Source organism: Lissotriton vulgaris, chromosome 7 (genome assembly GCF_964263255.1).
Source record: "Lissotriton vulgaris chromosome 7, aLisVul1.2, whole genome shotgun sequence".
In the NCBI taxonomy this organism is placed as follows: domain Eukaryota; kingdom Metazoa; phylum Chordata; class Amphibia; order Caudata; family Salamandridae; genus Lissotriton; species Lissotriton vulgaris.
The window spans coordinates 949,982,110-950,270,467 of record NC_141695.1 but is presented as its reverse complement, the minus strand read 5'-3'; positions in this window follow the sequence as shown (position 1 = coordinate 950,270,467).

Below are 288,358 nucleotides of genomic sequence, written 5' to 3'. Positions count from 1 at the left end.
TAATATCATGAGCAAAAAGCTATAAATAATTACCCAAATTAGAATAAAATACCCAAATCCTGACATCCAATGTGTGGCATTTGAGGAGATGATAAGGTATCATTTTCGAAGGTGGTTGCTGATTTTGAGGTGTGACTATTACTTGGTTGATACAACATCTATTGTAATTGTCTTTTCTGTTGTAACATTGCATTGGGAGTAAATGGTTTGATGAATAGAGATGTTTTATTGTTTCTATGTAAAGCGATTGAAGAGTGTCAAAGTCGGAGTAGTTTAAGATCCTTGGATAAATTAGGATATTGAGACAAGTGTGGAAGATACTTGAATAAGGCATCGTTGAATGGAATTTCTTGTTTGCAGAAGTTTTTGTGGTGTAAATTGTGATGTACGATCACCTAATAAATTGAGATAGAAACACTAAGAATATGTTGTGGTTGTCTAATATTGATTGATGTCAGCAAAACCTGGTTGCGCAAAGTGTGAGGCTGCTTTGATTATGGTTATTTTGCGCTGGCTGGGATTTCACTAGCAAATGTGAAGTTCTTCTTGTATAATATATGTTGGAAAGTGTAAAAACCTTAATATTCCGCTTGTTAAATTACTATAATTTTTTTTTAACAGAGCAGACAAGACTCATTTTATGTTTGTATAAAGTTGTGAAATTGTGAGAGTGAAAGAAATTGTAAAGAAGGGTGAACTGCTGCGAGGAGCGAGATCATACGTCACAGAGTTTCGCACTGAGATTGGTGGTTAATGTGTTTTCTACGCTTCTATTGGTTGGTGACATCAAGGTGCCACACTGTGATAGGTCAGTGTTTATGTGAATTTCGCATTTGGTTTTGTCAACAGGATTTCAATAGAACAACAACTGCGAGAGGATTGGAGTAGATAATTTGACATTTAAGGAACAGAATCAAAACATTGAATTGTGAATTGTTTATTCTTACAAATTTGTGAAAACATGAAACTTGTTTTGTACGTTTAGTGAGAGGCGATGTTTCAGTTCCAATACGGAAAGGTGAAGAGGCACCCCTTGAGGGTGCGCCTGCATATTATATGATAACTAAACTGGGTTTATATACATGTTTATGGCTTCATCAATGGTGTCAGATTATTGAGAAAGATGGTCCATTGAGATTACCAAAATATAGTAAATTTAAATTCAGATTTATTGACAAGTTAAGAGAAACGTTATGTCAGATGAAACTACCACTTAGACCCACACAATTTGAGGTTTTATGAATGTGGCAAAAGGCAGCAGGAAACACCAAAATAGGGAAATACCAGAAAAAGACAAAAAGAGCAATGCGTAATTAAGCAGATGCTTGATTGGATGAACAACAGCATAGACGGAGACAAGCCATAGTTGAAGGCACTAGATTAGATCCACCACTTTGAACTGAAATGCCAGAGAAAGGTAACAAGAAGAATACCCATGGGAACGATAAAGAAGAAAAAGAAAATGAGACAGATAGTGATTCGGGGGATGAGATATTAGAAAAGATGTCAGCTGAATGACCCCGCCTTATAAGAGTCCAGTTGATATTTCTAGTAGTGCCACAATGAGTAGTACAATAGTGACTGCTCCTGTAGAAACTAGAGTGGTACAAGTTGAGAGACCCCTACAAATATTACAGACTACCCACCACAAATTCATTCATTCACAATTTGCTCAGCCACAGATCCGTGGAAAATCATAATGTTATGCATGGTCCAGTGCATCTACTACAAAGAACAACTATAGTAACAGTGCCTAGAGCGGTTACAAATTCCTCAGCAAATGTCAATCTGACTCCAGAGACACACAGAGCCATATTGGTTTACCTATGACCCGATTAATCCAGACTTCCCAAAATTCATAGATTGTTGTATAGAGACCACCTCAGATGGTTCAAGCACTAAGAGATGGGGTAGGTATTGTCTTTACGACACCAATACCCTAGAAAGAAACTAGCTTGTTGAAGAATTCATAGTTTTCCACCATGGTTTGAGGAAGCTGCATGGAGTAAAAAAACAGAGAGTATGGTGCAAGTGGCTGGCACAAACCCTGAAAAAGACAAATCATTACATATTCCCAGATTGGAAATCGAGCTGGAAGAAACTATTAAAAGATGTTTGCATTTAGAATACTTAGGTACTTATGGAGTTAAAGAACTGGTCTAACTGTGTAAAGAAATTACAAGACAAGCAGCAACAACTCATGAGAAACTAACTGAGCTGCCATAGACATATAAAGTTGACATTTCTAAAAATTCTCCTTATCAGAAAACGTACAGGGTGCAATTAGATGATGCAGCAATTGAAGCAATGCATTCTTGAGGAATGCGGTTAAACATCATGGAATAAATAAAATGTGATAAAAATGGAGTTACTTCGAAAACTTTTAAAACAAATGAACAAGAAAACATGAGAAGAAAAAGAAACAACTAGAATTAAGAAAGGAAAAGAAAGCAAGGAGCCAGATTAGGAAGTAGCTTCAGCTTATCCACTGAGGGAAATAGCGGGAGGTGTATATGTTCATTTGCCTTGGAGCAGAGGTGAACTTTCAGCTTTTACTAACAATTTCCCAATAATAAGAGAAAAACCTGTGCAGTGGGACCGGAGTGACCGCGTCAACCAAACTGGAGGAGGCGTCGCCATCGCCCACAGAAACCCCATCCGAATCACGACCAACTTAGACAACACCCTCACCGCCGCTGAGCACCTTCACTTCCAGATACAATTCAGCGAAGCCATCACAGACCTCATCAGCCCGCACGCCCTCACCTCCTCAGACTACATCCTCCTAGGGGACCTCAACTTCCACCTGGAGAACAACAATGACAGCAACACCGCCACCCTGCTGGACAACCTCGCCAACCTCGGACTCAAGCAACCGGTGAACACCCCCACCCACTACGCCGGCCACACGCTTGACCCCATCTTCTCCTCCAGCAAGTGCATCTCCTGCAGCCACTCCACCAGACTACACTGGACAGATCACAGCTGCTTCCACTTCAAGGTCAGGAGAACCACGACCCACCACCACCCGCAACAGGTTCCCCGCAGAAGCTGGAGCAAGATCACCGCCGACCAGCTCACCACCTCCCTCAGCCAGAACCCTCCCACCAACACGACGAACCCCAACGAAGCAGCCCGCAACCTCACACAGTGCGCCGATGACCTCGCACCACTGAAGAACCCTCCCAGCAGACCCGGCAGCAAGAAAGCCTCGTGGTTCACCAACAACCTCAAAAACTCCAAGAAAACCTGCTGCACACTCGAGAAAGCCTGGCGCCACGTCCAGACAACAGAAAACATGACGGCCCTCAGGAACGCCACCCACAAACACCACCGGTTGATCCGCACCACCAAAAGGACAACATTCAAAGAACGACTGGACAACAACACCCACAACAGCAAGGAACTCTTCAGCATTGTTAAAGAGCTCTCCAACCCCAGCACCTGCAACAACGACATCGCACCCTCGCAAGACCTCTGCTACTCACTCGCCTCATTCTTTTACCACAAGATCGCCGACATACACAACAGCTTCGGGGCACAGACCACGCACCCAACCACTGAACCAGCGCCCCCCACCACCACCCTCTGCACCTGGACCTCGGTCAGCACCGAAGACACCACCCGCACGATAAACACCATCCACTCCGGCTCCCCAACCGACCCATGCCCACACCACATCTTTAACAAAGCTGACTTCACCATCGCACCCCAACTCCGGGACATCATTAACAGCTCCTTCTCATCCGCCACCTTCCCGTAGAGCTGGAAGCATGCCGAGCTCAGCGCCCTCCTGAAGAAACCCACCGCGGACCCCACGGACCTCAAGAACTTCCGCCCCATCTCGCTCCTCCCAAAGTCATTGAGTAGACCGTGAACAAACAACTCTCTACCTTCCTCGAGACAAACGGATCCCTCGACCCCTCGCAGTCCGGTTTCCGAGCAAACCACAGCACCGAGACCGCCCTCATCGCAGCTACCGACGACATCAGGTCCCTGTTCGACAACGGGGAAACAGCTGTCCTCATCCTCCTGGACCTCTCAGCAACTTTCGACACCGTATGCCACCGCAGCCTGATGCAGCGCCTCAGCAACACCGGAATCCAAGGAACGGCCTTGAAGTGGATCATCTCGTTCCTCGCTGGAAGAACACAGAGAGTCCGCCTCCCCCCGTTCCGATCCACGGCCACCGAAGTCTTCTGGGGCGTTCTGCAAGGATCCTCGCTCAGCTCCACCCTCTTCAACTTCTGCATGAGCCCCCTCGCAGCCATCGCACGCCAACACAACCTTAACTTCATCTCCTATGCTGACGACACCCAGCTGATCCTCTCCCTCACCAATGACCCCGCCACCGCCAGAGCCAGCCTCCAGGAAGGAATGAAAGACGTCGTGGAATGGATGAAGCTCAGCCGTCTGAAACTGAACTCAGACAAGACGGAAGTCCTCATCCTGGGACCATCCCCCTCTGTCTCGGACGACTCCTGGTGGCCCCCTGCCCTGGGCACCGCCCCCAAGCCAACGGACCATGCACGCAACCTGGGCTTTATCCTGGACTCCTCCCTCACGATGACCAAGCAAGTCAACGCCGTCTTGTCAACCTGTTTTATCACGCTGCGCATGCTCCGAAAGATCTTCCAGTGGATCCCCACCGAAACCAGGAAGACAGTCACCCAGGCCCTCGTCACCAGCCGTCTGGACTACGGGAACACCCTCTACGCTGGAACCACAGCCAAACTCCAGAAAAGACTCCAGCGCATACAGAACGCTTCGGCACGACTCATCCTGGACATCCCCCATCACAGCCACATCTCTGCCCATCTGAAAGACCTGCACTGGCTCCCCTTCAGCAAGAGGATCACGTTCAGACTCCTCACCCACGCACACAAGGCTCTCCACGACATGGGCCCCAAATACCTCATCAGCCGCCTCACATTCTACACACCCACCCACTAGCTCCGATCCGCCAGCCTCGCCCTCGCCACCATCCAACGAATTTGCAAAGCCACCGCCGGAGGAAGATCCTTCTCCTACCTGGCAGCCAAGACATGGAACTCCCTCCCCACCCACCTACGGCTGACCCAGGACCATCTCTCCTTCAGGAAGCAACTCAAGACCTGGCTGTTCGAGCAGTAGCCGCTCCCCACCCCCCTCCTCCCAGCGCCTTGAGACCCTAGCGGGAGAGTAGCGCGCTATACAAATTTGTTTGATTGATTGATTGAGTGGTATACATAAATTGATCAATTTGTGAAAAGTATTGTGGACTGATTTGGATACATTCTTTGACACTTTGGTGCCAAGTGATTTATGGGCTGAGTGTAAGACTACTGTACAATGGCAACATGAAGAGCCAGAAAGATATGCACATGCTAATGCATCATCTCCTGTGGAGAAATAAAAAGCAGTGATTACTTTCCTGAAAGATAGAGGGCCATATTATCAAGAAAGGGCGAGAGATTATCGCGGCTTCTATCGGCAGTAAACTGCCGCTAAAGCGGCGATAATGGGCTTGATAATATGCCCTTGTGAATTCCCATAGAAGCCCAGGTTAACACCAGAACCTGGGCTTCTATGGGAATTCACAAGGGCATATTATTAAGCCCATTATTGCCGCTTTAGCAGCAGTTTCCTGCCGATAAAAGTGTTGATAATGTATCGCCCTTTCTTGATAATATGGCCCAGAGTGTCTCCAAAAAACTTAGCAAGACACACAATTGATGGACGGAATGCAGAACAAATTAAAACATTCACCACCAGTCAAGAGATCTCGGTTAAATACATCATTCTTTTGCTCACCATGCCACCCCAGTTTTTACCTGGCCATATGCAAATCACTCTTGACCCTGCTTGTTTCCAGACCAGGGAGGACCTGGCTTGGCAGTTCAGGCTGAACTGCTCCCATGAGGCACTGGGTCAAGACTGATTTGCATATGGCCATGTCTAAACTGGGGTGGTGTGGAGTGCAAAAAATCGATGGATTTAGGCCCAGATCTTTGTACTGGGGTGAATGTATGACATTGTTCTGCATTCTGTCCATCAACTGTTGTTTTTGCATCCAAAAGACTTGATTTAAATCTCAGAGGACAGGTTACTCCATCACAACGATGACAGATATCCTGTCTGCCAAAATTTAAATCCCATTATATCCTATGGAATTTCATATTTCGATGGACGGGATATCCATCACCGTTGTGACGGAGTAACCCATCTGCGGAGATCTAAATCAGGCCCTTAGTTTGGTTGAAAATTAATCAAGCAACATAAGAAGCAAATGAGTCAGTTCATGAGTATTATGAGCGTTTGTTGCAGGTTTTTCAGCAGCACGGTGTAATAGAATACCCTGAAGAGACGGACATGAGGATTTTATAGCTCAGTTTGTTTTAGGATTGAGACCAGAGATCAATTCGCATAAAACCCAGGATGTAATTTGCTGGCAGAACAAATCACTTGATAAGATCCAGAGGTATGCTAAATATTGCAGTGACGAATTAGAAATGAAACAGAAAAAGATTAAAGAGAAATGTATGTTGTCTCAAACAAAATTGTCTCAGAAAGGTTTCCAGAATTCTTCTATTACAAGGAATCAAGGCGGTATGCAAGGTGTTTGTTGTTTCACAGACTGGTTTTCAGGGGAATCCATGAGGTTTTTGTGGTTCACAAGGTACAGGTGTGCCTATTGACCGAGGTTCAGAAATGGAGGTTGCAGCATTAAAGAAAATTGCTCCCTGTCACATATGTTATACGGTCGGGCTTTGGAAGAGGGAGTGTAGTTTTAATCCTGATAATGCAAACAAAAACGTACCATTGCAGAGGGGATTACAGATGAAGAACATGTCAGTATAACAGATGAAGGTGCCCATGCAAATACAAGTCCCTATGATGCAGGTCCCACAGCCTCACATTGTCCTACAGAATATGTGAAACCCTAGATTTAAGTTGAACCACATGTTAAAGTCAAATGAGAATTCTTTCCAAGAGACAAATCAAAATGCATCCCAACAATTTGCAAATCAGAATGCTTTACAGTAATTTCCAGTTTTTAAGAATGATGGTTCAAGCTCATATTCCTCTCAATGAAGTGCCTGAGGAAGGAGTAAGTTTGCGTTCTTGGCGCAGAGTTAGATGTACACCCCAGTGGTCCATTTATAGAAGGCGAGATGATCAGCCACCCATTGTTTCATATAGTTACTGGTGCTGCCAAATCCACTGTTGGAACTGTGGAAGTCCCAGACCTACTCTTCTCGGGAAAGAAGATCCAAGTTGTAGGAGTTTCAGAAAAACAGATTAGTAATCTAGTTTCAGAGAAAGTCCCTGTAAAAATAGGCTCATTTGAAGAAAATCACCAATGTGTTGTCTGTGACACAAGTCCTGTAAACTTGTTATGGAGAGATTTATTGTGCAAATTAAATTGTACAATATATTGTACACCAGAAAGTGTCGAGTTTCAAACTCATGATGAGGAGGTGGAATTTAAAACGGTTCAACAAAAGACAGTTGTAGGCTTGTTTCCATTAATGACAACTGAAGAATTATCTGCTGATTTGAGAGAAACTGTGAACCCAGAAGTACGGGACTTCACAGGAAAATACATTGGATTGATTAAAGGAAAAGAACTGGTTCAGATTACCATAAAGGCAAATGCAGTGTTTTCAAGAACACCACTGTACCATCTGACCCCAGAAACCATTGCAGGAATTGCGGCTGTAATAGAGGACATGATAGAAAAAGCATTGGCATAGCCAATAGGTCTTGCCCTTACAACCTTATAAGCGTTTAGCCAGGCAGCACATTATCCTGTGTGCTGTGCCATTAGGGATTGAAGAGCTATACTATTGTTGAACATTTCGTACCGTTCATAAGAAATAGCCATTTATAAATGGTCTGGTTTACTCTTCTGATTATACAGATTTAAAAGGCAATTAAGATGGCGGCCTATGGTGAAATCATAAAATAAAGGGTTACAAGTTACCCATACATTTTTTAACCCAAGGGGCATGTTAATGGTAGACTGTACACTATACAAATGACTAAGTCATAAAATACCTAGAGGTGTGGCTGAGTAATTGCGTGGGTCTTACATTTTCATAAACCTCAATTGATTGGCTGAAGTCTATTTAAAAAAACAACTTTATTGAATAAGGCAAGGATACAATCTGCTGTCTCGAACTGCCAACCTTGAACCTTAGGAGCCCATTTCAAGTTATGGTGTGTTTTGACCGTGCCACGCCAGACCAGGTGGGTCTTGTTTCAGTTTTGGAAAGACAACTTCGTGTTATTACACAATCCCGTTTAGAGTGTAGGGCTCTACAGCATTATTTTGGGGAGGGGTTTCTCTCAGTCCTAACAATTGAATCCTGTAACAGTGCTTTTCCACCGTAAATAAATGCACAGAAGCTTGGTTGTGCATGTTTATAACTCTTTATTCCCGAGCGCCGGGAAAGCGTGAAATCGCCGCTTCGTACCGCGGCACTCTGACGTCATCGCTTGACGTTCCCGTCATCCCTTGCGGTGCTCGGCAGAACAACTAGATCGTCACCACATATCTCCCCCCTTTAACATTATCAACAACAGTATGAACATTACACACAATATCAGCAGCCAGGGAGGTTACGTCATAGGCAAGTCTAATGAAGGAACAGTCTTTCTTGGTTTCCATGTTAAAGTCCTCAAATTTCTTTGGCGCTCTAACCACTCTGCTGGACCTTGTTCTTACTCATTCAGGGCTGCAGCTAACGCCATGTCCACTGTCTGTCACTGTTCACTCCCTTGTCCTTCCCCACCTGGGCTCTATGACGCAACCTGGTTGGTTCTACCCATTTCTTCACCTTCCTTCTGATCATTCTGGTCTTCATTGCTCCAACGAAGAGGACTGGTCCAAGGCTCATTGGACTCTGTTGCTTCGGCCGTTCCAGTTCCTTCACTTCCCTCAGGAGTGAGCGAACTCCACTCATCTGGAACTTCCCATTTCATGATTTTGTTACACTTCGCCATCCTGTCTTGTGACCGCACTTTACCATCGTTCAGCAAAGCCGACCTGGCATACAGCTCCCCTACTTGCAGTGGAGGGGTGAACTTGCTGTCTCCCTTCTTCTTCAACACCGCCTGTTTCACTCGTACCCACTCGCCCTTTTCTAGGGCCACCTCTTTGACATTCCGTCATTGGTTGCAATGTTCTGTATACAAGGCCTGTGCCTCCTCAATATTCCGATGTGCGACTGCCGGGAACCACTTGCTTTGGACTATAAGATGTTTCCACGCCAGATTGTCCTTTGTAAATGGGTCTTGTCCACGCAGTATTCTGAAGGGGCTATATCCTGTGCTTGCAGGGGTAATGCGATACACCCATAACATCCTTTGGAGCTCCTTCTCCCAATCTTGCCCTGCACTTAATGCTGCTTGAACTGACCCCATTATCACTCTATTAAACCTCTCTGTTAATCCGTTCCCCGCTGGGTGGTAGACTAGGGTGTGTTTTACTTCTATCCCATTTCGGACCATGAATGCATCCCATTTAGCGGACACGAATTGCGGTCCATTGTCGCATGTGATCACTTTAGAAATTCCTTCTCTCAAGAAGGTGGATGTGAGGAAAGAAAGCACTGCTTCAGTGTCCGCAGTTTCACATACTTCTACTTCCGGCCATTTGGAATACCTGTCCTCCAGTACTATAGCATATTTGGGCACTCCATTGGCATCCAGAATGGGGCCTAATATGTCCACCGCCAGCATCTCCCAATGACTGGAGGGACATGCGAATCTTCCCAACGGCGGCCGCAGTAAGACCTGTGTTTTTTCCGCCCTGCTGCATGGTTCACGCTTTCGGACATGTCTCTCCACTTGACTGTCCATGGCAGGCCACTAATAAGCCTGCTTCGCCCTGGCTTTGGTGTTCATTATTCCAAGGCGTCCCTCATGTAGAATAGTTAGGAGGTGTTCCACTAAAGTCTGAGGGGGTACAACTTTGTCTCCTCTTAGTAGGAACACTGGATTGTCTCCAATCGACAGTTCCTCTCGAACTTCCCAGAATTTTCTCTGCTGGCTGTCTAGGTGTTTCTTGTTCGGCCAGCCGCATGACACGTAGCACTTCACCGCCTTCAAAGTCTCGTCTTGCTTGTATGCTTCTTCCCATTCTCTTGCACTGATTATGGTTTCATGGTCTTGTGTCGACGCCACCATGTAGCCCTCCCATCCTGAGGGCTCTTGATCTGCCACCGGCTCCATAGCTGCCGCTCTGCTCAAGAAATCAGCCACTTTGTTTCTGTTTCCCGGTATGTATTCCACTTCATATACGTAATCCAATAACCTCAGGGTCATTTTTGCTATGCGGGGGAGGTCGCCCACTGGAGGTGAGAACTTTCACTAGCGGTTTGTTGTCCGTGCAGAGAAAGAAGCTGGAGCCTCATAAAAACTGCCTAAATCTCTCCATGGCCCATACTGTTGCCAGCATTTCCTTTTCTATCATGCTGAACTTTTCTTCATTGGGCGCTAACGACCTTGAGGCAAAGCTGATGGGGTGACTTCTCCCTCCTGTGACCTCTGCATCAACACTGCCCCCAGTCCCTTGTTGCTAGCATCGGTGGTCAGTATGGACAAGGCAGCTTGGTCAAATCCTTTAAGGGGTCTGGCTTTGCAGATGTCTTGTTTCAGTTAATCAAACTCCATTTGCTCATCGCTGGACCATTTGAATGAGTTCATTTCCTTCAAGAGTTGTCTCAGATGATGGGTTTTGGAAGCAAAGTGTGGGACAAATTTACTGTAGAACTCTGCCATACCTAGAAACGAGCAAATATCCTCCTTTTTGTGGGTGTGAGTGCGTCTTTGATGGCTGATAAATTGGCTCTCTTCGGTTCTATTCCCCTTTCACTGATCTCATGACCCAAGTATGTCACAGAACTTACACCGAACTTGCATTTTGCCCACTCCGCGGTGAGTCCGTTTTGCGCCAGAATGGTTAATACGGAGTATAGCTTTGTGTCGTGGTCGTTCTTTGACTTTCCCATTACGAGGATATCGTCTTGGAAGTATTGTACTCCTTCCACTTTTTGAAACAGTTTATGCATGAGTTTTTGAAACACCGCTGCTGCCGATGCTGATCCGAATGCCATTCTAAGGAATTTGTAGCATCCGAATGGTGTTATGAATGATGTTAGGTGACTGCATGAAGGATCTAGGGCAATTTGATGGTATGCAGATGAGAGATCCACGGTGGAGAACCACTTTATCCCTTTCGTCTTAGATAGAATCTCATTTATCCGGGGCAGTGGCAACTGGTCCACCCATATGTTTTTGTTAAGTTCCCTTAGATCCACACACAGCCGTACCTTCCTGTTGGGTTTCTGAGTGACAACGAGGGGCGCGAGCCACTCGGCACATTCAATTGTTTCTATGATTCCATTCTTTTCCAGACGTAATAGTTCTTCCTGCACCGCCTCCCGGATTCTGAAGGGAATGTTGCAGACTTTGTGGCTTACCGGTTGTGCACCATCCTTTAATCGTATTTTGTGTGTGAATTTGGTCATCTGACCTATGGTTCCCTTGAAGACCTCTGGATATTCTTTCTTCCATGTGTACTCTTATTCTGTATCCGTCATTAGAACTTGGGTGACTCCTCCTGGGTTAAGTTGGATTCCTAGGGCCCCTTGATCTATCCATCCCAGAACAGAAGGTCCCTTCTCGGCAACGTACAGCTTGCCATCCGCTGTTCCACCTTTGAACTCAAACCTGAGAGGACAATACCCTACCATGGGTATGGGTTCGCCTGTGTACGTGACTGGACGTATGTCAGGTGGACTTAAGCCTGCCTTTGTCATGTGTTCAAAGTCTCTTTTCCACACAGTTCTCTGAACTATAGTGTACGGGGAACCTGAATCCGCCACTATATTGATTTGTACTCCGCCGATCGTCATTTGTAGTACAGGCTTCTTGGATCTCATGCAGTCTATTCAGAGGACTTGGTCATCTACGCACAAGACTTCTTCTCCTGCTTCTTCGTCTCCTGGTGTCTCTTCTTCCTCTTCGTAGTCTTGAACCACGTACTTCACCTCCGTCCTCCTGAGCTTGCGCCTGCACACCTTTTCGTAGTGTCCCATTATTCCACAGAATGAGCATTTGGCCGTGAAGGCTGGGCAGACTTTGTTGTTGCTAGCATGTTTTTGGCTTCCACACCGGTAGCAATTATTCTTGTTGTCTCCTTGTGGTCTTTGTGTTCCAATAGTTCTCTGAGGGTATTTCTTCTTCTGATACCTTGCGTTGGGCGGTGAAGCTTGTTGGGTTGTTGCTAGTCTGTTTCTGTCTGACACCTTGCATACTACCCTTTTGCTGACTGTCTCCTTTCTCGCCGCTTCCGTGCACCTCTTAGACAGCTCCCCTTTCTTTACCAGTGCCACTACTTCTTTGAGGGGGGCATCTCCCTTTTACCCACAGATTCTCTTGGATGGCTGAGTTGGAGGTGTGCATTATGATCTGATCCCTGATTAGTTCGTCATGCAGCGTTCCAAACTTTCACGTCACTGCCAGCTTCTCCAGTGCTGCTACATATTCGTCGATCGATTCCCCCCGCTTTGTTTCCTCTGGAAAAAATTGCATCTGTCTATGGCTATGCATATTACCGGACAGTAGTGCGAGTCTAGATCATCCAACGCACGTTGGAACTTATCCGTGTCTGTAGGAAGCCTGGTTTTCTTCACTAGGTTGTCGTATACCCTGATGCCTTCTGGGCCTAGGTTGTGGAGAAGTATTTTCTTCCTCCTGGAGCTTGAGTACGCCCCGTCGCTTTCTTCTTCTAGGGCGGATAGGTAGTTCAGGAAGTACCTTTTCCAGTCTTCCCACGGCATGGCTGGTTCTCCTCTCTTAGGTAGGAAGGGGACTAAACTGGTAAGGGAGGACAATAGCGTGCACATTTTCTCTCCGTTACGTTGGACAGGGATCTGCAGTGCTGCCACACCTGGTGGACTCCCCGGGGCTTCCTTCCCCTCCTCGGGAACCACCTGGGGAATCCAGCGCTGTAATCTATCATGGTTTGGCTGACCTTGGGGCACCCCCCTTCTCCTGCCCGAGCCCTTGCTCTCTCTGGTGGCCTCCTGAGGCAGACTGCCTCACTGTACTCATGTTGTGGAGGTCTTGCTGCCCACTGCCTCCTGTTTGCTGTGCCCGGGCAGTCCTCAATTTATGTTTGTCCAGTGGGCGGGAGTTTGTGTCCTGCTGCACCAGGCTCACTGTGGCCCCCTTTGTGCTGGGCTTGCCAGTGGTGCCTGTGGAGGGGTGTTGTGGCATACACGTGCCTGCTGGGTCAGGGGTTTAGGTGGCTACCTTCTCTAATTGTAGCTGGCGCCCTCGAGAACCGTCTGTCAGCATGAGCGTTGCTGATCCCCCCTTCGCGGGGTCTTTGCTCCCTCTGCCGTGCTCGGGGTCTTGTATTTAGCTGGGTCCTCACGCTGCTAAATTAGCGGCTGCAGCGTCTCTCAGCCTTGTCGCCATTGTAACAGTGCTTTTCCACTGTAAATAATTGCACAGAAGCTTGGTTGTGCGTGTTTAAAACTCTTTATTCCCGAGCGCCGGGAAAGCGTGAAATTGCCGCTTCGTACCGCGGCACTCTGACGTCATCGCTTGACGTTTCCGTTATCCCTTGCGGCGCTCGGCGGAACAACTAGAGCATCACTACAAATCCCTAGAAGCATGCCAACTATACATTATTTTCACTTTCACGATTGTAGGAAGGTGGCTACCTGACTATGGTTACCCCAGATTTTTTGCCTTGTGTTTAGCTGGTTTTTGACTTAGTTGGCCTGGTTCCCTGCTAATCAGGGCCCCAGGCTATCTGCTCTCTCTGTAAAATGGATTCCATGTACCCTAGGTGCATAACTAGATTGGCTTGGGTCACCTTATCAGCCCCTGTACAGAGCACTATAGGTGCCCAGGGCATAGGTGCATCCAAGGCCTACCAGGGGCTGCAGCATATCTTTTGCCACCCCTGGCTGGCTATCTAAAATTGACACAACTGGCTGATCACTCAGCTGGGGCAAGGTGGTGTAATCACCCCTTGCTTAGATATAGTATGCCTATATCTAAACCTATCTGGACACATATAAACCTGTGAGCCACTCCTATGGCAGGCCTTAACAATCCTGAAGGCAGAGTGCGTGGTTTAATGTGAGATGGTGTTCTAGCATGAGCTGAGCCTGTCTGCAGCTGTCGGGACCAATTCCCTTAGCTGTTCCGGGATAATGCCAAACCATATACTATTCAGTGCATTATAATCCTTGCGGTTATATGTCAACTTTGGTTTGGCTTTATCAAAACATGTCGTGTAAGGTGTAATACGAATTGGAATACTACCCCCTCGCCAGTCCTGGCAATGGGGGTAGCATTCCACCCCTCTAGAGGGGACGACATGTTACTTTTGCTAAAACGCGGTTGATTTTTAAAAGAGCCTCAGATCCACAAAATGGATGCTTCTGCCACAGACACATGTCTGACCTCCTGCTGCTGACCGAAACTCAGCAGAGGAGGCCTGGACAAAGGCTTTCCTGTCACAGGGAGGTGTCACACCACCCCAGACAGGAGATAGTGGATTGTAGCAGGGAGGTTTGAAAGAAACCAGACAGTGCCTGGGGAGCACAAGGCTTCCCCTTGCATAATCCGGTCAAACCGGTTCTGGGGCACACCAGCCCCAGCTCCAGTGTGACCTGGACAAAGGAAAGGGGGTGTAACCGGCCCCCTTCCTGGTCCCACCCATAGGGAGGGACCTAGCAGGAGATCCACCCCTCAGATTGGAATAAGAGTGGGAGCAGTGCCCTAGCACAGCAGATCATCCTGAAATCACCTTTAAACTAAGAAGACGACTGGACTTCGACATTCTGATGAACAGAAGACTGAAGAGCATCTCCCTTGTGGCCTAGGAGGGGCCACCCTGTGAACACAGGCACCACCCAGCACCTCGACATCTGCTCTGCCACCGCCTCCCGCCGGAGCCCGAGTGCAAAGCCTGACAAGACCCAGCTTCCCAGACTTCCCACAGCTCGATTCACAGTTTCTGCAAAGAAGGGACCCATGGAGGCACCGAGAGACGTGGGACCGGACATCTTGAAAGACCCCCGAGATGCTGACTGCGCAGCACCCGAGGCACCCGTGACTCTGTACTTTGGGGTTTAAGAAGCCCCTCAACTGAGCAGCATTTGCAACAAAGATCAGCCCTCCAGCATCTTAACGATCTGCGTGGGGCCCTTTTGTTTTGTGCCACTCGACTTGCCCTCCCGGCCACTTGCCACGTGGTCAGCGGCCGTCTTGGTGACAAAACCTACAATTTACACTGTGGGTCTAGTTGCTCCAGACCTGCCCTCGCTCCTGTAGAAAGGATTACCCGCTCTGACCTTGCTGGCCCGAGTAATAAGCCTTTTTTACTTTCCCTGTGGCTTGCATTAGCCAAGGCTTTTTTTGCTTCAATCGAGTTGCCGACACCGCCATCAGCTAGAGCCTCTGTGGGACAGCTCGTGATCGACTCCTGGACGTTCTTGACCTCTTCGTGTCCACGTGGCTGCAGAGAGAAGCAACACATCATCACCTGTTTGCACCCAACTTTGCCTGGTTCCAATCTGGTTCCACGGTGGTCACTGGTCAGTGACTTTGAACATTGTCCCCTCTGCTTTCAGGTCTTCACCACTTCAGATCCACCCTTGGATCCACCGGACACTCCTCCTTCACATCGCCTGCAGCATCTTCAGCTTCAAGCACCAAGAGCCTGCGTGTCAAAACCCGACGCCACTTCGACCCGATGCACCTGCTTCTTGTGGGTGAGGTAACATTGCAACGCCGGTGTTCCCACACTGGTACACACCTCTAGGGTCTGTGTCTAAAGTTTTGTTCCTCTAGGTTCAGCGGAAGTGTCCTTAAACTAACTTTGTGTAACTTTTACGCACCATAGACATTGCATTGGTGCAAGCCGCACTTTACGTGCTGCACCCGAGTCCTGCGGGCTTCTCCCGACTTCAGAATTGCTAGTCCTGACTGCTCCCAGCAATTCTCTAGGCCCTAGAGCTAACCACTGTTCGATTGGTATCTCTTATACCATTTCTTTAGTATATGGTTTGAGTGGCCACCCGCCCTCATCCATAATTGTGCAACTTTATATGTTATACTGTGCTTTTGATTTAACACTTGTGCCCCTTTGCTCAAAAAGAGTACTGGGGATTAATTTAGAAATAAACACATATATTTTTATAATATATACTTGTGTGGTGTCCTTTCATTTGGTAATACAGGATTGTATGTGGTAAAACAGCTCGCTTAACACGACCTCTTAAGTTAAGCCTTTAAGGCTGCTTAGTCCATGCTACCCCTAGGATAGCTTGTCTAACAAGGTTGACTTACAACCAGACACCATAAGGGATTGTGAATAGGGTAGCAAAGGTCCAGGGATTTTAAGGCTTGAAACAACACTTGAATAAGTAGTGTTGATGGGTGGGTGGAGACACACTCGAAGCTCTGGACCTCTTGAGCTTCAAATGAAGAAACAGTTTTGAAAAGTGGTAAGTGTGTTCTCCACATAGAATTACATCAGTTTTCCAAGATTAATATCCATTCTTTCCAGATCATGAAATGGTGGACAGAGACATTTTTGTTTGCAGTGAAGTTCCTTTATTTTTATTCATAGAACAAGGACAGCCGACACGTGTTTCGCCCCCTCTTGGCGATTTGCGCCGGGGCTTTCTCAAGGCTGTTGAAGGGGATAAGAGAGAATGTTTTAGTTGTGTGGTCTGAGAGCAGTTCACCCCAAGAGAAAACAGAAGAAACATCTAGTGTGAGAAGTGGTTAACGTAATTTTGTGATACCATAGTAAGAAAAAAGCTTATCTTCATGCTCAAAGAGAGGTGATGATTCTTAAGTCAAATGTAGTGATTTTGAAAGGTCCAGAGCCGCGCAGAAGAAAATTCAGAGAGAAACGATATACGTGTTTTTTTGAATTATTTTAAAAAGACGGCAAGATCTAGTAAGCGTAGAAGAAAGGTGTCATGATATTCAATTGGTCAATCAAGAAAAAGATCCCAAAGTGCCAGAACAAAGAAGGGTAAATCGGTAGAAAAGGTGCAATTAATAAATGGGATACAATCATAATACCTAGGTTGGCTAAATCACGTAGACAGTTGTCGTTTCCATATATTAACAGTGTCCCAAATACGAAAATATAATTCTTCAAGGTAAAACAATTTCTGTCAATTCAAACAAAACAATTCATAAGTACGATTGTTTTAACATCCGATATATAGCATGTTTAGATAAAACATTGTAAGAAGTCCAGACAAGCTTGCACTATATAAAAGCATCTGTCTATGAAACAATTTTTTGCAAACGTGGATATCCGGGTTCGTGATATCTTACATGAGATTTATCTAACCCATTGGTGGTAGTGGCTATTATTCAATTTGTTTTAAGCATGGCTGTTGTGCCTGCATCTCGAGCACTGCCATCCAAAGGATCATATATTAGCGATTGGTTCAAATTGGTGATGGTCCTAGTGACTTACATTGGGTTTTACTGTGCATATAGCAAAGTCATTAGTTACCTCTATTAAAAAGGGTTTGCTTAGTTTCTATTTTCAGAAGGCACATGATTAAAAAATATTAGCTGATCCATACATCTTCATTATATATTTTTTGGCATTATTTTAAAACGGAAAAGACATTCCAGTATATTGTTTATTTCTCAAAAACATACAATATTTACATAGCAGTGCAGTTATTTTGTTGCTGTTATTGCGGCATAAAAGAATAGACATGTGGTAAGTGCTAAGCCACATCTCCGTGCAAGTATTAAAGTTGTATGTAAAAGGCATTGTCGCCCTGATAAGTGCGTCTGTTTGTACAGATAGTTATTAATAGAAGGGTAGAGGTGCCGTTCGTCGTGTTAGGGTTTATACGAGAAATGGACGAGCGACGTGAACAATTTTATGGGCTGATAACACGCGGAAAAACAGGACGGCGTGCAGCGGTAATTAAAACATGTGTACACAACAATCGAAGTTGGCGTGTTGTTGATGTGTACCGTGATTTCAGACGTTTCCGTCCACGAGGGAGGGAGATGGTATGCATGCGTAATTACAGGAGATGTATGGAGCGAATTAAAACGGCATGCACATGGGACTTACTTGTTAGGCTGATGCCCCTGGTCCTAGGGTTCTTCCGGCATGGCAGGTCTTGGGTTGAATCCCAGCGCTTACCACAGTCGCGGGAACCCGGTACTTAAAGAGAACGACCCGGAAGTAGTAACTTCAAGAACGGGTTAGTGTTTGAACAATCTTAATTTTGGAGTGTTTATTTATTTATTGCGGTTAAAAGAGCAAGATAAACGTGCCAAAAGTACACCGTGCTAGTTTGGATTTTATCAACAAAAACGTTTAAGCGAAGGGAAAGAGGTAATTAGCTACGGCATTTGTTCGAAATGGTGTCCCAATCGGCTCGATAAAGCGGGCGCCATTTATAAGAGGTATAGATACCTGCTGAGCATAGGGTCAAGTTTTGGCAGCTTATGTATTATCTTGTACTCATTTAAAGCACAGGAAAAATAATGAGCTGAAGTTCTGAATAACAGATGTGACCTTTCAGTTCTGAGTTACATTAGCATCATCTGTCAAGTGGCAGTTATGGTTTAGCCTCAAGGCATGCAAGAGCAGGGATATGTGCACACATTTTTTGAGCACCTAAGAGTGCATCAGGCTGGGTCCACATCTAATGATCGTTTTTTATAAGAGTGGTTTAAACTATTGTCGTTTTGTAACATCCTTAATATCTCACTTAGAATGTATTGCTACATTAGGTCTCAGCATTTTCACACAAAAAACTGAGTGGATTTTCTCAGAAAAGTAATCAAACATAGTGGCTATTTCTAGACAAAGTGCACAATTTTACAAACCCAGATGTAGTTGTACATCTCATCTGTTATATATGTAATTTTGTCCATGGCATTATTTCAATATCTCGCATACAGAGAGTGAGAAAAAATCATAGTCTATAGTTTCTCTCAACTGTTGTAGACCTGTGTCTATGTCCATTCGGTTATTGCATCATCTCACAGTAAGAAGCGTGAGATCAGTTACAGCCAGTGATGCCACTCATATTCCTGGTTAAGCCCTTTTGTTACAGTTTCCATCCCAATGATTAATGAGCTCTCTTCTCGACGAAGCATCTGGTCAAAATCTCCTCCTCGTTTGGGGATTTTTAGTCTTTTTAGGCCAACAAAGGTGAAGCTCAAGTTGTTTTTATGATGCTGTAGAAAGTGCTCTACAAGGGACTGACTAGTGTCTGTACCATGGATATTCCGGTAGTGTTCCTGTATTCGGACTTTCAAAGGTCTTTTAGAACTGCCAATGTAGTGTTGTCCACAAGGGCATGTTATTAGATAGATAACATAGGTACTTTCACAGTTGATGAGATCTTTGATCTTATATTTGTTGCCATTGATTAGGACCTCTTTGGTTCTGGATTTGCCCAATTTGCAGATTGAACAGTTCATGCAAGTGAAAAAACCAATGGTCTGCGGTGGAAATGCTCTGGGTTTTGGTTGGATGTCCTGAAAGGATGGACAAATTATATCTCTTAAGTTCCTGCTTCGCGAGAAACCCATCTGAGGTTTATCTTGTATTGTATCGGACAGGGTTGGGTTATCTTTCAACAGGTGCCAGTGTTTTTGTAGGATCTTACGGATATGTTGTTGACCGCTATTGTATTCAGGTGTAAAGCGAATCGTTTGTTTCTTCTCTTGTATTTGGTTGTTGTGCAATAAGCTCTGTCTATCAGATGTTTTAAATTTGGTGAGTGCTTTAGTCAGTGGTTGTTCTTTGTAACCTCTTTGTCTCAGACGTTCGGTTATGTTTACTGAATGCGTTTCATACTCTTCCACAGAGCTACAGTACATACGTGCTCTTCTATATTCTCCTCCTAGGATGTTTGTAATGGTGTGGGCAGGGTGGCTGCTGGTGGCATGTAAGATGGAGTTTGCAGAGCTCGGTTTTCTGTAGATTTTGGTGTGTAGCTGATTCTCTGAAATGTAAATGGACAGGTCCAAAAATTCAATTTCTGTTTTCGAGATGTTATGTGTGATTTCAATACCCCATTGATTCGGTGACATAGACTTGATAAATGATCTGAGTTTGTCCTCGGTTCCTTGCCAGATCATTAAAATGTCGTCTATGTAACGACCCCACATTATTATGTTGTCTGTCACATCTTCCGATCTTTCTTGCCACAGCCAATGTTGTTCGACCATTCCCATCAGGAGGCAGGCATATGGGGGTGCAAGTTTTGCCCCCATTGCAGTCCCCCGCAGTTGTAAATAGTATTTCCCATTGAAGAGGAAGTAGTTGTTAAATAGGCAGAACTCAAGAAAGTCAAGGATCATTCTGTTGCGCGCCGTTAGATGAACTGAGCGAGTTTGCAGGTATTTTCTAGTAGCAGCTATACCATCTGAGTGTTTAATTGAGGTATATAGACTGGCGATGTCAATTGCAATTAAGAAAAAGTCTTCTTGCCATGTTACATTTTCTAGTTTTTGAAGTACATCCTTTGTGTCCCTGATAAAGGAAGGAAGAGATTTCATTAGTGGCTGTAGCTCTGCGTCAATGAAAGCTCCTAAGTTGGAGCAGACAGAATCAATGCCAGCGATTATAGGTCTTCCTTTCGGTATTCGTCCTGGTTTATGCACCTTAGGTAATAGGTACAGAGTTGGTACCACTGGGTTTTTGATGTATAAGAGATTCTTTTCTTCAATGCTGAGGAGGCCTTTTTCATACCATAGGTCTTTCTTGGATTTGTTGCGTGGGATTCTTTTCCAAAACCTGGTAACATGTATTGTCATCCAATTGTCGTTGTGCTTCTAGGAGGTAATCTGAGGTATTTAAAATAACTACATTTCCCCCTTTGTCTGCTTCCTTTATTGTCAAATCCTTATTTTGTCGTATTTCAGCCAAGGCAAGTCTTTCTTTGGCTGTGATGTTTTTTGGGGTATATTTTTGCTTGGCTTTGTACATTTCAAATTCCTTATTTAGATCTTCAGTTACTTTAGAGAAAAACATATCAATCGAGTTTCCAGGTGGTAGTGACGGGGTGAATCTTGATTTTTTCTTCAAGGGATTCGGTTTAGTATGGAAAATGTCAATGCCTAGTTCATCTGCAGTTGTAGTGAGTGATTCCAAGTCATCCGGTATTTCTTCAGAGGATAGGTGAAGTAGGAGATTACTGTTTTCCAAGTCTTACAGAGCTTATTGCACAACAACCAAATACAAGAGAAGAAACAAACGATTCGCTTTACAACTGAATACAATAGCGGTCAACAACATATCCGTAAGACCCTACAAAAACACTGGCACCTGTTGAAAGATAACCCAACCCTGTCCAATACAATACAAGATAAACCTCAGATGGGTTTCTCGTGAAGCAGGAACTTAAGAGATATCATTTGTCCATCCTTTCTAGACATCCAACCAAAACCCAGAGCATTTCCATCGCAGACCATTGGTTTTTTCACTTGCATGAACTGTTCAATCTGCAAATTGGGCAAATCCAGAACCAAAGAGGTCCTAATCAATGGCAACAAATATAAGATCAAAGATCTCATCAACTGTGAAAGTACCTATGTTATCTATCTAATAACATGCCCTGGTGGACAACACTACATTGGCAGTTCTAAAAGACCTTTGAAAGTCCGAATACAGGAACACTACCGGAATATCCATGGTACAGACACTAGACAGTCCCTTGTAGAGCACTTTCTACAGCATCATAAAAACAACTTGAGCTTCACCTTTGTTGGCCTAAAAAGACTAAAAATCCCCAAACGAGGAGGAGATTTTGACCAGATGCTTCGTCGAGAAGAGAGCTCATTAATCATTGGGATGGAAACTGTAACAAAAGGGCTTAACCAGGAATATGAGTGGCATCACTGGCTGTAACTGATCTCACGCTTCTTACTGTGAGATGATGCAATAACCGAATGGACATAGACACAGGTCTACAACAGTTGAGAGAAACTATAGACTATGATTTTTTCTCACTCTCTGTATGCGAGATATTGAAATAATGCCATGGACAAAATTACATATATAACAGATGAGATGTACAACTACATCTGGGTTTGTAAAATTGTGCACTTTGTCTAGAAATAGCCACTATGTTTGATTACTTTTCTGAGAAAATCCACTCAGCTTTTTGTGTGAAAATGCTGAGACCTAATGTAGCAATACATTCTAAGTGAGATATTAAGGATGTTACAAAACGACAATAGTTTAAGCCACTCTTATAAAAAACGATCATTAGATGTGGACCCAGCCTGATGCACTCCTAGGTGCTCAAAAAATGTGTGCACATATCCCTGCTCTTGCATGCCTTGAGGCTAAACCATAACTGCCACTTGACAGATGATGCTAATGTAACTCAGAACTGAAAGGTCACATCTGTTATTCAGAACTTCAGCTCATTATTTTTCCTGTGCTTTAAATGAGTACAAGATAATACATAAGCTGCCAAAACTTGACCCTATGCTCAGCAGGTATCTATACCTCTTATAAATGGCGCCCGCTTTATCGAGCCGATTGGGACACCATTTCGAACAAATGCCGTAGCTAATTACCTCTTTCCCTTCGCTTAAACGTTTTTGTTGATAAAAGCCAAACTAGCACGGTGTACTTTTGGCACGTTTATCTTGCTCTTTTAACCGCAATAAATAAATAAACACTCCAAAGTTAAGATTGTTCAAAGACTAACCCGTTCTTGAAGTTACTACTTCCGGGTCGTTCTCTTTAAGTACCGGGTTCCCGCGACTGTGGGAAGCGCTGGGATTCAACCCAAGACCTACCATGCCGGAAGAACCCTAGGACCAGGGGCATCAGCCTAACAAGTAAGTCCCATGTGCATGCCGTTTTAATTCGCTCCATACATCTCCTGTAATTACGCATGCATACCATCCCCCTCCCTCGTGGACGGAATCGTCCGAAATCACGGTACACATCAACAACACGCCAACTTCGATTGTTGTGTACACATGTTTTAATTACCGCTGCACGCCGTCCTTTTTTTCCGCGTGTTATCAGCCCATAAAATTGTTCACGTCGCTCGTCCATTTCTCGTATAAACCCTAACACGACAAACGGCACCTCTACCCTTCTATTAATAACTATCTGTACAAACAGACGCACTTATCAGGGCGACAATGCCTTTTACATACAACTTTAATACTTGCACGGAGATGTGGCTTAGCACTTACCACATGTCTATTCTTTTATGCCGCAATAACAGCAACGAAATAACTGCACTGCTATGTAAATATCGTATGTTTTTGAGAAATGAACAATATACTGGAATGTCTTTTCCGTTTTAAAATAATGCCAAAAAATATATAATGAAGATGTATGGATCAGCTAATATTTTTTAATCATGTGCCTTCTGAAAATAGAAACTAAGCAAACCCTTTTTAATAGAGGTAACTAATGACTTTGCTATATGCACAGTAAAACCCAATGTAAGTCACTAGGACCATCACCAATTTGAACCAATCGCTAATATATGATCCTTTGGATGGCAGTGCTCGAGATGCAGGCACAACAGCCATGCTTAAAACAAATTGAATAATAGCCACTACCACCAATGGTTTAGATAAATCTCATGTAAGATATCACGAACCCGGATATCCACGTTTGCAAAAAATTGTTTCATAGACAGATGCTTTTATATAGTGCAAGCTTGTCTGGACTTCTTACAATGTTTTATCTAAACATGCTATATATCGGATGTTAAAACAATCGTATTAATGAATTGTTTTGTTTGAATTGACAGAAATTGTTTTACCTTGAAGAATTATATTTTCGTATTTGGGACACTGTTAATATATGGAAACGACAACTGTCTACGTGATTTAGCCAACCTAGGTATTATGATTGTATCCCATTTATTAATTGCACCTTTTCTACCGATTTACCCTTCTTTGTTCTGGCACTTTGGGATCTTTTTCTTGATTGACCAATTGAATATCATGACACCTTTCTTCTACGCTTACTAGATCTTGCCGTCTTTTTAAAATAATTCAAAAAAACACGTATATCGTTTCTCTCTGAATTTTCTTCTGCGCGGCTCTGGACCTTTCAAAATCACTACATTTGACTTAAGAATCATCACCTCTCTTTGAGCATGAAGATAAGCTTTTTTCTTACTATGGTATCACAAAATTACGTTAACCACTTCTCACACTAGATGTTTCCTCTGTTTTCTCTTGGGGTCAACTGCTCTCAGACCACACAACTAAAACATTCTCTCTTATCCCCTTCAACAGCCTTGAGAAAGCCCCAGCGCAAATCGCCAAGAGGGGGCGAAACACGTGTCGGCTGTCCTTGTTCTATGAATAAAAATAAAGGAACTTCACTGCAAACAAAAATGTCTCTGTCCACCATTTCATGATCTGGAAAGAATGGATATTAATCTTGGAAAACTGATGTAATTCTATGTGGAGAACACACTTACCACTTTTCAACACCATAAGGGATTGTTTGGACTGATACAAGGTGGTTCCAGAATTGGAAACACCACATATCAGGCCAACTTCTCACAACGATCATTGCAGAAAGATCGCTCCCTGCATGTTTCTGTTCCCCACTCTAGAGGGCTGTCAGTGAAGAGTGATGGTAAGAACACAGGGATTTTACAGGGCAGTCACCTTCAGCCACTAGTGAGTAGGTCACAGAGTGGGCGAACTGTTTACCTCCCGGTGGGGTCACAGTGGCCAGCAACGGTGAGCGGCAGAAGTGACTAGGCTTTTTACTCGCTTATTGCTCAAGCAGCCACTGAATCACTTGAAAGGTCATAGCACAGACTACCCAAAGGTGCTGTGATGCCATAGGAGTGACTGATTGTGCGCTAAGTATTCAGGCAAATGTCTGAGATCTTAAAACTGTGCCCTTTGTCTTTGCATATAATGTGTAGATCTCAGACATTTCTCTGAATACTTAGTTATTATTTGGCACTGATCTAGCACACAGTCACTCGTATGGAAACGCAGGGCATTTGTGTAGTCTGTGTTAAAACATTTCAAGGGATTTATAGACACCACCGTGCTGGCCAGCGTGATTATCAGAAACAGGTAGAGAGCGATCTTCAAGCAGTAATAATGAAAGAGAAAATAATGTTTGCAGAAAAATGTCTGAGCTCCTAAAATTGTGCACTTCGTCTTTGCATGTAAGGGTGAATGTTTATGCGTTTTGTGATCAGCTGGTTAGAAGGTGCGAGATGTAATGCAAAAACAAATTTTAAAGGAGAGGAAATTGTGGAGTATACAACAACATTTTCTGTGTTTCATAGCTCAGGTGGAAGTAGGGAATGGACAGATGCTCATATGCATTTCTTATCTTAGCTTCCCTATGAACGTTAATAATATTTATTTCTTCAACTCTTTGCTGCTCTGGATGTACTTGGAAATTGGATATAATCAGCCCTAAACTGAAGTGAAGTGTGCACACAGCTTTTCATCAATGGGAGGCTGCTCTTTGTAGGAGTTGCTTTCAGCCTTTTCTCAATATTTGGCAACATTGTTTCATTTAACATGCAAGACAACTTGAGGCGCGTATGCCGAGCCTGTTTTGTATTTCACTGCTAACACTCACTTCGCTAACGCAGTGTTCTAGAAAGTCATGTTTGGGCTGGGGGAAGGGGAGCACAGGGAGAGAGGAGGCGGCGTGCGGGGGGAAGTCTGCTCTTTCTAGTGGTCAGTTGTTTATCGGGGCAGCACTACACAGGACCTTGTGAAATATGAGCAGCTGTTACAACAATAAATGCAAGACAAGTGCCATGGATTCCTGCAGGCCAAGCCTGCTCGGTGTTAGTACACACCTCACCTCTTTCATGTTCTCAACCCATTTCATGTCCGCTTGCCTACCACTGTCCCCCCGTCACGCCCTCATTTTTGCATCTACTGGAGGTCCGTGCCTAGGGGCATGTTCTCGGTCTTCCTGCCTTTGTTGCACTTTGCCAAAAGTGAAAGCAGGCAAGGGGGGCAGCTCCGAATGCGAAGCGGAAAGAAGGAAAACAAACATTTTAATGCAAGGCGCTCATGTGTGACACTACAGCGATCCCAGTAGCTGCTCTGATTATCTTCAAGACCCGGAGCGCGAGCACCATGAAATAAGTGATTGTACTGGGTAAATCGAGTAATCTCCCCGTGCCTTTTCAATAATGAATGTGTCCTTAAATGGTGACCTTCGAGTAAACTCACAGCAGCACCATGGGCACGCAGCAACATACTGCTCTCCCTCTTAAGTTTTACCTAGACTGTGTGTATCTATACTACTATTATAAAGAGAGAACTGGGAACCTTTGAGGCGGGTAAACTCAAAAAGTACAGCACCAATCACAACACCCAATACAGCGTTGGAAAGGGGAGATGCAGCAGATGGACATAGGCTATGCAGCTGGGCACCATATACATTACAAAGGTCAAACAACGTTAGGGGTAAAGTAGTCCCTTTTGGGTGTCGGTGTGGGCATGTGTAAGTACACTTGGGCGTTGGCGTGTCAAACTGACTACACTACACGTGCAGCATTCAGAGAGGGGCGTGGTACAACAGCGTTAGGGGGCGGGGCACAACAGCACTACGTTATTAGTTTGTGGGCGTGCAGCATTGACCGGTACAACAGCGTTGTCAGAAGGGCGTGCCAAGAACGTTGTCAGAGGGGCGTGACACTCATCAAACACAAAATGGCCACGTACTTCAGTAGCGTGCCTTTAATGTGCGCGCCCATTCACGATCCACCTACGCGTCTGAAACGTACCTGTAGAAACAGAAAGCTGCAAACCATTTCACATTCAGTCAACACAATATTCCAGAAAACTACGGCGCAACCTTTGTGGCCGTAAAACTTTTCAGAAGGGCCGGCACCAAAATTACCATAAAAAGGGGCGCGCCTTTCATCAGCAATGTGCGTTCTCTGTATGCAACGCCACCCTTCTGGGGCGCGCCTTTCGTCAGCGCACACATTCACGGCGCACCAACGGCTCCAGCAGACATTCACGGCAGGCAGCGTAGAACACCATGTAAGGAACTTCATTATTGCTATTTAGTCCGGGGCACACACGGGGCCTCAAACCAGCCCTCGCAAACATGGGGGCACGCCGGGCAATGTTAGCCTACACACAATAACGTCAATAACCAACACACTCCACAGATAACGAAAGAGAAGCTAATACAGCTAAGGAACCTACATATAAACAACGCTGTTACTAACATTGCATGCACAACCGGACTAAGACGTTACTAAAACATTAAAACATCACCTTTGGCTATAGGCAGATGTAAAACAACACGTGGAAGAATTACTCTTGCATTTTGGCTTACTTACCTCATGCTGCATAACACACAATTACAACATATATTTAAAAACACACAACATCAGAGCACATTTAATATTACACCATTACACACAATAACAGTTCATACCCGGACAACGTCGGGACGGGCTGCTAGTTCAGTTATAAACACGCATGCGAGCCAGAAATCACCTGTGAAGTCATTCAATCACCGCAAGCTGTTAGTACTGCTCTGCCTTGTGCGCACCAGAGATCCCAGTAGCTTTTCTGATTGTCTTAAAGATGCGGAGCGCCAGAGAAGGGTGAGATTCAGAGATCTCAGTCTTAAAGAACTGTTAACGAAAGACTATTCGTCCTGGAGAAAGGCTTAGCTGACATGCATTTTAAACAAGTTGTCGGCTTTCTGCGAAAAAAATTGTGTGTCCAAGCTACTGAAGGAGACTGTGTAATGCTGCAAGTGAGAGATCCAATCCCAGTGGGCGGGGCCAAAAGGAGACAAGGCGGCAACAAGGAGGGACTAAGAAGCCTCCTTTTCAATCGGAAGCCTGCGTTTTGCATGGAGGATGACGCCAGCAAATAAGGGAAGATGGGCTGGGCTTCAACTCCGCCTCCGAGAGCTTCAGAATCTGTATTGATTCCAAGAAGCCCTCATATGACGAGAGCAGCGCATGAGCTGCTTTGGACAGACCGAGACCTAAAAAGGATTTCTGAGAGAATTGATGGAGAGTCCAAGTAACTCTTCGATCATGGGTTTGCAGAAACCTAACGAAAAATATAGGATTGTTCAGGATCTTAGGAAGTCCTATGTTGTCCCATGGTACAGAATCATGCCACAATAATATTCCTAATCCTTTGTACTGCAGAATGTTTTACTCAGTGGCGGTTTCTCTTTTAGGGCATAGGGGCTCTGCCCCAGGTACTTACGAAGTGCATCAATAACAACATTTTATTTGATTTAAAAAAATGTAAAACATTCCCAAAGAACACGGGGGCCCCAGGGCACTGTCTGAGGCTGCAGTCTTCTACTACCCCACTCACGACTCACCAATATCGCGCAGCTCCGCTGCCACGTCACGTGACTATTGCTCTGCGCTCTGCTCTCTGGCGGCCAGGCCCAAAAATGCCTGCTATGTTTTTGCCGGGCCGACAAGGCTGTGATGTCATCGGCTCGTCAACTACATAGCTGGAAGGCCCAGTCTCCACCCCCTGATGGTGTGGAGGTTAATTTAGCCCCAGGCGTTTTAAATGCAAGTCCGGGATCGCTAACTCTCCACGTCAATCAGGGTGGAGGAGAGATTGTGTCACCACCCCTTTCCAACTCGTCACAGAGCGTGGTGGGAGGGACCCACCCTGTGACGAGTTGGTAAAGGGTGTGTCAGCCAAGGACCATCTGCGCAGGCTTGAGATGACGCTAACCTGACTCACTGCTTCCCGCGCGCCGCACTTGTGTCAGCATTTGGAGAGAGGACGTGGCAGCTAATTTACGATCCAGAGTGCAGCAGGTGGTAGTCTATGTGGTTGCTGGCTGGACTGGAGTAGGGCAGTTGAAGGAGGAAGGACTCGGCTGGCTGTGAGCTCGATCAGTTCACCATGTAAGGCCCAGGCGGGCAATCTTTAACTTATAGTGCAGCGTTGGCTATGGCTTTGCTGCAAGAGTGCAAGAGTGCAAGTGCAACTCAGATGTCTTAAGGTGGTGTGTTGTAATTGTTCTGTCTCTGAGTAAACAATGGGATGGACTAGCTTCTAATTGCCGTTTTTGTCAATGTGCTGTGCTGTGCTGTGGCTCATTACATAGTCAATCTGGGGGGCCCCCTTGAGGAATAGCATGAAGCCCTGGCTTAAAGGCTAATGAAACTATAGGCCAAAGCATTTTGTCACCACTGGGCTGGCTACACGCAATCGTGATTGGCTTGCGGGAGAAGGGAAGGAGAAACCGAGAGTAGGCAGGCGAGGAGAACTCGACAGCAGGCCATTGCACTTTGTGACGCAATTTTCAGTGATAATGGGCTTGCTTCCCACGCTAGCGCTTACTGCATCAGTGCTTGCTTGTTAACTTTAATGGAACAGGAGCACGTTAAATATATGTTTGTTAAGCACAAAGCACATAAATTCATTTTGTCAAAATTAATTAAGGACAAGAAGCTTGGAGAAGTGCTGATGCTGCACAAAACACAAGGAATCCAAACCGAAGAGCATCTACCTCGAACCAGCAGACCGAAGGCTCTGATGTTTGATGTTGGTACAAGGGAGAATATTCTTAATTTCATATTATTTTGGGACTCCCGGGCTTGAGTGTGACATCTATATTTTCTTACATGTTTAAAGTCATGCTTTTTCTGATGGCACTCCAAGGGGCCTGTCGCGATCCTGTTCTGTGTGCTGATGTGAGAAGTTATAGAATCTACAGTAGAGAAATTGATGCTAATTACGTTTGGTTAATTAAAGCTGCACTGTGATTCCTGCATGAAAACTTTCAAGCCCAGTACAGACATATTAATGCTGTTGCCCTTATAGAGTTATGTCACCAGGTTTTATGCGGAAATAAATTGGTGCTTTAATTCAAATGTATTATTAATCATGACATGGTATATTAGAACCAAATGAAAGAACTGCTAATTAATGTCAGATGCACTTCCGGGTGGGCATTTTAGCATGACAAGTTAAGCTCTCTGTCCCTCATTACAAGTTGCTTGGAAATATATTGCTGAATTCCAAAACTCTAAGTTGTGCGGTAAGACTGCGCACTCACAAATTTTCCCAGTGCACATTTAGCCAGCTAATATCAGGCAAACTTTTAAGGGGATAACTTGTTGGAAAGATGGAACATGTGCATAAATAGGTTGCACTAAATCGGCATGTCACCACTCATTTTGAGCAGGAAAACAAAACTCAAAAGTGGGTAAAGTCCTATCTGGCACAAAGCAAAGAAAATTGCTTTGTGCCATACCAGATTTTCTCCAGGTAAAATTGCTACATGAAATGTAGGATCAACTCTTTAAGAGGGCTACATACATCATGTAGGTAGGATGGGCTTTTGCCTTTTTTTCTTCTCCGTCTTTATAAATGAACTCTAAAATGAGCTGCAGACAGCGGATTTCGGACATACAACCCAGTTATCCGTGTTCCCGAGCTCTGCTCCGACAGCACCTACACTATTGGGATATTTTTAGTGTTAATGCATGCGCTGAAGATGGGAAAAGGTGACACAGACCCCTTCTGAATCAACGCAGTGCAAACAACGGAATCAGGATAGGGCCCCTCATCCAGGAATGAAAAACTCAGGGCCCATATCATGAACAGCTGTAAACAGCAACCTAGGATAAGCTAATATTTTATTCATAAAACAACACTTCAACAGTTGCACAGGATAACAACAGAGAATATCATTATAAAATTCAAAGGTTCACTGAAAACTTTGTTATGGGGCAGTTATGGCTTCTTGTCATAAGGCAGTAATCTCTGTTAAAAAAAAGCCTTATAAATTCAGTGAAAAAAACTGCAGTTAAAATAAGTTATGTTTCTGAAACATAAGCAAAACAACAGAATTAGCCCAGCTATGTTCCCCTATGCACACTTTAACTCGTTCTCTGCTTGTAATCATGATATCACTGGTGAAATCTCAAATGACATCATTGATCATGACATAATAAATACATTAACGATGCGATAACATATAACACCACCAGTTACATCATTGAGGATCTCATCATTGCACCGCACCATTTAATTATTTCTAGGCCAGTGGCGGTTCGTCCATTGGCGGCGTTGGGGCGTTGCCCCACTATCCATGGACGACCGTCACTGCTCACAATATTTGTCTGACTGACATACTAAAAAAAGAATTACGAGCGCACAAGAACAGTAGTTGAGGCCGGACCAGAGTCACAAATCGTGACGTCATCCAGTGCGATCGCGGAAGGTGTGGGGGGGCGGGCCTGCAGTACTGAGTGGCATGTGGCAGGCTGGCAGCGTCGTGGCAGGCAGCAGTGTGGTGTGCGCATTTAGGACAAGTCATTTTTATGACTTGCCCACACATGCGCACACACACACAATAGCCCCTTCCCTCCTCCTCCTCCCCTAGCCGTGACACAGGCAGAGACTGGGGACAGTCACTGTCCGGGATCCACAGGTCGGCAGAGGTCCAGGCTGGCCAACCGATCCACCACAACAGCCCACCGGCCCGCTCGGCCCAGCTCTTCAGCAACCAGAGACGGGAGAGGAGCCGCTGGGCGGGAGAGCGGGGTCCTATTATGGGCAGCATTAGCCCTGCTCTTTAGCCTATCCTGGCGCAGTGGCGATGTCATGCCTGCGCCAGGATTGGCTAGTTCACGCGCACGAGGATGGACTTGTGATTGGCGCCACTGTGGGGACGTCACGGCGCCCTAGCGTGGACTGCAGAACAACAACACCAGAGTCACGAGGAGAGTGACTCAGACCTCGTGACTCGTGCCTGTGCAGGCCAGTCCAGTGTGCAACAGTTGTCTTCTCTTCGAGACATGAGACTGAGAGTCAGTCTGTGAATGTCTGAAACCACCCGTAAGTTAAGTTTTTTTAATGGCTGGCCTGTATAATACCACTCTGCTGTGGGTGTCTCTAATCGCTATTGTTAGGGAGTAGGTTGTATGCGATTATTTAATTCTTTAGGCTAAGGTTACTTGCTTTATTCTGTTGGCGTGAGCATCCGTTAATTATGTGCCATAATCTGAATGCAGATATTTTATATTTAAGCATTGTGTTTCGACGGTATATACACCAGATAGGCAGTACTGCAGATAGGGCTTGGCGGTCATGTACGTTACGGTCCGAAATCATTTTTGATTTATAAGCTGAACGCCTGGTTCTTGGGTGTCTATTGGTTTAATTCTCTAGCTAAGTGCGGCCAATGCATGTGAGAACGGCAGAAGTGAGCTGTCTGGAGAACATCAAAAACGCGATTAAAACCACCACCCTGAATCAAGGGGGCATACGACAATTGTGTTAGCGCTGTCAATAATATGGGCCAGAACACTGAGTGGATTTAATAACTTGTGCATATGCTGAGTGGCCAGTGTCTCCTGCAAAAATACAATGTGGGTGTTCCTCTTGTTGTGAGACAGTGTATTCTATACCTTTTAGCTAGTGTGCTGACTGGTTTGTACTACACTTGGTACTATGTGCCCAGTTCCCAACCTGGATTTATCTCAAGGATAATAGCCTCAACTTGCACAAATGTAAAGCAGGTTGAGTGATTAACATTGATTAAAAGGAGAATGAATGAAGGGTAGCTTCACGAGTCTGCTTCAAGGTTCTCCTCCCTTTGACTTCTGGGAGACAAATGGTAATTTCCACGTGCAGTCCATTAACTGACCAATTAATAAATTCACAGAGGGCTCTAATAGGTAAAAATGCCTACTTTCCATGGATCTAAAGCTTGGTAGATAATGTTGTTTCACATTCAATAACAGAGTGACTCTCTCTGTGTCTTTTAAATACTCAGACAAATACAACTGCCAAAAGAGTCTGTCATTTTTGGGGTAAAGGCATAAAAGAGCAGAAAAACGTACAAAGTTGTCCAATTTGTCACACAGGTGCGGGTGCTATAATTGTTTGTGTGTTCACTCCCAGACATGATACATTTTCTTCCCCTCTGAGCTTTTATTTTTAGGAACGCATTATCCACGCCTGGTACACTATGCGTTATTCCTATACCTGATATGGATGTGCACGTCTCACTGTCTGTTTCCATTTTACTCTCTTCTTCTACATCTGAGGCTAACTCGATCTTTTTTGGGGCTCGTTCACCGTATCTTGGCAACTCTCTTTTTTTCTCATCTGAATCTTTCTCCGTCAGTCTCTCTCTCTCTGAACCTCTCTTCAACTCTGCTTCCCCAACTCTTTCTCACTCCCTTTCTCCTACTCCCGCTCTTTCCTTTGCTTTCTCTCTCTCTCTCTTGCTCACTTTCACCATTGTTTCTGTTTGAAGCTCTACTTCAAACTTTTACTCTCTCCCTTTCTTTCTCTCGCTCTCTCTGTCTCTGTCTCCCACATGTAGACCCCGTGGGCCTTGGAAAAACAAGGTGGTTTTGGGGCCCTGTTAGGTGGCACCACAGGCAGACAGAAGCAGAGCGAAGCTCTTTGGGAATGGTAGGGTGGCAGTCTTAGAGGGCAGCCTCTTCAAGAGTACCTTCAAATTCAGCTTTTGGAGTTACAGGGTTTTGAGGCAACACCAGACAGGAATAAAACAAGTGCCGGACTTCAGTGACAAGCAGGAATGAACGACAGCTCCATAAACTAGGTACTTCTGCAAACAATGTTAATCCCTAGCATTTGATAACTTTGTTTTGTATAAGAATTGTGACACTGAATGAGAGCATGAGATATGAGTGCACCTGATGATGCTCTGTTTAAGGCAAATGTTTTGATGGTTTGATCCGGAACATAGAGGTGTTTTGTTTTGAAACTGTGAGTTTAGCTTTGGGGCTATTGTGACATAAAGCTTTGTTGATTGGGAGTGGGATTATCATACATTAGAGGCCTAAAGGCCACTTATAATTGCCAGGAGGTGTAACAGTTCATGATTATGCTGAGCTATCGATGTGTTCTGTGACATATACTAATGTGGCTATGGCAATCAGCCTTGAGAATCAATGGAGTATAGGCGTAGAAATGGTGAGTTGCAACATCAGGTCTGTCTTTTATCTGTTGTCAGAAGAGCCAGGCAACCTTTACCAATTAGGCATTTGGTTTGAGAGGCTAATGTATTTACCTTAGTTCCTCTCCAGTTCTGAAGCAGTGAATTACCCCCACCTTATGGATAGTATGGTGAAGTAACTGCTTCTGATTAACTCTTTGTCAAGCTGTCTTGGGGCAGGGACCCATAGTATTGAGCCCTGCTGGTCTGTGCTGCTCGTGTGCTCTCCTCCATTATCGGACTCTTGACAGACTGCTATGCAAGAAATATCCCAGTTTCACCTTATACATACTGTACCTCTCTGCAGATCACTTAATCCAAGTGGTTGTATCTTTATCCCTCCCTACTGTGCGTATCCCCCTGACATTTCATGATATTAGCCTAAAATGTGCTGTGAATTGGAACGGATTATGAAAAGTGTTGAGTCATAGGCTGTGGAGACCTTCCTGTGTTGGAGTGCCTGACCCCACAACCTATTAAGCGGCCCTATTTCTTTGTGTTTTGTTGCTGCTGTGGGACCCTCTCTCTCTTCCTCTCTCTACTGGCTTAAACTTAAATTCCCAACTACATACCCAAGGACAAACGTAACTATTCTTCTGTTCAACAAACTGTTTAAGGTGATAACAAAATTCATACCACATCTCACCAGTACTCAGCTTGAGGTACTAGAGCTTGATGTTTCCTCTCCTGTGAACTTTAACAGCCCTTTTCATATTTACTATACCATTAAATTTGGGCTGGGGGGGGCAATAATGTTATTTGGTAGGTATCAATATGTAATAGATAGTCTAATGTTTGTACATTAGCCACTATATTCCCAATAAACAACGCTCCCAAGAACAATGGAGCTTTAAGTTGTGACTTGAGTCCAGGACCTACAGCAACCAAAGCGTCTCCTATCACATTTGTTTTTTCATTATCAAGTAATTTGTGGGGTAACTGCCATATGAGATGGTGCCCTCATCGAGTTGAGGACTTTGAGTGATTATTATTTCAATGTTTCAGATTTGGACTCCGTGGCAGTTGATTATTCAAAGTAGCCACAGTGGCTATGGCTTCTTTATGAACTTCTTCTAACTGTAAGGCCTTAGGGTATTTTTGAATGCTGTTATAAAGCTCTGTGGTTGAGCTACCTATGTTATATGACAGCTCTTTGATATTGTAATACCTGCACTTTCACAATTGCTTCATTAAATTTCATGCTTTCTCAAATTTGCTTAAAAATTCAATATTTTTTCACTATTTTTTCAAAATATTCTCGGGGGAATTCCCCCGAACCTTCCTTAAGGGGTTCGGGCTCGCTCGCTGCCTTCGCTCACTACGGTGCAGTATGATTATCAGTAGGGGTGGGCGGCCAGCTACGCTCCGTGCACGGAGTGTGCGTAGTGCCGCCTACTCCGCATTTTGCGGAGCTGGCGGAGCCAGGCGGCACTACGCACGCTCCGCAGACAGAGCGTAGCTGGCCGCCACCCGCCTCCCTAAATACTTTCAAATAAAGGAATGCAATAATTTAAAAGGCACTTACCTTGCCGCCGCTGCCCGCCGCGTCCCCGGGGCTCGTTATCTTCCGTCTTCCGTCTTCTTCAGTAATGCGCATGCGCGGGCGGCCGCGCATGCGCATTTTCACGAGAAAATGCGCATGCGCGGCCGCCCGCGCATGCGCATTACTAAAGAAGACGGAAGATAGCGAGCCCCGGGGACGCGGCGGGCAGCGGCGGCAAGGTAAGTGCTTTTTAAATTATTGCATTCCTTTATTTTAAAGTATTTAGGGAGGGCGGGAGGGAGGCGGGAGGCGGGGCTGGCGGCCAGTGGTTTTGCGGAGTGGGGCTACGCGGAGTGCGGAGGTGGGCGTAGTTTCTCGCCCACTTCGCGTAGCTCCGCGAAGCCCCACTCCGCCAACTCCGCCCAGGGCTAATTATCAGTTTACGCCACACCACTTTCAAATGTCACCAGCCGCCACTGGTTTTACTGTCATTGATCTTTGCCAGGCTTTCTTCTCAGTGCCATTAAAGAGAATAGTCAGTTTCTTTTTTCACTTGTGTTCCAGCACAGAATTTTGGCATGGTTATGAGTCCAACAAGGTTATAAAGAGAGTCCATCAATCTTTAAACAGATTCTGAAAAATAATCTAGAGTCATTACAAATGTGTTACAGGTCAGTACTCTTGGCAGTATGTTGATGACATACTTGAGGCATCAGAGACATGAGAAGTCTATAGACAAGATAATATTGCATTATTGAATCACCTAGCTGAGAACGGACATAAGTTGTCTCCAGGTAAACTGCAGTACTGTCAGAAAGTAGTTCAATATTTGGAACACATAAATGAGAACTGAACTAGCAAGATGTCACCATAGAGTGGAAGCAATTCTTCAGATGAATCCACCTTGAGCACAAAAAGAAGTCAGGATGTTTTTGAGAATTGTGCCCGACACACAAGGAGGTGTCTGATCCGGTGTCATGGGATAACACATGCTTGAAGACCTTCCTAGAGCTGAAAGAAAAATGTTATCCTGCCCCAGCACTAAGAATGCCAGATTACAGTTAATAAATCTTTCTACCTTGCAGTGAGAGGGAGGACTGCACTCTCTCAGTGCTACCACAGATGCATGGTGTAGGAAGGTAGATACCTGACTATGGTTACCCCCAACTTTTTTCCTGGTGTTTTGCTGGTTTTCTGACTTAGTTGACCTGGGGCCCTGCTATTCAGGACCCCAGACCCACTGCTCTCTCTCTAAAAATGGATTCCATGTGCCTTAGGTACATTTCCAATTGGGACTGGGCCACCTTATCAGACCCTGTAACTCAGGGCATAGGTGTACCCAGGGCCTACCAGGGGCTGAAGCATGTATTATGCCACCCCTGGATGGCCATCTAAATCTGACACAACTGGCTGCACGACAGCTGGGGCAAGGTGGTGTACTCACCCTTTGCTTTAGATATAGTATACCTATATCTAACCCTAAAAATGGACACACAGATTCCTATCAGTCACTCCTATGGCAGGCCTTGACAATCCTGAAGGCAGAGTGCATGGAATCGTGTGAAATGGTGCTCTGGCATGAGCTGAGCCCGTTTGCAGCTTGCGGAACCAAGTCCTAATAGCTGTTCCATGATAACGCATACCATATACTCTTAAGTGCATTATAATCCTCGCGGTTATATGCTAACTTTGGTATTGCTTTATCAAAACATGTCGAGTAAGGAGTCATACGAATCGGGATGATGACCCCTCACCAATACTGGCGACGAGGTTGGCATTCCGCCCTTCTAGAGGGACACGACATGTACGTAACTGTGAACCCCGGTTAAAGTTAACTGAAGCCTCAGCTCCACAAATTGGATGCTGCCACCACAGACACGAGTCTGACCTCCTGCTGCTGGGAGTCCCTCCAGCAAGGAGAGCTTGGACAAAGGGTTTCCTGTCCGGGGCGGTGCTAGCACCATCCCAGACAGGGTTTTGTGTATCCTGGGTAGGCAGGGCTTTACAGGAAGGTGACTGCTGAGTGGCACCCCGGTGCTCACTACGCATAGGCCGGCCAGAACCAGTTCCAGGGGCACACCAGCCCCTGGCCTGGGGAAAGTCCGGCATGGGAGAGGGGTGTAACCACCCCCCTCCTAGTCCCACCCATAGGCAGGACCTAGTCACCGGGTCAGCCCCTTTTCCTAGTATAAAGTTAGGAGCGGGCCCCCTTCCAGATTAGATCATCTTTGAATCAAGAATACTTTCTACGAAAGGAACTCTCGACTTCTTCTCAAGATTTCTCCCTTGTGGCTAAGGAGTAGTCACCCTGCATCCGCAGGCACCATCTAAGAACTCTGCGGTTTGCTGCAAGTCCTTCCTCAGGAATCCGACTGCCCAGCTCGACGAGAACCGGCTTCCCTGGCACCTCTGACCTCTACCCACATCGTCAGCTCAGCTGAGATCTGTGGGTGCGACGAGACCTCGAGGGACCGGCCATCATCAAAACCTGCACGCTTTCTTAAACCAGCACGACCACTGAGGGATCCTCTGGTGAGTGCTCTGGGGTCTGAGAAGCCCCGACCCTGAGCAGCTCCAGCGCCGAAGTGCAGCCTCCCAGCATCTCCACGATCTGCGTGGGGCCCTTCTGCTCTTTGCTGTTCAGCACGTTGTCTGGTCACTAGCCGCTGGCTTGTGACCTTCTTGACGACACCCGACAACCAACGCTGCTGGTCTGGTTGCTCCAGACTGGCCTTTGCTCCTTTCTGCGAGAGGAGCACCCCGGACCCTCCTGGTCCACTCAAGACGCCATTTTAGGCCCACCACGTGGCCCTGAAATTTGCCAAAACTTGTTGCCCCAATCCTGGGCCCAGCGACGCCGACATTATCAACCTTCGTGGGACAGCTCGCACCTCCATCCTGGTCGCCGACAACGCCTCCTGGTCCGTGAGACTGCAGAGCCTAGCGTCGCCCACTCACCTAGTCGAGGTGACGATCATCCGGTGCCCTCCTGGTACCCTCTGACTACTGGCTAGTAGTACGAACCTGGTCCCCTCTGCTTTCAGGTGTCCTCTATCTCTAATCCAGGCTTGGATCTCTACGAACTATTTCCACTGGTCGCCGGCCAGCAACTCCTTCCTTCCGGCTCCTGGCTCGTCAGCGAAGACTCTCGACGTCTGTAAAGACTTGTGCAGCCGCAGCCCTTGTGGCTAGGTAACTTCGGCATTTCGGTGCCCGCATAGCCTCCTTATTTAAGGGTCCCGAGTCCCTATCGCTTCCGACTTGCCTTATCGGGTCCGCCCGAGACCACTAAACTTTCCGTGCCCTCGGGCACTTGTATTGATTGTGCACTTGAAGTATTTTCTTAAGAGTTTCGTTGTGTGCTTAGTACCCTGTCCTCATAAAGAGTACAGGGCTGTTGTGATTCTAATAAATACACTGTTTATTTTCATAACACTTGTGTGGTGTCCTTTCACTTGGTGTTCAAGGGGTATGTGATGGTATAACAACTGGCTTAACACGCCCTCTAGAGTTTAGCCCGAAGACTGCTCGTATCCACGCTACTAGGATAGCTGGTCTAAGGTTGACTTACAACCAATCACCATAAGGGTCGTTTGGACCGATGCATAGTGGTCGCTAGAATAGTGAACACTGCATATCGGGCCAACTTCTCACACATGGTGATCCTCAGAAACCTGTGGCTTTCTTTTTCAACCACCCTTGACCCCATTGTGGCAGGTCTGCCCAGCTATCTTAAAGCTATTGTGGCAGTGAGCAGTAGTCTGGAAAAGTGTGATTGCATAGTGATGGGATATCCAGTAACAGTATTTGTCCCTCCCTCTAACTCTGCAAGTGATGCTACATTGGTAATTAAACCGTATGACACCAGTAAAGAGAGAAAAAGGATTGTATTTTGGGGCCTAGTTTGCACTATCAGTAGGTATGCTACATCATGCCCTGCCATTTTTCATATCAAGTAACTGTTTTTTTCCTGATATTCTTATAAGGATCATAACAACACAAAGAGAAATATCTATTAATTTCATATGTATACATGAGTGCACATTTGTATGTGTGTGCCCACACATATTATGAACGTGTGTGTGTGTGTTTGTATATAAATGCCAAACTGGGCTGTTGCAACACTGTAATTATGGTTAATACTCAGTTTCAATTTAAACATTTTGCGCCCCTTTGATGAATCTGCACAAAACTTTCCAAGTAAAAGTGACCAAACCGGATTCATTAAAGGTTTAGGTACTGCAACAAATATTTTAATTCTATCAGTTTTAACGGATAAGGCACTTTTATCTAAACAGTCCCTCTATTTTTGTTTCATCGATTTTAAATCGGCATTTGATCTTGTAAACAGGTCTCTTCTATGGAAAAAACTTGAAGATTATGGAATCCCCGACTCACTACTGAACCTTATTCAATTACTGTATTCCGAAAACTGGGTCAGGGTGAGGATCGGTGATGGGCGAACCTTATCGAGTAAAATATTGGTGACGCGTGGCCTTAAGCAGGGTTGCGTTCTTGCTCCATTACTTTTTAACTTATTTTTAGCCGACCTCACCAATGCACTAAACGAAGTGAACTCACATCCACCAAGGCTGGCAGGAACACAATTATCAAATTTATTGTATGCAGATGACGTGGTGTTGTTGAGTCAGACAAAAGTAGGACTGCAAAGACTAATTAATCGAACACTTAGTTATGCAAAGGATAATCAAATGGTAATAAATGAGGCAAAGACAAAAGTAATGGTAGTTACAAGGAATAGAAGACAAAAAAACAAATGGCTGCTGGGACAAACTCAGCTAGAGCAAGTTGATAACTACCGATATCTCGGCGTTCTATTTAATGAGAATGGAAGTTTTCTCCCCCAGAGGAAAGATATCACTAGAAAAGCAAATAGCTTGATCGCGGCTTTTAGAACCATACAAAAGAAACTAACTGCCTTGACATACGGTCCTTTACTAAAAATCATAACTGCTAAACTATTACCGACCTTAACATACGGTGCTGAAGCCCTAAATGGTAAGGATGCGAACTTAATTAACAACGCAGTGGCAAAAACATACAAAATACTATTCCAGCTACCATGCAATGCCTCACAGGCACAAGTAAGGCTCGAGTTTGGGATAAACAATCAACAATACGCCCGTCAAGGCCAAATTTTGAAAGTCTGGAACCGTGTAAAAAATGACCAGGATAATCAATTGTCCCGAGCCTTATGGCAAGAAGTAAGAGACAATCGTAAACTTCAAGCCTGGGCTTATCTAAATAAAGCAAAAGAAGAATTTGGAATAACAGCAATTTGGGAAAATACAATCACCCAGGAAAGCTTTAAAAAAACAATTAATAAATTGGTCACTCACCTATCGCTGCTAAAAGACAAAGAATTATTGGTAAAAAGGTAGCATGCATGGCCAATTATAAACGAATATAAAAAAAAGCAAGTCCAAAAATACCTTGAAACTCCATGGTCCCACCAAAGTAAGCGATCATTTATAAGAGTACGCTTTTGACTCTGGCCAGGCTTGTGCCATCTTCCACCATGGAAGGCCATTGAGGGCAATATGACATGTAGGCTATGTAAACTGGGACAAGAAGATATTCTGCACTTGGTATGTCTTTGTTCTGCAATGGATACAGAAAGGAAAGCAATCCTCAGGAGGTTATTTAATGCCCGAGGTATAAGGACTTGTAGACAAGCAGTAATGGCTTGTCTAAACCCGAAAGATCTACCAATGAACTCTGCTTTTGTAAAATTTTTATCGGTGATCGTGAAAAATCTTAAGGAAAATGTTAATTAGATTTCGTTTTTATGAAATGCATGACGTTTTTAAATATCTGATTACTTAAAGATATTTTAAATATATATCTGTTTTGTAAGATTTTAATTAATCAAACAAATAAACATGAATTGAAGTAAAAGTTACTGTGTTCCAGTATAGCTATTTTCAAGCAAATCTATGGAGTGGAATCAATGAAGAGGGAAATAACTGGGGATTAAAACGTAGTTTTTTTCATTTTAACAACCACAGCAAAATTTGCTCTTCACCTCAGCATAAATTATTCAATAGAAATACACTAAAACTGGTGTGAAACTAGAAATTTACTCATAGGCATGTCCATTTTTGGTTAGGTCAAAATTTGTTACGTAGCATTTGAGAAGTTTATGTTGCAAAAAGGTTCTTGGCAGGCTTTGTAAGATTGATAAGACACTTTTTTTTCCTAGCTCAGTGAGTAATCCACAGATCATCAGAGCATCCAGGGACAAGAATTCAGGCAATGTAATTGACTGGCAGACACTTAAAAATGCTGTTGCAGAGCTCCTTACAGGGTGCCAGGGACAGGAGGCACAGTTCTGCAAAACAAATGTCAGAGCAGGTATGTATGGATTTTGAACCCTGAGAGGGTGGTAATGTCAGATTCTGACCCCAGTAGTCAAAAGAAGCCCATGTGTTTCACAAAACAATTTTAGGTCCATGAGTATGTAAGTTCATAGGTAGATCCACAAGTGTTTTGAAAATGTTACTATCCATTTTTTAGACAACAAATACAGTAAAAAAAGTTACAATTAAAAATTCACAGTCTAATTATGCATTGCAAAGACTTACATAGCAGGTGCTTTTAAATCTGGGGATAGCTCAGGGCCTTGGCCTGTACCCAGTTCCTCCAGTGCATGCCGGGCACAGCTGAGTTACCATGCATAGTCAAAGGTCATGTACAGCTGAATTTGTGTTGTACAGGCTAGTACCAGGCCTAGCCTTCATCCAGGACCGCTACCTAGAGCACACTGTCTGCTTCAGCTGCACTGCATATGCCAAGAACAATCAAGGAGTGGCCACATACATGCATGTCTGTAGCAGTGCCACAGGGGTTTGCAAAGTGGCATGGAACTAATCCCTGCTGCTTTTCAATGTTGGCCATTAAGTAAGTTGAGGGGCTGGGCATGGCCAAAACTAGTCCTACACCCAAGCCTAGCTGAGCACAGCTGGCAACTGTATGCATGGAAGGTTGAGCATGGGGCCTGACCACTGGCCATATGCAGTCTTGGTTACGTAGGAGGTTGGAAATAGGGTCTGGCCACAGTATGGAGAGGTACTTATACTCTTTTATTTTGTAGCTCCCCCATTCAATGAGGATTTAACTCATTTGAATTTCAGAAACAATAATGCTTCCATTTTGAAGAATATTTTTTCTATGCTGCCACCTCTGGGTTTGGTGTCACGAAATACAAAATTATCCATCCTAAATCTCCTTCTGTGTGCTGTTTCTCTATAAAATGTTTGACTTAAAGGTTCTAACAAATGTACTTTAAAGATCTGATTTATGTTTCTGTGTTTTCGTCTGGATTTCTTGTCATATCTTGCCTATATCACTAGTGAAGTTGTTGATGCTCTAAGTAAAACAATTAAAATAGTCAAGGTGTAGGATCTGTTTTGTGTGAGTCTTCATAGGACTATGAATCTTATTTAGATCGTGGCGGATGGATACTTAGTTACAAACGTGATGGATATCTCGTCTGCCGTTTTAAAAGTAAATTATATTCTATAGCATTTTTAATATGGCAGAAGGGATATCCGTCACGTTTGTAATGGAGCGCCTCATCCCCAAAGACCTAAATCAGGCCCTAAGTCAAATGCCCATAAATGAAACCTCCACAAGACAAGAATTCAAGTCAAAACCATAAAGAGTTATTCAAAATTAGAATCATAACATAAAGCAAAACATTTCAAGTTAAATCACGAGGAATCAGCAATTAAACAGTCAATCTATATGAATCAACATCACATCAAGATATGCATGAAGATTAACATAAGTGCAATCTCTAAGGGAAGTGTCAGTCAGAACTAAAGTATAATTCAGCAAGAGGACTAAGTCTGCCTCAATAGAAAACACTAGAAAGTTTAAATAGAACTCCATCGACAGGCTAATGCAGAGACTGCTCAGTTCAAAAGGCAGAGAAAGTCTCAGAGTATAAATCAGATGACAGACTGACATAGAATCTGCTCTCTAAGCAAGTGCAAAAAGCCTTGAGGCTCCAACAAAAAAATAGAATTTTAAACAGAAAAGCAACACACTCAGTTTGACATGACAAAATAAGGCAGGATTAGCAAAGATGCATTCATATAAACCAATCACTTTTTAAATATACATCAAATAAGATACATCTATTAAATACCTAATTCGCTGCATATTAATAAAGAGGTGTGCATAGGAAATTAGAGCTATGGGCATGTAGGCCCATAGGAATGAATGGGAATTACTGAATCAGTATTTACTGATTCGGTAAAAGGGAAAACTCATTCAAGGGTGGCAGGGTGTCACTTTGACACCCTGTTGCACCCCCGAATAATGTATGGGTGCACATGTGACACACATACATGCCCTAAGGGCATGTATTTCTGCCACATGGCACTGTAATAATATGCAAAAAATTGCTTCTTTTTGGGTATTCGATATTTACCACCAACTTGTAGTTGGTGGTAAATAACGAACCCTAACATGGAAAAGGCACTCATTTAAGTGCTCCCTACATTAAGGATTCGGTAATTTACCGAATCGGTATTTAAGAATTCGGTAATTTACGGATTCCTTAAATTACAGATTCAGTAAATTACTGAATCCTTAGATTAGGCCCCTACATCTGAAAAGCCTGATTCCGGTCGGTAACGGCTGAAATTCAGTCATTTCGGTTGTTACAGACCGGAATTAGGCTTCCTACATCTGGCCCTAGATGTGTTATGCTTCATCATCGGGTTCACCCTAACTCTTAAAGGTCAAGGTGGGCTCAACCATCTTCCAGGGAGCTCTTAAAAGAAAAAGTGCTAGGGTGCATAACTATAGATTGAAAATCCCTCGATCGCTCCAAAGTATCCCTTATTTTTAAACTAAATAGCAAGGGGGAATTAGTATACAATGGTCCTCTGTCTCTTTAATGTCCACCATGTTTCAGCCCTACTCTGAAAGACCTTAACAGGTCCGGGGCTTTCATCAGGATGATACAACTCACCTCCCCAGTTTTTCAGGTTTTTGTAAAGCATGAAAGCATGTGCATGCATAGACAGTAAATATACTTGGCCCTTTCTTTTGATACAACCCAGTTTGTATGGGTTTCTTCATCCTGAGAGTGGGAGTTACTGGGCTGGGTCTGTAGTCAAACCTTTGTCAAGGGTCAGTCCCCACCTGTGCACCTACTTGGCTCCGCTCTCTCCAGGGAGCCGAGTAGGTGCACAGGTGGGGAGGATTAAGAAACCCATTCAAACTGGGCCGGATCAAAAGAAAGGGGCAAGTATATTTATTGTTTTATAATAAAAAACAAAAATGTTGCATGTAAGTTTAAAAACAATTATTCAACATAACTTTAAAATAAATGATTCAGCATCCCTAACTAATCTTGAAACGTAAACAAATAATTTCTGTCAGACTATTCCCACAACAATATATTTATTTTTTTAATATGGGTGTCTGCCACAGAGTCCATATGTAGAGTATCAACTACTTCACGGAGGAGTGTTATCCAAACGGTAAGAAGTGTGTATACACAAGAATGTAAATAGGAGATACTCCTCTGAGACTTGTTTCAGTATACTTCACATGGAGCAACTAGGTGATCAAAATCTTTTTAGACACTATTAGTAAACAAACTAACAAGAAAACAGGAAAACAGAGGAGGCTATGATGGCAAAGCTTGCATTTGCAGTTCTTAGATGTAGTAGAGCTTGCGAAGACAATGGAGTGGGAAGCAACGACTAGGCAAGAGACAGGAACTGTCAGAAGGGTGGAGATATGTTCGTATTTAGTTTGGCGGCATACTGGGGTGTATTTAGTTCTATTCCGATTTACATTTCAGTGCATTGGGTTTATGTGTTTATGTTTTCCAAGGATGTCGAATTCTAGGTGAATGTGGCTAGCAGCGAGTTTCGCCTTTTATTCCAATAGCTTGCTTATGGAATGGCCAGTGTACCATAAATGATCTAATAAAGTATGCAGGGGATTAGCCAGTGTCCAGTTGTACACTCCTTAGCTTCTTGACTTTAGATATTTGGCTACTATCCACAAACAGTTAAGTTTTCACATTCTACAGTTTAGTTCATAATGAATTTAGGCCATCACAGACTAGCTTGATATAGAATTCCCTCAGCACGTATGCTTCACGTTTGCCTGACATTATCGTAAACCGCAGGAGCAATGTGATTGCCGGCGTAGGATGGCGCGTGCGACAACGCAGCAATTATCTGCGGAGTCTTCGCACTGCACGTAGCTGATTACCGGGTCGCGCAAAGCTGTGATGGATTGTCACGTCAAGGAAGAAGCTGATCAGAATGCGGAAGCGGTCCCCCTTGCTCAGGCCAACTCCTCATCAGTGCGTCAATGGCGTTAGCAAGGGGCACATGGATTGTGGCCTGTATACAATGATGAACGACGAGCAATCTTCATTAGGGTTTATTAGAGCAGCCCTCATTAGAGAAACCTTGGATTTTAGCATTGTTCAGCGTCCCGAGGAATTCGGAAACAAATCACAGCTTCACAACTGCACTATCCTTCAAACAGAAGTGAAGAAGAACCAGTCACTGCAAGACTGCCTTCAAGATGATTAAAAGTAAAACAAGCATTAGCAAAGCCAATAGGTCTGGCCTTGGCATGCTTGGGCAATTATTATTTATGTATCTATTTATTTATTGCAAGTATATGCTACAAATAAAAATAAAACATGCAAGCACATAAATGCGACAGACTTATGTTTGGAATAATACATTTTGAATTAAAACATATTCAGCAATGTGACTGTTACCAGTGAGCTTAAAAAAAAATAACCTTTCAGTTGTGTCATGCGTTTTATTACTAGTATTTGTGAAGGAGACACAAACTCAAACTGCACGTAGCTAAAATATCACAACGACGCTTAAACAATTTAAAACACTTTATAACAGTAAATTGTAAAAAAGACAGAAAAAAAATCACTATCAAATTGGACAACTAAGGGTAGGCAAAATAAATTGCCGGTATTTAATTAACTGAAATGAAACACACTTTGATCTTCGGTTGTCACAAAATAGAACGGAACTGCTATTAGTTGGATGTGAATAATGTGTACAGAATGTGTGCAGTCTCTCAAAGTGAAGGAAACCTGTAGCTAAAGTGGGTTGGCCCATGGCACCCTGCTGTGGTGGGCGGGGGGGGGGGGGGGGGGGAAGAGAATGTGAATGACAATTTATCTAACCAATGAATGAAGCCCTCTGATCAGAATCCCCTTTATGTATGTGTATTATTTATGATTACTGTGGAAAAACAATAGTCAATCAATCAATCAGTCATTTGTAGAGCGCACTAATCACCCGTGAGGGTCTCAAGGCGCTGAGGGGGGGTGGGGGTGCAGCTACTGCTCGAACAGCCAGGTTTTGAGGAGTCTCCTGAAGGTCAGCAGGTTCCATGTCTTGGCGGCAAGGTAGGAGAAGCATCTGCCGCTAGTGGAGGTCCTGTGGATATGTGGGACGGTGGCGAGGGCGAGGTTGGCGGAACGAAGCTGGAGGTTGGGGTGTAGAAGGTGAGCCATTTGTTGAGGTATGCTGGTCCGGCATTGTGGAGAGCTTTGTGAGCGTGGGTGAGAAGCTTGAAGGTGATCCTTTTGTTGACTGGGAGCAATTGCAGGTCCTTCAGGTGGGCGGTGATGTGGGTGTGCGGGGGATGTCAAGGATGAGGTGTGCAGAGGCATTCTGTACGCGCTGGAGTCTTTTCTGGACGTTGGCCATGGTTCCTACGTAGAGGGCGTTGTCGTAGTCCAGTCTGCTGCTGATGAGGGCCTGGGTGACAGTCCTTCTGGTTCCAGTGGGGATCCACTTGTAGATCTTGTGGGGCATGCGGAGGGTGTTGAAGCAGGAGGAGGCGACGGCGTTGACTTGCTGGGTCATTGAGAGCGATGAGTCCAGGATGAACCCCAGGTTGCGTGCGTGGTTGGTGGGTTTGGGAGCAGCTCCCAGGGGGGTTGGCCACCAGGAGTCGTCCCAGGCGGAGGAGGTGGAGCCCAGGATGAGGACCTCTGTCTTGTCTGAGTTGAGTTTTAGGCGGCTGTTCTGCATCCAGTGTGTGCGACTGACTTTATTCCTTCGTGGAGGTTGATTTTGGTGGTGGCAGGTTTCTTGGTGAGAGAGTGGATCAGCTGAGTGTCGTCGGCATAGGAGACGATGTTGCGGTTGTGCAATTGAACGATGTTGGTGGGCGGTGCCATGTAAACGTTGAAGAGGGTCAGGCTGAGGGATGATCCTTTGGGTACGCCGCAGATGATCTTGGTGGCTTCAGAACGGAAGGAGGGGAGGCAAACCCTCTGGGTTCTGTCGGTGAGGCAGGAGGTGGTCCAGTCCAGAGCTTTGTCACGTATTCCCATGTCGTGTAGGCATGTGCGTAGGGTGTGGTGGCAGACGGTGTCGAAGGCGGCCGAGAGGTCCAGGAGGATGAGGGCTGCGGTTTCGCCATAGTCCAGGAGGGTCCTGATGTCTTCAATGGCGGCGATGAGGGCGGCTTCGGTGCTGTGATTGCTGTGGAATCTAGATTGGGAGGGGTCGAGGATGTTGTTCTCCTCGAGGAAATGAGTCAGTTGCTTGTTGACTACCTTTTCAATTACTTTTGCCGGGAATGGAAGCAGGGAGATGGGCCGGAAATTCTTGAAGGTCCGCTGTGGGTTTTTTGAGTAGGGCATTGATCTGTGTGTGTTTCCAGCTTTCCAGGAAGGTGGCGGTCTCGAAGGAGCTGTTGATGATCTTCCGGATTTGGGGTGCGATGATGTAGTTTGCTTTGTTGAAGATGTGGTGAGGGCAGGAGTTGGATGGTGAGCCGGAGTGGATGGTGGATGGTGTTCATGGTCGTGATGGTTTAGTCGTTGTTGACCTGGGTCCAGGAGACCAGGCGGTTGGTGAATGGAGGGTGGTGAGTCTGCAGTGTTGGCCCCTGTAGGGAGGGGCTGGGCATTGAAGCTGTTGTGGATGTCGGCAATCTTGTGGTGAAAGAAGGTGGCTAAGGAGTCGCATAGGTCTTGCGACTGCGGGATGTCATTGGAGCAGGAGCTTGGGTTGGAGAGTTCCTTCACGATGTTGCAGAGCTCTTTCCTGTTGTGTGCGTTGTTATCGATGCGTTCCTTGAAGGAGGTCCTTTTGGTGACTCGGATGAGTTGGTGGTGCTTGCTGTTAACGTTCTTTAGGGCAGCGTGGTTGTCCGAGGTTTGTTCGTGGCACCACTTCTTCTTGAGTCTTTGGCAGGACCGCTTGGATTCCTGGAGGTCGGTTATGAACCAGCTGGCATTTCTGTCGGTGTGTCTGTTTGAGGGTTTTTTGATTGGGCAAGGGTGTTGGTGCAGTCATCGATCGATTGCCTGAGGTTGCAGGCGGCTGTTTCGGTGTTGGTGGTGTCTGTTGGATGGTCTCAGGCGAGGGTGGTGATGAGCTGGTCTTCGGTGACTTTGTTCCAGATGTGGTAGGGGATCTGTTGCAGGCGGTGGTGCAAGGTGGGCTTCTTGAAGGTGAAGTGGACGCAGCGATGGTCGGTCCAGTGCAGTTCGGAGGTGTGGCTGAAGGAGACTTGGTTGTTGGCGGAAAAGGTGGGGTCGAGCTTGTGTCCGGCGGTGTGGGTGGGGGTCGTGGTGAGCTGTTTGAGTCCAAGGTTGGCGAGGTTATCGAGCAGAGCGATGGAGTTGCTGTCGTCTGCGTTCTCGAGGTGGAAATTCAGGTCTCCAAGGAGGATGTAGTCTGTGGAAGCAAGAGTGTGCGTTCTAACTATATCGTCGATGAAATGTGGCCGAGGTCCGGGGATCTGTAGACAAGTGTTCCTCTGAGGGTGGTGTTGGGGCCCGTGTGGATCTGGAAGTGCAGGTGTTCAGCGGTGCTGGAGGTGTCTGCTGTGCTGGTCGTGACTCTGAGGATGTTCCTGTAGACGATGGCGATTCCTCCACCTGGTCTGTTGGTGAGGTCCCTTCTGGTGATCTTGTAGCCATCTGGGATGGCTATGGCGATGTCGGGTGCAGAGGAGGGTTTCATCCAGGTCAGAGACTTAGGAAGGCGACGTCCAGAGAGGCTGAGTCGAGAAGGTCCCAGAGTTCAATGGTGTGCGTGTGGAAAGAGTGGGTGTTGAGTAGTATGCATCTGAGGTGATTGCGTTTTGCTCTGGCGGGAGGGGTAGGGCGGGTAGGTGTTCGGCAGCTGGTGCAGCTATAGCAGGTGAAGGGTCCGTGGGTCAGCTTGGGGGTGGCCAGGAAGCAGTTGGATAATCGTCTGGTGTTGAGTTTGTGGAGGAAGTTGGTGTTGTAACAGCATCTGGTGTTGTGGCTCTCGCGAGGCCCAGGGGGTCTGGCGCTGGGCACGGTCCAGGCGTGGACAGGCGCAGACGGGCTTGCCTTAGCCACATCCGCTGCGCGACCGTGCAGCGGTCGCCATATGAGGGGGAGGGGGCAGGAGCAGAGGCAGGGAGGCGGGAGTGGCAGTGTTGGGGGGCCAACAGGGGCAGCAGCTGCAGGAAACGGGAGGACATGGCAATACAATGAGGGGGAAAGCGCAACACAACAAAAGAAGCAATACCACGAAAATATAGTCAGCAACCGATGGCAAATACAATGAGGGGGAAACATGCAAAGTAAACAATACCACAAAATACAGTCAGCAACAGCAATAGAAAGAGAAGCAATGGGGTTTACCAGAGGGCAGCCGGGCAGACCAGGTAGCTGGCTCGAAACCCTGCATGGGGGTCGGTCACAGTCCTGGCAACAGAGAGGTGGAGCTGCATGGGAGAGTTCTAGCCTTGGCCCGGAGGTCAAGGTCTCACCTCAAGGTCAAGGTCAAGGCCTCTAAGGCTAGAATTGAATATAGCAGATATGTTTTGCTTATTGTGGAAAAGACAATTGGTCACAATTCCACCCAGCACATAGTCAGAGGAAGAACACAGTGGTTGTGCTGGAAAGGATGCAGGGTCTGCAAACTTGTCCTACATTTGAATAAATGACTAGATAGCACAAATCTGGCCTCAGCATGTAGACAATAGTGCTAGGAAAAAGTGCAGAGGTCTCACTGGTTTTTGAGCTTTGTTGAGATTTGAAATATAACGTCACTGTATACAAATTTAGAAATTTCAAGCTCCCACGGAATATGGCCAATAGCAAAAAATAGCACATGGCGAGGTTAGGAGAAAGGAAGTCATTTTGCATACTATCACAAGCAAGGGGTAGTTTCAGAAAAGCTTCAAAAGTTAAAATCTGCATCACTGAAAGCAAATAGTGGCACAAAGATCCTAAATGTGCATTGGGTAGAGTAAATAAATGATGGTGCTGGCCCAGTTTGCCTTTCACGTTGTCCCCACGCAAAACATATCAGTGTCCTGTGAAATGTTTAGAACCTGCTGCAAACTGTCAAAACAAAAGAACAAGCATTTACAATGCAATGGTTTTGCCTTTGTTAAAGTTAGAGCTAATGGCATTGCTCTTGACATTATTTTTATTTATGTGTTTTTTTTAAAACATAAATAAATGGCATTGTCATTTACAATGCCAATAGCTTAATCGCTCGCAAATGCATGACCTCTTGCATTTTACACCCGCAAAGCCACCCACACACACGCAAAGCCACCCACGCACTCTGCACTCTGCACTCTGCACTCTGCACTCTGCACTCTCAATCTGCACTCTCAATCTGCACTCTGCACTCTGAACGGGACGGCCCCGGCAAACACGGGACGCCTGCTCACCCTGATTATACACCATACCAGGCCCCGTTTCTGGGCATCTTGGTGGCAATTGACCAGTTGTGATATTTATGGTACGCACTCCTGGATGAAGATCAAGGTATAGATGTCTTAGTAGGAGGCACTGCTGCTTAGGGCGGCGATAATTTGACTATCACTATGCAGAAGAGCCAGGACGTCACTTACAGAGCATGGCTTCCACTCGCCTCCCTTGATTTAAAGATGCGTATGAGTGCCTGTAGTCTGGGTACCACTTGCGCAACGCCCCATGCTCAGTTAAGGTCACCGTGTGCGGATGTCAAACGTCTGCCATTCAGGTTCAGAGAGGCAGATATTTTCCCGCAGACGTGCTTGCGCTCAGGAAAGGGAGTATATATGTGTGGCACCGACAGTAACCTGGAAGTGAGGGCAGATGAAACCCCCATGCCCGCCGCTCTTCCAGGGGCTCCCAGAGGAGGTGCAGGCTGCGTGATTAATAATATTTTAGAGTGGCTGTCCTCTCGGGTTGGGTTTTTTGACGCACAAGCTGTTAAATCACTCTGGAGGTGGAAGGCCCTGACATGTCTCCGGTTACGAAAACAAGCCCCGAAAATGAATGAAATTATTTCTGTGCGAGGGAAGAGCTTACGCACTGTCCACAGAGGTCACACCGCAGAATTGGGTGGGAATTAAGCGTCCCCAGATGTGCCTCGTGCTCCTCTTCGTGCCGGAGTTCAGCATAGCTGGAATATTTGGTGTCTTCTGCTGCAGCAACAGCTCTGAAGAGCCAGCAACAATTTGCAGTCTGCCCTGGCTGGATGGACTGGCCCCTGGGATAGGGTGGGGACCACATTAAGGTTGACGGGCAGTCATAGGAAGTGACTGTAAGAACCTACTAAATCCATGTTTTAGGGAACTGTGTTTTTCCATCCAGAATACATCTTCGAGCTCCCCATGATTTCATAAAAATCCATGTGATTACATGTGATAGCCTGACGGGGTGTCTGAAATCTATACTGTGGAATTAAACACACCATTACGCAGCTTGTAAACTGTGCCAACACGTCGCCAGTAGTTCATTATAAATCAGATTCGAGGCCAGCTTTTAAGTGTTGAATGTGCGGTAATACGCAGGTGGAATCCTGCTTTCCTGTACTGAACCCCAGCTGTGGAGTAAATAAACACCCACTCTTAATTTCTGCTTTATTCTATGTGGGAGACTATAATCACCTTATAAAGGCTTGCAAAATATTTTCAGCAGGCGTGAGATGACGTAATAAGAAGGTAATGTAGCAGAGTTGCTCCGTTTGCCAAAGAGATCGGTGCAGCAGTGCGTCCATAACGCTAAAAAAGAAAAAAAAAAAAAGAAATAAAGTAGAGGGAGGAAAACCTACCGAAGCTAAGAATTCCAAGCAAGCAAAGGAGAGTGACAATGAACCGAAGTAGAAATGGGCGGGCGCTAAGTCCACTGTAAAGTACCAAAACGTCTGGCAACAGACAGAGGTGAGACATAATAAAAATAAAATGATGTACACAGTGGGCTTTGGATCCAGTCAGAGGAGTATTGGTCACTCACCTCCTGGTACAGGACAGCGAGGGGGGGGAGGGCGGGAACGGGGCACAGGACAGCGAGGGGGGGAGGGCGGGAACGGGGCTCAGGACAGCGAGGGGGGGAGGGCGGGAACGGGGCTCAGGACAGCGAGGAGGGGAGGGCGGGAACAGGGCACAGGACAGCGAGGGGGGGGGGGCGGGAACAGCACACGGTGTTCAATTATTCTCCTGGCGATGTGATTACTGCCAAAAGAGTCCACTTCAACATAAGAAATTCAAGGCATAGTGCATTTAATCAAAAGTTTGCTAATCCTCTTAATAGCACCATGCCCTGCTCCCAATTAGATAAAAGCCATACAGAAGAAACCATTTAAACCTTTGCGTGTTCAGTGGCAATGTAAACCGAGTGCATTCCAGATGATTTCTTGTTAACTGCAGTCAAATAGTAAGCCTAAACTTGCTCTAAATAGTATGGCAACCACGTGCTTGGGCGATACAAGTCTGAATGCAACCCCCTGGGCACCAAAAACAAACAAGCAACGGAGAGTGAAAGGGGAGGGGGGGGGGGGGCGGAACGGACAGCGGGAGGGGGCGGGAACGGGGCACAGGACAGCGAGGGGGGGGAGGGCGGGAACGGGGCACAGGACAGCGAGGGGGGGGGGAGGGCGGGAACGGGGCACAGGACAGCGAGGGGGGGGGAGGGCAGGAACGGGGCACAGGACAGCGAGGGGGGGGAGGGCTGGAACGGGGCACAGGACAGCGAGGGGGGGGGGGGGGGGAGGGCGGGAACGGGGCACAGGACAGCGAGGGGGGGGAGGGCTGGAACGGGGCACAGGACAGCGAGGGGGGGGAGGGCGGGAACGGGGCGGGAACAGCACACGGTCAGCGGGGGGGGCGGGAAGGCAATGAAAAGGAAAAACAAGCACTCACCCACCTGGACTTCCTCCAACGCCGGTCGGCCGCAGAATGAGAGCAACATGGCACCGGTCCCGAGGGATCTCGTTGCCTTCTCTAAAGGCAAACAGCTCGTTAGCCCCTGTATCAAGTCCCTTTAACCCTAAACAAGGAACATACCTTTCTCACCCCTCTCTCCCGGGACAGACTGGCTCTGCCTCTCCTTCAGAGGGTGACACCGTATTGCCTCCCTCAACAGTATTTGTCCGTGCTAAAGGGGCAAAGGTTTACTTCACACGTCCCGAGCACATCTCTCCCTTCTGGCCCACAGCTGCCCCGTCCGCGCCCCTCCCGGATCTCAGCAGACCCATCCCGGGCCGCGGCTACTCACACAGCCGTCTCCAGGAGCCTGCCGCGGCCGCTGTGAGTGCGCCCGGCTCCGCATCGCTCAGACCACAACCCCTCCTGCGCACAGCGGCCGGCGCGCGACCCTGCATCACCGTCTGGCCTACAATGAAAGAAATGAAGGAAGGACAATCCGGGAAGAGAAATCGATAACACTGAGAAGACATCAGGAACTGCATTTATTTATATCAGAGTCAACAATCTGCCCTCAACCAAAGAAATGGAGACTTGTTAGAATATACGCTGTCTCTTACGTTGCTTCTCTTGAGGAGCTTTCATTGTTGCCAATTTAGAAACAAGCAACGCACGGCCCGGCCGGACCAGATTCGGGGGCGTTCCCGGCTTTTGGCTGACGTCGCGTGACGTCGGCAAAAGCCAAAGAATCTCGGGAACGCCCCCGAATCTGGTCCGGCATTGACGGACAGGCCCATCGTCCAATGGCTAGGCTCCATTTATGGAGCCAGCCAATAAATGACGGGGGCCGTTCCAAACCACACTACAGTACTCATTAGGTTTTCGCCTGCGCGAAAAAGATGCGCAGAAGCGCATCTTTTCGCCAGGCAAAACCTAAAAAAGAGAGAGGACAGTTTGAGAAAATAGAGGGTTGTGAGGAATAATACATCAAAAAGCCCACATCTTCAGAGAGAACATTGCCAATATTTATCATAGTAATGGTGCCGCAAAACTTTGCACAGCCCTTACCTGCCCTGTTTCGTTTGTAACAGGTCATCATTACCACCACAGAAATAACAAGGGTTATGGAAAGTGGACGTATGATGATGCTGATCCGTGGGAACAGGGAAGAATTCTCTCTCTCCTTCTCATTTTTTGGGTACTGTAAAAGGAAGCAAACTCAGAGCTCGCTTTAGAGTTAGCACATTGAAAATAAATACTAGAGCTTCACAGATACATATGCCCAATCTCATATAGAATTATAGATGGGTAACAGTCCATTACGGGGATGCATTTCACTGAGGAGTTCTGAGTGACATGAAGCTTAAACTTTGGTTCCAACACTGAGATTTTACATGATAATTGAAGCAAGAATTGGCCTTTTATTAAATATTTATATCAAAAATGATTCCCTCATTACGAGCGCTCTCCCTATTGGTTTTCTTTTTCTTTAAGTAGTTTTGTGAGATATGTCCCTTCCTTAGAGCTTAGCTTCTTGACATTCGTTTTGATTGCATGACTTTAATCCTTTCACTGCTTGTTTCAGGAATTACTTTTTTTTCTTTTTATTTAAGTACTCAATGAGAGTGTGTGTTTTCTTGCATTCTCCCTCGTGTGCCCTTTGCCCCTCAAAATCCCTTCCAGATATAATTTTCTGTTTTAGCCCCCATCCTTTCCTGTGTGACTTTTTTATATTTTAGGTTAGGTCCTATTAAAAACAAAGAATTTTTTCATTTTTGAAGAGCCTGGCAAATGCAATTTACTGCTGGGCCACTCCTTTCTAAAAACAAAAAAAATAATTAATAAAAATGTATTTTGTTCACTCTCTACGTTTTTCACACTCTAAAAAGGGTGTCTGGCATCTTTGAATGATAACCGAAAAAAACTAAAATGGTAGCCACACACATTATGCACACGTTTGTGCGGTGCCAGATGACCGCACTGGCATGGTGAAGCTGGGGCAATCATGGTGGCATGACATATGGAAGGGCATGCCTCACTGTGCTTTTTAAAAAATGTTGTCACTGCTGTTTAATATTGGCATTATGCAGTAGCTATTTTGGTGTTTTGCTGATGCTAAACAGCATTGAAGAAAGTGTTACCAAAGCTGAAAGGTCTTCACCAGTTAAGAAAAAAAGCTCTATTTCCTTTGCCGGTGCGTGTTTTTTATATTTGTTGATTTAGAAGAACAAAAAATAAAGTGGCTTTGTAACATCAACCAATCTCTTTCAGCTATTCAAAATCCATTATGAAGGAAATCATGGGATGTGGTGAAACTGCCAGAGCTGGTGACTGGAACTGGAGGTCGCGTTTGGAGTCTCAGTGTCGGCTCAACAGCCTATGATTCCGGGTAAATCACTTCATCTCCCTATCCATGAAAGCAAAAAATTAATGTGTCATTTAGTAATGTAACTGGTGCTCATGTAAAGCACTCCAATACCTTTGGGTCGGGTTTGCACTATATAAAACTGCAAAACACAGTCTACAATGGCGTGCATGAGCAAGACATATAGATGTACTCCCTATCTGCTTCATGTTCTTGGTACACTGTTTCAATGATCTCAGGAGACAGACTAATATCCGTTTTAAATGCTTACATTCCAGTTTTCCTGATTGTCACCAGTGTTTTTTAGTTTTCTTAGGTTCACCCTGGTAAAAGATGAACGGATGGAGAGGCATCACCACTCTCACCAACAGTGATGAGACCAAGAAAGGTCCCCACATGGGTGAGGCCCAACAATCCCATGGTATCCCCAAGTATGAGCAAAACTGTCTGCCCCTAGTGAACAGAGGGAATTGAGGGACTGAATTTTGTCCGAGTCCCATTGTGAATGCCCAGCACCAAGAAATCTTGAGCTGCTATAAGCAACAGACCTTATCTGTAGACGTCCTGAAGGAAAAAACAGTAGAGTACCAGAGGAAAGGTGCATCTTCAGAGGGGCCTGCACCCGGACATGCATACTCTCACGATAACAACTTAGAGCCTCATTACGATGACGGGTAGAAATTTTCCACCCAACACCATCTCGGATTCAGGAACTGACTGACTCACAATCGGCTGCTCTGCCGACCGATTGCGATGTGACCGAACACAGTTTGGTCGGAATCCCATTGTTCCCAATGGGAGCCCATGTTCTGCCCGACAACACAGGCTCCTATGCTGAAATGGGGTGTGTATGGAAAACCCTGCACCCTGTTGCAGGCACCCAACTGTACCTGCCACACTATGCAGGGTTTTACAGGGGGGTTCCTTAGGTACCCCCCTCAGTCCCCAACGGAGGCCTCAATATGAAGATGGACCTGCTAGAGGCCCCCAAAGTCACTTTTTAATAGCCTTTTCATGTCAGACAGGCCAACTCGGAAAGGCTGTTGGAAATCGACATCGTAATTGGTCAGTCGGAAACGCTGTCCATAGAGGTGCACAATGCAGTTCCGACCGACATGTATACTTCGCTGACGAACTAGCACCCCTGAAAAATCACCAGATCAAATCAGGTAACAAAAAGGCTCCCTGGTTCAATGATGACCTTAAGAAATCCAAGAAGCTATGCCGCACCCTAGAGAAAACATGGAGAAAAATCCCAACCACCGAAAACATGACCACCTTCAAGGCAGCCACCCGCAAACACCACCAACTGATTCGATCCACCAAGAAATCAGCATTTAAGAATCGACTCAACAACAACACCCATAACAGCAAGGAACTTTTCAACATCGTTAAAGAATTCACCAACCCCTCCGCAGCCTCAAACGGCATTACTCCCTCCAAAGACCTCTGCGACTCGTTATCCTCCTTCTTCTACAACAAAATTGTCGCCATTCACAACAGCTTCGAGAACATTCCCCACGAACAATCCTCCCCATCAGAACCGTCACCGCCATCCAACAACCTCAGCGCCTGGAACCCAATCACCACTGAAGACACCATCCGCCTAATGAACTCAATCCACTCTGGATCACCAACCGACCCCTGTCCCCACCACATCTTCAACAAAGCACCCTCCATCATCGCACCCCATCTCCGCGATGTCATCAACTGCTCATTCAACTCTGCTACCTTCCCTGAAAGCTGGAAACACGCCGAATCCAGCGCCCTCCTGAAGAAACCCACAGCAGACCCCTCTGAACTTAAAAACTATTGCCCCATATCCCTCCTCCCATTCCCTGCCAAAGTCATTGAGAAAGCCGTCAACAGCCAGCTCGCTGCCTTCCTTCCCTCTAAGTCAGGATTTCGAGCCAAACACAGCACCGAAACCGCCCTCATTGCAGCGACAGACGACATCCGAACACTACTGGATAACGGAGAAACAATGGCCCTCATTCTTCTCGACCTCTCCGCCGCTTTCGACACAGTCTGTCACAGCACCCTTATACAACGCCTCAGCAACATCGGCATACAAGGAAAAGCCTTGGACTGGATCATCTCGTTCCTCGCTGGGAGAACTCAAAGAGTCCGACTTCCCCCATTCAAATCAGAGGCCACCGAAGTCATCTGAGGCGTACCACAAGGATCATCACTCAGTCCCACCCTCTTCAACGTTTACATGAGCCCACTCGCATCCATCGCGCGCCAACACAACCTTAACATCATCTCCTACGCTGACGACACCCAGTTAATCCTTTCCCTCACCAAAGACCCTAACACCGCCACAACGAACCTTCATGAAGGCATGAAAGAAGTAGCCGAATGGATGAAACACAGCCGCCTAAAACTTAACTCAGACAAAACGGAGGTGCTCATCCTAGGATCCTCCCCCTCTGCATGGGACGACTCAGGGTGGCCTTCCGCTCTGGGCACAGCACCCACACCCACAGACCACGCACGTAATCTTGGCTTCATCTTAGACTCCTCACTCTCGATGTCCAGACAAGTCAACGCAGTCTCATCCTCCTGCTTCAACGTACTTCGTATGCTCAAAAAAATCTTCAGTTGGATCCCCCCCGAGAAAAGAAAGACTGTCACCCACGCACTAGTCACGAGTCGGCTGGACTACGGAAACACTCTATACGCCGGAATCACAGCCAAATTACAGAAAAAACTCCAACGCATCCAAAACGCATCAGCGAGACTCATTTTGGACATCCCTCACCAAGATCACATTACCGGACACCTGAAATACCTCCACTGGCTTCCCGTCAACAAGAGAATAACGTTCCGTCTCCTCACCCACGCACACAAGGCCCTCTACAAACTAGGACCCGAATGCCTCAACATTCGACTGTCCTTCTACACACCCACCCGCCAACTAAGATCCTCCAATCAAGCCCTCGCCGCAGTCCCGCGTATCCGAAGATCCACCATGGGAGGTAGATCCTTCTCTGGAACTCACTCCCCACCCACCTCCGCCTTACACAGAACCACATCACCTTCAGAAAAGAACTCAAAACCTGGCTATTCGACAAAAAATGATCCCCCCCTTCCCAAGCGCCTTGAGACCCTCTGGGTGAGTAGTGCGCTATATAAATCCCTGAACTTGAACTTGAACTTCTAGAGCGACTCGGTTCTGATCAAGAATAATCATGCGGTTTATTTTTCGACCGTGAACATTGTAATCAGTTGGGTGGATTGTAAACCGACAGAGGTGGTCAGAAGGGTTCCGACGCGGTCTAGGAGATTCTGACTGTCGGGCAGAGGCTTTCCACCCAACATCGTAATGAGGCCCTAAGTGCGGATCTGTAGCTTACTTCGTTGGTGGGTCATATGATTGGGTACAAGAAATAAACCAAGCTCCAAAATCTACCAAGCTGCAACAACAGTAACTTCAGTGCAGCCTCTGCACCCAATACTAGTGCTGTTTTTGCTTACCCACTTCACTGAACCTGCACCAGAGATGCTGATCCAAAAACAGAGGGTTGGGCTGAGGCAGAGTCACTACCCTCTGCACTCCCTGAGCTGTGGAGTCCACATCATTTCTAATGGTGATGCCCTGGCGAACATTAACAAGCAGAGGCTCTGCTTGAACTACTGAATGACTGCACAGAAACAAAGGTACTGTGCAACCTGACACAACACAAAAAAACGGTGGTCGAAGTCCCTACTAAAGGAGATGGAGTGATTGGAATTAATGACCCCTGCCAAGCCACCCTCCCCAAGCCTTACCCTCATCAAATGCCCCCTTTGAGGAAGAATAGCACAGGCAAAACGAGACTTTTGCAGAAAGGGTGTTAAAAGACTTTATCTCATGGGAACAGTCTGAGCTCTCTTTACAGTAACCAATGAAGATTGTTGAATGCATCATATTGTTTTTTGCGACAGTGTTCAGCATCAGAAATTATCTTTTGTATTGCTTCTGCTGGTGTAGAACAACATCAGCAAAAAAGCATTAGGAAACCCAATAGGTCTGCATTAGGAAAGTCAAAGTCTTGTCATCATTTCAACCTATAAAAAATCTAATTCAACCTCTCTGAAAAGCATTATTTGGCCTCCAGCACTATAATGTACATTTCGTACATATTTTTCCTATAGCTAAACAACAAGTGCTAGTAATATGTAAGTAGCACTGGCAACCATGCTTTTAGAATTTTGATTGTACCTTTCAGTGTTACAAGCCGAAATGAAATTGCGATTCTCCTATTAACATGACTAGAGAATCTGGATTTCATTAAAGACACTGAGGCTAACATTATGCATATAACTTTTAATGCAACTCCAAACAGCCGCATATGTCACAAAGCAATAGTTCCAATGGAACATTCTTAACAAAACAATTCTAATAAGCACTAGGCAATCAGCCTCTTTTAAATAAGGAGTAAAGGAGAGAAAGGAAATGTCCCAATGAGAAATTCAACGATGAGACTTCATATAAACCAAAGTAGGGGAAAGGCAAGTGAAATCTCCAAGATCCGTCGAGAAGGAAACAGGAACAAAAGTTCATGAGAGGTTATCTGAAAAGAAAAGAAGTATAAATAAATCTAGAAATATAAACAAAGATAAATCCTGAAAAGGAATTTAAAGAATTTAAATAAAGCATTCTGTTAAATATAATATGTTCATTGTCAAGGCAAGATTATTATTGCATATAGAAAAATATTTAGATGAAATAAACAGTAAGTAAAATATTAACCATTAACCACCCAGGGAAGGGTGGGAGGGATAATGTTAGCCTCCATGTCTTAAATGAAATCCAGATTCTCTAGTCATGTAAATAGGAGAATCGCAATTTCATTACAAGACCGGAGGCTAACATTATGCATGTTGGTAGCCATGTAACACAACATCAGACATATGAGTGATTGGTTTACAATAATGATGAGCAAAAGTTCTAGAATTCGACCAATCAGCAGCTTTAAGAATATCATCCAACTTACCTCCTGACCAAAAGGACTTACTGGCCATAGCACCTCTGATGGAATGTGGTTTGAAGATATTTAGATCAACACCAGCAAAATTCATAACAATTTTGACCCATCTTGCAATAGAAGCAGAGGAGATACCCTTATGAGGTTTAACAAAGGATATAAGCAACTGATTAACACCAAAAGGGCGAAGAGCATGCATTCTCAAATCATATTGTTTCATACAATCCACAACACAAAGTTTTTTACAAATATCAAAACGAGGATAAAAAATAGAATCGGACTTAGTTTTAGTTCTTCTGTGAAGTTCAAATTTAACTCCAAACATATCATAAGATCTATAAGAAATATCTAGAGCTTTAACATCAGAAACTCTACGACATGAAATTAAACAAAGTAGGGTAGCTAATTTAATAGAAAGGTTCTTTCTGTTCAAAAGTGAGTTATCTGGCCAATTACAGAAAAGGTCAAGAATCAATTTAACATCCCACAAAGATTGATATCTAGGTTTGGGGGGTCTTCTAAGTCTGATACTTTTAAGAATTCTACAAATGATAGGATTTTTACCTACCGTCTTACTGTTGACCAGGGAATGACCAGCAGAAATAGCTGATCTATAGCAATTGATAGATCTGTAACTTAAACCTCTGTCGAATTGTTCTCCAAGAAAATTGACTATATGAACGATAGGTGCTTCCACGGGATCCAAGTCGCTTTCCAAGCACCAACGTAACCATACTTTCCAGATGTTGTTACACCAGTAGTGTGTTCCTGGAGCCCAATATTCTCCGAAGAGAGTTGAAGCTGTAGACGAAAGTCTTGCGAGATCATTGGATCTCCTGACTCTCTCCAAGCAAGAAGGTTCAACTTCCCTATTTAAACAAGAGGGTGAATTTGACCATCTATGTCGGTGAGAAGGTTGTTGAGAGGAGGAATTAGGAAGGGAAGATCATAAGACATCTCTAGAGTAGTTGGGAACCAGGCTTGTGAAGGCCAAAAGGGAGTTATCAGGACAATGGAGGCATGTTAACGTCTCACTTTCTGGTGTACCCTCTGGATCATGGCAAAGGGAGGGAAGGCATAGGCGTTGACTCCCGCCCAAGATTGAAGAAAATCGTTGACTGCTAGAGCACCCGGATCGGGCATCCAGCTGTAATAAGGATCTAGTTGAAAAGTCAGTCTGCTCGCAAAAAGGTCTATTTGGAAGGGACCCCAGAAATAGTTGAGGGATCTGAATACTAAGGTGTTGAGTTTCCAATCGGAATGATCCAAGAGGAATCTGGAATTTCAATCTGCAGAAAGGTTGGAATCTCCTGGAAGGTATTCTGCTCTTAAAGATATTTTGTGTTCTAGACAAAACATCCAACGTTTTTTGGCTAAATTTGACAAGTCCTCCGACTTTGTTCCACTCAGACGGTTTATGTAGGCAACAGCGGACATATTGTCCATTTTTAAAACAACTGATCTGCCTTGAAGAGAGTGTTTGAAGCTCATTAGAGCATAAAGACCTGCAGTCAGTTCTAGATAATTTATATGGTGAGAAGACTCCTCTTGAGACCAGATTCCACCAGTATTTTGAGCTAGGAGACAGGCGCCCCAGCCATGAAGGCTCGCATCTGATTCCAGAATGAAATCTGGCGTTGAACCAAATATTGCTCTGCCATTCCAAGCGTCCAAATTCTCCAACCACCAGTTTAGTTCTGAAATGGATTCTTGATTCAGGGAAACACGGTCTCCGTACCAGAGACCTGATCTCAAAGCTTTTCCTTTTATCCTTTGGAGGGCTCGATAGTTTAGAGGGCCTGGAAAGATAGCTTGAATAGAGGAAGAGAGAAGACCGAGGCGTCTGGCTAGTTCTCTTAAGGAAAGAATCTGATGTTTGAGGACATGTCTTATTTCTTTTTTGATTTTGGAGATCTTCTTGAGGGGAAGAAGAAGAAGGCAATTGGAGGTGTCTACAGTGAAACCTAGGAATTCCATAGACTTTGAAGGGCAAAGTATTGACTTCTCTTTGTTTACAATAAAGCCTAGGTTTTCTAGAAGATCCATAACTGTTTTGAGATCTAGAAGAATTTGAGTATAATCCTGAGACATGATAAGGATATCGTCTAGGTAAACAATCATACGGATACCCTTCTCTTTTAGAGAAGATGCGACTACTCTCATTATTTTGGTGAAACACCAAGGGGCTGAAGAGAGACCGAAGGGGAGAGCTTGGAATTGATAACGTCGGTTCTTCCAAATGAATTGTAGGAAGGATTGATCTTCCTTGGCCATGGGGATGGTGAAATAGGTGTCTTTGAGATCTAGTTTGACTAACCAGTCTCCTTCTAACAAGAGATCTCTCAGAAGATGGATACCTTCCATCTTGAAATGTCTGTAAACAAGGAACCTGTTGAGTTCCCTGAGATGTATGACGGGTCTCCAGCCTTTGTCCTTTTTTTTTTTACAAGAAAGAGGGTACTTATAAACCTCAGAAATTCCATAGGGACTTCTATGATTGCGCCTTTCTGGAGCATTGAAGAAATCTTCTCTTCTATAATTACTTCCTGATCTGGGGAGAGAGACATTACTCTTGGGAAACAAACTTGAATTGGGGTATCTATAAAATCTATCGTAAAACCGGTAACGGTGTTCAGAAACCATGGATCTAGTGTGATAAGTTTCCAGTTCTGGAGAAAGAATTTCAGTCTGCCTCCCACTTTCGTGGGAGGAGAAAAAGGAATTGGAACATTTACTTTGTGGGTTGTTGTCGTTAGGTCCTCCTCTTGGCCTGGAACCTCTCGAACGGAAGCCTCTTCCTCTCGGAGGGTAAAATTGGGATTGGTAGGAGGATTGGTAGCTGCCTCTTGTCTCGAAGCCTCTGGATCTACCGTAGGGCCTACGATTAAATCGGCCGAAAGATTGGCCCCTTCTTCCGGCCCTGCCAAAAAGGTTATTTGTGTTGGAGTTGAAGGCTTTCTTCATATTCTGATGTGCCTTATCCAGGGCTGTAAAGGTTGACACATATCTACCTAATGTTTTGATTAGGTCTTCACCAAAAAGTAGCCCTTTTGGATTGAGAGAGGGCTCTTTATCGGCTAAGTCGCTCAACTTTGGGCTAATTTTAGTAAGAACGACTCTTCTTCTTTCAGAGTTAAGGCCGGCATTTGCGTTTCCTAAAAGGACTAGTGCCCTTTGACTCCAACCACGGATAAAATCGGTGTCCAAGGTGGAGCCATTAATATGACTATCTTCAGCGGCATCAATAATCTTAGTAAGGGGACCTAAGATATCAAGAACTCGGTCCTGACAGATTTTAAGGGATCTCTCCATACCTTTCCTGGGATCCCTACCAAGCTTGAAGAGGTATTTTATCAGCTCGGGATCAAGATTGGGTGTTTGGCAGACTTTACCTTCAATAGAAGGTCTTGAGCATTCCATTCGTAAGAGATTGTGAGTGTTTCTCTCAAGGGGATTCCTGATCCATTTGGTGATAAATTTGCTGACGTGGTCCAAAGGAACCCAATCAGAACTCCTAGGGTGTCTAATGCTAAGAGGTGAAAACATCTCTTGACCAAGGGGGTCTAGAATGCTGTCCTTTGAGGAGGAGGGTAAATTATCATCAAAGGATTCAAAATCTTGGTCATCTTTATCCAAATCAAGGATGTATTCATCAGGGAAATCTGAGGCAGTATCATTATAGTCATCTTGGTCATAGTTATGCAAATCATCATGGGAGATGAATTCATTATTCTGAGCACTTGGATAAGTTGTGCCGCTGAGGACACCTTTATAATTTGTGCCTCGAGGGACACCTTTAAATGTTGTGCCGCTAAGGACACCCGAGGTACTAGGACCTGAAGCAGTGCTCTTAGGGGTAGAGTCAATATTTTTAGTTTTTTTAATCTTTTTACCCCTTAATTCAGTGAGGTCATTGTCATTATCAAATCCCTGTTGAAATTGAACCTTCTCTTCAGGAGAAAGGGATCTTTTAGATGCTATGACTTTGGAAAGTGTAGAAAAAATACAGGACCTCATTTCTTTATGAATTAAAGATTTAAATGCCTCATTGTCAATATTGGGGAGAGAAAGATTGTCATGTTCTGAATCTGAGTCAGACATGATAAAGATGTGAAGGGTATAATAATAAATAAATAATGAAATAAATAATTAGAACATTCTTTCTCTTGTTGTTCTCCCTTTTTTTTTATGAATAAGAATCAATTGAAATATGGGAGAATCAAAGGTAATAAAGAAGCTGTGCGAAGGGCAGCTTGATTTATGGCAGATTACGCTTAAATAACGTCAAAAAATGCAAAAAGCGAGGTCCTTTGTGGAAACCAGCTGATCGCGTCGGAAAACTGACAGTTTCTTGGATCGCGATCAGCTGGTTGCTCGGAGACGCTCATTGAGAGCGTGCAGGACGAGGAAAGTAAGCAGGCAACAGTAACACGCAGCGCGTGTGTTGCCAAGGCACTTTCCTCAAATCATTCCTCGGCACAGGGCAAGTGCCGAAATGCGAACAGGAGAAACGGTAAAGACGGGGAAAATCAAAGACAGAAATGTGACACGAAGCGAAAACGTGGTGAAAAATTTCGGATAGGGAGGTGATTAGTAAATAATCGGTAAAGGGGGGTTTGCATGAGGGAAAAAAGCGGGGAAAAGAACACAGACAATAAGAGGGAGCCGACCTCCATAAATTGGAGGCCGGACACTCGAACATACAAGGGGAAGGGAACAAGGTGAAGCCTTCCACTAGAGGATTGATGTAAGGAATCAGCAAAGGGTACGTAAATTAAAATGATATATATGTATTAAAGACAAAGCATAGGTCATGAAAAGACCGGTTAATAGTAATACACAACGTTAATATATAACAAATTATCAATGAATAACTGTAATCATGTAATATCAAGGGGATAAGAAAAACATGACTTATCTGTTTGGAGCCGCATTTAAAAGAGGCTGATTGCCTAGTGCTTACTAGAATTGTTTTGTCAAGAATGTTCCATTGGAACTATTGCTTTGTGACATATGCGGCTGTTTGGAGTTGCATTAAAAGTTATATGCATAAAGGTAGCCTCCGGTCTTGTAATGAAATCCCAATGCCAGCCTTCGAGAAGCTGCAGGTGTATTCTCCAGCATCGTCAAAATGTCCAGGAGAAATGTTGAGGGTGAACTTCAGTGCATGGCCTCTGTACACAAGAGGTACAAGGTGATTTCCAAAGTGTCTGAGGTAGGAGATGTTCACCGCTCTGCTTACCTCGTGATCTTCTATCTGAATGTCCTCTCTGGTAGTGAGGTAGGTTCTCCACGACCACGTTGCGGCTTCTGCTTTGGACAATCTCATGCAAAATAGGAGCAATGACTTGTAATTGCCATTTGGCCGAAACACTGTTTATTGATCATTCATGGTGCCTGTGGAAGAAAATGGCGTAAAGATCGATACCTGCATATTACTGGCAGGCAAGACATTCATCTCTGATACTGTGACCTGCAGTCTGGAGGGGCAAAACTGCCCAAGCCCTCCGCCCCATAATGTAACATAGCATTTCTTCCTCGGTCAAAGAACATCCCTAAAAGATTTATACACTACATGTTATGTTATATACTCTTAACGCGCACAGCTACTCTGAGTAGTGTCCCGGCGCGAAATTTAATTACCTTAAATAGATCGTGGGATAGGTGCTTTAACTGTATTAGTGTGGTCAAAGCCAAATCTTGAGACCAAAACAATGTATCAACATATAATCTGAAACACAATACAAGGCCTTCCTTATTGGGATTTTGAACAAATCCCATCTCTGCCTAAGTGTGGCCATCCTAGTAAATTACAGCCTTTCTCAGTCAAACACCCTTGCTCGGATCTTCCCACCTTTAAACTCAAGTAGAGCCATAAATTAACCATTTGTATTAATGGGCTAATTCGCATAACGTCCTTCCCTCAGGTAATTTATGCCCAGCATTACTTTTTCTTCTCCTAAAAGTGTTATCAAATATTTCCCATGATGTCAACGTACACACGTCACATAAATCCACAGAGACTCATCCTCCACTTACTGAATTTCGATTACGAGGTGCTTTTTTGCATGTACTCCCTTTTGACCACCAATCCGCCTTTCGTTTTCTATATTTTTCACTTTTTCACCTCACTCCTCTTTGGTCATACAACTCCTTGTCCTCTTTTGCCACATCTGGGACAAAGTGCGTTTGCTCCTGGACAGTCTTTATGAAAAGACAACTGCTGTTCACTTTCACACTTTTACTTATGCTTTCTTTTAAATCTTTCTTCATAGAGTCTTTGTGATTAATTTTGGTGTAGTTCGTGGTCTTTTTTTTGTTTTAAAGTGTACTTCTCCTTTGTACTGTGCATTTTGATACCTCTACAACTCCAAAATATGTTCAACTCCCTTTTCGACATTTAATAGACCATGCAATTCTGATTCACTTTGCTTTCCAACCAGACTTGCTTTCATCTTACTGATTTTACATTTTAGCATAAACGTGTCTGTAAATCTTTCTTTGTGAGTTTCCGTAAATGTAAGATTCGTTGCTAGGAAGTTACTGCGAGGCTGGTAATGGCGGAGTGCAATAAAGCAGGCCTTCTCTATCCCACACACTTGAAATGTGAAACAAGATTCGCACCTACATCTGAAATGCCCCTACCATTCTTCAATTCCAAAACAAACTGAAAACACATCTCTGAAAGGAGCACGACCCCTCCCTGCCGTAGTACTTATGTGTCAATTCCCTCCTTGTAAACCTTCTTAGAAACACTGTTGATTAGCATATAAATCACTGAAAACTGTGACCCATTCTTCTTTTTTCTGGGAACGTGAAATCTGTCCAGCCAGAAAGCTACGTGTTTCTTTACTTGTAATCTGTTTCGATAAGCACCCAATGTAGGCTATTTCTACATTTCCATTGCAAGTGGTTGCCCAGCCTAGGTGAGGTGCATACTCACCCTTGTTGCTATTGCAACAACGAAGGCTCATAGTGCCAATATCGGCCCACTCACCAGCCCGCTCGCAGCAACATGTAAGGCGCAGAAATAAGCAGACAAGACAACTTTTTAGTTGGAGAAAAGTAGCTGCAGGTTTATTAGCATATACACATGCCAACAAGGTGGGTTATTTTACAGACGATCCGTGGACCCCCACCCCTTGACTCCCCCCTTTACATTGGGCGGGCGGGCAAAAACAAGGCCCCAACGTTCTGCACCGGCTGCTGTGTCACTATCCACAAAATGGTGGACAGTGACACACGCTTACAGGATATATCACCCCACCAGCCCAAAAACAGCCCAAAGATAGCCCAACTGCCCTCCCCCAGCCCAAAACAGCCCAACGATCCTTCCTGTCCGTCCTGGTCCTGCATCCCCCTCCCCTCCTACCGGCCCCCAAAAACCCTGTGGGGGCAAGCCTCCTGCTGGTCGGCTGCCCCACCAAATCCCCATTTCACAGATACAATACATATACTACATGCTGCACTAGTGTCAAGCAGTGCAACATGTCAGATAATAGGAAATTGGTACCCGTCAGTCATGCACCCTTATGCCCCATCAGAAGCCATGATAAAGGAAAAAAGACAGCCTTCCGTCCAATATAAGCTTTTGATTGGGCGTAAGGGTGTGAGCCTCGCTCTGGCACCTTGTTTGTTCAGTGTGAATGTTGGTAATCGACGGACAGAGAAAACTGTGCACAGAGGAGTACACCAGGTAAGTTTCCACGTTGTGTGTATAAATGAAACTATGCTTAGGTTGTGTATGTGCCTGTCTGCAAGCGTGCACCAGTGTGTGAGTTTATGTGAGCATGTGTGAGTGTTTGTTTGCATGTATTGGTTCGGATCCAGGATTGGATTTCATAGTCTAATATCCTGATTGACCTTCAGGCGGGTTTTTGTGCTAAAATTAGTACTCTGGATCAGGTATTCCGTTTTTTATGCATTTATTGGAAGAGGTTGCCATTAAAGGGGGGAAGTTATATGTTGCATTTGTCAACCTGCGCACCGCCTTTAATTTGGTCCTTTGAGCCAAATTATGGAGGGTGCTGGCAGAGATGGGTCTTCTATGAAATTTGCTTGATATCTTAATTTGCCAGCACTCAGCAAATAAAGCCCAAGTTAGGTTGGGGGAGGGGAGGAGGTAACCAACTAACCGAGCTATTCTGGATAAATCAGGGAGTGAGACAAGGGCTAGTCTTAGCACCTACCCTATTCTCACTCTTCGTTAATGGGGTATAATGATTCCTCGACAGGGATGGGTGCGATGTTTCTAAAGTTGGGGAGAGAAGAGTGCCAGCACTTCTCTTCGCTGACGATACCCTACCAATATCAAATACCCCTACAAGACCTCCAACAGGTACTAAATAATGTTACACTCTTCAGTTCTGAGCGGGCCAGGAATTAAATGAGGCTAAAACAAAATATTTATCCATAGGGATTGCAAAGCCACCTATTAGACATATGTATGGAGGGAACAGTACTCTAGAGCAAGTTTCTTTCTTTGACTACCTGGGCATTCGTTTAACACCAAACCTATGTTGGGCAACCCACATTGAGAAAGCACAGTTATTATTAATCCATCAGACCGCTCACATAAGTAAGATTCACAAAAGTATGGTATCCAGGAATATGGCCCCAGCGTTAGAAATCTAGAATATCAAAGCCTTAGGGGGGGTATTATATGGGGCTGAACTATGGGGTAGCGGAAACACTGATTGCCTTACAGCCCGAGAAAATCGTTTTATAAGATTGCTTTTTAAATTACTAACTAGTACCCCCTTGACCCCAACATTTCTGGACCTGGCTCAAAGACAACTGGTCCACAAGCTAGATTATAAGCATTTAATGTTTTGGCATCATCTGTGGTCAATTGAGGAGCTTGCTCCTAATTGAGCTGTGAAGATGGGCCTTTTGAAACAGTCCTAGGTAATCTCCATCCCATTAAGAGATCTGTTGAGGAAACTAGGGATGGAGGATTATTGGTCTAACCCCAAGAAGTTGTGCTCAGTACCAAAGAGTAGCAAGAAAACTGTCTACTGGGAATCAATTTTGACGAAAGAGGCGACAAAACTGGTGGGGACTCTGACCCCGGATTTTATGAACTTTAAACCTGTTCCTTTGTTCCAGGAAGCTCTTGATGGAAGCTCTTGATGAAATTGTTCCACCCCTTGCATATAAATTATTTCTACAATTTAGATATAAGACCCTACCCACCAGAGTTTTGCAGTAAGTGGTGAATTAATGTTCCCTTTGATGTCAATTGTCCAGCATGTAAAGAAAACCCCGAGTCCTTAGTCCATCTGCTATTCTTTTACCCCATTACAAGTTTTTGAAGGGAAAGTGGATAATTCCCTTGTGTAGGCTAATTGACCCCGGCCACTATCTCGAGGTATTGAGAATTCTTTCCATAGATACGAGTGATGGTATTTGGCTTGGCCAAATATTGGCAAACTTTATAGATCAAATGCTCAAAATATATTGTATGAACTCTTTTTTAAAGCATTTTTATCTGTGTATATGTGTTTATTTTTTTATCTATCCTATTATGTTCTTTGCTTATGTACTTTTTAAGATCCTTGTGAACGAAATAAAGTGATGATGATGTTTGTTTGTATGTGTCCTAACTACTGTTTTATGACCTTTCGTTTGATAGCTTCACTACTTTATTAATTGACAAGCCAACACTGATATCCACTGTGATGTTTTGGAACTCTCGATGCAACGATGCAAGGCTGGGAGACTCACTGGCTTGGAGACCCCGAAGGCAGTTTGCTAGACCAAAGTTACCTGCAAGGCCAAGAGCACACAACCCATTATAAAAATAGGGATTTTACCCAAGTCCACAATTGAAGTGTTTGTAGCAGTCAAGTAGTCATGGTACGTTCCTAAAGCCTTTAGGCTTGATAATGGGGATTTCAGGGTTGCAGTGGGTTGGGGTTTGGTACACTAGACATAGTCACTGAGGGGCAGACAATAAGGGGATCAACTGGTCTCAAAGCCCTTTAAGGGGACTGGGCGCTAAATAATGAGGGCGCCCACAACAGGGTACTCTAGGAGACCCACAATTCAGGTGATCATATCACAGAACTGGTCAGTCAAGGTTTGGATGCTTTATTTGTAGGTATACACCCAAGGGCCCGGAGCTACCACCTTGAACAGAGACTCAGCCAATTCGAAAGGAGATCTGGGATTGATGGTTTGAATTCAACTGTGAATTAAAACTCACATATCTTTACCTCTAACACAGCGATTCTTAACCTGTGGTCCAGGGACCCCTGGGGGTCTATGACACCTACTCAGGGGGTCTGCAACGCCTTACAATATAAATACTATTAACAGGTTAATAAAGTATATATAAATGAGAAGCAAAATGTATAATTGAATTTTTTTTAATTTTCTGCAAATGTGAAGGAATTTAAAATTGGATGCTAAAAATTAAATTGGTATCCTCAAATTGATTCACTGGAGCAGAATGTAATTTGGATGATGGATGGCCTCAATTGATTTACAAATGCTCCAACCTTCCAGTTAAAATTAAAAGTGTGTTTTTAAAAATTGTTAATTATATGAAATATTTCATCAATTCTATATTTAATTACTGTCTGTATCAGTATTTTTGTGTATTGTTTTGTGGTTTTAATCAAATACATTTCCTAGGATGGGGTCCCCAGGTTCCAGAAATAACTCAGTAAGGGGGTCCCTGGATTACAATAATGATTCACCGGATTCCAGTAATAAATAAGTGGGGATCCACAGAAATAAAAAGGTTAACTACCACTGTTCTAATGGAAAGAAACATTTTTAGTAGTTCTGTGTTCAGGCTGACTTTCTTTATCAAATAGTATACAATCTGTGGGTGAAGAGGAAACAACTTTCTATCCCTCTGAATTTGGATGTGACTAGAGAATAGGTAACAATGGACAGTGAATTCTCAACACAGATGTTGTGTAAAGTTTGTCGGAAGCTCCTCACATTTTAGCGATATTTGTTTATTTGTAGGTGATTTTGGCCAGCTCAGCAGCAAAGAACTCCCTCACTTGTGGCATACTCCCACTGTAGATTCAGTCAGGTGGTTTTTTTGCTGGGCATCCTCATAGTAAGGGGCCCTGCTCCTTGTAGTGTCTTGCGATATTTCATGATGGAACCCTTTTTGCTACTAATGGACTCGTAGAGCTGTGACGTATGTGTCAGAGCACAATGACATGAAAGCTTGTTTTAGAATGTTGGCTTTGTGGTTACCTGCAGTATAGTAAAGACATGTAATGCTAAGCTCTGTGTGTGGCGTAGTCATTGGTGGCAACCCAGGCTGGGAAGACACTACCAATGACGACAAGATGGGGGATAAGTAACCCGAAGAATGACTGCTTTCCCAGAAGGTTTGCTGTGGTCCAAGCAAACTGCTCATGCGTGCCAAGTGTGTCGCTGTCAAAGAATGGTATCAACGCTTCATGCACGTGAAGTCAGAGTGCAACTCCAGTTGCTGTAAAGCAAGTTAAGTCAAAGGAAGCATTGCAAAGAATTAATATGTTGATGATTGAGAACTTGCTGGCCGTGCAAGATAAAGTTGTACATTTTACAGAGTGTTAACGCTGAAAGTGGATACGATCTGATTTTCAAAGCGCAGCCACTGATAATCATAACTTGCATGATAACGTTGCGAACAGAAGTACTGCCAAGTGGAGATCAACCAGTTGTTAGAAAATGCAATTTTGGCATTTAAAAGAAGAGAAGGTAATGACTTACTGAATACACTAAAGAGAGTCATTGTAATAGAGCACTCCGGGATGTTTGATCAAGAAGAAGTGTTTGAGGTTGTGCTTACGGAGCGGGCCATATATAGAGCGGTTAGTTCACAAAGTTGCAGAGTCGGGCTCCAAAAATTTTCACAGGTCTTTGAAAAATAAGGAGCCAAGAGTGATTCTTGGAATAGTGACATTTTTCAGATGGCTTTGAAGAAAATCACGTTTCCAGCTCTCATTTAAGATGTGCCAGAGGCCAGCACATCATGTTGTAAGTGAATCTAGGACCCTAGTGTAATTTTCCCGATTTATGTCCTTATGTAGGTATACTTTATCATATCCTTATATAGGAATAGAAATCACTACCATAATTGGCCTGAGCCTTACAGCCCAAATACGGCATGGCTACTTCCATTAAGTTCCGAGAATCAACAACGATTTCTTGGAAAAACCTGCCTTCAGCAGCTAGGGACTTCCCCCTGCTTGTGTCAGGCGCTAGCCATTGCGCCTACCGAATCATTTAGTATCAGACACTACAACTCCCAGAAGCCCTAGTTAAGTGGGAGGAGCAAACATTATATTACCCGGAACAATGCCACAGGAAGTGCGCGTAATCCTGTTTGTTTAGCGTTTTGTTCAAGTGATGTTCGTCGGAGTTCCTGTTCTTGGAGTATCTGTCTTTGGATTGTGGATTGAGGAACTTGTTACTTTTGGACTTGGAAGCGCGGGATCAAGCGCTTTTGTACCCGGAATCGCGCTGAAGTCAAGCGCGGATACCAGAATTGCCGTTTTGGTTTGTTTCACCTCAGGAAGCGCAGGTCACGGAGGAGACGCGCTAGAGATAGCGCCGTGTGTACTGAAGCCGCGTTTTGTAACAGCAGTTTCAGCGACCTGCATGGTGATCGATAATCTGTTCAATAACTATAGGGGAGTGCACCTGAATTGAACTCATTTTCTTGGATGTTAGTTCTGCCGCGTTGAAGATAAGCGTGGATTCTGTTTTGACATTCCTGCCTGGAAGTCGATAGCGCTGAAGGTAAGCGCTGTTCTCTGACCGTGGAGGAAAGACTGTTGTGGCCTGGGAAATCTATATGCCAGTATGGACATTGAGTTTATTATTTTGGGGTACTCAATATCATGCTTCTCTGGAGTAAGAGAGCTCATTGATTATTTCTTGCAAACAACCCTATTCATATTGGCCTGTAGGAGTAGTAGCCCAGATTGCATTCATTAGATGTTCCGGTATGTAAGGTTTTGTGTGACATATATATTGCGAGCTGATCATGGTGAGAATGGTGGTATAACTTTCCTGATTTCTTGTTGTAGGCATGCATCTTGCTTAAGAGAGGAGTATCTCTAAGAATTGGTGTATGGGAATCTCGGCTCTTCCTCTGGACAGTTTTCAGGTACTAGTTAGGGCTAGTGAGATAATATGAGAGTAGCCTATGTGTATTCCTGGTGTTAACCCTGTATTCTTTTGTTACAGGTATCCCGCTCCCCACTGTTCCTTCTCTAATACCTTTTTCCCTCACCTGACTGCCTTATTACTCTGTGTTGTGTTATCCAGAGTTGGGGACGTCTGGAGGTGGACCCCTTTGAGCATCATTCGGAACATAAGGAGTCGACGTGAAGTTGACAGCTTGAATATTAAGTTCTCCAAGAAATCCTGGCATTTTCCAAGAAATTAGCCTTTGAGTGTTGTTATTAAGTCCAAACATGCACCAATTCCTGGCAGAGAACTACTAAACTTAAGCTATCCTCACTTACTTCTTCCCCCGTACTAGACTTAGGTTAGGTACACCGGGGTAGGCGTATTTTAGAAGCACCAGTTGAGTACTTTTAGTCATTATTTATTACTGTATGTATTTTATACATTTTATGCACTTTTATGGCTTAGAAACCATATCATGCTTTTGCAGTACTACCTTATAATACAGTGTGTATTATATGCCTTGTACTTTATAACCAGTATTACGATTGTAGCAGTTCATTTCCAATGCTTGAGAAAGAAGACTGTTCAATAAATACTTTTATTGAAAACGCCCGTCTCTCTATTTCTCTGCATCTCTGGTGAAACGAAGCATGCACGATTGACTGAGTAAAATAGTTATCTATTGTTTCCGTGACTCTAGAGTTTTGATTTCTTATTCTTGGGAAACAAAGTTGTCATGTTTATGCGGTTGTCAGAAAGGAATCCCTTCTTGTGAATTCGAGAAAGTTTCTAGTGACCTCTGAGCTAGTTGGCACTCACTATTAAGTTTAATATATTCGGTAGAGACCTAGTAGACCTCAGTCCTACGTCTAAACTACAGTATATATTATTCCAATGCACAGAGCCTATTGGGAATATAGGAACTACACTACATGGCGCCCAATGTTTGGTAAGGCGATAATTTAACGCTAGATACTAATGTAACTCAGTCGTGCTTTTCACACAGACCCCTTTTCCCCGAAAAATACTCCAGTAGACGTCTGGAGTGGGTAAAAGGTTAATATCCACCAGAACTGATCCAGAAAATCCTATGTATTAGTTTTTGGTTTGTTCAACGTTGAAGCATACAGTGATCCAAAATATATTGCACCTAATCTTTGTTTCCTTGAAACTTTGCCCTGCAAAAGCCTTCAGTCGACAAAATGTCGGAAAGTGACGATGAAAGGGAGAGAGCTAGAATAGCAGCTCAAGCAGTCTTAGATGACACAAATCTCCAACAACATGACGCGGATGCAATAATCATCCCGGTAAATGTAAGAAAAACCATAACTATAAAACTTATAGAAAATGGGGTATCATCAAGAGGTGGTAAAGTAATCTTTGTTATAGAGGCACATGAATATCGGCAGACAGAGGTATTCTATTCATGGATTCTATTTCCTGCAGCAAATGCAGTAACACACGAGTTCCACTACTACAAATTAGAGGAACCTCCAGCGGAATACGTTCCTTTTGAGGACGTTGAAATTCCATTAACTTACCAGGAGCATCAGCTCTGGTTTAAAGGTGCCCTACAACATCAAAATCACATTACCAGGCTTGGTCCACTAGGTAGACCAGGAGCAACATGCCCGGTACTAGCCAGCTACATACCACATCCTGACATTAACAGAATGATAGGTCCAGAACTATTAGGTCAGCTGAAACAGTTAATTAAAATACACAGACAATTGGTTCAATATGTCATGCGGACCTTAACGGTCCAACCAGCTATAAAAATTACTCAGCACACCCCTCACCAGGGGAACACAAATAAAATAACACCACAGGCTATACAATCAGCCATTGGTAAATTACCCGCAAAGAGGGAACAAATTCCGTTCTGGTTAGCCCAAAAAATTACTCAGATAGAGGCAGTATTTCCCGATAGCACACCTCATGAGGAACACAGAATTCTGACAATCTGTTTACCAATGGGGATAGCAACACATGTGGAGGACTGTGACACTTGGGGTACAGTCTTTGCTTCAATCTGCACAAAAACACATGGTGTACCGTCCATGGCAGTAATACCAGGCGTTCTGAGGCAGATTCAAAATTAATACGGTCCAGAACGGGCCTTAAATCTAGGTATGAAATTACTGAAAGATTTCAAACAGGTCTCAGCTATATTATTAGCTAACATTAAAGGTGAAGCAGTATCTGTGGCAATCCGCCAAAAGCTAAAAGAAACAGATCAACCATATGAGCTTGCTAGAATTATTGAAAAATCTTATGAAGAATTGGGAAGAGATAGTTTGGGTGGGAAACCAGTAAAACCTGAATTAACAGAAAATCCTGAAAAGGTGTTTATTAAAAATAATCTCACTACTCCTAAAAAGAAGTGGGAAAATACTGAACAGACTCTTCCTAGAGAGAAACATTCTCAGTCCAGAGGAAGATCTCCCCAAAGGGGAGGTAGGTCTCCCCAACGGGAGCCCTCTGAAAAAAGTTATAACCTTAGGAATAGGGATAATTTGAAACAAGCATTTGCAATGCAATAGGTCTCGCATTAGGAAAGTTTGAGTTTTTTGTCCTGTACATGACAAATTTGTTATTTATGTGCTTTTTTTTAAATTGTGAAATTAATAGCTTTGTCATTTACAATGCTAATACTTTTATTTTTTGACAACGTGACACCTATAGCATTTTAATGCAACATGTTTTATATTTAAGTGACTTAGAAGTATTGATTTTACAAATAACAAAGTTTCTTTTTTTTAAATAATTAATACTTAAATGAAAGTTATTGTAATTTATAATGGCAATAGCTTAAACGTTTGTAAATAACTTTTGTGAAGATTATGTTCAGTGTATTTTATCGTGACTAAAATATAAGAACAGAAGTGAAATATCAAAATTTTTTGTGACATTTGTAATAAAGCTTGAAACATTGAGAGAACATATTTGAACCAGTTGTTGTTGAATGTTTGCACAGATTGATACTGTGGTGGCGCTGAGTGATGTTGTGGTGGCGACAAGTGATGCTGTGGCGTTCAGTGATGCTGTGGTAGCGCATAGTGATGTTGTGGTGCCCCTTAGTGATGCTGTGGTGCTCCTGAGTGATGCTGTTGTTGTGCGATAGATAGATAGAGTGAGGGCGATAGATAGATAGAGTGAGGGCGATAGATAGATAGAGTGAGGGCGATAGATAGTTGGAGTGAGGGCGATAGATAGATGGAGTGAGGGCGATAGACAGATGGAGTGAGGGCAAGAGATAGATGGAGTGAGGGCGATAGATAGATGAGTGAGGGCGATAGATAGAGTGAGGGCGATAGATAGATGTGTGTGGTTGTGTGTGTGTGGTTGTATGTGTGTTGTTGTATGTGTGTTTGTGCATGGTTGTATGTATGTGAGTGTGCGGTTACAGAAGGATGTATGTGGAAGAGAGCAGCAGATCAGCATATTATAAGAGAACAGGGAGTTAAAGAAGGATGCGTGTTGAAGAGATCAGCAGATCAGCACGGGGGAGGAGAACAGGGGTTTGGAGAAGGGGCGGGGTGGAAGAGAGCAGCAGATCAGGATGGGAGAACAGAACAGGGAGTTAAAGAAAGAGGCGGGTGGAAGAGAGCCGAAGATCAGCACAGGAGAAGAGAAGAGAACAGGGAGTTAGAGAAGTAGGCGGTGGAAGGGAACAGCAGGTCAGCACGGGAGAAGAGAACAGGGGTTTGCAGAAGGGGTGGGTGGAAGAGAGCAGCAGAGCAGGATGGGAGAACTGAACAGTGAGTTAAAGAAGGAGGCGGGTGGAAGAGAGCAGCAGATCAGCACAGGAGAAGAGAAGAGAACAGGGAGTTCGAGAATTAGGCGGTGGAAGGGAACAGCAGATCAGCACGAGAGAAGAGAACAGGGTTTTGGAGAAGGGGCGGGGTGGAAGAGAGCAGCAGATCAGGATGGGAGAACAGAACAGGGAGTTAAAGAAGGAGGCGGGTGGAAGAGAGCAGCAGATCAGCTAAGGTGAAGAGAACGTGGAGTCAAATAAGGAATTGGGTGGAAGAGAGCAGGAGATCAGCACAGGAGAAGAGAACATGGAGTTAAAGAAGGAGGCGGGTTTTAGAGAGCAGTATATCAGCACAGGAGAATAAAACATGAAGTTAAAGAAGGATGCGGGGTGGAAGAGAGCAGCAGAGCAGCACAGGAGAAGAGAACATGGAGTTAAAGAAGGAGGCGGGGTGGAAGAGAGCAGCAGATCAGCACAGGAGAAGAGAACATGTAGTTAAATAAGGAGGTGGGTGGAAGAGAGGAGCAGATCAGCACATGAGAAGAGAACAGAGAGTTAAGTAAGGAAGCAGGTGGAAGAGAACAACATATTAGCACAGGAGAAGAGAACAGTGAGTTAGATAAGAGGGCGGGGTGAAAGAGAACAACAGTTTAGCACAGGAGAAGAGAAAAGGGAGTTAGAGAAGGAGGCGGGTAAAAGAGAACAGCAGATCAGCACAGGAGAAGAGAAAAGGGAGTTAGAGAAGTAGGCGGATGGAAGATAGGTTAAAGATTATCACAGGAGAAGAGAACAGGGAGTTAAAGAAGGAGGCGGGTGGAAGAGAGCAGCAGATCCGCACAGGAGAAATGAACAGGGAGTTAAAGAAGGAGGTGGGTGGAAGAGAACAGCAGATCAGCACAGGAAAAGAGAACAACAGGGAGTTAAAGAAGGAGGTGTGGTGGAAGAGAGCAGCAGATCAGCACAGGAGAAGAGAACAGGTAGTTAAAGAAGAAGGTGGGTGGAAGAGAACAGCAGATCAGCACAGGAGAAGAGAACAGGGAGTTAAAGAAGGAGGTGGGTGGAAGAGAACAGCAGATCGGCACAGGAGAATAGAAGAGAACAGGGAATTAGAGAAGGAGGTGGGTGGAAGAGAGAATCAGATAAGCACAGGAGAAGAGAAGAGAACAGGGAGTTAGAGAAGGAGGTGAGGTGGAAGAGAGCAGCAGATCAGCACAGCAAAAGAGAACCGGGAGTTAGAGATTGAGGCGGTGTAATAGAGCAGTAGATTAGTACGGGTCAATAGAAGAGAACAGGGAATTAGAGAAGGAGGGGTTGGAAGAGAGCATCAGATCAGCACAGCAAAAGAGAACAGTGAGTTAAAGAAGGAGGTGGTGTGGAAGAGAGCAGCAGATCAGCACAGGAAAAGAGAAGAGAAGAGGGAGTTAGAGAAGGAGGTGAGGTGGAAGAGAGCAGCAGATTAGCACAGCAGAAGAGAACAGTGAGTTAGAGAAGGAGTTGGGGTGAAAGAAAACAGCAGATCAGTACCGGAGAAGAGAAAAGGGAATTAGAGAAGGAGTTTGTTGGAAGAGAGGAACAGATCAGCACAGCAGAAGAGAACAGGGAGTAAAACAAGGAGGTGGGGTGGAAGAGAGCAGCAGATCAGCACAGGAGAAGAGAATAGAATAGGGAGTTAGAGAAGGAGGTGTGGTGAAAGAGAGCATCAGATCAGAAGAAGTTAACAGGGTCTTAAAATGCAATGCAATATGTTTCTCATTTGCAAAGTTTGAGATATTGCTATTGTAAAAGACCAATTTTTAAAAATGTTTTGTTGTGGAAAATAGTGAAAATAATTGCTTTGTCATTTACAACGCTAATAGTTATAACTTTTGAAAATGTGACACCTATAGCATTTGTAATGCAATATGTGTTGTATTTATGTGACTTACATGTATTGATATTACGAACATCACTGGTTTGGATTTGGAGGGTGGAGTTGGATTTGGAGGGTGGAGATGGAGTTGGAGGGTGGAGGTGGAGGGTGAAGTTGGCTTTTGATTTGGAGGGTGGAGGTGGCTTTTGATTTGGAGGGTGGAGTTGGAGGGTGAAAGTGGCTTTTGATTTGGATGGTGGAGTTGGAGGGTGGAGTTGGGGGTAGTGTTGGGGGTGGATTTGGAGAGTAGAGTTGGATGGTGGATTTGTATTTGTATGTAGGATTTTGATTTGGATGGTGGAGTTGGAGGGTGGAGTTGGCTTTTGATTTGGAGGGTGGAGTTGGAGGGTGGAGTTGGCTTTTGATTTGGAGGGTGGAGTTGGAGGGTGGAAGTGGCTTTTGATTTGGATGGTGGAGTTGGAGGGTGGAGGTGGCTTTTGATTTGGAGGTTGAAATTGGAGGGTGAGTTGAAGGGTGGATTTGGAGGGTGGAGTTGGAGGATGAAGTTGGCTTTTGATTTGGAGGGTGGAGTTGGAGGTTGGATTTGGAGTTGAAGGGTGGAGTTGGGGGTAGTGTTGGGGGTGGATTTGGAGAGTAGAGTTGGATGGTGGATTTGTATTTGTATGTAGGATTTTGATTTGGATGGTGGAGTTGGAGGGTGAAGTTGGCTTTTGATTTGGAGGGTGGAGTTGGAGGGTGGAGTTGGCTTTTGATTTGGAGGGTGGAGTTGGAGGGTGGAAGTGGCTTTTGATTTGGATGGTGGAGTTGGAGGGTGGAGGTGGCTTTTGATTTGGAGGTTGAAATTGGAGGGTGAGTTGAAGGGTGGATTTGGAGGGTGGAGTTGGAGGATGAAGTTGGCTTTTGATTTGGAGGGTGGAGTTGGAGGTTGGATTTGGAGTTGGAGGGTGGAGTTGGAGGGTGGAGTTGGCTTTTGATTTGGAGGGTGGAGTTGGAGGTTGGAGTTGGAGTTGGAGAGTGGAGTTGGAGGGTGGAGTTGGAGGGTGGAGTTGGAGGGTGGAGATGAAGTTGGAGAGTGTAGTTGGAGTTGGAGGGTGGAGTTTGAGGCTGGAGTTGGAGTTGGAGGGTGGAGTTGGGGGTGGAGTGGGAGGGTGGAGTGAGAGGGTGGAGTGGGAGGGTGGAGTGGGAGTCTGTAGTTGCAGTTTGCAGGTGGATTTGGAGGGTGGATTTGGAGGCTGGAGTTGTAGTTGGAGGGTGGATTTGGAGGGTGTATTTGGATGTTGGAGTTGGAGGGTGGCGTTGGAGGGTGGATTTGGCGGGTGGATTTGGAGTGTTGAGTTGGAGGGTGTAGTTGGATGGTGGAGTTAGAGGGTGTAGTTGAAGGGTGTATTTGGAGGGTGTAGTAGTACTTGGATTGTGAATTTGGAGGGTGGATTTTAAAGGTTGGAGTGTAGAGTTGGAGGGTCGTTTTGGTGGGTGGAGTTGGAGGGTGGATTAGGAGGGAGGGTTTGGAGGGTGGAGTTGTAGGGTGGTGTTGGAGGGTTGTTTTGGATTTGGAGGGTGGAGTTTGATCGAGTGGTGGCGGATCGAGTAGTGGTGGATCGAGTGGTGGCTGATCAAGTGGTGGCTGATCAGGTGGTGGCGGATCGATTGGTGGCGGATCGAGTGGTGGGCAGGTAGAGTGGTGGGCGGGTAGAGTGGTGGGTAGGTAGAGTGGTGGGTGGGTAGAGTGGTGGCGCTAGAGTGGTGGCGCTAGAGGGGTGGCACTAGAGTGGTGGCGCTAGAGTGGTGGTGCTAGATTGTGGGCGCTAGAGTGTGGGCACAAGAGTGGTGGTGCATAGAGTGGTGGTGCATAGGGTGGTTGCGGATCGAGTGGTGGCGGATAGAGAGTTTGGCGGACAGAGTGGTAGAGTGTTGGTGGAGAGAGTGGTAGAGTGGTGGCGGTAGAAGGCTGTACTGTGTGTGAGAGAGAGTGTGTGTGTGAGAGAGTTTGTGTGTGAGAGAGCGTGAGGGAGAGAGTGTGAGAGAGAGAGAGTGAGGTAGATGGCAGGCATGTTTAAATAAAGTTACTGGGGTCTGACCTTAACAAAGGAGACAAATGTATTCTCTTGGAACATGGAAAATGTTAAATATATAAACTTTTATAAACGTTTAAAATTGTGATTTTAAGTGAAAAAAATAGATTGAGCTGAGAGTACCGTCTGTTCCTCAGGCTGACTCGTCTTTCTTTTGAAAGTTGAACAAGCTGCTTTTGAAGGACAGGCAGCGCTGGGAGGAGGGCTGATTCTGGAACAGGCATTGCGCAGAGGGGGGCGGGGGAGAGCATTCCTTTGAAGTGTGAAGCTCTCTGCATCTGATGCGATGATGCAAGGCGGCTCGGGGAGCAAATGGCAAGCGCATTCACGGGCACATGCACTCTGTGTAATCCGCCTGCCAAAGCCCTCTTGGTCAGCTTCCCTGTTCTACCTCTATATGTCTCGACATCTGTAATGCGCAAGCGCTTTGGCAGAGGTCGAGACCTAAAAACCTGACAGATATCAAGATAATGATACACGTCCCTCTCGATCTTTTCAGACCTCCTCGCAGAAATCAGAAAGAAGAGGATGGTCAGAACACAAGGAAGAACGCGTCAAGTCCAAAGACAAAGAACCCGTTCACCAAAGTAAAAAAGCTCAAATTTCCAAAAAGAAGGTAGCAAGCATAAAAATAAGACATGCCGAAGATCTTGAGGACACAACTCAAGAACGGGGAGTGGGCTCAAACAATGCTAGACAGCGCAGCAGAAGTCACCATAGTTCGCAGGATACTGAAGGATCATCTGGAGACAGTGGACTTGAATGAATCCATTCAAGTTGAAACTGCAGACACCAGGGTTATATAAGGATTGCAAGTTGGTTCCACAGGAGCGTCAGGAATCCGAAGAATATTCCACAGCCTTCCCCTACGGCCTTCCGACTCTATCAAACACTAGAGTACGAGAGACACACCAGGGGAAAACAGGGAGACAAAACAAGGAAAGTTGGGGGGGAAAAATTGTGTTTGATGGTGATCTTCAGGATTGGATGCGTGGTACTTCAATGAGGGGAACTGGTCAACAGGTAGGCTGCAATAAAAGGTGAGTAAGTATTCTAGCTATGAAACACTATAATGAAAACACTAAGACACCTTTACACATAGAAACATCACATACCCCAGGTTCCTCATGTGTCGCTGAATTAAACATGTGAAGTCTTATATAAGGAACTTCATCTGGAGCTGTGGCAGAAATGACATAATGTGTTAGTGAGTAATTGTTGACTAGATACTGGTAGTAATAATATAGTCTAACTTGTACACTTCTCACTTCAGCTGTTCTGTAGAAGGCTTTGAAGAAACATTCACTAACGGATGGCATGTAAAGAACCTTTAGCCCACTTCTTCTGATGATGATAGGACTGTCTATGAAAACCAAAACAACATATATTAAACCATATGTATGACAAACCTTAATAAAAGTATATAAGTAGCGCAAAGGCGCTGTTGCCGTGATTCCCTGTAGTGAAGTTGAAACTGTACCCACTCTGGTCCACGCAAGAATCACACCAAATACACGAAGTAGAGTTCCAGTAAACGAATCCAGTAAGGGAAAGAAATAAAATAGTAAAGGGGAGTGAAGGGCTAAAGGAGGGGTCGGGCAGAAAGGACACTAGCTAACTATCTAATGGGAAATGAGGGCTTTATGGAAAACATACACCAGTCAGCGGAGACCAAGCCCGGCTGCCGGGTAGAGGGATTCCAGGGAGGCGGAGTCAGAATGATGCCCGACCAGACAACGGAGAGCAGACCCGGCTGTCAGGTGAAGCACACTCCGAAAAAAACCAAAAAGCTGAGCCCAGCCGGATGGCGGGGCAAAACCCGGTCGCCGGGCGGGACTCAAGGGCAAGGTGGGAAGAAGGTTCACGGCGAGTATCGTGAACAAGCAGCACTAGGGGACACAGGCGCCCAAACATGAACGCCTGTATGCAGCGAACCGCTGCTGATTGTTAGCGCAATCCGAGGCCCGCTCAGGAAACGGGGGCCAGTAACGCTCTCTTCAGTACAGCTCACAACAAACAGGAAGATCCAAATCAATACGGAAGTCAGGCAATGGAATCCAGACGGATGTGGAAACAAAGGGAGCTTGACGCAAGAACATGAAGCGTCGCTCCTTGGTTCCTGGTGCTCTAAATAGCACATTTCTTAAAGGGCCAGTGTATAGGAGTCTCAAGGCATGACAGGTTAGTGTACCTCACACGTTATATGAAGTAACACTCCGGATGGAGGGGGGCATAACTAGAAAAATAAGAGCACTCTTTTGGGAGAAGCTCTCTAAGGGCTATGACATTCTTCTAGCTGAACAAGACTGGCCACCTGAATTTGTCAGGGAGTGCCCACATGGCGAAGAGATAATTATGCCAGCCTTCTCAAATCATATTACAATTCACAAAAAATACACATATGCCAGAAAGTGGGCTGTGGCCCAAGCTCCAGCATTATATAAGAATCATGTAGGATGGGATGAGGATTCTCCTCACCATAAAATCCAGTTAAAAAATCAACCTGCTGCACAAAGGCAGTACCCAGTTAAGCAAGAAGCTAAAAAACAAATCAGGGAGATTTTAAATCAACTTGAATACCAAGGGGTGATTGAAACATGCGCCTCGTCAATGAACAATCCTTTGTTTCCTGTATCCAAACCAGGCAATTCATATCATTTAGTATTGGATTACAGACACTTAAACTCCTGTTGCAAAACATTTGCAGTACAAAATGCACATAGTGCAGCAGTGATATCGTGCACAAAAAATATAAAACCACATTAGATATTTCAAATGGGTTTTTCTGTCAAAACATTGCACCTGAAAGCAGGCATCTGACCGCTTTTTCAATTATGGGGACACAGCTACAATTTTGCCGTCCCCCCAAGGATTCAAGAATAGTCCAGGGTTATTTTCAGCCAGGGTAACAGAGTTACTACAAGCATACGATGATGAGGCATCATCTTATGTCGATGACATCTATCTTACATATGACGAATTGGACATACACTTGAAAAGAGTGAACACCATAATACTTGGGTTCGCATCTGAAGGGTATGAATTCAATTTTAAGAAATCACGAATTGCCCACCTCAACGTCCTATTTCTAGGATACGAGTTATCAAATGAAGGCAAAAGCCTGGCAGCAAACTTTCTAGAGAAATGTGCGCTGCTCCAAGCTACAAAAACGCTGAAAAACTTTCAGTACATTCTAGGTTTCCTGAATTTTGGAAGAACTTAAGTTCTAAATTACGCAGAAAGGGTTAAACCTCTCTACGAACTAATCAAACCTGATTTCAAGCTGACTAATTCGACTCAAACACACACAGAAAGTCTGCGTTCAGTCCAAGCAGACATTTTAACAAAAACACAGTTACAGACACACGAAAACTTGCGCAATCTTGTGATCCGAATCATCCCAGGGAGATGCGGATTCACGTACCTGACCTTTAATGAAGGAGAAACGGTACCAATAGCATACAAATCACACTTGTACACACAAGCTGAAATGAAGTTCACTTCTACTGAGAAAATTCTGACAGCGGTTAAAACTGAAGTAGCAAAAGAGAGAGCTCTCGCGCAGGGTAAACGCATAATGATCATTACACCTGTACCTGCCTTAGAGGCAGTGACCAAAGCAAGCATCCCAAATGCTAAAGCTCTACATCCGAGATGGATACAATGGGTTAACTCTCTTGCTGCAACAGACGTTGAATATGTTTTTGACCCCAGCTTGAAAACACAAGAATTTCTCCAATACAAACACGAATGTCCTCTGCCGACCGAAATTCTGCCTCTAGAACATTACGGCTGTATAATATATGCAGACGGATCAGCACAGCCCGCTACTGGGGGTGAACAACCCTTTAGTGCTGCATGCGCAATTGTTAAAGGTCGCTGGCGCGAAGGCAAATTCAATTCAATTCAATAAACTTTATTCGGAAACATGTAAATCATGTCCATAAAAGTACATACATACAAGAAAAACATATTAAAATATACGAGACAATCGCAATCCACTAAGAAAGAAAATACAGTATGGTACATATAATAAATCAGATAACGCACTTTAAAAGGTTTTGAATAAAAAGAAAATGTTCTATAAAGAATTTATATATATTATTTTTAAAAAATCATGCTTTTCCTATAGCTGATGGCCCTAAGTAAAAAACTGGCCGTATAAAAACAGATGTCAGGATGATGCAAGTTAAAAAGTAATTTCATTGCCGCTTTAACAGTTCTAGCTCCAAATTTGATAAATAAAGGTTTTAAAAAGAATTTACGACATTCGCTATACAAGTTACAAGTAAGTAGAAAGTGCTCTGTGCTTTGTTCTGAAATGTTGTCACACCGACAAAGACCTGTGGGGCGTGTTTTAATCTCGGGGAATGCAACCAATAGGTGGACCGTACCCATCCTCAACCTAGTAAGAACAAACCGGTGTTGCCCTTTAGTTACCTGAGTGAGGTAGGGATGTAGTCCCACAATTTCATTCAAATGGTTATAACGTACACAGCTGGAAAGTTTGAGATCATCCGTGGCCCGTCTTTCTGCACAATGATTTAGGAAAATTGATTTCAGACTCTCTTTAGAGAGATCCGAAGCAGAACGGTGATCTGATGTGACGTCAAACCCGAACACATTAGAGAAGGATTCAATTATGTATTTAATCCATGGGATTCTGTGAAAATAGTCAAGACGAAGACAATCCTCAATGATGGCCCTATTAAATGAGGTTTCGTCTTTCAACCAAACCGAGCGCCACAACATCAAAGGTCTCAATAATAATAGATCATTTAGATGACATAGTCCTAATTCTTTATGGACCAAACTATTAGCAGTAGAAGTCGGGAGACACAATAATTTTTTCAGAAATGTATTCTCTTCTACCTGTAAAGATTCTGCCCTGGAAACCCCCCATACCCCTGCTCCGTATAGGGCAGCAGAGAGACACCTAGCTTCAAAAATCTTAAGCATTGCTTTAGGTCTTCTACTACCTAATTTACTTGCAAAAGCAAATATTCCATTGGCACTCCTGGTCATTTTGTCGCGCACCACCTTGTGCTCGATATCCCAGCGGCCATTTTTGGAAAAGTTGACCCCCAGGTAGCAAAAATTTTCCACGCACTGCACCTCTTGACCATCGATGAGATACCTATAGGGCTTTTTAGTTTTGACTTTACTAGCTCCACACTCCATCACATAGGTCTTACTTTTATTAATGACCAGCTTTCTCTTTTCGATAAAGGCCACAAATTTATCCATCAAAAGCTGTAGGCCCCGAGGGGTCCTAGAGAGCAACACAGCGTCGTCCGCATAGAGTAACACGGGGATGGTACTTGTGTTTACTCTAGGGGCGTCCGCTGGTGCCTTCTTTAAGATTGAGTCTATTTCATTAATAAACAGAGTGAAAAGCAAGGGTGCCAAAACACACCCTTGTCTAATACCTCTCCTGACCCTAAATTTGTCTGTACATTCGCCCGAAGGCCCATAACGGACGCTCGAGCTAAGCCTCTCGTATAGACGGGCCAGAAAGTATATAATTTCCCTAGGTGCTCCCATTTCTAGCAAGGTAGTCCATAGAATTGCGTGATCCACCAGGTCAAAAGCGCTGCTCAGGTCAGCGAAACAGAGGTAGAGTGAACCATTTTTAGCTCGGGTATATTTCCCTATCAGGAGTTCCAGGTTTAAGCATTGTTCGATGCAGCCTCTGCCTTTCCTGAACCCATATTGACAGTCTGTCATTATCTGGTTAGACTCTGCCCACTCTTCCAATCGGACGAGGAGTACACGGCTCATAATCTTGACGGACGAATCCAGCAATGAGATTGGCCGGTAGTTTTTAACATTCCCTCGGTCCCCTTTCTTATGGATCGGAACTATTATGGATTCAGACCAGGTGCACGGAAAGGTATAGCGAACAGCAGCATTAAAAACTTTGACTAGTACTGGTCCCCAAGTCTCAGGTGCAAATTTGTACATATCGACTGGGACACCGTCGGGTCCCTGGGCCTTACCACCCTTACTAGCCCTGATACTACTTAGGACCTCCTGCAAGGTGAAATCTAAATTAAGTACTGGCCAAGAACAACTTATCGGCAACGTTACCATATTAGAGTTAAAAATACCAGAAAAGTGCTGTACCCACGATTCCTTACCCACGTTTGAGGTTAACACGGGAAGTTTATCATCTTTTAAAAGGGGGCTATTTACTACTGCCCAAAAAAGAGTACAATTGTTTGATGCAGCCGCTAGATCCAGACGCTCCCAAGCTTCCTCACGTAATTCACCTTTCCTTTGCTTAAGGGCCAGATTATAGCCGGATCTAAGCTTAGCCACAACTGTTTTGTCTCTAGGTTTAATGGATAGTGCGTTTTTCAGTGACTTCAATGCCACAGTACAGGCATTATTGAACCATCCCCTAGCTTTGTTATTAAAATTTCCAGCCAGCCTAGTAAACTTACCACTAATAAAAACATTGATTTTCATAAAGTAAAGGATACAGGCCTCCATGTTTGGTTTTTCATCAATAATTGATGTGATATCAGGTAAGCAGCTTGAGATAATGCAATTAGAAGTTACTTCTGCTCTATCCCCTGCCCACCTTATCCTAAATCCATTCGGCCTATGTACCTCAATGTTTATGATAGGGCTACTATCTGGGGTTGTACAAACTTTCCAAAACCTAGTTTCGATAACAAGACAGTTATGGTCACTAACCAAGTAATCAACAACCTTGACATCGGAGCTAAAATGAGCTAATTCGGAAGACATGCAAATAAAATCAATTACAGTGTTTGCCCCTCTCCCCACAAAAGTTGGCAAACTATCACCCTTCCCGTCCTGCTCAATCTCTAGGATCTCCAAATCGTAGTCTAATAGGAAGGAGTTCAAAGTTTCTCCATATGTATTGTGTTGGAAATGCGTAGCTGGCTCTCCAACACGATTCAAAGTACCACACAACTTATGGTTAGAGAGAGGACAAACAGAAATGTTAAAATCTCCAACATATATGAACTCAAAAACTATATTAGAAACTTTCATCAATTTTTTGATTGCGACGTCTAATTCTAAAATGACCGTGTATCTGCTGGCATCAAAAACATTATTATACATGTTAATCAACAAAATGTTTTTGTCTGCCTCATCAGCTAACCACAGCAATTGGGAATTGTTGCCCACAGTGATATGCTCCTTCACCCTTATTCGCATTTTCACAGAGGTCAGAATTAGCAAACCACCTTTAGCCCTCCCTGAGGTAGTAGCCGTTGCTTGTAACTCGTATGCTACAAAACCATCGAGGCCCTTAAAATTTAGACACCAGGTCTCTTGTAAACATATGATATCAAATGTTCTAATAAGTTCTAGCCACCCCAATACTTCTAGTTTAGAGGCTAGTCCTGCGATATTCCAACTAGCAATAAGGCGAGATGTTGATGCCCCCTCTAAAGTATTACAAGATGGACCCACATACTTAGGCTGTATACTACCAGTAGTACTTGGGGACTGATGTAAATCAAATCCTGCACCCACTTCAGCAAGCTCATGTCTGACCTCTTGTCAATCGCAATTATTAAGACCAGACAAGGCATCATATCTATTATGTAATTGCGTGCTTGGTACTAGGGGGGATGCCCAGCGATTATGCATATTCAAGTGGTTATCCCAACCTAGTGCTGGTGTTTTCGGTAGAGTTACGTTTTGCTGTTCCCCATAGAAGAATTTTAATGTTAGGGGTACCACCGTACCTCTTCTACGCTGAGGTGGGAGAATATGTGTTAGGACATTAGGAAGTACATCGGGGTGGGCAAACGTTACCACCACACAGTCCCCTTTAAATCTTTTGGGGCGATTCCCTATCCAGGGAACACGTTTAGCTGATTTGATATCATGCGCCAGTTGCTGTGACCCACCAGGCGCTAACCTCATATTACCTGAGAGCCAGTGTAGGGCCTTACTGCACAAAGAGCTGGATGACTCGGTAATACCGTCATCCAGCAGGGGTACATTGGCTAACACCAGAACGACAGGTGAAGCTTCCTCAATAAACTGCAGGGGGTCTGTTCCGTGGGTTTGTGCTTGGGGTAAATTTTCTATCACTGGGCACTCTACAGTAGTTGCAATATTGTGATTAACTTTCGGGGCCGGCATATGCACTACATTAGTCGACACACCAGATGGCCCTTCCCCGGCTTGATTAACCCTTGCGGAAGTATCTCTTATTGTTAGTAAAGTATTAAGGCTACCTATTTCCTCCGTCAACTTTGTTTGCACACCTCCAAGTCGTTTAACTTCTGCCTGTAATTTATCTATTTTGGAGATCAGAGGTTTTACAATTTCGAAAAGTTTACCCTCTACAACCTCAAGCAGTTTAGTTAACATTTCATCATCTCCTCTGTTTCTTATAATCCCTTCTCCTACAGCCTTTTGAGGAGCTCTAGAGGAGCCTGGGGATAATGTTCTTTTCCTTTTCACTCTTGGCCTTTGCCCGCCCTGTTTCCGCTGATTTTTCACACAGGCGCGCACAGGCCGTGGTGTATGCTCAATCAGTGGTAGATCATCCTCCACAGGACCAGATACAGTTTCTGAGTCTGAATCAATAACATTGTCAGAGTCTACATCCAGAGTGACAGGAGATGCTAGCGTAATCAATGGCTGGCTATCAGTCTCAATCGTAGATGATACATTTGGTGAGACCCTATTTTCCACCAACACGAAGGGGCTATCCTCAGCTGACAGAGGTAGAGTAGGGCTTAACCTACGCAAATCTGGTGACTGGCTTAGCCCAAGTGATTCCCTCCTTTGTTCATTTATTTTCTTTACAGTTTGCACAACATAATTATCCATGGTATTTGCGGGCAGAGCAGCAGGTTTCTTTTTTGTTGCCATTTATATGTCACACGGTTCACAAACAACACTGCAACAAAGTCTTACTTGTTGATGAATCTCTGGTGGACCAGGGGGTTGGGCCCTGCCCCTGCCTCCTCGTACCGATGAGGGCCGTAGAGGGCCCGCCCTTTGCCCGGGCTTCGCCCCGGGCGTCCCGCGCAGCGGGTATCAGAGTCGCTTTTGTGCGCCTCCTGGCGGATCTATGACAGAATATCGACTACAAAAATATCGACCTACAAGAATATCGAGTCAACAATATCGAGGGCAAAAATATCGACATCCTATCTACAACATGGTAAGTACAAAAATATCGAAAAAATAATATCGTTGTAAAAAATATCGATGTTAAAAATATCGATTTTTTTTAATATATATAAATGTAAAAGTAAGTATATAACACTAATAAATAAAATAAACATATTTAAAAGTATCTAATAATGTTTAAAATTAATAAATAAAAATATATACAGTAAAGATATAATATATATGTACTAAACAATAAGTATTAATAATTAATTTACTAAAAATACCCCTTTACCCAAAAACTGAAAACTGACCCTGAACCCTAAAAATACCCCTTTACCCAAGAACTGAAAACTGACCCTGAACCCTAAAAATACCCCTTTACCCAAGAACTGAAAACTGACCCTGAACCCTAAAAATACCCCTTTACCCAAAAACTGAAAACTGACCCTGAACCCTAAAAATACCCCTTTACCCATGAACTGAAAACTGACCCTGAACCCTAAAAATACCCCTTTACCCATGAACTGAAAACTGACCCTGAACCCTAAAAATACCCCTTTACCCATGAACTGAAAACTGACCCTGAACCCTAAAAATACCCCTTTACCCATGAACTGAAAACTGACCCTGAACCCTAAAAATACCCCTTTACCCAAAAACTGAAAACTGACCCTGAACCCTAAAAATACCCCTTTACCCATGAACTGAAAACTGACCCTGAACCCTAAAAATACCCCTTTATCCATGAACTGAAAACTGACCCTGAACACTAAAAATACCCATTTACCCATGAACTGAAAACTGACCCTGAACCCTAAAAATACCCCTTTACCCAAAAACAGAAAACTGACCCTGAACCCTAAAAATACCCCTTTACCCATGAACTGAAAACTGACCCTGAACACTAAAAATACCCCTTTACCCATGAACTGAAAACTGACCCTGAACCCTAAAAATACCCCTTTACCCAAAAACTGAAAACTGACCCTGAACCCTAAAAATACCCCTTTACCCATGAACTGAAAACTGACCCTGAACACTAAAAATACCCCTTTACCCATGAACTGAAAACTGACCCTGAACCCTAAAAATACCCCTTTACCCAAAAACTGAAAACTGACCCTGAACCCTAAAAACACCCCTTTACCCAAAAACTGAAAACTGCCCCTAAACACTCAAAATACCCCTTTACCCAAAAACCCAAAAATGACCCTGAACCCTAAAAATACTCCTTAACCCAAAGTTAAATAATATTATTTAATTAGCAATTAATAATTAATTAACAATAACAATAAAGTAAATATATTAGCACATAAGCTGTAATTAATATAATTTAATAATTATTATCATTTTTCCCCAATTAATTAATTAACAGTAACTAAAAATTATATATAAATAAATTACTCTAATAATGTAATTAACTAACTAATATTATTTAATTACCAATTAATTACTAATTTAAAATATGTACCAAATTATATTAATTAATTAACTAATTAATATTAATTATTTGCCAATTAATTACTTATAAATATTTAAAAACATATATTAATTAATTAATTATTATTAAATTACTCCCCACCCTATTCCCCTATAAACCCACATCCCGCTACAGAAAATATATATCAATTAATCAATTAATTATTTCCCAATTAATCAATATTAATTAGCAAATAATTATAATTAATTAATTAATCCTACTAATTATTAATCAACTTACCATAATTAAATTACTTCCCACCCTATTCCCCTATAAACCCACAACCCGCTCCGGTACTAAAACATCAAATTTACTTATAAATTTCTATATTATTATAGAAAATGTATACACATATAATAGTAATTATTTTAAATACTTAAATTAAACATATAACACATACATAATAAAAAACTATAAAATAATACAAATATCGATATTAGTGTCATCGAAATTATTAACATCGATATATATGCTATCGATATTACTAACTTCGATATTACTTACATCGATATTAAGTATTTCGATATTACTTACCTTGGGTCGATATTCTGTCCTACGATATTCTTGCCTTCGATATTATGCTCCTTCGATATTACAGACTCGATATTATGGTAAGTCGATATTTACAACTCGATATTTTGACTGTCTACCCTCCTGGCGCCCTCGCGTAGTTGGTGAGCGCGCCGCCGCGTTGCCTGCCGGGAATTGAAGTCCCGGAGCGGCGGCGCGTGTAGTCTTGGTGTTAGCTGACTCTCGGCGGTGGCGGCTCTGTTCCCGGTATCTGTTTTGCCCCAGAAATGACTCCTGGCGGTGGCGGCATGGCAGCGTCAAGCAGGTGAGAGTTTCACTGGTCCCCCCGCTCCGCCGGTATCAGAGTCGCTTTTGTGCGCCTCCTGGCGCCCTCGCGTCGTTGGTGAGCGCGCCGCCGCGTTGCCTGCCGGGAATTGAAGTCCCGGAGCGGCGGCGCGTGTAGTCTTGGTGTTAGCTGACTCTCGGCGGTGGCGGCTCTGTACCCGGTATCTGTTTTGCCCCAGAAATGACTCCTGGCGGTGGCGGCGTGGCAGCGTCGAGCAGGTGAGAGTTTCACTGGTCCCCCCGCTCCGCCGGTATCAGAGTCGCTTTTGTGCGCCTCCTGGCGCCCTCGCGTCGTTGGTGAGCGCGCCGCCGCGTTGCCTGCCGGGAATTGAAGTCCCGGAGCGGCGGCGCGTGTAGTCTTGGTGTTAGCTGACTCTCGGCGGTGGCGGCTCTGTTCCCGGTATCTGTTTTGCCCCAGAAATGACTCCTGGCGGTGGCGGCGTGGCAGCGTCGAGCAGGTGAGAGTTTCACTGGTCCCAAATTCAAACCTATGGTCACTAAAAGTCAATAACTCGGAGACTGTACAGCTCAGCGAGCTGAACTACAGGCTTTCAAGATGGCGCTTGAAAATACGGATCGCAAATTCCAAACACTAATAGTGTGCGATTCATATTTCTGCGTTGAATATTACAACGTAAATTTGCAGAACTGGGTTAAAAACGGGTAAAAAAATTCCAAAGGTGGCATATTTAAGCATAAAATGCTTTGGGAACAAGTAGTTCTTTTACAGAAAGAACTACAAAAGACTCACATGATTCATACACTGAGTCATCAGCGTGATGGCGTTCATGTTGCAGGGAGTTCATTGGCTGATGAAGCCACGAAGGCAGCTGTGCAAACGGCTTCCGTAGCTACAATTGCTCGCTCAAAAAGAGTAATAGATGGGGAAACGCTATTAGCAGTGAATGCCTCAATGGATGGCAATCATGCAGCATTACCTCTAAACTATCCACTCACTTATACATACATAATTGATGCAAACTACGTTCCTTTTGCTCAAATCCCTGGAGTGGGGGACAGAGTAATTCCAAACAGGAAGCGGAGAGCTTACTTGGTTCAAGAAGCACATATGGGAGAGGGTCTGACACATCAAGGGATCTTGAAATCTCTTATAGAGTTCGAAGAGATGTAACTGGTGGGCAGGAATGAGCATCCAAGTTTACGAATTTGGAATAAACTGTGATACCTGTTACAGATACCATAGCTTTGACAACCACCAGATACCTGACTACAGTGTAGCCAGCCCAGTTCAGATACCACTGTTAGACAGCATTCGGCTATCTACGCGCAGACGTCCCAACAGACAGGTGCGAACCCACAACTACTAGCACAAGATTTATTTGGTTATGGCCCCAGCGCTCGGCTGATGCCAGAACTGTTATAAAGGATTTGCAAGTCTTTATCAGCACATACGCAATCGGCACGCTACATTCTGACCAGGGTCCTGCGTTTAGCTCTCGAGCTTACAAGGAGGCTATGGTTAGTTCGGGCGTTGCATTGCGGTATTCTAGTCCCTTCCATCCTGAGGGTAATGCGGTAGTGGAAAGAAAAAACCGTGACATAAAGCAATCCATAACAGCTAAGGCATTAGGTTCGGGTGATGGGTGGGTCAAACATTTAATAAGTGTCCAACGTAGTCTTAACAATCTGCCAAGAAATTATCTGGGGGAATCACTACTTATGAATTACTGTTTGGTACTAGAATGATATTCGAAGACCTCGATTGTCAAAATTCAGTGGTGGAACAAAAACCCTTTGATGTCAAAGATCGTTTGGCTGTTTTACAGGACCTAAATGAAACAAGAAGACGTCTGAGTAACACAACACAAAAGCCAACAGCCACTGAAGAAAAACCACCTGTCCAAGCAAGACCTGTCTGGATTACAAAGATTGGGGATCTAGTCAGGGAAAAGATAGCGGTGAAGAAGGAATTTGGGCCTTCTTACAGAAAAGCAGTGCCTGTCTTAGCAATCCAAGGAATAAGATCAGTAGTACTACCGCCCCTTGCTGGTAAAAAGGAGAACCGAGTCGTGTCCATCGACCTGGTCATACCACAATCACGTGGCCAATAATAAGTAGTAGGCCAAGTGGACTCCCAAGATGTAGCAGAAGACCAAATCTTGCTACTATCCAAGAGGTTCAGACTGAAAGACTTATCACGTTTGATAACCCTGCAGTAAAAAAAGAAGGTCTATGTAACAAAGCCATGGAATTCGTGCCTCTTGAAACTCAAACAGTTCGTCAAGAAACACCTGTCTACAATGATGTAGCCTCTGACTATACCAATATGACAAAGGAAGAAGCAACTCCAAAGATTAATAAAAATCCTGATGCAATTCCAACAATTGACAGAACTGCCTCTGGCTATTTCATCAACTTTGATACATTTTCTGAGGATCCAAGTAACCTGAAGAAACACCAGCAAATAAAACTCTCAAAGAAAAAACAACAGAACTCTTTCATCAACTTGAAAAAATATATCTGTTTTCACCAAGGATTAAATTTTGGATTGGTTTAGGTGTATTTTTTCTCCTGCTATGGCTGATTTTAGTTTTAAGCTTGGGACAAATGATAGATGGAAAATACAGTACAATGGACACAACAAGTCAGAAAATCAACTTGGTCCTAAAACCTCACAAATCATCCCATCGTGAAAAGAGAGACCTGTCATCAGTAAACATCACAGCCGTTCCTATACCTGGTGGTATAGCATGGGATAGAACTGATTATGACATCTATGGCCCGGTGGAGCTGCTGAAGATTCTACACCAGTTCAAGCTTTCTTTAAGTGACTTTGTATCACCCAGCACATTTTCTGATGATTGGGACTTTGAGACTATTAATAATATGATGTCAGATTTAGAAATGTCTGCAAAATTTACTGAACATGACTACTTAGAAGGTTCATCAGATTATGAACAAATGTATTGCTTTAATCACTATGGTCACCACTATTTGCACAAATCTGCAAGTCCTAGGAATTTTTTTTACTTATAATCAATGGGAACATTGTCCCACGGCACCAAAAGGCAGTTTGAAAACATTTCATGAAATGTTTTCATACTTCTCAGGGTTTAATGTTACAAATCCAGAAACGTTTTATTTTAAAAATGTAAATAAGACAGGAATGAAAACAATGTTGACCAACACTAAACAAATTTATTCTGCAAACTTTTATGGTCAGATGTCTACATTAGGTTTTGACTATTGGAAAGACAACATTGAGGCAAAAACTGTCTGGGGCACGAAAGACTGGCAGGTACAAGATTTAGATGCCTTGTTCAGAGCCTGCATTATACCAGAACAAATAATGTTTTTAAATGACACTGTTCAACAGACTTCTCGTCTTGGCCTGGCTAAGATAAAAGATTTAAATAAACCGTCTATACCTAAAGCCACTTCTGAGAGTAATGATGCTACAGAAAAGGAGGTAGACGTACCATATATTTTAACGCAAAGCAGAACTAATCCTGATTGGAAAAAATGGTTAATCTGGCCCACAGACACCAATAACTGTCATGATAGATTCCTGAAAAAAACACAGGGGTTAAAACTGAATAGGCCAGATCCAAGATACTTCCAGAGACAAAATCCAGGGATAGTAACAACATACAGTGTAGGAAAACTATGCCTTGAGTGGCTAAAGACATCCACACTTCCGGAAATCAAACAACAGTTATCTTTACTTAAAGAAAGCAATGATTAATGAGATTTCTTATTGGGGCCTCGCAAACCACGGCAAAAACGTTTCATATACGCCAGTATATACGCTGCGTACAACGAAGCTTGGAAAATAACGCAAATGGAAACTGAAGAAAGAATACGAGAAATTGATTGGATTAATTTAGAGAAAGCTCTCTCTGTAGTGGACAATGGGTTAACGACTCTGTTCTCCAGAATATATTTATTGGACAGCATTGTATCCTCTGCAATTGATATAATGGAACAGGACTTGCTAATGTTAGAACATGGCCAGTCTCAATTACGTTCAATAATGCAGTTAAGGCTAGGCGTTGCAAAATCTTCGTTCAGGCTACGTGCCATGGTGTATAATCAACACAACGTCATTGTTTGCTGTATTTAACCTTACAGATAAACAAATCTCTTTAGCACAAAGAGGAGCAGACTATACGGTGCTGAGCATTGAAAAACTGGAAAGATTACCATTGACAGTTTCTGAGAAGCCTGTCATTGAATGGATAATTCATGGCACCATCATGATACCAGTGACGATTTTCCAATTTCAGTATTGTCTACAGCATATGCCAGCGGGCCTGTAGGAAAGGTTGGGTAAAGAATACATTAAGTCAACATGGACTTTAGCTACAACACATAAATGTTGGAACAAGGGAAAAGAGGTATTCCTTAGTGGAAAAAATTGTAAAAACTCACTAAGTGGTACACTTTTGTGCAAAGGTATTAATTTACACGGAGTCTGCGACGGTTCTGCAAATAACCTCTCTTGCCACCTGCACGGTACTCCCTCCACTGTGATAGAACCCATTTTCAGGCAGCTATCCAATGGCAGTTACGTTATGTTGAATGATCACAGCTGCTGTGGCATGATGCCAGGAAAACTTTATCTCGTTAGTGTGTCGTCCATGGTCACTTGTTGTATGCAAGTATTGTATCCAACGCACAAGAAAGACAGTGGGACGGCATTATGGCCTTCACTGAATATCTCTTCTATACGAATTGATACTTTAAGCAGAATAAAAGCCATTCTTTTGCACTAATCTGTGCCACTGACCTCATCTAGAGAAACGTATGATCTGCAAGTTGCGAGGACATCTGCAGAGATATATGCATTATTATCAACAAACTGCCCAGTACATTTCGCAGAAATGTTAAGTCAAATCTTAAACATGTCTGATACCAGTGGCATCGCACATGTATTTAAGACCATTTTTTCGGGACTGTTAACACCATTTGAAGCAGTCCTCTGCATTTTTCAAAATTATGTGCACTCTGTGTTCAGAGGCCTGCCTCTCATCTTTAAACTCGAAGCAGGAATTATATTTTTATTTCTTCTGCTCCGATATGGCAAGTCCGGTAACCGACGATACCCAGACCACCATGGAAGGGACCCTCCTTGCCATGAGGTATAGTGAGAGGATTACACAGATTCTTGGCTTGGCTCGTTTAAGAGATCTGAACATAACCTGGTTTCTATCGTTCAGACCAATCTCGCAAGATTGCATCTTACCTGTTCTACAATGCCTGCTTTGCAGAGAGGAATGCGTGTTGGACCTTTGTCTTACACTTCCATCAGTCCTGCCATCGGATGTTGACGCCTTGCTAGGTCCGGTAACGACTCATGCATTGTGTTGTCCCCAACGGCTACCAATCCTGATCACGGCATTCTTTGAGGTCTCACCAGTAAGTCTAACTGAGGGTGAGATACGAGGATCAACAGGCACACAGGTACTATCTGATATGAACACCGCTAATGCGGCACCTGGCGCTGACGGCAATGCTTCTCATCTATGCACATTTAATCTGCTAGATCAAGTAGTTCCACTTTCACCTACTGTGGTAGACGATTTCTTTGCCAGCCTTGATGATCTGATGTTTTCTCCTGACACCGAGAATAACTTTTGATTCATGCACACAGCGTTCCCTGAACTCTGAAATTCGGCCTTCAAATTTTGAAAACAAAGACTTCTAACTTTGGAACTCTATTTTTTCACAGCCAATTGAATTTTTTCTCTCAAAAACATTGAACTTTTTGGCACAGACTAATCTGCTTAAAGTAGAACTATTCTTAGAGAACAAAAAATTATTTTCCTCTTTTTGAAACACTGCCTAGAGAAAATATTTGGCCTTATCCTCATATAACAATTGACATGTTATGTTATGAAATGGTCTCAACCTTTCTGTCTGTATTTAAGAGCCATTTTCATAAATGTAATTTAATGATTCATTCAGTTTGCATATTTAGATACCATACTCTATGCTTAGAATGACATCACTTCCTTAAAATGCGTTCTGTAGAAATGCTCAATATTTTTTCTTTTCTCATGTACAACCATTTCAAGTGCATTTTTTTATGTATTTTGGGGTGGGACTGTAAACACTAGCTTTAGATATGTTCAGTGCTTATTAGGTTAGCTTTATTGAACTTAAGATCGTGGAGTGGGTGGTGTAAATGAATCTAGGACCCTAGTGTAATTTTCCCGATTCATGCCCTTATATAGGTATACTTTATCATATCCTTATATAGGCATAGAAATCACTACCATATTTGGCCTGAGCCTTACAGCCCAAATACGACATGGCTACATCCACTAAGTTCCGAGAATCAACAACGATTTCTTGGAAAAACCTGCCTTCAGCAGCTAGGGACTTCCCCCTGCTTGAATAGTAAGTTCTCCAAGAAATTCTGGTGTTTTCCAAGAAATTAGCCTTTGAGTGACGTTATTAAGTCCAAACATGCGTCAAACTCGGCACCTTCAAAGTATAAATATGCCTAGGTTTGCCCAGACAAAGACACAGTGGTTTGGAGCAGATCGACTATCTACTTGCCCGACACCCTGCAGCAGCAAGTGCTGAAGGAAGCCGACCCTCCAACTGACGCGCTGAGAGAGACGCTGTCTTTTCTCTTGCCGAAAAATCCAGCTCCAGTGTTTCCGGCTTACCCTTCCGGGTATCTGGGAAATCGAGTCCTGAGAGAGAGATACGAGACCTCCTTCATTCTAAAACCAAGGTACGGAGTTGATTAGGCCTCTTAGAGAATTCTTGGAATAGATTCCTGGCAGAGAACTACTAAACTTAAGCTACTCCTCACTTACTTCTTCCTTCGTACTAGACTTAGGTTAGGTACACCGAGGTAGGCGTATTTTAGAAGCACCAGTTGAGTACTTTTAGTCATTATTTATTACTGTATGTATTTTATACATTTTATGCACTTTTATGGCTTAGAAACCATATCATGCATTAAAACCGTACTACTTTATAATACTGTGTGTATTATATGCCTTGTACTTTATAACCAGTATTACGATTGTGGCAGTTCATTTCCAATGCTTGAGAAAGAAGACTGTACAATAAATACTTTTATTGAAAATGCCCGTCTCCCTATTTCTCTGCATCTCTGGTGAAACGAAGCATGCACGATTGACTGAGTAAAATAGTTATCTATTGTTTCCGCAACTCTAGAGATTTGATTTCTTATTCTTGGGAAACAAAGTTGTCATGTTTATGCGGATGTCAGAAACTAATCCCTTCTTGTGAATTCGAGAAAGTTTCTAGTGACCTCTGAGCTAGCTGGCACTCACTATTAAGTTTAATATATTCGGTAGAGACCAAGTAGACCTCAGTTCTACGTCTAAACTACAGTATATATTATTCCAATGTGCAGAGCCTATTGGGAATATAGGAACTACACTACAATCACAAAGTCTCACAGATGAGTTGCGGAAAACTAGTCACAGGGATCCACCAATGGTGTCAGTAAGTTCCACACTGGTCTGCAATGCAGATGCATTTTTTAAACCACCCCCACCTTTCAATTCTGCTAAAAAGCACAATATTGATGATAGATGGACTGCATGTATAGAGACATTTGATGATTTCATTGATGCACTTGAAGAGACTGAAAGCAAAAAGATTATCAAGTATCTCAAAGGTCTTGCTGGTGGTGATGTGAAAGAAGTCATAAAGAAAATGCAGCAAACTGGCAATTATATATTGTCAGATAAAGATACACTGAATTTCAAGTTCCATCCAGTACCAAACGTTAATTACGAAAGATGCATTTTCAGTCAAGAACACCAAAAAGTTGAGTTTGTGCAGAAACTTGATAAGCTCATCAAACAATGTAAGTTCAATTAATTTAATGATGAGGAAGCTATACTACTTAGTATTATTGATGCATGCTTGTAAAGATTCATTCAGGGGCCGAATGCTGAGAGAAACGTAGGGGCATATATACAAGGGAATGGCGGAGTGTGGCGTTAAGCACAAAATGCTATTGCCACAGTCCGCCATTCTGAAAACACGGGGCTGAGGCGTATTTACAAAGATCTGGCACATTCCTGCACTTTCCCTAGTGCTGGTGCTAAAGTAAGCTGCCTAGCGCCAATGCTGGCACCCTTACACCACAGTGTAAGGGTGCCTGCATTGAGGGAATGATTGTTTATGTGCAGGAAGTTATCCCTTCCTGCACATAAAAAAAATCACAAATAGTGATTTGGAAATTGTATGTGTGCTTTATTGTGCAGCAAACATAGAAGTTGCAAATCATAGGTTTTTTAAATGATTATTTATGTGCAGGAAGGGACCATCCATGTGCTTCAAGGTACAGCAGCAAGCGCCTGTCTGCTAAATTTCAGTACAGCTGCTGTAGTGAGAATGATTTCTGTGAATTACAATTGGAATGTTTACCACAAAATAGAAAGTTAATTTCCTTTATTCTTTCATGGTTTTGGAAAGCTTAAGACTATGAAAGTAAAGTTACATATTAATGACGATGTTCGTCCTGTTGCTCAGAGACATAGACGAGTCCTTTTTATTTACAAAAAGCTGTTGAAAAAGAACTTTAATCGTTACTTATTGATCTTTCAACTGGTCTGATGCCATGGATTTCTCCCATAGTGGTAGTGCCCAAATAGGGCACTAAAGCTGCTGTACGCATATATATTGATACGCACCAAGCAAACAAGGCAATTGAACGTGAACAACATTCAGGTCCTCACATTGGTGACATGCTAACACAATTAAATGGTGCAAAGGTATTCTTTCACCTTGATTTAAATTAAAGTTATCATCAGGTGGAATTTGAAGACAATTGCAGGTATATTACAAACTTTTCTACATGTGTCAGTCTGTTTCAATATAAGAGGCACAGTTTTGGTGTGTCATCGGAGGCACAACTTTTTCAAAACATCATTGGACGCATTATACAGCCAGTTGGGAATGCATTCAATTATAGCTACGACATTTAGATTTTTAGAGCTACACAGAAGGAGCATGTTAAAGCTCTCAACCAAGTATGTTGTTTATTGACGGATGCAAGCCTGACTTTGAATGCAGACAAGTGTGAGTTCCACAAGAAAAAGTAAACAATTATTTGGCCATATCTTTTCAGACGGGGTAAAATATCGGATCCTGCCACAATACAAGCCCTGTCAAATGATGACTCCCCCACAAGATGTTTCTTTGATACGTGTATTTCTTGGCATGGCTAGTTACTGTTCAAAATACATACAAGACTTAGCTACCAAAACTGCCACCTTACAAGAGTTAATGAAGGAAAATATTTCATTCAAGTGGTCACAAGAATGTGAGAGAAGTTTCATGAAAATCAAACAAATCATTGAAACTGCTACTGAAATTGCCTGTTTTTATCCAAAGCTTCATACAAAGGTTGTTGTTGACGTTAGTCCAGTTGGGTTACGCACCATCCTGGCACACCACAGCGTACACCCCCATGCTCTAAGGCATATTGTGGCATATGCCACTATAAGTTTGCCCCAGACAGAACCTGCTTACTCAACCTGAGAAATAAAGCTTTGCCGCAGTATGGGCTTGTGGTGAAGCCTTTTACGCTGGTAACTGATCATCAAACTTAATTGAATATCTTTGCAATCCAAAAGCCAAAATGCATCTTCGCATTGAACGGTGGGGACTAGGATTACAAGAGTATGAATATACCATTATGCATCGTCCTTGGAAGGATCAAAACATTGTTGACTACTTTTCCAGAGTGCCTATAAAAGGTCATGGTACTCAATCTAAGATGAGTGAAGCCTACTTTAATTTAATTGTAAAGTCAAATACGCCAGCTGGCATATCGTTAGCCTCGATCATCACTGCCACAAGCCATGACAGTGACACGCTGAAGTTGAAAATATAATTGCACATCTGTTATGAAACTGACATGCTCGACCTCTCACCAGTGATGGTGACTACCAAAAGTACAAAAAAGTTAAAGATCAACTATCTATAACTCAGGGAAGAGCAAGGGGGTCTGACCATGTTGCGTGCAACATTGCAACATCTCAACTCCTAGACAAAGCAGGTGAGTAAACTTGGGAGCGGTATAAATACCTGAATGTGCCCAAGATGGCCACAGAAATGTGCTGCAATCTTGGGAGACCTCAGCAAATCTCGTGGAAAGGGCCTGAACACAGTGCCTCTGGCGATGGGACTGATAAGAAGTGCAGAGGGGAGGCTGAGAAACAAAACAAACATTTCTTTTTGTATCTCTATTATATCAATATGAAGTTTGCACGTGCTGGGAGGGTTAGATTACTCAAAACAATCCCATAATCCCTTGGAGTTTGCAAAATTTGCGGGGTTGAGATTTACCTGAGATAATTCATAACCTGGGGTGGTAAAGTGGCGTGAGATTGTGAACACTCTGAACAATTTTGAAAAACATCTACATACTCCTGGGTTTCTACATGTCACTTTGTATGTGCCTGCATTTCAGCCCTCCACTCATTGCTTACACACACTTCTGCACAGAGACTAGTTCTATCTCTGGAACTTCCGCTTGCACCATTGCTCATGTCCATGATCTATGTACTCTTACATCTGCAGGTCAGTGTTCATTAAAGGACGGTTTGTGGTTTTATCTACCTGCTCATTTTATTCCTGCAAGGCATTTTGGGATATGCACATTTTGACGTTGCAAAATGGTTTCTACCACCTTTTGAGATTATTTACCCAAGAGTTTCTTGCCAGCAACATCTTCCATCACGGAGTGCCAATACTTTGCCTCAGGTTGTAACGAATACATTATGGCTGCCTAGGCCCAAACCGTTTTGTTTATATATGTACTGCGCTTACAGTAAATAAGCACACTGCAGACTGTTTCTTGTCACAAAATGCCCCTCTCTCCAGGGCTTTCCTTTCGCTAATCCTTCATGCTCTTGTTTTCTACCACCAACCTGCATTTTAACCATCCACCTAAAATGCTCCAAAACTTTAACAACGCAAAACCACCATCCGCGTTCACTCGGCCATCCACCATCCAGGCACATAACGCAGGACCCTGCGACAGGCGGGTCGAGGGGGGGGGCGTTCCTTCAGGCAACAGCCAGTTAGGCCAAGGACAATGAATGTATGTGAGCATTGGAGACTCGCCCTCCCCACCGTCCGTCATCACATCCCGCAGGGGCTCCCATCATTTTTAGGTCTCGCCTGTCAATGCGCATGCACATTGAGCGGAGCGAGACTATAGGGGCTTAAACAGAGTTTAACCAGACTGGCGATTTGATGAAGTGCATGTGGGCTTTTAGCTCAATGCGCAAGCGCAATGAGTTAAAATGCGCATGTACAGCATCAAATCGCCAGCCATCTGTTCCCCAGCAGCTCTTCCCGCTCCGCCCCACAAGCTTCCCCCAGCGTGCGCTCTGCCTCAGCCGCACTCATCCCACACCTTTGAAGTGAAGTTTAGCTTCACTTCAAAGGCCCCTGCTGCTTCACACTATTCACGGCCGCCAGGCCGTGTCTCTCCCTCATCGCCGCTCTCTGCGCTCCGCCCCCTGCTGCGGCCGTGTCGCATTTCTCCTCCCCCCTCCCCACAGCAATGCCCTCCGTCTTGTTGTGATAAACTACCCAAACTCTAAAACCCATTCAAGTGAATTGCATTTAACTGGGCGAATACACCTTGGTCGTAGCAGCTGCCCTCTCTCTTCTATTTCCCACAGTGTGCCTCTCCTCTCTTTCTACTTCTCATCCCTTTCCCACAGTGTGCTTCTCCTCTCTTTCCACTTCTCATTCCTCATATATCCCCACTGTTGCCCTTTCAGTCTGATCATCTTGCTTCTGTTTCTCGTTACGTCCTTTCTCCATCTTTTAATTGACACTGCCGCTCGCCCCCGCCCGGTCCTTTCTTGTCTACTCATTTCCCCTTGCCTCGCCTTTTCTCTCGCTCTCTGATACCGCCTTGTGCCCACCATCTCTCTTCTGCTGCCCTCACCCCCGTTGTTTTCCCGCCCGCCCTTTCCCCACTGCAGTCTTCGGGATTCCTCTACTCTGCCCCCACTGGTAGATGCTGCCGCTCTCCTGCCTCCGTTTGTTGTGCGGGCGTGAGGGAAGCCCACATAGGCTATCCCGGGCTCACACGGAGGCAGGCACACACCCACGTGCAGAGGCGGCGCCAGCCGTGCTGCTCCTGTGCCACTGGAAGGACCTAGAAAAAAAAATTAGTGAAGTAATTCTTGGTGTCCACGCAGTGCGATGGGCTCAGTACTCGGTACGGTGGATGTTGCTGCAGCGCCGGAAGCAGGCTGGAAAAAAAACACACATACCGCCAGTTACGAAAATAAGCGTTTTCAATTATATTCGTTTTGATGTCTGTATATTAAAAAAGTTGTTAGCAACAGTGAGTAAATGGGGCTTCGTTTAAATAAGTGGAGAGGAATGCGGGATGGGTGGCAGCGCGGTGTCCGGAGGACCGTGCAGGCTTGGAAGGGAACATCGAATGGACCTATTCTGAAAAATACCCATATTTGTATGAATGAATTAATAATTATTCATGAAGCATGCAGCTGCTTTGGTGAAGCATTCCTGGTGTTAAAAGCATGTAAAAAGGGAACAACAACTTGGACGTCTCAAAAAAAATATATATGTCTTTAATGGAGCCTTAAAGGTTTTTTTCTGTATTCGAATATCTAAGGGCTTTGGGAAGCAGGTTCACGTTTTTTGCTGTCAAATAGGCACAAGAGCATCCTCATAGCCTCTCCATGTGTATTTAGGGATAACTCCAAAGCCCTCGCTGGAATTGCTTAGAGTTCTGCTACGAGCGCACTGTTTCTCTTTCCTTCGTAGATAGAGAGAGCTGAAAATATGCCAGGCCCTCTCAGCGATGGTCACGGTTTTCAACATTATCCTCTGTTTAATGGGAGCCAATGTAGAGGCTTCAAGTTTTACATAATATCGTCTTTTGGGGCATACCAAAATAAGATAGGCCGCTGCATTTTGGACTAGTTGGAGTTTATTAAGAAGTCCTTTTGGTAGTCCAACTCACACCCTCACCCACCCTCACCTACCCTCACCCTCACACCCTCACTCATCCTCACCCCCTCATCCTCACACACCCTCACTCACCCTCACCCTCCCTCACAACCCTCTCACCCTCACTCAGCCTCACACCCTCACCCTCACACACCCCCACCCTCACAACCTCACTCATCCTCACCCCCTCATCCTCACACACCCTCACTCACCCTCACCCCCCCTCACAACCCTCTCACCCTCACTCAGCCTCACACCCTCACCCTCACACACCCTCACCCTCACACACCCTCACACACCCTCACCCCCTCTCACCATCACCCCCCTCACCCTCACACACCCTTACCCTCATCCCCTCACCCTCACACACCCTCAGTCACCCTCACACCCTCACCCTCACACCCCTTAACCCTCACCCCCTCACACACCCTCACTCACCCTCACACACCCTCACCCCCTCACCCTCACATCCCCTCACTCACCCTCACCCTCACCCTCACCCTCACACCCTCACACACCCACTCACCCTCTCCCTCACACCCCCTCACCCTCACACCCCTCAGTGCTACAACACATATTGTGTTACAATAGGTGTCACATTTGTGAAAGATAAAACTATTGGCATTGTAAATAACAAAGCTATAAAATGTCGCTATTTTCAAAACAAGCACATGAATAAAATATGTGTCCTTTACAATACCAATAGCTCAAACTGTCCTAATGCGAGACCTATTGCATTGCTGTGCTTCTCTCCCCTGCTGCACTCTCCTACTCTCTAGAGATGTGGCCTAACGACCAGAGCTGCCATCTAAGTCACGTAAATACAAAACATGTTGCATTCCAAATGCTATAGGTGTCACATTCGCAAAAGTTATAACTATTGGCATTGTAAATGACAAAGCTTTGAATTTAGCTATTTTAAAAACCAACAAATAAAGAAAATATTTGTCATTTACAAGACCAATATCTCCAACTTTTCTAATGCGAGACCTATTGCATTTCCAATGCTTGTTTTATGTTAGGACACCTCCACAAACCCAGTAATCACTCAAACATCCTCGATTCTCCATCAACATACGCTGACAGGCAGCGTGGCGCGCGCACGCACACGTCACTCCCCATATGGACACTTTCGCAAGTCGCATCTTTCCTCCACTGGCTTGTTGACATTTTCAGCAAACGAGCCTCCCCAGGCTGTGAGCACCAGAGACTCCCGCAGAGAGCACGCCTTGGTCCTGTGCCAGCTTGGGCTGTGGTACTTTAACTTGATTAGAAGGTTGTTTCAGTATAATTTAATGATCCTTTCTTTCTAATCGTCAGCACTCAAAAAAATCTCATTTCATTAATGTGCATATTAATATTTAACTTTCTTTCCTCACCCTGTCTGAATAGCGTCGGGTGGGTACTAAAACGGCATTTACGGTTTATAAGCTTTGTCTTTTTACCTATTCATTTACATAAATCGTTTTGCCGCATACATTTTTTACAACTCTATAGGACCAAAAGCAGCCTAGATGGGGTAGAAAGAAGTTCAATGTGTGTGCAATGGTAAACCAGGGAAGGTGGGGCATTTTTGTTTTTGTTTATTTTTCACAGGGAATTTTAGAGTGAATAGTTATTAAAAAAACGTGACAATAAAATTGCAAATAGCTTACTATCAGTCCATAAATGCGGCATCTTGATGACTGTAGGAGAGATTGAATAAGCAGCAAGCGATTGGCCTATTGGAAATATGGTTATACAGTGTTACTGAACTGACAGCATAGATGGGAGCCTTCCAAAATGTTTTCCAGAGACATTTTCATTTCTGGAGTTGTCAAACAGGAATGGTCCACTATCCACAGAATGTACTCCTCACCTCCCCACCAACTGTTTCTTTACTGGCCAAACGAACTGTGAACTTGGTTTTGGGTGAGATAACGTGCTTTAAAATGTCTAGTGCGTCATTTATGAGAAATGACGCATCGCTGCGTGAAAGCAGCGATGCGTCACTTCTCAGTGCGCACTCCTTGCGACATTCCTGATGCGTCATATTTAATGTATGACGCATCATGCCGCAAGGAGTTACAGATACGTTAGTATTTCTGACGTATCTGTAAGCGCAAAAGTGACGCATTGCTGGAATGTGTCACAAAAGTGGCGCAACTCCAGCAATGCGTCCTTTCACATGACAGGCAAATTAAACAAGGAGGAGGAATTGCTATTGTGCACCGAGATTCCATAAAGTGTACCACCTTCGACCTCCCTGACGTAAAAGGAGCAGAGTGTCTAGGTTTCTGCCTTCACACACATGAATCTAATATCTTCTCCGGAGCTCTGATATATCGCCCTCCCGGTTCTCATAAGGAGTTTCTGGAGAGTTTTACCAAAACATTCAGTAATATCATCCCTAAATATGCAAATTTCACTATTCTGGGTGATATAAACTTTCACTTGGACACAATTACTGACCCTAACACTAGGGAGTTTCTAGAACTTCTCAATATGTGGGGGCTATCGTTATTAAACAGAGACCCTACTCATGAAGCTGGTCATATGTTAGACTGTATCTGTACAAATCTAATGACCCTTAAGGCAAATAAACCATGCCCCAAGACATGGACTGACCACTCGCTGATTCCCTTGGAACTAACTATAGCAAAGGAACCAGCGAACAAAAGGCAGCTAACTGTACCTCCCCAAAATAAATACGACTGGAGCAAAATTAGTCAGGACCCAGACTTTCGGGATCTTATGAAACAGGGCAAACCCACCCTGACGGGGGACACTGAGGTAGACAATGAGACCTTTAATCACTGGATTATGACTAGCCTAGAACAAATTAGCACTAAAGGATCTAAGAACATGTCTAAGAAAAAGAAAAAAATAGCACCCTGGTTCTCACAATCTCTTAGAGAGAAGCGTGTTGAGGTCAGACTATTGGAGAGGAAATGGAGACACTCATACACAATAGAAGAACGACAAATTTACAAAGAAGCAAGAAATCAGTATCATGTGCTGATTAAAAACGCCAAAAAAGCATTCTTCTCTGAGGCAATTTCGTCGGCAGAAAATAAGCAGAAGGAGATCTTTAAAATAGTGGATGACTTCCTAAATCCAAAGATTACCAGACAAGACATCCCCCCCTCTCAGACCCTCTGTGACTCCATTGCGATCTATTTTGAGGCAAAGGTCCAGGATCTCACAAAAGCCTTCCCCACACCATTATTGGGATATAAAATAGGAACATCAGACCCAGATACCAGAAAGGCGGAGCTGAATGAATTTCTGCCAATTAGTCTGGAAGACAGCCGCCAGGCAATCTTGACTGGAAGATCCGGTTCACCTTTTGATCCATGCCCCCCCAAGATACTACACTCTTTGATTGATCTAGTAAACCCGATTATTAATAACATAATAAACTCCTCTCTTACATCAGCCAAAATCCCTCAGGAATGGAAGTTAGCGGCGGTCAAACCCCTACAGAACAAAGCGATGGCCGATCCCACCACTCTATCAAACTTACGGCCAATCTCATTACTACCGTTTCTCTTCAAACTCACCGAGGCAGTTGTAAACAAACAACTGACCAAATCTCCTCTACACAACGGAGACACTGAGGGCCGCCATGGACCAGGGGGACAGGGCAGTCCTTGTTCTCCTGGATCTGTCGGCGGCCTTCGACACGATCTCGCATGAGATACTGATCAACCGTTTAGCTACCGTGGGCATAGGGGGCACGGCCTTGGCATGGATGGAAAATCTCCTTGCAGACAGGAAACAGACTACTGTCCTGGGACAGTATCTACAGCAAAAAAATCTAATCCAACAGGTGTACCCCAGGGATCAAGGCTAAGCCCGGTGCTGTTTAATCTATATATGACACCTCTAGTTGAGCTAATAACATCATTTAACATCAATACAGTATCATACGCAGATGATACTCAGCTCATCTTAGTCTTAGACAGCAAATCTACAAGAGCGGAGGAGAATCTTGGAAAATGCCTCACCGCAACCTTTAACTGGATGAAGACTAACCATCTGAAATGCAACACGGGCAAGACTGAAATTCTCCCTGTGGGTCCCCAAAATCTGTTTTCCCCCCAGCTATGGTGGCCCCCAAATGAGGAAATTCCGCCAAAAACAGTACTATCCGCACGTAACCTGGGAGTCAGATTTGATGAAAAACTCTGTTTTAAACAACAAGTGAATGCAGTGGCAGGATCCTGTTTCAACATCATACGTGGTCTTCGAAAGTTTTTCAATTTTATCCATTTGGAAGCAAAAAAGACAGTTGCAGTAGCACTAATTTTATCACGTTTAGACTACTGCAACAGCATATACGCAGGAGTGAATAGATCTACCCTGCACGAGGTTGCAGGTTGTCCAAAATGCTGCTGCACGCCTGGTGCTTAATCTTCCAAGGAGATCTTCTGCTTCTGCTGCCTTAAAACAGTTACACTGGCTCCCCATACATAAGCGAGTGCTCTTTAAGATACTGGTAATTACCTTTAGAGCATACCACAAAAAAGGGCCTAAATATCTGCTCCCACGGTTCAAGCCGTACATACCAAGTCGGAACTTGAGGTCATCAGACATGTGTCTTCTAACAGTCCCCAGATTTAGACTAGCCACAAAAGGAGGAAGATCTCTTGCCGTCCTTGGTACTAAAGCCTGGAATAAACTCCCACAAAGCCTACGGCAAACCTCCACTGAAATCGAATTCAGGAAAGCCCTGAAAACCTGGATTTTTAATCTACCAGACACGGTTAGTAAACAGTTAGTCTAGGCTCAAATAAACCTTCAGGTACTTTGAAATTGATGTGAGTAGTATTTCCGGACCACCATTCTAGGCTACGGAATTACAGCGCCAAGATGCTCCTTGGAGCGATAGTATGCGCTCTATAAAAACTATCTTACAATTACAATTACAATTACAATTACATGGGGCAAACCCCATGTGAACGGGCCTGCATCAGTCTTACGCCTGCTGTGAGGCAGGCGCAAGATTTTGACGCAACGGCGTCCTAAAAGTGACGCAGTGAAATCTCATAGACGACCCTTACTTGTGTCAATACGCCCCCCTTGCATACATTATACCTGGCGCAGGTATAATTTGGCGCAGGGGTTTACAAAGTGACGCATCTACCTAGATGCGTCATTTTGTAAATATGGCGCAATAAGGTGCATTTTTACGCCACTGGTGCATCACAAAAAGTGACGCACCGGCGGCGTAAAAGTGATGCACAGCCTCATAAATGAGGCCTGGAGTACAATCACGATTGGCCAGTAGGCTTAGAGGGGTGGGAGTTTAAAGGGCAGTTGGGGGATAGAAAGGGTTGCCACCTTTGGCTGAAAAAACATCGATAGTAAATAAAGAGGCAACGCAACCTTTTCCATCTGCAGTTGTAGTGCACTCCATCATAGGCACCTGTATAGTTCAGTCAGGTGAAACAAGGTTTATGTCAGAAATATACAATTGCAGTCGTTTCTACACACCCAGATAATATGTATCCAGTCAAGGAACGCACCAACCTTTTTACTCAGTCTGTCACAGTAAAACAAAGCTCTTTCATTCTCATCCATTTTGAAAACAAGCATTAGTAAAGCCTATATGCGTTGACTGCCTGAGTGCCCGTGTGCCTGCCTGCCCCATTCTCTCTTCTGTACCCCGAGTGAGTGGTGCGTCCGCCGGGCTCCTCAGCCCCGTTTTTCCCGCCGCTGCCTCCCGTGCGGCCCCGCCCCCCCACACCCATTGGATTCTTCCCTCCCGCCTTCCAGCTGACCCCTCCTCCCCATCTCCCCTCTTAAGGTGTCCGCAGCGCGGCAGAGACAGTGACCCTAACCCTCGGGTAGTTTATGGCAAAGGTAGATACCCAGGCAAAAACAACATAAATATCTGGCAAAAAAGCGTAATATCATACAACAAAGCATACACAAGAAGAAATTAGAGCAACCACATACAATGATAACATTGAAAATTTAATTATAATGATAAAAATTGATATGGACATGTTCAATCATACAAAGAATTATGTTTAAAATGAGATACAAGTGAAACAATTATTCGATCATGACGGTATATGATGTCCGGGGAGAAAAAGAGTTTTATCAAAACATTGATGATTCCCAGAACTTATTGAGGGGGCTGGTGTCTCTCGACGCGTTTCGACACATACACTGTGTCTTCATCAGGACAATTTCAGCATGATTCTAAAATTCAAGAATATATTCTATAAGGTTACTCATTCTTGTGTTATAATGATACTTGTGTTTCAATCATAAACATTTGTAGTAGATTGTAATCATTCTACATGGCTTCTTACCAGATAAATAATACAACAGTATGATATACCGCTGAATAAGGACATCTAACAAAGATTTACAAACCACGACAATATTGACAATCATTTTTGCAAAAGGAAACATATTAGGTGCAGTAGAAAAATATATTAAGGATAATACAAATCAGATAAGGGATATGAAATAAGGAAACCCATACCTAACTAGAACATTTTATCACGAACAAAGATAATAGAGACAGGTAAATCCTGGTGAAAATACCCTAATACATTTTAGAATTAAAAAGGGGGGGGGTTTGGGAGGGGAGACAGGAGTAATTTATATGTCTCTACAACCATTAATTAAGATTCGATATAAGGATTTTTTAGTTTGAATCTTATTCTGAAATCGTAGTTAACCTAAACCTTTTCATAAAAAAGACCTATTTATATACTAAGATTCAACTTCGATTGCACCTATGGCATTCAGCAAACATTTACTCATTTTTGTAGAATTATGCTAAACATTGGGGAAGTCTTCGGGGAAGTCTTTGATTTAAAAGCTTTTATTTCCTATAGAACTCCTTAATTGAAACAAATCCCTATAGGATCTTTAACATGGGTGTATATTAACTCTCACCTTTAGAGTGCTTCACATATCATTAGTTTTTCAGACTGTAAAAAGGTCAAACACGGTGTTCTTAAATATGGGCAGGTTTCCTGTTTTGACACCTGTTATGAGGGTAGTAGTAGTAATTGATTCCTCGGGTAGGTCAGTTCCCCACCGCTGCTGCACCGCCTGCCAGTCTTCTTGCCTCCTGCTCCTCCCTCAAGATCGGCGCTCTCCTACCCTGATCGAGCGCCGCCTGGACTGCCTGCGCCTGGACTGAGTGCCCCCGTGTGCCTGCCTGCCCCATTCTCTTTTTTCTGTACCCCCGCCTGGACTGCCTGAGTGCCCGTGTGCCTGCCCGCCCCATTCTTTCTTCTGTACCCCCGAGTGAGTGGTTCGTCCGCCGGGCTCCTCAGCCCCATTTTTCCTGCCGCTGCCTCCCGTGTGAGGCCCGCCCCCCCACACCCATTGGATTCTTCCCTCCCACCTCCCAGCTGACCCCTCCTCCCCTCGTCCCCTCTTATGACGCCCCCGGAGGGACCGTGCAGCGAACGCGCGCAGCAGGAGCGCCGATTGTGCGCCCAAGGCACGCCAAAGGCAAGCCCGTCTAGGCCCGTCTACGCCTGGACCGCGCCCAGCGCCAGAACCCCTGGCCCCCGCAAAAGCCACCCCACCCGCCGGACTTACGACGCCGCCACCCTCAACGCACTCAACACCGGCCGGACCCCGGCTGCTACCGAGCCACCCCGAGACGCACCCACGGACCCTTCACCTGCCAATCCTGCAAGTTCTCCTGCATTCGGACCTGCACCGCACCCACACCCGCCAAGCCGAGCACCAGCAGCAACCACCTGAACTGCATCCTGCTCAACACCCGCTCCGTCCACAGGCACGCTGTGGAACTCTGGAACCTCCTCCACACCACATCTCCAGACGTCGCCTTCCTCACGGAAACCTGGATGAACGCCTCCTCATCACCATCGCCATCCCGGACGGATACAAGATCACCCGGAGGGACCGCGTCAACAGACAGGAGGAGGCATCGCCATCGTCCACAAGAACACCATCCGCATCACGACCAGCTCCGAGGACACCCTCATAGTCGCCAAACATCGTCACTTCCAGATTCAAACCGACCCCAAGACCACCCTCAGAGGCACCCTCATCTACAGACCCCAGGACCTCGCACGCAATTCAGCGAAGACATCGCAGACTTCATCAGCCCACACGCCCTCTCCTCCGCTCACTACATCCTCCTAGGAGACCTCAAATTCCACCTGGAGAACAACAACGACAACAACACCACCACCCTGCTGGACAACCTCGCCAACCTCGGACTCAAGCAACTGGTGAACACCCCACCCACTACGCCGGCCACACGTTTGACCCAGTCTTCTCCTCCAGCAAGTACGTCTCCTTCGGCCACTCCACCAGACTCCACTGGACAGACCACAGCTGCGTCCACTTCAGCTTCAGAAGGACCACAACTCACCACCACCAGCAACAGGTTCCCAGCAGGAGCTGGAACAAGATCACCACCGACCAGCTCACCACATCCCTGAACCAGAATCCTCCCGCCAGCTCAACGAACCCCAACCAAGCAACCAACAACCTCACACAGTGGATCACCAACTGCGCCAACGACCTGGCACCCCTGAAAAACCATCCCAGCAGACCCGGCAGCAAGAAAGTCTCCTGGTTCAATGACGATCTCAAGAACTCCAAGAAGAACTGCCGTACCCTCGAGAAAGCCTGGCGCAAAGACCCGACTACAGACAACATGACTGCCCTCAAGCACGCCACCCGCAAACACCACCAGCTGATCCACACCACCAAGAAGACAGCATTCAAGGAACGACTAGACAACAACGCACACAACAGCAAGGAACTCTTTAGCATCGTCAAAGAGCTCTCCTACCCCAGCGCCGGAACCAACGACATCACCCCCTCGCAAGAACTCTGCGACTCGTTTGTCTCGTTCTTCCACAGCAAGATCGCCGACATACACAACAGCTTTGGCGCACAGACCACGCACTCAACCACCGAACCAACGCCCCCCACCACCACCCTCCGCGCCTGGACCCCAGTCAGCACCGAAGACACCGTCCACACGATGAACACCATCCACTCCGGATCACCAACTGACCCATGCCCCCACCACGTCTTCAACAAGGCCGACTCCGTCATCGCACCCCAACTCCGGGACATCATCAACTGCTCCTTCAACACCGCGACCTTGCCGGAGAGCTGGAAGCATGCCGAACTCAGCGCCTTCCTGAAGAAGCCATTAGCAGACCCCACCGACCTCAAGAACTACCGCTCCATCTCGCTCCTCCCATTTCCTGCCAAAGTCATCTAGAAGACCGTCAACAGACAGCTCACCGCCTTCCTCGAAACGAACGGATCCCTCGACCACTCGCAGTCTGGCTTCCGAGCCAACCACAGCACTGAGACCGCCCTCATCGCAGCCACTGATGACATCCGAGCCCTGCTCGACAACGGGGAAACAGCGGCCCTCATCCTCCTGGACCTCTCTGCAGCGTTCAACACTGTCTGCCACCGCACCCTAGTGCAGCGCCTCAGCAACATCAGAATCCAAGAGAAGGCTCTAGAATGGATCATCTCATTCCTCGCAGAAAGAACCCAGAGAGTCCGCCTCCCCCCGTTCAGATCAGAGTCCACCGAAGTCATCTGCGGCATACCACAAGGATCATCACTCAGCCCCACCCTCTTCAACATGTACATTAGCCCCCTCGCGGCCATCGCACGCCAACACAACCTCAACATCATCTCCTACGCCGACGACACCCAGCTGATCCTCTCCCTCACCAACGATCCAGCCACCGCCAGAACCAACCTACACGAAGGGATGAAAGACGTAGCCGAATGGATGATGAACAGCCGCCTGAAACTGAACTCAGACAAGACGGAAGTCCTCATCCTCGGATCTTCACCGTCTGCATGGGACGACTCATGGTGGCCCCTGGCCCTTGGCAGCGCACCCAAACCAATGGACCACGCACGCAACCTGGGATTCATCCTGGACTCCTCACTCTCGATGACCAGACAAGTCAACGCCGTCTCATCATCATGTTTCAACATCCTGCGCATGCTCCGTAAGATCTTCCGCTGGATCCCCACCGAAACCAGGAAGACGGTCACCCAGGCCCTCGTCGCCAGCCGACTGGACTACGGGAACACCCTCTACACCGGAACCACAGCCAAACTTCAGAAAAGACTCCAACAAATCCAGAACGCCTCCGCACGACTCATCCTGAACATCCCCCGTCACAGCCACATCTCCGGACACCTGAGAGACCTCCACTGGCTCCCCTTCAGCAAGAGAATCACGTTCCAACTCCTCACCCACGCACACAAGACCCTCCACGACCTGGGCCCCAAGTACCTCAACAACAGCCTGACCTTCTACACTCCCACCCGTCAGCTACGATCGACTAGCCACGCCCTCGCCACCGTTCCACGCATCCGAAAAGCCACCATGGGAGGAAGACCCTTCTCCTACCTGGCAGCCAAGACATGGAACTCCCTCCCCATCCACCTTAGTCTGACCCAAGACCACCTCTCCCTTCAGGAAGCAACTCAAGACCTGGCTTTTCGAGCAGTAGCAGACCTCCCCCCCAAGCGCCATGAGATCCTCCGGGTGAGTAGCGCGCTAAGCAAAATTTCTTGATTGATTGATTGATTGATTGACCTTAATGGTGGCCTATGGGCTTCACCAATGAGTGCGCACAGGTATCCATTTTGAATGTGGAATCTCATTCTTTTTTATTAATAAAGTGTGGAAAAACAAACAAATATTGCCATCCATGGTAGTGCACCGACGGATGGTCATCCCTAAATGTTTTTTGAATACTTTGTAACTATTTACAGTTGCAAGTGACTGACCTATTGCCTTCAACAACAAAAAACAGCAAAGGCAATTAGTCTGGTGTTTTCATAAGTGAAAAGTGCTTCTTTAATGATGGGCAAATTATATGAGTTGTTGTGGGGATGAGTGAGTTACTTAGCTTAAGAATGAGTCAATGGTTGAAAGACTTAAAGTAAGAGCATGTCTGGATCAATAAGTGACTGGATAGAGCAAGGAATAAAGGAGGTTGCCAGGGTGGCCAGGGAGTAAGGGCCTAATTACGACTTTGGTGGTCTTGGAGTAGGGCCAACATGCTGCCGCCCGCTCCAAGAATGCCAAAGCAGTACTGACACTGCCCGTCAGATTACAACTTTTTTAGTCTCTGTCAGGCGGTCCCACGGCAGTGCCTATGAAAAAGGCACCACAATGGGAGCGTCAAAGGCAGCTCCTGCACAGCATGGACTGGTGCAGTCCATGCCGTGCAGGAATTGGGCTGTATGCACACAGGAGGACACACCACGTGTCCCCATGCATGCAACCCATGACCCTGAGGCAACAGTGGGCCCTGTAGGGCTCCTTTGTTTCCTCTCAGCCACAGTTTTCATGGAAGGCTCACCACCATGAAAACCTTGGGGGAGAGGGAACTCGTAATATGCTTGGGGGTGCCACAGTGGTGCCGCCAAGCATATTGCAGCCTCAGAACCACCGCAACACCTCCAGTGATTTCTGGTCCCTGGCAGTTGCAGCAGTCCCATGGCAGTCCAACCACCCAACTTGTAATAGGGCAGCCGGACACCCGGTGTGGGGGTGCCTGCACTGCCACTGTGGCTACAGCTCTCCATCATAATTAGGCCCAAAGTTGGTAAAGTGAAGTGAAAGCTAACTCAATGGGTCTGGCTGTGTCGGGCGCAGCACAATCATATTGGCAGACATGGGGCCTAGCGCCGCATCCTCATTCCCCTCCAAACAATCCCCCCCAAACGACCATCCAGTTTTGGGGGGATCAAACTAGTTCTGACCCTCCAGCCTCATTCCCAGGGTCCAAGTGGACACTTCTTGGGCAGCGGGTACCTTTCATGATGTGAGGCCATGAAGGGGGTTAAATACCTGGCTCCTGCAGGCCCCTCCCTCTTTTGGCAGACTATTGCAGCAACAACCTTAGCTCCTGGCATTTTTCTCTCTGCATCGTATCATGGTGGGAAAGTTGGCTGTTTTCACCATCCATAATCTGTTTCGGCCTCAATCTCCCATGTGTGGTGGTGATTCCCAGCAACACACTTCGTCGGGCAAAGAAAACAGCAAGTTTGGTAAGCTGCGGGTGATGTCTTTTGGGGTCTTTAACTGTAAGGCTGCAGCCTTTACAAGGGCTTCCATAGCTGGCAGCCGGGCTTCGGAAATCAGCCCCAACATGTGGTTGGGATTAATGCGGAACGTTGCCCAAGAGCATCCTGAGGTTATCCGATGGTGGGCCACGCTTCGGTCCATGGTTGGGGTCATAGTGTCCACAGTGGTTGCACAGGCAGTAATGGGAAGGGTCCCAGCTACCAACCAGGGGGGCTAAATGGGTGAACGCTCATGGCGCCACTGAGGATATCTCTGGCGAATGTGGTAACAGTAAGAAAGGATTGCTTAACCAGGGGTCAGCAATTGTGCAATTGGTTCCCATGGTGGGGACCATGCGATGGGTGAGGATTGTGGAGTTAGCCTCTTGTACCTTAGGGCATAGCATTTTCACAGCAGGAGATATTGGTGATTTTACAGAGTGCCACTTTTCAGCAAATACATTACAAAGCCACCAGAGTGCCACGTGTGTTGCTCTTGATGTATCTACTTACGTAGTACACATCATGGATGTAAACTCAGTCTACGCAAAGCTGCATGTCAGGCTCTGCATGGATTAGTTCCAGGATAGGTCTCTTTGCCAGAATTCTCCTATCTGGGGTCAAGGGGACGAGACACTGTTTATATAATAAAAGTACTGTGCTGGAAAGCTGCAGCTGTGCTACCGTGTTATGTCTACAATGTTAGGAGCTGTTGCTGCTTGGGCAAAAGGAAACAGTACATTATGTTGTTATGTATTCTTGTACAATTCCAAGTCAAGTCAAGTCAAGTCAGAAAATTTATATAGCGCGCTACATACCCAGAGGGTCTCAAGGCGCTTGAAGAGGGGTGGGGAATTACTGGTCAAATATCCACGTTTTAAGTTGCTTTCTGAATGCTAGGTGGTTCTGAGTAAGGCGAAGGTGAGTGGGAAGTGAGTTCCAGGTTTTAGCTGCCAGGTAGGAAAAGGATCTACCTCCCATGGTGGTTTTGTTGATGCGAGGAACAGTGGCCAGGGCTTGGTTGGATGATCGTAGCTGGCGTGAGGGAGTGTAGAAGGACAGTCGTGTGTTGAGGCATTCTGGTCCAATTTCGTAGAGTGCTTTGTGTGCGTGGGTTAGGAGCCGGAAAGTGATCCTCTTATTGACGGGGAGCCAGTGAAGGTTTTTCAGGTGACCAGAGATGTGTTCTTTGCGCGGGATGTCTAATATGAGCCTGGCTGAAGCGTTCTGGATTCGTTGGAGTTTTTTCTGGAGTTTAGCGGTAGTACCGGCGTATAGGGTGTTTCCGTAGTCCAGTCGGCTCGTGACCAGAGCGTGGGTGACAGTTTTCCTAGTTTCGGTGGGGATCCAACAAAATGTTTTTTTGAGCATGCGAAGAATGTTGAAGCAGGATGAAGAGACTGCGTTGACTTGTCTATTCATTGAAAGTGAGGAATCCAGGATGACGCCCAGGTTCCGTGCGTGGTCCGTCGGGATGGGTGCTTTTCCAAGGGCTTCTGGCCACCAGGAGTCGTCCCAGGCAGAGGGGGAGGTGCCTAAGATAAGGACTTCTGTTTTATCTGAGTTCAGTTTCAGACGGCTGTGTTTCATCCATTCGGCTACTTCTTTCATTCCTTCGTGTAGGTTAGTTTTGGCGGTGCTAGGGTCATTGGTGAGTGAAAGGATCAGTTGAGTGTCATCCGCGTAGGAGATGATGTTGAGGTTGTGTTGGCGTGCGATGGCCGCGAGGGGGCACATGTATACGTTGAAGAGGGTGGGACTGAGTGAGGAACCTTGGGGTACGCCGCAGATGACTTCAGTGGCCTCTGAGATGAAGGGAGGGAGGCGGACTCTCTGGGTTCTTCTGGTGAGGAACGAGGTGATCCATTCCAATGCTTTTCCTTGTATTCCGATGTTTTTGAGGCGCTGTAGAAGGGTGCTATGGCAGACTGTGTCGAAGGCTGCGGAGAGGTCAAGGAGGATGAGGGCGACTGTGTCTCCATTGTCCAGGAGAGTTCGAATGTCGTCTGTTGCTGCGATGAGGGCGGTTTCAGTGCTGTGTTTGGCTCGGAAGCCGGATTGTGAGGAGTCGAGGGATTTGTTTGTTTCAAGGAAGGCGGCGAGCTGGTTGTTGACCGCTTTCTCAATGACTTTGGCCGGGAATGGAAGGAGCGAGATGGGGCGGTAGTTTTTGAGTTCGGTGGGGTCAGCTGTGGGTTTCTTCAGGAGAGCGCTGAGTTCGGCATGTTTCCAGCTTTCCGGGAAGGTGGCGGAGTTGAAGGAGCAGTTGATGACATCTCGGAGGTGTGGTGCTATGATGGAGTCTGCTTTGTTGAAGATGTGGTGAGGGCATGGGTCAGTTGGGGATCCTGAGTGGATGGAGTTCATCAGGCGGATGGTGTCCTCAGTGGAGATTGGGTTCCAGTCATTGAGGGTGTTCAAGGGAGGTGGGGGTCCTGCAAGGGGTTGGGTGGGTTGGTCTTCAGGTTGGTTGTCGAAGCTGTTGTGGATGTCTGCGATTTTGTTGTGGAAGAATGAGGCTAGGGATTCGCAGAGGGCTTGGGAGGGGGTGATGTCGTTGGAGTTGGCCGTGGGATTGGTAAATTCCTTGACGATATTGAATAGTTCTTTGCTGTTGTGGGCGTTGTTATCTAGTCGGTCCTTGAAAGCGGCTTTCTTGGCTTTTCGGATCAGTTGGTGGTGTAAGCGGGTGGCGTTTTTGAAGGCTTCCTTGGTGCTGGTGGTTGGATCTTTTTTCCAGGCCTTCTCAAGGGAGCGGCAGAGTTTCTTGGATTTCTTAAGATCATCGCTGAACCAGGAGGCCTTCTTGCTGCCGAGTTTGTTTTGTCGTTTTTTCAGTTGTGCTAGGATGTTGGCGCTGTTGGATAACCATAGGGTGAGGTTGGAGGCGGCTTGATCGGGATTTGAGGAGTGGGCTGGGAGGTTAAGAAGAAGCGATGAGGAGATCTGGTCGATGGTGATTTTGTTCCAGTTTCTTTGCAGAGTTGGTTGGGGGTGGTTGTTGGGTTTGGGCTTGTTGTAGGTAAAGTGAACGCAGCTGTGGTCAGTCCAAAGGAGATTCGTGGTGTGACTGAAGGAGACATGATTGCTGGAGGTGAAGATAGGGTCGAGTGTATGACCTGCGATGTGGGTGGGGGAGGTGACAAGTTGTTTAAGTCCGAGGTTGGCGAGGTTGTCCAAAAGGGTGGTGGAGTTGCGGTCGTTGTGCTTTTCAAGGTGAAAGTTGAGGTCTCCCAGAAGGATGTAATCTTTGGAGGGGAGCGCGTGTGGAGTGATGAAGTCCGTGATGTCTTCACTAAATTGTGCGCGGGGTCCTGGAGGTCTGTAAAGGAGGGTGCCTCTGAGTGTGGTCTTGGGGTCGATGTGGATCTGGAAGTGGAGGTGTTCGGAGTTGGCGAGATTGACGTCAGAGCTGGTAGAGATGCGGATTGATTTCTTATGGACGATAGCGATTCCTCCTCCTGTGTGGCCGGTACGGTCCTTGCGTATGATCTTATAATCTTCAGGGATGGCAATGGTGATGTCTGGGGCAGAAGAGGCGTTCATCCATGTTTCTGTTAGGAAGGCGATGTCCGGAGAGATGGTGTCTAGTAGATTCCATAGGTCAATGGCGTACCTGTGGACCGAACGGGTGTTGAGCAAGATGCATTGTAGGTTGTTGGGGTCGGGTATCTGTGGTGTGATCGTAGCGGAGTTGTAGACGGAGCCGTAGAATTTGCAGGAGTTGCATGAGAAAGGTCCGTGGGTTTGTCCAGGAGCAGCTTGGATGCAGTTGGGGGAGCGGCCGGGGTTAAGGGCTAGGAGGGTGGTGGCATCGTAAGTGATGCGGGAGGGGTGGGGGGAGCAAAGGCCAGGGGGTCTGGCGCTGGGCGCGGTCCAGGCGCGGACGGGCGTAGACGGGCTTACCTTTGGCGCACCTTCGGCGCGAATGGGGCGCGATCGCTGCGCGTAACCGCTGCGCGCGGGAGCGACTGTCATATATGGGAAGTGGAGGGGGAGGGGCGAGGGTGGCTCAGCTGGGAGGCGGGGCGGGCTACAGAGGACGACAACAATAAGCAAAATGGAGGCGGAGGGGTGAGCAGAGCAGAGCGCTTGGGGGAAAACGCGCAATCAGCGTGAAAGTAATACAGGCAATTTAAAAGTGCATACAATGAAAAGCGGCAACCAAGGCAGACAGTAGGCAATATCTATGAGGCAGTTTAGATAGCAAAGCGCTGCAGAACGATACCAAGCAGGGGAGCGACCACTCAGCCCAAAAGCGAAGAGCGAGTCACAGCGTTTCCAGGTCAGGGAGCGCTGTTTGTAGTCTGTGGGAGGGCGGCTCAGCTGGGAGGCGGGGCGGGCTACAGAGGACGACAACAATAAGCAAAATGGAGGCGGAGTGGAGAGCAGAGCAGAGCGCTTGGGGGAAAACGCGCAATCAGCGTGAAAGTAATACAGGCAATTTAAAAGTGCATACAATGAAAAGCAAAAACAACAAGTGATGGACTGAATGTGAATCAATGTCACACACTCCCCCAGTCAAAAGATCTGGGCCCAAATCCATCGTTTTTTTGCACTCCACACCACCCTGGGTTAGACAATGGCGATATGCAAATCAGCTCTGATCCTGTTGCCCCATGGGAACAGTCCAGTCCGAACTACAAAAGCCATGTCCTTCCCAGAACGGAATCAAGCATCCGAGGACCGGACCGGTTTCGAGGTAACACCTCTCATCAGCCCGGCTAGCTTGACTCCAAGTGGTGTGGAGTGCCTGGGACCCACGTCTGGGCATCCCCAGCGCACTTAGGGCGGCAATTGCAAAAACAACAAGTGATGGACTGAATGTGAATCAATGTCACACACTCCCCCAGTCAAAAGATCTGGGCCCAAATCCATCGTTTTTTTGCACTCCACACCACCCTGGGTTAGACAATGGCGATATGCAAATCAGCTCTGATCCTGTTGCCCCATGGGAACAGTCCAGTCCGAACTACAAAAGCCATGTCCTTCCCAGAACGGAATCAAGCATCCGAGGACCGGACCGGTTTCGAGGTAACACCTCTCATCAGCCCGGCTAGCTTGACTCCAAGTGGTGTGGAGTGCCTGGGACCCACGTCTGGGCATCCCCAGCGCACTTAGGGCGGCAATTGCAAAAACAACAAGTGATGGACTGAATGTGAATCAATGTCACACACTCCCCCAGTCAAAAGATCTGGGCCCAAATCCATCGTTTTTTTGCACTCCACACCACCCTGGGTTAGACAATGGCGATATGCAAATCAGCTCTGATCCTGTTGCCCCATGGGAACAGTCCAGTCCGAACTACAAAAGCCATGTCCTTCCCAGAACGGAATCAAGCATCCGAGGACCGGACCGGTTTCGAGGTAACACCTCTCATCAGCCCGGCTAGCTTGACTCCAAGTGGTGTGGAGTGCCTGGGACCCACGTCTGGGCATCCCCAGCGCACTTAGGGCGGCAATTGCAAAAACAACAAGTGATGGACTGAATGTGAATCAATGTCACACACTCCCCCAGTCAAAAGATCTGGGCCCAAATCCATCGTTTTTTTGCACTCCACACCACCCTGGGTTAGACAATGGCGATATGCAAATCAGCTCTGATCCTGTTGCCCCATGGGAACAGTCCAGTCCGAACTACAAAAGCCATGTCCTTCCCAGAACGGAATCAAGCATCCGAGGACCGGACCGGTTTCGAGGTAACACCTCTCATCAGCCCGGCTAGCTTGACTCCAAGTGGTGTGGAGTGCCTGGGACCCACGTCTGGGCATCCCCAGCGCACTTAGGGCGGCAATTGCAAAAACAACAAGTGATGGACTGAATGTGAATCAATGTCACACACTCCCCCAGTCAAAAGATCTGGGCCCAAATCCATCGTTTTTTTGCACTCCACACCACCCTGGGTTAGACAATGGCGATATGCAAATCAGCTCTGATCCTGTTGCCCCATGGGAACAGTCCAGTCCGAACTACAAAAGCCATGTCCTTCCCAGAACGGAATCAAGCATCCGAGGACCGGACCGGTTTCGAGGTAACACCTCTCATCAGCCCGGCTAGCTTGACTCCAAGTGGTGTGGAGTGCCTGGGACCCACGTCTGGGCATCCCCAGCGCACTTAGGGCGGCAATTGCAAAAACAACAAGTGATGGACTGAATGTGAATCAATGTCACACACTCCCCCAGTCAAAAGATCTGGGCCCAAATCCATCGTTTTTTTGCACTCCACACCACCCTGGGTTAGACAATGGCGATATGCAAATCAGCTCTGATCCTGTTGCCCCATGGGAACAGTCCAGTCCGAACTACAAAAGCCATGTCCTTCCCAGAACGGAATCAAGCATCTGAGGACCGGACCGGTTTCGAGGTAACACCTCTCATCAGCCCGGCTAGCTTGACTCCAAGTGGTGTGGAGTGCCTGGGACCCACGTCTGGGCATCCCCAGCGCACTTAGGGCGGCAATTGCAAAAACAACAAGTGATGGACTGAATGTGAATCAATGTCACACACTCCCCCAGTCAAAAGATCTGGGCCCAAATCCATCGTTTTTTTGCACTCCACACCACCCTGGGTTAGACAATGGCGATATGCAAATCAGCTCTGATCCTGTTGCCCCATGGGAACAGTCCAGTCCGAACTACAAAAGCCATGTCCTTCCCAGAACGGAATCAAGCATCCGAGGACCGGACCGGTTTCGAGGTAACACCTCTCATCAGCCCGGCTAGCTTGACTCCAAGTGGTGTGGAGTGCCTGGGACCCACGTCTGGGCATCCCCAGCGCACTTAGGGCGGCAATTGCAAAAACAACAAGTGATGGACTGAATGTGAATCAATGTCACACACTCCCCCAGTCAAAAGATCTGGGCCCAAATCCATCGTTTTTTTGCACTCCACACCACCCTGGGTTAGACAATGGCGATATGCAAATCAGCTCTCGCTATAAGTGTACTGGGGATGCCCAGACGTGGGTCCCAGGCACTCCACACCACTGGAGTCAAGCTAGCCGGGCTGATGAGAGGTGTTACCTCGAAACCGGTCCGGTCCTCGGATGCTTGATTCCGTTCTGGGAAGGACATGGCTTTTGTAGTTCGGACTGGACTGTTCCCATGGGGCACAGGGTCAGAGCTGATTTGCATATCGCCATTGTCTAACCCAGGGTGGTGTGGAGTGCAAAAAAACGATGGATTAGGACCCAGATCTTTTGACTGGGTTGAATGTGTGACACTGATCCTCATTCGGTCCATCACCTGTTGTTTTTACAATGAAAAGCGGCAACCAAGGCAGACAGTAGGCAATATCTATGAGGGAGTTTAGATAGCAAAGCGCTGCAGAACGATACCAAGCAGGGGAGCGACCACTCAGCCCAAAAGAGAAGAATCACTGAATAACATACAACAACTACAGTGTGTTCCTAAAATAACGGCATGAAAACAAATGTGTTATGTGTGACTATGCAAAGCAAAGATTGGCTAAACATCTAAATACTCTAAACTCAGGGAGAACCAAAGTGCGCACAGAAGGGAACTCACTACAACACGTCCTCAAGCAAGATGGCCAGTGATTTAGCATATCAAGGCCAGGGGCTTCAACACCCCCGCTGCCTTTGATATGCAACACTGGATTTCACGAGACCTGGGAGAAGCCACCACCTGCCCTGAGGCCCATTTGGCACCAGGACAGGTGGGAACTTAGCTATGCAGTAGGTGTGTTGCACCACCAGGCTAGTCACATCCCTAAGGTGAGCTACCTAATGTGCTCCACGGAAGAAGGATTTGACCATCTTGTTTTTTGTGGAATTAGGATCTCTGGGACAGGGTTAGGCGACTCCCCACATGAAGTGGTCATATAGGGCATGTAGTGACCCACGGGTAAGTAGCCCATTGCCTACTACACTTCACTCCCCTTATTGCCCCTAAATGGAGTATTTAGGTGGCCCCCTGACCTCAGGAACTCAGATTTTGCTGACTAAAGAAGAAAAGGACAACGGAAAGCAAAAGAAAGCAAGAACCATGGACAGCTGTGGACTTGGTGCGAAAACCCAGCCTGCCTGCTCAAATCTCCAGAATTGCAAAAACCCGACTTCTCCTGCAGTTGTGTATCCTCCAAAAGACTTGGAGGGCCACCAACATTTTGCTAACCAGCCAGCATCTACCTTGAAGTGGAGGAGCCACATCCCTTCAGCCTGCAGGCAGCGACTTCAGCCACCCGGTACACTGTTATGCTGATCCCTGATTCCAGAGTAAGCAGCATCCCAAAAGGCAGTCTCCATGCTCCAGAAGGTCAGATCTGTCTCCCTACCAAGAGATGCCAGAACCACCAGGAGCTGCCCTGCACCAATACCTGGTGTACCGGAGCCCTTGCAGCAGCCATGGCTTGTTTAATGTCCAGCCCATACACCAACACCGCCAAGGAAGACCTACCAATGTGGGAAGTCAGCATCACCAAGGCCGGCACCGAAAGTGGCACTGTTGTCTTGTTTTGTCCCCATCACCAGATCAATCTAAAAAGTGAGAGTCTCCAATGTAAGTGACCTGCTGGACAAAACACCTCTGCACCTGAGCCCCACAGCCTGTCCAAGCCCTCAAGGGCCGAGCTCCCCTTTGGGTTCTGCCGGACTGGTCCCCAAAGTCCCCTCCTGCAGCCTTTTTCTGTTGCAGGTTTTCCATTGACTTCACCTGTAGCATTTAAGGCTACCCTTAAGACCAGCACCTCTGCACCCACAGGTAACCCAAAGGTGCTGGTGGTTCTAAGGAATTTGGCCCCAACTTAACTTAAGTCTAGAAGAACAACCCTGTAACGATTGCAAGTACCCAAATGCAGTGTATGCTTCTTCCATAGGATATTATTACAGCATTCAAGACTCTTGCCTCAAATCTGACAGCTGTATTTGCTATGTTTCTAAAAATCGCTTACTGAATAAATACTTACCTAATCTCGTAGATCTTGGTGTCTAAATTAATATAAAAATCCATGTTAGTTTTCTAAATTGTTGTCTGATTTCCTTGATGAGTCTGTGTCTCATTGATTGACTCTGTGTGTGCAACAAATGCCTAACACTCCCCTCTGATAAACCTAAAAGCAAGTCCCTGTACACTAATAAGCGATACCTGGACTCTCTACGCGGTGCACCTCAATTTCGTACACTATATAAAGCGCCGGCTACCTTCATGCAGCACATCCAAATCTGTCCTTGCCATTTATATTGGTGCAACCCTGAACAGTACCAGATGCTCACAAAAATACTGTTTAAACGGAAAAAGTACTAAACTATCAGGGTCATGATCAGGAATGATAAGACCATTTCATGTATATTCTCATGGACAAGACGAATAAGCAAGGAAATGAAGACCTTGAGTTTACTGGACTTTGAGTACCATAATCCTTTGCCTTGACCTGGCTGAGCGTCTCCTGTACTTAAGACAGCCACACCCTGTTACCAATGCTTAATATTCAGATTATCCCTCATTGCACGGCGTGGAAGAATGCTCTCTTTGGCTTGCAGTTATTGTATTTCATGGAACCTTGGAAGGAGTGTGCAGCATTCGGAATCCTCGTGGAGCCTAGCAAATCTGCCAAGTGTATGCGGCCTCTGTGGCCCCTTTGTTATGTGCTGTAAACAGTTTTGTGGAAGCTAATTTGTTTTGGAAAAATCAAAACTTCATCTTCAAAATATCTGCTTTTGTTTTCTGTTTGAGTAGGACAGAAATGCATTTGTCTTTCTGAGCAGTAAGTGTTGTTAACTGCATTAAGTTTCAAGCAAGACTTTTGACAACAAAATGTACTCTTCTGAGAAAAACTTGACTCACTTTTTTATCAAGAAACTCGAGGAAAGTACATTTAGCTTGTTTGGTTGTCAATACTGTTTATACTTTATTTGGATTTTTTTATCAAAAAAAAAAGAAAAAATAGAGACATTCCAATCAGTCATCGTAATGTACACACAATGCAGTCGGTACTGCACATACAATCACAGATAGACCAATATATTGCCAATGTAGATATCATTACAACACATAATCCAGAACCCACCTTTACAATACTAGATAATATTGTTGCGTCCTTCCTGTGTATGTCTAATGTGCACTTCGTTTTCATAATAGTTTATAATTCCAACATAGTCTATTGCACTTCTTAGTTTAAAACGGTATCGCCCACATATACATATTTCATAATTTGACCGACTAGCAACAACATTGCTCACCCAACACCGGTCTTATCCTGTTCTGTGTGAGTAGAGTCGTTTGCAGCTTGTTTCAACAGATATGTGTGGTATGGTCCCCCGATATCTTTAGGTTGACATTTAATAGGCATTTGGGCATTATAATTCGCAGATTGCATAGAACAGTAGGCTAGATCAGTATACCATTCCGATAACTTAGGCAAGGGGCCCCATATCCACCTCATTGCTACCCTGCTCTTGGCAATCGTAAACCTATGGAGGCTAGTTTGCCTACAGCTTTTGGGATGTTTTTGTCAAACCCCAAGAGGGCAACCAATGGTGATTCTGGTGTAACCTGATCCAACATGTTATTCAATGCAATAATCACCTCGCCCCATAATGCGCGGATCCCAGGACACTCCCAGGCCAAGTGTGTGAAATTGGCATTTGCTTCCGTACACCTCATGCATCTGTCATCCTGCCTCAGCCCATATCTATATAAGGTTGTGAACACTGCTAATTGCATTCAGTTTCAAAGGTTAAAAGACCTTTTTTTTCAAATTAACTTGTCCGAGAAGAAATAATATTTACCGTGTTTATCAAGAAGCTCTAGCGATGTGGATTGGTCGTGTTTGACAAGTGAACCCTATTAACTGCTTTCAGTTTCAAATGTGTAAAAGACTTTGTAGCAACAATTATCTTTTTCGAGAATAATAAGACTTGCTTGTTCAGAAGCTTATGGAAAGTGCAAGGATTAATTATTTAACTACGGCAATCTCTGTAAGTTATTGAGCTTCAGGGCATTCAGATCAAAGTATCATTAACTTATCAAGCGCAAACCAGGTGAACTATTCATGAAGCCTCAAAAGCTGAAAAAAAGCGCAGTTGTTGGGAGTTTTCAAAACCAATATGAATTTAAGCGCTGATAGAAGCACAGTTGTGAGAAGAATTTAAGGCATAACTATTTTGATAACACTGAGGAAAGCTTATCCTATTGTGAGAAGACAATCACAAGAAATTTTCATTTAATTTAGGATCCCAGTGGTGCCAGGAGGCGGGTCCATTCTTAGCATCGTGCTGAGAAGCAAAAGTACAGTCCTGACTCTCAGGGAGCACTTAGTTAAAGAGACCAACAGGTATTAAATCCATTGAGTTCAACAGATGAAAGAAGAGTCGTCTGAATAATATACATAAGCTTCTTTACTGAGTTCCAACTACGAAAAGCAATAAGTAAACGAGTTTCATTCAAAAATAACTTCATCAGGGCTGTAAATAACAACATATATGTAGATAAATGCATGCAAGAACAGATTAAAACATCATATTCCATACAAAGTTATCAAATCTAAAAAAATATATTAATCAAACCAACAAGATATGTTGTGCAGTTATGGAAGACATTAATAATGTCCCATATGTAACAATCTGCTAATATATTTAATATATCAAAGCATTTTATTCCTTAATATCTGGAAACTAATAATATTCCTTTTAGTAAGAACACCACATAAGAAGGGAAAAGCAAACAATGAAGAAAAGACACTGGAGGGGGAAAAAACTCTAGTCTCAAGTAAAAATAAAAAAGTAATAACTTATATTATTAGCCTTGTAACTTAGTCTTAGTTGGTTGAGTCCCATTAAATATTAATTTGGAAATGTACAATACTCCAATTTAATACACAGTATTCAAGCACTGTAGTCAAATAGATGGCAACACTGAACAAAAATTTAAATAACACAAGAGTTGTGATGTTTGTAACCCAACATAAACCTGTCAATGCCGATATCATAATCACTAACCATTAAAGTAATGGGGTAAGCCAAAAAAAGGTACTGGACCTGGGTTTTTATGCGGTATATGAAAATGGTCCGAGACCTCTATATTTTCAAGAACCCTGAATAAATCAGTCCATATTCAATAATTCAACACATTTTTGGAGCTTATTAAACAATCAGCTCTATCCAATTAATGCACAACTTATATAAGTTGTGCATTAATTGGATAGAGCTGATTGTTTAATAGGCTCCAAAAATGTGTTGAATTATTAAACGATATCATAATCACTATCAAAATCAAAAAAAATTACAAACAAACTCAAGATCCCTTATTACCAAGGGGCTGCCATTTTAGTCTGATTAGAGCGCAATTGTGTCACAACAAAAGGTGTGGGTATGTATATTAGACCCCATAGTTGCCTCAACGATGTCTCATGCCCTTCAGTGTAACCATGAAAACTATTTTCTTCTATGTTATCAACCACACACAAATATAAAACTAGTTACGAAACAGTCTTTGCCACATTCTTTTATGAAGTAAATGATCTTCAATGTATTATACAAAATCCAAATTCCGCAGTTTGTCAAGGGTTACTATTGGTACAAGTACAGCGAGAATGAATTATTCAATACATAAAACTTACCTGAGTTGGTGTCGGCATGCCGTGTGTCAGTTTAGCGCCATACAAATTAACGGCATCCTTTTCTCTCCTTTATATACCTCCTTACTGGGACGCTCAACAAGCCACGCCTGGGCATTGAAAGAAACAATTGAGACCAAAGAAAGCTTTCAATAATCTGCCAAAGAGCTGCCCTCTTGGTCTAGTTCTGGATGTCCACACTCATTTCTGGGTTTGGTAAAAGCATAATGGGTGTTTACTGACAGAAGGAGTGAGGCTGAATTCTAGGCACAGTTAGACAAGAAATTACTCAACAGGTGGAGAGCGATTAAGCTCCAAAATTTTGCTTATGGGGAGAAATGTAGTTCGCTGCTGGCCTGGAAGGCATAAGCAGACAGGGCAAGAAATACTATAAGAAGCCTAATTAGTAGAGAGTCGGGAGAAGTGCTCTATGCTAATATGGACATATGTGAAGAAGCCCGAAGCTTTATGAGTGACCTATATAGGGAGGATATATTAACGGGCCAATAAGGTATAGAAGACTGGTTAAAAAGGACAACACCTCCACAATTAACAAATGAACAGAAAAAAACTTTGGAAGTAGAGATCACATAAGAAGAGGTTAGGGCTCAGTGTAGAAAAATGGCAAGGGTAAGGCAGCCGGACCAGATGGTCTTCGAGTTGAGATTTACACTTGCATTATAGACAAAGTGTCACCAGTCTTAAAAATCCTATTCAATGGAATATTTTTGGATGGTGAAACCCCAACTGGTTCCTGGTCAGAGGACATGGTTACGTTAATTTTAAAACCAAACAAGGATCCGCAGAAGGTAGATTCTTATAGCCATATATCCCTTCTAAACATAGATTATAAGATTTTCTCAGGAATAATGTCAGCACGTGTAGCTAAAGTCATAAAAGTAGTCATTCACTCTGACCAAAGAGGTTTTATACCAGGAAGGAAGCTGAATGAGCTAACATTCCAGATGATGGGGATTATAGACATGGCGGAGGCCTGAAACATTCCTTTAACTATAGTGGCAGTAGACGCGGCCAAAGCCTTTGATCAAGTGAACTGGGCATACTTATGGGAGACATTAAACAACTTTGGTTTTCCGAAGAATATGGTAAGGGGGTTGCTAAATTTGTATCAGAATCCCAGGGCCAAGGTGTTGGTCAATGGAGAACTATCGGATAGGCTTAGTATAACAAGAGGTACAAGGCAAGGGAGCCGCATGTACCCGCTTTTATTTAATCTGTATATAGAACCTTTCGCTAATTTATTCAGGGCGGAGCCTAATATCCTTCCTTTCAGATCCTATGGGTTTGAAGCAAAATTGGCTCTATATGCAGATGATCTGATCCTCTACACCACCAACCCGCAAGAGACAATCCCTAATTTAATGAGGAAAGCGGAACGTTTCTGTTTAATTTCAGGTTATAAGTTCAATATTGAAAAAAATGAAACAATGGAGTGGAATCACAGGTTGAAGAGTCAGGGGGCCAAAACCCAAATGCGGTATCTTGGGGTGCTGATCACCCAGAGTTTAGAGGATATTCCGAAAGTGAACTGGGAGAAGGTTAGTCGGGAGGTAAAGAGTCTACTGTTAAAATGAGTGAACTTACGGTTAAATATCTATGGCCGAGAAAACCTTTTAAAAATTATTATTCCCCCCAAAATTACTTTTCTTTACAATTCTTTCCCTTTACCTTTTCCGAAGGAGGATATTGCCAAGCTTCAGGGGAAGTTTTATTTGGGCATCAAAGGGTCCAAGAATAGCTTGGAAAAAACGGAGAAGGAGATTGGAGGTAGGGGGCTTGGTTTTTACCAGACCTACTTGTTTATTGTTATGCTTTCCATGTAAAAAATATCCGTATGCTAGCAAACAAGATAGATAGGTCATAAATGGGCTCAGTGTTTGAAGCTATGTTAGGAGATATCTGCCAAGGTCAGCATTACTTTCTTTTTAAATATGGTAACCCAAAGTTTTAAAAAAAAGGTATGGTTGAAGATCTTAAGGTCGGCATAGAGAACTTGGATTTACATACAAAAAAGATTGGGAATTCCATACTATTCATCACGGGCACCAATCTGGGAATCCCCGGGCCACCCCTGAGTGCTTGAGAGACCAACTGTGTCAATCTTTAAAAGCGGGGGGTATAAGCTACTGGGCAGATTTTAGAAAGGATTCCAGTTTAGTGATGTGGGAAGTACTTAGTAACCTTACTGAGGGAAGACTGACAAGGTTTAAGTATGATCATTTAAGCTCCTGGTGGGCAAAACAAGATTGGAGACAGGAGGAGGAAGATTCAAAGTTGGATCAGATGATGAGAACAGACAAGTGGAAAAAGGAAATCTCCTTCTGGTACTGGGCCTTACTGGAGACTGATGATAGTATAGAAACTGAAATTACAAACCTATGGGGTAAACAGTTGGGCGATGAAGATATAAAGAAATTGTGGTTTGACTCATTTGACATGTTACGAACAGTGGAAAAACCTGCATCGCTTAAGCGTAATCATTTGTTTACTGCCCACAGAGTTTATTGGTCTCCAGCGAAGCTATCAAAGGTTACAGGTAACAATTACAACTGCCCAAGATGTATGCTTACATCGGCAGATGAGCTGCACTTGTTTATGGAATGTCCAAAAATTGTGCCCTATTGGATTTTGGTTTGTAATTTCCTGGGGAAATACTTGGTAAACAGATCAAGGCAAGTTCCCACTTGATATTTTTCGGGCTTACTCAAGAAGAAGATCGGGGCAATGCGTCTTGCTCCAAGTTTATATTCTATGTGATAATGTTGGTGAGACGTAAGATCTGTAGGCTATGGAAATCTAAAAGCCCTCCATATTTTACTGAGTGTTTAAAGAAAGTCATCTATACAAATGAATCGGATATGGCTTGTGAGCCAAGAAGTAGAGATAAGCTCTGGACTTTATTGGTAGATCGGAGAGAGAAGACAAGTAGGTCCAATTATTAAGCCAATTATGCTGTCAACCCTGGCCTCTCCAGTATTTCCTCTATGGCCCACGTGTAAATAGGAGAAGGAAGTGGAAACAGCACATTTCTTGTGGGGTAGTTTTCCTTTTCCTCTCTTGTATAGTTCTCGCATTCGGGTACAGAGAGATAAGAGGAGTCCCAACAAGAGAGTTGGCAAAATGAGGACACAAAAAGAAACAAGCATTTACAATGCAATGGTTTTGCCTTTGTTAAAGTTAGAGCTATTGGCATTGCTCTTGACATTATTTTTATTTATGTTTTTTTTAACATAAATAAATGGCATTGTCATTTGCAATGCCACTAGCTTTATCTCTGGCAAATGACACACACAAACACACACAGAGCCCCCCCACACACACACCCACACAGAGCCCCCCACACACACAGCCACACAGAGCCCCCCACACACACAGCCACACAAAGCCCACCACACACACAGCCACACAAAGCCCCCCACACACACAGCCACACAAAGCTCCCCACACAATGACTCCTCCAGGGCTCCCTTCCAGGCCACGTTTACAGCTCCATAAATCACCTCCCGCCTTACTTACTCATCTCCCAGCTATGCCCTGGCATAATGTCTCATTCATACCTTAGAATCTCATGCCTCTCTGCCTTGTCATAGCTGACCTTGGGCTCCTCTGTTCTGCAATGGCTGTCTCATTGTTCTGTAATGACTGTCTCATTGTTCTCCAATGACTGTCTCATTGTTCTCCAATGACTGTCTCACTGTTCAGCTCAGCCGTGGCTATTTCCCTGGTTTGCAGTGGACCTCTCTGTTTTTCCGTAGTTTCTCTCTGACTGTCTTTCTTTTCTTCCATTGCCGTCTCTCTCCTCTGCAAAGGCTGTCTCACTGCTCCTTCTGCTACAGCTGTCTCTCCGTTCTGCAATGGCTGTCTCGCCGCTCCTTCTGCTACAGTTGTCTCTCTACTCTGCAATGGCTGTCTCACTGTTCCTTCTCCTACAGCTGTTTCTCTCCTCTGCCATGGCTGTCTCACTGTCCCTTCTCCTACAGCTGTCTCTCTCCTCTGCAATGGCTTTCTCGCTGCTCCTTTTGCTACAGCTGTCTCTCTACTCTGCAATGGCTGTCTCTGTTCCTTCTCCTACAGCTGTCTCTCTACTCTGCAATGGCTGTCTCTGTTCCTTCTCCTACATCTGTCTATCTCCTCTGCACTGGCTATCTCACTGCTCCTTCTCCTACAGCTGTCTCTCCCCTCTGCAATGGCTGTCTCACTGTTTCTTCTCCTACAGCTGCCTTTCTCCCTTGCAATGGCTGTCTCACTGCTCCTTCTGCTACAGCTGTCTCTCCGTTCTGCAATGGCTGTCTCGCTGCTCCTTCTGCTACAGTTGTCTCTCTACTCTGCAATGGCTGTCTCTCTGTTCCTTCTCTACAGCTGTCTATCTCCTCTGCCATGACTGTCTCACTGTTCCTTCTCCTACAGCTGTTTCTCTCCTCTGCCATGGCTGTCCCACTGTCCCTTCTCCTACAGCTGTCTCTCTCCTCTGCAATGGCTTTCTCGCTGCTCCTTTTGCTACAGCTGTCTCTCTACTCTGCAATGGCTGTCTCTGTTCCTTCTCCTACAGCTGTCTCTCTACTCTGCAATGGCTATCTCACTGCTCCTTCTCCTACAGCTGTCTCTCCCCTCTGCAATGGCTGTCTCACTGTTTCTTCTCCTACAGCTGCCTTTCTCCCTTGCAATGGCTGTCTCACTGTTCCTTCTCCTACATCTGTCGCTCTCCTCTGATATGGCTGTCTCACTGTTTCTTCTGCTACATCTGTCTCTCTCCTCTGCAATGGCTGTCTCACTGTTTCTTCTGCTATGGTGGTCTCTCTTCTGCCATGGCTGTTTCTCGCTCTGCTTTGGCAGTATGGTGTCTCTTCACTCCTCTTCTCTGTGTTATGTATGTTAACAAAATATCTCCTGACATAATTTACAACATCGTCACAGTTGAGGCATCGAGCAATACTTTTGCTAATTATGTTAAGAACACAACACATCTGCCCCATTCCTTTCCGAGTTTCCCTTTACGCTGCGGTTTCTGCCCCTCTTTCGCCCTATCCCCATGCTCTGCCACGGCTCCTGTTACGGCCGGCGGTGCCGGTTTCTCAGTACCCTCATTCCGAAAATGTCTCTTCTGCTGGCTCCCTATCCTCGTGCCCGCCTTGCCATTGGGCTCTCCCTCTCTGTTTGTTTCCCTCTCTGTGTCTCTGCTTCTCTGCGTCTCAAAGCATTGGTTCTCTACGTCCCTGCTCTGTTAGGGAGCATATTTTGTGGCAATGTCTCTTTCCTGCTATTTTCAGCACTTCGAGCCACCCTTCTCCCCCTATGTCTTTCCGTCACTGCTTTCCCGCTGAAAGGAGTCTGCGTTTCCATTGGTCGACAGGGCGGTCCAATGAAAGGCGTGCTGCTTTGCTGACTGTCGCTATGTGATCGGACCGGTTAATGCAGACAGAGCAGCAACACCACAGCTGAACTCAGAGCAGATTAACGCTTTACCAGGGTGATGACATCACGGCATCGGTATTCCCATCACCACTGCACAGTCAGTGCTCGGCACAGATTACCACTTTGATGAGGCTGATATTAGGGCATTGGTATTATCATGATTCACCCCTGTTCGACACAGATTTCAAAACTATCACCAGGGCCCGAGCAGTGATATTTTCGTTCAACCCATTGGCCATGCAAGACTGCTGCTACATGATTCACTTGAGGGCCGGGATCCCCAGTGGTCCCGTGATGGCATTTCTTTCTTACGGTTTCTTGATTTTCACATAATGGCTATACAAGAGCCACGGGAGGGGGGCGGGAACGGGACCGGAGACACGGAGAGCGGGAGGAGGGCGGGAACGGGGCCGGAGACACGGAGAGCGGGAGGGGGGCGGGAACAGGGCTAGGCTGTTTCCTCCTTCCGACTCTCTCCTCCTCCTCCTGCGATGACGCGGAAGGGGGCTCGGCTGGGCCAATCCCAGCGCGGCCCGGGCCTGAAGGCGAGCGCTGCTTCCTCCTCTCACTCGGGGCCGCGGCGGTGAATACACGGAGCAATGCCGGGTGGGCACCGGCCTTAAATCTAAATATTAAGCGAGGTGGGCACTCGCTCGGGGTACCACAACAGCGGCAAGGTCCCTGGCAGGGTGGGCACCTGCCAGCGGACAAAATACTCGAAAATCAGGTGCCGGCAATGCCGGACCAGATTCAGGGGCGTTCCCGGCTTTTGGCTGACGTCGCATGACGTCGCCAAAAGCCAAAAATTCTCGGGAACGCCCCCGAATCTGGTCCGGCATTGACGGACAGGCCCGTCGTCCAATGGCTAGGCTCCATTTATGGAGCTAGCCAATAGAAGACGGGGCGGATTCCAAGCCCCATATACTATTCTCATTATGTTTTTTCTAGCGAATGCTTACTTCGTAAGCATTGCTAGTCAAAACCTAAAAAAGAAAAAAAGAGCAAGGGTCCGCAAGAAAAGTTTTGCTTTGCCGGGCTAATAACCTTCTTATAGCTAGATAGTCGAGCCCGCAATCTCAATGGTAGCAATAAATATGAACAGGTTCACCATGTCTGTAAATCACTAATTTCTTTCAGAGTCGCCTCAGCGCAACCAGTCAGTGAGAAAAGGGTGGGAGGGGGGCGGGACAAACACAGACGGGGTGGAAGAGAGCAAGCAACCTCAGGACTCGGAGAAGGGCAGGGACCAAGCAACAGTGAAGACTCGGACTACAAACACATGCACTCTTAAGGAGTGCTATTACTGAAGTTAAAAAAAGCACCCGTGCGGCCCGAAGGACCACCAACGAGAAGTTGTAGTTGGTACATGTTCCTTGGAAAGACAAGAAATTCAAAGACAAATTGAAAGCAATGGGGCATTGACGAATCAAAAGCATTAAAATGAGAATGACCCTGAAGCCAACCAGTAGGACCTTTTTAATTCACTTTGTTTTTTTTAAACAGATCTAGTAGCAACAGCACATGCACCCTGTCAGCAGGCAAGACTTAAAAAATGGTTTAGAACATTTTTGCCTCTGCAAAACGGCAACACTTTTAGGTATTATTAATTATGTGAGAAAAGAAATATATGGGGGAATAGATGACAGCAGCGATTTTCTACAAAAAAAGTGGATTCATATATGCTTGTGCTCAGCAGGAAGCACACTCTTAAAAAGCGAAAACTAAATGCTTCAAGTTAGGCTATCGTAAGAAATCCTACTTCTGATGTGGCACAAAAGGGGAAAGTAATCCCACTTCAAGCCACAGCGGTAGAAATCATAAAAGAAATGTGTAAAGAACATATCAGTAACAAGCTTTAAATTGTTTTGGGTAATGTGCACTGTAATTGACTAGCCTTCCCATGCAGAATCTTTCAAAAGCTAGGACAGCTTAGAGCAGAATACTAAATGATTTAAACAGTGTTTCAGAAATGGTTGTCAGAGGGATGCACAGTGTGGAAAGGCTGCGGGGGATCTGTGAGGAATGTTTCCCTGTCGCCTATCAGAAGGAATATTTTTTGCACCAGAAGGCAAAACAGACACTGCTCTCCAAGAGCAGAAGCACGCATGACAAGCGCTGCATTTACTTCCCATAAAAAAGTAATTGTGAATAATTAAAGGAGATGTGAATCAGGGCATTAAGGGGAGAAAGGGCCCTGCACTGAGCAGTCTGTTCTACCAGCAAATGTGACGGCAACAGAGGCGAGCGGCACGCGGCAGTAGAAAGGGATCTTGGCTATGAATGAGGCTTTCTTCCTCCGTTCGCAGCACTATGTACCAGGCCAGCTCCAGGAATTTTTATTTGGGTGGGCCAAGGGTGCATTTGAGTGGGCCACTGCGGGCCCTATTTGTCACTTATATGTCTAGCCAGGCCTGCTTCTGGGCCGTCCTTTATCTCTTGTTAGTCTTACAAATCTCAGTAAAATGCACTCTTTTCCCAAAAACTTTCTAAATGTTATCACTCTCAAAAAGTGTTATTTTCCATGTAATGTCCCTTTGATGTGAAGAGGAGGTGTCTGAGGTGGAATTATCATGTAAGTGACACTGCTCGGGTTTCCTCTGTGCGATCCTTCAGGGAGAATCTCTCTTGATTACTACCTAGAACTGACCTCTGACTGCAGTGCCCTCCCTTACAGACTTGATTATCAACGTTTCTACCACCACTTTCAAGTGCATCTTATCTCACAGCTGACCTTGGTCCACCTGCCATTTGGTTCCACTTTCATTATTCCCGGTAAAAAACATTAGTAAAATCACCTCCAAACTTGAAACATTGAACATAGAAGTAAATATTATTAGCACACACCTTAAACTATGTTCCACAGTTGCCCTAATGACCGACTGCTTATTAAATAAACAAGCATTTGTAATGCAATAGGTCTCGCATTTGAAAGAGTTTAAGCTTTTGGCATTGTAAATGACAATGCCTTTTATTTATGTTTTAAAAACCAACGAATAAATAAAAGGCATTGTCATTTCAAAGCCAATAGCTCAAACTCTAGCAAACACAAGACCTATTGCATTGCAAATGCTTGTTTTAAATCTCGCGCCTTTTCTGGTCATGACACTTCCTCGTCCTGAGGGTCTTCAAATAGTTCACTCACAACTTTCATTCATTGAGAGAGCACTTCTGTAATGAGGACACATGGGAATGTCAATTTATTTATATAGCACTTACTACTTCTGATGAGGCATCATGATTTAGTTGTTTTGGCTCTGAATGCACATGATGTACAGAGTCTAGTGTGCCTTTTATTAAAGGGCTCTGACTTCTACTCGGACTACATGCGCACCAGATACAAGAAAATAAGCATTTCTGCAGTGTGAACCCTCTGGCTGTCCTTCAGACAGATCCTGTCCACCAGCCGCTCACAGCAAGCACTTAAAAAGACAAGCCCACTGTGCAGGCTTACAGCACATAGGCCATGCAATGAATTAACGCCTTCGCCGCAGGGGTAATTCCCCCACGGTGCAGTGGGGGGCCACGGTGCTCGTGACGTGCCCAGCTCGTCATGAGTCACATGGAGCTGTGCTCATGACGAGCTGGGCTTGTCACGACTCCGCCCACTGATTAATTCTCCCGCACAGGCGGGGAATCAACCGCACGTGGGCGGACCGCAGCCGTAATGATGAGCTCAGCTCGTCATGAGCACAGATCCACTGTGACTCATGACGAGCTGGGCTCGTCATGAGCATGGAAGAGGTTAACATGACTGCCCCAACGTATGTCTTTCCCGCATGTCCACATTCAGTGTTCCGACCTGGCATTGGTTGTAAAGGGATTGTTGGGTGTAAAGTGATAGGTGCAGCATTTCAATGAAAAGCACCGGGTAGATAGACTTCTGGACTGAAAATGCCTGCGTAAAAAACACAAATCAATGTTATTAATATGTGTGATCAATTGCATGACTTTGTAAAAAGTCAAAAGTTATTGTTTTTTGGGTATATTTTTATATGTTTGTTTGTACCTGTAGGGGACAGTGTGTGGTACTAAAAATTCTGGACCCGTGTTATAAACATTGTCGTATCATGACGATTTTGGTGTCAGCAGACCGCAAATGACGAGTGTAGTATGTCTGAGTGTTTTCGCATGAATCGATCTAAGAAAACACTCTGTATTCACGGATTTAGTTTGAACCCCCGGGTTCCATTCATGTGTACGGCAGCCATTTTGTGATTGCCCTCACACAGGCCAAATGACTAAGGCCGAAACGAGTCTAAAGGACACGTACACCTTTGCTGACTCCTCTGAGACCTGGGCAAGCTGCCTCCACTGCCTGAAGCCAAACCTGTTCGGCCAGTTCCTTTCCCAGTGGCCGAATGAGATTAGTATCAAGGCGGAACATGTCTTAAACCTTTCATCGCATACAAACCATGCCTAATCTTACACACACCTGTCCCTGTTTCTTTCTTTATGACTTGCTTTACGAGGAGGAGGTGACCGTTTTTATTGGGGGTCCGTCGATATCTGATGCGAATACTGGGCTTTGCCGAGTAATTGATTGTGGGCTGGACAAACTAAAATATGGGCTTGTCATCATGACTCTGCTTTCTCTTTGTAGTGAAAATATGTGAATGGTCAACTGTAAAATAAGGAATGTTTGCATAAAGCATAATATTTTGTATAAAAGAGAAGGCTGGCTTTGTAAGATTGAGCAGTCTCCTGAGAACATACAGAGCGTTGTACTTCTAGGATACCTGTTACTGGCTGCAGCCAATAAATACGATCTTTGACTTTACCAAGAAGACTCTGTGTTTCTGTAGTCTGAAACACGAAGAACTCGAAGTCTTCGGGTGTGTTCCCTGGCACCGCTGGGTTCTTAAAAACCTGGTACTTCAGTTGGCGCCCAACGTGGGGCCATATCAGCGGTACCGGTCCAAGCCAGAGGTTCGTGAGGAGCTTTGTGTGAAAATTCTGGAGGAAGGCCGCCACTTCATCGACCCCTGTATGTCGACGTGGTCCGAAAGTCTTTGCTGCGAGGTTCCCCGCTTCCCAATGGCTACGAAGGACTGCTGCCCTGACTATCGCCCTGTTTTGGACCCTTGATGATTGGTAGAGCGAAACGTTAGACGAGTCTTCTGGTGACGTCATCGATACTTCAGTTAAGTATGAGTGGAGCGTCTCCCAGTCCTTAGTTTGGTTCTTAGTTTTTGGGTATCCCCTTGGGATCGCTTTAATTTGGAACTTCCAAGTACCAAAGCAGAAGGACTCGTGTATTCACGAGACTATCATATTCGATAATCCTTTGAAGTTTGAAGCTAGACTAGAGAGCGAAGATGCCTGGTCTTAGCAGACTTGGAAATCCGTTTTGTCTTGGTTGTAATAGGGATTCCCGATTGGAGGACTCGTGTTCAGTTGCTCCGATTGGAACTCCAACCTATGAACTTTATGTGAAACATGGCGTGGGCCCCATCGCATATAATGAAGTATGGGTCCGATACACCAGGAAAGATGGTGTTTTAAAATGGCCCCAATATGGTAGTTTTGACGCTGAGATTTTGGATAATTTGGAGGTTAAACTTTTTAAGAAGAAAGCCCGGCCGGCAATATTTGACTCTTTTTTTCGCATATGGCGCAAAGAAGCCAAACAGAAAGAAATTAAATTAGCGAAGAGGAATAAACGAGAACGAGGTATGACAATGGTACAAGCTGCTGTTGCGTTTAGGGATAATGAAGAAGAGCAGGAAAGCGAACAGATGCTTAGGGTGAAGAAGTTAGCGGTAGATAGATGCTACCCAGTTTTGCCGTCTAAAGAGCAGGAAGAGAAGAAAGATCTTGCGACAGATCCTTTAATGTCACATCTCTTGAGTTCACCACCTCCTTATGCACAGAGTGCTACGGCACCACCGCCACCAGTTGTGGCTGTGCAACCTCCGGTTGTTGTGCCACCCGTAATTCCTCCACAGCCAGCTCCTCTTCCGTTGGCTACTGTTCCTTTGGCGCAGCCTCCTCAGGGGCCGCCAACTTTGCCTCCCCCTTTGTCTGCTACTACTACGCCTGTCTGTAATATTCCTTCTGGTCCGGCTTTGGATTCTTCTACTGTTGTTCCGACTTCCCTTATTCTTCCATCTTCTCCTTCTACTAGACAGCATATGACTGCTGCTGTTTCTGGTTTCTTTTCTCCTTTGTTGGGACAATTGGGTATATCTCCTGTGAATGAGGATAGACAATCACGTAGTCAGTTGCCTGATACGGATGAGGTGTAGTATTGGATCACATGGCACATAGATGGGTTACGTATACTTCCCAGTATGATCTTGAGGGTATTATGGATGTTTTCTGATAATGGAAAGCACCAAAGCAACGGTACGTTTTTGAAATGATGTGTGTGTTCCTCCATGAACAGTGGATGGACGAAGTGGGTAAAGCACCTGAAGAATTGTATCGAGTGCGTTCTGAGTTTGCGAAAGAGACGATTATGAGTCTTCTCGACATCGAGAGAGAGGTGTCGACGTTGTTGTTGTTTCGTAATAATGCTCCTTCTGAGCGATTGTTTGAGCCTGATTCGTCAGTGAGGAGAAAAGCGCGTCAATATCCGATGCGTGAGGTTCCTCCGGTGTGGAAGGAAGCAGTTCAGGCTAATGCTGCACAGAATATTGTAGCTGCGCCTGCGCATTTTCAGCGAGTTTGGGTGCATGTTCCTTGGAAGAGTGTTGAAGTTCTGGCGATTAAGCAGACGTTACCTGATCCGCGCAAAAATCCGGCGGGATATTATAAAGAGCTCACTCAAACTGTGAGTTCGTGCGTCATGAATTTAGCGGACATAGACATGTTGTTTGGCAATGTTGTTCCACAGCCTTTCTGGGACGTGATTCGACGTACGGATCATGCTAATGAATTGGGTGATACCTGGGTTAATCTTGTTGCTGCAAATGATAGACAAGTTGGAGGTGCTAAGCCGGAAGATCTTATTACCAAACTGCCTAGTAGGATTATTAATTTCATGAAGACTTTGATGCCTGAAGTGCGTGTTAATTGGGACAAGTTGTCCACATGTAAGCAGAAGAAAGACGAGACTGTCTCTGATTTCTTCACGCGGTTTGAAGAAACTTTTGTAGATCATAGTGGTCAAGATATGGCTACCGAAGGTGGCCAGAGATTGTTCGTCGATAAATTTGTGCATAATTTGCTTCCCAAGTTGTGCACTAAGTTGAAGGATTCCGAGAGTGCTTGGCCCGTCTCCACGTCAGCACAGATTTTAGCTACAGCCCAGTACTATGAAAATAGGCGTAAAGATGAGTTAGAGAAAGCGGATAAGAAGACTAAGGAATTGAAGACTAAAGTTCTTCTACAACAAGCTTATCCACCCCGTACTAATAGTCAGCACGATTATCAGCAACCTCAGCAGTATTCAAGAAACTCGCAAAGAAACAAGTCTTCTCAACAGCGTTTTCCGTATGGTCCTAATCAGTGTGCGTATTGCAAAGAAAATGGTCATTACAAGAATAGTTGTCCGGCTTTGTTGCAGCGCACGAATGGTGCTTCTGGTGTTAGAGGTTGAGGTGCTCAACAAGCGCCTAGAGGTAAAGGTTGCAGACAGAACGTACTTTCTTTGCCTCCACAGAACTCAATGAATAGTTTTGATCAACAGCAAGGTTCGTCTGGTAGGACAGCACAGTACTATATGGATGATTACTTTGTTGAAGGTGTCGAAGTGAACGGTAATGATTGTTAGGACAGCCATGGACAAAGAGAGGGAGTTGTTTCAGTTCCAGTAGATCAGAGTGGACCTTATGTTGAGGTGATTACATCAGGTGTGTCAGAGCCTTTTCTGCTGGATACTGGTGCTAGAAAGAGTTCTATTATGCACTCTAAACTTCCTGGCGCACCTTTGTCTGGCTTTGATAATGTTTCTGTAGGTTTTTCTGGCGCCCCATTACTAATCCAATTTCTGCTCCATTGTCTCTTTCTGTTGAGCCACGTAAGATCGAAGCACCCCTTCTATTGACTACCGGTTGTAATGAGAATCTGTTGGGTTTGGATTTATTGAAGAGATTGTATGCGACACTGTATTGTTCTCCGTCAGGAGTTCATCTTACCTTGGGTGAGAGAGTGATCTCTCCGATGTACCTGTCGAAGGATAGTATCCCATCTGAATTGTCTTCTTTACTGGATTCATTATGGGCTATTGGTCCGAATGATGTGGGCTTATTGGACATTCCCCCATATGTTGTGACGCTGAAGGTGAATGCTAAATTACAGCGCATTCCACAATACCGCATCTCGAGTGATGGTGAGCGTGCACTTTTAGCGATCATTTATGATCTGATCGACAAAGGTGTTATTGAGGAAACGAGAGGTAATGTGTGTAATAGTCCTGTTTTGCCTGTCTTGAAGAGAACTGATTCTTCACAACCTCCTGTATACAGGTTTGGCATTGATCTTCGCGACGTGAACAAAATTGTTGTTCCTCAATTTCCCGTTGTGCCTGATATTACTGCTTTACTGACTTTGATTCCGGCTACAGCCACATGGTTTTCGGTGATAGACTTGAAGAATGCTTTCTTCAGTATCCCGATTGCCATAGAGAGTAGGGATATTTTTGGATTCTCTTTAGGAGGACGAAGTTTCTGCTTTAAGCGCGCTCCTCGAGGCTATTGCGAGAGTCCATCGATCTATAGCCAATCTTTGAAAACACAACTGGATTTGTTGGTTTTACCTGATGGTGCAGCCCTTATTCAGTATGTTGATGATTTGCTAGTTGCAGCTGATACTGAAGAGATTTGTAAGGAAGCCACTTTGTCATTACTGCGCCACTTGTCTGATTGTCAGCATAAAGTTTCTCTCTCCAAGTTACAATATTGTCGACAAGAAGTAACCTACTTAGGTCACCTCTTATCGAAGGAGGGAAGGAAACTGACCCCAGAGAGAATTCAAGCTATTGTGAAAATGAGTGCTCCTAAGACGCAGAGCGAAGTGCGTGCCTTTTTGGGTATTACGTCGTACTGTAGACAGTGGATCCCTAATTTTTCTTTGTTAGCGAAGCCTTTGATAGCACTTACTTTTAAGGATACTCCAAATCCTATTCCTTGGACTGACGAATGTCAGAAGAGCTTTTCAGAATTACGCAAAGCGTTGTGTTCGGCTCCTGTGTTGGGTACCCCCGACTACAGTAAGCCTTTCACACTGTATGTTCACGAGAGAGAGGGATGTGCATTGTCAGTCTTGACTCAACAGTTCGGGGATAAGCAGCGTCCATGTGCTTACTTTTCGTCGACTTTAGATCCTGTAGCTAGAGCGTTGCCGAGTTGTTTGAGAGCCACAGCGGCAGTGGCTGTTTCAATTCGACAGTCTGCTGGGTTAGTTATGGACAACACATTAGTGGTGATGGTTCCACACGCAGTGGATACCTTGTTGAACCATACGAAGACACAGCACTTAACTAGTGCTCATTTGTCAGGTTACGACACTGTTAGCGAGTCCTGTGCACATTAAACGATGCAATACGTTGAAACCAGCCACGTTGTTGCCGATTACAAGTGAGACAGATAGTGAAGAACAGCATGACTGTTTTCTGAGAACTGAAGAAGAGACGAAAGGGAGAGTAGACCTTAGGGACACTCCTCTTCCTGAGTGTGATGGTACTTTGTGGGTTGATGGTTCGTGTTTTAAGCTGCCGAATGGTGATACGACTGCGGCATATGCTGTTACGACTTTGCATACGATTGTTGAAACTGCACGTATCCCACATAATTCAGCACAAGCAGCAGAATTGATTGCACTTACAAGAGCGTGTGTGTTGTCAAAAGGAATGAGAGTGACTATATATACTGACAGCCAGTATGCCTTTGGCGTGGCTCATAGTTTTGGACGATTGTGGAGAGAACGTGGGTTCCTGACTTCGCATGGAGCTAAGATACAAAATGGTCAGTTGGTGAATGAGCTTCTTGAGTCACTGACCTTGCCGTTACAAGTTGCGATTGTGAAATGCAGTGCACACAAAAAGGTTACGGATGATGTTGATCACGGAAATGCGTTTGCGGATGAAGTTGGAAAGAAACTGCGAGAAATATGATGAGTCGAATGTACGTTGCGGGTCCGGCGAGATGGGTTCCAGAGAAGAGTATGCGTGAGGATACGATTGAGAGTGTGAAATCCATCCAAGCTGAAGCTACAGAGAAAGATTGAATGAATGGAGAGAAAGCAAGGGTAAATTGGATGCAAATGGTTGTTAGGTTGAATTGTCTGAACATCAGCGATGGTTGTTACCCGATGCGTATGTGCTTGCAGTGGTGACAATGGCCCATGGAATGGCTCATATCAGTGTGAAATGGATTTGCAAGTTGTTAGCTCCAGTATGGCAAAATGCTGGAATTCCTAAATGTGCAGAGAATGTGATCAAGAATTGCATGGTGTGTCTGAAATACACTCCTGGTAGGGGAACCCCAACTCCAGCTGGTCATTTTGCGCCTCCAACGTATCCGTTCGAGGTTTTGCAGCTAGATTTCATCCACATGGAAAGGTGCAACAATCTGAAATACGTACTTGTTGTTGTTTGTGCCTTTTCGAGATGGGTAGAAGCATATCCCATAAAAGACAACACTGCCATATCCACAGCTAAAGCCCTTGTCAAAGAATTCTTCCCTAGGTTTGGAATGCCGAGAATGGTCTGGAGTGATAATGGGAGTGAATTTGTGGGTCGAGTGATGAAGAAAGTATGTGAAGGGCTAAGTATCCAACAAAAATTCTTTGCTGCAAATCACCCCCAATCAGCTGGACTAGTAGAGTGCTATAATGGCACACTAAAACTGAAATTGGCCAAGATCCAAGCGAGTTCTGGTCTTAAATGGCCTGACGCCCTGCCTTTGGCACTCCTATCAACAAGAATGACTGTGCACTCGCGAGTGGGACTTAGTCCCTATGAAATTTTGTTCGGCCGTCCGGCCAACATATGGGGAGTGCCAAGGGCGAGAAAATGTAGTGAGATCGAACACCCTGGACTGCTTGATTATTCGTATGAATTGATGGCTAAATTGCGTGTTTTACACCAACAGGTGCACAATACCTTGCCTCAGGTCTCTGAAGCTCCAGGACATCCTATCGATCCTGGAACATGGGTGCTGGTCAAGAACTTCCAACGGACAAAGAATGACCAGCCCCGTTAGACCGGCCCTCACCTCGTCCTTCTCTCAACAAGATCAGCTGTTCGAGTGGAAGGGAAAAAGCACTGGATCCACGGCGTACACTGCAAGAGGGTCCCTTTGCCTCTACCGTACGACTGATGGGTCCAGGAGGGGATAGCTGACTCTGAGACTGAGACTGTGCCTCGTTTTCTGCCTTTTAGCGATGCACGTGTAAAAGGAACAATTTCTGAACAAGAAAGTGACAATATTTTGCAAGAAGCTGTGCCAGCGTCAATTCGATTGAACACTACAGAGCCTGAACTCTTGTTCCAGAACCAGACAGTACCTGGAAAAAGCCGTTATAATTTGAGGCCAAGAACTATGGACAAATAAAAAAAAAAAAAATCAAATTTCTGAAAGTGCAGCTCTCTCATCTGAGAAACTTTCTTATTTTTGTTTTTCGAACCGCCATCCAGTTCAGCTGCTAGGGTCGTGGTTGCCCAAGTCTTAGGGGTGCAGCTGAAGACGTTAGGTCGACAGTTCTGGTTGGTCTAAGGGAGTTGCCCTGGACTGACAGAAGCATTCCTTAGCATAGAACACCCTACCGCCACGGGCAGCAATTAGACAGGATGGAGTTTTTCGAGATGGAGAGACCTGCCAAACAGATGAACTTTAAAGCCAGAATGTGTATATTGATAAAAAAAGAAACAATTTCTGATATTATGTATTTTTATGTTGCTTGGTGTAATGACGTTTTTAATAGGATATGTTTTATTTTATTTTCAAGTGCCCTTTGCACCCACTACACAGCCCATACCTCCTTCTACTGTTTCCTCGCATTCTTTTCACCCTTTGCCTGAGCATGAGTCCACTAGAAGATTAGAGTTTATCAATAACTCCTTCATTCAGCTCTTACACCAACACCAATTAGTAGTGAACACAACTAATTGTTGGGTGTGTGGTCTTATGCCACATACAACAGATAAGGGTATCCCATACTTGGTCTTACCATTTAGTTACAATGGTTCTTTGTGGGCGTTTCAGACGATGTTCATATATGCCATCGAACCATATCCCCCACGTTCCACGAAAAATAACTCGAGCAACAAGGCATTGGTAGTAGGAATCACAAATATGAGCAGAACAATTGACTCGTATAGAACGATTCCCAGAGATGAGTTATGAGCTTACGTTAGATGGAATGTAACAGGATATGGAGTTACTCTGAGTGAGAACCAGCAAGCAAAGAGATCCTCCCCGATTTGGATTGTACCCCATCAGGGTCACCTATGTCTGCAAGGTAATGGCAAGAATCCCAGAGCTCAGTTAGGGAAAAGTATCTGCACTGAAACATATGTTTTTGCATCTCAGATTTCCTCTTTGATTCTAGCAGCTAAGGGTACCTATTTCATCTGCCATGATAGAGCCTATACATGGTTGCCCCCTGACTTCTCGGGCACATGTTTTGTTTCCTTCCTGTTGCCTCCCACCTACACGGCCGCTGCAGATTACCATAAAACAAGGATAGTTAGAGGTGTCATCAGTGAAGAAGACACTGCAGGACAAGAATTTGGAGATTTTGTAAAGGGTTTTCTGCCGTTTTGGGGACCTATGGTTAACAGCAGGAACATAAGGCAATTGACAAGAGTGGTTGAATCCACTGTAGTTGAAACCGCCGGTGCCCTTAGTAATTTGACGGCTGAGCTCCAGTCGGATCGCCTTATGACTCTTCAGAACAGGGTCGCATTAGATGTTGTACTTGCAGACCGAGGTGGGGTATGTAAAGTGATCCAATCAAGTTGCTGCGTTTTTATCCCAGATAACACTCCGACAGTCTACCAGGCCATTTCCAAACTGCATAAAATCTCTGAATCTATTCATGTGGATAAAGGAGATTGGTCATTGATGGTGTGGTTCTGGGAACTGATATCCGCCTGGGGATGGAAGATTCTGATAGTCATTGGGATGATCTTAGCCATTCTTTTTCTGTTCTGTCTGTGTGTACAGTGTGCTCCTGCAATATGTGGCCTCTGTGCTACATCGTGTGTAAGGAAATCTGTATCAAGAAACGAGCAAAGTAATAGGATGATGCTACAGCAACACCTCAATGACTTTATGAATATAGACCTGGACTCAGATTAGCGTGAGTATAGGTTATTGCCTATGTAAGGGCAAAAGGAGGGTCTGTCGTACTAAAAATTCTGGACCCGTGTTATAAACATCGTCGTATCATGCCGATTTGGCTGTCAGCAGACCGCAAATGACGAGTGTAGTGTGTCTGAGTGTTTTCGCATGAATCGATCTAAGAGAACACTCTGTATTCAGGGATTTAGTTTGAACCCCCGGGTTCCATTTTTGTGAACGGCAGCCATTTTGTGTTTGCCCTCACACAGGCCAAATGACTAAGGCCGAAACGAGTCTAAAGGACACGTACACCTTTGCTGACTCCTCTGTGACCTGGGCAAGCTGCCTCCACTGCCTGAAGCCAAACCTGTTCGGCCAGTTCCTTTCCCAGTGGCCGAATGAGATTAGTATCAAGGCGCAACATGTCATAAACCTTTCATCGCATACAAACCATGCCTAATCTTACACACACCTGTCCCTGTTTCTTTCTTTATGACTTGCTTTACGAGGAGGAGGTGACCGTTTTTATTGGGGGTCCGTCGATATCTGATGCGAATACTGGGCTTTGCCGAGTAATTGATTGTGGGCTGGACAAACTAAAATATGGGCTTGTCATCATGACTCTGCTTTCTCTTTGTAGTGAAAATATGTGAATTTTCAACTGTAAAATAAGGAATGTTTGCCTAAAGCATAATTTTTTGTATAAAAGAGAAGGCTGGCTTTGTAAGATTGAGCAGTCTCCTGAGAACATACAGAGCGTTGTACTTCTAGGATACCTGTTACTGGCTGCAGCCAATAAATACGATCTTTGACTTTACAAAGAAGACTCTGTGTTTCTGTAGTCTGAAACAGGAAGAACTCGAAGTCTTCGGGTGTGTTCCCTGGCACCGCTGGGTTCTTAAAAACCCGGTACTTCAAGTGGTGCAGTAAATCTTGCATTTATTTTAAATTAAAATGCCCCTTTTGAAGGATGCTGGTTTGAATGGGGAGTGATGTCTAGAAGGATTAGGCGAACGTCACGGTATTGTTTCACATTGTAACTCATTCTCAGGGGACGACCAAACAGGACTAGGGGCTAGATGTAGGTAGGCTTTTACCGGTCAGTAACGGCCGAAATCGGCCGTTACCGACCTGTAAAAGCCTTTTCCTATGTAGGAGGCTATTTTACTGATTCGGTAAATAACGAATCAGTATTTACAGATTCGGTATTTACCGAATCAGCATTTACCGATTCGGTATTTACCGAATCGGTAAATGATATGTAGGGAGCACTGTAAATAGTGCTTCTGGGCTTTAAGAATTTGTTATTTACCACCAACTATTAGTTGGTGGTAAATAAGGAATTCCTATGTAAATGAATAAATGTGCATTTACACCTGTGCCATGTGACAGACATACATGCCCTTAGGGCATGTATGTATGCCATATGTGCACACCAGCACTAATCAGGGGTGCAACAGGGTGTCAAAGTGACACCCTGCCACCCTTGACTTCTTCACAATTTTACTGAATCGGTAATTACAGATTCAGTAATTGACATTCATTCCTATGGGCCACAAGGCCCATAGGAATGAATGGCAAATACCGAATCGGTAAATACCGAATCTTACCGATTCAGTATTTATTACCAAAATATTACCTACATAGGATTTACCGAATCTAAAATACTGAATCGGTAAAATTCGATATTTTAGATTCGGTAAATCCTATTTACCTACATCTAGCCCCTAGGTCATCAGTGGGTACATATCACCCCGAAATCACAGTGCCCATTTCAAACAGAGGGATGAAAGGCGAAACTAGTCCAGTAAGAATGTCAATTTAAGCTGAATGTTGCACACAGCAGCAGCAGGTGCATTGACACTATGGGCTATGCTGCCTCGCTTTGCATCCTATTAAGTCCATCGTATTGTATGGTTTCACACAAGCCTTGACTCTCTTTCGATATGCAAATATCCCCACTTTGAACCCCATTTACGACTTAAACAGCCTTTTTGTGTTGACTGTTCAGGAGGTAGGAAGAAGTGGAACGTGCAGAGTGTCTGTGACAAAGGCAGTAACCCATTGAGCTATCCACATAAAATTCAGTTTATCTGGATTAAAAAACTACCAACATACAAAATGATTGGTCTCCAGCAGGATCATAAATCATCAGAGTTATCGGTCCATTTTTTATTATATTTGTGCATCGTTGGTGATTCACTGTTAGGGACAATGCTCATGTTTGGGTGGGCCAGGCTCATGTTTGGGTGGGCCTGGCCCACCTGACCCACCCTCTATAACCAGGCCTGCCATGTACTGTATTAATGTGTGTGCACGATTTACGTTGAATTGCTGACCTCACGGGCCACTTGCACACTACTTTCATTGGTCATCACATAAAACGTAAAAAAGGAAAGATCCGCCCAACTGCCCTTGATGGTTTTTTTTTAAAGCTGAAGTGCATATTGTGCACAAGCAAAAAGCTGTCAACTCACAGCAATAAACCTATGGTTGAAGTGCACTGACACATTGTCCTATGCTGTGGTGGGTGGAAGCAAACTGTGATTGACAGTTCATCAGACCAATGAATGAGGAAGGATGACCAAATATCCTCCATGAATGTATATATGTATAGATATATTTCCTAAAACATGTGTCTGGTGAGACCCAGGCCTAAAAACTGAGATGCTTCAAATTCAGGGTCTCCACTCATACGCTCCTTTTTCCAGTCAAAGTCATTGCAAAGGATTGGATTGTACTGTATTGAAATTGCATTTATGTAGAGCCTACTACCCTTGACCTCGAAGCACATTTTCAGCAAGTAGCACGCTACTCCGGAACCCATAAAGGATTAGTGGAGAATTAGTATAGGAAAAACGAAAATAATTTGAGTGGTGGACATTAGTCTGTTATTTGGATTGAAAAGGATAGTGGAAGGATGTTTTGGAGCTCAAGGTAGTAGAAGGAGGCTTGGGTTGTAAAAGGGAGGTGGAGGGGGAAGAGTCAGAAAGAAGGGTTTAGAAAGGCTCATTTTGGGGATCGGAATAGTAAAAGATATGAGATGATGCAAGGAGGAGTAGGATAGGGAAGAGTCTAGAAAGGGGTATTTTGGGGATCGTAGTGGTATGAGGTTTGTGATGAATGAGAGAATGGAGGGAGAGGATATATTGAGAGAGGTATAGGATGAGAAATAGGATACTGCATTGGAAAGAGAAGTAGAATGAGGTTTGAGATGAGTTGAGGTAGAGGATATATGAAGAGCAGTATAGGGTGAAAAATATGGTAATGCATTGGATATGCTGAATTATAAGAAAAGTAATAAATACATAGATCCATAAGTACATGGAAGGTATAAAGATGCACAAAGGAAGGTAGTATATGTACATTAAAGATGCATTAAATAAACTCCGGCTTGCAAGTGTTGTTGTACTTTAAATTAATTTTATGTATTTATTTTTAAAAGAATTGTAATTCAATAGTGAAGCAATTGTAGATAAATAGTTATGATAAAAATATGCACTTATTTATGCAGTCACTTATATATATGTTGTTAGACGGGGACCCAGAGGGTCGGCCGAGGACAGGGGGAGAGGCCTCCGGTGAGGGCCGTCTCCAGCGATCGTACAGACGAGTAACTTCCCCCCCACAGATGGACACCACACAAGGATGAGGTCAACCCTCTTTATATACGATTCTTGAAGCAAAGTTATCAGCGATACAGTGAGGTCGGGACACGAGGGTCCTCTCAATTCTAGTCTCTGAAGAGGAAAAGGTAGTGGGACAGTCTTGGTACCGGTCCGGTACAGGGGTGGCAAGATGGGTAGCTCACAATCCTCGAGCTCGGAGTTCTGGAAGGTCGGGCCGCGCCAGCGCCAGCAGGCTAGGATGATAAATCTCGTTGGAGAAGGGCCGCGGCAGCGCCAGCAGGCAAAGGCGATGGTTCACACAAAGATGGGCCGCGGCAGCGCCAGCAGGTCCCGACGAAGGTGTAGGTTGCAGAGGGCCGCGGCAGCGCCAGCAGGCAGGAACGATGGTTCACGAGGATGGGCCGCGGCAGCGCCAGCAGGTCCCGACGAAGGTGTAGGCTGCAGAGGGCCGCGGCAGCGCCAGCAGGCAGGAACGATGGTTCACGAGGATGGGCCGCGGCAGCGCCAGCAGGTCCCGACGAAGGTGTAGGTGGCAGAGGGCCGCGGCAGCGCCAGCAGGCAGGAACGATGATTCACAAGGCAGGGCTGCGGCAGCGCCAGCAGTCCGTCAAGGATGAGTTCTTCAAGGTGTCTCTCGACTCCAGGATACAACTGCCTTCCTGCTCTGGAGCTGCCCCAGTTATAGGTCTGGTCTCCTTTGATGTCCGGACCCTCGCGCTTGGAGGTTGGGAGGTCCGGGATGAGGGAGTCCAGACACCCAGCAGGGGGGTGGAGCCAGCACCCGGGGAGGCTGGGGGCGATCGGCACCTGGCGGGGGAGAGCCATCGACACTCCTTTCTCCCATTGACCTGCCAAGTGGTCTCTTCACCTCCTGGGTGGATGGTGGTGCCTCGATGTCGGGGCCTGGCCAGGCCCAGGGTTGGGGTCGAGCTGAGGCCATGCGGCCTCGTGGTGCAGTGTCCAAGATGGCGGCTAGGCCGGGGCAATGCTGCTGATGGAGGCCCGGGCCAGCCGATGTCGGGGTGTTCGGGAGCAGGCGTCCCGTTGGGGACGGGTTGCGGGTTGCTTCTGTGGGTTGCCGGGGTGGTTCTTCTGGGGACACCGGGAGAGCCGGTGTTCAGGCCTTACTATGCGGGGAGGGAGCGGCCCCTTCACGAGGCCTGTCCAACATATGTTATAAAACATAGAATAGTGTAACTATGAGTTATATGTACATTTGTTAAACAGAACTAATAAAGATCTACATTTTTTTAAACATAATTATTCTACATGCTTATAAAAAGCAATTTAATTAAATGAAGAATAAATACTGGGGCTGACAACAGCATTTCAATACTGCTGTTGCTACTTAATAAGTAATAGCTGAAGCCCAGTACAGTCAGACAAGATGGGCAAATTGCTAAAGTGGGGCTTTGAACCTGTACCTCTAGAACTGGGGTTGAATCAGGGGATTGGCACTTCAGTGATAAATGTGCAATCTTTGGCAAATATTCCCATGTCGACATGTAAATATGTAAAATACAAGTGCAATTTGCCCATCTAAATTCCAAACTTGGATCTTGTATCTCTCCGTGTACACCCTATAATGTTAAGTGCTTCATTGCTCACCAACACAACCATATTGCGTACAGCATGGGCTAAGTGTAATCACTTTAGTAGATGTGGAATAAACAAATACTCCTAAATATATTGCTGGTATTTAAGCTTTACTGGCACCAGCCTCAAATCTTGTATTGCCAGTGCGGCCGGTGAAATACCAGCCAAGTGGCAAACCTACCTGCATTTGTGAAATGAGGCATTGCTAGGCCATAGGATGAGATGTTGGGTGTATGAAACTAATGGTCAACGGATGGTCTTTGAGTGGCAGTAGTATAGAACTGAGTGTCTGACAGTTGGCCTATGGTTCTGGGACACTGCTAAAAAGACGCAGGAATGACAGAGAGGGTAGAGTGGACTCTCAAGCCTTGCTAATGGACTCTGCTCCATGGCCAACTTCTATCCTTTGAGTGCTAGCAGGGGCAGATCCTGGCTGGACTTCAGGGCTAATAAAGTAGGACGAGGGTCTCAAACAGTTGTTTGAGAGTTTCTTAAGTATCACTAAGTCTTAGGGACTCTAATGGCAATAGAATGGGTCTCCGGCACAGCTGCTAACTCGTGGCATATGGTGTGTGACATTTGCAGTCAGACCTGGCATTTTCGTCACCCACACAATGCATCCTGTGACTTGTAGTTTCACTTTTAGCAAAAAAGGCAGTGTCCTGCTGGTACCAAAAATAGTGCTGAGAAGGGTATGTATTGTGCCATCTTTTCTGTCCTCGATAGCCTCCTCTCCACATAAAAATCCAGAAGTGAAAAAGAAAACTTGAATCACAGAACTGGAGGTCATACCTGGCAGACCCAGGTAGGTGGGGGACAGAAGATGTAAGCTATGAGGGGAAAAGGGTAGCAGGATTGGATTTGAAAGACCAGGAAGAGGACCACTAGAGGGATAAAGAGGACCAGGTCAAAGAGGACCACGGTTTAAGGACTGAGAAAATCAGGACCTGGGGGGCCAGGGCCATGGGCTGGAGCTCCAGGAGTAGAGGGACCAAGATAGAAAGAAAGTGATAGCAGCCAGGAGAACTAAGAACACCAGAGGAACTAGGGTAAAGAAGACTATTACCGTGGTGAATGGGACCATGGGGACCAGGAAGATCAGGATAAGGAGGATATGATGGACTGTGAAGTATCAATCCCAGGAGAACTAAGCTGAGGAGGACAAGACCCAGGTGCACCAGGATCCTTGGTCACCAAGGCAGAGATGGTCAGTGTTAAGAGAAGGTGCAAGTGGTCTAAAGATCTATGAAAACCAGGACTTAAGGAAGAGCAGTAGGACAACAAGAAAGATGAGCAGTGTCCAATATGGAGGCAAAAAGTGATTAACTTCAAGGAGGTAAAAGGAGGACCAGGACAGGTAGTAGAAGGGTTAGGTGGAAAATGAGAAAGAATATCAGTGGGCCAAGGACACCAAGATGACACAGAATTGGAGCACCTGAGAGACCAGGATAGAGGAGGCAAGGGTCAGAACCTGAAGCAGGATCACAGGAGGACCACAGGAGCTAGGATGAGAAGGACCCAGTAGACAAAGAGCATATGCGGTCCCAGAACCAGGAGGACTAGGTACACTAAAACCAGGACAAAGAGAAACAGGGCTAAGAGGACCAGAAAAGCCAGGAATGAGCAAACCAAGTAGAACTTAACACAGGAGAACAAGGCTCGGGTGGGCCAGGAAGGCAAGGACCTGTAGGATCAGGGGCATGAGATAAGTGTAATGAGATGCAAGTAAACAGGAACAGGACCAAGAGGAAGAGCAAGGCAAGGAGGAGGATATTTTTGGTGTGGAAGAGGACCAGGAAAAGATGTGATGCACATGGATACCCTACCTGATTCAAATCATGGTGGGTGAGGAGAAAAAAGAGGAGGGTCATGTGAAGAAGTAAATACTAGGATGATGAGGACAGGGAGGACCAGGACCAAGAGGTCTAGGACAACCAGGACCAACGGAAACAGGATAAAGGTCCAGGGCTGGGAGCGCCATGACCAGGGGGAAGGAGGTCCAGGAAGACCAGGGCCTGGAGGGCCATGAAAAGGATGAATAGGGCCAGAAGAACCCAACCCACGAATAACAAGATCCAGGAGGGTCAGAACCAAGAGAACTAAAAACGGAACAAAATACAGAGGAGGACAAGGACCAGAACTTGGAAGACCGAAGCCAGGAGGAACAGAGCTAGAAAAAGTGCCAGGTGGACAACGAGCAGTACCAGAAAGATGATCACGACCAAGGGCAAGACCGGGATAAGGCAGAAACAGATCGAGAGGAGTGATACGCATAGAGGTCATGTGTAGCGGACCTGTTTTGTGTGAGGTGGTGGTATTCCTGGGGGAGGAGTCAGGTATGGAGAAAGACTAAGTGGAGTGCCGGGGTCAGGGACTGGTGGATCAGACCAAGTTGTTCAGGAGAACAAGGACAGCAAAAACCAAAGCCAAGGCAGTGAGAACCGGGACCCAGTGCAACAAGACCAGCTGGATCCGGATTAGAAGGACCAGGGGAACTAGGAGGATCAGGAGACTAGAACCAGTGGGACCAGGACCAGGAGTTCCATGGCAAAACAATGACCACAAGAACTAGGATCAGAAGGGACAGGTTAAGGAGGACCAGGACTATGAAGGACCAGACAAAGAATATAAATCCTAGGAGGACAATACCCAATACGACACGGACCAGGCCCTGGAGAACCAGGTATACTAGGGCCAAGAGGAGCACTACCAGGAGGAAATTCAGATGGACCAGGAATAGGATGACCAGGAGGAGGACAAAGGCTAGGAGGAAGATGAAGGTCAGGATGATGTTTAGGGGGACCAGACCCCAAATATTAGGCGGCACCGTTAATTACACAGAACAAGCCTCTTAAATAGCCCCTGGTTACACTTCCTAAATCATTCCCCCTTTAAAGACTATCACCGTTTTCAGCCCACTGAAGACTGATGGTAAGTATCAACTCCACAATCACAGTGTACAAAGTGCCTTTGGATTAAAAAAGAGGACTAGGTGATTGTGCCAGAAATTACATGCAGCCAATTGACAACTAACCTTCAGACCATTGAGACTGCATTGTCATCTGCCACGCGGCCCTAATAGTTTTACAGATCCCACTATATACAAGGAATTGCCTTCTTACAACATCAAAATTAATTTGAACGTTCTCTAAACTGAAGAAATTGTCCACTAGAACATTGTCGCACATCTTCCTCCTTGGCAAGTGGACATTTCTATGTCCCCAAAAACCTTACTAGAATTCGGGTGGAGGCCATTATGACACAAATTACATTATGCCTTCAACAGCCTATTGCATTGTGGCCTTGCCATACATACTAGGTGAGGGAGAGCAGTCTGCGTTTTTCCAGGGGTAAATAGTTATTTTTGTAGGTCTTTATGCGTCAAAGAACACACTAACAGATCTGGATTTAATTGTCTCTCCCCCCCACCTCACTAAACCTCCCTGTCTCAATAGCCAAGCAGTCATTTTTTATATTGGCAAAAAAGAAGTTCACCCTCAATGTATTGCATTTTGAGTCTATCCACGCATGTAAATATTTTTTCCTGCTCCCCTCACTAGTGTTGTAACTACCTGTCCAGTTCGTCAAATATATGAGGAGGAAATAAGAAGCTTACAACTATGAAAAACATGCAAACACCTATATTATCATTTTGGTGAAAGCTACACATCTGAAGAGTCTGAAAGAATGCAAATGATTTTCCTGAAATGTTCATAGATTTTAGTGTGTTAGGGAAGTGGCATGTCTCTTCTGTATGAGTTACTTGTATTTCCAAACATCTGGAACTGCCCAACTCCCATGGAAACAATAATACCGGCTGCACTGTGGTGCAGATTTAATAAGAGCCCTTCTACTTTACAAAGGGTTCATCGTTGAGTGTTCTTTGTCACAACAAATACAATCAGTATTTATTACTTATTGGTAAATACATATTTTAATTGCTAGGTGTGATGTTAGACACGACACATGGGTAAAAGGTACTTCATAGGTATTCTAACACCCTTTTGCTGTACGAATGTGTTTTTATGTACACTTTCCATCTTTGGTTCACGTATTATTGGTAAAAGGCCGGTTTTTGTGTTTGTGTACATTATGGGGCATATGTACAAGGATTTAATGCTGCTGTAGTGTCAATTTTTGGACGTTACAGAGGCAATTTGTTTTATCACCTTATTTACAAGTTACCACTTACTGGAGTTAGCGGCACTTTTCCGGCAAAAAAACGCAAATTTTAAAACTCGCCACCTCTGGTAGCGAGAGTTAATGAAAATGAGATGCAAGGTGGGCGTTCCTGTGAAAAAACTGCAGCTAACCCCACTTTGCGATATTCACAAGGAATTCCTTGTATGGAGCAAAACCCCAAAACCTGCCTCTAAGTTCAGTTAGAGGCAGTTTTTAAGATGAGAAAATAGCTGGTCTTAAAATTAGTGCAAACACTTGGGGCCTCATTTCAGAGGTTTTGGTGAAGAACAGCGCAGAAAAGAATATTGCTGCGCTGCCCTGCGCCAAAACAAAAGCTCAGCAATGCGCCCCACAACAAGGTAGGGCACTGTCCTGGGCCTCATTCATGAAAAGTGTTGCATCACAGCAACAAAACAGCGTTGGCACACTTTTCAATGCGCCTTCCTTGCTACACCATGGATGCGCTGTAATTACTGTACGATTCAGAAAAGGGGGTGGTGATGAACAGAGTGTCTGAATTAAGCAGACCACTCTTACCCAGTCCAAAGATCAGGGCTTGATCCATCACCGTTATTTATCTCACTGCACCATCCCAGCTCAGAACCTGGCTATATGCAAATCAGTCTGTCCCTGGCCCAGTGCATCATGGGAACAGGGCAGACTAAACTACCAAGCCAATTCTTCACCAGAAAGGAGACAAGCTACCGGGGACCGGTTTCTGGCATTTCAGCCGTCTTCGGCCCGGCTTGCTTGAATCCTGATGGTGCAGTGAGAAAGGGACTCATGTCTGAGTATACCCTGCCACACCTATAGTGGCCAAAAACGATTCAGAAAAGGGGGTGGTGATGAACAGAGTGTCTGAATTAAGCAGACCACTCTTACACAGTCCAAAGATTAGGGCTTGATCCATCACCGTTATTTATCTCACTGCACCATCCCAGCTCAGAACCTGGCTATATGCAAATCAGTCTGTCCCTGGCCCAGTGCATCATGGGAACAAGGCAGACTAAACTACCAAGCCCGGAAGCTTGTTTCCTTCCCAGTGTAAGAATTGGCTTGGTAGTTTGGTTTGCCCTGTTCCCATCATGCACTGGGACAGGAACAGACTAATTTGCATATAGCCAAGTTCTGAACTGGGATGGTGCAGTGAGCTAAAAAACAGTGTTGGATCTAGCCCTGATCTCTTGACTGGGTGAGAGTATTCTGCTTAATTCAGAAACTCTGTCCATCACCACCCCTTGTTGTTAAATATTTTGTCCACCCTAAGCGTGGAAGGGTATACTCAGATGTGAGTCCCTTGCTCATTGCACCATCAGGATTCAAGCAAGCCGGGCCGACGACGGCTGAAATGCCAGAAACCGGTCCTCGGAAGCTTGTTTCCTTCCCAGTGTAAGAATTGGCTTGGTAGTTTGGTTTGCCCTGTTCCCATCATGCACTGGGACAGGAACAGACTAATTTGCATATAGCCAGGTTCTGAACTGGGATGGTGCAGTGAGCTAAAAAACGGTGTTGGATCTAGCCCTGATCTCTTGACTGGGTGAGAGTATTCTGCTTAATTCAGAAACTCTGTCCATCACCACCCCTTGTTGTTAAGTATTTACTGTACAACACTCTATGTCGCAATGATTTACAGATATGTCAGTATTCCTGACGTATTTGTTAGCGCTAAAATCACACATTTCGCAAGCATGACGCAACTCCAGCAACGCATGGGGCAGACCAATCCCTAAAGGGCAGGCGTAAGGTTTGGACACAGTAGCATCCTAGAATTGTCACAGTGAAATCTCATAGATTTCACTGACAATTCTAGGACGCTACTGTGTCTCATAGATTTCACTGCGCCACTACTACTAGGCTTTGTTGCGTGGGAACGCCCAACCTGCATACATCCTACCTGATGCAGGTATAATGTGGCATAGGGGTTCACAAGGTCACGCATATGCCTAGATGTGTCCTTTTGTACAGAGTCTAGTTTGGCATCCAGGGTGTTTGCTGTCACGTGCCCTGGCACCCAGTGACCTCCAGATGCTCGGTCTACTGACACAAAGAAGCTGCTAGGGCGTCAGTGCAGTTGGAGCTCTATACGTGGAGGCTGCACGCTGCTATGTTGGCATCTGTAAGTGTTGGCAGAGTGGTGGTGCTGAGGAGTCGCTAAAAAGTTATTTGACGGTCTTGACCCAGGTGCAGCAGGGTGGGGGTGAAGATGGCGGTGGTGTATGGTGGGCGTAGTGAAGGCGTGATGTATACTATGATGTTCATTCCAGAAGAGTTCAAGGGTGTGGCTGTAGTTGAAGTTCCTGCTGGATGAGAAGACGGGGTGGAGCGTATATCCGGTTACGTGGGTTGGTGCGGTGACTAGCCGCTTGAGTCCAATGTTGGCGAGGTTCGCAAGGAGGGTGGTGGTGGTCTAGTCACTGGGGTTGTCCAGGTGGAAGTTGAGGTGTCCGAGAAGGATGTAGTTAATGGATGGGAGAACCTGGGGTGCGATGAGGTATACAATCGCATCGGTGAATAGGGGGTTCATGGGCTGAGGGACCTGTAGACGAGAGTGCAGCGGAGGGTGTGGTTGGGATTGGTCCGGATCTGGAAGTGGAAGTGTTCCATGGTAGCCGTCGGGCCATTAAAGTGCGTGGTCAGTCCTAGTGTGTTTTTTTAGACAAAGACAGTGCCTCCTCCTGAATGCTCGGTGGTCCGTGCAGGTGAATATGTAGCCGTCGTGGATGGTGATGTCGATGTCCAGTCCAGAGCAGAGGTTGGTCCAGTTTCATTGAACAAGGCGATGTCTGAAGAGGTGGCATCGAGGAGGTCCCAGATTTCTGTTGCTTGTATGTGGAGGGTCCACACGTTGACGAGGATGCAGTTGAGCCGGTCGACTGTGCTGTTGGTCGGCTGGGCAGGGTTGAGGAGGCGCTAGTGTGCTGATGTAGCTGAAGGTGCGTTTGCCGTTTCGGCAGGCGCAGGTTGCAAGAGAATTCTACAGTGATGCTAGATGGCAGGCGGTGTGGAGCCCAGGGCTAATGGCGAGGAGGGTGCTGGCGTCATAGCTGTGAAGTCTCCGAAAGGAAAGGTTCTTGGTGCTTGGCAAAATCCAGGGGCGGATGAACACAGACAGGCTTTCCTTTGACTTGCCTTTGACACACCAGCGGTACGCCCACTGTGCATGGCCCTACAGCAGCCACCATTAAGTAGTGCTGCAGGGGGGACTGGACAGTTGGGAGGGGAGAAACGACACTGGAGGGAACAGGGATGCAGTAGGGGGCGGGGTTGTAAATATATATATATTTTTTAATCTTACTTTGAGGCCATGTCCAGCGTCTTCTGTGCTCCTGCTCTCCTGAGTCTGCTTCCAGGTACAGGAAGCAGGCAGCCAGGCACACTCCCCTAAGCCAGTCACAACACTGCAATGCAGCGTTATGATTGTTCTTGTACACTGTGAAAAGGATTTTATCCAGGGGCTGGAGGGGTGGGCATGTTCTCCATGCAGGCTGTAATGCAGCCTGCATTGCGAACAGGGAAGTGTGCATTACTGCTTTGGGAGGCACGAGAGGCCTGACCAAACAGTCATTGTGCACTTGAATGGGCATACCACTCTGTCACTGCCCTACTCCGTGAGTAGAGCAGTCCCACTCACCCTCCCGCCAGCAAACAAAACATAGCATGAGAATATCTGAAAGGTATCATCATGTTATGTTTCCTCTTCTTGCACTGCTTGAACGCAGTGGGCCGAAACTCTTCCGCCACAGCAGAAAAGCTGCCCAGGACTTCCTCCACTATGCATCCTATATTCTCCTCACCTGGACAATGACACTGTGGCGCAATCTGCTACACTCTGTCCAAATCTGTGACTCAGCCAGGCAGGATTTCACAAGCCTGGGTGCAGCAGTCACCTCCAAGTCCGCTAGGGAATTTCCGCATGCAGGTGATGCAACAGGGCCCCCTTATGCATGAAGTTTCTGCACTCCAGCCACATAACTTCGGCGCAGCTCAGGGTTCTCACTCTCCACAGCATCCGGCCAGCGCAACACCCTCCGGCCTGTAAGGCAGAGAGGCGCGGACCACCATTGGCAATCCCTTCCGTGCACTGCGGTGTAGCGGTGGTGCATGGTATGTGAAGCAGAACTCCCTACGTTGATGCGCAGAAGCCCCTCTACCGTTCACAGCTCCAAGTGCACCAGGCAGTCTTCTCACACAGGTCAGCAACGTGTCTCCATGTGACCTGGCAGACTTCACTACCAGGTAAGGGCAATCGCCGATACCTCAATGTCTACAGACATAGCCCAGCAACTCCACAGCACCTCCGCATCCCACTCCGGGTCCCAGACGCAGGCACAGCAAGGCCACTGGGCCCCTGGGACTGCCTGCGCTTTCAAGGTTTTGGCTGCCTTGGTGTTGCAAAGAGGGCGCTATGAAAAGTGATGCATCGCAGGTTGTCCCCAGTGATACGCCTCTTCATACATGTAGTCCTGATTCTGCATTTCTTCTTCCCTGGGACTCTGGTCATTCTGGCTGTTGTGGGGTTTGGGGAGGTTGTTGATCTGTGCTGCAATTGTCCCTGGCTGCTCCATTCTGAATTCCATTGGTTTTCTTTTCTTTTTTTTAATTGGAGATGGACTTATAGGCTATTTTTGCCTCTAGAGGCAAAAAAGGTGAAGTTCTGCTGACTAATGTGAGTTTTCACTGTGGCTACCTGAAACTATCGCCATGTAGCAACGTATTGTAAATACATTGCTAACAAGGTGATAGTATTTTGTTATAGGCCGCGTTAAGAAAACTGCCAGTAACTAACGCTAATGCTAGTTAGCTGCAGTTCTTGTACCTATACCCCTTTGTTTCCTATGTAACACCCCTTTTTTTCTACTACTACGTACTTAATTGGAACCCTCAATCCTGGCACATTCCCGCACTCAGATATGGATTAAAGAATAGTATGTACATGGCTGACATTATCCACAGACAGCTTTTCGTCCTCTTAACTTGGAACGTTTATCCTCTGCACAACGGATATAAGTCCATACATATCCTTGCATATCTTGATTGGCCCCTAACACATGTTTCACTCTGGCAGGAGGCATATGTCTCAGTCACCAATGAGTCTCAAATTGTCAGAACCTGGGACACCCCCACAGATATTTTGCTTGGCAGACTTTTATTCTAGAGGAGATCCTGATGGGTCAGAACATGATTTTCACCTCCTGGCGCCTCCATCTGATAATGAGCTGCAGTATTTCACAGTGCAGGGTGCATTATGTGGTCAGTGGATCGTTATTAACGTTACGACCCCAATTTGTGGACGTGGTGGCAAAAATAGCTCTGTTGCCTCTGGGCGCAATACTGTGGGGAGGCGATTTCAATATGGTCTTAGATACTTACCTGGACAATGACAACTTTACTAACTGCTGGATCTCTGGCAACTCTGACAGCAGGATAGCATGGAATTTAGGGGCATATTATCAAGGGCATTATCGCCGCTTTAGCTGGACTTTTTGCTGCAAAAGCAGCAATAATTTTTTCACCCTAATAGCAAGCTGTTGATAACAGCAATTAGTGACAGCTTGTAGGCAATAGCGACCGGTTTGGGGCCCGCTTTGCATGTCAGCGATATTTATCGCTAATGACATGCAAAGTGGGCGTACCCAACATGTTAGCGACTGAAAGCAGTCGCTAACATCGCTATCGCCTATTATCAACGCAGGCGAAGCGATAAAAAAAATTGCGCTAAGCACGAATATCGCCAAAACCTAATGCCTGCTCAGACCACTTCTTATCCTGTATATCCAATGGGAGGTGGATACTCAGGTTAAGACCCTAGTGGTGATGATGCCTGAATATCGCTGGATTTCCAGCGATATTCATGCATTGAACCGCTATCGCCGGATATTTTATTGCATTTGAGATAAACGTTGCTAATAGCACGTTATCTCTACGATAAAATCCGGCGATGCGCGGCGATAAAAAAAATATCGCTAAGCTCATTTAGCGATAAATATCGCTAGTTGTTGATAATATTTCCCATGCTTTTTATTTTTCACTGCTCAGTATGGTGTTGCACATTAATTACCAGCTGTTATGTTAAATATGCTTTGTAGGACTCTTGGCACTGAAGATCAGAGGGTGGGGAAGAAATCTGCTGAAAGGCTTGTCAGAACAGTAAAATTCAGGTGTCTTCTCAAAGAATACTGACAGGGAATTTCTTGGGGGCGAATTTCAAAGGACAGGAGCAAGGACTGAAAAAAAATTACCTCCTCGGTGTGATTTTCTGTTAGTATGGGGCACACTGGACAGCGCCGGCAGATGCCTTGAGGAATTTTAGCGGAACTTATCTGTTACCAATGAGTTTGGGCCTGACCCAGATATAGCACAATGGATTAAACTAGCTAATTTCAAGGAAACTTTGCCAGGGGGCCAGTGAATATTGCACTGGAATACTTTACCAGAAAAAGAACAAGGAGACCCCAAAAAGTCGTGCAAGCAGTTTTTTTTCCAAGATGCCATTCATCACGGGGTGTACTGAGCATGGTTTGGAGTTTGAGTTGGTATGCATTGTACATCATAACTGCAAATGTCACAACTTTTTGTTTTTTCTTTGCTGAACCTTAACTAACTGTTAACTGTGTTTTTTTCAGTGTCTTTCATGCTTTTTTGTGTGATATACCATATTCACCTGTCATATATCCATTGTGTGGGGTGACTGCCTTCACTCAGGCTTTGCACCCAACCCTATTATGATGTGCGCAGTCAAAATTCGTCACACAGTCTGCCTGGTCTTGCACTGGATTTGCTATTTGTCTGCAAATTCCATGTTGATTCATCAAACACTGCCAATGTTATTTGTGAATTGATTTATCTTTGCATGTTTCCCCCCCTATCTGACGAAAATTGAGAAAACCAGGTGTGGTTAAAGATGCTGTTTAATTACTCAGAAAAATTAATGGAGGCGAGAAAAGCACCAAAGTTGATCAACCAGTTCCTGCCTTACCATCAAAGGAAAACAATACCCTAACTCTAATGTGGATCTAGTTCTGCAAAGACTTCCTTCATACCATGATTTAACAAATAAACACAAAACGTTTGCAGGTCAAAAACCTTGGAATTCGAAAGGAAGCCCATAAACTAGAGCAGTACAAAAGGGGGTGGTGATGGACGGAGCATCTGAATCAATCAAACACTCACACCCAGTCAAAAGATCTGGGTTTAATCCATCACCATTCTTTAGCCCACTCTGCCACCCCAGTTCGGGCTGGACTGTTCCCATGAGGCACAGGGTCAGACTGATTTGCATATAGCCATGTCGGAACTGGGGTGGCAGAGTGGGCTAAAGAACGGTGATGGATTAAACCCAGATCTTTTGACTGGGTGTGAGTGTTTGATTCATTCAGATGCTCCGTCCATCACCACCCCCTTTTGTACCGCTTTTGGCCGCCATAAGTGTGGCAGGGTATGCTCAGACGTGAGTCCCTTGCTCACTTTGCCACTGGATTCAAGCAAGCCGGGCTGAAGACGGCTGGAATGCCAGAAGCCTGTCCTCGGAAGCTTGTTTCCGGTCCAGGGAAGACATGGCTTGGCAGTTCTGGCTGGACTTTTCCCATGAGGCACAGGGTCAGACTGATTTGCATATAGCCATGTCTGAACTGGGTGGCAGAGTAGGCTAAAGAACGGTGATGGATTAAACCCAGATCCTTTGACTGGGTGAGAGTGTTTGATTGATTCAGATGCTCCGTCCTTAAACACCCCCTTTTGTATTTTGTACCGTTCATAAACTACAGAGCAGAATCACTCAGGCAGAATCAAGGATCAGACAGAGCAAAAATTCCAACTCTAAAAGCAAGCGGAATTAACCTCTACCAAGGCACGGTCCCTGGAAAGGGAGTTCACTTACCTAAAGGCCCGCATTTGAAGTATAAACCTTAGAATCTTCCTTCTTCTAGAGGGAAAACCCTAAGATTTGCAAAATCCGGGGTGCGCCCCTCCCCCGTAAGTGACAGAATGAGAGAACGATTTAGAGTGGTGCCAGCAAGCGGAAGAAGTAGTATACAAAAGCAGGGTGTGTGTGAAGAAATAGGGAAAAAATATGGTCTCTATGGTGCGGATACTGAAGTGCATAGGCCTGGGGTCCACAATATTGTTCCACTTGCTTTGCAATGTATGATAATGTATCTGCTGTAACTTATCTCCTTGTGTTGGCAAGAACTGTTACCTTAATATGATGCTTATTCCTACAACTATTGTGTTTGTCCAATCCCCCCTACGCTATACTTTCATTATCAACCGAGTAATGCACATGCATAATATATGCTTTATAATGTACTGTCTTATGAGTTTGTTCAATAAAAAGATTTTTTTTTTAAATTCACAAAATCAGAGTGTTTGTGACCGAAGTTAACAACAACAAAAAAATATCCCTTGTGCCTTTACGGGATGCAGTTTTTTTTAAAGTCTTCCCTATGCTTAAAGCAAATACAGGGGTGGAGATCTGCTGTCCCTTGCAGGCCTACATGCCTGTAATGGCCGCCATCCACAAGGGCGTTGTAAATTGCAACCCGCCTAACCAACACTCATCAACCGGTCATTTTGTGACCCCGTACAAACTGAGGGGCGTATTTACAATGTCTGTCCCATCTCTTCAAATCAGCAGGGATGCGCCAGAACAGATGGGACACGCAATTCTCCCTTTGCGCCACCACGGATGTCACATTTACAATGCGGAGCACTGTGGCGCAAGGATGGACAGATGCGTGTCGCATCTTGTGGCGTAAGGGCTGTGCATTCCTGGAGTCACGTTGCAAGCGTAACGCAACTCCAGCAATGCACAGGGGCCGTCCATGCTTAACGTGGTGCGTCACTCCATGTTTGGTGCAGCGTCGTAGTAAAAATGACTCCGTGAAATCTTGTAGATTGCACTGAGTCAGTGTTACGGGGCTTTCTTGTGACGGAACACCCACCCTACGACGGAAAGCCCGCAGCGATATGGGTCAAACAAATATGGATACCTGACTTCAAAGAGCCTGGCGAATATTCCACATCTAGATCTGTACTAAACGGATGTACATGCTGAATTTTGAATAACTTACTGTGTCTGTTGGCAAGATGTCCACTGTTTAGTTAACAAATACTTGATGGTGTGCAATAATAGTTATCAGGCTGAGGATTTGTTTACAAACGCTGAAGTAAAAAACAATGACCAAAGTCTATTGGAGACACAGGATCAGAGGGTGTATGTTGTGCATGATACAAACAAATTAAGTAAAGAAACACTTATGCAAATGTCATGTTTTCTTCATGACACAACCTTAGTCAAGGCCCACGTAGAACTCTCTCTCCATTTTCATTATGATTTTATGTTCATTTCATCTCTATGATTTCAAGACTACACTTGCTATCAATCAATCAATCAATCTTTCAAGACATTTGCAGAGCGCACTACTCACCCAAGAGGGTCTCAAGGCACTGGGGGGGGGCTGCTATTGTTCTAATAGCTAGGTCTTGAGGAGCCTCCTGAAGGTTAGCAGGGCCTGGGTCTGCAATAGGAGGATAGCGAGAATGTTCCAGGTCTTGGCGGCAAAGTGGGAGAATGATCTGCCGCTGGAGGTTGTTCTTCGAATGCGGGGGACAGTGGCGAGTGCGAGATCGGCGGAGCGGAGCTGTCGGTTAGGGGTGTAGAAGGTGAGTCGTCTGTTGAGGCAATGTAATGTAATGTATAGGCATTTATAAAGCGCACTACTTACCCGGAGGGTCCCAAGGCGCTTCGACCGCTGCGAAACCCTTCCTGGCTTCCCTGAGAGATGGTCCCTTAATGGGTATCTCCAGGGTGAGACCAGGCATCCCCGGTGGTCTGGTGGGGCCGTTAGTGAAGATGAGGCAAGCTAATGCCCAGAGTTGCCGAGTGTGATCGCTGATCAGAGTGGGCACCGAGGCGAGAGAATTATCGAGTCCGCTGACCCTGGTCCAGAAACCTGTCGCGCCGGGAATCGAACCCTGGTCCCGGGCCGTCCTCTGCTCTCGGGTCTGCCGCCTCTAACCAGTGAGCCACACTGTCGGTCCAGTGTTGTGGAGTGCCTTGTGTGCGTGGGTGAGGAGCTTGAAGGCGATCCTCTTGTTGACGGGAAGCCAGTGCAGGTCTTTAAGGTGTGGTGTGATGTGGCTGTGGCGAGGGATGTCGAGGATCAGGCGTGCAGAGGCGTTCAGTATGCGCTGTAGTAGTTTCAGGAGTTTGGCCGGGGCTCCTGCGTAGAGGGTGTTTCTGTAGTCCAGCCTGAGTGACCAGTCTTCTTGTTTCGGTGGGGATCCACCTGTAGATCTTGCGAAGCATGTGGAGGGTTTTGAAGCAGGAGGACGAGACGGCATTGACTTGCTTGGTCATGGAGAGCGTTGAGTCGAGGATGAATCCCAGGTTGCGTGCTTGGTCGGTGGGTGTAGGTGCTGTTCCCAGAGTGGACACTCATCAGGAGTCGGCCCATGCTGAGTGGGTGGATCCGAGTACAAGGACCTCTGTCTTGTTTGAGTTCAGCTTCAGACAGCGGTTCTTCATTAACTCGGTGACTGCTTTCATTTCTTCTTGGAGGTTGGTTTTGGCGGTGAGGGGGTCCTTGGTGAGGGAGAGGATCAGCTGGGTGTCGTCAGCATAGGAGATGATGTTGAGGTCGTGCAGTTGGACGAGATAGGCGAGAGGTGCCATGTTGATGTTGAATAATGTCAGGCTGAGGGATGATTATTCCGGTACGCTGCAGATGATCTTGGAGGCTTCGGAGCGGAAAAGGGGGAGACGGATGCTCTGGGTTCTGACGGAGAGGAAGGAGGTGGTCCAATCCAGAGGCTTGTCACAGACCCCTGTGATGTGGAGGCATGTGCGTAGGATAGGGTGGCAGACAGTGTCGAAAGTGGCAGATATGTCCAGGAGGATGAGGGCCCCTGTTTCGCCATTGTCCAGTAGGGCCCTGATGTCATCGGTGGGAGCGATGAGGGCAGTCTTAGTGCTGTGGTTGCTGCGGAACCCAGACTGGGACGGGTCCAGGATATATTCTCCTTGAGGTAGCGGGTCAGCTGTCTGTTGATGGTCTTCTCGATGACCATTGCGGGAAACGGGAGCAGGGAGATGGGAGATGGGCCGGAAGTTCTTGAAGTCCCTCGGGTCCGCCTTGGGTTTCTTGAGTAAGGCGTTGATCTCTGCGTGCTTCCAGCTTTCCGGGAAGGTCGCAGTCTCGAAGGATATGTTGATGGCCTTGTGGAGATGGGGTGCGATGGCGGTGCTAGCTTTGTTGTAGATGTGGTGTGGGCATGGTTCTGACGGAGAGCCGGAGTGGATTGTGTTCATGATTTTGGTGGTGTCATCGTCGTTTCTGTTGGACCAGGGAGCAGGGGATCGATGTGGGTGGTGGCCGCGGGATCTGAGCTGTCGGTGGTTGTCGGGGCGGTCGGGTCGTTGAAGCTGTCATGGATGTCTGCGATTTTGTGATGGAAGAAGGTGGCAAGGGAGTTGCACAGGTCTTGCGATGGTGGGATATCGTTGGTGTTGGAACTGGGGTTGGAGAGTTCATTCACGATGTTGAAGAGCTCTTTGCTGTGGTGCCCGTTGTTGTTGAGTCAGTCCTTGAAAGAGGCCCTTTTGGCGGATCTGATGAGGTGATGATGTCTACGTATGGCGTTCTTTTGGGCTGCGCAGCCGTCTGGTGTCTGTTCGTGGTGCCATTTCTTCTCTAGTGTGCGGCAGGTTTGCTTGGAGGTCTGGAGGTCCGCGGTGAACCAGCTGGCTTTCTTCATAGTGTGCCTGTTGGAAGGTTTCTTGATCAGGGCGAGAGTGTTGGCGCAGTTGTTGATCCAACTCCGGAGGTTGCAGGCGGTGATGTCGGCGACGGTGGGGTTGGCAGGTGGGCTTTGGGCGAGGCTGGTGCTTAGCTGGTTTTCGGTGATTTTGCTCCAGCTGCTGCAGGGGATCTGTTGAGTGCGGTGGTGTGTGGTGAGTTTCTGGAAGGTGAAGTGGAAGCAGCGATGGTCGGTCCAGTGAAGTAAGGTGGTGCGGCTGAAGGTGACATGGGGGCTTGCTGAGAAGATGGGAACAAGCGTGTGGCCGGGAGAGTGGATGGACGTTGTGACTAGCTGTCTGAGTCCGAGGTTGTCAATCATGGTGGTGGAGTTGGTGTCGTTGTTGTTTTCGAGGTGGAAGTTCAGGTCCCCAGGGAGGATGCAGCCTGTGGAGGCAAGGGTGTGCATGCTGACGAAGTCGGCGACGGAGTCGCTGAACTGAGGCCGGGGTCCGGGGGGGTCTTTAGTTGAGTGTTCCTCTGAGGGTGGTGTTGGGATTGGTGTGGATCTACAAGTGCTGGCGTTTGGCGGTGCTGAGGGTGTTTTCGGTGCTGTTCGAGACCTTGAGGGTGTTCTTGTGGATGATGGCGATTCCCCCTCCTATTCCATTGGTGCAGTCCCTGCGGGAGATCTCGTAGCCGTCCGGGATGGCAATGGAGATGTCGGGTGCCGAGGAGGCATTCATCCAGGTCTCTGTCAGGAAGGCAACGTCCGGGGAGGATGTGTCAGGCAGGTTCCAGAGTTCGACGGCGTGATTGCATGCATGTCATGGTGGGTGGCTCGGAGGCTGGTGAAGCTGGAGCTTCAGCAGGAAAAGGGTCCTTTGGTGTGCTTCGGGAGCCAAGAAGCAGGTGTGCAGTCGTCCAGCGTTGAGTGCATGGAGGGTGCTGCGGTCGTAGCGGTGTCGGGCGGCGTGGCATTCGCGGGGGCCAGGTAGTCTGGCGCTGGTCGTTTAGAACGAAGACAAACAGACACATGATCTTTCTTATGATTACTTTTCTACATTGTTATACATCAGCTGAACCAAAGATTCATACATTTGCCTTAAGATTTAAAATGTACACTCACAAAATGACACAATTGAATGTATGTATCGATCTGCTCTCCTTTAAAAAATTAAATAACAATTTGTGAACAAAAATACAATTGGGATTTGAGTCAGGCCCATGGTTGGCTGGCTCGGTTGTTATTGGTTCCTCCAGGAGTATTTCAATCTCACTAAGTTTTGATTGATTAGCGTGTAAACCTTCATTACTGACATCAGATCTTGCATTGAACTGCATCTGAGAAATTATTTTCTCACCCTTTCTCTCCCCTCCTGTTCTTATTAAAAACAACCCCTCCCGTACAGCGCCTGCTTGCTCCCTCCAGTCCCCATGCACTCTCGAAGCCATTCACCCAGCCATTCATCCATCTTAATTTTTTTCCAACGATTTCATCATGGCCATCTGTTAGAGCGCATGTGCACACTAGCTTTTGCTAAAGTCTCTGCTGCCTTACACACAATTTCCAAATACACTCTACTGATTAGCTTAAATAAGGATGGGATCAGAGACAAAGCCTTGGCTTGGATTACATCTTATCTGGAGGAAAGATGCTCCCTTTTCAGTCTGTATTCAGGACATTGAAGCAGGGTGTACGACAGAGATCCTCATAAGCCCCTCACTATCTAAACTCCATGTTGCTCAGCTTTCTCAAGTAATCAGATCATTCAGCTTCATTTTTATGTATTATACAGACAATACCATGGCCATCCACCTTGAAGATTACAAGTGGTCTTCCAAGAATAGTCTAAACGTTGTTTAATGGCAATGTTGATGTCAGAAGATGCACTGAAAGTAAAATCAGACAAAAGAGAACTTTAAATTGTATATGCTTCTTCTGGGTTTTGATTGGCAGGTTTGTAGCTGGCACAACCTGGTGCCTTTCCTAGGCCAGTCCTAGAGGCCAAAAACGTGTGGTTATTATTGAGTCCTCTTTTTCCTCTGATTTAATGTAAATAGGTATTTGTAAGAGCGCACGGCTACTCAGAGGAGTGTCCCGTTGCTCTTTCAGAGCATGGATCTATAGAATCACCTCCTCCTCCTCATGTCATTAGGAGGTACTCTCTAAAATTGTCCCTTGTCTATCATGACCCTAATCAGGGCGGAACCGGGCTTGGGTTGCTTGTGTTCCTGTTCAGGGAGGACCTGACCTAGCAGTTCAGGCTGGACTGTCAAGACTGATTTCCATATGGCTGGGTCCAAATTGAGGTGGGATGGTCGGCAAAAGAACAATTGGTTGGAAGGTTACCCTGAGTTATTGCCAATGTTTAGACAAATTGCAAGCATTCCTCCCATCAATTTTTGTGTGTTTGGCAAACCAATAATTGGACAAAATAAAAGCAATGAAAACCGTAGCCCCTCTTCCTTACATTGCTTACAAACATGGTTGTTCAGTGCTATGAAGGAACAAGTTCATGTAATCATGACCCTGTGTTAGCTAGTGCAATGAATCATGTCTAGTATGGCAATATTGCCTAAAATGAAGGGTGTCTGGAACAGTATGGTCGAGATATGGTCTTTTAAAGATAGGATACTCACTAGAAGGAATGCGCTGTGTTCTAATAGGTATGCAGTCATAATATCGATTTTTTTTTTATCGACCTACACTAAAATTGAGTTTTAAATATCATAGGGACAGAATATTGAAGTCAAGAATATCGTTGACCAGAATATCGACCTTAAGGTAAGTAATATATTTTTTTTATCGAAATAATTAATATCGAAGTAATTAATTTCGTTACCAAAAATATCGTTTTAATATCGATATTTATGTAATTGTTATGTATTTTAGTATGTATTGTATATGTATGTGTTTAACATTTTTTGCAATTTTTTTTATTTTTAAATATATGTATTAAATGTTTAGAAATTATTTTTTTTGTAAAGTACATTTTGGTTTTAGTATCAGAGAGGGTTGTAGGTTTATAGGGGAATAGGGTGGGAAGTAATTTAATTACTCACGTACTCATTTCCCTACTGTTGCACTCACTGGAGTGGGAATAGTCATTTTTACGCCTACGCTATCCAACACTTTCCCTACTGTTGCACTCACTGAAGTGGGAATAGTAATGTTTATAGGGGAATATGGTGGGAAGTAATTTAATTATAATTAATTAATTAATTAATATTTTTATTTAGTTTGTATTGATTATTAATTCATTGTTAATTATTAATTGGTATTGATTCATTTATAATTATATTATTATAATTCATGTATTATCTTGTATTTATCGTTATTGTTAATTAATTTATGGTTAATTATTAATTGGTAATTAATTTTTATTAATTAATTGATAATTACATTAAATGTGTTATTTTTATGTGTAGTGGGTTGTGAGTTTAAAGGGGAATAGGGTGGGGAATAATTTATTATAATTGAGTACATTTAAATTTGTATTAAATGGTATTGATTAATAATTTATTGTTATTTATTAATTGGTAATTAATTTTTAATAATTGATTAATTGGTAATGTAAGTAATTTTATTATTTTTTAGTGTAGCAGTGTGTGCATTTCTAGGGAAATAAGGTGGGGAGTAATTTAATGTTATTCAAGCAAATATTTATTTAATTTTATTGGTATTTATTAATAAGATTTTTGTAAATTAATTATAATTTTGCATTTTTTATAAAAAGTATGTTTATTTAACCCCTATGTTATCCTACATTTTCCACACTGTTACACTCACTGGAGTTGGAATAGTAATTTTTACCCCTGGGCTATCCAACACTTTCCCTACCGTTGCACTCACTGGATTGGGAAAAGTCATTTTTACCCCTACGCTATCCAACACTTTCCCTACTGTTGCACTCACTGTAGTGGGAATAGTAATGTTTACCCCTACGCTATCCAACACTTTCCCTACTGTTGCACTCACTGGAGTGGGAATAGTAATTTGTACCCCTACGCTATCCAACACTTTCCCTACTGTTGCACTCACTGGAGTGGGAATAGTAATTTTTACTCCTACGCTATCCAACATTACATTTTCACTACTGTTGCACTGTTTGGAGTTGGAGTAGTAATTTTATTCCCTCCGCTAATAGTTTTTGTATTATTTTAGTTAATGTAGTATATCATTAATCTTAAAAATATTGAAAATAATTGTCATTTTTTTAATTTGTTATATATATATATTATATATATTTATTTAATTTGTATTTATATTATTATTTTATGTGTAGAGATGTATTTGTAATCTATAAGATATTTTTTAATAATGTATAAGTTAAGAAAATAATTATAAAAAATTATTATTAAGGATATATTATATGTTATATGTATATGTTTAATTAATTTTTATATTTAATACATTTGTTATAAAAAATATATATATATTTGTAACTGTTTATTTTATTTATATGTATTATTTACTTTTTTTACATTATTTGTGTAACTTTAAAAAAAACGATATTTTTAACTACAATATTTTTTACATCAATATTATTTTTTCAATATTTTTATACTTCCCATAATGTAGATAGGATGTCGATATTCTTGTCTTCAATATTTTTGCGTCGATATTTCTGTATGTTGATTTTCTGTCTCTCGATATTCTGTCATACAACCGTTCTAATAGACAGGAGTCAAGTTGTAGCTGGCTAGAGGTGTGGCGTTTTGTGTGGTGAAGGTGAGAGGTACTGTAAAGAATAAATCCCTAGTACAACTTGATGGCACACTTGGGGATGTTGTCTTCCATAGGGTTTTGTGGCCTGTGGGTTGGGTGCTTCTCATGTGAAAGTGATTTTTAATAAAGTGAAGGGCAGTGCAGTGGGTACAGGTGTGTTATAACTTGGACAATGTGTATTCTAAAGTGGTGTCTGGTAGAGAAAGGCTTTTAGGAAATGTGGCATAGTGTGGTCAGTGTAAATATGAGATGGTTTTCCAAGAAGAACGCATCACAGGCGTAGGTGATAATCCAAAAGGAGATTTAATCCAGGTAAATCAGCATAATACGGGAGCGCCACCGGCTCTCAGCAAGTATAACAGTTGAATCATACTTAACAAGCACAGTGAAGCAAAGGAAGAGTTAAACTGACATTGCATCCTCGAGAGATGCACCTTCAAACATAAACATGTTTGAAGGAACACACTCTGCGAGGATGTGGGGAATAGAACATGGAAGGTTAAGAAGACATTACCTAACAAAAGCAGTAAGCATTGATGGAAGTAGAAGAAAGACAATACCTTACATTATATCCCTTCTTATAATAAATAAAAATGCAAATCACACAAATGAACTAAGACATATAAAAATCCTTAAACCTTGAGGGAATGGAACAATTACGATTTGGCCTAACAGGTTCATAAACTTCACTTGAAATAGTAGACGTTTGAGAGGACATTGGTGAAGTTTGCAAAACCATACCTGCAGATGAAGTGGAAGGTATAACAGAAGAACAAGCATTGTTATGAAGATAATCAGATGGAGCACCTTAAGGAAAATGTGAACATTCAACATCATTGGAATCAGTTTTATACACACGAATTCTTTTAGCTTGATCATTAGAAATTTTCACAAGAGCTCTCTTACTCCACCACCCCTTTTCTTCAAGAAAAACTGACCCTTTTGAAGTCTTGACAATCTGAAAAGGAGAAGAAAACTTTGACATTCCTTTTACACATTTCTTCGGGTTCCTAAACAAAACCCAATCACCCACCTGAAAATCTTTCATAACAAAATGAGAAGAAGCATCAAAGTACTTCTTTTGCAGAGTTTGCTTTTTGATAACATTCTCCTTAAAAATACTCTTATCATGACATGAAATACAAGAAGAAGTGTCCTTCCTTAACTCCTTCAACCAGTTTGGACAAATCACACCATTCGGATTTCTTTTCTTCAAAAGTCTGCACGGGGAAATACCAGTTGTTGAATGTGGTGTGATTAAATAGGACCAAATTTTCTTCTTCAAAAAGTCTTTAACTGGCAAAATACTAGCAAGAGCTGTTTGCACACCTTCTTTTAAAAATCTATTAAATCTTTCAATTAGACCATTAGCAGCAGGAGAATAGAGTGCTACTTTTAAATGTTTAATGTCATGTGCTTTACAGTAATCTTGCATGGCCAGGGAACACAAATGTGAACCATTATCTGTCACAATTTCTTTTGGATAACCATCCATGTGAAAAACTCTTTCCAAAAAATTGATAACAGAAGAAGAAGATGGAGAGTCACAAAAATCTACATCCACCCACTTAGAGTGGTAATCAATTAAAGCTATTATAAAGCGATCACTAGCTGGCAATAAATTAAAAGGACCAGAAAAATCCAAAGCAACTTTAGACCATGCCTCATCTGGAACAGAAACAGGATGAAGAGGCAATTTATTGACTCTCCAGTGTTTATCCGATAAGAGACAAGAATCACATTTATCTATAAATAAGGCAACATCATTATCTAATGCAGGCCACCGGAAAAACTCTTTAAGTTTTCTTGAAGTGCTTCCAATGCCCAAATGACCCTCCTGCGCACATTCCACCAATTTCATATGTAAAGAAGAAGGTGGAATGCATTGATCACCACGCACCAAAACCCCACTTACAATAGAAAGATCTTCAGAAACCTGAGCAAAAGATTTAAGGGAAGCAGGTAATGAACGTTCCTTTGGCCAACCACTAATAACCATGTTATTTACAGCCTGTAAAACGTTGTCATCACTATAGTCCTTTAACCATAAATCCTGAGTTAAAAATGGAAAAACCTCTCTTGAATCAGAAATTGATGCTACAACACATTCAACATCAGTAAACTTTGTCTCTACATAATCCTCCTGGAGTGGAAGTCTCGAGAGACAATCTGCTCTGACATTGAGACCACCAGACACATGACAAATTGTAAAATTTAATTCATGTAATCTAGATAGTAAACGCACCAAACGTGCTGAAGCCTTCCCAGTACCATTACCATTCAATAAATTAAGTAATGGTTTATGGTCACTTAGTAACACAAAGTGCGTGCCCCAAATATAACTCTTAAACTTTTCCACGGCCCAGGAACAAGCCAATGCTTCCTTCTCAATGGTAGAATAATTTCTTTCTGCAGTGGACAGAGACCTAGAAGCAAAACCTACTGTACGTTCAAGAGAACCTGTGTGTTGAGACAAAACTGTGCCTAGACCCAACTGGCTGGCATCGACTGAAATAGTACACTCAATGCCTGGGGTAAAAGATGACAAGGCTGGAGAGTTCAAAATTGCTTCCTTAATTGACATAAATGACTTATTTACAACATCAGACCATTCAAACTTACTATTTTTCTTAAGCAAATCTCGTAAAGGTTGAACAATCTGAGAGTAACTTGAAACAAATCTAGAGTAATACTCTGTCATGCCAAGAAATGACCTCAAATAATCTTTGTTACCAGGAGCTGGGACATCTGAAATGGCTTTTGTAAGCGAGAATTTTGGTTTTATGCCAGCCGAACTAATGCAATGACCTAAGTAATCAGCTTCTGATTTTAAAAATGTGCATTTATCCCTTCCTAAAGTAATACCAACATTCTTGAAACATAACAGCACCTCCTTTAAAGTGTTAACATGGTCCTCAACACTTTTAGAAAAAATAAGAACATCGTCCTGATATGCCTGAACATTTTTGATTTTGCCTAGCAAAGAATTCATAAACTTTTGAAAGACGCTTGCGGCCGAAACTAGGCCAAAGGGCAACCTCAAATACTTATAAGCACCAAATGGTGTAATAAATGTGCTCAAATCAGTTGACTTTGAGGATAAAGGAATTTGGTGGTAAGCGCTACGCAGGTCTAAAAGCGTGAAAAATTTACATCCATCAATACCAGTAAGAAGATCATGAATTCTAGGAATGGGATGACAATCAATCAATATATTTTTGTTTAAAGACCGAAGGTCTGCACATAAACGGATACTAGAATCCTTTTTACGAACAATAACAATTGGACTGACCCATTGCGAAGAATTTGTGGGTTCAATAATTTTGTCAGAAACCATGTTATCCAATAATTTTTTTAAATCTTCCCTAACACTGAGGGGAGTTGACCTGAGTTTGTGCACAACTGGAATTGCACCAGGTTTTAACTTAATAAGGTGTTCAATTTTTTCAACTTTACCCACATTTGAATAAAACACTTCTGGAAATTGTTTTATAATATCATTAATGCAGGATTCGTTGATTCCTTCTACCATAGAAATTACAACATCATTCAATTGAAATGGATTCTTAGATCCAGGGACAAGTTTTAAGTTCATTTTAGCTAAATTCTGCCAACCAACTACACTTTTTCCCTTAATGGCTACATAAACTTTAGTTTTCCTACCCAAACATGTTATCTCAGACATGAAGAAACCAAGCATCTCAATATCCTTGTCTCCGTATGCCTTTGGTATAATGTCAACTTTACACAAAACAGTTGAATGAGCCCATAACTTGTCAAAAATGACATCAGAAACAATTGTGACCGGAGCGCCAGAATCAGCCATCATGTCGAGTGAGTGTTTACCAATAAGTACCTGACAGGTGGGATAAGGAACATGTTCACAATCAATTAAATTTCCACATGAATCAAAAGCCAAAATTTCTTAAACCTCACTTGACATTGTTGGTAATTCTATAGTATTAATATTTAAATGCTGCATATCAGATTCTAATGGAACAACATCAAAACCTGATAAGGTATCAAACTGATTAGGTTTATGTGTCTCAACAGTTCTAACACGTACAGTACGTTTAGCTTTGCAAACACTGTTAAAATGACCAAACTTATGGCAGTTTGTACACTTCTTACCAAGGGCATTACAGATTGGGCTATTACTAAGATGAGTTCTTGACCCGCACCTGAAACAAAATGAATTAGTTTGAGGATGTTGAGGTTTGTTAAACTTGTTTCTAACTGCTAAAGCATTAATTGATAAGTCATTTTGAACAAAATTAACAGGCACAGAGTTTTCAGCAAGAATACTTTTTGAAGAAACTATACTTCTTTCAATGCTTTTAGCCATATCAATGACTTCAGTCAATGTGGGATCCCTGCAACTTAAAATCCTTTCTTGAATCTTTTTATGGCAACAACCATAAACGAACTGATCTCTGATGTAAATGTCTAAATCAGCTCCAAAGTTGCACTCAGCTGACATGTTCCTTAACACAGAAATGAAGTCTTCAACACTTTCCTCCATGTTTTGTTTTCTCTTCCTAAAATGATAACGTTCCAAAATAACATTTGGGTGTACCAAAATTTTTATATTTAGTCTATGAACTGCATCCCTGTAAACATTCCATCCATCACCTCTGCCTGGAGGTGGAACATCAGGGGGTAAGTTATCAAAAATTTCTCTTCCAGCTCTCCCCAAATGGCTGTAAAGAATGGCTAATTTTCTTTTAGCCGTGTATTCATCGGCATCAATGGCTATTTAATAATTCTCGAAGCTTTTAAACCATATTTTCCAAGGTTCAATTGGTTTTCCATTAACTGGTAAAAATGTATTGAATATAATCACTTTTTGATTATTTTCCATGTTTAAATAATTATTTGTAGATAATGTAAATTATGTTCAAATAGCTTCAATGTAAATAAATTGGACTTGAACTCTTGAGGTTTCTAAAATAATAAACTATCAGTCTTTGCAAGAAAGTAAAATTCCCAATGTGCTAATGAAATATAATAATTTCGAGAAATGTCAATAAAATGCACATACAATTTTTCTGAAGGTTCTTTAGATATTCAACACTTGCGCAAGGGTTTTGAAAAAGGCAAAGGGTAAAAGGAATCAAGCGCGTAGTGTTTCCTTTAATGAATCAGCCTCAGAAATTAAATACTTCCGTTGCACGAAGACGGTGACATTCATTTAATTTCTGAAAATGCTTTCGTTGCGCGATGACATCACCGGAGACTCCTCTCGCGTGGTTTGAAGTAAGAGAGTTCCGTGTGAAATCACAAATTCAGAGAAAAATCCATAAAATGAGGAAAAAACCTTCTTGAAGATCCATTCTAAAAGGTAGGTGAGAAACACGCGTTTCTTTTAAAATTAGGCACAGTGGAACAAATATATTCTTGGAATTATCGTTATTAAGTCAGATAACGAACCAAGAAATTAGTGAAAATGCTGAAAATGGTTGGATTTTCCCAAATCCTGTCGCCAAATGTAAAGATGAGGATGGTTATCCAAGAAGAATGAATCACAGGCATAGGTGATAATCCAAAAGGAGATTTAATCCAGATAAATCAGCATAACACGGGAGCGCCACCGGCTCTCAGCAAGTATAACAGTTGAATCATACTTAACAAGCACAGTGAAGCAAAGGAAGAGTTAAACTGACATTGCATCCTCGAGAGATGCACCTTTAAACATAAACATGTTTGAAAGAACACACTCTGCGAGGATGTGGGGAATAGAACATGGAAGGTTAAGACGACATTACCTAACAAAAGCAGTAAGCATTGATGGAAGTAGAAGAAAGACGATACCTTACAGTCAGCTGTCCAGTAAGGGGTGCTGTTGTCTTGTGTGCACAAGCAGTGGTACGCTGTGAAAGAGAGATCTAAGGATGATATTCACTCACTTGACGAATTTGCCATTCCCTATGATGCATGATGCACGGACAAGATTGAAAACGGTGCAAGATGCTACATGAAACGTGATGGGATTTCAGAGGCGGCGTTATGCTGGTCGAGCAATATAACAATGAGAAGGGCTTATTTACAACCGAAAAGCCCAGTTGGGTTGCATGATAGATAAGTGAAGGTGTAGCCTTTATGAGAAAATCAGCTATTGCATGTGAAAGGCGTGGTTTGAGAGGATGGTGTGATCCTCCAATTGCAGATGTGCTATCATTACAAAAGGAGTGAGTGTGCTGCAAGAGTGCCTGACCTGCTTCAGATGAGTGAGGATGCACAGTTGGGTGTGGCTCAGGTGCTGCATGGCAGGAGCCGCGCAGTCCGGCGGGAGTGGGTTATTAAGAGGCATATGCCTGGTCTCATCTCCAGGTGGTGGGAGAAGGAGAAGTCTCTTTGGTCTGTTGGTAGTTTATACTGAGATATCAGGTATGGTCTAGTTATAAGTGTAGTCTAGTATGATGCACAAGAGGTGAGGCCCAGGTGATAAGGCCCCCATTTGGAGTCAGGGATCAAATTAACGGCAACAGGAAAACGAGCTCTTCTATTAAGTTAGGTAGGCCATGTTAACTCTTCGAACCCCCTCTCTCAACAGAAGCCGAGAGGGATGTAAGAAATATAAAATAATGTAAGGTGGGGAGTCCTCTGTAACACCTCACAGAGCTCAAGGACGGCCCTTACTGATGCAGCTGAAGCTCCTCTCCTTTCTGTCTCTGAGGGCAGATCGCTCATCCACCGAATGACACCCTTAACACAACGTGGAAGCTGGCACTGTGCTGACAAGAAGGGCAAAAACTAAACAACATAAAAAGGGAAGGGTAATTGTGATCCTAGAAGTAAACAGCTTAAAAGTACAGACTGATACATTCATTTGGTAGAAAGAAAATCCAGAGTGAAGAACTTTACAACACACTGAAGGTGTTTTCAAAATCTTTGGAAATTAGGTTTTGTATTTCTATCGTATAATTACAACATTGTTTTTACCTCATTTCTTCTGTTTACTTCATGGATTGCTCGACCATTTTTCTTCCGTTTGTCGAAGGTAGGGCAAAGATACATTTTTTATAACACCATGACCCAGGAAACAGCTCTAACTGTGGGAGTTGTGTGAAATACAGATGGGCATATGTTCAAGGATGTGGCAGAGTATGGCTTTAGCCGTCATGGTTTAACGCCTCATTCTGCGGCTTTAGAAACGCAAGGCTGCACCATATTTACAACTATATGGTGCAGCCTTGAATTTCCCTGCGCTGGCGCTACACATAGCAGTGTAGCCCCAATGCAGGTACCCTTGCACCATAGTGCAAGGGTGTCTGCGTGCAGTGGAATGATTGTTCCAGGTGACGTACAGCAGGTTGGGTGCTGATCACAATGGACCGCTCGCCCCTCCCCCCTGAGTCCGGGGGATACATCTACTGCTCGCGTATCCCGCTCTGCGGGAGACGCTTCATCCAGGTGACGTGCTGCAGGTTGGGGGCTGATCACAACGGACCACTCGCCCCTCCCCCCTGAGTCCGGGGGCTACATCTACTGCTCGCATCTCCTGCTCCGCGGGAGATGCTTCCCCCAGGTGACGTGCTGCAGGTTGGGGGCTGATCACAATGGACCGCTCGCCCCTCCCCCCTGAGTCCGGGGGATACATCTACTGCTCGCGTATCCCGCTCTGCGGGAGACGCTTCATCCAGGTGACGTGCTGCAGGTTGGGGGCTGATCACAACGGACCACTCGCCCCTCCCCCCTGAGTCCGGGGGCTACATCTACTGCTCGCATCTCCCGCTCCGCGGGAGATGCTTCCCCCAGGTGACGTGCTGCAGGTTGGGGGCTGATCACAACGGACCACTCGCCCCTCTCTCCCTGATCCCGGAAGGACTTAAAACAACCGGCTCTTTCCGCAGCACGGGACGCGCGTGGGCAGGCGCCGGGCTAAGCTCGGGCCAAGGGCGGGCCCGTTGGAGCCCGTTGGAGGCCGGAGTAGGCCAGGCAGGGCCTTCCCTCTAACATCGCAGCTGGAACTTTGGTCGTCGAGCAATTTACCAGTAAGACTAATTGACTGGCCTTTATACTTCTGGATTTAGCTAACTGCCCCAGAGGGTGCATATTCAGCCATGGCAAGTGGTGTCACAAAGGAAAAGAAAGGGCCTAGGGGGGGGGGTCCCATGGGAACTTTGGAGTACTTCATCACAAGAGCATCTAACGTAATCCCCAAGAGATAGCGGTAACGGAACGACGCCTGTCATTGGGACCGGGACTAGGAAAGTCCCCAATGGAGGATGGACATTTACGGGACTCCCCACCTCCCCCAAACCTTTAATCTCACCATCAATGACCCTCTGTTGCTCGGCAATGCTACATTGTTGACAGTGGGGGATTCGGTGGCAGAAAACAAATCACCGGTCCAGCCAGCCCGTGCAATAACCAGGTCTAAAAATGCACCCCATAAGGGCAGAAAGGAGTCAATATAGGACAAACAAGGTCTCAAAAACAAGAAGAGGGCTAGGGGCCAACATAATGAAAAATGCTCCACTGTAACTAGCTCACCAAGGCCGCCTGAAGATGGCTGGAAAACCATGGAACATAGTGTAGAGCCAGAGACTGTGATACCTGCATTGACTCCAACTGCTCCTGATACTCCTGTGGTTCCTGTGCTTACTTTGAATAGTGCTTTTTGGGAGAAAGTGGGGTCATTGTTGCGGATTGTTTAATGCCCCTAATAAACAGAATGTCAGCCATTGAGGCAAATTTACACCTTAGACCAGATCTCTGGTCTAGTAACAAACTTTAGCAATCCCAGTAATGAGTATTCTCCCCTAACCACCACTGACTTAAACCTTACAAGCAAGGGAAGGTCACTGCCAGTGGCAGACCATCAAAAGACCCAGGTGGCTGAGAGCGTGCGATCGACTACACCCGGGCCCATCATGGCAACGCAAGAGCGGCGGGGCCAGGGGTCTGAGGGTTCACACCCGGCCAAACCTGGGCCACCCATGATTGAGTCAGATAGGCACCCCCAGAGTAAGGATAACACTAGAAATACTCAGAACGCTGCCCCAAATCCCAATTTTAACACCAAAATACCTAGCATGCGAATTTATCTCCCTCCAGAATGTAGCCCCTTTGTTGTAGTTTTAGTAGGGGTCCCACCGTTGATGAATAGCAACGAAGAGACACATACTTCATTAAAGAATAAAGCAACTGATTGGCTTAATAAACACAGACCATTACTGCCAAAAGTAACAAGCGAAATTTTGCTTGTCCGTAGGGTTTCATGGGTGGTCCATAAAATTAAGGATCATACGGGAGATTGTGTCATAATACATTTTAGGGACACACGGACAGTGTCTCATATATGTCAGTGGTCACAGCCCACAGGTGAGACAGCCATACAGTCCTTCCCCCTCTCGTATTTCTATCCCTGGGCTCCAGCATGCACCAGTACTGGTAGATATTCATCATGGAACCTGGTAGGCCCCTAAGCTAGGACTGGCATTAACCAGAGAAGTCCCAGAGAATATTGAATAACTGAGGCTGTTTCCCTACACAATAGATTTAGTTCTTTAGACGCAGTGGATTGACTGAATCCGAGCAAATTGGTTAGCAGTACTGGGGGTATAAATCAGGTGGATCCGGAGGAAGACCTGGAAGAGGGGACTGATCCCGGTAGACTGACGCAGGAAGCAATAGGGGATGGGAAGAGTACAAGTCGAGAGGTGGTTGCATTGACTATAGTGACTGCAAGTAGCTGCCCATTGCTTAAGGAGCCTGTGTTTAATCTTACGGGTGAGAGGGAGCCTACCCATAGCTATATAGGTGAAACAGGCCTGCTTGAGGAGGCCAACGTAGACTAATGTAAGAGAAGTGCCAGGGGCCAAAATGAACATGTAATAAAATTAATATCCTGGAATCTGGCAGGATTAGCCAACAAACTCGCCTGCCCAGCATGGGGATCCTTTGTAGATGCAAACGATATGTGCATGTTCTAGGAGACTTGGGCGCGCGAAGAGCATTTCAGGGTGGGCTTCGCCTCTTTCCATATCCCGGCAGTTTGGGGAGGGCGTGGTCGTCCTTCGGGAGGCCTCACTATCTGGGTGGGATCCTACCTGGGCTGTAACGCTACAACACTCACTACTCACTCTAGAGACATTCAATGCGTGGTACTTGGCTGTCCAAATGCCTATAAGCTAGCACTGATTAATGTCTATTCATGTCCCGTTAGCATAGGTAAAGAGTCCAGCACTATTAATGACCTTTCCATCTTCATCACATCTATTCCGAATGAATTCAATATAGTGGTAGGGGGAGATCTAAACTGCCACTTTGAGCCCCTAGAGGGACTTAATGAAGGAACTCTAATGGCAGAGGATGACCACTGGTCGATCCCTACGACCCAGGCCCCGCCTGTTAGGACATGGTCCCCACTAGCAGTTCAGGTCATGGCACTAACCATCACCCACTCTCTACGTGCATGTAATGGCCGTACTCTCTCGGACATTCCAGCCAAATGTACATATATTAAACCAGGACAAACGTCTCATCTTGATTACATCTTGCTGGAAACTAGGCTCTGGCCGAGGGCAATTGATCCCACTATGGTGTCTAGAGTGGATAGTGACCATAACGCCTTAATTTTAGAAATTGGCCTGCCCAAAGTTGGTAGAAACAGAGCTCCAGTGATGGGAGACGGTCAAAATAACAACAATGACCTCACCCTGACTGACAATAGGAGCAGTATTAGATGGTCTTGTCTTGAGAAAAACCCAGAACAGATAGCGAAATTGTACAAATTGGCAATTCCCTTCCTGACAGAGGTTGCAGCCCTACCTGAACCCTTACTGTCTGTGGATTCCCTATCACAACTTTAGGTGCTCTGTGGGTACCTAGCAACTAACCTAGCTGAGGTATTGAATCCCAGGGTGTCTAAGAAGGGTAAAGGGGTCCCCTGCTCTTCCTGGTATAATAAGGCATGCCGGAAAGCCAAGTCAGAGCTAGTGATGGCCCTCAAAGATAACAATAGAATAGCGATCAAAGACAGGAGGGCTCGATATAAAAGGCTCACCAAGTGCGCGAGGGAAGAGTGGGAGCAGGAAAAGTGGACCAGTTTATCTGCCGCCCTGGACACCAAAGACTATAAAACATTTTGGTCCATTATTAATAACGGCACAGGTCAACCAAAAACTGCTGTAGAACCCAACCTAGCGCCAGTAGTATGGGAAGGACGTTTCCGGGCTCTCTACTCGAGCGAGGCTCCCCCAGATGAACACCCTAATCTCCCAACATTTCTCCCGCATAATATTCTGTTAGAGGAGTGTGAGGTAACGGTGGATGAGGTGTGCATTGCTATTAACAAAGTTGCCTCAAATAAAGCACCCGGCCTGGACAAACTCCCTGGTGACCTCTTCAAGCACCAGCCGAAAGTTTGGGGTCCCTATCTCCAGACTGTATTTAATGCAATCCTAAGAGGTATGGCTCTCCCCAGTACTTGTCTGGGAGCAGAGATAGTCCCTATCTTTAAAAAGGCTCACCTCTGCTCCCATCCAACTACAGACCTATAAGTCTCATTGATGTTCCCCAAAATATCTTTGCGATACTTATTTTGGAACGACTACAGGACTGGATGGAGGAGCATGCAATACTCAGCCCCTATCAGGTGGGGTTTAGGAAGAAAATCTCGACCATGGATCAAATCTTTCGACTAGTGCTATTGCACTGGAAAACAACACGTATAGAGGGTGGCAGCCTCTATATGGTGTTCGTTGACCTACGCTCCGCCTTTGATCTTGTACCCAGGAGCAAACTCTGGAGTGTTATTCGCGAGCTGGGTGTTCCCATCCACCTCCTTTCAGTCCTGATAAGGCTACATGAGGCTAACTTTGAGCAAGTTAGATGTGGGAAGAGTGGCGAATTAACATCTAAATTCCCCGTTGACTGGGGGGGTAAGGCAGGGCTGTGTGCTTGCACCGACCCGGTTTTGCCTCTACGTCAACGGGGTAATCGCACACCTTAAAGGGGTCCAGCATAATGGCGCACCCAAGCTAGCAGGGAATAGGGTACCGATGATAATATTCGCCGATGATACCCTCTTGCTCTCTAGATCCCCAATGGGCATTCAATGGACGTTGGATGGTTTTAAAGAATTTTAGTTGCTTGGGGACTGGAGATCAACTCACTTCAAATAAAATTCATGATCTTTAACCCGCCTAGAACCACAAGACACAATCCCGCGATAGGTAAAACAAAATTGGAAAGGGTAAGCACCTTTGTTTACCTAGGGATCACAATTAATGAGAGTCTGTCGTGGGGTCCCCAACAAACTAGATCCCAACTGAAACTTGCCCAGTTATCTGGTGGGATCCTCAAACTATCTAATGTCTCAACGATTAAACCTCTTGCCCTCCCTTTGGAGGTCTACAAATCTCAAGCTAGGGGTGCAAGTATGTACGGTAGTGAACTATGGGGTCATTGTAACAACCCCCAATTCACTAGGGTAGAGAACAACTTTTTAAGGCACTTGCTAGCCCTTCCGCCCAGTACCCCGCTCTTCCCACTAAGACTCGACATGGGGATTTTGCCCATCGATGAGGAGTTAGCCCTAAAACCACTAAGGTTCTGGCATCGGCTTTGGCCACACCAGAGCTGATTAACCATAGGCAGGAGCTCAGGGAAATACTCACTTCCCCGAGCATACTCAAAATCCCCTGGCTTATGTATATCAAGAAGGAATTGACCAGGTTGGGACTTTACGTCCCATGGTCTGACCCTGAGCAGGGTTGCAAAGCGATTTCGGCCATTACCCTGGCAAAGGTATATCGCGCTGAGAACTTGAACGTGGCCCTGTGTAATCCCAATATCGGCTCCAGAACCGCTACTTTTCTTTTGATGAAAGTACATATCGCTTTGAATGTTTTTCAGATATAATTTACCCTGTGTTAGCCAGAAAACTGTATGTGCAATGGAGATATGGCGTTCTACCCCTACGAACCTTCACATGCAATTGGGCCATGACTGCTCCGAAAAACTGCCCTCAGTGCATATGTGAAAGCAAATTGGAGACACATGTCTTCTTTTTTTGCCCTGCCTATTTAAAATCGAGGTGGCATTGGCTTATCCCATTGTGCAAAAACCTTAGTTTCCGGCAATGTGCGCATGCACTCAGAATATTGAAAACTGACACCGCTGGACCAATTGTTTTTGCTGTTTCGAAGTTTCTGGCAGCTATGTGGCGTATTTGTACTGTTTTAATTGACCACGGTTAATGCATGATATAAGGGCTAATTGATAAACTTGCTCCGTCTTTTTTTTTAACATTTAAAAATACTGCCATGTTTTTAATAGAATTCAATTTTATTGTTCTAATTTGGATGTGATTTGCAATAATTAATTGTCATGTATAAAGTGTAACACCTATACATTTGTCCATGTTTTAACCTGTGCTTTTATGGTATTTTTTTACCGAAATAAAGATTTTATGATGATTGTTTATGTACAGGAAGGTCCCCCTAACTCTACATAAACAATCCTTAAATGCCAATCTGTCACTTCTATGTGTGCTGCTTAATGCAGCACACCTGGAAGTCACAAAATGACTTTAAAAAAAAAGATTGTTTGTGTACAGGAAGGGGGACCTTCCTGTACATACACAATCCAAGGCATTTTGCTTTTTCCATGTGTGCTGCAGAAGGCAGCACACATGGTAAAAGCAAAAACGACTAGGAATAATGCATTTCTCATAGTTTCGCCAACTTAAGACCAGGTTTTCCATGGTCTTAATTTTGGAGCTGCCTCCTATTTATGCTGCCCTTGTAAATAAGGGGCAGCATCAAAATCAATGGCTGTTGCGGTGGAACGCCCACTGCAACACCCACTGCCTACCCCTTTCATGCTAAGCATAGCGTGAAAGGGGACCTTATTTACAAGGCAGCGTGAAGCCACGTTACCACGCCTTAACGCTGCCTTGTAAATAAGGTAATGCCCTTCTCACCACCACAACATCGTAAAAAATGACGTTGTGGTGGCGATAGGGGCTTGTACATAAGCCCCAGAGTTACATAAGTCACTATGACACTACATACGGCCTCAGTCCCCTTAGATTTAAAATATGGTGTGTCCGCTGGAATGTTATAGAATAGAGAATGACTACAAGGGATTTTATTTATACAATGTTTAAATTGATTTGTTAGCATGAATCACATTCTAACCGAAATGTATCCATAGGATAACCCAAATAATTATTGATGACAGTCACATTAAATGAGAAAAGAGGAAGAAGCACAAATTTGTTTATTTATACATACATTTGTTCGTGACCTTTTGCGTACATTGATTTGTTTATTGTATCCCCGTGAATTGATTTTCTTTATAGTGATGAAATACAATATATATTTTTTCATATAAATAGACCTTTCTGTGTGCTTTTTCCTCTTTTCTCATTTAATGTGACTGACATCAATAATTATTTGGGTTATCCTATGGATACATTTGGGTTAGATTGTTGACAAATAACCTTTAAGATTTATGCTAACAAATCAATTTAAACATTGTATAAATAAAATCCCTTGTAGTCATTCTCTACTCTATATTGTTCACTGTCCAAGCCTACAAGGGTTTATTGGGTCACCCATAATTCCTTTATGTTCCACTGGAATGTGGCTGTTAAGCATTTACAAGAAATGCTGGAGAAATAACACTGAACACATGAAGAAAATATTGCTACAGAGCCTCCTTATGCAAGGAAAAAATGGATTACCAGTAGCAACGGTAATGATGCAGAAACTCATCTTCAATCATGCTATGTTTAAAAAGAAATACTTGAGTTTTGGAAAGCATTGCTGTGATTGACACTTGCAAGGTACCAAGCAATGCCTGTTAGACAAATCCCTGAGCAGTGGCTGCTCACTGGACTGAGTTGACAAGATTTTTCACGATATATATTGTGGTGTCCTTAGACTATGTGAGCTAGGACCCTTGCGATTCTGTGCAGACTCAACAGAGGAATTACGTAACTCACTTAGAGGTGTTAAAGTGTGGCTCTTAAGCGTTATGACATAATCAGATAGCAGTGTGTGAGCACATGCTGTGGAATAGAGTTGTCTGTTACAGAGCTCTGTGTGTGACGTATTAATTTTCATGCTTCCGGGTTGAGAAGAAAGCTAAATATATATATACTTGAGTTCTCTCATCTCATTTACAGATACAAGTTGGTTTGGCATCTCCTCTGCATGTGCATGCGTAAGGGCCACATGTGCTTGAGCTGAAGTAGAAGGCGGCTTATGTATAGACTGGCACGCTACCAGCTGTACTTTTCTAAAGGTTGCATGGCTGATCCATGTGCAGTCCTATGCACCTCTTGAGGACTCCTACCACAGTGGATGTGCCAGGAAGCTGGAAGAACAGAACAAGCATTTGCAATGCAATAGGTCTCGCATTAGCAAAGTTTGAAGTTGTTGGTATCGGAGATCGAAATGTAAAACAGTTAGAGCTATTGGCATTGTAAATGGTTTTGATCTTTATAACATAAATAAAAATACATTGTCATATACAATGGCAATAGCTAAAACTCGCGTAAATGCGAGACCTATTGCATTGCAAATGCTTTTAGGGGGGGCCAGGGCTTCACCATCAGACTTTGACCCAGAACAACAGCAAAAAAGGAAGAAACGAGGAAGGTAAAGATAGTGAGACCAAGACATGGGAAGTATTGGATTGTTAAAGAAAGAGGGGGACCTTCCTCTGGGTAATCTCCTTCGATGCTAGAAACGGAATACAAAGGATTGTTTTGGGTCATTTTAGGACAATGAGGTGTTCCCCTCCATACTCAGTCAGGTGCAGTGCAGTATTGTTTTTTAGTAATTATTTCATTTTTCGTTTCGTTTTTATTTTATTTGTATGTAGGTCCTGGGACGTTCTAGCACTGAATCGTCCATCTAGAAAAAAGAGAGGCTAGCCTTAGAGCTGAGAGTCAGTCTAATGCTGGAATAGCTGGGGATTCAGTGGCTTGTTGGACGTAGAGGCACTGAGGCGGATGGCAAGGGGCGCACTGAGGCTCGCTCTGGCAGCACCCGTGTACCACTGAGTGATGTCCAGGAAGTACCGGCTGCTGAGCTCCACACCAGGCTGCTGCAACTCACGGGAAGTCAATGGGTGACTGAGAGCACGCTATGGGTAGCGCTGCACCACTCGTATTCCACAGCACCGTGAGCCACGCATAGAAGGGGTACCGCCAATACCAAAACGTACTGAATATTTAGTTCAACACTGGGCCACCACAAGGCCTTTTAGTGAGCGAGCTCATGCCAGGGGTAGTGCTAACATCGAGAAGCGATCGGAGGGTTTCGCTCAAAAACAATAGGGGTGCCACTGGAGGCTGGAAGACATCGGGTTCACACTAGGGGGCCTCTAATGAGAAGCTTTTGAGTGTTGTAACCTGTTATCAGTGCACCAGCTAATCAGTCTGAAAAGCAAATTGTGCGCTCGTAGGCGGGACACCGGTCCACTGTGCTAGTTGCTGAGGGGTTAATCTCACACAAAGGCTAACCTGTATCTACCCCTGTCCTATTTGCGCCGGATGAACCACACACACACAGACGGTTAACCTGCAGTCACTAACAGCAGGGACAATAATGAACAGCTCTCATCTGTGTGAGCACTCCCCATGGGACAGCTACTACCCCCCTCAGACATCCACAAGGAGATGCCGTTCGACAGCTCCTGTCTGTATTAAAGCTCCGTCCTGTACGGGGACTCTCCGTGCCCGGACACACTACTCCGACCCACTCCCGGGTGACAGCTCTCAGCCCTCAGTCGCTCCCACGGGTACCGTTCAACAGTTCCTACCTGTGTCAAAGCTAACTCCAGTACTGTCAGCACTGAGTCTCCAAAGTCTCTGCCCTCACTTCCCAGCGGGTAGCCCGACATTTATGGTGACCTTTGATGACCTGACCTTTTATTTCGCCAGCATGCCTTTAGTGCATGGAACCCTGTTTTCAGCTCAGGATCTCTTAACCAACTGCACCAATTAAAACAAGGCTTCTGAGCGCTAGCCGAGAATTATTTTTTGTGAGGCACTAATCACTGTGGAAGGTGCCCCTGCTATCCCAGATGTGAGAAGTCAGTCTGATATAAAAATAAGCGTTATTTGGAATGAATGTATTTGGCAGGGGGAAGGTGGGGCGGCGCAAGACCGTACTGACGAGTGAACAGGAGCCATTTTGTACCGAGTGATTCTGCCTGTGTGCATGTAGACAAACCAGGCAGCAGCATGAGCATGTGATTCGGTAAATAACGAGAGTTGAGCTAATGGCATTGTAAATTAACAAAAAAGAAAGAAAAAAACACTTTGCGTTGTTGTAGCTGCTGCTTGCTACATGTTGGAATGTGTGTTCCAGCGGAGTTTCTTCAAGTTCACGCTTCCCGCCGGGCCGCCGCGCTGCCTGCGATGACCCGGAAGCGGTTGGGCAGCCGGCCAATCGCAGCGCGGCCCCAACCGGAAGTCCCGCCCCCATCGCGGCGCGAGAGAGAAGCCACTGTCCGAGGAGCCCCGAGGGCTCCTGATCGAGTCCCGGTCCCGAGATGGGGGACCGGGTGAAGAGCGGCCGGGCGCATGAAGAAGGCGGGGCTCTCATGTGGTGAGAGTGCCCCGCAAAGCGCAACCGCCGCCCGAGAGGCACGCCGAGCACCGCCAGAACAGGTGAGTGTGTTGCAGAGGAGGAGGGGTGAGTGGGGGTGGGGTGTGCTCGTGTGTCTGTTGTAGTGTGTCTGTGCGTGCGTGTGTCTGTCTGCGCGTGTGTCTGTTAAAGGGGGGGTGCGTGTGTGTGTGTATGCAGTGTGTGTATGTGCGCATGCGTGCGGGAGCCTTTGTGTGAATGGGAATATCAGGCAGGGCGACGCGACGTGCGCGCTCAGGAGCTACAATCTCCAGGAGGACAAGCTCGTCACAGTCTGCTGTCCACATTCCCCGGAAAGCGGCGACATTAGTTGTCTCCCTAGACAGCAAAGCTTCGCTTTGCTTACGTCTAGGCGAGACCTAAAAAGTGATCCATGACTTCCTACTCCTTGTCCATCACCCCAACCTCTACATCCAGCGAATTCCTATAACATGGATTTCCAACTCCCTATCAGTTGGCATTGAAAGAACTCTCCTAAACGTGTTTGAGAAGTACATCTTCGGAGAGTAGCCTCCCTTTCACTTCACAGAAAAATGCTTCAGTGTTCGACCTAATCTAGGTCCTCATTTGTGAAAGGTTATGGCAAATCCTTTGACGCACAAGGGCCATAGGCTCTCCTTCTTCAAGATTTGAAGAGATTTTGCCGATCCATAAAAGTACTTTGAAAGCATTCTATATATGCCTCATGTGTATCACAGTGCATCTGGGATGCTATTTGGCAGTACTGTGAAACACCCTTGACCAGTGCTCAGTCCTAATCATGCTCTACACTGTTGGCTCATGGGGAATATTAACTCAGCCTGAGCCATTTCTCCTCAGAACAACTCTCCTAATAGATGGTTTTGGGGCTACACAGGCCAATACACCTACAATTTATAGAAAAGAGACACAACTACTGAATTTCTTGGAGAAATGTCAAGCTCCCTTCAGCACATCCCATCAAGCAGGCCACACAGTCCTCACAGTGATCCCATCTGAAAACCATGCAGCAAGTCAATAGTTTCCTCCATGAAAAGGGCTCCATTCTTCAGCACTTAACGAATCGTCTTCCAGACAAGCTAACTTTGATGGAAATTAGGGAACATTCTCGGAGCTACTTTTAGTCGCGGTGCCCAAAAGCAGTAGCATTACCATCCTTCTGAACATTCCTTGATGCAAGATTCGCATTTCCATCTGGAAATCCACAACACACTCCATCATCAAACAGAGGAGAGGTGCAGATTAAGGAATCTATTAAAGGAACCCAATAAAGGAGATCAGATAAAGCAAGACAAAAAAACCTTGATAATGTGTTTACTGCCATACGGATCCTGAAGGATCTCGTGGTCCGCGACATACATGACCTCACTACTTTTCTACAAAATCTGGATGTGTACATGGAATTATGAACATGCTGCCGAAATTGAAATGAACTTTCCTTGCAACCAAACTCAATAAACCTGCATGGAATACTTGACATCGGATACATCAGTGACACCACACGTCTCGTCAAAATGCTCCCAACCAGGGAGGACCCCCACCCCACCTCATTCAGCCAGGGATGTATGAGGCCACAGGGAGGACCCCCACCCCACCTCATTCAGCCAGGGATGTATGAGGCCACAGGGAGGACCCCCACCCCACCTCATTCAGCCAAGGGATGTATGAGGCCACAGGGAGGACCCCCACCCCACCTCATTCAGCCAAGGGATGTATGAGGCCACAGGGAGGACCCCCACCCCACCTCATTCAGCCAGGGATGTATGAGGCCACAGGGAGGACCCCCATCCCACCTCATTCAGCCAGGGATGTATGAGGCCACAGGGAGGACCCCCACCCCACCTCATTCAGCCAAGGGATGTATGAGGCCACAGGGAGGACCCCCACCCCACCTCATTCAGCCAGGGATGTAAGAGGCCACAGTCATGCGTGTCTGTAAAGCTTACCAATATTGGCTGTGAAATGCCGCATGCACAAGTATTAATAATGAATGTCTCGATATAAGGTGATACCTTTTTTAAACACTTAAAGGAAAAATGTAATAAAAGTTTACAGTCTGGAAATAATAACGTTTTAGGGCCACTTTGGGAGTTCCTTCAGGAGAACTGTGATATGAAAACGCCATTTAATGAAACTAAATAACGGCAAAGCAAACTATTGTGTTTAGTTAGCAGGTCGTTTCCACAAAATGATTAAACTCTGATTACAAAAACCTTGGCGCATTGTTGCAGCGCCGCATGCTTTATTAATTTGTTCTCCCTTCAGTCTGGTAGTGTTTGACCTGCACAGGCCCTGACAAACACCGTAAAACATTTGACATACCTTCTGTATTCATTTTAGTTTAAGCATTTTTTTCTGCTATTATTTTATTGACCTACAAGTTGTGATATTACAGGTACGTAACCAAACGGGTCACACATCTGCAAAAATACTTACTAGTCCATTCTGTCCAAAGTTAACAGCGTTATTTAATTTGCAAAGCCTTAAGTTAGAAGGGTTAACCTATTTTTAAGAGGGCCACTAGAGCCAACGCCACATAGTGTTATTATCAGTACCAACAGTGACACAGCCAGGGGCATAACACAGGCCCCTGCAGGCCCACGGTGCGGGGGGCCTCACCCTCCAGGGGGCCCCGTCAGCACCGCACTTCTGCTGGGGAGCTCTAGATTGAGTCCGGAGGGGGGCCCTTCACCTACCCTTCAGGGGCCCCCCTCAAGGTTCGTTACATCACTCGACACAGCATTTACTGTAAACTCCAATAATTAGTGGGTGTGGCGAAGATGGCGGCGTGAAAAGATGGTGTTTCTCAGCTCCCACCCGTCGTCGCCCGGAATCAGCACCTCCCGGAGCCCTGACAAGGCTCTGAGAGCAGTATCTGCCTGGGCTCAGCCCAGAGAAGTGACGGGCACAGTTTGGCGATCCAAGACCCCGTAATACTGTCATCACAGCCGCGTATCGAAGCCAAGAGCAGCCGACAGCGCAGGCCAGAGCTGGGGAACTGCGAACGCAGTCGAGGAAAGCCTGTACTGCCGGCGGCAGTGAAACCCCGCAGCAGCGGCCCTGAGTGCCTTCCTTTGGTGAGGCAAAAGGAGATACTGTGGGGAGGGACCGAGCTGAGCACCAGTGGGGGTCCGGTGGAGGCTGCGTGGACCACGCAGGGACGTCCTCCGGCTTGCACACAGAGGCCAAAGCAAGGTGCGTTGCGGTACCGGTCTGGTGGAGTAACGAAACCAGGCCTGGGTGAGAGCTGCGAAGTGCTGCTGAGCCGAGCACTGAAGGACAGAAGCACCGGTGGTGGCTCTGATATTCATGGGGGCAGTGTCCTGCTGCCCTCCATTTCGAGAACCAAGAAGTACACCAGGAGTACACCAGTGACACCAGGATCGGGTAAGAGGCCCACGGTAGGGTGACCAGATTCTCAAAACAAAAAAAACGGGGACCAGTCATAGACATAGAAGTAGGACTACGGTTTGCAGTAACCATTGACATAAAAGTAGCATTATTTGACAGCTGTCATAGACATAGAAAAGGGACAACAACAACAGCTCCCTCCACAGACCGAGATGAAGCATTGCAGACAACAAATCTAAGGTCTTTTATTGGCACCCCTCACCTTTACACAGCAGCATTAGTACTTCTGATTACATTTACACTTTTAAGGACTACAGCATATATTTGTCAAAAATCAATAAAACATCACAGGATAGCAAATGCCTTTGCAAAATGAGCATACGCGTGCATGCTCAACTGGAACAATGAAAAAAAAGGACATTTCTGTGTTTACCTGGGACACTGTTTGAAAACGGGGACATTTGAGTCACTTGGAGAAAAGTGTCGGGACACGGGGACACTTCTCCAAAAACGGGGACTGTCCTTGGAAAACGGGGACGTCTGGTCACCCTAGCCCACGGTACGGCACCCCATTGGCAGCTATCGAGTTGGGCCCCGGGCCCAGGACCACCATTCAGATCTGGACGACGTCCATGGCTGGAGAGCAGGGGACCCCAGATGGGAGTGACCGCAGTCGCCGCCGCCATTAGGGGTGGCTGCTGAGAGGGGAACCCGGCACCCCGCGGAGGTGGTCCGGCCAGGCCTGGGTGCGCCACACGGTTCCCCGCTTGACCCCTGGTTCTGGTCCGGCAAGACAGAGAAACTCCACCACCCGTTTGCTATTGTCCCACATCTTTATCAGCGGTGGGGCGTCCCTGCAGAAACACACGGCCCTGCAACACAGTGATGACAGGAATTTCAATGTGGTAGTCCCCAGGCCACTGCGGGATAACACACCCCTACAGCCCAAGGTAAGGAGCAATATACCAATACCTGGCAAGGGACACGCTTGGGTTGGACATCACAGCAGCGGAGGGGGGATTGATCAGAAGGCCTCCCGACGACACCCGGCTTCAGAGTCACCGGATGCACTGGGGCAGTCTCATTATAGTCCCTGTAGGCATGCACCAGGGGATGCCCAGAGGCCACCTTGGAACCCGGCAAGGAGGACATCCACCAAAACACGGCTCACTAGAGGTTGGGAACGCAGCAGACTGAAGTGGGATTTTGGGCCTTTGTGGAGGGTTGAGACTTGCAGCCCTCGATCAGTAAATAGAGGGACCTGTTGCCACACGTCGGATCTCCCCAAGAACCATCTTAGGAGTCGCCCGCACTTGGGGCCTCCAAGGGAGAGCTACACCTCTGGGAACTGCAGGACCCCTGACACTCTTGCACTCGCTCTGTACCATCCACAACGAGAATATGTCCTTTACTCGCGGTAAAAAGGACTAGAAATTGAAGGAACTATTCGCACAACCCCAGAGCGATGCCACAATGGATCACCCACCCTTGGGCGAGCCCACCAACTGGCAGGCAGTGACACGGGCCTTCCTTGAATCCCTTTTCATGAATCTTCATGAGGATCTACAGACAGTTAAGCGAGACCTCACGTCCAAAATAAAAGACATCCGTAGAGAAGTTGATGCTGTAGTGGAACGTGTCGCTGCATTGGAAGACAAGGTTGACAATAGGGAGCTGAAGTGGCAGCTATGCAGCAGGAGGTCATCCATATTCATGACCAACAGGTGGGCTTACATACCTCTAAGACCTCGAAAACTGTACTGGCAGACATAATATCAGTATCATGGAGGTGCGAACCAATGAGGAAGTTGGAGACATTTTCAGATACACAAAAGATCTCTTCAATCATATCCTAGGCAACCCACCCAGCACAGACCTTAAAATTGACAGAGCAAACAGAGTGGGCCCACCCCGATCTGATAAAGCCCCACCGGCGGACATCTTGGTCTGTGTACAGGACTTTCGCATGAAGGAAGGAGATTCTCCGCAAGGCCAGATCCATGTCCCCAATCACCTTCCGGGACAAGACCCCGATCTGATATCAGGACCTTGCTGCGCTCACTCCGCAGAAACGCAAAGTCTTCTGACCCTTCTCTACACACCTCCCTCAGAGCAACATCTCATACTCTTGGGATCACCCGTTTCAGCTTATCTTCTGTCTAGATGGCAAACTTCATCAACTACGATCCCTCGCTGAAGCTATCCAGCTGTTGGGCATCATCATTCCTGAGGATGACGGCGGTAGCCGCAGCACCACTCCCAGAACAGGGGACACACAACCGACATGGCGGCTGCAGGGATGCAGACGCCATCCGAAACGACTAGACCCAGCGGAGATTACAAAGGGGCAGCAGGCGGTATTAGAAGTTCTTCCGGAGGCACTGGCAAAGACACAAACTTCGTGGGCATATCCGGGTCTGCCTGTGGCATCTTATTTTTGTTCTGAGGTGGCGGCGTGCGGGACGGGGGGGACAACCTTGGCCTCACTAGGGTCCCCATAATGACTTCACCAAACTTCCCTGGATGACGGACTGTATTTTGAACTCTTGCTCTTTATGTATAAGTTTGTTACGTTAGTTTATGTAAGGGTTTTGTTATTGGGGTCCCCCTTTCACTGCTTCCTGGCACACATGGGCTTGGTGATACTATATTGGACCCACCCTGCACTTGCATGCTCATTCAAACGCTCAGGCTCGGCCCTGGGACTCTACATGCGCTCCTTGCAGTCAGGCATATCCCGGAGGCCATGTGTAAAGCATTTGCGCACGCACACAGCAACAACATCCAGGGTACACTACAAAAGGAACTCCACACAAGGTTATATCAAAAACAGCCTTTGTATTCTCATAACACATCAGAATAGTACTCACATAATATACATGTTGCCACCTGGCACTAGGTCATATTTTCAAGGGATTATTTACCATGGACAGGGCCCACTGGAGCACTGTCAGAACCATCAGAGAGTGAACTTAGTAAAAGTAAAACATATCATAAACGTACAACCAGTAATCCCTGGTAACCACTTTATTCAGCACCAGCCTGTGACTTAAACCAGCACAGTATCACGAGTAGGCGCCAAACGCTTTGTACGCCCATAACCTCAACAGTCTAATATCTTGACACTAACCTCCTAAGCATCACTCACATTAGGGGTATACTCACAGTAGGAAATAATCTCACTGGCAGAAACAAATTACGCAGATAATCTCATCCCCAAACGTATTTAGAGGCATGAATCACAGTAAAGCATCACATTTCCTAATATCACATAATCACTGACTCTCTGGCCAGCTGGCCTTCTCAAAGGAGCTCAAATGCCCTGTGTCCAGAATGTCAGGGTTGCTGCCTGTGGAGCGGAATCCAAAAGTGTGCCATTGCGCTAAGGCAAAGGAGTGCATCTCACTCCTCTCTCATAAATGCCCCCAAAGACTGTGGCCTAAACGTAGCAGCTGCCCACTACTTGCTGGGCAGCTGTAAGTCTAGCAAAGGCCTGGCACCTCTGTGCTGCTTCTGTCCCTCCCGGGGACTCCTGAATCAATTTGCGTCAAACGAGGTTGCTGCCCTCTATCAGGCGGGGCAGGGGGAAAAATTGCCCGGAGCCCTGCTCTGGGGCTCTCAAACAGTAAAACATGCCCTCTCGGTGCAGCTGCCTGCCCCAGTGCGGCGCAGCTGTGAAATAGCGGTAGGCATGTGTGTTCACTGTTGCTGCATGCGGGGAAAAATGGCACTGGCACCCTTGTGCCTTCCGAGCCCCACTATGGCTCCTAAGTGGCAAGTGCCCTTTGCAAATGAAATCAACCTGGCACCTCCGAACTCCAAGCACCGACAACGTGCCTCGGGGAGCCCCAACACAACGCTTCTGGTGCCCTCTGCAGCCCCCCTCACTCACCGGGCAGTATTCTTGCTGCAATCCCCGGGACCCACAAGGCTCCGGTCTTCTCCTTTCCACGCTGCGAGACCAGCAGCACTTCTTTCGTGGCGCGCTGCTTCCCTTTCACTCTTGGGAGCCCTGCGTTGCCATCGGCGGCCTCTGCTGCCTCTTTCTCTTCACCGGGCCCCCTCCTGGGACCCGGGACTTTGCAGCGGTGCTCGGGGAGGTGGGGTAGGCTCCTGTCCTCCCTTCTGCCTGAACTTCTACTACTTTGTGTAACAGCACAGGACTTGGGAATACCAGTCAGAACTGGTTTGTTTTTGAAGCTCCTTTTCCCCTTTGTCAGGTGGGGGCTCAGTGATCAGACATACCACAGGGGGCGGAGCCACCATTGTACAGCCTGGGCACAGTCCTATTCAGAGTCAGGGGATTTCTCCTCCCACCACTCTCAGCCCAGGTGTCCCATTCAGCCTAGCTGACTCACCCTGCCCCTCCTGGAGCCACCCACACCTCTCAGCTCCTGTCAATCACAAGCCAGACATGCAATTCACATCAGGCAGGCAGACACACGGCACACAGAAATGCCACCTTCTAAAAGTGGCATTTATCCACCAGTCACCATAAATCTGCGCACACCATTGCGCAGCATTTATCCTCACAAGTTCATACACACTAAACTCGACCCTGCACTCCTCTCACACCAGAAATTATCATGGACACACTTATCCCCCATGCATTCCTATGGGAGAGCAGGCAAATCTCACCACACGCCTAAAATCACTACCACCATGTCGGAGCTTAAGGCAAAAAGTTCAGGGGTGAACCATCCAAACCGGATAAGTCCAACACAACCCCCTTCCAGCCAAAATGCAGGGCAGACCAATCACCACTGTGATGGGCTTCCCTGCTTGGGGCAATAGAACACGGATGCAAGCCCGCAATGCAGGGACACTCTCCGGTTCTACGCCACTCTGAACCCACATGGTTCTCTCTGAAAAAGAACTCTTAGGCTCAACTAGGCTACCCCACTGGTATTCCCTAGTTCTCCACGGCCAGGACCAGGCCCCAGGCCATCCAGATATCACTGGTCCTTGTCAATCCATAGAGTGGGGGGCAGTAACCCCTGGCATAAAATAGCCATTTCCACTCTCCCTCTCAGTGTAGTTCCAAACTACCACTGATCCTCCAACCTAGGTTCCGTACCCTCAGGCTGAGCAGCGGTCGCAAGCAAAGCATCTCCTCACCCTACCTCTACTTCTGGGGTTACGAGGCGAGGACTCCCACACTTGGCACCCCCTTCCAGAGTTCTGCACCCTTCCACTGTAGAGCAGGTTCCCTTCACTTAAGATGGGCCCTACCTGCTCTCAGGGTAGTACTACCATACTCAGCCAGGGACCCTAAATATCCGGCTAGGCCTGCACAACCCATTGGGCCCCACCTGTGTTCACAGGGGTACCCCTAGAAGGCAAACCGGCCAGGACACTGATTACAACTACCCAGGTCAGGAAACACCTGCTCTTGGCTCCCCAACCCAGGGACAATACTCTTTGGTCAGATGCCCAGCAAAATAGGACTTCACGGGGAACACCATGCCCCCAGAGGGTAACACATAACTAAAGTGTCCTGTGACAATCTGCCTGGCGCAGATCTCACAACCTCCTATCCATATGACAGTGTATGCAGATCCCCCAGGACATAAGTGGTGTCACCATGGCCAATCATTGGCAACTCAGTCCTTCTAGCTGGCCCCTGACCCACTGGTTCCTACTGGGGACTCTTTCCCCTTCTCACCCCTCACTCTGGACTTCTGCACCCTCCCAAATGGAGTGGTACTGCCTGACACCAGAACTGCTGAAGCTCTTCTTACAGACGTTCCATGTTCTCCAGACACTAGGAGATCCTCCTCAAATGGTCTATCAGTACAGCCTATGCTCCCAACCTGGTGTTCCCCTCAGGAGCCATCCAGGTCCTGAGACGGGGTTTCGGGCACCTTGAGACATGCAGTCCCACACTCACTCCTTCTCCTCTGAGGCAGGACGTGAGTCTCTACACCCCTCCCACTACACCAGGACCTATCTAGGCTACTCTGAACCTCTTCCACCACTCTGGGCTGGAAAACACCTCAGCCACTCCTTTTGGAATCACTCCCCAATGGCTCTTCAAATCCTCTAACATGGGGAGATCCCCCACACAGAACATTCTAACAGGACAGACTAGGTTCCTTCCCTGGTGTTCTATCTTAGAACCATCCAGTACTGGAGACTGAGGTTGAGGCACGGAACACGGCCCAGTCTCACACCTTCCTCGCGGGACATGATGTGAGGCCTTGCAACCTCTTCACTATAACGGCACATAGTTGGGTTCCTCTGAAACATCTCCGCCACACGGGTTGGGAGACACCTGCACCATTCCTCTAGGGTCACTCCCCCATGCAAGTTCCCTGCAATCAAATCAAAGAACTCACACCCAATCGTCCAGTGCAACACACCACTCATCCACACTACTTACTTTCTCTGATCAACTTCCTGGGATATCCTCTATTTTAGAGTTTATTCATTAAGATCTCTGCATTGTCAAAGTAATCACTTTTATTGGAGCAGTTGCGATGAATACGCAAAAATTGCCCATAGGCCAAGTTTTCTTTAAGGCTCCTAGGATGGCCACTACTGAATTCTAAAAGCGTGTTCCGGTCCGTAGGTTTAGTAAAAAGATTAACTTTCAAGGTTCCTTCGTTGTTAAAGATCCAGACATCAAGAAAATTGATTTTATCATTGCTTACACTTATAGTGAATTTCAAATCGGAGGAGCATGAATTAAGTCACTCATAAAAAAAGGGTCAGTTCCTCATTGTTGCTGTTCCAGATGAGGAATATGTTGTCGATGTAGCGAACCCACCTCGACAACAAATGCCGAAATGGGTTCGCCACACCGAAGACATACACCTCCTCGAATTGGTCCATCACCAGATTAGCAATTTCTGGTGCAAAGCAACACCCCATTGCAACTCCCTTCAGTTGTAAATAAAGGGAGTCCTTGATCGTAAAAAAGTTATTTTTTAGACAGATTTTAGCCAGTTCTATGATAAATTTCGTAGGGACCTGGTGAGGTCTACTTCTACGATTTAAAACCAACTCCATAACCAATAATGCCTCATTTTGAGGTATATTGGTGTACAAACTTTCGATGTCGAGGGTGACCAACAATTGACAGAGAGTCAGTGTCAGTGAGAGAGCCAGTGAGAGTGTCAGTGAATGTCAGTGAGAGTGTCAGTGAATGTCAGTGAGAGTGTCAGTGAGTGTCAGTAGGAGTGTCAGTGAGTGTAGGTGAGAGTGTCAGTGTCAGTGACAGTGTCAGAGAGAGTGTCCGTTTCAGTGTGAGTGTCATTGAGAGTGTCATTGAGAGTGTCAGTGAGTGAGAGTGTGAGTGAGAGTGTCAGTGTCAATGAGAGTGTGAGTGAGAGTGTCAGTGAGTGTCAGTGAGAGTGTCAGTGAGTGTCAGTGAGAGTGTCAGTGAGGGTCAGTGAGAGTGTCAGCGAGAGTGTCAGCGAGAGTGTCGGCGAGAGTGTCAGTGAGAGTGTCAGTGAGAGTGTCAGTGAGTGTGTCAGTGAGTTTGTCAGTGAGAGAGTCAGTGTCAGTGAGAGAGTCAGTGAGAGTGTCAGTGAATGTCAGTGAGAGTGTCAGTGAATGTCAGTGAGAGTGTCAGTGAATGTCAGTGAGAGTGTCAGTGAGTGTCAGTGGGAGTGTCAGTGAGTGTCAGTGAGAGTGTCAGTGAGAGTGTCAGTGAGAGTGTCCGTTTCAGTGTGAGTGTCATTGAGAGCGTCAGTGTCAGTGAGAGTGTCAGTGTCAGTGAGAGTGTCAGTGAGAGTGTCCGTTTCAGTGTGAGTGAGAGTGTCATTGAGAGTGTCATTGAGAGTGTCAGTGTTAGTGAGAGTGTCAGTGAGTGTGAGTGAGAGTGTGAGTGAGAGTGTCAGTGTCAGTGAGAGTGTCAGTGAGGGTGTCAGTGAGGGTGTCAGTGAGAGTGTCAGTGAGAGTGTCAGTGAGAGTGTCAGTGAGAGTGTCAGTGAGTGTGTCAGTGAGAGTGTCAGTGAGAGTGTCAGTCAATGTCAGTGAGAGTGTCAGTGAATGTCAGTGAGAGTGTCAGTGAATGTCAGTGAGTGTCAGTGAGAGTGTCATTGAGTGTCAGTGAGAGTGTCAGTGTCAGTGAGAGTGTCAGTGAGAGTGTCCGTTTCAGTGTGAGTGTCATTGAGAGTGTCAGTGTCAGTGAGAGTGTCAGTGAGTGTGAGTGAGAGTGTGAGTGAGAGTGTCAGTGTCAGTGAGAGTGTCAGTGAGTGTGTCAGTGAGTGTGTCAGTGAGTGTGTCAGTGAGAGAGTCAGTGTCAGTGAGAGAGTCAGTGAGAGTGTCAGTGAATGTCAGTGAGAGTGTCAGTGAGTGTCAGTGAGTGTCAGTGGGAGTGTCAGTGAGTGTCAGTGGGAGTGTCAGTGAGTGTCAGTGAGAGTGTCAGTGTCAGTGAGAGTGTCCGTTTCAGTGTGAGTGAGAGTGTCATTGAGAGTGTCATTGAGAGTGTCAGTGTTAGTGAGAGTGTCAGTGAGTGTGAGTGAGAGTTTGAGTGAGCGTGTCAGTGTCAATGAGAGTGTCAGTGAAAGTGTCAGTGAGAGTGTCAGTGAGAGTGTCAGTGTGAGTGTCAGTTTCAGTGTGAGTGTCAGTGTGAGTGTCAGTGAGAGTGTCAGTGAGAGTGTAAGTCAGTGTCAGTGAGAGTGTGAGTGAGAGTGTCAGTGGGAGTGTAAGTGAGAGTGTCAGTGAGAGTGTCAGTGAGAGTGTCAGTGAGTGTGTCAGTGAGAGAGTCAGTGTCAGTGAGAATGTCAGTCAGAGTGTCAGTGAATGTCAGTGAGAGTGTCAGTGAATGTCAGTAAGAGTGTCAGTGAGTGCCAGTGAGTGTCAGTGAGAGTGTCAGTGAGTGTCAGTGAGAGTGTCAGTGTCAGTGAGAGTGTCAGTGAGAGTGTCCGTTTCAGTGTGAGTGTCATTGAGAGTGTCATTGAGAGTGTGAGTGAGAGTGTCAGTGAGTGTGAGTGAGTGTGAGTGAGAGTGTCAGTGTCAGTGAGAGTGTCAGTGAGTGTGTCAGTGAGTGTCATTGAAAGTGTCAATGAGAGTGTCAGTGAGTGTCAGTGAGAGTGTCAGTGACAGTGTCAGTGAGAGTGTCCGTTTCAGTGTGAGTGTCATTAAGAGTGTCATTGAGAGTGTCAGTGTCAGTGAGAGTGTCAGTGTCAGTGAGTGTCAGTGAGAGTGTCCGTTTCAGTGTGAGTGAGAGTGTCATTGAGAGTGTCAGTGTTAGTGAGAGTGTCAGTGAGTGTGAGTGAGAGTGTGAGTGAGAGTGTCAGTGTCAATGAGAGTGTCAGTGAGAGTGTCAGTGAGAGTGTCAGTGAGAGTGCCAGTGAGTGTCAGTGAGAGTGCCAGTGAGTGTCAGTGAGAGTGTCAGTGAGAGTGTCAGTGAGTGTCAGTGAGAGTGTCAGTGACAGTGTCAGTGACAGTGTCAGTGTGAGTGTCAGTTTAAGTGTCAGTGTCAGTGAGAGTGTCAGTGTCAGTGAGTGTCAGTGAGAGTGTCCGTTTCAGTGTGAGTGAGAGTGTCATTGAGAGTGTCAGTGTTAGTGAGAGTGTCAGTGAGTGTCAGTGAGAGTGTCAGTGAGAGTGTCAGTGAGTGTATCAGTGAGAGTGTCAGTGTCAGTGAGAGTGTCAGTGAGAATGTCAGTGAGTGTCAGTGAGAGTGTCAGTTGTAGTGTCACTGAGAGTGTCAGTGAGTATCAGTGAGAGTGCAAGTGTCAGTGAGAGTGTCAGTGAGAGTGTCAGTGAGTGTCAATGAGAGTGTCAGTGTCAGTGAGAGTGTCAGTGAGAGTGTCAATGAGATTGTCAGTGAGATTGTCAGTGTCATTGAGAGTGTCAGTAAGAGTGTCAGTGTCCATGAGAGTGTCAGTGAGAGTGTCAGTGTCAGTGAGAGTGTGAGTGTCAGTGTCAGTGAGAGTGTGAGTGTGAGTGTCAGTGAGAGTGTCAGTGAAAGTGTCAGTGAGAGTGTCAGTGAGTGTGTCAGTGAGAGTGTCAGTGAGTGTCAGTGAGTGTCAGTGAGAGTGTCAGTGTCAGTGAGAATGTCAGTGAGAGTGTCAATGAGATTGTCAGTGAGAGTGTAAGTGTCAGTGAGAGTGTCAGTGAGAGTGTCAGTGTTAGTGAGAGTGTCAGTGAGAGTGTCAGTTAGAGTGTCAGTGTCAGTGTCAGTGAGAGTGTCAGTGTCGATGAGATTGTCAGTGAGAGTGTCAGTGAGAGTGTCAGTGAGAGTGTCTTTTTTTTATTTATTTTTTTATTAAAGATTCATCGCAATAAACATCAATAATACTTTGAATGGTACAAAATTGAAACATTAGAATCAAATCTGTACAAAAGACTACAAAAATACATGAGATATTCCAAATAGATATACATTCCATTCATAATAATAATTTAGAATACGTGGCTAGAATATTAAAAACAGTTATAACAATTACATATAGATATAGTAATAAAAGGAGAGACTTTGATCAAGTACTATTCACGTAGCATTTCTATCTTCCCTCCATTTCAGTATGGACGCCCATATTCGTCTTCCCATCTCTCGTTTTTTAACTCCTTTAAACTCATACAGACAGGACTCAATATTATGGATGCAGAGAAGTCTTGATAACCACATCTGAAAGGAGAGGGCGTTTTCATCTTTCCAATTTGCCATGATCACAATTCGCATAACTGCCACTGACAGGAAGACAAGGGCTTCCTCATCTTTTCCAAGACCCAATTTTGCGTCATTACCAATCAGTACCAATGTCGGGGATAGGTCGATCTTATGACCTAGCAGCCCCTCCCAGAATTTGGAAATCTCCTCTTTAAGAGGATCTAACCTCACACAAGAAACGAACATGTGATTTATATCAGCTTGGTGTGAGCCACATCTGGGGCAGCAGTCGTCCTGTCCATTGCTGCTACTCCTGAGGCGAAAAGCCGGGAGGTGTATCTCACTCGTTTTTAATTGTTTGTGTACTAAATTGGTTTTAAAATACTTGCCTGACTGAACTATACCTGATCCCATAACAGCTGATTTTTAGCTGCTGGGACACAGAAACCACTCGTTTCTTGGCGCCATAGAACGCCGAAGGGAGACGACAGCCACGCCCACTTCTTGTTGGCCACGCCCCCTCCGCAGACATAAATAGAGCGCGCTGCCTCTGAACGCTGCTCCATTGCTGCTACTCCTGAGGCGAAAAGCCGGGAGGTGTATCTCACTCGTTTTTAATTGTTTGTGTACTAAATTGGTTTTAAAATACTTGCCTGACTGAACTATACCTGATCCCATAACAGCTGATTTTTAGCTGCTGGGACACAGAAACCACTCGTTTCTTGGCGCCATAGAACGCCGAAGGGAGACGACAGCCACGCCCACTTCTTGTTGGCCACGCCCCCTCCGCAGACATAAATAGAGCGCGCTGCCTCTGAACGCTGCTCCATTGCTGCTACTCCTGAGGCGAAAAGCCGGGAGGTGTATCTCACTCGTTTTTAATTGTTTGTGTACTAAATTGGTTTTAAAATACTTGCCTGACTGAACTATACCTGATCCCATAACAGCTGATTTTTAGCTGCTGGGACACAGAAACCACTTGTTTCTTGGCGCCATAGAACGCCGAAGGGAGACGACAGCCACGCCCACTTCTTGTTGGCCACGCCCCCTCCGCAGACATAAATAGAGCGCGCTGCCTCTGAACGCTGCTCCATTGCTGCTACTCCTGAGGCGAAAAGCCGGGAGGTGTATCTCACTCGTTTTTAATTGTTTGTGTACTAAATTGGTTTTAAAATACTTGCCTGACTGAACTATACCTGATCCCATAACAGCTGATTTTTAGCTGCTGGGACACAGAAACCACTCGTTTCTTGGCGCCATAGAACGCCGAAGGGAGACGACAGCCACGCCCACTTCTTGTTGGCCACGCCCCCTCCGCAGACATAAATAGAGCGCGCTGCCTCTGAACGCTGCTCCATTGCTGCTACTCCTGAGGCGAAAAGCCGGGAGGTGTATCTCACTCGTTTTTAATTGTTTGTGTACTAAATTGGTTTTAAAATACTTGCCTGACTGAACTATACCTGATCCCATAACAGCTGATTTTTAGCTGCTGGGACACAGAAACCACTAGTTTCTTGGCGCCATAGAACGCCGAAGGGAGACGACAGCCACGCCCACTTCTTGTTGGCCACGCCCCCTCCGCAGACATAAATAGAGCGCGCTGCCTCTGAACGCTGCTCCATTGCTGCTACTCCTGAGGCGAAAAGCCGGGAGGTGTATCTCACTCGTTTTTAATTGTTTGTGTACTAAATTGGTTTTAAAATACTTGCCTGACTGAACTATACCTGATCCCATAACAGCTGATTTTTAGCTGCTGGGACACAGAAACCACTCGTTTCTTGGCGCCATAGAACGCCGAAGGGAGACGACAGCCACGCCCACTTCTTGTTGGCCACACCCCCTCCTACGCTATCCGTCACTACTACAACTATGTGTCAATGTCGGAAGCGCAGCGGACGAGCGCAGCGGGCACGCCGATTGCGCGCCGAAGGCGCGCTTAAGGCAAGCTCGTCTGCGCTCGTCCGCGACGAGGACGCGCCTAGCGCCACAAACCCTGCCCGGCACAGCCCTTCATCCCCCGGCTCCACTCGGGATGCTTTGCTCGACCTTCGAGGGTATGCGCACGAAGGTAAGCTCTCCTTTGAAGAGACGGCCTTCCCATTAACTGACTTCACACAACAGAACTTAATTGTAGGAGGCCTCTTGAAAGTAAGATCCTTACCAAAACACGCCACGGAAATTAATCTTCTTATCGAGTATCACCATCTAGATGTACTCTTTCTAACTGAGACCTGGACACATGCAAACTGCGAGACAGACCTAGCAGCCGCTTGTCCGCTAAACTTTAACATTCTCCATCTTCCCAGACCCAAAGGCCGCGGCGGCGGAGTTGGTGTCATCTTCAAAGCCTCGTGGCAAGCGAACATCCTAGATATAGACCCGACACCTGGAATTGAGCTTTTTGGTCTGTCTATAAACTGCCATCAAGGAGAAACCTTCATGGTAATCATCTGCTACCGCCCACCTGGGGCCTTTTCTATCTCGCAACAGCAAGCCCTCCTTACGACTATCACCAACATGGCAACCTCTCACAGTAAATTAGTACTTCTAGGAGACTTTAACCTTTGGCCAAACGGCAGCCTTGATGCAGGACTAGACAACCTTCGGCTGTCCTGTGATAGTGTAGGCCTCCAACAACTGATAAAGGACCCCACTCACTCCGCAGGCAACCGACTCGATCTTATCTTCTCGAGCCCAGGTCTAACCCAAGTAGGTGATATCCTGCCTATGAGTTGGACAGACCACTCGCTCATCAAACTCTACATCAAGAAGGCTACAACAAGCAAAACCAAATCTCACCCGCCCCCACAATTTTCGTACCGAAACTGGAAAGCGCTAGAAAAACTCAGCACCTCCACCGGAATCTTCGAGGTGGAAGACAGTTTCACTATTACCAACTCAGTGGAAGATAACTACAGGTCCTTTAGCTCAAGAATTACCTCCCTTGCGGACTCTGCTGCCCCTCTTAAACTCTGGAAACCGAAAGGTAGAGCCCCGGCTCCCTGGTACAACGATTCTTTGAAAACCCTTAAATCAGCCTGTAAACAAGCCGAGAGAAAGTGGAGACACGGATACTGTAACAACAATAAAATTCTCTGGAAGAAGGCACTCCGTGACTACAAGTCCGCTATTGCAGAGAGTAAAGCGAACTACTACTGCTCTACCATTACCAATGCGACCAACAGCCCAAAAAGCATATTCCAGATTCTGGACAATATCTTACACCCTGACTGTGTCAAAAATTCCATCCCCCCTTCTCAGTCCCTTTGTGACAGCCTCGCTCAGTTTTTCACTGATAAAATCGAGACTATTATTAATAACCTGGCAACACCTCCATCTTCCACTCTTTCCACCCTCCCCGAAATCAACTCCACCAACCCTGAATCTCTGAGGCCAACCTGCTCTCCCACGAACAAATTGCTGGCTTTCCCTCTTATGTCTCAAGCAGAATTTGAAATAGTCGCACAGGGCATCACTTCCGGATCCCCCCTTGACCCTCTGCCACCGAAAATATGGAAAACCTGTGGGCACCAACTATTTCACACCCTTCGGTTGATTTGTAATCAATCCCTGAGCTGTGGCGTTGTTCCCCGCTCCTGGAAGCAAGCGCTTATTACCCCGCTGCTAAAGAAACCCACGCTAAATCCAGACTGTCTGTCCAACTTCCGCCCCATATCACTCCTGCCATTCCCAGTGAAGGTGCTCAAACGCTGGGTCAGTAAATGCCTCTCAACCCACCTCGAGCAGCACCACTTTTTGGACGAATTCCAATTTGGGTTTCGCCCAGCCCATGGCACTGAAACCGCGGTGCTCACGGCCATGGAGGAGCTCCGAATGCGCGCAGACAGGGGTCAAGCTGCGGCCCTCATTTTACTTGACTTGTCTGCCGCATTCGATACTGTCAATCATAGAGTCCTGCTCCAGCGGTTGAGAGCGGCAGGGATTGACGGCACGGCCCTGATCTGGTTTCACTCTTACCTCAGCGACAGAAAACAAGCTGTCTCCCTCCCCCCTTTCCAATCGGTCTTCTCCCCGGTCCCTCACGGTGTCCCCCAGGGCTCCTCTATCAGTCCGATTCTTTTTAACGTTTACTTAAAACCTCTGGTCACGTTAATTAAGTCACACAACATGACCACAGTAAACTATGCGGACGACACACAGCCCCTTCTCTCGTGGGAAGGCGAAGACTCCATCTCCTTACAAGCCTTCCATGACTGCCTACGAGACACGGCATGCTGGTTGCACCGGAACTCACTTCAGTTCAACTCCTCGAAGACCGAGGTGATGTACTGCCCTGCGAGTCGCATACCCCGCCCTCTGCCCGCTGAGTTCTGGCCCCCGGAGAACTCCAACAACCCCCCACCAGTTACCACCGTTCGCAACCTGGGCGTCATGCTCAACCATCAATTGAGCATGGAAACACAGGTCTCAAGAACAGTCGCAACCTGCACCGGCCTTATGCGCTCACTGCGCAAAGTCTTGCCTCTGCTTCCATCCTCCGCCAGAGCACTAGTAGTCAGGTGTACTATTCTTAGGCGCCTTGACTACTGCAACGCCCTGCTGCTTGAATCTCCGGCGACACTACTGGACAGACTCCAACGAGTCCAGTCAGCAGCAGCCAAACTGGCCCTGGGATGGACCAGGAGATCCTCGGCCACTGCCGCACTGGCCGAGTTGCATTGGCTGCCTTTGAGGCAACACATTGCCTTCAAGGCCCTTTGCCTGGTCTTCAAGGCACTACATGGAATAGGACCCAGACCTCTTCAACGTCTGTTCTCCTGGTATACCCCCACCAGAACACTTAGGTCCACAACTGCTTGCCTCGCGAGAGTGCCCAGATGTAAGAAGGCCAGGATGGGAGGTAGATCGTTCAGAGTAGCTGCAGCCAAGCTATGGAACAGTCTACCTGCCGACATTCGCCATATTTCTCATCTCCTCCCATTCAGGAAACGTATCAAAACTTGGCTCTTTCCCCTGTCCCTATAAAAATTAACCGGCCATTCCCAGCCCACCCCCGTCTATAAACCACATGAGTAGCTACCAGCGCCAGGATACCTGCCAGGTGACAGTCGCGCTTTATAAATATTTTAAATAAATAAATAAATAAATAATAACACCCCACTCAAATAGTTTTGACGGGGTATGATACAGCTTAAATAATGTCTTAAAATGCTGAGCCCTTAGATTTGAAGATCGAAAGAGCTTTTTATTCAATTCTATGGATAGATCAATATCTACATCAGGGTTATTCAGCTTCACGGAACCAGCCACTCTCTGTTTTCTCCATGTCATCCTGAATCTCATTTATTAATAGATTATACAGTGTTTTAATCTTTTTACATCCTCTATCCAATACCTCCAGTACCGTAATATCAATTTTAGGCTTTAATTTAGGTCTAAGGCCACGCAGCTTTCGGGCTATTTGTTCATATAGGAGCCACTGAGTACTTGGGATGTTAAACAGCTTTTGCATGTCCTCAAACCCTCTGATCTTATCACCCTAAGTGAGAGTGTCAGTGTTAGTGAGAGTGTCAGTGAGAGTGTCAGTGTCAGTGAGAGTGTCAGTGTCAGTGAGAGTGTCAGTGAGAGTGTCGATGAGATTGTCAGTGAGAGTGTCTGTGTCAGTGAGAGTGTCAGTCAGAGTGTCAGTGAGAGTGTTGGTGTTAGTGAGAGTGTCAGTGAGAGTGTCAGTGTCAGCGTCAGTGAGAGTGTCAGTGAGAGTGTCAGTGTGAGTGTCAGTGAGAGTGTCAGTGAGTGTGTCAGTGAGTGTATCAGTGAGTATGTCAGTGAGTGTGTCAGTGAGTGTGTCAGTGAGAGTTTCAGTGAGAGTATGAGTGTCAGTGAGAGTGTCAGTTTCAGTGAGAATGTCAGTGAGAGTGTCAGTGTCAGTGAAAGTGTCAGTGAGTGTGAGTGAGAGTGTGAGTGAGAGTGTCTGTTTCAGTGAGAGTGTCATGAGAGTGCCAGTGAGGGTGTCAGTGAGGGTGTCAGTGAGAGTGTCAGTGTCAGTGATGTGGTAAATAATTAATTACCCTGTTGGAGTTTCTATACATTAATAAGGATTGCTCATAAAATGAGAGGCAGAGTCCGTGGTGTCCGATTCAAAAGGGCTTTAATGCAATAGCTCGAGCTACTGGAGAATCGGGTTCCATCACCACTAAGGTTCAGGAAGGGTCGTCATCTAAATCTGTATTCACAGAGTACAATATATATAGTTAAAACATACATTGAATTCAATAAAGAAGGCGGAGCACTCCAGATGGAGCACGTGAAAGAGAGAGATAAGAGCACATGGGCGTGAAAGAGGCGTGAAAGGAGGTGTACACATGGGTGTTCACTTGATGAGTCATAGGTGTGTCATAGGTGGGTGGATGCCTAGAGGGGGTCTGCATGGTCAGCAGGAACCTTTACCCTACTTGCGCGCGCAAAACTAGTCATGATGTGAAATTGACGTGTAACTGGGGAGAGCTGGGGGGAGCTGACTTTAGCACTAGTAGGGGAGTCTGGGATGTCAGAACGACCTGCACCTTTGGCATTATCTGGTATCTTGTGTTTGGAGGATGTCTTGTCTGAAGTAAAGGTCGCTCGAGCAAAGGCTGCTCATCACTGTATGCTAGTGTGTGCATATATTTCTTCGTGCATTGCGTGGGGCCGTGGGCCCTCTATGGAAACGGGTTCAGTAAATCACTTGGATGCAGACAGAAAGGCTGGGCTCTATCTTCTGCAGGCGGAATATGTTTATCCCTTTCGTTAGTCAGGAATGTGTTTCCGTGGAGCTGAACAGATAACTGTAGGCAAAATACTGTCTTGGCAGGCCATGCTGGCTGGGCACCTCTCGGCTGAGCAGGGAGTATGCGAGAGGTCAGGGGTACATAACTAAACTGCAACTTTCAGAGTATCAAGAGGCTTGGAGCCTGGTTTCGGGTCCTGGCTCTGCTGAGCCATGAAAACGACTTGATCTCGATAATTAAACGTGAACCATGTAAATGCATTGGCAACATAGGTCTCAGTGCAGAATCAGCTTTTCATTCATGGAGGGCCTAATAACTGACATGCTAACATTGGACGGAAATGCAGAGGCATTATTATTACAGGCATGAGAAGGGAATTGCATGATGACATGGACATACATGGGGCATAGGTACATACATAGGGTGCATGTAGGGGACACACTGGCCACGTAAAAGTTCTATTTCCTCATTCCCTCCTTGTTCCCTACTGTGCCCTTCAGGACACGTCTATATTCATGAGACCATCTAGTTGTTCATACAGCATCATTTGTTCGTCCTTTTTCATTCGTGGATGTGAACGTGGACGGGGGATACAGGCAGTGGCACACAAACCGCAAATCGCTGGGCCACATTGCAGACAGAGACAGCAACTGAATATGACTAGTAGTATTACTCCTAGGAATGACAGTACTTTCCATCCCCAGGCTGATATTACACTCCAGAGCCAACCGGACCAAGTCCATGTGCCTGGATTTTGATGTATCTTGTGAGCTATCTTATGGAGTCTTGTTATTGCTGCGTATACAGATGGTGCGTTATTAGGAATAAACACACAACAACTGGAGCCGATCACTCTACAAGCCCCGCCCCTATCTGCCAGGATGACGTCAAGAACAAGACGGTTCTGAAGAACAACAAGTCTCATAGCAGACTGCTCCTCTGTCAAGTTTCCTAAAGCAGAAGTAGTCTCATTCACTACTGCTTCCAAAGTTCTTGTTAACCTACGTATTAGTTTACTGTTTTGGATAGGACCTATGAAGAAAAAGAATCCTCTATTGAAATCTGTATATTGCTCCAGAGCTGTCTCAGTTTGATCGACAACAGGGGATTCGGTCTCCCTCTTGTGTCTGACATGTACTAATCGTGAATCTCGATGATAATGGGATGGGGCTAGAAAAACAGGTGGCAGGAGGAACGCTATATAACACGTCCCACCCCAGTCTAAGGGCAGACGTACATAGGCTGTCTGACCGCAAATAAAATAGGAATGGCGGGAAGCTTTGAAAGTAGACTTTCCTTTATCATAAAACTCGATCACAGTATTACATTCACTGTGTCCTAAATGTACTGAGCCTTTCTTTCTAACGCATAATTCACCTTTTACTGGTAAGACTGTTATGAACGGTGAACCTACATTTGTCTCGTATTGGACATTCAGAATCATGAAGTTAAGGGAAACATTTCCTAGTTCATACACTTCATTTTCTAGATCTGTTCCTTTCCTTTGGGGAAAACCATCTTTGTCTGGGAAACATGCCTTATTCATTACTATATTCAAATCTCCCCAAGTCCATTCACTCTGGGAATTCTCTGTGAACTTTCTGTCTTGTGATGATGACATTAAAGCAAACCATGCTCCGCACGAACCATTGTGCGAAAACGGATAAGGAAAAAGAGGCAGAACTCCCTTCGTTTTCTGATAAGGTGGGAGTCGGCCACATACCCAGCAATTTGTTACATTGCTGGCCTGGTGAGAATGGTGTAACATACGAATAAAAGTATTGTTGCGCAGTGCTAGTCGATATGACAATTCATGGGGTGGCAGATCACTGAATGTGTGCTCTACAGTGTCATTGAAGGAAGAATGTATATGTGAACCAAGAGGAGGAAAGAAAACATGTAGCGTCAAGCTTATACATATAATCGATATACTTAGGAAAAACATAATGATCAGAGTTACTATGCATCTGCTGCGTAAGGATTTGCAATATTTTTCTTGTTTATCTGTCTGTCTATTTGGGTCTACGATCTTATACATGTCAGGAACCTGTCTAACCTCTTCACCCGAGGGGGACTTAAACAATTAAACTCTGTCTGACTTACTAGACCGTAGCTTTAATTTGTACTCTTGTTGCGGAGTCTTTTCTAGCAAAGGGAGTTTCGAGTCTCTGATATCTGGGCAGTCCTTAGTTTCATTTACTGATCCAAGTCCATGGAAGCGTTTCACGTGGTGGGCATGTATCCAGCCCTTCTTCCCCTCGACCTTGACGGCGGTCCTCGTCGTTAGTAGTACCAGCTTCGGCGCGACCCAGCGGGGCTCGAGAGGACTTGAACGATCAAAATTCCGAATAAAGACTGTGTCCCCAGGGACAATCGAATGCTCCTTCACCTGGGTGTTGTCGGGGAAGGCAGCTGCAACCTGTGAACGACAAGAAAGGAGTGCAGACATCAAGGAAGCTAGGTAATCTGTCAGCATATTACTGTCGACATCAGTTATTCTTTTTGGCATAGGCGTACCCCACATATTCGGTGGTCTACCAAAAACCACTTCGTACGGGGACAGTCCTGTTCTCGAATGAGCTACCATTCGCATGTAAAAGAGGGCAACCGGCAAAGCTACCATCCAATCCACGCCTTTTTCTGCACAGACCTTCGCTAACTTAGTTTTGAGTGTCTGATTGTGTCTCTCAACGAGACCTGCTGCCTCTGGGTGTCGTACACAATGGAATCTCCATTGGTACCCTAACAGAAGGGATACTTGTTTCATAAGTTCAGAGGAGAATGGCTGACCGTTATCTGAGTACACAACACGGGGCAAGCCATACCGCGGAAAGAATTCTCGGACCAACTGCTTGGCAGTGGTCACAGCAGTGTAATCTGAGACTGGATACGCTTCTGTCCATCTAGATAGTGCACATACAACTGCGAGGACGTACTTGTATCCTCGACATTTGTCCATCTGAATATAATCCATCTGGAGGACTTCAAAAGGGTGGTCAGGAGGATGAAATCCACCTTGTTCCACGGGAATGCCTTTGCCTGGATTGAACTGGCAACAGATCATGCAGGTACGCACTTTCTGTTTTGCTGCTGCACGCAGGTGCTTGTTGAACCAGATATTCTGTAAACGGTCTAACATGGCCTTTTCTCCTAAGTTTGCTGGACTATGTGCTGTATTTATGATAACTTGAACTATGGAGTCAGGGAGAAACCATGTGGCTTTGCCTTTTGTCATCCAACCCTGGTCTGTCTGGACCCCTCCTTGTTCAGTCCATTTCTTTATTTCGTCTGGAGTGGCATGTGTCTGAATGTGGAGTACATCTTGTGAGGGGTCCCTGACTGTCATACAGTTTGTCAGTGATGGTGCTTCTGTCTTTGTCGTGTCAGTGGGAATGTCTGTTGGAGTCTGGGCTGTAAGTTTAGCTGTTCGATCTGCCAGGTCATTACCCTGGGAAATGGTGTCTGTGACTTTAGTATGTGCTTTGCACTTCATGATGGCTACGGCTGTAGGCAAGTGTATTGCGTCTAACAGAGCCTGGATGAGGGGACCATGCTGAATCTTGGTCCCATGAGAGGTCAGAAAACCTCTCTCCTGCCATAGGACTCCGAAGTCGTGAACGACTCCGAAGGCATACTGTGAATCTGTGTATATGTTTACTTTCATGTTCTTGGCTCGTATGCATGCTTGTGTCAGAGCGATGAGCTCTGCTGCTTGGGCTGACAGTGTGTCAATTTGTTGTGTCTCTATGACTTCAGTATCAGTGGTCACTGCATATGCGGCCACTAACTCTCCTGTGCTTGTTCTCATGCATGAACCATCTACATAAAGTGTCAGGTCGGGGTCTGGTAATGCAATGTCTGTCAAGTCTTGTCTTGGCTTCGTTACGGTATTAACTACTTCCACACAGTCATGTGGTGCAGGGTCTGCTGTGCTTGAGGGCAAGAGTGTGGCAGGGTTCAGGGTATTGCATCGTCTGATCTATATGTGTGGCTGGAACAATGTCAGTTCATATCCTGTCAGTCTTGCTATAGTCAGGTGTTGAGTCTGAGTCCTGTTCAAGAGAACTTCCACTGAGTGTGGAACCTGTACTGTCAGGGGGTGTCCTAACACGATAGAATCTGATTGCTAGGGCTGTTGCTGCAACTGATTTCAGGCACACAGGCAGAGCCTGGGCCACTGGATCCAATGTACTAGAAAAATAAGCACAAGGCTTGTGTTTTCCTGCTTGATCTTGTGTAAGGACAGATAATGCTGTACCTTTGCGTTCAGTGACAAAAAGTGTAAAAGGCTTGCTTTAACATGGAGTCGCTAAAACTGGTGCTTGACATAGAGCTTTTTTCAATTCATCAAATGCGAGTGTATGTTCTTGAGTCCAGGGGAGGACAGTCGAAGTCGCTGCCACCTGTGTTGTCAACTGTATGAGTGGTTTGGCTAGATATGCATACTGGGGAATCCATTGTCTGCAGCAAGAAGTGAGGCCAATGAAGCCCCGTACCTCCTTTTGTGTCTTGGGCTGTGGAAGATTTGCAATTAACTGAATTCGGTCCGGTGTCAGCTGTCTACCCCTCTTGGACAGCAAGTGTCCAAGGTACACCACTTACTGTGCACAGAATTGCAACTTAGAAGGGGACACTTTGTGCCCCTTGTCTGCCAAAAAGTATAAGACTGTCAGTGATGCACGTTCACAGTCTCGTTCTGTTCGTGCTGTGATTAAGAGATCGTCCACATATTGGAGCAGTGCGGTGTCGGTAGGCATGTGAATACTGTCTAGTTGTCTTTTCAATGCTTGACTGTAAATACTAGGCCTTTCTGTGAATCCTTGAGGAGCCCTCGTAAATTTAAAGCTGCGTCCATTTAAACAGAATCCGAAGAGGTACTGGCTTTCTGGATGTATTGGGACACGAAAGAAGGCGTTCTTGAGATCGATTACAGTAAAGAACGTCGCTTTGGAATCAATCGCAGTCAGTAATGAAGAAATGTCTGGGACCACTGGGTACTGGGGTATTATGCACTTGTTCAGTTCTCGGAGGTCAATCACTAGTCTTGAGGTTCTGTGAAATCTGAACCTGTGTTTAAAATATCATTATTCTGCTATGATTCTGATATCAGAGAAACGAAAATGGCAAGTTTAATATGTGTGTGTATTTTCATCACGATACAATGATGCATGCAGGAGTTATTGGCAAATTCATTCTGAGCCCACAGGCTCCAGGTTGTGAACAGCGTCCATTTTAGTTGTTGCCCTTTACATAGGCATATACATGAGCCAATGATTCTTAAAGGACACGTATTCCTTAGCTTGAGTTCTTCCTGACTCCCATTTGACCTGAACAGGCTGAATCTGCCTACGTGATGTTGGCCTCACCAAACCAGTCCATGCCCTCTAGTCAATCTATATTAAAGATCTGAGCAACTTGTTGTGTACATTGGCCTGAGCAAGATTAGAAGGCCGACTACAGTAGCCATGCCTGTTTATGACCCACAAGCATCCCTTATCCTACATTTCTATCTTCCACACCTGGCTCTGTTTCTCTGCTTCTGGGCTTTTACAATGGGGAGGTGACCGTTTATATGATGGGGAGGAAACCAGTTCTATTGTGAGTTTCTCCGGCCTGCACAGGAAAATATGTGAAGTTTGACATATGTTCATGATGGAAGATGGGTTGGACAGTTTGGGCAAGCAAACTGGTATTTGTAATTATAACATGCTTTGTTAGTAACATGGGAGTGACCTACAATGACGTGTTTCAAAGCAAGAATGTGAGCCTAGGGCCAAACTTTTTGTATAAAAAGCCTGCCTGAGAAAGCTCAGGCAGGCTCCCTCTTTCAGCTGTAAAACTACGGTTGGACGACGAAGCCTCATAATTAATTATAATAAAGATGTCTTTTAATTTTACAGATTGGCTGTCAATTCCTTTGCTGCTTTATTATGCAAACTGCTGGATAGATCCCTGGTGGGGAGACTGAGTCATTTTCTACTTTTCCTCAAATGGCGCATCCAACTGTGGGCCTTATCATGGAGTGGTTATCTGCAGGAGTGTTTTGTCAAAGGATGGAAAAACTGCTGGGGAAGACAAGACAGAATTCTACCAAAAAGAGGTACTCTGGGCACAGGGTTTTCTGGGGGATTATCTGTCTATGTGGCCCAGTATGTTTTTTGATTTTTATGACTTAAAACTCTCCTAAAGATGTCACTCCTGACTAAGGAACCCATTCTTTTTTTTGCTGTAAGTATTTTTTAACAGACTGTTAGTGCAGTGGGGAATTGACAGTTATAATTTGGACACATATTTGTGTATATGCAAATTGCAATTTGTATAGGCAGTTAATGAAGAGATATTTTCTCCATCTGCTTTAGTTGAAGAATAAAAGTGGGTCGCTCCCAGTTCTTTGTGGTTCTGAGTCCTTAGTTATTTATTGGTCGCAGAAATGTGACGCGGTCCTTAGTATTTATTAATACTCTTGGTTGCTTTTGTAGATTATCACTGGTTGCTTTTGTTAAGATAATCTTTGGTTTGGGTACCGGTACATTTGGTTCATTTGGTAGGCCTTTGGTTGCTGTGGTTCAGATTATCACAGGTTGCTTTAGTTGGATAATCTTCCTCAGTATTGGTTCCTTAGTATTATTTGAATACTGCAGTATTCAAAAACCGTGGGTCACGTACATTTGCGTGTATATCGTTGGAGATAGCCCCATGAAGTTTGAAACCCAACTAGTGAGCGCAGATGCCTGGTCGCGGTATTTTGTTTTGTATTTGTATTGACTAGGTTGCAACAAAGGATTCCCGGATGGAGGATTCACGTCTGATACCTCCGGTTGGAACTCCAATTTATGAGCTCTCTCTAAAGGTCTGTGAGGCTGTCCCTTTTGCAGCCTTCTGGAAATCTGTTGTAGAATAAAAAAAAAAAAAAAGAAAAATAGGAACAAAAACGTTTTTGTTGTAAATACGGTTTACAACTAGTATTGGCAGGTTATTTTTGAACACAGTCTGTAGGCTGTTCCTTGTTCCTGTCCTAAGTGTTGACCTATGGGTTAAAATGTGTGTTTAAATGTCTATGTTGTTTGTGGGTTTTGTTGTAAATTGCGACGGCGCTATGTACAAGAAATGGTTAGAGCGCGCTGTTTTGTGTGTCCTGAGTGTTTGACCCCGCTTCTGTTTTGTGTCTGGAATGAGCTCAATGTATGTATGTGTATGAATCACGTTCAATAGATGTAAATAAGGCTCCAAAGAAAAAAAAATGAAAAAACGAAATTGCCTGTTCTTTAGACGCACGGTGTTAGATGTTCTCAGCCAAGTCTTTTCAGCTGCAGTATATCTAATAAGAATGTTCATTCAGCCAGCACCTCTCTAGTTAAACACGGGTGGTGGAATTTTGCAAACAGTCCCTTTTAAATAAATGTGGCACAGTAATCTCACGCATTCCCAGTTAGGCAACTGCATCTAGGCTTGTGTGTTAAAATGTATCTAAATAATAGGCTAGGGATGTAGTGAGCGTTTTATATGTAGAACAGTCAGAAATAGCAATAATTAGGCTTCATTAGGAGAAAATAATTATTAATTATGAAAAATAATTATTAAAAACAAAGTGCTACAAAAATCGTTTTTTAATATTTGTGAAGCTTAACACTCATACTATGACCCCCTAGCATTAAAATGTTTGATTTAAGTTATGTTGTACCACAAAAATGACCAAACACTTCTGTGCGCAATTTCCCTTACCCTAGGCGCAAACAAGCTCATTTCTATAAGGTATAACTTAGTATTTTCAAATGTATGACTCATAAATTAAGTGTAAACATTCTAGTAATACCCATTATGCAATAAAATTGTAGGATATTTATTTCTTAGTATCTAGAATACCAAAGTCGATTTTCAGATAAATAGACTGTTTTAAATGGTTTCAGGGCCCCTTTTTAAAGTGTCTCTTTAGTAAATACATACATTTAGATCTTAATATATATGTTTGCAGGTTGTGCCTTCTTATGATTCAGCGAGTCAATGTGTCATAGAATTGCAAGAAAAAAGAGAGAAATTGTTGTTTTAAATATAGTGAAATATTGCAGGTTATGTGGAAGTGGTTAAACCTACTGGCCTTGTCAGCTTCAGTTACCAGGAGCAGGGGACTGGCAGAACCTGTGTAACATGTTCCAGCAGTAGCGGCTGAGATGTTATCTTGTAAGGCTGTCTTGTTGACACTTGTGACCTTTTAATTAGGGCCTCGCCTGTGGAATGCAGCATGACATGGTTAAACATGCATCTGATGCTAACTTCAGCTGCCTCTTTGTATTTAAATCCCTGCCCCTGCCACGGTCCTGACCTGAGGTCACTTGAATAGCCTGACTTGCTCCGATAAATTTAATTCCTGCTCATGTTCATAATTTAAAAGTAGCTTCTTAGAGCGTTACAAATCTGACATTAGCTGGGATGGGATTTTCGTTTTTGGGAACTAAAATGAGCAAAGGATGCAGGGCCATGTACAGCAATGATGATTGCATTTTAGCCAAAGAATAAATAATAGCTCCAGCATGTTCCTACAAAACGCTTGTTGTTCGGTAAATTATGTCATCAACACATTTGTCTCAAATTAGAAATACGGCAGGGCTGACACAGCATTGCATCCCGCTAATAATAATAAAAGGAACACTATTTAATTTGTAAAACTGCAGCCTCATTTGTCAGTACCCTGAAGGATTGTAGAGCCCACACGTGGTTTGCACAATTACAAGTCACCCAGCTGCTTTCAAAATGCTGCAGACAAGCGCTTTATTTAAGATATAGTTGATTGAATATGATTTAGGTCTGTTAACTTCATTCATTGCAGGCCGCCCTGTTCTCATTTTCCGCATTCGTATTACATCTGTGTTAAAAGCGCACATCTGAGATAATGAACAAATAGGAAAGGTATTACTCATGAAAATTTTTTAGCACCTGCACTTCATGTCTTACAAATTAAGCACTGTGTAAAATGAGGGAACATGATTTAAAAAGGGCAAATGCAAAAGTGATTTCTCTGAAAAAAAAATATCAAACATTCTGCTAAATGATCTGTAGAACTGGTATATGTGTGTCTCCATGCTAGGAACTAATTTTTTTTTAGTTACGTTTATTTGACAAAAAGAAAAACGAAGGCATGCCTAAAATTTGGCTGTAATGATATAAAAAAAACTAAAATGATATACTGGATCAAAGTGTGCCATCCGTTGTTAGTCACTTAACTGCCCTTTTTCCTTAAGGACAGGCAGCTCTGCATTTATGTATCCTTGATTGGGCCTAAGGATGGAATTATAGATCCGTGACTAAAGGTGGCCTAATTTCGATATCGCATTTTTTTTTATCGCATTTTTTGATTCCTGAATAAGCCTATGGATTCATTTTTTTCCCTGAAGAGACAACTGAACATTAGTTAGAATTACCATATAGGGTGTAGTTGTCAGCGGTAGAGTTAAATTGGTGTAACATTGGTCTTTCATGTATCCCCGTGCTCTTGGTGCTGTGTCACATGCCTTAGGCCACCCAAGCAAACTCTTGTCCTTCCTATAGATTTTTCTTTTTGCTTCTTCCCTGACCAATGTTGCATCATGTTGAGTTATTGAAGATTTTAGTTGTGTCCTACTTCCATTTTCCCTTCTCCATCTTCCTTTCACCAGTCAACCCATTTATTATTATGGGTGTATTGTTCATGTTCACACTTCTAGACTGCAGTGATGTAGTAGGAACCCCCTTATGCCACATACATTCCCTTTTGATTGATGAGACTAGTTTTCAAGAATTTTCTTTAGGCCCACTTCAAATGTCTTTTCAGACTGACTGTCAGGATAGTGATAGCCTGGTTAATTGACCCAATACAAGTTTTCCATCTCAATAGGAGATTTTCCATCTCAATAGGAGATACCTCAAGTTTACATTCTTTTTAGTACGACATATTTTTAATATCTATTTTAAATTTTTCAGTTCTCTTCTGTTTCTGCTGTTTCAATTTTTTAATAAGATGTGTTCTAATCATGCAGATACCAGGACTCTCTAGTTCTTGTCCCTTTTGTCTGCACAGTTGATCAGTTGCCTTTGTATTACATAGCGCACTTGATGCACATTGTTTTAAAAAGGGACTTTTCTTCATGTCCTTGATAATGTGTATTATGCCATTTCTCTATTTGAGATGTTCTAGATGATGGTTAGGAACACCTAGCCTTCATCATTAAGGAGAATATGTATTTGCCCCATTGAATAATGTATCCCATTAGATAATGCCACTGTGTGAGGGCATCCATTTAGGTTCCCATGACGAATTGCCACTCCTTTGCAGATTGCAGGCCACTTGCTTGCAGCCCTCTTGTCAAAAAGCCAACCCATTAACTGTTTTTGTATCTGACTTGAAGGAAACTAACAATTGTGTTACATTTCCTATATCAGAAGGCTGCGGGATCTTCCAGAGTCAAAAAGGAAGAATGTTATCCTGCAGACCGGTGGAAAAAAAAGCCTGGTCCCCATCAGTGAGCATGGCAGATGACTACAGACTTCTTGGCCCTGCAATTCCTGACAGCAATCAGCAGCATGAACAGCAATCAGCAGCGTGAACAGCAATCAGCAGCGTGGACAGCAATCAGCAGCGTGGACAGCAATCAGCAGCGTGGGCAGCGGTCATCAGCATGGACAGCGATCATCAGCGTGCCTCCAGTGGTACCTCCTAAGCAAGCCATTTGTTTCATCAGAAGGCGTTGTAAAAAGAGAAAAAAAAAGGAGCTGATTTTCTGTTTTGCCTCACAAGTTCAGTGCAAAGATGCGAAGTATCCCTGCTTTTGATGGCAGGACTGTCATCCACTTTGTGCAATTTGTTCAAACTGCCATGTGCTTGAACCTCTGGCAGCGCGCGGTCCCCTGACCCCCTTGGCCTGAGTTTTTGGCCTTTTCCCACACACACCTCTTTTCCCTTTGCTCCAGCAGAAAGGCGGTGCACCTGAGAATCCAATTTTGGAAAAGGCACTACATTCCGGTGCCCATGAGAAGAGCAGCTTGATCGTCCTCTAACACTAAATGATGAGTGTTGGAGTCGGAAAGGAGCTACTGATCTTGAGAGGTTGTTTCTCAGTGGTGCTTGTTTCTGCGTGAGATGTTTTGTGCCCTTGATCAATGAAGTATTTACAACAAGGGGTGGTGAGGGACAGAGTCTCTGAATTAAGCAGAAAGCTCTCACCCAGTCAAGAGATCAGGGCTAGATCCAACACCGTTTTTTAGCTCACTGCACCATCCCAGTTTCAGAACCTGGCTGTATGCAAATTAGTCTGTTCCTGTCCCAGTGCATGATGGGAACAGGGCAAACCAAACTACAAAAGCCAATTCTTACACTGGGAAGGAAACAAGCTCCCGGGGACCGGTTTCTGGCATTACAGCCGTCTTCGGCCCGGTTTGCTTGAATCCTGATGGTGCAATGAGCAAGGGACTCATGTCTGAGTATACCCTTCCACGCTTAGGGTGGACAAAAATATTTACAACAAGGGGTGGTGAGGGACAGAGTCTCTGAATTAAGCAGAAAGCTCTCACCCAGTCAAGAGATCAGGGCTAGATCCAACACCGTTTTTTAGCTCACTGCACCATCCCAGTTTCAGAACCTGGCTGTATGCAAATTAGTCTGTTCCTGTCCCAGTGCATGATGGGAACAGGGCAAACCAAACTACAAAAGCCAATTCTTACACTGGGAAGGAAACAAGCTCCCGGGGACCGGTTTCTGGCATTACAGCCGTCTTCGGCCCGGTTTGCTTGAATCCTGATGGTGCAATGAGCAAGGGACTCATGTCTGAGTATACCCTTCCCCGCTTAGGGTGGACAAAAATATTTACAACAAGGGGTGGTGAGGGACAGAGTCTCTGAATTAAGCAGAAAGCTCTCATCCAGTCAAGAGATCAGGGCTAGATCCAACACCGTTTTTTAGCTCACTGCACCATCCCAGTTTCAGAACCTGGCTGTATGCAAATTAGTCTGTTCCTGTCCCAGTGCATGATGGGAACAGGGCAAACCAAACTACAAAAGCCAATTCTTACACTGGGAAGGAAAAAAGCTCCCGGGGACCATTTTCTGGCATTACAGCCGTCTTCGGCCCGGTTTGCTTGAATCCTGATGGTGCAATGAGCAAGGGACTCATGTCTGAGTATACCCTTCCACGCTTAGGGTGGACAAAAATATTTACAACAAGGGGTGGTGAGGGACAGAGTCTCTGAATTAAGCAGAAAGCTCTCACCCAGTCAAGAGATCAGGGCTAGATCCAACACCGTTTTTTAGCTCACTGCACCATCCCAGTTTCAGAACCTGGCTGTATGCGAATTAGTCTGTTCCTGTCCCAGTGCATGATGGGAACAGGGCAAACCAAACTACAAAAGCCAATTCTTACACTGGGAAGGAAACAAGCTCCCGGGGACCGGTTTCTGGCATTACAGCCGTCTTCGGCCCGGTTTGCTTGAATCCTGATGGTGCAATGAGCAAGGGACTCATGTCTGAGTATACCCTTCCACGCTTAGGGTGGACAAAAATATTTACAACAAGGGGTGGTGAGGGACAGAGTCTCTGAATTAAGCAGAAAGCTCTCACCCAGTCAAGAGATCAGGGCTAGATCCAACACCGTTTTTTAGCTCACTGCACCATCCCAGTTTCAGAACCTGGCAGTATGCAAATTAGTCTGTTCCTGTTCCAGTGCATGATGGGAACAGGGCAAACCAAACTACAAAAGCCAATTCTTACACTGGGAAGGAAACAAGCTCCCGGGGACCGGTTTCTGGCATTACAGCCGTCTTCGGCCCGGTTTGCTTGAATCCTGATGGTGCAATGAGCAAGGGACTCATGTCTGAGTATACCCTTCCACGCTTAGGGTGGACAAAAATATTTACAACAAGGGGTGGTGAGGGACAGAGTCTCTGAATTAAGCAGAAAGCTCTCACCCAGTCAAGAGATCAGGGCTAGATCCAACACCGTTTTTTAGCTCACTGCACCATCCCAGTTTCAGAACCTGGCTGTATGCAAATTAGTCTGTTCCTGTCCCAGTGCATGATGGGAACAGGGCAAACCAAACTACAAAAGCCAATTCTTACACTGGGAAGGAAACAAGCTCCCGGGGACTGGTTTCTGGCATTACAGCCGTCTTCGGCCCGGTTTGCTTGAATCCTGATGGTGCAATGAGCAAGGGACTCATGTCTGAGTATACCCTTCCACGCTTAGGGTGGACAAAAATATTTACAACAAGGGGTGGTGAGGGACAGAGTCTCTGAATTAAGCAGAAAGCTCTCACCCAGTCAAGAGATCAGGGCTAGATCCAACACCGTTTTTTAGCTCACTGCACCATCCCAGTTTCAGAACCTGGCTGTATGCAAATTAGTCTGTTCCTGTCCCAGTGCATGATGGGAACAGGGCAAACCAAACTACAAAAGCCAATTCTTACACTGGGAAGGAAACAAGCTCCCGGGGACCGGTTTCTGGCATTACAGCCGTCTTCGGCCCGGTTTGCTTGAATCCTGATGGTGCAATGAGCAAGGGACTCATGTCTGAGTATACCCTTCCACGCTTAGGGTGGACAAAAATATTTACAACAAGGGGTGGTGAGGGACAGAGTCTCTGAATTAAGCAGAAAACTCTCACCCAGTCAAGAGATCAGGGCTAGATCCAACACCGTTTTTTAGCTCACTGCACCATCCCAGTTTCAGAACCTGGCTGTATGCAAATTAGTCTGTTCATGTCCCAGTGCATGATGGGAACAGGGCAAACCAAACCACAAAAGCCAATTCTTACACTGGGAAGGAAACAAGCTCCCGGGGACCGGTTTCTGGCATTACAGCCGTCTTTGGCCCGGTTTGCTTGAATCCTGATGGTGCAATGAGCAAGGGACTCATGTCTGAGTATACCCTTCCACGCTTAGGGTGGACAAAAATATTTACAACAAGGGGTGGTGAGGGACAGAGTCTCTGAATTAAGCAGAAAGCTCTCACCCAGTCAAGAGATCAGGGCTAGATCCAACACCGTTTTTTAGCTCACTGCACCATCCCAGTTTCAGAACCTGGCTGTATGCAAAGTAGTCTGTTCCTGTCCCAGTGCATGATGGGAACAGGGCAAACCAAACTACAAAAGCCAATTCTTACACTGGGAAGGAAACAAGCTCCCGGGGACCGGTTTCTGGCATTAAAGCCGTCTTCGGCCCGGTTTGCTTGAATCCTGATGGTGCAATGAGCAAGGGACTCATGTCTGAGTATACCCTTCCACGCTTAGGGTGGACAAAAATATTTACAACAAGGGGTGGTGAGGGACAGAGTCTCTGAATTGAGCAGAAAGCTCTCACCCAGTCAAGAGATCAGGGCTAGATCCAACACCGTTTTTTAGCTCACTGCACCATCCCAGTTTCAGAACCTGGCTGTATGCAAATTAGTCTGTTCCTGTTCCAGTGCATGATGGGAACAGGGCAAACCAAACTACAAAAGCCAATTCTTACACTGGGAAGGAAACAAGCTCCCGGGGACCGGTTTCTGGCATTACAGCCGTCTTCGGCCCGGTTTGCTTGAATCCTGATGGTGCAATGAGCAAGGGACTCATGTCTGAGTATACCCTTCCACGCTTAGGGTGGACAAAAATATTTACAACAAGGGGTGGTGAGGGACAGAGTCTCTGAATTAAGCAGAAAGCTCTCACCCAGTCAAGAGATCAGGGCTAGATCCAACACCGTTTTTTTAGCTCACTGCACCATCCCAGTTTCAGAACCTGGCTGTATGCAAATTAGTCCTTTCCTGTCCCAGTGCATGATGGGAACAGGGCAAACCAAACTACAAAAGCCAATTCTTACACTGGGAAGGAAACAAGCTCCCGGGGACCGGTTTCTGGCATTACAGCCGTCTCCGGCCCGGTTTGCTTGAATCCTGATGGTGCAATGAGCAAGGGACTCATGTCTGAGTATACCCTTCCATGCTTAGGGTGGACAAAAATATTTACAACAAGGGGTGGTGAGGGACAGAGTCTCTGAATTAAGCAGAAAGCTCTCATCCAGTCAAGAGATCAGGGCTAGATCCAACACCGTTTTTTAGCTCACTGCACCATCCCAGTTTCAGAACCTGGCTGTATGCAAGCAAGCAAGCCGGGCCGAAGACGGCTGAAATGCCAGAAACCGGTCCCCGGTAGCTTGTTTCCTTCCCAGTATAAGAATTGGCTTGGTAGTTTGGTCTGCCCTGCTCCCATGATGCACTGGGCCAGGGTCAGACTAATTTGCATATAGCCAAGTTCTGAGCTGGGATGGTGCAGTGAGCTGAAAAACGGTGATGGATCAAGCCCTGATCTTTGGACTGGGTAAGAGTGGTCTGCTTAATTCAGACACTCTGTTCATCACCACCCCCTTTTCTGAATCCTTGATCAATGAAGAGCACATTTCCTGAGGTGTCACAGAGAAGAGACACTGGTGCATTTGTTTTGAGACATTGAGACTTTGAATGAACTCTGGGTGTTCCAGGAGGGCACTCCTACTGAGCATGAAAAGGCCTGGATCGAGAGGCCCAACGCGGAAGAAGATGATGGAAGCGGATTTGATGGACAATAGACGCCTTCCAAGAGGCTTATAATGGATTTTGGACACAGCTGCTAATATAGACTGAGTAATTGCCTATGTAAGGGCAAAGGGTCGTCTGAGGTTCTGTGAAATCTGAACCTGTGTTTAAAATATAATTATTCTGCTATGATTCTGATATCAGAGAAACGAAAATGGCAAGTTTAATATGTGTGTGTATTTTCATCACGATACAATGATGCATGCAGGAGTTATTGGCAAATTCATTCTGAGCCCACAGGCTCCAGGTTGTGAACAGCGTCCATTTTAGTTGTTGCCCTTTACATAGGCATATACATGAGCCAATGATTCTTAAAGGACACGTATTCCTTAGCTTGAGTTCTTCCTGACTCCCATTTGACCTGAACAGGCTGAATCTGCCTACGTGATGTTGGCCTCACCAAACCAGTCCATGCCCTCTAGTCAATCTATATTAAAGATCTGAGCAGCTTGTTGTGTACATTGGCCTGAGCAAGATTAGAAGGCCGACTACAGTAGCCATGCCTGTTTATGACCCACAAGCATCCCTTATCCTACATTTCTATCTTCCACACCTGGCTCTGTTTCTCTGCTTCTGGGCTTTTACAATGGGGAGGTGACCGTTTATATGATGGGGAGGAAACCAGTTCTATTGTGAGTTTCTCCGGCCTGCACAGGAAAATATGTGAAGTTTGACATATGTTCATGATGGAAGATGGGTTGGACAGTTTGGGCAAGCAAACTGGTATTTGTAATTATAACATGCTTTGTTAGTAACATGGGAGTGACCTACAATGATGTGTTTCAAAGCAAGAATGTGAGCCTAGGGCCAAACTTTTTGTATAAAAAGCCTGCCTGAGAAAGCTCAGGCAGGCTCCCTCTTTCAGCTGTAAAACTACGGTTGGACGACGAAGCCTCATAATTAATTATAATAAAGATGTCTTTTAATTTTACAGATTGGCTGTCAATTCCTTTGCTGCTTTATTATGCAAACTGCTGGATAGATCCCTGGTGGGGAGACGGAGTCATTTTCTACTTTTCCTCAGTCTGTAGACTGGTGGTGCATTTGGGTCAGTCCGTTTAAGAATAGGGATGATAGGAGAATTACATACATTGGAGTCAGTTTCTACAACCACTCCCTGTGCAATGAGTTCGTCAACAATTTTCAGTAATGCTACTACGGCATCAGGTGGTAACTTGTATTGTCGGATTCGTGGCAGTACTACTCCTTGTTTGAGAGTGACACGGTGTGGCGTAATGTGCATGTAACCTACATCAGTCGGACCTTGCGCCCATAAATGCTGTGGTACATTCTGGAGTCTGGGATCAAAATCTCTCAACACATAATGTCCTTTAAAATCACGTAAAAACAATCTCACTCCTTCCGGAGAACAACAAATCACTGCTCCTAGTTCTTTCAATGTCTTTATACCAAGCAAGTTTTCTGGACATGACTTAGTAAGTAACAAGTCTGTAGTGCGGGACAATGGACCGACTCCTAGGGAAACTGGCTTTGACACTTCGTTAACAATAGGCTTTCCTGAAAATCCCAGGGCAAAATTCTGTGAGCCTGAGAGGGGTGCCCCTGGAACCTCGTCATGACTGATGGTAGTTCTGCTCGCCCCTGTGTCAATTAAAAATTTTCTGTCTTTTCCCAATACACGACTATGTACATAGGGACCCTCTTGATCTACAGGAACCTCAATAAGGCGCAAGCCAACCTCCCTCTCTAGGCTATTTCATGAGTACTGTTGATATTCTGGATAGTCTGACTGTGCGTACTGGTACATTTGTTGCGTGACATGTTGTGTGGCAGCAATGGGTTGCAGTGTAGCTACTGTCTGTTGCGAGTTCTGTGGCGTTTGCGTGTTCTGCGGGATGTTATCCTGTCTAGGAGGACGCGGTCTTTCTTTTGTCTTGCCTGTAGCTATGTTGTGTTTCAGGACTGCACATTCATTCACATAGTGACCTGGTTGCTTGCAATAATTACAGTTCCCTTTAATAGGTGACGTACCCTTTTTATGGCCATCAGCTGGTACTGATTGTGCAACTAGTACTTTCATTTTCGTATCTTTCATGCGTCTCTTTTCGTGTTCCTGTTCCTCTCTAATTCTGTTCTGGTGGTACTGTAACATTTGTAACATTTGGGAAGGGCTATTTGCTTGCCAGGTACTCTCAACCTTCTGTACTCTATTTTTGATCGGGGGTAAGGAATTCTCTACTAATTTGCTCACAAAAAGATGTGGGTACGATTCACTATTTGTCTTCAGGCCACTATTAATAATAAAACATTTTTCGAATCTAGAATAAAAATCACTAGTGTCTTCATCTGGTTTCTGTTTACAGGCTGAAATAGCATCCCAATCTTCCTTTTTAGTAACTAATAATCTCGGCAAGACCTGTATCAGTAGTTCAGGTAGTGCTTTAGCTTTGTCCCCAAGACCAACACCAGGGCCTCGAAGTTTGTCTTCATCTTCCAATTCTGTCCAACTGATCTTTTTCTCTCCCACCTTCCAATCTTTTTCTTTAAGCTTTTCATAAATGCCTGCTGGTAACAGTACTTTTAACAATTTAATGATGTCAGCGTATGTGTAATCCCCTATGCGGAGAATGTCTTTTAATTCACGGTGGAACCCCCCCGGGTCTTTATCATGACAGGGCAATAATTTTTTCATTTCCAGTATTTCTATTTTCGTCAAGGGAGTGTAAACGTATACTCGTTGAAGCTCATTGGTTGCAGTTCTAACGGGATGTACGTCTCGTAGGGGGTTCTGTCTGTCTATGTGGAAGGTCTTTCTGACGCGGTGTGGGGCAAGAATCAAGTGCGTGGTCAGAAAAGTCAAGTACTTATGTCGTTGGTCTAGAATGACATTAATTAATTCGGTACCTAGGCCTCTCCATCTCTCTAGGAGTAAATCGTCCAATAATTTATACAAGGGACCTGGATCAGAATGCTGGCTCTCGTACAATGTGATCAGATGTTGAACCATGTAAATACCAGCTAAACGCTGTTCCTCCAGAGGAAGGCTTAAAAATGTTTGCGCCACTACGTCATCATTATATATGTTAGAATTACAAGCCCATTGAACGGCTGACCGGGCTAGTTCCTGTTCATGCATAGTACGAGGTTCACCGCCCCCTACTCGTCTTTTCAGTGCATTCTCAGTAGCTTGGAATAGGTGTTCAAGAGAATATCTTTCTGGTATGGGAGGGCCATGTTTACTGTAATCTAGGCCTTTAGGCCTGTCAAACTGTCTTGCTCTACCTACGTAATTCAGTTTATCCACTTCCTCTGTTTCTGGCTCATCCTCTCCAGAGGCTAAGTCGTCCTCTTTCTCGTCTGACTCTTTCCTGTGTGCGTCTGACTCGTTCCTGTGTAAGTTCAAAATTTCTTTATGAATTTTCCTGTACATACATTCTATCTTTGACATTGTGTTATGTTTACCGGCAGCTATGTTGTCACTCCAATCAATCATACCTTTAGTTACTTCTTTATCTGGCTGGTCTTGTTCCCTAATCAGACAATTAATCAAAAATCGTAAAAGCATGCATTGAACCTCCACCTTCCTTTGTGCCATGGCCTCATGTATACTTTTGGGTCCCTCCCCCGTTCTAATAAAATGGTATATTTTGTCTAGGTGGCTCTTCATGTCTGGCAATGTGATCAAATAGTCTGCAATGCGTCTTAATCATACTGAGTACATGAGCATTGGGCCTACACCTGGTACGGGATCATATATACAAGATGTAAGCGTTATATTCTGTTTAAGTGATGTTGCTGTCATTTTTGGCGTTCGTTGTAGTGCTAATTCTCGTAGTGTTCGTGATGGTGGTGGTGTGTGCAGTATGTCTCTAGCGGGCCCCCCTCCCACTGCCCCTTGACTTGAGTCATCTTTCACTGTCAGTGTCACTACTGGTGTGGGTTGATCCTGTGATACGGGCGGATGGCGAAAAGGATTGTTAGGGTTGTTGCCATGAGGAGGAGGGGGAGAAAAATCTGCATTAACATAATCCGGAGTGGCGTCTTTTAAATAAGAGGAAAGAAAAATGTCCGCTGCTGTCTGTTTATGACTATGTACTTTGGTCGGGATCAGTGGTGGCGGCAAATTACTAGGTACTTCCGGGGTCACTTTAGGTAGTCCTTCGGCGAGGACGGGGTACATGCCTTTAATAAGGGCATTTCTTTGTCTATCCACTTGTTCTGCCTTAACCCGTTCACCTTCTTCCTTTAGCTCTTTTTCTCTAGCTTTTTCTGCTGCTTCTTTACTTCTCTCTGCTTTGTTGATTTCTTTCTCTGATCTCCTATGCGCTTCTTTACGCCATAACTCTATGGCATCTTTCTGGGACTGTCTAGCTTTCTTTTTCCACAGTGCTTCCTCTACTCTCATGATGCAATCAGCATCCCATGTCCCTGAGACAGGCCATCTATATTTCTCTTCCAGATCCTTCGTGTAATCTACCCATAAGTCTAAAAACAGTATGGCATCTAGCCCATGCTTTTGGTACATAAAATGGCCAGTGGTGTCTCTAGGAGGGACAGGGACTGCCTCTTCTAGTATCCCTTTCCTGGTCCCTATCTGACGTAATTTCGAAAACAGTGGCATGTTGGAACTAACTTGAACGAACATACAATATACACAAGAATAGACTGGAAACAATCATTCATACTACGACATTAAAACATTAAAAACAGATACATCCTAACTAGTACATAGAAAAAAACACACTCCTGAAAAACTTGTTTACTTTATGCACTGCAAAAACAGTACAGCCATACCTGTCTCGTAAAGAGACATGTCTTTACCGCATCCACCTAAATGGATGCGTCTTTACCAGATCTGTGTACCCAGACCCATCTTTACCGGGCTCAAATAAATGAACCCGTCTCTATGCGTTCCCAATAACGGTACTCACCGGGAAGCAAAACTGAAGGCCTCGGAAACTCGATACTGGACTGGACTGCTACGGCTTCTGGTGCTGCGCATGTGCCTCGGAACAGGTGGGCCTCGGGATACCTCGGACCTTGCTCTCTCAGCTTGGGCTCCGGTCGGGATGGTCCGCAATCCTCACCGCCTCGTGTGGATACCTGGTCGCAGTCTCCGTCTCCTCCGTGGGCCTGAGGGAGTAGGCAGGAAGTCCCACTGTCGTGTACACTTGAAGTCCGTCACGGCTATAGAAGGGGTAGGGGGCTGGACCTACATCGCCGGCGCGTGGGGAAGGGACTCGTCCCTGTTCGGGCGCCAGAGTAATGTGGTAAATGATTAATTACCCTGTCGGAGTTTCTATACATTAATAAGGATTGCTCATAAAATGAGAGGCAGAGTCCGTGGTGTCCGATTCAAAAGGGCTTTAATGCAATAGCTCGAGCTACTGGAGAATCGGGTTCCATCACCACTAAGGTTCAGGAAGGGTCGTCATCTAAATCTTTATTCACAGAGTACAATATATATAGTTAAAACATACATTGAATTCAATAAAGAAGGCGGAGCACTCCAGATGGCGCACGTGAAAGAGATCGATAAGAGCACATGGGCGTGAAAGAGGCGTGAAAGGAGGTGTACACATGGGTGTTCACTTGATGAGTCATAAGTGTGTCATAGGTGGGTGGATGCCTAGAGGGGGTCTGCATGGTCAGCAGGAACCTTTACCCTACTTGTGCATGCAAAACTAGTCATGACGTGAAATTGACGTGTAACTGGGGAGAGCTGGGGGGAGCTGACTTTAGCACTAGTAGGGGAGTCTGGGATGTCAGAACGACCTGCACCTTTGGCATTATCTGGTATCTTGTGTTTGGAGGATGTCTTGTCTGAAGTAAAGGTCGCTCGAGCAAAGGCTGCTCATCACTGTATGCTAGTGTGTGCATATATTTCTTCGTGCATTGCGTGGGGCCGTTGGCCCTCTATGGAAACGGGTTCAGTAAATCACTTAGATGGAGACAGAAAGGCTGGGCTCTATCTTCTGCAGGCGGAATATGTTTATCCCTTTCGTTAGTCAGGAATGTGTTTCCGTGGAGCTGAACAGATAACTGTAGGCAAAATACTGTCTTGGCAGGCCATGCTGGCTGGGCACCTCTCGGCTGAGCAGGGAGTATGCGAGAGGTCAGGGGTACATAACTAAACTGCAACTTTCAGAGTATCAAGAGGCTTGGAGCCTGGATTCGGGTCCTGGCTCTGCTGAGCCATGAAAACGACTTCATCTCGATAATTAAACGTGTACCATGTAAATGCATTGGCAACATAGGTCTCAGTGCAGAATCAACGTTTCATTCATGGAGGGCCTAATAACTGACATGCTAACATTGGACGGAAATGCAGAGGCATTATTATTACAGGCATGAGAAGGGAATTGCATGATGACATGGACATACATGGGGCATAGGTACATACATAGGGTGCATGTAGGGGACACACTGGCCATGTAAAAGTTCTATTTCCTCAGTGAGAGTGTCAGTGAGAGTGTCAGTGTCAGTGAGAGTGTTAGTGTCAGTGTGAGTGTCAGTATGAGTGTCAGTTAGAGTGTCAGTGAGAGTGTCAGTTTCAGTGAGAGTGTCAGTGAGAGTGTGAGAGTGTCAGTGAGAGTGTCAGTGAGAGTGTCAGTGTGAGTGTCATTGAGAGTGTCAGTGTCAGTGTGAGTGTCACTGAGAGTGTCAGTGAGAGTGTCAGGGTCACTGTGAGTGTCAGTGAGAGTGTCAGTGTCAGTGAGAGTGTCAGTGAGTGTGAAAGAGAGTGTCAGTAAGTGTGTCAGTGAGTGTGCCAGTCAGTGTGTCAGTGAAAGTGTCAGTGTCAGTGAGAGTGTCGGTGAGTGTGTCAGTGAGTGTGCCAGTGAGTGTGCCAGTGAGAGTGTAAGTGAGAGTGTCAGTGAGTGTCAGTGAGAGTGTCAGTGAGTGTCAGTGAGAGTGTCAGTGTGTGTCAGTGAGAGTTTCAGTGAGAGTGTCAGTTTCAGTGCCAGTGTCAGTTAGTGTGAGTGAGAGTGTCAGTGAGAGTGAGAGTGTGAGTGAGAGTGTCAGTGAGTATCAGTGAGAGTCAGTGGCGGCTGGTGACATTTGAAAGTGGTGGGGCGGAAACTGATAATCATACTGCACCATAGCGAGCGAGCGTAGCGAGCGAGCCCGAACCCCCAGAACATTTTGAAAAAATTGTGGAAAAATGGTGCATTTTCAAGCAAATTTGAGAAAGCAGGAAGGTTAATAAAGCAATTGTGAAAGTGCAGGTATTACATTATTAAAGAGCTGTCATATAAGATAGGTCGCTGCTTATTCAGTATAACCACAGAGCTTTATAGCAGACTTCAGTGCCCTACAAATTGAGTGACAGCCGCGGTCTGAGCGCCTGGAACCTGATGAATGTTTTATTGGGCGGAACGGTGAAGCTCATTTATAGCATGTTTTCCCTTCTCAGAGGCCCTGGCTACAAAGTGCTCGTGGTATCACAGCAAGCCGCCATTTTATGGGATATCATACATAAAGTGGAATATTAGACACTGTGTCATATGGAATCACATGTCAGGCCGCATCGCAATTTATTGAATCACAGTGGTATTGCTGTAAATACGCACATCCCTGTGTTTTCCAAATGTCGCAGCACTGAGCTGCCTAATTTAGTACAGCTCAGCGCTCTGACAATTCATTGTATAAATGCCCCTGAGTATCACAGAAAGGCACCTTAGGTGGTCTCAGATCAGATGTGAAGAGTCCACTCAATCCTGGTTCTTTATTTTTCATCGTTGCACTTGCCCAATTCTAATGAAGAAAGTAAAACTTTAAATATTGGAGAGCAAACAAAAACAGGGATGGGACGAGGTACCGACATTGAACATGTGAAAATGTGAGATCTCTGTGCACAGCCTGCCATGCACCTGTCACCTACACATTACATGTATGACAAGAGCCCTCTGTGCACCACCGGCCAAACACCTGTCACCTACACATTCGAAGTCTCCATCCACCACCGGGCATGACTGTTTCACCTACACATTCCACCTGTGACAAGTGATCTCTGCGCACCACCAGCCATGCCCCTGTCACGTACACATTCCACACATGACGCAACATCTCTGTGCACCAGCAGTCATGCTCCTGCTCCCTACACATTCCATATGTGACAAGAGATCTCTGTGAACAGACGACCATGCCCTGTCACCTACACATCCCATTTGTGAATTAATAATTATCTGCTGACAGGGAAAGGGTGGTACAAAAGTTTTACGCTGTGATGTCAGTGGTCTAAGGATATGGGCTGTTACTTCCACTCCCCCTGTGACTTTGGTAAATCGATATCTAGGAATTCGGTGTAGTAGAAAGAGACCTACACTTTTTGTGGGCCCGGGACACTTGAGACCTCTGCATGGACTAGTGATATCTTCGGTTTCACAGGGTGGGGGAGAATCCCTGAGCTATTCTTTCTTTCACCCACACATCTGCCAATTGGGGCTGTGCCATGGATAACACGCTCAGCCAGTCACAGCTTTTGAGTTAATAGCACTTTGCAAACTGCCATGTGACGTTCAAGTTGTTCTAAGCAGTTGCCAGGTAAGTACCTTAAGATTTAACATAACACTTAATTTTAAAACTTGTTACTTGGTGCAATTCCCAACATAAAACATACAAGACACGCTTTAAATTAGAAAATAGATGTCTGTCACAGAGCGTGCCCCTAGCCCCTCCTGGTTGCAGGAACAGACAATGAATTCTCACCCCTTGAAGCAGCCCTGTCCGCTGTTGAATAAATTCCTCCGCTGAAATGACAATTTACCTGCTCTTAATGTTTTTTTGAAAATAATTTATTTTATAATTTTCCACCCATTTAATTTTCGATCAGCAATATGCAGAACAAGTCATCACGTACAGCAGCAGAAGGTCTGTAAGTCAGGGCTTAATTTGTAAAACATAAAAATGCCAAGGCCCTCGTTAGGAGACTAAGGCAATTTGCAGGGTTTATTGCCAATGCAAATGACAGTACACAACAACACAACTACTGACCCTCATTCTCATACGAGTGTGACAAATCAACCTATCACATGCCCCAAAAGCTATAGGAATGTCGAGAGCCGCAGTTACTGTAATCATCATGTTGTGCTGCTTATCTCTAACAAACATCTACAAACAACGCAGCCATGTTGTAGAATCATAATTGCCAATATTAACAATTAAGTGCTGGTGCAAAGCACCGGAAACCACGGTTTCGCCTTAACCACTGGTATACAACTTACAACAGTATTGCCAGACTTCGAATTTCGTATCCCATCTCAGGGAGGTCCACCTTGTACTGCGATAAAGAGTCTGAAATCTTGGAAAAGATCTCACCTAGGTCCCCAGATTTTCATATAATGACAATGCGATTTATAGCGCGCATTGCTGCTCCTTAAGTGTCTCAGCGCTAGGAAACTGACTCAGGTGGAAAAAGTTTCCCGTAGTGGTTCAAACAGAGCTTAAAAGACAGATTTTTTGTTTTTTTCTGAACAGGATATCGGAGGGGGCTTGCAGGATTTCCGCTGGCAATGACTGGCAGAGAGTATCAGGTTTTCGGCGTGAGAAGGCCAAAGGAACAAACAACCTCCTATTCTGACCCTCATCATAATAATAACGGCGTCGTAGGTATAACGATTAAGCCAGGATTAACGAAACAGATCAGTTTGTTGGTCATGATGATAATATAACTTACTTGGGTGGGGGGACGTGGTCCGGTCGTGCTAATCGATGGATGTAGTCAGATCACCAGTCACTGCAGATCATACGACTAACGACTCTGCTGCAGTGCACATGCACGCAATCACAAAGCTGCTTAAGCAGGCCCGTCCAGGCAGCACTGCAGGCGGTCCGAGTCCACACAAACACACGCAGTATTGGTGGTCACGACGACGACACACTCAGTCCCACAACAGTCCTCGACCTCTCCTCACCCAGTCACGTGCCCACTGACTCTAATCTATGACATCATCACAATCGGCACCATTCTGCTGCAGCACTGCAGCCAATCCTGGCGCAGCGTTAGCAGCGCACCTGCGCCAGGATTGGCTAAAGAGCAGACTGAAATCTGCCCATTTTGAGACCCGGGGCCCCGGGTCCATGCCTATATCTATAGTGGTAGAGGGGGGAGGTCTAAAGTGTACGCATGCGCGGGCCAGTCGAAATCTGGACAACTCCGGCCTTTTACATGCGCACGGCACTCGCAGTACAGTGAGTCACCCTCTCTGCCTTTGCAGCTGCCTGCCTGTCACTGCGCAGCCCCACCCCCCACGGGCCGGCCCACTTCCTTATGGATGCCCGATCCTGTCGGGCTTCTCCCGGGGCCTTGGTGCACTCGGCGCAATTTATTTTTTAATTAGAACTTGGAAATAAAATATTAAACATATTAATTTATGCAGTGCACTCGGCGGTCGTCCAGGCTAGTGGGGCAACGCCCCAACGCCCCCAATGAACGCACCGCCGCTGGTGAGAGTGTCAGTGGGAGTGTCAGTGAGAGTGTCAGTGAGTATCAGTGAGAGTGTCAGAGAGTGTCAGTGAGAGTGTCAGTTTCAGTGAGAGTGTCAGTGAGAGTGTGAGAGTGTCAGTGTGAGTGTCACTGAGAGTGTCAGTGAGAGTGTCAGGGTCACTGTGAGTGTCAGTGAGAGTGTCAGTGTCAGTGAGAGTGTCAGTGAGTGTGAAAGAGAGTTTCAGTAAGTGTGTCAGTGAGTGTGCCAGTCAGTGTGTCAGTGAAAGTGTCAGTGTCAGTGAGAGTGTCGGTGAGTGTGTCAGTGAGTGTGCCAGTGAGTGTGCCAGTGAGAGTGTCAGTGAGAGTGTCAGTGAGTGTCAGTGAGAGTGTCAGTGAGTGTCAGTGAGAGTGTCAGTGTGTGTCAGTGAGAGTTTCAGTGAGAGTGTCAGTTTCAGTGCCAGTGTCAGTTAGTGTGAGTGAGAGTGTCAGTGAGAGTGAGAGTGTGAGTGAGAGTGTCAGTGAGTGTCAGTGAGTATCAGTGAGAGTGTCAGTGGGAGTGTCAGTGAGAGTGTCAGTGAGTATCAGTGAGAGTGTCAGAGAGTGTCAGTGAGAGTGTCAGTGTCTGTGAGAGTGTCAGTGTCTCAGTGAGAGTGTCAGTGAGAGTGTGAGCGAGAGTGTTAGTGAGAGTGTGAGTGAGAGTGAGAGTGTGAGTGGCAGTGAGAGTGTCAGTGAGAGTTTCAGTGAGTGTGTCAGTGAGTGTGTCAGTGAGTGTGTCAGTGAGAGTGTCAGTGTCAGTGAGAATGTCAGTGAGAGTGTCGATGAGATTGTCAGTTAGAGAGTGTCAGTGAGAGTGTCAGTTTCAGTGAGAGTCAGTGAGAGTGTGAGAGTGTCAGTGAGAGTGTCAGTGTCAGTGAGAGTGTCAGTGAGTGTGTCAGTGATTGTGTAAGTGTCGGTGAGAGTGTCAGTGAGAGTGTGAGTGTCAGTGAGAGTGTGAGTGTCAGTGAGAGTGTGAGTGTCAGTGAGAGTGTGAGTGTCAGTGAGAGTGTGAGTGAGAGTGTGAGGGAGAGTGTCAGTGAGTGTGTCAGTGAGAGTGAGTGGAAGTGTGAGTGAGAGTGTCAGTGTCAGTGAGAGTGTCAGTGAGAGTGTCAGTGAGGGTTTCAGTAAGTGTGTCAGTGAGAATGTCAGTGCCAGTGAGAGTCAGTGAGAGTGTCAGTGAGTATCAGTGAGAGTGTCAGTGGGAGTGTCAGTGAGAGTGTCAGTGAGTATCAGTGAGAGTGTCAGAGAGTGTCAGTGAGAGTGTCAGTGAGAGTGTCAGTGTCCCTGAGAGTGTCAGTGTGTCAGTGAGAGTGTGAGTGTGAGTGTCAGTGAGAGTGTCAGTGAGAGTGTCAGTGTGAGTGTCAGTGAGTGTGTCAGTGAGTGTGTCAGTGAGTGTGTCAGTGAGAGTGTCAGTGTCATTTTCACGTCACCTCAGGGAGGAACATGGCGGCAGTCGGCTGACTGCTGCAGTGCTCCGCTCCGTTCCCGTTCTCGAGTGCCTGAAGCTTATCTCACGCGGCTCGCCAGCATGAACTTTTCACATCATTACGATTAACTAAACCTCTACAGTATAGCCTAAGATTAAAATTCCGAATAATTCCTGTGCACATCTTGCCTGCTGTTAACTACGGGCTTACGGACATCACGGACAACACAGCCGCGATCCGATGTGTGTTGAGGAAGGCGTGCACCCCGGCGCTGGGGAAGCGAGCTCTGTGACCGGCAGTGGTAAATGCCCTACGTGCAGGCAGCGCGTACCTGAGCTGCTGCACTGGAGACAGGCCGCCCTGGAGCTCCGTAGGAACAGGCGGTTACGGAGCCTCCGTGGAGACTCCCATTCAAGCTACACGAGCCGAGGCAGTAAGGGCGTGTATGCTCTCAGCGCGATACCGTGCCTTTCCACAGCTGATTTTCCCACCAGGCTACCCGCAAGTGCCTCGCTTGAGGAGGAGGAAGCAGCCATCAGCAGCAGCGTCAAAGAGGTAAAAGACAAGTGTGTCGGGTGTGAGCTGAGAGCCACGAACCTACCCCCTGGTTGCATGAATGCCGCAGAGCCTGACAAGAAACAAAAAGGTAAAAGCGTAGCGAAGAGCCTGGAGAGGGCTAGTGCTTCACGTAAAAGGAGGGGTAAAGGTGTGCTGTTAACTGCTGGGGAGAAGCTTGGAAGGGAGTTACCTGAAGCTTCAGAGAGTTTCCAAAATTCCGACAAAGTATCCCCTGACCTGAAGGCCCCGAGAACTTCATCATACCTTTCTACCGAAGTCAAAGCAAAGAGGGGAAGAAAGCGCAGTAAGGCAAAGCCTCTTCCTGCCCCTATTCCTAAAATTACCCCATCTCTGCGCTCTTATTTGAAGGTTATCCCACAAGTGCTGAAAATTGGACAAGAACATCAGCAGAGGGGTAGTACTTCTATTGAATTTAATCCAGGGGCTAGGGATATGGCGTCACTTGAACATGACTTAGCTTCAGAACAACCCTGTTTGGGGGGGGCGGAGTTTCACACAACAACCAGATTAGTCAAGCAGGTCCAGTCGTTGAAGTCACCGCTTCACGAACAGAGAAAGTTTTTACTACAACACCGCTTGTTCCGCCCTCACTTTCAGAGGGTAGTTGTAAAGACCCTCCCAGCAATATAGCTTCGGATAACACCGAAAATAACTTGGAAGATGGAATACTTTCAGAGCCTTTTTTGACATCCAACCCTGCTTCTAATTCTGCTGATGGCGATCTTCTTCCTTGTTTGGAAGTAAATGGAGCTTTAGACCCCAATTCAGCACCCATCTCGGTCGCCTCGTTGCAACTGATGTTTGCATCACTATCTGCCGAGATTAAGCAAGGTTTTGTCGAGTCGGCCTCAAATCAAAGAGAAATAAGGAACTTTTGCGAGTCTCTAGATGAAAAGATAGGTGGTCTGTCGGTAAGAACTCAAGCCTTGGAAGAAACAGTGGGACAAATCTCTATGCGAGCTGAGGGCACCCAGGAGGACATTTTGAAATTAAAAAGGGAAGATCTGGCCTTATCTGAGAGAATGGAGGTTTTGGAAAATTAGGCCAGGCGCAGTAATATACGCATCCTGAATGTTCCCGAAGGTAGCGAAGGCACTGATATCAAGAGCTTCATTATCGCTTTACTAAAAGAATCTCTAAATCTCCTGCATTCCAACGAGGATTTAGCAACTGATATACAACGAATCCACAGGGACCCATTTAGGCGTAATCCACAGAGGGCTAAGCCGAGAAAAATTCTCGTAAATTTCCACACTTACTCCTCTAAGGAGCATATCTTGAACCTAGCCTTAAAGCAAAAATCACTAACAGGCAAAGGTTTTAACTTCCAAATACGCTCTGACCTGTCCAGATTCACCCTTGATAAACAGTGGGAGCTAGGCAGAAGAATGGACGCCTTTCGCAAATTAGATGCAACGGTGCAGATGGGCTTCCCCGCATCTCTTAAGATAATGTTGGACAATAAAATGCACAATATTCGATCAGTGCAGGCTGCAGACGAACTTTTAATGTCTTTAGGCAGCAGGAAGGAGAAGGGGGCTAGCTGAGTGGTAAAATATGCCTAACTCTTCAATCGATAAAAACCTCTCTCTAATTGTAATTCCTCACTATCATAGGCTCAGGAAAAAAAATTAAAAAAAATAATACAAAATATATACACACAAACTTAAATACTCACAAAAAAAAAGACAATAATATAGGTGTAGGCCTTTCGCTTAGATGTGGTAAAAAAACAATAATCTATTTGGAGGAAAAACCAAAAAGGAAAAAAAAATATATATATACGCTTACAAAATATGTAATAACATTTGAAAGGCGAGTTATTACGATATATTGAGAGGCACATGAGGTGGGGACGGGGAAGAGCAAGGGGCACTTACTTCCGGAAACTTCCGGACAGTGGGTACAAGGGTTTCCCAGGGGAGGGGGGAGGGTTCCAGGGGTCACTGGGGGGTGAAAGGGCACAATAAAATAGAAAAAAAATATCCACTCTTGATTGAGCTCCAATCATCGTACTTTTGTAAGTTCTTTTTCCCAAGCGTTCTTACTTATTGCTGGCAGATAAACATGGAACTTTACAAACTGGCAGTCTTTCAATGTAGCCCCTATTCCCAGTACTATGAGTAGGCTCAGGATTTTATCCTATCCTATTTTATCCTGGAACGTCAATGGTCTCCGCACCAGACCTCGTGCTAATAAAATCATGCAGTATCTTCGAGACGCTGATGCCGGGATCATTATACTCCAGGAGACACACTTAATTGAAAGCGAAATGCTTGAGCTAGCCAAAAGGAATAGGTGGATAGAATCCTCAATCTCAACATCTCAATCATTAAACACGCGGGGGTTTCTATTCTTTTCAAAAAACCTACGAGTTTGAAAATCTTACAGCAGAAAGTAGATTCCGGAGGGAGATGGGCCATTGTAGCAATAGAGATAGGAGGTATGGTAATAACATTAGCAGGCTATTACGGGCCTAACTGCGATGACCCTTCCGCACTAGAATCTCTATTTCAACACCTTTTAAGATTTCCAGAGCCAGTGATTATAACAGGTGATTTCAACATCACCTTGAACCCTCTACTGGACAAATCTCCTAATAGTAGACAGCAAGCTTCCTCTAAATCTAGAAACTGCCTTCTAGGTTTAATGAATCAATACGGATACGTCGATATTTGGAGGCTTAGAGAGGGCCAGAGGCAGGGTTTCTCATTTAGAAATCTCAAGTATAGACACAGATCAAGAATAGATTTTATCCTAACTAGCAGAGCTTTGGTCGATTCTATCATCTTAGTAGACTATATTCCATTGCACCTATCAGATCATTCCGCGATGAAGTTGGAACTAGAGTGGGGTGGCAAGCCTCCCACAAGATTGTGGTCCTTTGATAGATCATTCCTCACATCAACAGATGATATAGAGTTTCTTCAATCAGAAGCGCGTGAGTTTTTCATTATCAACATGGACACAGCCCATGCAGGTACTGTTTGGGACGCTTTTAAGTGCACACTAAGAGGCATCGTGAAGAATAGGGCGGCTCATAGAAGAAGGCAGTACATAGAAGAAGTATCTTCTATTGAGAATAGCATGTCTGCCGTTCAGTCCGATATTGATACTGGTAGATTTATAGACAATCATGACTTATCTCTGAAACTTGCAGAGTTAGACGGACTAAAGAGTAGCTTGTCATCGGTCCTAGAGAAGCGTGTCTTACAGAAATGGGAGGCAAGCAAACTCTCCCACTTCCAGTATGGGGAAGGGGCAGGAAGATTACTGGCCTGGAAAGTCAAATCAGATCGGGTTCGAAATAACATTGCCTCCGTCACATCAGAAATGGGCACCTTTTCAAGCGATGCAGAAATTAGGGAAACCTTCAAAACATTCTTTCAATCAATTTATCACGAAAATCTCAACGTCACACATAATGATATCACGAGCTGGTTAGAGGATATCTCCCTACCATCCTTGTCACTTGAACAGAGTAGGTTTCTGGAAGAGGAAATAAGCATTGCTGAAGTAGAGCAGGCTATAAGGGGAGCAAAAGGGGGCAAGGCGGCAGGAACCGATGGTTTACCGAGCGAAATATACAAAAACTTGATATCAGAGGTGTCCCCAATTTTAGCGGCTTTATTTAATCAAATATTGAGGGATGGAGAAGTACCTCCTGCTTCTTGGGACAACGCCTCTATAACCCTCATTTTGAAGCCAGGGAAGCCTCCCTCGGATTGTGGCTCATACCGGCCTATTTCTATTCTAAACGCCGACTACAAAATATTTGCCACTATATTGGCCAAACGGCTTGGCCAGGTTGCGCCTGACATACTACACTCCAACCAAAAAGGCTTTATAAGAGGGAGACAGTTATAGGAGCTCACTTATGAACTAGTAGGATCCATAGATGTGGCCATAAAAGAAGTTCTTCCCCTATCTATTCTCACGTTGGATGCCACCTAGGCCTTCGACAGGGTGAACTGGCTGTACCTGTCGGAGGCCTTGAAAAAATTTAACGTCAGAGATAAATTCCGTAGAGCAATCAACTTGCTATATCGTAGTCCTTCAGCTTCAATCTTGATCAACGGGGGCCTTACGGCACCATTTAGGGTAACCAGAGGAACCCGACAGGGCTGTCCCCTGTCTCCCCTCCTTTTCGATTTATACATCGAGCCCTTCGCGCAAACATTAAGAGACAGTACACTTATCAAACCTTTTGTCTTCGGAGACTGGGAAAAAAAAGTGGCACTTTATGCTGATGATATAATGATTTTTACGACAAACATTAATGCAGCATATCCAGAGGCCATTGACCTAGCTCTCAAATTTGGAAAAATCTCAGGATACGAAGTGAATGCCTCTAAAACAGAGTCAATGTCTTGGAATATCAACTTAATTACAGGCAATGAAACTTCAAGACCTCAACTACGATATCTGGGGATAAATATAGTTAAAGACATTGACTTGATTGCTTCTTTAAATTTTGCCAAAATAGCAGCTCAATGCCGAAAACACATGAGAGACTGGTCACACCTTCCGCTTACTATCTTAGGTAACGTTAATCTGGTAAAGATGTGTATTCTGCCAAAGATCTCGTTTCTATTTAATTCAATTCCACTTTTCTTTGATCCTAAGTTAATTTCAAAGCTACAGAGCGCGATTTCTACTTTCATTTGGAATAATAAGAGGCCAAGAATCTCTTGGAAGAAAATAAGACGCCGCAGAGAGAAGGGAGGGCTGGCGGGACCAGATCTTCAGGTCTACGCATGGGCGTTTCAGCTCTCTCATTCACGCATGCTATTAAAAACACCAGTAGCAACAGGGGTAGGCCGCATGTTCTCTACTTTACTGAATTGTGAGGGAGCAGGACAGGGCAGTTTTTTGTTTAAATTCGGAGACCCCAAATTTAAAAATAAAATAAAATTGAAGGTATTACAGGGGATAGCATCCACGTGGTATACAGTGAGGCACGCGATCAAATTGGGGTATTACTCAGAGAATGCTCCTATATGGGACCTACCCGCTCCCCCAGCTTGGGCAGAAGACGCACTAACACATCCACTAAGAGAGGCCGGAATCAACACTTGGGGAGACCTATTCATGGATGGATGTTTACTTCCTTGGGACTACTTAACCAACAAAGTCGGGCCAAGCCTGTCGAGATTCAAATACATACAAATTTCAAGCTGGTCTCAGACATATAATGTACAGCCAACCCGGATCAGTAGCTTACCTATAGGTGGTAACAGTGAACTAGAGACGTGCCTGCTGGACAGTCCCCCTGCAAAGAAGGAAATATCACTCTGGTACAATAAGATCATAGAGGAAACAGATGGTAAATTTTGCCTTCCGACATCATTATGGGCTGATTCAATGCCAGGTATAGACGTGGAGGAGCTTTGGTCAGCTTCTTGTGTAGTATTGTGGGACCTGGTTAAACCTGCTTGGCTCCGTAGGAACCATCTTTTCACAATACACAGGGCATACTATTCCCCGCAGAGGCTGACAAAGTTTTCTTCGACAGGCCCGGTCTCATGCCCAAGGTGTGGACTAGCTGCTGCATCCGACATTCATATGTTTTAAGAATGCCCCAAAATAACTTCATTCTGGGACTCTATAGGAAACAAACTATCCCTGTCACTGGGTTATCACATTTCCATTGACCTCGCCCTTGTTATCTTCGGCCTGAGGGGCAATGCCCGTAATGCTGCTTCTGATTTGTTGCTTTATTCTATTCTGGTGGCGTGCAGGGAGATCTGCAGACACTGGAAAGACGCTCAGCCGCCCACCATACACGAATGGCGGTCATCAGTCCTCGAGATTTCTAAACTTGACCTAGCCAGGGGAGGAAATCCGAGCAGGAAAGCTTTTTGAACACAATTAGAGCAGTAGTGTTGAGCCTGGGGTTTTTATTTTTTTTATTTTTTTCCCCAGGTCCTATGATTAATGCGGGCATTGCTTACCCTTGTATCTATGGCAAGGTGCCATAGTGCTTATGGGGCCTCGGTATCTCGGGCACAATCTACCAACGAATAGCCCTAAGCAAGATCTTTCAAGGCTTATGTGTACGTGCTGCTGGGAACTGGCCTCCCCTCTCTCCCACGACATCTCTGCCAGCTAACGCTGAGACAGCACAGAAGCACAGCCTAATTTCTTGCTCTGTGGGAATTTCTAGTTTTGATAGCTTGGAGCCATGCACGCAAATGAGGATATAAAAAAAAAAGAGAAAAGGAAAAACAAAAAGAGAGTGTCAGTGAGAATGTCCGTGAGAGTGTCGATGAGATTGTCAGTTAGAGAGTGTCAGTGAGAGTGTCAGTGAGAGTGTCAGTGTCAGTGAGAGTGTCAGTGTTAGTGAGAGTGTCAGTGAGAGTGTCAGTGAGAGTGTCAGTGTCAGTGAGAGTTTCAATGAGATTGTCAGTGAGAGTGTCAGTGTCAGTGAGAGTGTCAGTGAGAGTGTCAGTGAGAGTGTGAGTGTCAGTGAGAGTGCCAGTGAGAGTGTCAGTTTCAGTGAGAGTGTCAGTGAGAGTGTCAGTGAGAGTGTCAGTGCGTGTGAGAGTGTGAGTGAGAGTGTCAGTGAGAGTGTCAGTGAGAGTGTCAGTGAGTGTGTCAGTGAGTGTGTCAGTGAGAGTGTCAGTGTCAGTGAGGTGTCAGTGAGAGTGTCAGTGAGACTGTCAGTGAGTGTCAGTGAGAGTGTCGATGAGATTGTCAGTGAGAGTGTCAGTGTCAGTGAGAGTGTCAGTGTCAGTGAGAGTTTCGATGAGATTGTCAGGAAGAGTGTCAGTGTCATTGAGAGTGTCAGTGAGAGTGTCAGTGTTAGTGAGAGTGTCAGTGAGAGTGTCAGTGTCAGTGAGAGTGTCAGTCTCAGTGTGAGTGTCAGTATGAGTGTCAGTATGAGTGTCAGTATGAGTGTCAGTGAGAGTGTCAGTGAGAGTGTCAGTTTCAGTGAGAGTCAGTGAGAGTGTCAGTGAGAGTGTCAGTTTCAGTGAGAGTGTCAGTGAGAGTGTCAGTGAGAGTGTCAGCGAGTGTCAGTGTCAGTGAGAGTGTCAGTGAGAGTGTCAGTGTCAGTGAGAGTGTCAGTGAGAGTGTGAGTGTGAGTGTCAGTGAGAGTGTCAGTGAGAGTGTTAGTGAGAGTGTCAGTGAGCATCAGTGAGTGTCAGTGAGAGTGTCAGTGTCAGTGAGAATGTCAGTGAGAGTGTCGATGAGATTGTCAGTGAGAGTGTCAGTGTCAGTGAGTGTGTCAGTGAGTGTTTCAGTGAGAGTGTAAGTGAAAGTGGCAGTGAGAGTGTCAGTGAGAGTTTCAGTGAGAGTGTGAGTGTCAGTGAGAGTGTCAGATTCAATGAGAGTGCCAGTGAGAGTGTCAGTGTCAGTGAGAGTGTCAGTTTCAATGAGAGTGTCAGTGAGAGTGTCAGTGAGAGTGTCAGTGTCAGTGTGAGTGTCAGTGAGTGTGAGTGAGAGTGTGAGTGAGAGTGTCAGTGTCAGTGAGAGTGTCAGTGAGAGTGTCAGTGAGAGTGTCAGTGAGTGTGTCAGTGAGAGTGTAAGTGAGTGTCAGTGAGAGTGTCAGTCAGTGTCAGTGAGAGTTTCAGTGAGTGTCAGTGCCCGTGAGAGTGTAAGTGAGAGTGTCAGTTTCAGTGTGTGTCTGTGAGAGTGTCAGTGTCAGTGAGTGTGTCAGTGAGTGTGTCAGTGAGTGTGTCAGTGAGTGTTTCAGTGAGAGTGTCAGTGAGAGTGTAAGTGAAAGTGTCAGTGAGAGTGTCAGTGGGAGTTTCAGTGAGAGTGTGAGTGTCAGTGAGAGTGTCAGTGTCAGTGAGAGTGTCAGTGAGTATGAGTGAGAGTGTGAGTGAGAGTGAGAGTGTCAGTGTCAGTGGGAGTGTCAGTGAGAGTGTCAGTGAGAGTGTCAGTGAGGGTGTCAGTGAGAGTGTCAGTGAGGGTGTCAGTGAGTGTGTCAGTGAGAGTGTCAGTGAGAGTGTCAGTGAGTGTCAGTGAGAGTGTAAGTGAGAATGTCAGTGTCAGAGAGGGTGTCAGTGAGAGTGTCAGTGAAAGTGTCAGTGAAAGTGTCAGTGAGAGTGTCAGTGAGAGTGTCAGTGAGTGTCAGTGAGAGTGTAAGTGGGAATGTCAGTGTCAGAGAGAGTGTCAGTGAGAGTGTCAGTGAGAGTGTCAGTGAGAGTGTCAGTGTCAGTGAGAGTGTCAATGTCAGTGAGAGTGTCAGTGAGTGTGAGTGAGAGTGTCAGTGAGTGTGTCAGTGAGTGTGCCAGTGAGTGTGTCAGTGTCAGTGAGTGTGTCAATGAGTGTCAGTGAGAGTGTTAGTGAGAGTGTCAGTGTGTGTCGGTGAGAGTTTCAGTGAGAGTGTCAGTGAGAGTGTCAGTGAGAGTCCCAGTTTCAGTTTGTCAGTGAGAGTGTCAGTGAGAGTGTCCATGAGAGTGTGAGTGAGAGTGTGAGGGAGAGTGCCAGTGAGTGTGTCAGTGAGTGTCAGTGAGAGTGTCAGTGAGTGTTAGTGAGTGTGAGTGAGAGTGTCAGTGTCAGTGAGAGTGTCAGTGAGAGCGTCAGTGAGGGTGTCAGTAAGTGTGTCAGTGAATGTGTCAGTGAGTGGGTCAGTGAGAGTGTCAGTGTCAGTGAGAGTGTCAGTTAGAGTGTCAGTGAGAGTGTCAGTGAGTGTCAGTGAGAGTGTCAGTGAGAGTGTCAGTGAGTGTCAGTGAGAGTGTCAGTTGTAGTATCAGTGAGAGTGTCAGTGAGTATCAGTGAGAGTGTCAGTGAGAGTGTCAGTGAGTGTCAATGAGAGTGCCAGTGAGATTGTCAGTGTCAGTGAGAGTGTCAGTAAGAGTGTCAGTGTCAGTGAGAGTGTCAGTGTCAGTGAGAGTGTCAGTGTCAGTGAGAGTGTGAGTGTGAGTGTCAGTGAGAGTGTCAGTGATGGTCAGTGAGAATGTCAGTGAGAGAGTCAGTGAGTGTCAGTGAGAGTGTCAGTGTCAGAGTGAGTGTCAGTGAGTGTGAGTGAGAGTGTGAGTGAGAGTGTCAGTGTCAGTGGGAGTGTCAGTGAGAGTGTCAGTGAGAGTGTCAGTTTCAATGAGAGTGTCAGTGTCAGTGTGAGTGTCAGTGAGTGTGAGTGAGAGTGTGAGTGAGAGTGTCAGTGGGAGTGTGAGTGAGAGTGTCAGTGAGAGTGTCAGTGAGAGTGTCAGTGTTAGTGAGAGTGTCAGTGAGAGTGTCAGTGTCAGTGAGAGTGTCAGTCTCAGTGTGAGTGTCAGTATGAGTGTCAGTATGAGTGTCAGTATGAGTGTCAGTGAGAGTGTCAGTGAGAGTGTCAGTTTCAGTGAGAGTCAGTGAGAGTGTCAGTGAGAGTGTCAGTTTCAGTGAGAGTGTCAGTGAGAGTGTCAGTGAGAGTGTCAGCGAGTGTCAGTGTCAGTGAGAGTGTCAGTGAGAGTGTCAGTGTCAGTGAGAGTGTCAGTGAGAGTGTGAGTGTGAGTGTCAGTGAGAGTGTCAGTGAGAGTGTTAGTGAGAGTGTCAGTGAGCATCAGTGAGTGTCAGTGAGAGTGTCAGTGTCAGTGAGAGTGTCAGTGAGAGTGTCAGTGAAAGTGTCAGTGAAAGTGTCAGTGAGAGTGTCAGTGAGTGTGTCAGTGAGAGTGTAAGTGAGTGTCAGTGAGAGTGTCAGTCAGTGTCAGTGAGAGTTTCAGTGAGTGTCAGTGCCCGTGAGAGTGTAAGTGAGAGTGTCAGTTTCAGTGTGTGTCTGTGAGAGTGTCAGTGTCAGTGAGTGTGTCAGTGAGTGTGTCAGTGAGTGTGTCAGTGAGTGTGTCAGTGAGTGTGTCAGTGAGTGTTTCAGTGAGAGTGTCAGTGAGAGTGTAAGTGAAAGTGTTAGTGAGAGTGTCAGTGGGAGTTTCAGTGAGAGTGTGAGTGTCAGTGAGAGTGTCAGTTTCAATGAGAGTGTCAGTAAGAGTGTCAGTGTCAGTGAGAGTGTCAATGAGATTGTCAGTGAGAGTGTCAGTGTCAGTGAGAGTGTCAGTGAGAGTGTCAGTGTTAGTGAGTGTCAGTGTCAGCGTCAGTGAGAGTGTCAGTGAGAGTGTGAGTGTCAGTGAGAGTGCCAGTGAGAGTGTCAGTTTCAGTGAGAGTGTCAGTGAGAGTGTCAGTGAGAGTGTCAGTGCGTGTGAGAGTGTGAGTGAGAGTGTCAGTGAGAGTGTCAGTGAGTGTGTCAGTGAGAGTGTCAGTGACAGTGTAAGTGAGAGTGTCAGTGAGTGTCAGTGAGAGTGTCGATGAGATTGTCAGTGAGAGTGTCAGTGTCAGTGAGAGTGTCAGTGTCAGTGAGAGTTTCAATGAGATTGTCAGGAAGAGTGTCAGTGTCATTGAGAGTGTCAGTGAGAGTGTCAGTGTTAGTGAGAGTGTCAGTGAGAGTGTCAGTGTCAGTGAGAGTGTCAGTCTCAGTGTGAGTGTCAGTATGAGTGTCAGTGAGAGTGTCACTGAGAGTGTCAGTTTCAGTGAGAGTCAGTGAGAGTGTCAGTGTCAGTGAGAGTGTCAGTGAGAGTGTCAGTGAGAGTGTCAGCGAGTGTCAGTGTCAGTGAGAGTGTCAGTGAGAGTGTCAGTGTCAGTGAGTGTCAGTGAGAGTGTGAGTGTGAGTGTCAGTGAGAGTGTCAGTGAGAGTGTCAGTGAGAGTGTCAGTGAGCGTCAGTGAGTGTCAGTGAGAGTGTCAGTGTCAGTGAGAATGTCAGTGAGAGTGTCGATGAGATTGTCAGTGAGAGTGTCAGTGTCAGTGAGTGTGTCAGTGAGTATGAGTGAGAGTGTGAGTGAGAGTGAGAGTGTCAGTGTGAGTGTGAGTGTGAGTGTCAGTGAGTGTGAGTGAGAGTGTCAGTGTCAGTGAGAGTGTCAGTTTCAATGAGAGTGTCAGTGAGAGTGTCAGTGAGAGTGTCAGTGTGAGTGTGAGTGTGAGTGTCAGTGAGTGTGAGTGAGAGTGTCAGTGTCAGTGGGAGTGTCAGTGACAGTGTCAGTGAGAGTGTCAGTGAGAGTGTCAGTGAGAGTGTCAGTGAGAGTGTCAGTGAGTGTGTCAGTGAGAGTGTAAGTGAGTGTCAGTGAGAGTGTCAGTCAGTGTCAGTGAGAGTTTCAGTGAGTGTCAGTGCCCGTGAGAGTGTAAGTGAGAGTGTAAGTTTCAGTGTGTGTCTGTGAGAGTGTCAGTGTCAGTGAGTTTGTCAGTGAGTGTGTCAGTGAGTGTGTCAGGGAGTGTTTCAGTGAGAGTGTCAGTGAGAGTGTAAGTGAAAGTGTCAGTGAGAGTGTCAGTGGGAGTTTCAGTGAGAGTGTGAGTGTCAGTGAGAGTGTCAGTTTCAATGAGAGTGTCAGTAAGAGTGTCAGTGTCAGTGAGAGTGTCAGTGAGTATGAGTGAGAGTGTGAGTGAGAGTGAGAGTGTCAGTGTCAGTGGGAGTGTCAGTGAGAGTGTCAGTGAGAGTGTCAGTGAGAGTGTCAGTGAGAGTGTCAGTGAGAGTGTCAGTGAGAGTGTCAGTGAGGGTGTCAGTGAGAGTGTCAGTGAGGGTGTCAGTGAGGGTGTCAGTGAGTGTGTCAGTGAGAGTGTCAGTGAGAGTGTCAGTGAGTGTCAGTGAGAGTGTAAGTGAGAATGTCAGTGTCAGAGAGGGTGTCAGTGAGAGTGTCAGTGAAAGTGTCAGTGAGAGTGTCAGTGAGAGTGTCAGTGAGTGTCAGTGAGAGTGTAAGTGGGAATGTCAGTGTCAGAGAGAGTGTCAGTGAGAGTGTCAGTGAGAGTGTCAGTGAGAGTGTCAGTGTCAGTGAGAGTGTCAATGTCAGTGAGAGTGTCAGTGAGTGTGAGTGAGAGTGTCAGTGAGTGTGTCAGTGAGTGTGCCAGTGAGTGTGTCAGTGTCAGTGAGTGTGTCAATGAGTGTCAGTGAGAGTGTTAGTGAGAGTGTCAGTGTGTGTCGGTGAGAGTTTCAGTGAGAGTGTCAGTGAGAGTGTCAGTGAGAGTCCCAGTTTCAGTGTGTCAGTGAGAGTGTCAGTGAGAGTGTCCATGAGAGTGTGAGTGAGAGTGTGAGGGAGAGTGCCAGTGAGTGTGTCAGTGAGTGTCAGTGAGAGTGTCAGTGAGTGTCAGTGAGTGTGAGTGAGAGTGTCAGTGTCAGTGAGAGTGTCAGTGAGAGTGCCAGTGAGGGTGTCAGTAAGTGTGTCAGTGAATGTGTCAGTGAGTGGGTCAGTGAGAGTGTCAGTGTCAGTGAGAGTGTCAGTTAGAGTGTCAGTGAGAGTGTCAGTGAGTGTCAGTGAGAGTGTCAGTGAGAGTGTCAGTGAGTGTCAGTGAGAGTGTCAGTTGTAGTATCAGTGAGAGTGTCAGTTGTAGTATCAGTGAGAGTGTCAGTGAGAGTGTCAGTGAGTGTCAGTGAGTGTCAATGAGAGTGCCAGTGAGATTGTCAGTGTCAGTGAGAGTGTCAGTGAGAGTGTCAGTGTCAGTGAGAGTGTCAGTGTCAGTGAGAGTGTCAGTGTCAGTGAGAGTGTGAGTGTGAGTGTCAGTGAGAGTGTCAGTGATGGTGTCAGTGAGAATGTCAGTGAGAGTGTCAGTGAGTGTCAGTGAGAGTGTCAGAGTGAGTGTCAGTGAGTGTGAGTGAGAGTGTGAGTGAGAGTGTCAGTGTCAGTGGGAGTGTCAGTGAGAGTGTCAGTGAGAGAGTCAGTTTCAATGAGAGTGTCAGTGTCAGTGTGAGTGTCAGTGAGTGTGAGTGAGAGTGAGAGTGTCAGTGTCAGTGGGAGTGTCAGTGAGAGTGTCAGTGAGAGTGTCAGTGAGAGTGTCAGTGAGAGTGTCAGTGAAAGTGTCAGTGAGAGTGTCAGTGAGTGTGTCAGTGAGAGTGTAAGTGAGTGTCAGTGAGAGTGTCAGTCAGTGTCAGTGAGAGTTTCAGTGAGTGTCAGTGCCCGTGAGAGTGTAACTGAGAGTGTCAGTTTCAGTGTGTGTCTGTGAGAGTGTCAGTGTCAGTGAGTGTGTCAGTGAGTGTGTCAGTGAGTGTGTCAGTGAGTGTGTCAGTGAGTGTGTCAGTGAGTGTTTCAGTGAGAGTGTAAGTGAAAGTGTCAGTGAGAGTGTCAGTGGGAGTTTCAGTGAGAGTGTGAGTGTCAGTGAGAGTGTCAGTTTCAATGAGTGTCAGTAAGAGTGTCAGTGTCAGTGAGAGTGTCAATGAGATTGTCAGTGAGAGTGTCAGTGTCAGTGAGAGTGTCAGTGAGAGTGTCAGTGTTAGTGAGAGTGTCAGTGTCAGCGTCAGTGAGAGTGTCAGTGAGAGTGTCAGTGAGAGTGTGAGTGTCAGTGAGAGTGCCAGTGAGAGTGTCAGTTTCAGTGAGAGTGTCAGTGAGAGTGTCAGTGAGAGTGTCAGTGTGTGTGAGAGTGTGAGTGAGAGTGCCAGTGAGAGTGTCAGTGAGAGTGTCAGTGAGTGTGTCAGTGAGTGTGTCAGTGAGAGTGTCAGTGTCAGTGAGGTGTCAGTGAGAGTGTCAGTGAGAGTGTCAGTGAGTGTCAGTGAGAGTGTCGATGAGATTGTCAGTGAGAGTGTCAGTGTCAGTGAGAGTGTCAGTGTCAGTGAGAGTTTCGATGAGATTGTCAGGAAGAGTGTCAGTGTCATTGAGAGTGTCAGTGAGAGTGTCAGTGTTAGTGAGAGTGTCAGTGAGAGTGTCAGTGTCAGTGAGAGTGTCAGTCTCAGTGTGAGTGTCAGTATGAGTGTCAGTGAGAGTGTCAGTGAGAGTGTCAGTGAGAGTGTCAGTTTCAGTGAGAGTCAGTGAGAGTGTCAGTTTCAGTGAGAGTTTCAGTGAGAGTGTCAGTGAGAGTGTCAGTGAGAGTGTCAGCGAGTGTCAGTGTCAGTGAGAGTGTCAGTGAGAGTGTCAGTGTCAGTGAGAGTGTCAGTGAGAGTGTGAGTGTGAGTGTTAGTGAGAGTGTCAGTGAGAGTGTCAGTGTCAGTGAGAGTGTCAGTCTCAGTGTGAGTGTCAGTATGAGTGTCAGTTTCAGTGAGAGTGTCAGTGAGAGTGTCAGTGAGAGTGTCAGTTTCAGTGAGAGTGTCAGTGAGAGTGTCAGTGAGAGTGTCAGCGAGTGTCAGTGTCAGTGAGAGTGTCAGTGAGAGTGTCAGTGTCAGTGAGAGTGTCAGTGAGAGTGTGAGTGTGAGTGTCAGTGAGAGTGTCAGTGAGAGTGTCAGTGAGAGTGTCAGTGAGCGTCAGTGAGTGTCAGTGTGAGTCTCAGTGTCAGTGAGAATGTCAGTGAGAGTGTCGATGAGATTGTCAGTGAGAGTGTCAGTGTCAGTGAGTGTGTCAGTGAGTGTTTCAGTGAGAGTGTAAGTGAAAGTGGCAGTGAGAGTGTCAGTGAGAGTTTCAGTGAGAGTGTGAGTGTCAGTGAGAGTGTCAGTTTCAATGAGAGTGTCAGTGAGAGTGACTGTGTCAGTGTCAGTGAGAGTGTCAGTTTCAATGAGAGTGTCAGTGAGAGTGTCAGTGAGAGTGTCAGTGTCAGTGTGAGTGTCAGTGAGTGTGAGTGAGAGTGTGAGTGAGAGTGTCAGTGTCAGTGGGAGTGTCAGTGAGAGTGTCAGTGAGAGTGTCAGTGAGAGTGTCAGTGAGAGTGTCAGTGAGTGTGTCAGTGAGAGTGTAAACGAGTGTCAGTGAGAGTGTCAGTCAGTGTAAGTGAGAGTTTCAGTGAGTGTCAGTGCCCATGAGAGTGTAAGTGAGAGTGTCAGTTTCAGTGTGTGTCTGTGAGAGTGTCAGTGCCAGTGAGTGTGTCAGTGAGTGTGTCAGTGAGTGTGTCAGTGAGTGTGTCAGTGAGTGTTTCAGTGAGAGTGTCAGTGAGAGTGTAAGTGAAAGTGTCAGTGAGAGTGTCAGTGGGAGTTTCAGTGAGAGTGTGAGTGTCAGTCATAGTGTCAGTTTCAATGAGAGTGTCAGTAAGAGTGTCAGTGTCAGTGAGAGTGTCAGTGAGTATGAGTGAGAGTGTGAGTGAGAGTGAGAGTGTCAGTGTCAGTGGGAGTGTCAGTGAGAGTGTCAGTGAGAGTGTCAGTGAGGGTGTCAGTGAGAGTGTCAGTGAGGGTGTCAGTGAGTGTGTCAGTGAGAGTGTCAGTGAGAGTGTCAGTGAGTGTCAGTGAGAGTGTAAGTGCAAATGTCAGTGTCAGAGAGTGTGTCAGTGAGAGTGTCAGTGAAAGTGTCAGTGAAAGTGTCAGTGAGAGTGTCAGTGAGTGTCAGTGAGAGTGTAAGTGGGATTGTCAGTGTCAGAGAGAGTGTCAGTGAGAGTGTCAGTGAGAGTGTCAGTGAGAGTGTCAGTGAGAGTGTCAGTGTCAGTGAGAGTGTCAGTGTCAGTGAGAGTGTCAGTGAGTGTGAGTGAGAGTGTCAGTGAGTGTGCCAGTGAGTGTGCCAGTGAGTGTGTCAGTGTCAGTGAGTGTGTCAATGAGTGTCAGTGAGAGTGTTAGTGAGAGTGTCAGTGTGTGTCGGTGAGAGTTTCAGTGAGAGTGTCAGTGAGAGTGTCAGTGAGAGTCGCTGTTTCAGTGTGTCAGTGAGAGTGTCAGTGAGAGTGTCCATGAGAGTGTGAGTGAGAGTGTGAGGGAGAGTGCCAGTGATTGTGTCAGTGAGTGTCAGTGAGAGTGTCAGTGAGTGTCAGTGAGTGTGAGTGAGAGTGTCAGTGAGAGTGTCAGTGAGAGTGTCAGTAAGGGTGTCAGTAAGTGTGTCAGTGAATGTGTCAGTGAGTGGGTCAGTGAGAGTGTCAGTGTCAGTGAGAGTGTCAGTTAGAGTGTCAGTGAGTGTCAGTGAGTGTCAGTGAGAGTGTCAGTTGTAGTATCAGTGAGAGTGTCAGTGAGTATCAGTGAGAGTGTCAGTGAGAGTGTCAGTGTCAGTGAGTATCAATGAGAGTGCCAGTGAGATTGTCAGTGTCAGTGAGAGTGTCAGTAAGAGTGTCAGTGTCAGTGAGAGTGTCAGTGTCAGTGAGAGTGTCAGTGTCAGTGAGAGTGTCAGTGTGAGTGTCAGTGAGAGTTTCAGTGATGGTGTCAGTGAGAATGTCAGAGAGAGTGTCAGTGAGTGTCAGTGAGAGTGTCAGTGTCAGCGTGAGTGTCAGTGAGTGTGAGTGAGAGTGTGAGTGAGAGTGTCAGTGTCAGTGGGAGTGTCAGTGAGAGTGTCAGTGAGAGTGCCAGTTTCAATGAGAGTGTCAGTGAGAGTGTCAGTGAGAGTGTCAGTGTCAGTGTGAGTGTGAGTGAGAGTGTGAGTGAGAGTGTCAGTGTCAGTGGGAGTGTCAGTGAGATTGTCAGTGAGAGTGTCAGTGAGAGTGTCAGTGAAAGTGTCAGTGAGAGTGTCAGTGAGTGTGTCAGTGAGAGTGTAAGTGAGTGTCAGTGAGAGTGTCAGTCAGTGTCAGAGTGAGTGTCAGTGAGTGTGAGTGAGAGTGTGAGTGAGAGTGTCAGTGTCAGTGAGAGTGTCAGTGAGAGTGTCAGTTTCAATGAGAGTGTCAGTGTCAGTGTGAGTGTCAGTGAGTGTGAGTGAGAGTGTGAGTGAGAGTGTCAGTGGGAGTGTGAGTGAGAGTGTCAGTGAGAGTGTCAGTGAGAGTGTCAGTGAGAGTGTCAGTGAAAGTGTCAGTGAGAGTGTCAGTGAGTGTGTCAGTGAGAGTGTAAGTGAGTGTCAGTGAGAGTGTCAGTCAGTGTCAGTGAGAGTTTCAGTGAGTGTCAGTGCCCGTGAGAGTGTAAGTGAGAGTATCAGTTTCAGTGTGTGTCTGTGAGAGTGTCAGTGTCAGTGAGTGTGTCAGTGAGTGTGTTAGTGAGTGTGTCAGTGAGTGTGTCAGTGAGTGTGTCAGTGAGTGTTTCAGTGAGAGTGTCAGTGAGAGTGTAAGTGAAAGTGTCAGTGAGAGTGTCAGTGGGAGTTTCAGTGAGAGTGTGAGTGTCAGTGAGAGTGTCAGTTTCAATGAGAGTGTCAGTAAGAGTGTCAGTGTCAGTGAGAGTGTCAATGAGATTGTCAGTGAGAGTGTCAGTGTCAGTGAGAGTGTCAGTGAGAGTGTCAGTGTTAGTGAGTGTCAGTGTCAGCGTCAGTGAGAGTGTCAGTGAGAGTGTCAGTGAGAGTGTGAGTGTCAGTGAGAGTGCCAGTGAGAGTGTCAGTTTCAGTGAGAGTGTCAGTGAGAGTGTCAGTGAGAGTGTCAGATCGTGTGAGAGTGTGAGTGAGAGTGTCAGTGAGAGTGTCGATGAGATTGTCAGTGAGAGTGTGAGTGTCAGTGAGAGTGTCAGTGTCAGTGAGAGTTTCAATGAGATTGTCAGGAAGAGTGTCAGTGTCATTGAGAGTGTCAGTGAGAGTGTCAGTGTTAGTGAGAGTGTCAGTGAGAGTGTCAGTGTCAGTGAGAGTGTCAGTCTCAGTGTGAGTGTCAGTATGAGTGTCAGTGAGAGTGTCACTGAGAGTGTCAGTTTCAGTGAGAGTCAGTGAGAGTGTCAGTTTCAGTGAGAGTGTCAGTGAGAGTGTCAGTGAGAGTGTCAGCGAGTGTCAGTGTCAGTGAGAGTGTCAGTGAGAGTGTCAGTGTCAGTGAGTGTCAGTGAGAGTGTGAGTGTGAGTGTCAGTGAGAGTGTCAGTGAGAGTGTCAGTGAGAGTGTCAGTGAGCGTCAGTGAGTGTCAGTGAGAGTGTCAGTGTCAGTGAGAATGTCAGTGAGAGTGTCGATGAGATTGTCAGTGAGAGTGTCAGTGTCAGTGAGTGTGTCAGTGAGTATGAGTGAGAGTGTGAGTGAGAGTGAGAGTGTCAGTGTCAGTGGGAGTGTCAGTGAGAGTGTCAGTGAGAGTGTCAGTGAGAGTTTCAGTGAAAGTGTGAGTGTCAGTGAGAGTGTCAGTTTCAATGAGAGTGTCAGTGAGAGTGTCAGTGTCAGTGAGAGTGTCAGTTTCAATGAGAGTGTCAGTGAGAGTGTCAGTGTGAGTGTGAGTGTGAGTGTGAGTGTCAGTGAGTGTGAGTGAGAGTGTCAGTGTCAGTGGGAGTGTCAGTGAGAGTGTCAGTGAGAGTGTCAGTGAGAGTGTCAGTGAGTGTGTCAGTGAGTGTGTCAGTGAGAGTGTAAGTGAGTGTCAGTGAGAGTGTCAGTCAGTGTCAGTGAGAGTTTCAGTGAGTGTCAGTGCCCGTGAGAGTGTAAGTGAGAGTGTAAGTTTCAGTGTGTGTCTGTGAGAGTGTCAGTGTCAGTGAGTGTGTCAGTGAGTGTGTCAGCGAGTGTGTCAGGGAGTGTTTCAGTGAGAGTGTCCGGGAGAGTGTAAGTGAAAGTGTCAGTGAGAGTGTCAGTTTCAATGAGAGTGTCAGTAAGAGTGTCAGTGTCAGTGAGAGTGTCAGTGAGTATGAGTGAGATTGTGAGTGAGAGTGAGAGTGTCAGTGTCAGTGGGAGTGTCAGTGAGAGTGTCAGTGAGAGTGAGAGTGTCAGTGAGGGTGTCAGTGAGAGTGTCAGTGAGGGTGTCAGTGAGTGTGTCAGTGAGAGTGTCAGTGAGAGTGTCAGTGAGTGTCAGTGAGAGTGTAAGTGAGAATGTCAGTGTCAGAGAGGGTGTCAGTGAGAGTGTCAGTGAAAGTGTCAGTGAGAGTGTCAGTGAGAGTGTCAGTGAGTGTCAGTGAGAGTGTAAGTGGGAATGTCAGTGTCAGAGAGAGTGTCAGTGAGTGTCAGTGAGAGTGTCAGTGAGAGTGTCAGTGTCAGTGAGAGTGTCAATGTCAGTGAGAGTGTCAGTGAGTGTGAGTGAGAGTGTCAGTGAGCGTGTCAGTGAGTGTGCCAGTGAGTGTGTCAGTGTCAGTGAGTGTGTCAATGAGTGTCAGTGAGAGTGTTAGTGAGAGTGTCAGTGTGTGTCGGTGAGAGTTTCAGTGAGAGTGTCAGTGAGAGTGTCAGTGAGAGTCCCAGTTTCAGTGTGTCAGTGAGAGTGTCAGTGAGAGTGTCCATGAGAGTGTGAGTGGGAGTGTGAGGGAGAGTGCCAGTGAGTGTGTCAGTGAGTGTCATTGAGAGTGTCAGTGAGTGTGAGTGAGAGTGTCAGTGTCAGTGAGAGTGTCAGTGAGAGTGCCAGTGAGGGTGTCAGTAGGTGTGTCAGTGAATGTGTCAGTGAGTGGGTCAGTGAGAGTGTCAGTGTCAGTGAGAGTGTCAGTTAGAGTGTCAGTGAGAGTGTCAGTGAGTGTCAGTGAGAGTGTCAGTGAGAGTGTCAGTTGTAGTATCAGTGAGAGTGTCAGTGAGTATCAGTGAGAGTGTCAGTGAGAGTGTCAGTGAGTGTCAATGAGAGTGCCAGTGAGATTGTCAGTGTCAGTGAGAGTGTCAGTAAGAGTGTCAGTGTCAGTGAGAGTGTCAGTGTCAGTGAGAGTGTCAGTGTGAGTGTGAGTGTGAGTGTCAGTGAGAGTGTCAGTGAGAGTGTCAGTGAGAGTGTCAGTGAGAGTCCCAGTTTCAGTGTGTCAGTGAGAGTGTCAGTGAGAGTGTCCATGAGAGTGTGAGTGGGAGTGTGAGGGAGAGTGCCAGTGAGTGTGTCAGTGAGTGTCATTGAGAGTGTCAGTGAGTGTAAGTGAGTGTGAGTGAGAGTGTCAGTGTCAGTGAGAGTGTCAGTGAGAGTGCCAGTGAGGGTGTCAGTAGGTGTGTCAGTGAATGTGTCAGTGAGTGGGTCAGTGAGAGTGTCAGTGTCAGTGAGAGTGTCAGTTAGAGTGTCAGTGAGAGTGTCAGTGAGTGTCAGTGAGAGTGTCAGTGAGAGTGTCAGTTGTAGTATCAGTGAGAGTGTCAGTGAGTATCAGTGAGAGTGTCAGTGAGAGTGTCAGTGAGTGTCAATGAGAGTGCCAGTGAGATTGTCAGTGTCAGTGAGAGTGTCAGTAAGAGTGTCAGTGTCAGTGAGAGTGTCAGTGTCAGTGAGAGTGTCAGTGTGAGTGTGAGTGTGAGTGTGAGTGTCAGTGAGAGTGTCAGTGATGGTGTCAGTGAGAATGTCAGTGAGAGTGTCAGTGAGTGTCAGTGAGTGTCAGTGAGAGTGTCAGTGATGGTGTCAGTGAGAATGTCAGTGAGAGTGTCAGAGTGAGTGTCAGTGAGTGTGAGTGAGAGTGTGAGTGAGAGTGTCAGTGAGAGTGTCAGTGAGAGTGTCAGTGTCAGAGTGAGTGTCAGTGAGTGTGAGTGAGAGTGTGAGTGAGAGTGTCAGTGTCAGTGGGAGTGTCAGTGAGAGTGTCAGTTTCAATGAGAGTGTCAGTGTCAGTGTGAGTGTCAGTGAGTGTGAGTGAGAGTGTGAGTGAGAGTGTCAGTGTCAGTGGGAGTGTCAGTGAGAGTGTCAGTGAGAGTGTCAGTGAGAGTGTCAGTGAGAGTGTCAGTGAAAGTGTCAGTGAGAGTGTCAGTGAGTGTGTCAGTGAGAGTGTAAGTGAGTGTCAGTGAGAGTGTCAGTCAGTGTCAGTGAGAGTTTCAGTGAGTGTCAGTGCCCGTGAGAGTGTAACTGAGAGTGTCAGTTTCAGTGTGTGTCTGTGAGAGTGTCAGTGTCAGTGAGTGTGTCAGTGAGTGTGTCAGTGAGTGTGTCAGTGAGTGTGTCAGTGAGTGTGTCAGTGAGTGTTTCAGTGAGAGTGTCAGTGAGAGTGTAAGTGAAAGTGTCAGTGAGAGTGTCAGTGGGAGTTTCAGTGAGAGTGTGAGTGTCAGTGAGAGTGTCAGTTTCAATGAGAGTGTCAGTAAGAGTGTCAGTGTCAGTGAGAGTGTCAATGAGATTGTCAGTGAGAGTGTCAGTGTCAGTGAGAGTGTCAGTGAGAGTGGCAGTGTTAGTGAGAGTGTCAGTGTCAGCGTCAGTGAGAGTGTCAGTGAGAGTGTCAGTGAGAGTGTGAGTGTCAGTGAGAGTGCCAGTGAGAGTGTCAGTTTCAGTGAGAGTGTCAGTGAGAGTGTCAGTGAGAGTGTCAGTGTGTGTGAGAGTGTGAGTGAGAGTGCCAGTGAGAGTGTCAGTGAGAGTGTCAGTGAGTGTGTCAGTGAGTGTGTCAGTGAGAGTGTCAGTGTCAGTGAGGTGTCAGTGAGAGTGTCAGTGAGAGTGTCAGTGAGTGTCAGTGAGAGTGTCGATGAGATTGTTAGTGAGAGTATCAGTGTCAGTGAGAGTGTCAGTGTCAGTGAGAGTTTCGATGAGATTGTCAGGAAGAGTGTCAGTGTCATTGAGAGTGTCAGTGAGAGTGTCAGTGTTAGTGAGAGTGTCAGTGAGAGTGTCAGTGTCAGAGAGAGTGTCAGTGAGTGTCAGTGAGAGTGTCAGTGAGAGTGTCAGTGTCAGTGAGAGTGTCAATGTCAGTGAGAGTGTCAGTGAGTGTGAGTGAGAGTGTCAGTGAGTGTGTCAGTGAGTGTGCCAGTGAGTGTGTCAGTGTCAGTGAGTGTGTCAATGAGTGTCAGTGAGAGTGTTAGTGAGAGTGTCAGTGTGTGTCGGTGAGAGTTTCAGTGAGAGTGTCAGTGAGAGTGTCAGTGAGAGTCCCAGTTTCAGTGTGTCAGTGAGAGTGTCAGTGAGAGTGTCCATGAGAGTGTGAGTGAGAGTGTGAGGGAGAGTGCCAGTGAGTGTGTCAGTGAGTGTCATTGAGAGTGTCAGTGAGTGTAAGTGAGTGTGAGTGAGAGTGTCAGTGTCAGTGAGAGTGTCAGTGAGAGTGCCAGTGAGGGTGTCAGTAGGTGTGTCAGTGAATGTGTCAGTGAGTGGGTCAGTGAGAGTGTCAGTGTCAGTGAGAGTGTCAGTTAGAGTGTCAGTGAGAGTGTCAGTGAGTGTCAGTGAGAGTGTCAGTGAGAGTGTCAGTGAGAGTGTCAGTGAGAGTGTCAGTTGTAGTATCAGTGAGAGTGTCAGTGAGTATCAGTGAGAGTGTCAGTGAGAGTGTCAGTGAGTGTCAATGAGAGTGCCAGTGAGATTGTCAGTGTCAGTGAGAGTGTCAGTAAGAGTGTCAGTGTCAGTGAGAGTGTCAGTGTGAGTGTGAGTGTGAGTGTGAGTGTCAGTGAGAGTGTCAGTGATGGTGTCAGTGAGAATGTCAGTGAGAGTGTCAGTGAGTGTCAGTGAGTGTCAGTGAGAGTGTCAGTGATGGTGTCAGTGAGAATGTCAGTGAGAGTGTCAGTGTCAGAGTGAGTGTCAGTGAGTGTGAGTGAGAGTGTGAGTGAGAGTGTCAGTGAGAGTGTCAGTGAGAGTGTCAGTGTCAGAGTGAGTGTCAGTGAGTGTGAGTGAGAGTGTGAGTGAGAGTGTCAGTGTCAGTGGGAGTGTCAGTGAGAGTGTCAGTTTCAATGAGAGTGTCAGTGTCAGTGTGAGTGTCAGTGAGTGTGAGTGAGAGTGTGAGTGAGAGTGTCAGTGTCAGTGGGAGTGTCAGTGAGAGTGTCAGTGAGAGTGTCAGTGAGAGTGTCAGTGAGAGTGTCAGTGAAAGTGTCAGTGAGAGTGTCAGTGAGAGTGTCAGTGAGAGTGTAAGTGAGTGTCAGTGAGAGTGTCAGTCAGTGTCAGTGAGAGTTTCAGTGAGTGTCAGTGCCCGTGAGAGTGTAACTGAGAGTGTCAGTTTCAGTGTGTGTCTGTGAGAGTGTCAGTGTCAGTGAGTGTGTCAGTGAGTGTGTCAGTGAGTGTGTCAGTGAGTGTGTCAGTGAGTGTTTCAGTGAGAGTGTCAGTGAGAGTGTAAGTGAAAGTGTCAGTGAGAGTGTCAGTGGGAGTTTCAGTGAGAGTGTGAGTGTCAGTGAGAGTGTCAGTTTCAATGAGAGTGTCAGTAAGAGTGTCAGTGTCAGTGAGAGTGTCAATGAGATTGTCAGTGAGAGTGTCAGTGTCAGTGAGAGTGTCAGTGAGAGTGGCAGTGTTAGTGAGAGTGTCAGTGTCAGCGTCAGTGAGAGTGTCAGTGAGAGTGTCAGTGAGAGTGTGAGTGTCAGTGAGAGTGCCAGTGAGAGTGTCAGTTTCAGTGAGAGTGTCAGTGAGAGTGTCAGTGAGAGTGTCAGTGTGTGTGAGAGTGTGAGTGAGAGTGCCAGTGAGAGTGTCAGTGAGAGTGTCAGTGAGTGTGTCAGTGAGTGTGTCAGTGAGAGTGTCAGTGTCAGTGAGGTGTCAGTGAGAGTGTCAGTGAGAGTGTCAGTGAGTGTCAGTGAGAGTGTCGATGAGATTGTTAGTGAGAGTGTCAGTGTCAGTGAGAGTGTCAGTGTCAGTGAGAGTTTCGATGAGATTGTCAGGAAGAGTGTCAGTGTCATTGAGAGTGTCAGTGAGAGTGTCAGTGTTAGTGAGAGTGTCAGTGAGAGTGTCAGTGTCAGTGAGAGTGTCAGTCTCAGTGTGAGTGTCAGTATGAGTGTCAGTGAGAGTGTCAGTGAGAGTGTCAGTTTCAGTGAGAGTCAGTGAGAGTGTCAGTTTCAGTGAGAGTGTCAGTGAGAGTGTCAGTGAGAGTGTCAGCGAGTGTCAGTGTCAGCGAGAGTGTCAGTGAGAGTGTCAGTGTCAGTGAGAGTGTCAGTGAGAGTGTGAGTGTGAGTGTCAGTGAGAGTGTCAGTGAGAGTGTCAGTGAGAGTGTCAGTGAGAGTGTCAGTGAGAGTGTCAGTGAGCATCAGTGAGTGTCAGTGTGAGTGTCAGTGTCAGTGAGAATGTCAGTGAGAGTGTCGATGAGATTGTCAGTGAGAGTGTCAGTGTCAGTGAGTGTGTCAGTGAGTGTTTCAGTGAGAGTGTAAGTGAAAGTGGCAGTGAGAGTGTCAGTGAGAGTTTCAGTGAGAGTGTGAGTGTCAGTGAGAGTGTCAGTTTCAATGAGAGTGTCAGTGAGAGTGACTGTGTCAGTGTCAGTGAGAGTGTCAGTTTCAATGAGAGTGTCAGTGAGAGTGTCAGTGAGAGTGTCAGTGTCAGTGTGAGTGTCAGTGAGTGTGAGTGAGAGTGTGAGTGAGAGTGTCAGTGTCAGTGGGAGTGTCAGTGAGAGTGTCAGTGAGAGTGTCAGTGAGAGTGTCAGTGAGAGTGTCAGTGAGTGTGTCAGTGAGAGTGTAAACGAGTGTCAGTGAGAGTGTCAGTCAGTGTCAGTGAGAGTTTCAGTGAGTGTCAGTGCCCATGAGAGTGTAAGTGAGAGTGTCAGTTTCAGTGTGTGTCTGTGAGAGTGTCAGTGCCAGTGAGTGTGTCAGTGAGTGTGTCAGTGAGTGTGTCAGTGAGTGTTTCAGTGAGAGTGTCAGTGAGAGTGTCAGTGAGAGTGTCAGTGGGAGTTTCAGTGGGAGTTTCAGTGAGAGTGTGAGTGTCAGTGATAGTGTCAGTTTCAATGAGAGTGTCAGTAAGAGTGTCAGTGTCAGTGAGAGTGTCAGTGAGTATGAGTGAGAGTGTGAGTGAGAGTGAGAGTGTCAGTGTCAGTGGGAGTGTCAGTGAGAGTGTCAGTGAGAGTGTCAGTGAGGGTGTCAGTGAGAGTGTCAGTGAGGGTGTCAGTGAGTGTGTCAGTGAGAGTGTCAGTGAGAGTGTCAGTGAGTGTCAGTGAGAGTGTAAGTGCAAATGTCAGTGTCAGAGAGTGTGTCAGTGAGAGTGTCAGTGAAAGTGTCAGTGAAAGTGTCAGTGAGAGTGTCAGTGAGTGTCAGTGAGAGTGTAAGTGGGATTGTCAGTGTCAGAGAGAGTGTCAGTGAGAGTGTCAGTGAGAGTGTCAGTGAGAGTGTCAGTGTCAGTGAGAGTGTCAGTGTCAGTGAGAGTGTCAGTGAGTGTGAGTGAGAGTGTCAGTGAGTGTGCCAGTGAGTGTGCCAGTGAGTGTGCCAGTGTCAGTGAGTGTGTCAATGAGTGTCAGTGAGTGTTAGTGAGAGTGTCAGTGTGTGTCGGTGAGAGTTTCAGTGAGAGTGTCAGTGAGAGTGTCAGTGAGAGTCCCAGTTTCAGTGTGTCAGTGAGAGTGTCAGTGAGAGTGTCCATGAGAGTGTGAGTGAGAGTGTGAGGGAGAGTGCCAGTGATTGTGTCAGTGAGTGTCAGTGAGAGTGTCAGTGAGTGTCAGTGAGTGTGAGTGAGAGTGTCAGTGTCAGTGAGAGTGTCAGTGAGAGTGTCAGTAAGGGTGTCAGTGAATGTGTCAGTGAGTGGGTCAGTGAGAGTGTGAGTGTCAGTGAGAGTGTCAGTTAGAGTGTCAGTGAGTGTCAGTGAGTGTCAGTGAGAGTGTCAGTTGTAGTATCAGTGAGAGTGTCAGTGAGTATCACTGAGAGTGTCAGTGAGAGTGTCAGTGAGTATCAATGAGAGTGCCAGTGAGATTGTCAGTGTCAGTGAGAGTGTCAGTAAGAGTGTCAGTGTCAGTGAGAGTGTCAGTGTCAGTGAGAGTGTCAGTGTCAGTGAGAGTGTCAGTGTGAGTGTCAGTGAGAGTTTCAGTGATGGTGTCAGTGAGAATGTCAGTGAGAGTGTCAGTGAGTGTCAGTGAGAGTGTCAGTGTCAGTGTGAGTGTCAGTGAGTGTGAGTGAGAGTGTGAGTGAGAGTGTCAGTGTCAGTGGGAGTGTCAGTGAGAGTGTCAGTGAGAGTGTCAGTTTCAATGAGAGTGTCAGTGAGAGTGTCAGTGAGAGTGTCAGTGTCAGTGTGAGTGTCAGTGAGTGTGAGTGAGAGTGTGAGTGAGAGTGTCAGTGTCAGTGGGAGTGTCAGTGAGATTGTCAGTGAGAGTGTCAGTGAGAGTGTCAGTGAAAGTGTCAGTGAGAGTGTCAGTGAAAGTGTCAGTGAGAGTGTCAGTGAAAGTGTCAGTGAGAGTGTCAGTGAGTGTGTCAGTGAGAGTGTAAGTGAGTGTCAGTGAGAGTGTCAGTCAGTGTCAGTGAGAGTTTCAGTGAGTGTCAGTGCCCGTGAGAGTGTAAGTGAGAGTGTCAGTTTCAGTGTGTGTCTGTGAGAGTGTCAGTGTCAGTGAGTGTGTCAGTGAGTGTGTCATTGAGTGTGTCAGTGAGTGTGTCAGTGAGTGTGTCAGTGAGTGTGTCAGAGAGTGTCAGTGAGAGTGTAAGTGAAAGTGTCAGTGAGAGTGTCAGTGGGAGTTTCAGTGAGAGTGTGAGTGTCAGTGAGAGTGTCAGTTTCAATGAGAGTGTCAGTAAGAGTGTCAGTGTCAGTGAGAGTGTCAGTGAGTATGAGTGAGAGTGTGAGTGAGAGTGAGAGTGTCAGTGTCAGTGGGAGTGTCAGTGAGAGTGTCAGTGAGAGTGTCAGTGAGAGTGTCAGTGAGGGTGTCAGTGAGAGTGTCAGTGAGAGTGTCAGTGAGAGTGTCAGTGAGGGTGTCAGTGAGAGTGTCAGTGAGTGTCAGTGAGAGTGTAAGTGAGAATGTCAGTGTCAGAGAGTGTGTCAGTGAGAGTGTCAGTGAAAGTGTCAGTGAGAGTGTCAGTGAGAGTGTCAGTGAGTGTCAGTGAGAGTGTAAGTGGGAATGTCAGTGTCAGTGAGAGTGTCAGTGAGAGTGTCAGTGAGAGTGTCAGTGAGAATGTCAGTGAGAGTGTCAGTGAGTGTGTCAGTGAGTGTGCCAGTGAATGTGTCAGTGTCAGTGAGTGTGTCAATGAGTGTCAGTGAGAGTGTCAGTGAGTGTTAGTGAGAGTGTCAGTGTGTGTCGGTGAGAGTTTCAGTGAGAGTGTCAGTGTCAGTGAGAGTGTCAGTTAGAGTGTCAGTTAGAGTGTCAGTGAGTGTCAGTGAGAGTGTCAGTGAGTGTCAGTGAGAGTGTCAGTTGTAGTATCAGTGAGAGTGTCAGTGAGTATCAGTGAGAGTGTCAGTGAGAGTGTCAGTGAGTGTCAATGAGAGTGCCAGTGAGATTGTCAGTGTCAGTGAGAGTGTCAGTAAGAGTGTCAGTGTCAGTGAGAGTGTCAGTGTCAGTGAGAGTGTGAGTGTGAGTGTCAGTGAGAGTGTCAGTGATGGTGTCAGTGAGAATGTCAGTGAGAGTGTCAGTGAGTGTCAGTGAGAGTGTCCATGTCAGTGAGAATGTCAGTAAGAGTGTCGATGAGATTGACAGTGAAAGTGTCAGTGTCAGTGAGAGTGTCAGTGAGAGTGTCAGTGAGAGTGTCAGTGAGAGTGTCAGTGTTAGTGAGAGTGTCAGTGAGAACGTCAGTGTCAGTGAGAGTGTCAGTGTCAGTGAGAGTGTCAGTGAGAGTGTCGATGAGATTGTCAGTGAGAGTGTCCATGTCAGTGAGAGTGTCTGAGTGTCAGTGAGAGTGTCAGTGTTAGTGAGAGTGTCAGTGAGAGTGTCAGTGTCAGCGTCAGTGAGAGTGTCAGTGAGAGTGTCAGTGAGAGTGTCAGTGAGTGTGTCAGTGTCAGTGAGAGTGTCAGTGAGTGTGTCAGTGAGTGTATCAGTGAGTGTGTCAGTGATTGTGTCAGTGAGTGTTTCAGTGTGAAATTCAGTGAGAGTGTGAGTGTCAGTGAGAGTGTCAGTTTCAGTGAGAGTGTCAGTGAGAGTTTCAGTGAGAGTGTCAGTGAGAGTGTCAGTGTCAGTGAGAGTGTCAGTGAGTGTGAGTGAGAGTGTCTGTTTCAGTGAGAGTGTCATGAGAGTGTGAGTGAGGATGTCAGTGAGTGTGTCAATGAGAGTGTCAGTGTCAGTGAGAGTGTCAGTGTGAGTGTCAGTGTGAGTGTCAGTTAGAGTGTCAGTGAGAGTGTCAGTTTCAGTGAGAGTGTCAGTGAGAGTGTGAGAGTGTCAGCGAGAGTGTCAGTTTCAGTGAGAGTGTCAGTGAGAGTGTCACTGAGAGTGTCAGTGAGAGTTTCAGTGTCAGTGAGAGTGTCAGTGAATGTGAAAGAGAGTGTCAGTAAGTGTGTCAGTGAGTGTGCCAGTCAGTCTGTCAGTGAAAGTGTCAGTGTCAGTGAGAGTGTCAGTGAGTGTGCCAGTGAGTGTGCCAGTGTCAGTGAGAGTGTCAGTGAGAGTGTCAGTGAGTGTCAGTGAGAGTGTCAGTGAGTGTCAGTGAGAGTGTCAGTGTGTGTCAGTGAGAGTTTCAGTGAGAGTGTCAGTTTCAGTGCCAGTGTCAGTTAGTGTCAGTGAGAGTGTCAGTGAGAGTGTCAGTGAGAGTGTCAGTGAGTGTGAGTGAGAGTGTCAGTGAGTGTGTCAGTGAGTGTCAGTGAGTGTGTCAGTGAGTGTGTCAGGTAGTGTGTCAGTGAGTGTGTCAGTGAGTGTTTCAGTGAGAGTGTCAGTGAGAGTGTAAGTGAAAGTGTCAGTGAGAGTGTCAGTGAGAGTTTCAGTGAGAGTGTGAGTGTCAGTGAGAGTGTCAGTTTAAATGAGAGTGTCAGCGAGAGTGTCAGTGTCAGTGAGAGTGTCAGTGAGTGTGAGTGAGAGTGTGAGTGAGAGTGCCAGTGTCAGTGAGAGTGTCAGTGAGAGTGTCGGTGAGAGTGTCAGTGAGGGTGTCAGTGAGGGTGTCAGTGAGTGTGTCAGAGAGTGTGTCAGAGAGTGTGTCAGGTAGTGTGTCAGTGAAAGTGTCAGTGAGAGTGTCAGTGAGAGTGTCAGTGAGAGTGTCAGTGAGAGTGTCAGTGAGTGTCAGTGAGGTGTAAGTGAGAATGTCAGTGTCAGAGAGCGTGTCAGTGAGAGTGTCAGTGAGAGTGTCAGTGAGAGTGTCAGTGAGAGTGTCAGTTTCAGTGAGAGTGTCAGTGTCATTGAGAGTGTCAGTGAGTGTGTCAGTGAGTGTGCCAGTGAGTGTGTCAGTGTCAGTGAGTGTCAGTGAGTGTGTCAATGAGTGTCAGTGAGAGTGTCAGTGAGTGTCAGTGAGAGTGTCAGTGTGTGTCGGTGAGAGTTTCAGTGTGAGTGTCAGTGAGAGTGTCAGTGAGAGTGTCCGTGAGAGTGTGAGTGAGAGTGTGAGGGTAAGTGTCAGTGAGTGTGTCAGTGAGTGTCAGTGAGAGTGTCAGTGAGTGTCAGTGAGTGTGCCAGTGAGAGTGTCAGTTTCAGTAAGAGTGTCAGTGAGAGTGTCAGTGAGAGTGTCAGTGAGAATGTCAGTGCGTGTGAGAGTGTGAGTGAGAGTGTCAGTGTGAGTGAGAGTGTCAGTGAGTGTGTCAGTGAGTGTGTCAATGAGACTGTCAGTGTCAGTGAGGTGTCAGTGAGAGTGTTAGTGAGAGTGTCAGTGAGTGTCAGTGAGAGTGTCAGTGAGTGTGTCAGTGAGTGTCAGTGAGAGTGTCAGTCAGTGTCAGTGAGAGTTTTAGTGAGTGTCAGTGTCAGTGAGAGTGTAAGTGAGAGTGCCAGTTTCAGTGTGTGTCTATGAGAGTGTCAGTGTCAGTGAGTGTGTCAATGAGTGTGTCAGTGAGTGTGTCAGTGAGTGTTTCAGTGAGAGTGTCAGTGAGAGTGTAAGTGAAAGTGTCAGTGAGAGTGTCAGTGAGAGTTTCAGTGAGAGTGTGAGTGTCAGTGAGAGTGTCAGTTTAAATGAGAGTGTCAGTGAGAGTGTCAGTGAGAGTGTCAGTGTCAGTGAGTGTGAGTGAGAGTGTGAGTGAGAGTGTCAGTGTCAGTGAGAGTGTCAGTGAGTGTGTCAGTGAGTGTGTCAGTGAGAGTGTGAGTGTCAGTGAGAGTTTCAGTGAGAGTGTCAGTGAGAGTGTCAGTGAGTGTGAGTGAGAGTGTCAGTGAGTGTGTCAGTGAGTGTCAGTGAGAGTGTCAGTCAGTGTCAGTGAGAGTTTTAGTGAGTGTCAGTGTCAGTGAGAGTGTAAGTGAGAGTGTCAGTTTCATTGTGTGTCTGTGAGAGTGTCAGTGAGTGTGTCAGTGAGTGTGTCATTGAGTGTGTCAGTGAGTGTTTCAGTGAGAGTGTCAGTGAGAATGTAAGTGAAAGTGTCAGTGAGAGTGTCAGTGAGAGTTTCAGTGAGAGTGTGAGTGTCAGTGAGAGTGTCAGTTTAAATGAGAGTGTCAGTGAGAGTGTCAGTGAGAGTGTCAGTGTCAGTGAGAGTGTCAGTGAGTGAGAGTGTGAGTGAGAGTGTCAGTGTCAGTGAGAGTGTCAATGAGAGTGTCAGTGAGAGTGTCAGTGAGAGTGTCAGTGAGAATGTCAGTGAGGGTGTCAGTGAAAGTGTCAGAGAGTGTGTCAGAGAGTGTGTCAGTGAGTGTCAGTGAGTGTGCCAGTGAGAGTGTCGGTGTGAGTGTCAGTGAGAGTGTCAGTGAGAGTGTCAGTGAGAGTGTCAGTGAGAGTGTCAGTGAGAGTGTCAGTGAGAGTGTCAGTGAGAGTGTCTGTGAGAGTGTCTGTGAGAGTGTGAGTGAGAGTGTGAGGGTAAGTGTGAGTGAGTGTGTCAGTGAGTGTCAGTGAGAGTGTCAGTGAGTGTCAGTGAGTGTGCCAGTGAGAGTGTCAGTTTCAGTAAGAGTGTCAGTGAGAGTGTCAGTGAGAGTGTCAGTGAGAATGTCAGTGCGTGTGAGAGTGTGAGTGAGAGTGTCAGTGTGAGTTAGAGTGTCAGTGAGAGTGTCAGTGAGTGTGTCAGTGAGTGTGTCAGTGAGAGTGTCAGTGTCAGTGAGGTGTCAGTGAGAGTGTCAGTGAGTGTCAGTGAGAGTGTCAGTGAGTGTGTCAGTGAGTGTCAGTGAGAGTGTCAGTCAGTGTCAGTGAGAGTTTTAGTGAGTTTCAGTGTCAGTGAGAGTGTAAGTGAGAGTGGCAGTTTCAGTGTGTGTCTGTGAGAGTGTCAGTGTCAGTGAGTGTGTCAATGAGTGTGTCAGTGAGTGTGTCAGTGAGTGTTTCAGTGAGAGTGTCAGTGAGAGTGTAAGTGAAAGTGTCAGTGAGAGTGTCAGTGAGAGTTTCAGTGAGAGTGTGAGTGTCAGTGAGAGTGTCAGTTTAAATGAGAGTGTCAGTGAGAGTGTCAGTGAGAGGGTCAGTGTCAGTGAGAGTGTCAGTGAGTGTGAGTGAGAGTGTGAGTGAGTGTCAGTGTCAGTGAGAGTGTCAGTGAGTGTGTCAGTGAGTGTGTCAGTGAGAGTGTCAGTGAGGTGTAAGTGAGAGTTTCAGTAAGAGTGTCAGTGAGAGTGTCAGTGAGTGTGAGTGAGAGTGTCAGTGAGTGTGTCAGTGAGTGTCAGTGAGAGTGTCAGTCAGTGTCAGTGAGAGTTTTAGTGAGTGTCAGTGTCAGTGAGAGTTTAAGTGAGAGTGTCAATTTCAGTGTGTGTCTGTGAGAGTGTCAGTGTCAGTGAGTGTTTCAGTTAGAGTGTCAGTGAGAGTGTAAGTGAAAGTGTCAGTGAGAGTGTCAGTGAGAGTTTCAGTGAGAGTGTGATTGTCAGTGAGAGTGTCAGTTTAAATGAGAGTGTCAGTGAGAGTGTCAGTTTAAATGAGAGTGTCAGTGAGAGTGTCAGTGAGAGTGTCAGTGTCAGGGAGAGTGTCAGTGAGTGTGAGTGAGAGTGTGAGTGAGAGTGTCAGTGTCCGTGAGAGTGTCAGTGAGAGTGTCAGTGAGAGTGTCAGTGAGGGTGTCAGTGAGTGTGTCAGAGAGTGTGTCAGTGAGTGTGTCAGTGAGTGTTTCAGTGAGAGTGTCAGTGAGAGTGTCAGTGAGAGTGTCAGTGAGAATGTCAGTGCGTGTGAGAGTGTGAGTGAGAGTGTCAGTGTGAGTGAGTGTCAGTGAGAGTGTCAGTGAGTGTGTCAGTGAGTGTGTCAGTGAGAGTGTCAGTGTCAGTGAGGTGTCAGTGAGAGTGTCAGTGAGAGTGTCAGTGAGAGTGTCAGTGAGTGTCAGTGAGAGTGTCAGTGAGTGTGTCAGTGAGTGTGTCAGTGAGTGTCAGTGAGAGTGTCAGTCAGTGTCAGTGAGAGTTTTAGTGAATGTCAGTGTCAGTGAGAGTGTAAGTGAAAGTGTCAGTGAGAATGTCAGTGCGTGTGAGAGTGTGAGTGAGAGTGTCAGTGTGAGTGAGAGTGTCAGTGAGAGTGTCAGTGAGTGTGTCAGTGAGTGTCGATGTCAATGAGGTGTCAGTGAGAGTGTCAGTGAGAGTGTCAGTGAGTGTCAGTGAGAGTGTGAGTGAGAGTGTCAGTGAGTGTGTCAGTGAGTGTCAGTGAGAGTGTCAGTCAGTGTCAGTGAGAGTTTTAGTGAGTGTCAGTGTCAGTGAGAGTGTAAGTGAGAGTGTCAGTTTCATTGTGTGTCTGTGAGAGTGTCAGTGTCAGTGAGTGTGTCAGTGAGTGTGTCAGTGAGTGTTTCAGTGAGAGTGTCAGTGAGAGTGTAAGTGAAAGTGTCAGTGAGAATGTCAGTGCGTGTGAGAGTGTGAGTGAGATTGTCAGTGTGAGTGAGTGTCAGTGAGAGTGTCAGTGAGTGTGTCAGTGAGTGTGTCAGTGAGAGTGTCAGTGTCAGTGAGGTGTCAGTGAGAGTGTCAGTGAGATTGTCAGTGAGAGTGTCAGTGTCAGTGAGAGTGTCAGTGTCAGTGAGAGTGTCAGTGAGAGTTTCGATGAGATTGTCAGGAAGAGTGTCAGTGTCATTGAGAGTGTCAGTGTTAGTGAGAGTGTCAGTGAGTGTCAGTGTCAGTGAGAGTGTCAGTCTATGTGTGAGTGTCAGTGTGAGTGTCAGTGAGAGTGTCAGTGAGACTGTCAGTTTCAGTGAGAGTCAGTGAGAGTGTGAGAGTGTCAGTGAGAGTGTCAGTTTCAGTGAGAGTGTCAGTGAGAGTGTCAGTGAGTGTCAGTGAGAGTGTCAGTGAGAGTGTCAGTGAGAGTGTCAGTGAGAGTGTCAGTGGGAGTGTCAGTGAGTGTCAGTGAGAGTGTCAGTGTCAGTGAGAATGTCAGTAAGAGTGTCGATGAGATTGACAGTGAGAGTGTCAGTGTCAGTGAGAGTGTCGGTGAGAGTGTCAGTGTTAGTGAGAGTGTCAGTGAGAGTGTCAGTGTCAGTGAGAGTGTCAGTGTCAGTGAGAGTGTCAGTGAGAGTGACGATGAGATTGTCAGTGAGAGTGTCCATGTCAGTGAGAGTGTCAGTCAGAGTGTTAGTGAGAGTGTCAGTGAGAGTGTCAGTGTCAGCGTCAGTGAGAGTGTCAGTGAGAGTGTCAGTGAGAGTGTCAGTGTGCGTGTCAGTGAGTGTGTCAGTGTCAGTGAGAGTGTCAGTGAGTGTGTCAGTGAGTGTATCAGTGAGTGTGTCAGTGTGTGTGTCAGTGAGTGTGTCAGTGAGAAATTCAGTGAGAGTGTGAGTGTCAGTGAGAGTGTCAGTTTCAGTGAGAGTGTCAGTGAGAGTTTCAGTGAGAGTGTCAGTGAGAGTGTCAGTGTCAGTGAGAGTGTCAGTGAGTGTGAGTGAGACTGTCTGTTTCAGTGAGAGTGTCATGAGAGTGTCAGTGAGGATGTCAGTGAGGGTGTCAGTGAGTGTGTCAGTGAGAGTGTCAGTGTCAGTGAGAGTGTCAGTGTGAGTGTCAGTGTGAGTGTCAGTTAGAGTGTCAGTGAGATTGTCAGTTTCAGTGAGAGTGTCACTGAAAGTGTGAGAGTGTCAGCGAGAGTGTCAGTTTCAGTGAGAGTGTCAGTGAGAGTGTCAGTGTGAGTGTCAGTGAGAGTGTCAGTGTGAGTGTCACTGAGAGTGTCAGTGAGAGTGTCAGGGTCACTGTGTCAGTGAGAGTGTCAGTGTCAGTGAGAGAGTCAGTGAATATGAAAGAGAGTGTCAGTAAGTGTGTCAGTGAGTGTGTCAGTGAGTGTGCCAGTGAGTGTGCCAGTGAGAGTGTCAGTGAGAGTGTCGGTGAGAGTGTCAGTGAGTGTCAGTGTGAGTGTCAGTGAGTGTCAGTGAGAGTGTCAGTGTGTGTCAGTGAGAGTTTCAGTGAGAGTGTCAGTTTCATTGCCAGTGTCAGTTAGTGTCAGTGAGAGTGTGAGTGAGAGTGTCAGTGAGTGTGTCAGTGAGTGTCAGTGAGAGTGTCAGTCAGTGTCAGTGAGCATTTCAGTGAGTGTCAGTGTCAGTGAGAGTGTAAGTGAGAGTGTCAGTTTCAGTGTGTGTCTGTGAGAATGTCAGTGCCAGTGAGTGTGTCAGTGAGTGTCAGTGAGTGTGTCAGTGAGTGTTTCAGTGAGAGTGTCAGTGAGAGTGTAAGTGAAAGTGTCAGTGAGAGTGTCAGTGAGAGTTTCACTGAGAGTGTGAGTGTCAGTGAGAGTGTCAGTTTAAATGAGAGTGTCAGTGAGAGTGTCAGTGAGAGTGTGAGTGTCAGTGAGAGTGTCAGTGAGTGTGAGTGAGAGTGTGAGTGTGAGTGAGAGTGTGAGTGAGAGTGTGAGTGAGAGTGTCAGTGCGAGTGTCAGGGAGTGTGTCAGTGAGAGTGTCAGTGAGGGTGTCAGTAAGTGTGTCAGTGAATGTGTCAGTGAGTGGGTCAGTGAGAGTGTCAGTGTCAGTGAGAGTGTCAGTTAGAGTGTCAGTGAGAGTGTCAGTGAGTGTCAGTGAGAGTGTCAGTGAGTGTCAGTGAGAGTGTCAGTTGTAGTATCAGTGAGAGTGTCAGTGAGTATCAGTGAGAGTGTCAGTGAGAGTGTCAGTGAGTGTCAATGAGAGTGCCAGTGAGATTGTCAGTGTCAGTGAGAGTGTCAGTAAGAGTGTCAGTGTCAGTGAGAGTGTCAGTGTCAGTGAGAGTGTCAGTGTCAGTGAGAGTGTCAGTGTCAGTGAGAGTGTGAGTGTGAGTGTCAGTGAGAGTTTCAGTGATGGTGTCAGTGAGAATGTCAGTGAGAGTGTCAGTGAGTGTCAGTGAGAGTGTCAGTGTCAGTGAGAATGTCAGTAAGAGTGTCAATGAGATTGACAGTGAGAGTGTCAGTGTCAGTGAGAGTGTCAGTGAGAGTGTCAGTGAGAGTGTCAGTGAGAGTGTCAGTGAGAGTGTCAGTGTTAGTGTGAGTGTCAGTGAGAGTGTCAGTGAGTGTGAGTGAGAGTGTGAGTGTGAGTGAGAGTGTGAGTGAGAGTGTGAGTGAGAGTGTCAGTGAGAGTGTCAGGGAGTGTGTCAGTGAGAGTGTCAGTGAGGGTGTCAGTAAGTGTGTCAGTGAATGTGTCAGTGAGTGGGTCAGTGAGAGTGTCAGTGTCAGTGAGAGTGTCAGTTAGAGTGTCAGTGAGAGTGTCAGTGAGTGTCAGTGAGAGTGTCAGTGAGTGTCAGTGAGAGTGTCAGTTGTAGTATCAGTGAGAGTGTCAGTGAGTATCAGTGAGAGTGTCAGTGAGAGTGTCAGTGAGTGTCAATGAGAGTGCCAGTGAGATTGTCAGTGTCAGTGAGAGTGTCAGTAAGAGTGTCAGTGTCAGTGAGAGTGTCAGTGTCAGTGAGAGTGTCAGTGTCAGTGAGAGTGTGAGTTTGAGTGTCAGTGAGAGTTTCAGTTATGGTGTCAGTGAGAATGTCAGTGAGAGTGTCAGTGAGTGACAGTGAGAGTGTCAGTGTCAGTGAGAATGTCAGTAAGAGTGTCGATGAGATTGACAGTGAGAGTGTCAGTGTCAGTGAGAGTGTCAGTGAGAGTGTCAGTGAGAGTGTCAGTGAGAGTGTCAGTGTTAGTGAGAGTGTCAGTGAGAGTGTCCGTGTCAGTGAGAGTGTCAGTGTCAGTGAGAGTGTCAGTGAGAGTGTCGATGAGATTGTCAGTGAGAGTGTCCTTGTCAGTGAGTGTCAGTCAGACTGTCAGTGAGAGTGTCAGTGTTAGTGAGAGTGTCAGTGAGAGTGTCAGTGTCAGCGTCAGTGAGAGTGTCAGTGAGAGTGTCAGTGAGAGTGTCAGTGTGAGTGTCAGTGAGTGTGTCAGTGTCAGTGAGAGTGTCAGTGAGTGTGTCAGTGAGTGTATTAGTGAGTGTGTCAGTGAGTGTGTCAGTGTGAAATTCAGTGAGAGTGTGAGTGTCAGTGAGAGTGTCAGTTTCAGTGAGAGTGTCAGTGAGAGTTTCAGTGAGAGTGTCAGTGAGAGTGTCAGTGTCAGTGAGAGTGTGAGTGAGTGTGAGTGAGAGTGTCTGTTTCAGTGAGAGTGTCATGAGAGTGTCAGTGAGGATGTCAGTGAGGGTGTCAGTGAGTGTGTCAGTGAGAGTGTCAGTGTCAGTGTCAGTGTGAGTGTCAGTTAGAGTGTCAGTGAGAGTGTCAGTTTCAGTGAAAGTGTCAGTGAGAGTGTGAGAGTGTCAGTTTCAGTGAAAGTGTCAGTGAGAGTGTGAGAGTGTCAGCGAGAGTGTCAGTTTCAGTGAGAGTGTCAGTGAGAGTGTCACTGAGAGTGTCAGTGAGAGTGTCAAGGTCACTGTGAGTGTCAGTGATAGTGTCAGTGTCCGTGAGAGTGTCAGTGAGTGTGTCAGTGAGTGTGCCAGTGAGTGTGCCAGTATCAGTGAGAGTGTCAGTGAGAGTGTCAGTGAGTGTCAGTGAGAGTGTCAGTGAGTGTCAGTGAGAGTGTCAGTGTGTGTCAGTGAGAGTTTCAGTGAGAGTGTCAGTTTCAGTGCCAGTGTCAGTTAGTGTCAGTGAGAGTGTCAGTGAGAGTGTCAGTGAGAGTGTCAGTGAGTGTGAGTGAGAGTGTCAGTGAGTGTGTCAGTGAGTGTCAGTGAGAGTGTCAGTCAGTGTCAGTGAGAGTTTTAGTGAGTGTCAGTGTCAGTGAGAGTGTAAGTGAGAGTGTCAGTTTCAGTGTGTGTCTGTGAGAGTGTCAGTGTCAGTGAGTGTGTCAGTGAGTGTGTCAGTGAGTGTGTCAGTGAGTGTTTCAGTGAGAGTGTCAGTGAGAGTGTAAGTGAAAGTGTCAGTGAGAGTGTCAGTGAGAGTGAGTGAGAGTGTGAGTGAGAGTGTGAGTGAGAGTGTGAGTGTCAGTGAGAGTGTCAGTGAGAGTGTCAGTGAGGGTGTCAGTGAGGGTGTCAGTGAGGGTGTCAGTGAGGGTGTCAGTGAGTGTGTCAGGGAGTGTGTCAGGTAGTGTGTCAGTGAGAGTGTCAGTGAAAGTGTCAGTGAGAGTGTCAGTGAGAGTGTCAGTGAGTGTCAGTGAGAGTGTAAGTGAGAATGTCAGTGTCAGAGAGAGTGTCAGTGAGAGTGTCAGTGAGAGTGTCAGTGAGAGTGTCAGTGAGAGTGTCAGTGAGAGTGTCAGTGAGAGTGAGAGTGTCAGTGAGTGTGTCAGTGAGTTTGCCAGTGAGTGTGTCAGTGTCAGTGAGTGTCAGTGAGTGTGTCAATGAGTGTCAGTGAGAGTGTCAGTGAGTGTCAGTGAGAGTGTCAGTGTGTGTCGGTGAGAGTTTCAGTGTGAGTGTCAGTGAGAATGTCAGTGAGAGTGTCCGTGAGAGTGTGAGTGAGAGTGTGAGGGTAAGTGTCAGTGAGTGTGTCAGTGAGTGTCAGTGAGAGTGTCAGTGAGTGTCAGTGAGTGTGCCAGTGAGAGTGTCAGTTTCAGTAAGAGTGTCAGTGAGAGTGTCAGTGAGAATGTCAGTGCGTGTGAGAGTGTGAGTGAGAGTGTCAGTGTGAGTGAGAGTGTCAGTGAGTGTGTCAGTGAGAGTGTCAGTGTCAGTGAGGTGTCAGTGAGAGTGTCAGTGAGAGTGTCAGTGAGAGTGTCAGTGAGTGTGTCAGTGAGTGTCAGTGAGAGTGTAAGTGAGAGTGCCAGTTTCAGTGTGTGTCTGTGAGAGTGTCAGTGTCAGTGAGTGTGTCAGTGAGTGTTTCAGTGAGAGTGTCAGTGAGAGTGTAAGTGAAAGTGTCAGTGAGAGTGTCAGTGAGAGTGTCAGTGAGAGTGTGAGTGTCAGTGAGAGTGTCAGTTTAAATGAGAGTGTCAGTGAGAGTGTCAGTGTCAGTGAGAGTGTCAGTGAGTGTGAGTGAGAGTGTCAGTGTCAGTGAGAGTGTCAGTGAGTGTGTCAGTGAGAGTGTCAGTGTCAGTGAGGTGTCAGTGAGCGTTTCAGTGAGAGTGTCAGTGAGAGTGTCAGTGAGTTTGAGTGAGAGTGTCAGTGAGTGTGTCAGTGAGTGTCAGTGAGAGTGTCAGTCAGTGTCAGTGAGAGTTTTAGTGAGTGTCAGTGTCAGTGAGAGTGTAAGTGAGAGTGTCAGTTTCAGTGTGTGTCTGTGAGAGTGTCAGTGTCAGTGAGTGTGTCAGTGAGTGTGTCAGTGAGTGTGTCAGTGAGTGTTTCAGTGAGAGTGTCAGTGAGAGTGTAAGTGAAAGTGTCAGTGAGAGTGTCAGTGAGAGTTTCAGTGAGAGTGTCAGTGAGAGTGTAAGTGAAAGTGTCACTGAGAATGTCACTGTGTGTGAGAGTGTGAGTGAGAGTGTCAGTGTGAGTGAGAGTGTCAGTGAGAGTGTCAGTGAGTGTGTCAGTGAGTGTGTCAGTGAGAGTGTCAGTGTCAGTGAGGTGTCAGTGAGAGTGTCAGTGAGAGTGTCAGTGAGTGTCAGTGAGAGTGTCAGTGAGTGTGTCAGTGAGTGTCAGTGAGAGTGTCAGTCAGTGTCAGTGAGAGTTTTAGTGAGTGTCAGTGTCAGTGAGAGTGTAAGTGAAAGTGTCAGTGAGAATGTCAGTGCGTGTGAGAGTGTGAGTGAGAGTGTCAGTGTGAGTGAGAGTGTCAGTGAGAGTGTCAGTGAGTGTGTCAGTGAGTGTGTCAGTGAGAGTGTCAGTGTCAGTGAGGTGTCAGTGAGAGTGTCAGTGAGATTGTCAGTGAGAGTGTCAGTGTCAGTGAGAGTGTCAGTGTCAGTGAGAGTGTCAGTGAGAGTTTCAATGAGATTGTCAGGAAGAGTGTCAGTGTCATTGAGAGTGTCAGTGAGAGTGTCAGTGTTAGTGAGAGTGTCAGTGAGAGTGTCAGTGTCAGTGACGTGTCAGTGAGAGTGTCAGTGAGATTGTCAGTGAGAGTGTCAGTGTCAGTGAGAGTGTCAGTGTCAGTGAGAGTGTCAGTGAGAGTTTCAATGAGATTGTCAGGAAGAGTGTCAGTGTCATTGAGAGTGTCAGTGAGAGTGTCAGTGTCAGTGAGAGTATCAGTGAGTGTGAGTGAGAGGGTGAGTGAGAGTGTCAGTGTCAGTGAGTGTGTCAGCTAGAGTGTCAGTGTCAGTGAGGTGTCAGTGAGCGTTTCAGTGAGAGTGTCAGTGAGAGTGTCAGTGAGTTTGAGTGAGAGTGTCAGTGAGTGTGTCAGTGAGTGTCAGTGAGAGTGTCAGTCAGTGTCAGTGAGAGTTTTAGTGAGTGTCAGTGTCTGTGAGAGTGTAAGTGAGAGTGTCAGTTTCAGTGTGTGTCTGTGAGAGTGTCAGTGTCAGTGAGTGTGTCAGTGAGTGTGTCAGTGAGTGTGTCAGTGAGTGTTTCAGTGAGAGTGTGAGTGAGAGTGTAAGTGAAAGTGTCAGTGAGAGTGTCAGTGAGAGTTTCAGTGAGAGTGTCAGTGAGAGTGTAAGTGAAAGTGTCACTGAGAATGTCAGTGTGTGTGAGAGTGTGAGTGAGAGTGTCAGTGTGAGTGAGAGTGTCAGTGAGAGTGTCAGTGAGTGTGTCAGTGAGAGTGTCAGTGAGAGTGTCAGTGTCAGTGAGGTGTCAGTGAGAGTGTCAGTGAGAGTGTCAGTGAGAGTGTCAGTGAGTGTCAGTGAGAGTGTCAGTGAGTGTGTCAGTGAGTGTCAGTGAGAGTGTCAGTCAGTGTCAGTGAGAGTTTTAGTGAGTGTCAGTGTCAGTGAGAGTGTAAGTGAAAGTGTCAGTGAGAATGTCAGTGCGTGTGAGAGTGTGAGTGAGAGTGTCAGTGTCAGTGAGAGTGTCAGTGAGAGTGTCAGTGAGTGTGTCAGTGAGTGTGTCAGTGAGAGTGTCAGTGTCAGTGAGGTGTCAGTGAGAGTGTCAGTGAGAGTGTCAGTGAGAGTGTCAGTGTCAGTGAGAGTGTCAGTGTCAGTGAGAGTGTCAGTGAGAGTTTCAATGAGATTGTCAGGAAGAGTGTCAGTGTCATTGAGAGTGTCAGTGAGAGTGTCAGTGTTAGTGAGAGTGTCAGTGAGAGTGTCAGTGTCAGTGAGAGTGTCAGTCTCAGTGTGAGTGTCAGTGTGAGTGTCAGTGAGAGTGTCAGTGAGACTGTCAGTTTCAGTGAGAGTCAGTGAGAGTGTGAGAGTGTCAGTGAGAGTGTCAGTTTCAGTGAGAGTGTCAGTGAGAGTGTCAGTGAGAGTGTCAGTGAGTGTCAGTGAGAGTGTCAGTGAGAGTGTCAGTGAGAATGTCAGTGGGAGTGTCAGTGAGTGTCAGTGAGAGTGTCAGTGTCAGTGAGAATGTCAGAAAGAGTGTCGATGAGATTGACAGTGAGAGTGTCAGTGTCAGTGAGAGTGTCAGTGAGAGTGTCAGTGTTAGTGAGAGTGTCAGTGAGAGTGTCAGTGTCAGTGAGAGTGTCAGTGTCAGTGAGTGTCAGTGAGAGTGACGATGAGATTGTCAGTGAGAGTGTCCATGTCAGTGAGAGTGTCAGTCAGAGTGTCAGTGAGAGTGTCAGTGTTAGTGAGAGTGTCAGTGAGAGTGTCAGTGTCAGCGTCAGTGAGAGTGAGAGTGTCAGTGAGAGTGTCAGTGTGAGTGTCAGTGAGTGTGTCAGTGTCAGTGAGAGTGTCAGTGAGTGTGTCAGTGAGTGTATCAGTGAGTGTGTCAGTGTGTGTGTCAGTGAGTGTGTCAGTGAGAAATTCAGTGAGAGTGTGAGTGTTAGTGAGAGTGTCAGTTTCAGTGAGAGTGTCAGTGAGAGTTTCAGTGAGAGTGTCAGTGAGAGTGTCAGTGTCAGTGAGAGTGTCAGTGAGTGTGAGTGAGACTGTCTGTTTCAGTGAGAGTGTCATGAGAGTGTCAGTGAGGATGTCAGTGAGGGTGTCAGTGAGTGTGTCAGTGAGAGTCAGTGTCAGTGAGAGTGTCAGTGTGAGTGTCAGTGTGAGTGTCAGTTAGAGTGTCGGTGAGATTGTCAGTTTCAGTGAGAGTGTCAGTGAAAGTGTGAGAGTGTCAGCGAGAGTGTCAGTTTCAGTGAGAGTGTCAGTGAGAGTGTCAGTGAGAGTGTCAGTGTGAGTGTCACTGAGAGTGTCAGTGAGAGTGTCAGGGTCACTGTGAGTGTCAGTGAGAGTGTCAGTGTCAGTGAGAGTGTCAGTGAATGTGAAAGAGAGTGTCAGTAAGTGTGTCAGTGAGTGTGTCAGTGAGTGTGCCAGTGAGTGTGCCAGTGAGAGTGTCAGTGAGAGTGTCAGTGAGAGTGTCAGTGAGTTTGAGTGAGAGTGTCAGTGAGTGTGTCAGTGAGTGTCAGTGAGAGTGTCAGTCAGTGTCAGTGAGTTTTAGTGAGTGTCAGTGAGAGTGTAAGTGAGAGTGTCAGTTTCAGTGTGTGTCTGGGAGAGTGTCAGTGTCAGTGAGTGTGTCAGTGAGTGTGTCAGTGAGTGTGTCAGTGAGTGTTTCAGTGAGAGTGTCAGTGAGAGTGTAAGTGAAAGTGTCAGTGAGAGTGTCAGTGAGAGTTTCAGTGAGAGTGTCAGTGAGAGTGTAAGTGAAAGTGTCACTGAGAATGTCAGTGTGTGTGAGAGTGTGAGTGAGAGTGTCAGTGTGAGTGAGAGTGTCAGTGAGAGTGTCAGTGAGTGTGTCAGTGAGTGTGTCAGTGAGAGTGTCAGTGTCAGTGAGGTGTCAGTGAGAGTGTCAGTGAGAGTGTCAGTGAGAGTGTCAGTGAGTGTCAGTGAGAGTGTCAGTGAGTGTGTCAGTGAGTGTCAGTGAGAGTGTCAGTCAGTGTCAGTGAGAGTTTTAGTGAGTGTCAGTGTCAGTGAGAGTGTAAGTGAAAGTGTCAGTGAGAATGTCAGTGCGTGTGAGAGTGTGAGTGAGAGTGTCAGTGTGAGTGAGAGTGTCAGTGAGAGTGTCAGTGAGTGTGTCAGTGAGTGTGTCAGTGAGAGTGTCAGTGTCAGTGAGGTGTCAGTGAGAGTGTCAGTGAGATTGTCAGTGAGAGTGTCAGTGTCAGTGAGAGTGTCAGTGTCAGTGAGAGTGTCAGTGAGAGTTTCAATGAGATTGTCAGGAAGAGTGTCAGTGTCTTTGAGAGTGTCAGTGAGAGTGTCAGTGTTAGTGAGAGTGTCAGTGAGAGTGTCAGTGTCAGTGACGTGTCAGTGAGAGTGTCAGTGAGATTGTCAGTGAGAGTGTCAGTGTCAGTGAGAGTGTCAGTGTCAGTGAGAGTGTCAGTGAGAGTTTCAATGAGATTGTCAGGAAGAGTGTCAGTGTCATTGAGAGTGTCAGTGAGAGTGTCAGTGTCAGTGAGAGTATCAGTGAGTGTGAGTGAGAGGGTGAGTGAGAGTGTCAGTGTCAGTGAGAGTGTCAGTGAGTGTGTCAGCTAGAGTGTCAGTGAGGTGTCAGTGAGCGTTTCAGTGAGAGTGTCAGTGAGAGTGTCAGTGAGTTTGAGTGAGAGTGTCAGTGAGTGTGTCAGTGAGTGTCAGTGAGAGTGTCAGTCAGTGTCAGTGAGAGTTTTAGTGAGTGTCAGTGTCTGTGAGAGTGTAAGTGAGAGTGTCAGTTTCAGTGTGTGTCTGTGAGAGTGTCAGTGTCAGTGAGTGTGTCAGTGAGTGTGTCAGTGAGTGTTTCAGTGAGAGTGTGAGTGAGAGTGTAAGTGAAAGTGTCAGTGAGAGTGTCAGTGAGAGTTTCAGTGAGAGTGTCAGTGAGAGTGTAAGTGAAAGTGTCACTGAGAATGTCAGTGTGTGTGAGAGTGTGAGTGAGAGTGTCAGTGTGAGTGAGAGTGTCAGTGAGAGTGTCAGTGAGTGTGTCAGTGAGAGTGTCAGTGAGAGTGTCAGTGTCAGTGAGGTGTCAGTGAGAGTGTCAGTGAGAGTGTCAGTGAGAGTGTCAGTGTCAGTGAGAGTGTCAGTGTCAGTGAGAGTGTCAGTGAGTGTGTCAGTGAGTGTCAGTGAGAGTGTCAGTCAGTGTCAGTGAGAGTTTTAGTGAGTGTCAGTGTCAGTGAGAGTGTAAGTGAAAGTGTCAGTGAGAATGTCAGTGCGTGTGAGAGTGTGAGTGAGAGTGTCAGTGTCAGTGAGAGTGTCAGTGAGAGTGTCAGTGAGTGTGTCAGTGAGTGTGTCAGTGAGAGTGTCAGTGTCAGTGAGGTGTCAGTGAGAGTGTCAGTGAGAGTGTCAGTGAGAGTGTCAGTGTCAGTGAGAGTGTCAGTGTCAGTGAGAGTGTCAGTGAGAGTTTCAATGAGATTGTCAGGAAGAGTGTCAGTGTCATTGAGAGTGTCAGTGAGAGTGTCAGTGTTAGTGAGAGTGTCAGTGAGAGTGTCAGTGTCAGTGAGAGTGTCAGTCTCAGTGTGAGTGTCAGTGTGAGTGTCAGTGAGAGTGTCAGTGAGACTGTCAGTTTCAGTGAGAGTCAGTGAGGGTGTGAGAGTGTCAGTGAGAGTGTCAGTTTCAGTGAGAGTGTCAGTGAGAGTGTCAGTGAGAGTGTCAGTGAGTGTCAGTGAGAGTGTCAGTGAGAGTGTCAGTGAGAATGTCAGTGGGAGTGTCAGTGAGAATGTCAGTGGGAGTGTCAGTGTCAGTGAGAATGTCAGAAAGAGTGTCGATGAGATTGACAGTGAGAGTGTCAGTGTCAGTGAGAGTGTCAGTGAGAGTGTCAGTGTTAGTGAGAGTGTCAGTGAGAGTGTCAGTGTCAGTGAGAGTGTCAGTGTCAGTGAGTGTCAGTGAGAGTGACGATGAGATTGTCAGTGAGAGTGTCCATGTCAGTGAGAGTGTCAGTCAGAGTGTCAGTGAGAGTGTCAGTGTTAGTGAGAGTGTCAGTGAGAGTGTCAGTGTCAGCGTCAGTGAGAGTGTCAGTGAGAGTGTCAGTGAGAGTGTCAGTGTGAGTGTCAGTGAGTGTGTCAGTGTCAGTGAGAGTGTCAGTGAGTGTGTCAGTGAGTGTATCAGTGAGTGTGTCAGTGTGTGTGTCAGTGAGTGTGTCAGTGAGAAATTCAGTGAGAGTGTGAGTGTTAGTGAGAGTGTCAGTTTCAGTGAGAGTGTCAGTGAGAGTTTCAGTGAGAGTGTCAGTGAGAGTGTCAGTGTCAGTGAGAGTGTCAGTGAGTGTGAGTGAGACTGTTTGTTTCAGTGAGAGTGTCATGAGAGTGTCAGTGAGGATGTCAGTGAGGGTGTCAGTGAGTGTGTCAGTGAGAGTCAGTGTCAGTGAGAGTGTCAGTGTGAGTGTCAGTGTGAGTGTCAGTTAGAGTGTCGGTGAGATTGTCAGTTTCAGTGAGAGTGTCAGTGAAAGTGTGAGAGTGTCAGCGAGAGTGTCAGTTTCAGTGAGAGTGTCAGTGAGAGTGTCAGTGTGAGTGTCACTGAGAGTGTCAGTGAGAGTGTCAGGGTCACTGTGAGTGTCAGTGAGAGTGTCAGTGTCAGTGAGAGTGTCAGTGAATGTGAAAGAGAGTGTCAGTAAGTGTGTCAGTGAGTGTGTCAGTGAGTGTGCCAGTGAGTGTGCCAGTGAGAGTGTCAGTGAGAGTGTCAGTGAGAGTGTCAGTGAGTGTCAGTGAGAGTGTCAGTGAGTGTCAGTGAGAGTGTCAGTGAGTGTCAGTGAGACTGTCAGTTTCATTGCCAGTGTCAGTTAGTGTCAGTGAGTGTCAGTGAGAGTGTGAGTGAGAGTGTGAGTGAGAGTGTGAGTGAGAGTGTGAGTGAGAGTGTCAGTGGGTGTGTCAGTGAGTGTGTCAGTGAGAGTGTCAGTCAGTGTCAGTGAGCATTTCAGTGAGTGTCAGTGTCAGTGAGAGTGTAAGTGAGAGTGTCAGTTTCAGTGTGTGTCTGTGAGAATGTCAGTGCCAGTGAGTGTGTCAGTGAGTGTGTCAGTGAGTGTTTCAGTGAGAGTGTCAGTGAGAGTGTAAGTGAAAGTGTCAGTGAGAGTGTCAGTGAGAGTTTCAGTGAGAGTGTGAGTGTCAGTGAGAGTGTCAGTTTAAATGAGAGTGTCAGTGAGAGTGTCAGTGAAAGTGTGAGTGTCAGTGAGAGTGTCAGTGAGTGTGAGTGAGAGTGTGAGTGAGAGTGTCAGTGTCAGTGAGAGTGTCAGTGAGAGTGTCAGTGAGAGTGTCAGGGAGTGTGTCAGTGAGAGTGTCAGTGAAAGTGTCAGTGACAGTGTCAGTGAGAGTGTCAGTGAGTGTCAGTGAGAGTGTAAGTGAGAATGTCAGTGTCAGAGAGAGTGTCAGTGAGAGTGTCAGTGTCAGTGAGAGTGTCAGTGAGTGTGTCAGTGAGTGTGCCAGTGAGTGTGTCAGTGTCAGTGAGTGTCAGTGAGTGTGTCAATGAGTATCAGTGAGAGTGTCAGTGAGTGTCAGTGAGAGCGTCAGTGTGTGTCAGTGAGAGTTTCAGTGTGAGTGTCAGTGATAGTGTCAGTGAGAGTGTCCGTGAGATTGTGAGATTGTGTCAGTTTCAGTGTGAGTGTGAGTGAGAGTGAGTGAGAGTGTCAGTGAGGGTGTCAGTGAGTGTGTCAGTGAGAGTGTGAGTGAGTGAGAGTGTTAGTGAGAGTGTCAGTGAGTGTGCCAGTGTCAGTGAGAGTGTCAGTGAGTGTCAGTGAGAGTGTCAGCGTCAGTGAGAGTGTCAGTGAGAGTTTCAGCATCAGTGAGAGTGTCAGTGAGAGTGTCAGTGTGAGTGTGAGTGTCAGTGAGAGTGTCAGTGAGAGTATCAGTTTCAGTGAGTGTGTCAGTGATTGTGAGTGACAGTGAGTGTGTGAGTGACAGTGAGTGTGTGTGTGGGGGTTGTGTGTGTGTCGGGTTGTGTGTTTGTGTGTGGGGTTGTGTGTATGTGGGGTTGTTTGTGTTTGTGGGGGGGTGTTGTTGTGTGTGGTGTGTGGGGTTGTGCGCGGTGTGTGGGGTTGTGTGTGTGGGAGTAGTGTGGTTGTGTGTGGGGGTGTGTGTGGGGGGTTGTGTCATGTATGTGTGGGGGTTTTGTGTGTGTACGTGGGATGTTGTGTGGGGGGTTGTGTGTGGGGGTTGTGTGTGGTGTGGTTGTGTGTGGGGTTGTATGTGTGGGTATGTTTTTGTGGGGTTGTGTTTGTGTGGGGTTGTGGTTGTGTGTGGGTTGTGGTTGTGTGTGTCTGTCATGTATGTGTGGGGGGTTTTGTGTGTGTGCGTGGGTTGTTGTGTTGGGGGTTGTGTGTGGTGTGGTTGTGTGTGTGGTGTGGTTGTGTGTGTGGGGTTGTATGTGTGGGTGTGTGTGGGGGAGTGTGTTTGTGGGGTTGTGTGTGGGGGGTTGTGGTTGTGTGTGGGGGGTTGTGTGTGGGGGGATTGTGTGTATGTATGGTTGTGTGTGTGACGTGTGTATGGGGGGGTTGAGTGTGTGGGGGGTTGTGTGGGGTTTTTTGTGTGGCGTTGTGTGTGTGGGGGGTTGTGTGTGTGGGGTTGTGTGTGTTGGGGGTGTTTGTGTGGGGTTGTGTGTGGGGGGTTGTGTGTGGGGTAACAGAATGGGATGGGAGGGGAGGTGAGGCAGTGAATGGGATGGAAAGGAAGAGGAAGTGACAGAAGGGGAGAGGACTAAAGAGGTAAATAAGAAAGTAAAGGAAATAAAGGGGGAGGGGGGACATGGAGGGAGAGGGGTAGTTGGAGGGTGGAGTAAAGGGAAAGAAGGGATGGGTTGGGGAATGGAATGGAAAGGGAAGGAAAGGAAGAATGAGGGGAAGAAGGCGGAGAAGAGAAAGGAGGAGAAAGGCAGGGAAAGGAATTGAGAATGGAGGGGGAGAGGGTAAATGAGAGAGAGGGGGGTGAGGGGAAGGGTAATGAGGGGTAGGGTATGGTATGGAAGAAGGGATGGGTGTGGGGAAAGGGGAGCAGAAAAGGAGCAGAGGCAATGGGAACAGATAGGAAGGGAAAGAGGCTGGGAATGGGAGGGAATGGAGGGGAAGAGAAGGGAAGGGGTGGGTTGGAGATGGAAAAGGAGATAAGAGAGTACAGGATGGGACCGGAATGGATTGAATAGGAAGGGGAGGGGATTGACAGAAGGGGAGAGGATTAAAGAATGATGGAGAAAAGGGAACTTAAAAGAAAGGGGGAGAAGGGGATAGGAGAGGAGAGATAGGACTGTAAGGCAGAGAAGGAAAAACGGGAAAGAGAAAGGAAGAGGGAAGGGATGTTTCAAGCCAGTATCAAGTCAGTATCAAGCCAGTATCAAGTCAGTATCAAGCCAGTATCAAGTCAGTATCAAGTCGGTATCAAGCCAGTATCAAGTCAGTATCAAGCCAGTATTAAGTCAGTATTAAGTCAGTATCAAGCCAGTAACAAGTCAGTTTAAAGTTTGGATTCAAGTTCGGTTTCAGTTTGGTTTCAAGTTTGGTTTTCATTTGGTTTCTATACTCACCGTGTCCCTTTCACCCAGCCCCGTCCAGTTCTTTTTGGAGCCTGTGAGGCCCTGGC